The sequence below is a fragment of the Saccoglossus kowalevskii genome, chromosome 13, assembly GCF_978046115.1.
Source record: "Saccoglossus kowalevskii chromosome 13, keSacKowa6.1, whole genome shotgun sequence".
In the NCBI taxonomy this organism is placed as follows: Eukaryota; Metazoa; Hemichordata; class Enteropneusta; family Harrimaniidae; genus Saccoglossus; species Saccoglossus kowalevskii.
This window is the reverse complement of record NC_140653.1, coordinates 27,569,609-27,857,143: the sequence shown is the minus strand read 5'-3', so window position 1 is coordinate 27,857,143 and position 287,535 is coordinate 27,569,609. Positions and strand designations below refer to the sequence as shown.

General features: G+C 35.8%; 10 protein-coding genes across 16 annotated transcripts; 9 read left to right on the top strand and 1 right to left on the bottom strand.

The window, feature by feature from the left end:
* Positions 1–24,217: 24,217 nt before the first annotated feature.
* On the top strand, positions 24,218–64,506 carry LOC102808088 (signal-transducing adaptor protein 1-like). 4 transcript variants are annotated; one of them, XM_085507161.1, is made up of 15 exons: positions 24,218–24,462; positions 27,234–27,317; positions 28,127–28,231; positions 44,370–44,426; positions 45,542–45,787; positions 46,832–47,095; positions 47,538–47,670; positions 48,118–48,219; positions 48,755–48,807; positions 49,633–49,684; positions 50,777–50,917; positions 51,010–51,096; positions 54,091–54,276; positions 59,837–59,884; positions 61,064–64,506. In XM_085507161.1, exons 1-15 carry the CDS (start codon positions 24,382–24,384, stop codon positions 61,114–61,116), a joined length of 1,692 nt encoding a protein of 563 aa, XP_085363287.1. In that variant the 5' UTR covers positions 24,218–24,381; the 3' UTR covers positions 61,117–64,506. The 4 variants fall into 4 exon arrangements, with proteins under 4 accessions (XP_085363287.1, XP_085363288.1, XP_085363289.1 ...); XM_085507162.1 differs by lacking the exon at positions 51,010–51,096; XM_085507163.1 differs by lacking the exon at positions 54,091–54,276.
* A 9,238-nt stretch (positions 64,507–73,744) lies between these two features.
* On the bottom strand, positions 73,745–144,627 carry LOC100370653 (ubiquitin-like modifier-activating enzyme 6). The gene is made up of 27 exons (XM_002733677.4): positions 144,551–144,627; positions 143,103–143,225; positions 140,971–141,065; positions 136,407–136,435; positions 129,130–129,224; positions 128,003–128,195; positions 124,509–124,631; positions 117,788–117,911; positions 116,942–117,051; positions 115,314–115,453; positions 113,437–113,650; positions 109,949–110,016; positions 102,550–102,706; positions 101,649–101,726; positions 100,541–100,589; positions 98,028–98,057; positions 92,730–92,835; positions 89,696–89,891; positions 89,126–89,206; positions 87,818–87,998; positions 81,587–81,650; positions 80,161–80,296; positions 79,647–79,773; positions 79,062–79,255; positions 76,073–76,288; positions 75,249–75,343; positions 73,745–74,805 (listed from the first exon to the last, which is right to left on the bottom strand). The coding sequence occupies exons 2-27, from the start codon at positions 143,141–143,143 to the stop codon at positions 74,682–74,684; spliced, it is 3,066 nt and encodes a 1,021-aa protein (XP_002733723.2). The 5' UTR covers positions 143,144–143,225; positions 144,551–144,627; the 3' UTR covers positions 73,745–74,681.
* Positions 93,364–97,441, top strand: LOC146735200 (uncharacterized). The gene is made up of 2 exons (XM_085507160.1): positions 93,364–95,713; positions 95,737–97,441. The coding sequence occupies exon 1, from the start codon at positions 93,557–93,559 to the stop codon at positions 94,760–94,762; it is 1,206 nt and encodes a 401-aa protein (XP_085363286.1). The 5' UTR covers positions 93,364–93,556; the 3' UTR covers positions 94,763–95,713; positions 95,737–97,441.
* A 511-nt stretch (positions 144,628–145,138) lies between the features above and the next one.
* On the top strand, positions 145,139–172,291 carry LOC100370950 (uncharacterized). The gene is made up of 3 exons (XM_085507159.1): positions 145,139–145,340; positions 159,642–159,734; positions 160,965–172,291. Exons 1-3 carry the CDS (start codon positions 145,193–145,195, stop codon positions 166,919–166,921), a joined length of 6,198 nt encoding a protein of 2,065 aa, XP_085363285.1. The 5' UTR covers positions 145,139–145,192; the 3' UTR covers positions 166,922–172,291.
* Positions 155,690–156,977, top strand: LOC146735199 (zinc finger protein 862-like). The gene has a single exon (XM_085506776.1). The coding sequence runs from the start codon at positions 155,708–155,710 to the stop codon at positions 156,896–156,898; it is 1,191 nt and encodes a 396-aa protein (XP_085362902.1). The 5' UTR covers positions 155,690–155,707; the 3' UTR covers positions 156,899–156,977.
* A 1,122-nt stretch (positions 172,292–173,413) lies between the features above and the next one.
* On the top strand, positions 173,414–188,815 carry LOC102808448 (uncharacterized). Of its 3 annotated transcripts, none has more exons than XM_006815139.3 (6): positions 173,414–173,493; positions 174,853–174,938; positions 175,789–175,831; positions 178,468–179,417; positions 185,647–185,844; positions 186,796–188,815. In XM_006815139.3, exons 4-6 carry the CDS (start codon positions 178,581–178,583, stop codon positions 186,985–186,987), a joined length of 1,227 nt encoding a protein of 408 aa, XP_006815202.1. In that variant the 5' UTR covers positions 173,414–173,493; positions 174,853–174,938; positions 175,789–175,831; positions 178,468–178,580; the 3' UTR covers positions 186,988–188,815. The 3 variants fall into 3 exon arrangements, with proteins under 3 accessions (XP_006815202.1, XP_077864459.1, XP_085363284.1); XM_085507158.1 differs by lacking the exon at positions 173,414–173,493 and adding an exon at positions 173,742–174,003; XM_078008333.2 differs by lacking the exon at positions 174,853–174,938 and having other exon boundaries at positions 173,461–173,493.
* A 2,961-nt stretch (positions 188,816–191,776) lies between these two features.
* Positions 191,777–193,526, top strand: LOC102808558 (kelch-like protein 11). Its single transcript, XM_006815140.2, has one exon. The coding sequence runs from the start codon at positions 191,799–191,801 to the stop codon at positions 193,524–193,526; it is 1,728 nt and encodes a 575-aa protein (XP_006815203.2). The 5' UTR covers positions 191,777–191,798.
* Positions 193,527–219,284: 25,758 nt separating this feature from the next.
* LOC102807647 (Krueppel-like factor 9) lies at positions 219,285–227,342 on the top strand. The gene is made up of 2 exons (XM_006815135.3): positions 219,285–220,090; positions 223,053–227,342. Exons 1-2 carry the CDS (start codon positions 219,559–219,561, stop codon positions 223,304–223,306), a joined length of 786 nt encoding a protein of 261 aa, XP_006815198.1. The 5' UTR covers positions 219,285–219,558; the 3' UTR covers positions 223,307–227,342.
* An 8,788-nt stretch (positions 227,343–236,130) lies between these two features.
* On the top strand, positions 236,131–246,606 carry LOC100371102 (cyclic AMP-responsive element-binding protein 3-like protein 3-B). Its single transcript, XM_002733680.4, has 9 exons — positions 236,131–236,609; positions 237,015–237,306; positions 240,693–240,811; positions 241,187–241,276; positions 241,678–241,725; positions 242,146–242,273; positions 243,195–243,279; positions 244,170–244,269; positions 245,189–246,606. The coding sequence occupies exons 1-9, from the start codon at positions 236,448–236,450 to the stop codon at positions 245,590–245,592; spliced, it is 1,428 nt and encodes a 475-aa protein (XP_002733726.2). The 5' UTR covers positions 236,131–236,447; the 3' UTR covers positions 245,593–246,606.
* A 1,058-nt stretch (positions 246,607–247,664) lies between these two features.
* On the top strand, positions 247,665–254,676 carry LOC100371255 (uncharacterized). 2 transcript variants are annotated; one of them, XR_014931409.1, is made up of 8 exons: positions 247,665–247,882; positions 249,230–249,284; positions 249,975–250,079; positions 250,785–250,913; positions 251,484–251,540; positions 252,125–252,257; positions 252,458–253,537; positions 254,392–254,676. XR_014931409.1 is itself a non-coding variant. In XM_002733681.3 (7 exons), the coding sequence occupies exons 1-7, from the start codon at positions 247,794–247,796 to the stop codon at positions 253,438–253,440; spliced, it is 1,551 nt and encodes a 516-aa protein (XP_002733727.1). In that variant the 5' UTR covers positions 247,665–247,793; the 3' UTR covers positions 253,441–254,676. The 2 variants fall into 2 exon arrangements, 1 of the variants encoding a protein (XP_002733727.1); XM_002733681.3 differs by having other exon boundaries at positions 252,458–254,676.
* The last annotated feature ends 32,859 nt before the right edge of the window (positions 254,677–287,535 follow it).

Here is a 287,535-nt window from a genome sequence, read left to right as displayed (position 1 = left end):
CCTTTCATTTTGGCACTACGCTCTTTACTTTAATAGACGTCTGACAGACACAAGATCAATAGAACAGTTCTTTTTTTTCACAGAAGATTCTCAACTAGTATACCAATAACTGTATCGCATCATTCGATGAACTTATTAAAACGACAGAAACCTGGAGTCGAATAAAAACAAATGGTAATTTATTCAGAAGTTAAAAAGTTTTCACTTTTGACTCCCATTTCAAGAAAACCAAGGCTCGCATTGTACTGTCCGGACACGGTCCGATTCCCAGTCTGCTGATCAGTTTTTAACAATAGACAGAATGTCTGTAACTTCAGTAAGTTTTCCGTGTTTTGAGTGAAAACAACTCAAAAAAGCCTCTTTTCGGAAGAAACACGCATACACTTCACTCGTTTGGGAAAAAAATATAACATTTTCACACAATTCACACACAGGGCTAACTAAAAATGTATAACATGTAGGTAGTCATATGCCATCTTCAATGTGAAATACAGGTTTGAATATAAGCGCCTACGAACCTGGGTCTCATCCTCAAATTTGGAGAATAAATGCCTCAAGGAATATTCGTGACTTATTTAGGTGTAAACAAGTCGCGTTTAAATAATTTTGGGAGTTTAAAAAAAATCATTTATTTCCACTATTACAAGTGTGACTTTCTAAAAAAATTTCGTACCCTCAATTAACAACTCCACAGACAATAATTGTTTTTGAAATACAGGGCACACCATCGTGAAACTTTAATATCTAGCAAAACTTACCATTGACTGGTTCTTCTCTTTCTTTCTTGTCACAATCTGGTAAATGTTGAACAAAATGTGCAACGGTCAGTTTAATTTGTATTTTATTTCATTATTTATTGATTTAGTTTTGTATATTGGCATTTTGAGAGGTTTCTTTGTTTCAACTTATTTGATTTACGTTTTTTACTGTAGTGTGGGCGTAATTCAAACTCACTGCGCTTAAAAGCCAATTATATTTCGATGACACAATAGTGTACCACGCCACGACGTGATTCGAACCTTGCCGTTTGTATTAGGTGGTTTTGTCACGAGGTAATATGCGACCACTTCCATGTTTTATTGTGATTTTGTGAGAGTTGAATAATGGCTCCCTCGATTGTCACGCCTTAACATAGATTTAACCACACGGCCATGTTTGCGTGAACCGACTGACTGTATGATCATCCTGTTTAACAAGCTAGGATTTATTACAATTATTATCATTAAATTGTCAAGTTATTTTTTCAACCTTATTGGTAATATCTTAAGGATCTTTGTATATACCAATTCCTATATAAAGTAGTCCCTTTAAGAGTACTGTTTTTCGAAACATAGCAAAAATAAACAATATTTAGAAGTACGATATTTTTCCCTTGGGGTACATGAATATACTTGCCAGGAAATTGAAATTTGAACAACAGTAATAGTAATTATAGGTAGTCAGTTATTTTTACTAAACCAGATTTGCATATCACCTGCAAAACTAGGCGTTAAGGTGTTCTTTTTTTCACATAAAACGAACTGACAAAACATGCAGAATTGTTATTGAATCGGACATTGATAGCGTTGTGTTTTCTTGAGTTGAACAGACGTGAGGTGTAATTCAAACTTGTTTATTTATACTCAGCATGAACATCAATACGTTGTACAGCGAATACTACTTGATACAAGTAACCTGTAGAATACTGTGTGGGTAATATTTTTTATATTGATTTTTGTTGCATTTGCAGCAAATAGTTACCAAACAATGAGAAATCTATAGGATTGAATATACCCCACAGCTGGCTTCACATGCATTGTTCATAGTTCATATGGTGCTTACACCAGGATTTAATTACAGCACCTAGGCGGTATGTGGTTACAGCTTAATGTTCGAGTAATCGCAAGAAATTGACATGACAATAGAAATTCATTAAAGACTGCCACTCCCATGCAATTAACAGCGAGTGAAATTCCTGGGATTGAAACATATATTTTGAAGTCACTGGTGTAGGCAACGAATAACTGCAAGTTGACATAAAGACGAGGTAGTTTATTTAATCAGTGGTCAACTAGAGGCTGAAATTATAATTAATTTGTTTATTTCAATTTCTCCTGACGTCAAATAGAATACACTGGTGAAACACGGTAGTAACTGTGGGTGAAAGGATGTTTGGGGGTGTAGTTTACATTGTATATAGAGTGGTAGGGTCGGGTGTAATGTGTTCATTTCCAACTATTATGAAGTCACGTAGAATTTCACTTAATTTATTTTTTCTGACATGTTTTCAAGCATTACATGTGAATCCAATTTTCACTGCGCTGTGTCTTAATAGAGTATGAGGGAAATGGCATATTCACTGGAATTTATTTCAGGGGAAAAATGTTTTCAGTGATAATGAAGTACTATGACAGATACCCTCCCCGTGGCTTTCATTGCGTATGGAAGTTATTTTCACGAGTGACACGGTGTATCCTGCTGCCGTACTTTCACGAGCGAAGGGTTCTGTGTGGGTGTGGGGTTCTGTTATTATACACATGTCCCATATTTGATTATTTCATATTAAAAAAAGAACGTGCAACAAACCGGGATAGAAATTTAGATCGGGGAACCCAATTGCCCATTAATATGCTCCAAGACAGTGCTGCGACCTAGCAACGCTTGTCAGTGTAGAACGCGTGTCGCTGTACGTGTGAAAATAAAATAATCAGACGTCTAATTTAAGTCATTGTCCGAATAAATAACTCGTGGATGTTTAAGCGCGGTGGTCGTAGCGCAGCGCGTGTTCGAATTTCATGTAAATAAACAATGTATTTTACACGCGTTGTATACGTCGCTATGAGTCCCATATCGAACAGGACGCGACACGACGACTGTCGCCCTTTAGTTGGGACCACGACATAACCAGAACTTAAACTGGGCGACTACGATACACGGTTGATGTTGAAGTTAAAAGTTCCTCCACAGATCTGTGCATTGGCAAACATGCCGTGCAACTGCAGTACTCCACTGACGGAATGACTTTCGTTGAAATCGGTCGTCGCTGACTCGTGAGCTGCACACTACAACCTCGTTTGTGATGTTGCTTGCTAGTCGTGGATGGACTGAGTCTTGGTTACCGGTTAAATTTTGCTAATTTGGCGTTGGTAATCTTTATTTGGAACTGAGTAACGCCGCAACGTCGCCAACAGAAACCTCATGGTATATCGATGTTGATGGTTGCGGCTCCATATTAATCGGAGATTTTACTGCGGGTCCAGGCAGCGGGTGGATCTTCCGAGAGCCCTTCAAGATTTATAAAACTCAGATTCCAGGTGGTCAACAAACATTAAGTTCTCCCAATCCTAGTATTCTATGTGATGTACATCTAACATGCCAAAAATGCTGGTGAACGATTTGAACCTGACAAAAATACTTGAAATAGATACCAGGAAGGGGAGGGGGGTAAAAGAAAAGTTGTATAACATTTTATTATTCAATAATTTATTAAAATACATAAGTTTGTCCAACTCCCTGTGATACAACACCTCAGACATAGCTCATTGTACTCGGCTTGAGTGTGGGCAAAAAGTTACTATTTGAATTTTTGATATCTGTTTTCATTAATGAGAAAGTTGACCCCGAAGTTAGAGTAACTGTTCAGCAGGAATGGCTTTTTAACTCTTCTGTGATTTTTTTGGCTTGGCTGATTTTGTCACGGTTCATACTTGACAGGCAGGTCGTACCATCACTAATTGGAAAAACAATCCTGACCCACCGCTACCATGGCAACAGCCAAAGTCTTGTAATAGCAGTGCCCAAATGATCATGCCTTTTATTGTGGCTACGTTGCGCACTGGTAAGAGATCACCGGCGCCGACATTGTTACCACTGTCAACGGAATCCCAACGCAGCTTTGAACTTTGAATAAGATGTAAATGCTGCCTCCAATCTAGAAAATACTATCGCAAAACGGTTGGAAATAATACATTTAACGGCTGAATACGTCCTAACAATAAAATAAAGTGACTTCTAATGACTGCCATGTTATTTTGCGAACCTCGTATAAGGTGCCCGGTTTTAGTTATAAACAGACGTTAGCTTCACGTTCATGTCCCTTCCATGATAACAGCCGAAAACATATTGCTTGTTTTTTACCGGTTTTCATTGGCAACCGAAGTATTTTTATTTTGTAAACAAATTTTCGTCTGCTATTTTTATTCAGTTCAAATCGTTCAGCAACATGTTTGGCATATTAGGTGTACATCACATGGAATACTACGATTGAGAGAACTTGATGTATGTTGACTGATTTTTATCATAGTACGAAGTACCAGGAAGTTACTCAGTTCCAAATAAAGATTACCAACGTCAAATGAGCAACATTTGACTGGTAATCAAGATTCATGTAATCCATGGCTAACAAGCAACATCACAAGCGAAGTTGTAGCATGCAGTACCAGTAAGTCATCCCGTCAGTGGAGTACCGCAGTAACACGGCATGTTTGCCATCAGCATTGTATTCAAACGAATCACGTGGTGTGCCGTTCTCGTTCAAACCCGGGATTCGATCAATAGGGGAGTTCCATTAAAAAAACACATTGCAAATCATGCAAGTTCAACATTTTCAAACCAATATACTAAAACAGAAATGCTCAGAGATGCAAATGAAGGATAGATATTACTTTTCACTATACACATCTCTGTTGATACTATCCCTCACATATTCTACTCCCAATTACTCCTGCGTAAAATGGACTAGCCTCTTCATGTTGACATTCAGACTAAAATCATGTGACAGGCTGTTAAAATTGGCTGTTGTATACTCTTTCGCCGGTCTGGAAAATGTGTTTAATTAACTCACATTCAAGCAACAATGCAGATTTCCCAGTGGGAGTGAGACTATTCGACTCTGCCACTAAAAAATAGGGGAGTTTTCAGCAAAAAACGAATAACCCTGGAATACACACAATATACTGAATTTCGGAACAAATCGTGCATTACTTACAGCAGCAGAATACCACAGAAATATCAGACGAAACATGAAAACACTATATATTGTATTTCAGCTTGAACCCTCTATATTGCAATTCAAGGAATTAACCCCATATGTGCATCCATTTCCCACCTTGGTATCACCCACCCCTGAAAACAAACTCTTAATGGATTGTTAAATAATAGTTTCACGAGGAGTTGACATCGTAGAGAGCATAAAAAGGAGGGTGTGCGTAACGAGCATCAGGTTGCGAAGCTACCATAGGAGGAATTACAGTGACGGTCTGAATCGGGCTTCTCACGACAGCGCTTTGCCTGGTTAGTGTAGTTGTTAACATTAGAGCGGCATTTGTCTTGGTGACAACTAATCGGAGAAGTGCCAAACACGTGTTGGTACTCTAGAATATATCATGCGAAAAACGTTCGGAAAATAAAACAATGCTAATGATTGGCGCAGACAAACGAAACGCAAAACTGTCGTTCCATATTAGGAATGACACGCGACTAACACGGGACAGAACTTTAGTGGGAATTTCAGGGGTAAGCAGACAAAGTATCATGAGAACGCAATGGGAAACAATGTAGCGACCATTTGGAGATAGCATCACAGTTGCTACAGAAACCAATATAGTCTCTCAGGGTTTAACTCGTGGTTATCAAAACAATGTCTGAAGTTACAAACTAACTTAGAACACATAAAGAAATTAAAATGTTGCATGTTAGATAACTGCGCGCGACATCACTCATGCAATAATGTTTTCGGTATTTTCACGGTCGATATGCAAATAAACATGGTATATCCATTGGCTACCGAACTATTTTTATTTTGTTATTTTTATCCGCCGGTGGTTTAAATCGTTCAGCAATATTGTTGGCATATTAGGTGTATCACATGGAATACTACGATTGGCAGAACTTAATGTATGTTGACTACCGGGAAACTGAGTTTTATAAACCTTGAAGGGCTCGCGAAAGATCCACCCGCAGTAAAATCAGCGATTAGTATGGAGCCGCAACTATCAGGGGGGAATTCTTTTCCACGGGGTTCTCCACACTTGTCAGGGGGGAAACTCGTCTCGTCTCTCTATCTCGTCCCCTTGAGGTACGGGATCGGGAATGTCACTTTAACTTTACAGTCAAATAAGACACACACAACGAAATACGTTTCAGCTCTCGTCTTAGTTGATCTTTTGGAGCACTCTATAAGACACAGCGCCCTGGGGAAAAGTCCCCAAGACTCTCACAAGGCTGAACCAAGACTCGCCCAAGACTGGACTGCGTCAAGGCTCGCCCCAAGACTGGACTCTCGACTCTCAGACTGCACTATCTCTCTCTCTCCTGGACTCGACTCTCCAGGACTGCTCTCTCTCTCTACTGCGTCTGTCGTGAAGTATTCGCCAAGACCAACTCAAACTCTCTTTATTCATTTTCAAAACTCTAACCAATTACAAAGCAGTAAAAAGACTCTAGGGCGTAACCTTCAATCATAAAGCCAATCACACTAAGTACTGAATACGTCATATCTTTTGATTAATCGTTCACTACATTAATAACTACGGATGTCAGAATAGCGACGGTATCTTGTAATTAGTTGCAAATCACTGAGCCAAGTTCCGTCCAAAACTTCAATTAGGCCTAGACGATGACAGACATAACACAGCAATTCAGCTAATAATCAGTTAATTAAGTCGGTCAACAGATACGCGAAAACAAATTCATGACACAACCATCAACATCGACATACCAGGAGGTTTCTGCTGGCGACGTTGCGGCGTTACTCAGTTCCAAATAAAGATTACCAACGCCAAATAAATAACATTTTAACCGGTAACCAAGGCTCATTCAATCCACGACCAGCAAGCAATGTCCCAAACTAAAGTCAACTCGTCACTGGAGTACTGCAGTTGCACGGCATGTTTGTCAATGCACAATTATGTGGTGGAACTTTTAACTTCAACGTAAACTGTGTATCATAGTCGTCCAGTTCAAGTTCTGGTTCTGTCCTGGCCCCAACTAAGTATAAAACGCCCAAGAGTTATTTATTCGAACGGTGACTCAGATTAGACGTCTGATTATCGGCAGGTACATTACGCAGGTCGGGTCGCATAGGGTCGGGTCGTCGGGTCGGGTCACAATTTAGGTTGCAAATAATCCGATTTTTGCCACGGCAGGTACATAACGCAGGTCCGGTCGCATCGGGTCGGGCCAGGTCATCGGGTCGGGTCACAATTTAGACAGGCCTTTGGGAGTAATAAATTATTCTATGAAAAAAATGTTGTAATTTTATTATTAACCATACAATTCTCATCACATATAATTGTCGTTTTAAATACACGTTCATAAACTGACAATCTGTTCTTCAAATGAATAAAAAGCATGATAACCACGTGATTATTACGTCGATTAGAATTATAATATACTGTATTAAACGACCAGGTGAATACACTCAAGATTCATCCACCAATTCGACCTCGTCTATATACTTGGACACAGAATGGTTGTCATTTTCATTCAACAGAGACATTTTTGAAACATTATATGGAACAATCAAGTCCAAACATAATTTATACAGGCATCACTTTAATTGTTATGCGAGTTCAGAGTTTCCATGTTTTACTTTGTAACAAGCACCTTCATCTTATTCATTTTGTTTCTGTATTGTTTTCTAACGGCATGTAAAATAGTGTTTATAATGCTCACAATCTAAAATCCTCCTCCTTTCCTAAACAAACTGATGAGAGCTCTATAACACCAGAAATGGACTTGTATTCACCTTGTGTAGCTTATGCATCCGGATGAGGTGTGTGCATTGCTGCGTATGTTATTTTACTGATCCATAAAAGTAAATTTGGACTTTTACTATTGCTTAGGTAATCTTCTATTAAAAGATGGTGTCTAATAGAGCAAGTATGGTATGGCTGTTTTTACGAGTCCGTCCGTCCGTCCCTCCGTCCGTCCCTCCGTCCGTCCGTCCGTCCCTCCGTCCGTCCGTCCCTCCGTCCGTCCGTCCGTCCCTCCGTCCGTCCGTCCCTCCGTCCGTCCCTCCGTCCGTCCGTCCGTCCGTCCGTCCCTCCGTCCGTCCGTCCGTCCGTCCGTCCGTCCGTCCGTCCGTCCGTCCGTCCGTCCGTCCGTCCGTCCGTCCGTCCGTCCGTCCGTCCGTCCGTCCGACCGTCCGTCCGTCCGTCCGTCTATTTATTTATTTATTTACTTCTTCTGTAATTCTGGTTAATTGTTACTTTTGACATAAGCTTATTAGGGTCCAAGTCAAACTAGAACCTAGAACACTGTTGCACTTAGACTTCTGAAACGTCTCATGCAAATTGGTGACCATGAGAACTGATGCACCTAGAATTTTGATTGGTCGATTGGTTTGGCCGCCATCTTGGACTGAAAATAAACCTATAATAATGGCTATTTCACCATTTTCTGAGGGTCTAGGTGATTTGATTTTTTATAACATATACTAGTACTACATTTCATGTATCAGCAATAAAATCTTTAGCGGTCACGTGACTTTGGCCACCATCTTGTTTTCAGTGAGAAATAGCAAAAATACTCTTCTATCCTCTCCAGAACGGCTTGAACTAGTAATTGGAAACTCTCTATATAGCATCTTCATTGTAAGAGCTTTCAATTTTGCGAAAGGAAATTTGATATGTCACATGCTTCTCAGAAGTCAAGCCATATCTAAATTATGTCATAGCATCAGTGGGACATTTACTACAAAGTTGATGAATACATTTTTCACTGGTAACATGACCTTGTCTGCCAATTTCGTTTTTTATGAAAACAAGTACAAATACTGAAACATCTTCTAATGAACAGCAATACCCATTGACTTGAACTTTGTATATAACATATCAAGGCAAAGACCTTTCAGCATATTTAAGGATATGCTGCCATCAGCCTTCAAACTTGGACCCGACAAAGCTTTAATCTTCATTTTGATATTATAATTTCAGATGTACTCAAACTTAATTTCTTTCTGTTACTTAAAACATGAAAGCAATTTGGTAGTAATTGATCGACAGTTACAATATTGTTGTTTTAAACTTGTTTTATTGTTGCTGTTGTGCCAATAAAGTTAGATGAATGGAAATAATTATTGGTGAGTGTGTGTATTTAATTACACAGTAATTCACACGAATGCAGATGTATGAATTAGCGTGAATACAAGTACAAATTATTTACGGTGTATGCATCAGAATATGTTAATAAATATTACACAATAGGCTATTTTAGCAATTGAGAGTATACATCAATGATTCTAGGATGTTCTGTGTTATGGATGTCATAAAAAACATTAATGTTCTCATCAGGTGCTTTGAATCTCGAGTTGAGCACTAAAATGGATTTACACATACAATATTGCTTCAATATTTATCTATTTATTCGCTACACATTGACTCTTTTTGTTGACCTCACAACATTGCATTGACTGTTTTTAAAATTCAAATTCTTTGCAGCTTGTCAATGGTCTAGTGAGTGGGTGCGTTTATTAATACATTTAATGCAGTGTGACCCAATTACACCTTTGGGGCTCTGAATTTTAAAATAATAGCTCGTTTGTAAATCTTCAAACAGACTTTCCATCAGATAATCACCAGCATGCAACGTTTTGAAAAAGCAATGAGTTTATTGAGGTTTGGTAACAATCGCATTAAAATAGCGACGTTCAGTTTTGAAATCAGGACAACAAGAGGAAAAAACCGTCTCCTTTCATGCCGAGTACCCCCCCCCCAAAAAAAAATCAGCTGTGGAACTTGAATGGTCCAACCATGGAAGGTACTAACATGGTCCAACTTGCATATGTTTTTTGGGTGTTTTTGTTGGGGTTGGGCGTTTGAAAAACTGGGAAGGCATGAACATTTCGGGAAAACGTGTTTACCAAAACATAACCAGCATGAATAAAATTATATGTAAAAAGCGGGAAATTACAAAAAAAATACACACTTCATGCCCGCTCCCATGTTTTGAAATAGTCGACCCCGTATTTACAACATCGACGTTTTGGCTCTGATGAACTGAGTATGTACCTTCAAACTCGGGCACTAAATTTATTCGATGAGTGACACAGTCCGGGGTGTACACTGTGTACACCGAGCCTCGGCCAGATGTACCGTGGGGCTAGGCCACATTTGTACGTTCTGGAAGGACCTGGTCGGATTTTTAGATTGAAACGAAATATAATTGTATCTTTAAACTAGCAAAACATTTAACTATTTAACAACGATCACATAGCAGCATACAGTGGAAATGAACTGGACTAATAGCCACTTCATTCATAAAATCAAAAACATACGTACAAAATAATCAAATGTAGATAGATAGACAGTTCGGATAAACAATATGTGAAAAATATAATGTTTTATGGCAAAAATTGGATTATTTGCAACCTAAATTGTGACCCGACCCGATGCGACCCGACCTGCGTAATGTACCTGCCGTCTGATTATTTAATTTTCACAAAGACAGTGACACGCGTTCTACACTGACACGCATTGCAAGGGCGTAACACTATCTCGGAACATATTAATGGGCAATGCGGCTCCCCGACCTAATTTAACATCCCTGCTTGTTGCACGATCTTTCTTTAATATGAAATATTCAAATATAGAATATATGTAATAATAACAGAACCCCATACCTTCCTTGTGGCTTTCGTTGCGTATGTAACTTATTTTTCACTCGAGATGCGGTGCATTCTGCTGTACTTTCACGAGCTTCGCTGTGAAAGTATGGCCGCAGGATACACCGCATCACTCGTGAAAATAACTTCAATACCCAACGAAAGATGCGAGATGCAGTGTATTCGCTTCGCTCGTGAGAGCACGGCCGCAGGATACACCGCATCACTCGTGAAAATAATTTCCATACGCAACGAAAGCCACGAGGAGAGTGTTGGGTTCTGTCATATTATTCTACACCAGTGCAACAAAGCATGCTAATGGTCTCGTGGGTTTCGATTACACGCCGCTAGGACGACACACGCCATCAGTTCCTACGCATTATTTGTCATTTCACGATATCAATAACTCAGAAAACATGAATGTCTGTCGAGTATACTATTATAGCAGACATGTAACACTTACCTTTCTCAACGATATTCGTTAATTTTGACTGAAAGTTGTCAAATAAATTCTGTTTGGTGCAGTCAATCGCACAATGGTGGAGATCACGTTGACCTTCACTCGATACCCTCTACGGTGACACCATTTTATTAACAGTGACATCGCCTCTAGATGGCGCTCTTGTTAAATCCTTTAAATGCTCAAAGTTGATTCTGCAGAGGAGTCACGGTTCAGACGGTATTGTTGCATATTGCACTGTAATTATGTTCGCCCAGTCTGCATAGACTTACACCCACCGTTATTGACATTTGGTGTAAAAATGTCTTCATATACAGACCCACTAAAAGGTATTCAGGCACCGCATTACACGCACTTACCAACTACGAAATCATTCAATAAAATAGCTAGTTAGAATATTTAAATTATAAACTACGGCGATATTTAGGTAGCTATTTAAAATATCTCAATTATAAACTACGACTTTATTTAGATAGCTATTTAGAATATCTTCATTATAAACTACGGCGCTATTTATTTAGCTATTTAGAATATCTTAATTATAAACTAGGGCGCCATTTTGGTAGCTATTTAGAATATCTAAATTATAAACTACGGCGCTATTTATTTAGCTGTTTAGAATATCTTAAATATAAACTATTGCGCTATTTACTTAGCTATTTAGAATATCTTAATTATAAACTACGTCGCAATTTAGCTATTTCGAATATCTTAATTATAAACTACGACGCTATTTAGGTAGCCTTTTAAAATATCTTAAATATAAACTAGGGCGTTATTTATTTAGCTGTTTAGAATATCTTAAATATAAACTACGGCGCTACTAGTATTTTTGTAGCTATTTCGAATATCTTAATTATAAACTACGACGCTATTTAGGTAGCCTTTTAAAATATCTTAAATATAAACTACGGCGTTATTTATTTAGCTGTTTAGAATATCTTAAATATAAACTACGGCGCTACTTGTATTTTTGTAGCTATTTAGAATATCTTAATTATAAACTACGACGCTATTTAGGTAGCTATTTAGAATATCTTTATTATAAACTACGGCGCAATTTAGCTATTTCAAATATCTAACTTATGAACTACGGCGCTATTTATTTAGCTATTTAGAATATCTAATTATTAACTACAGCGCTATTTACTTAGCTATTTAAAATATCTTAATTATAAACTACGGCGTTATTTATTTAGCTATTTAGATTATTTCAATTATAAACTACGGCGCTATTCAAGTAGCTATTTAGAGTATCTTAAATATAAAGTACAGCGCTATTTATTTAGCTATTTAGATTATTTCAATTATAAACTACGGCGTTATTTAGGTAGCTATTTAGAATATCTCAATTGTAAACTACGGCGATATTTATGTAGCTATTTAGAATATCTTAATTATAAACTAGGGCGGCATTTTGGTAGCTATTTAGAATATCTAAATTATAAACTACGGCGTTATTTATTTAGCTGTTTAGAATATCTTCAATATAAACTACGGCACTACTTACTTAGCTATTTAGAATATCTTAATTATAAACTACGGCGCTATTTACTTAGCTATTTGGAATATCTTAATTATAAACTACGTCGCAATTTAGCTATTTCGAATATCTTAATTATAAACTACGACGCTATTTAGGTAGCCTTTTAAAATATCTTAAATATAAACTACGGCGTTATTTATTTAGCTGTTTAGAATATCTTAATTATAAACTACGTCGCAATTTAGCTATTTAGAATATCTTAATTGTAAACTACGACGCTATTTAGGTAGCTATTTATAGTTTTAGAATATCTTAATTATAAACTACGGCGCAATTTACTTAGCTATTTAAAATATCTTAATTATAAACTACGGCGTTATTTATTTAGCTATTTAGATTATTTCAATTATAAACTACAGCGTTATTCAAGTAGCTATTTAGAGTATCTTAATTATAAACTACAGCGCTATTTATTTAGCTATTTAGATTATTTCAATTGTAAACTACGGCGTTATTCAAGTAGCTATTTAGAACATCTTAATTATAAACTACGGCGTTATTTAGGCAGCTATTTAGAATATCTCAATTGTAAACTACGGCGATTTTTGTGTAGCTATTTAGAATATCTCAATTATAAACTCCGGCGCTATATTAGGTTAATCTTGTTTGCCATGGAAATATTCTTTGCAACCCATATTTTTTGAAGTCGTGCCAAGGCACCGGTTGCCATTTAATACAATTCTGTTATTGATTTCTGTTTCGCTGGAAAAATCTTCTGGGATTGTTGATCAAAAATATTTGAAGCTGTGTACTTGTTCGAGTTGTTTACCTTTGCTGATATTGTTTGGGTATTCTTATCACTTGTAACCATTGTGACCATTGTTTTACTCTTTTCAGCACTGATTTCCATACCGTAACTTCTTGACGTCTTGTCTAACCTTTCTGTTAGGTCTTCAAGATCTTTGGCATTATCTGTTATTAGGTCGATATCATCTGCAAAGCGCAAGTTGTTGATAACCAATCCTCCATTTTTTGCACCTCCATGGAACCCTTCAAGTGCATCCAACATAATTCTTTCCAAAAAAAAGATTAAAAAATGAGGATGAAAAAATGCAGCCCTGTCGAGCTCCGACGTGTTGCCCATCAATACTGTAGTCTTTGCATGCGTATACAGTTGTCATACTCGGTCGAAAGCTTTTTTGAAGTCGATGAAGTTATGGAATAGATAATATTAGTGGTTGCGATGTTTTTCACACAGTATTCTTAGATTTGTTATTTGCTCGACCGTGCTTCTGCCTTTCCTAAAGCCAGCTTGGGTATCACATTCTGATGCACTGAGAACTTCAATTCTAGGTGTAATTCTGTTTTGAATTACTATGAGAAGAACCTTGCTAGCGTGACTTGTGAGGCTGATGGTGCGGTTGTCAGCACATTTCTTGCTTGTTGAATTTTTCGGGATGGGGATTAAAATTGACTCGGTTCATTGTGTTGGCCATTCTTCTTTCTTTAATATCTCGTTGCATAGGAGCAGCAAAATATCTACCATGGGCTCACCACCATTTTTTATCAGTTCGTCAGTAATGTAATCACTAGAAGAAGACAATTTTAAGTGAAATTTAACCAATATCTAAAAAATATACACAGGAGTCGAACCATGATCAAACTTGGTCGAGAACACAAACTGGTTAATGTAATATTCAATATTATACATTGAAATTAATCAAGGATGATACGGACAAGGTAAAAAAGAAACTTGTTAGATGTACTTTTCATAGTGTATCATTATAACTGAGATAAGAGAATGTCGCAATGCGTCCGTTACAGTAAAACCCAAACTGGCTTGTTATAAAATGTAGCTTTAAAATAAAGTGTCGCGATAATAACATTTTAACCAATTTCATATCAATAATTCTCTATCTTTCGATTAAGTAAATGTGTGTGTAAATGAAGAGTACAAAATCGAGCACTTTTATTTTTGGATACGCAGTCACTCAATAATATAATTTAGTAATGAAAGACTATAGCTTGTACAATTGTCCAATACATTAATTATATATATTACATTACGTAAGACAGGTAATATTTAAGAACACATGTTCTAAACTAAACGATGTTTACACATGCTCGCTTTAGATAATGAGTAGTCAGACATATTCAGAACTCATATGCAGGACACAGGCCGTTCACAACGACCTTTACCTTCGATGTTGTTCAAGAATACCGACTTGAGTGCAGATAATCTTGAAAACAAATACACTAATACAAAGATTGCAAAAAACCGTGCAGCTTTACTGCCCCCTGTGGTGACCAAGATTTGAGTGGTGTTCTCACTAGACGAAATAAAATGTGTGTGTGAACAGAATACACCGTTGTGGCGCCGGCGTTGTTGACACCGTCCTAAAAGGGATGGACCAGATCCTAAAAGCCGTTGTCACACCGGCTCTTACACAATTGAATGTGTGTTTGAGTCTAACTCAATAAACACCGTTCAACTGATTAATTCCTGGCCACGCAAAAAAACTATTGCCAACTTTAATATTATTTTTTTTTAATTCGGGGTAATGTTTAAAAATAAATTTTAAAATAAGGTAACTTATATTTTGAACCCCAGCCTGAAGGAATTGGAGACTCGGAATCATCCAATCATAGTCAAATGCCTAGGACTTACTAGGGAAATGATTATAATAGTTTCATGGTTATGTGTTCGCGCGTTAGGGTCATCACTGACAGCATACATTGTGATGTAAATAAATATTTGTGGTCTTGATCCACTAGGTACAGATTGCCGTTTTGTTCATGAAACCAATGATTTTGCCAACCGGCATCAAACTTTTGATCTCCAATTATTCTGTGTATCATAAATGACGTAGATTTTGTATGGACGGTAAATGGCCACGATCTACGCTCTAGAAAAAAATGCACAGTCAATTCAAGGAAATTGGGCGCAGTACGTGTTTCAGTTAAACAGCGACTCACGGGAATGATAGTGTACATAGGTAAGTTGTTGATTAAACATTTTGTTGTTATCAAATGTTTTCGTGTTCTAATTCTCTGTCACCACATTTAAAGGCAAAGAGGAATATCATTTCTATTTATTTTGAAAATATTTTCGTCTTCGCAGAACTAGATGGCATAGACACGGGTTCCAATGACGTGGGACGACTAGGATGCAAAAACCATATTTTTCTTACACGGGAATTACTTGGCTTGCTTGTGCATGTGTGTACAAATGTTAGTTACACACCCTTCTCGTTAGTTCGTTCCCCAACGCTAGTTGTATTGCTTATTTCAACTGTAATATTCACGGTATTCAAATAGGGGGTGTAGTGAGGTAATTACCGATACATCATTTACAGATGTCTAGTCGATGTTTCTGAATAACAGGGATTATTTCTTTCATTTATTCAATCTGTTAAATTATAATGCCGGCGCGCCTCCCCTTAAATACACACGTGCTTGTGATAAATGACCTGCAAATAAACCTACCAGACATTTACTATAAGGCTCTGAAAGTTTGGACAGATATACCAAGTTTCGATTACAATAATCAAATATCGAATCGCATTAACTTATATTAAAAAGAAAATGAATGAGCTTTCCTTCGCGGTATTCAAAAAAGTAGCATAAATTGAACATTATTTACCGAACATTCAAAAGCTAAGATTATCTGATCTGATCAATAAAAGTTATCAGGACACTAGATATATCACTTAAACGGCATGAATCATGCTATGTTGGTACCCTGGACCCCCCCCCCCCTTCGCGACATATCACATACTGTAGCATCAAATAAATCTTCTAGTATGATTTTTATAAAAAGAGAACTTGCTTTTACTTACTTACTTTATGATCTGTCTAAATGTTACGTTTTATCATTCACGATAGTAATTGATACGAAATCTGCAGCATTTCAATTTAAAGTACTTGACAAAATGCGAAGGTAGAAAACCCAACCTGTTCATTCTGCAACACATCTAGTGAAACTATTGATCACATTTTCTATTGTTAATATGCTTGAGGTTTATTGGCCCATCTTCAATGACGTGTTTAACAACAGATAATAATCGGCAATTGACTCTTAAACCTATTAATTCTAGGCAGACCAGAAATGTTTGGCAACGGCCGTTTATTATTGTAACACTAATACTACAGATACTCCATTATATTATTAGACATATATACACATTGCTCAATCCTTCAATCGCATCAACACCTTACATAATTATATATTGAGCCTCCTAAATAAATATAAACGCAGAGTAGTCTCCTTGGTAAATGCATAGACCCTCAACATGCTATGATATGCAGCTAAGAATCAGTGGCCAAATAGTTTATTAAACAATGAGTTACTTTCAATTACTCCCCCTGAGGTATGAACTGCTTGAGGGCTCACTTCAATTAAATGCTCTGTGTGAGTTTATTAAAAGCCATAACTGTCTTAAGCGGCAGTTTGTATTATTGTGATGATCATTGACATGTTACGATGTCCATTCACCAAATTGTGATACCCATTCACCAAATTGTGATACCCATTCACCATATTGTGATACCCATTCACCAAATTGTGATACCCATTCACAATATTGCGATATCCATTCACCATATTTTTATATCCATTCACCATATTGTTATATCCATTCACCATATTGTGATATCCATTCACCATATTGTTATATCCTTTCACAATATTGTGATATCCATTCCCAATATTGCGATATCCATTCACCATATTGTTATATCCATTCACCATACTGTCATATCCATTCACAATATTGTTATATCCATTCACCATATTGTGATATCCATTCACCATATTCCGATATCCATTCACAATATTGTGATATCCATTCCCAATATTGCGATATCCATTCACCATATTGTTATATCCATTCACCATATTGTTATATCCATTCACCATATTGCGATATCCATTCACCATATTGTTATATCCATTCACCATATTGTAATATCCATTCACCATATTGTGATATTCATTCACCATATTGTGATATCCATTCACCATATTGTGATATCCATTCACCATATTGTTATATCCATTCACCATACTGTCATATCCATTCACAATGTTGTTATATCCATTCACCATATTGTGATATCCATTCACCATATTCCGATATCCATTCCCAATATTGCGATATCCATTCACCATATTGTTATATCCATTCACCATATTGTTATATCCATTCACCATATTGCGATATCCGTTCACCATATTGTTATATCCATTCACCATATTGTGATATCCATTCACCATAATATTATATCCATTCACCGTATTGCGATATCCATTCACAATATTGTTATATCCATTCACCATATTGCGATATCCATTCACCATATTGTTATATCCATTCACCATATTGTGATATCCATTCACCATATTGTTATATCCGTTCACCATATTGTGATATCCATTCACCATATTGTGATATCCATTCACCATATTGTTATATCCATTCACCATATTGTGATACCCATTCACCATATTGTTATATCCATTCACCATATTGCGATATCCATTCACCATATTGTTATATCCATTCACCATATTGTGATATCCATTCACCATATTGTGATATTCATTCAACATATTGTGATATCCATTCACCATATTGTTATATCCATTCACCATATTGTGATATCCATTCACCATATTGTGATGCCCATTCACAATATTGCGATATGCATTCACCATACTATCATATCAATTTACAATGTTGTTATATCCATTCACCATATTGTGATATCCATTCACCATATTACGATATCCTTCACAATATTGCGATATCCATTGACAATACCGTGATATCCATTCACCATATTGTGATATCCATTCACCATATTGTGATATCCATTCACTATATTGCGATATCCATTCACCATATTGTTATATCCATTCACCATATTGCGATATCCATTCACCATATTGTTATATCCATTCACCGTATTGTGATACCCATTCACCATATTGTTATATCCATTCACCATATTGTGATATCCATTCACCATATTGTGATATTCATTCAACATATTGTGTTATCCGTTCACCATATTGTGATATCCATTCACCATATTGTGATATTCATTCAACATATTGTGATATCCATTCACCATACTGTGATATCCATTCACCATATTCTGATATCCATTCACCATATTGGTATATCCATTCACCATACTGTGATATCCATTCACCATATTGTGATGCCCATTCACAATATTGCGATATACATTCACCATATTGTGATGCCCATTCACAATATTGCGATATACATTCACCATACTATCATATCCTTTTACAATATTGTTATATCCATTCACCATATTGTGACATCCATTCACCATATTACTATATCCTTCACAATATTGCGATATCCATTGACAATACCGTGATATCCATTCACCATATTGTGATATCCATTCACCATATTGTGATATCCATTCACTATATTGCGATATCCATTCACCATATTGTGATATCCATTCACCATATTGTAAAAGTACTTAATAAATAAACGCTGCTCGGATCGATAAATATGATATATAATATTTGGTAATCGTAGTCCTAAGTAACTATTAAAAATAGGTAGACGTTTCGAGCAATGGCCTTTTATCAATAGCATAGAAGTAAATATTTAAACGTATAGGTAGAACATAAAAACGTAAGAACACGCACAACAACTATAAAATAGAATATCCACTCGCCATATTGTGATATATCTATTCCCCATACTGTTATATCTATTCACCATATTGTGATATTCATTCACCATGTTGTGATATTCATTCACCATATTGTGATATCCATTCACCATATTGTGATATTCATTCACCATATTGTGATATTCATTCATCATATTATGATATCCATTCACCATATTGTGATATTTTTTTCACCATATTGTGATATCCATTCACCATATTGTGATATCCATTCACCGTACCATAATGTACATTCACCATACCGTGATATCCATTCACCATATTGTGATATCCATTCACCATACCGTGATATCCATTCACCATATTGTGATATCCATCCACCATAACGTGATATCCATTCACCATATTGTGATATCCATTCACCGTATCGTGATGTCCATTCACCGTATCGTGATGTCCATTGACAATACTGTAATGTCAAGTCACCATATTGTGATATCCATTCCACATATAACGATATCCATTCAACATATTGGGCTATCGATGTTGGTTGCTAAAAATTGGTGGGGGGCCGCGGCCCCCTCGGCCCCTTCTGAATCCGCTCATGAGTTTGCCGTGAGATAATTTGATTGCCGTCAGCAAATTGTTGACACACACCCGTCATGATTCGTCTCATATTGTAATGTATGTCAAGTGACAAAGAAGGAATTTTGACAAATCATGAGTGATCTCTTTAGAGAGTCGTGATTAGAATGCTGTCTTGTATAATTGTGTTGACAAACAAGTTATATTTTTTAATTATCTGTTCATGTCTCCCATACAAATTTGTAAGATCTTAACCAGTCTATTTCGCAAGTATTCTTGCTTATTAATAGTTTTGCAGCTACTGAGCTGTCGAACATCGTCAGATATAGTACATGCTCTATGGGTTAAAACATGTATAAGCTGGAGCTGGGAGAATGTTACTGGAAAATTAAAGTTACGAGAAATTGATAATTTCAAAATTGAAATCATACCGCACTTACCATACATCTCAGTGTGTAAACCATGAGGTTGTTTAAAGTGGAAACAAATAAAAGGGAAGGGGAAATGTGTCTGCGGTTGGTGGCGCAATACCTTGTTCACGCACGCGCGGTTTGACTTTCTTGGTTTTCCCAGTCTATAACATATTAAAAAGGAAGAAAAAATGTATCGTTTTTAAAGAGACTTTAAATCAGAAATAGATTTGTTGGGAGCCTTACATATCATAAATCTATCATAAAATGGAACCTTATTTTGCATAGTGTAACCACAGCTCAGCTTGTAACCTCTTGCTTACCAGACATTATTCTCATAAAGAAATAAATATTTCTACAGCATAATATGTGCTGGCTTCTGTCAAGTGGTTATAGATATAATGTTATTAGTTCATTTTTAGAAGAAAATGCAGGCTCCGCGAGACAATATTGACCGTTTAAATCAGAGGTCCATATAGTCCACCATTCTGATATTGTTTCCCATTAGAAACTGCGCTATTCAATGTTAAAGGGCAGTGGTCGTCGCGTCGTGCATGCGCGAGATATGCGTCTCATATAAAAAAAAATGGCGATTTTGACTGTTGTACACACCAACTTGTACGCGTGAGAGGTTACCAAGTTATAATTAGGTATTTTTTTTGTGTGTTTTGAAGGTATCGAAAGAGTCGCCGGCGGTAACTAGTGCATTGGGTTACGGGAAAATCAATCTTTATCAACACAAATGTCGCACATGCGCGGCGCGACGACTATCGCCCTTTAAAAAATATTAGCAATACCAACTTCTCTTACTGTATGCCAACAGTCATAATCGTGGTAGTTTGCGATGACTATGATGTTAAACATTTATGCAAATTTCGTTTGCACAAGTTTTCGCACAATTGTCCAGCCCATTCACCTCAGTTTTCGGTAGGTACAAATGATAGCAACTTGGTGGCGTGTGTGGAAGAGTGTCTGATTGATTGAAAAAACGTTATAATATATTGTTGGCATGATGTAAAATAGTTATTCAATATAATTGTTATCAGGTACCTAAAATGTATGTGACATGGAAAACATATTCATAATAAAAAAAAACACGTGGATCATAGAAAACTCGGTGACCACCTACGTCTCATTTGAGACCATTAATAATAATATTATTCATTTGCCATCGATGTCATAGGAAGCTTAGTTGAGGCAACAAGTTGTTTAAAGGGCGGTGGTCGTCGCGCCGCGTCCTGTTCGATATGGGACTCATAGCGACGTAGACAACGCGTGTAAAATACATTGTTTATTTACATGAAATTCAAACACGCGCTTCGTGACGACCACCGCGCTTTAACAGTCTCGGTGTGCGGAAAACGCTACCAGAGCAACAGTCTCAGCCATTTGGAGTTCCGTCTTGGATAAAAAAGAACCTTCTTACTGCTGCCGATGGTGACATTCGGACCAAGGTATCATTGGGACTGGTCGACGATCCCAGTCCGCTCGACTACTAATCCAGGTAATTGGGGAATAGAAACACAAAATAATATGCAACAGGTATATCTGGTATATGAATGGGGATGTACAATTATCACATTCCATCGTGGCAGTGTCAATAAAGATTATGTAAAGATTACTTGGCAAGGACTTCCACCACGAAATAAATGGGATATACTGTCTTACGTGCGTAACAGGTAATGCTGAGTTTTCACACTATTCGTACAGTCATGTTAATACTATTAAAACGGCGTAAATATTCAGGTAGCTGAGTAAAACATTTCATGCAATCAATACGGAGTAAATAATTATAATTTTGAAAAGGTAATAAACTTTTAAATATCGGCACGATTATTGAGAATTGATATTTCAAGATACAAATAAAATATGCTAAAATGTAAATTAGTATACAAAATAGGTTCATTATTATGCATGGATTTTCAACAAATCAGACCTTCCAGTTAATATATATATTACCCTATATAGACTCCTGGAAACACGAATCTGTAGTCGTTCATTATTGAAGCTTATGTTTTTGAGGGGTATTACTATATTCTAGATAACATAAAAAGGCATAATCAAACACAGTTATCAATTTTAACGACAGGACCTTCACATATATACGTCATTTCGATAACACGCTTTGGCACTAGAGGGCGCATTTATAGAAATGGTTTATTGACCCATAATATTGGATTCCTTATTAACTTAGATTAAGAAAAGTATAAATCAAACAAAATTCGTATAATATCAGATTATTTATTTTAATCTGAAACGTGGGTATGCTCAATAGTAGAAATGCCGAAATAGTGGAGGGGGGCATAGTAAAACGCAAAGACAAGCAGTATGACGTTACATTGTCTGAGTGTACACTTATACCCACGACTTAGTTTAACGTGTTCGTCATTATAAGACACTGGCCCAGACTAGATGGATTTAAATCCAAATGGATTGATTTAAACCCGATTTATTTCTTGGCGGAATCTAGCCAATACTTGATGGATTAAAATTCGTTAGAAAATGCGGATGCGAAACTTGTTAAATGAATTACAAAAATCACATTTAAATGTGTTAGTCTATAAAACAAATCGTGATTAAAATCGCATTTCTTGGACGCAGCAGTTATTGCACCATACTCTCCAGGTAAGTATAATTGGAGAATGGTATTTGTAATCTGTAGCTACACCGGACCGAACTGTGTTCACACACTCTAAAAATGCAGGAGCTTGACAACACAGGTATGCCGTCGATTGATGCTTATATATAAATTATAAAAACGATAAAAATTGTCGCTACTGCGGTTTATGCAGGAACAGTGCACTAAACATTGTATACACGGACTATGCATACAGTTTTAGAAGTTTCTCGGCAATATGTGCTGCGTGACTTTGGTAACCCCAATAACATATACTTCGAATGGGTGATATTTACGTTGGGGCTTGATGGCACACCTCGGTGCTGGCACTCTTCGGGTAAATGGGTACCAACGCTCGTTCCTGATTTTTAGTATATGTCCATTGTCTCCGAGAATGGCTTATATAGCACACCTACTTATACCAACTTGAAATAAGTGAAGAACAGATAAAAAAATACTTCCTCTCGTACTACGACTCAAAGTGTATAAAGTATGTTTGAATGGATGACCCTTCTATATTTGCAAAGTGATAACCTTCAGACAATGCAAATAATTTAACAAAAGCTGACATGGAATTACCAACTACTTAACCTGGAGTTTCGAGAGACAGCGCAAAATGTCAGTATATCACGGGGTACGAACATGACCTACATGTAGAGCCGACCGCAGTATGAGAAAAGAGGGTCGAAAGTTACCACGGTCGTGCGGACAGGAACAAAAGGTCGTGTGGACGTAAAACTGTACAATTGACTTGAAAATTAACCGTGTTGACGAAAAAAAACAACAACACCCCATTTCTCATTTCATGGACTGTGACAAGGTCACAATGAAAATGAACACAGACACCGTGTCATTCAGAGACATGTACACAGAGTTACTATAGCAATAAACGCAAAATAGGGACACGCAATCATCGATAAATTCACGATAAATTTGTTCTCAAACCATCTAACAGTAACTAAAAACAATAAAAAAAATTGTTGCTAAAGCGTATAATCGTGTGCTAACAACCCTGCCGGCGTACTGTAGGGGGGGGGGGGGCTTGTTGTTACTCGGAGGCTATTGTGTTCACCTTGGTATGAGGAAGTGAATTCGAAAAACCCGAAGACGAGGTAAACATATCACGTGGCCACGACGTCTGATAACATCATTATGTTGTCTCTCGACTCAACTATCTAGTCGCGGGGTGTACAATTCGGTGCTCCACACTAGTGGAATTTTAACACGTTCTTGCGTACTTCTTACTACTTCTTTGATGTCTGTAATAAATGTATACACTGCCAGACGACAGGCACCCTAACCACTAATTGTTTAAAACACACGAAAGTCTCCGCGTTCTGATTACAAATAGCCGGCCACCACCTAAATACAAATAGTATCGCCTACATTTATCGCGTTTGGGTAAATATGCTGTCTCGAAAGGTTATTTCCGGGTGCAAGTCCGGTAGTTCGAATTATTGAGGCTGGAAGCGAAAAGGAAGTAAGTATTCGACACACATCGATTTGCAAACTACCAGCGACAACAGTTGGCACTTATTCCAATACCGGAGATTTATAATGGCGGAAAGCATGCAAAAGCAGGTAGAAAGTAAGCGGTGCTTGGACGGATATTTAGAGTGGAAAGGACCAAAAATGAAGGTAAGTTTTAAATAGCCAGATTTTCTTGCCTGACATGGCATGTTTTCTTGAATTACAAATAACTAGTGCGGGCATTGTTGGCGCGTTTCCAATAGTTTGACAGAGACGTGAAGGAACAGTACTTTCCCACGGTGTGTTTTTTGTACATTCTTACTATACGCAATCCTTAAAGTAGGGAAATTGTTTTTTTTGTTAAAGGAGAGTGTTTTGCTACATTACCATCAGGATCACAGTATTTTGCTGAGTGTATACTAGTAGTATACATATACTGATTTGAAAATATTGCTTTAGAGTCGATGACCGTGTATTTTGATAGATTTTTCGAACGAATCCGACAGGTGGTTCTCATTACGTATTCGTGATGACGTCACATCCTTGGATCAATTCTCTCAATAGTTGATCTGCCTCGGTTAGAATGAAGTTTGACTTGAATAAATAAATATCATTTTTAATTTCATTTGATTCTTTCAAAAAATTAAATCCTTTGTCGAAACAAATATTATTATTAATAAAAAAAATCGACCTGTATTATAGTTGTTTTTCATTATCTTTGGCTAGCCTCTGCAGTAATCAGGGCTTGTGTAATACACAGACTCTTTGCATTGCAAAGCCAACTTTGTCATATTTTCTAAAATAAAATTCTTGAAATTTCCAGGCAATAAGAAATTAAGTTCTTTTGAACTAAAGTTGACAGGAGAAACTGAATATAATTGTTAAAACTAAAATGTTGCCATGGAAATGTTTCGGCATTCAGATATAGACTTGTGCAAACCTACCTACCATCAAGGCAGTAAAATGATGACAATGTGATTGATGTAAATACATGTATCAACAAAAATCATGCATAACTTTATTCTAAAAAATGATAATTTTTTGCTACTATTTTAAAAATCTATTTATTTAGGGGTGGTGTCTGAAGGTGATTTCATCACTATGCACAAAAATCGCACTAAATTTATTTGTTAATGTTTTTTTTTTTTTTTTTTTTCACTCACAAACATTTTTATGTAGGGTGGGTGGGAGTGAGTGACTGACTGAGGTGGGGGGTTGAATGTTAAACAAAAAGATTACACTTGCAAAAACCCTTACACTGTCATGTGTATCTAAATAATACTTGCCAAATTCCGTGCTACAACCAAAATTGCTTGCAAAGTTACTACATTTTTGTATAAAGGTGTTGTTGTGAATAAATGGTACATTAGCAGTGTTTTTTATCACACAGTCACAATAATAAAATGCTTCGCAAGAGTTGTAATCTGAGAACAATAAGATGTTATAGTTTCAGGCTTTTCATAAAATTAATCCTCGCCAACCAAGGTACATTAATTCGGCCGTTGCCTCACCATTATGTTCGAAGATTGGTCATGGATGGTCGGCTTTAGCAAAAACAGTGTGAAAAAGAACTGTAAACTGTAAAAAAATCCTGTCAGAAATGTTGAATAATGATAAATTAGAAGGTATTCATACTGAAAATTAAAAGTTTATAAACTCTTTTAAAACTCTCAGTCAAAAGAACTTGGGTAGTAAGAATTAGAGATTTATATATTCTTAATAAGTTTGGGCATTCCTTAGCTCATGTTAACCGTAGTTTCCTCTTGTACATAAACACAATTGGCTCTAGCTGATGTGCATATAAGATTAGCCTTAATCTTTGTCCATACTTGCTGTAGCCTTAACTTGACTAGTATAACCAATGCAGATTAGACATATTGTTACACAAGTGTAAACTGAGAACAGACTTCTCAAGGTAGAGTGAACTAAGTGAGTATTGGTCACCAAATCCAGGAGGAGAATAACTCACTGGAGAGGAACATTTGTAGGCAAGGTGTTTTTTGCTCAACTGCTAGGCCTGGAACTGAGTCTAAATACTCAGGAGATGTTCCATGACAATGTATCAATATCATTATGCAAATAACTAAAATAAACGTCATAGCCTCAAATCATTACAACAAGATTGCAATTAAATGTCTACTGTTAATCTTGAAAAAATGTATAATTTACCTGTAATTTAAACTGTAAACAACACCTTGTCATTTATCACTTCGACAATGACTCAAGATTTGATTGTGTATATTCTTTGTTCTTTTTATTTTTATTTGCCCTCAGATTTAGCTGACAAAAAATAAAGGCTTTTGAAATAAGCTTTCTGGAATGTTGATATAGTGATATGGTTCAAAAATATCAAACAAAATGTGGTAGACAAAAACTCCTTTAAGAAATCCAAATATTTGTAGCTGGCCATGTCTGATTTAGTCTGTGTTTAACCCATACAAGCATTAAAGTACAATTATAATTGGCTTGTAGGCTTTCTCTTATAGTGTGATTAATCTCTGTGCTGAATATGTTAATTCACCGTTATTAATCGTTTATGTGAAAAGTGGCAAAAAATGTTGTGATATTTATGTTCATGATAGTGCAAGGATCTGTCTATGATTGCATGTGTTTGGGGTTATGTTGTTTTTTTTAAAAAAAACACACCAAGTAGCTGGCGAATGTGCATTTTTTTATGCAATTTTACATCACATTCATGGCAGGTGACTCTGGCAATTTTAAGTACATCATCAGAGATTAATTAAAATTCACCATCAAGAAGTCACAAACTTCAGAACAATACTGTAAATTCACATCAGCACATTGTAATGATAATGATCTCAAATGTTGTAAAACATCAAGATAACCTGCACTTAGTGACCCAGTTATTTATCATGCAGACACTGTAATTGTTTCAATTTTTTATTGGTATTTCTTGAAATATAATTTTTCTTTTTCAGGAACTCAGAAAAGTATGGACAGTACTTCAAGGTCGTTCATTATATTTGTATCCACAAAAAGTTGGAACAGTTAAGGAGCCTAAGGTAAATGCAACACTGAGTTGGGAGGGTTCTGATATGTATAATTAAGTTGCATTCACACATGGCAAATTAAATCTGTGTAGAATATGAATTTTAAAAGGCTTCATAAATTATTTTAATAATAAACACTCACTTAGTTAAGAAGATTTGTTCTGGAAATTCAATTACATTTTAGATATGTTTGTTTAAGGGATAAGAAGCTTCAAAATTACATTTGTGGAAAGTTAATGGCAAAAAATTGTTTTTACACATTTTATGTTTTTAGCTGGGAATGTGAATGCATCTTTCATCCTATTGTTAGAAGCAAAACTTATAAAAGTTCCAATATATTTTTAGCTGCAAGGATAATCAAACATCTTTCTGATTATGTTTGAAATCTGAAGAAGCAAACACTTGTTAGATATGTGGAGTAAGCAATTAATTTTATACACTATTTCTCAAGTGATGCGTGCATGCATGCATACATACACTGGGTTTCATGAAGGCATGTATTTGTTTTACGGACAAATCAAAATTGTGCTTTCATTAGCTGTAGAAACCAATTCCATACCACTAAGTACCCATGAGTCTTTGCAGGGCCTCTTTTGTCATGGTTGATTTACTGCCATGAACACAAAAAAAATGGATCCCAACCAAATTGTTTTTAAAAACGCTTTAAATTAGTGATTCGTTTGCTAAAATAAATTTTTGGCTATATGCATTAGAAAAATATCTGCTCTCGCTCCAAAATAACCAAGGAATTACAGAAAATGTGCAAAATATGACTTGCAGCAAAATTGTTTTTATAATAATAATCGTTAAATTTCATCTAGATACTTGGCTCTGCAAAGTTGACAGAAAAGACTCAAATTAGAATGAGTAAAAAAGATTGCTGTAAATTCACAGTTCATACCTCATCGGGGGATCACAAATTTAAGGTAAGTCATATTAGTGAAGTATTATTGTGATATTGTGCAATCATTATGCTAAATATAGATTAATGGGTGTTGGCCACCACATATGTGTGTTAGAATTTCATGTAAACAAAAATTCTACACGCTTCTTGCTATGAGTACCATATCGAACAAGACAAGACAGCAGACAGCTGAGTTAAAGCGAGGGGGTCATCACCTGCGCATGCGTCAGATGGCCATAGCGTGTCATTGTTTACAAACAAGCATCTACCCATGAGCCTTTGCGTTTTTAGCGCGTGTTGTTATCGTTGCTTGGGATTCAATTCCCATGCGTGCGCAGGTGGCGACCCTCCCACTTTAACAGACAAATTAAATTTGTCCGAATTATTTTTATTTAATTAACCATATGTCTAAATTTTGTGCATGTTAATAGTCCATGAAACTTGTGTACACCTTACATTTGTATTAATAAAAAAATTGTCCCAATAAACAGGGTTTTTAGGAATATAGTCTTGTATTAAAGCCAGATACCACCCTGACAACCAGCTAGTGTTTACAAATTAAAGGACATTTTTTTAAAACAAATATATTGCTATAAAGAACAGTAAGCTCAATATAATTCTCAAATAGTGGTCATCTTTATAGCATAGATTGTAACTCTGGCAGTTTACTCTTATTTATTTATTTTGTTAACATTGACATATTTGCAAGATCTAGAATGTGTACAATGCAAAATCAATGGTCATCTGCATGTCCATTTATTTAGAGTGTGTCTGTGTTTTTGTTATGTTATGTATATAGATACAAAACTGAATAAATATAAATATTTAAATCTAAGAAAAAAAGGAAGATTCAGATTAACCCTTATTTGGTCAAGTCAATGTACCTGTAAAAGTATGTGGGGCTGGCAGGATAAAGATTAAATTCACTCTCTATATATAAAGCTTTATCTGTTAACCTTTTCACAACCAATTCCCTCTTTTCATCACAAATTTTAAAAATAGTCCTATTTATAGTCTGCACTTTACTTCAGACGATTGGGACAAAAATAGCCAATTTTTTTTAGTAAAAACTGAAAATTGACTTAAATTTTGTCTGTTGGCTCAAACATCATGGTTCATTTCCTGAACAATTGAAGAATATAAGAAAAAAGTATAGAAAAGTTTGGACGAGAAATTCTGGTGGTGAAAAAGGTCATTAAACTTGTATGAAGTCTTTAACAAACAATGTAGTAAAATGAGCCATGAATTGGATCAGCATTTAGGGCATTCGCGAGTTATGTGTGTTTGACTGATAGATTTGTTTTTATCTGAAATTCTGGAGCACCTCAGGTCATCTTTGCAACTCATTTGCGTCGTTTTGGCTAATTTACATATGTCCGTTTGTGGCCCATGAAGCACTCTGCTATTTACATGGCAAATTCCTGAGTATCTGGTGCATGTACTGATAGAGGTTGTGGCAATTGAACCAAAACCTTGTGGTCCATGAGCTACAACAGAGAGCTAGAAGAAAGAAAATTTCGTAAGGGAATCTATACATACATGTTTGGCTGTTTGCTAACAATTTCTGACCAAGATAGCTTGTGAATACCATAGTAATATATCAGATAATATAGTTTTAAGATCTAGGTGAATTACTTGTGTTTAAATGATACTAATAAGAATGTATATATACAATGTACATGTAGGTAGCATTTTGTTTTTGAAAAGTGAAGGCTTCATGCGTGAAGTAAACAACAAGTGATATTTCGCACTCGTTGACCCATGTAAATTATGATTTTATGGTGTGTTTTGAGAGTTGTGGTGATAAACAGTGATCTTACAACTCCTGGCACACAAGTTGCACTGGTTAGTTTATTGGAACACAAGTTGCACTGGTTAGTTTATTGGCACACAAGTTGCACTGGTTAGTTTATTGGAACACAAGTTGCACTGGTTAATTTATTGGGACATGGGTTGTACTGGTTAGTTTAATTGGACACAGGTTGTACTGGTTAGTTTAATTGGACACAGGTTGTACTGGTTAGTTTAATTGGACACAGGTTGTACTGGTTAGTTTAATTGGACACAGGTTGTACTGGTTAGTTTAATTGGACACAGGTTGTACTGGTTAGTTTAATTGGACACAGGTTGTACTGGTTAGTTTATTGGGACATGGGTTGTACTGGTTAGTTTATTGGGACACAGGTTGTACTGGTTAGTTTAATTGGACACAGGTAGTACTGGTTAGTTTAATTGGACACAGGTTGTACTGGTTAGTTTATTGGGACACGGGTTGTACTGGTTAGTTTATTGGGACACGGGTTGTACTGGTTAGTTTATTGGGACACGGGTTGTACTGGTTAGTTTATTGGGACACAGGTTATACTGGTTAGTTTATTGGGACACGGGTTGTACTGGTTAGTTTATTGGGACACAAGTTGTACTGGTTAGTTTATTGGGACACGGGTTGTACTGGTTATTTTATTGGGACACGGGTTGTACTGGTTAGTTTATTGGGACATGGGTTGTACTGGTTAGTTTATTGGGACACAGGTTGTACTGGTTATTTTATTGGGACATGGGTTATACTGGTTAGTTTATTGGGACACGGGTTGTACTGGTTAGTTTATTGGGACACAGGTTGTACTGGTTATTTTATTGGGACATGGGTTATACTGGTTAGTTTATTGGGACACGGGTTGTACTGGTTAGTTTATTGGGACACAAGTTGTACTGGTTAGTTTATTGGGACACGGGTTGTACTGGTTAGTTTATTGGGACACAGGTTATACTGGTTAGTTTAATTGGACACAGGTTGTACTGGTTAGTTTAATTGGGCACAGGTTGTACTGGTTAGTTTAATTGGACACAGGTTGTACTGGTTAGTTTATTGGGACACGGGTTGTACTGGTTAGTTTATTGGGACACAGGTTGTACTGGTTAGTTTATTGGGACACGGGTTGTACTGGTTAGTTTATTGGGACACAAGTTGTACTGGTTAGTTTATTGGGTCACAAGTTGTACTGGGTAGTTTATTGGAACACAAGTTGTACTGGTTAGTTTATTGGGACACAGGTTGTACTGGTTAATTTATTTGGACACGGGTTGTACTGGTTAGTTTAATTGGACATGGGTTGTACTGGTTAGTTTATTGGGACACGGGTTGTACTGGTTAGTTTATTGGGACACGGGTTGTACTGGTTAGTTTATTGGGACATGGGTTGTACTGGTTAGTTTATTGGGACACGGGTTGTACTGGTTAGTTTATTGGGACACAAGTTGTACTGGTTAGTTTATTGGGACACGGGTTGTACTGGTTAGTTTAATTGGACACAGGTTGTACTGGTTAGTTTATTGGGACATGGGTTGTACTGGTTAGTTTATTGGGACATGGGTTGTACTGGTTAGTTTATTGGGACATGGGTTGTACTGGTTAGTTTATTGGGACATGGGTTGTACTGGTTAGTTTATTGGGACACGGGTTGTACTGGTTAGTTTATTGGGACACGGGTTGTACTGGTTAGTTTATTGGGACATGGGTTGTACTGGTTAGTTTATTGGGACACGGGTTGTACTGGTTAGTTTATTGGGACACAAGTTGTACTGGTTAGTTTATTGGGACACGGGTTGTACTGGTTAGTTTAATTGGACACAGGTTGTACTGGTTAGTTTATTGGGACATGGGTTGTACTGGTTAGTTTATTGGGACATGGGTTGTACTGGTTAGTTTATTGGGACACGGGTTGTACTGGTTAGTTTATTGGGACACGGGTTGTACTGGTTAGTTTATTGGGACACGGGTTGTACTGGTTAGTTTATTGGGACACAGGTTATACTGGTTAGTTTATTGGGACACGGGTTGTACTGGTTAGTTTATTGGGACACAAGTTGTACTGGTTAGTTTATTGGGACACGGGTTGTACTGGTTATTTTATTGGGACACGGGTTGTACTGGTTAGTTTATTGGGACATGGGTTGTACTGGTTAGTTTATTGGGACACAGGTTGTACTGGTTATTTTATTGGGACATGGGTTATACTGGTTAGTTTATTGGGACACGGGTTGTACTGGTTAGTTTATTGGGACATGGGTTGTACTGGTTAGTTTAATTGGACACAGGTTGTACTGGTTAGTTTAATTGGACACAAGTTGCACTGGTTAGTTTATTGGAACACAAGTTGCACTGGTTAGTTTATTGGAACACAAGTTGCACTGGTTAGTTTATTGGCACACAAGTTGCACTGGTTAGTTTATTGGAACACAAGTTGCACTGGTTAGTTTATTGGGACATGGGTTGTACTGGTTAGTTTAATTGGACACAGGTTGTACTGGTTAGTTTAATTGGACACAGGTTGTACTGGTTAGTTTAATTGGACACAGGTTGTACTGGTTAGTTTAATTGGACACAGGTTGTACTGGTTAGTTTAATTGGACACAGGTTGTACTGGTTAGTTTAATTGGACACAGGTTGTACTGGTTAGTTTATTGGGACATGGGTTGTACTGGTTAGTTTATTGGGACACAGGTTGTACTGGTTAGTTTAATTGGACACAGGTTGTACTGGTTAGTTTATTGGGACACGGGTTGTACTGGTTAGTTTATTGGGACACAAGTTGTACTGGTTAGTTTATTGGGTCACAAGTTGTACTGGGTAGTTTATTGGAACACAAGTTGTACTGGTTAGTTTATTGGGACACAGGTTGTACTGGTTAATTTATTTGGACACGGGTGGAACTGGTTAGTTTAATTGGACATGGGTTGTACTGGTTAGTTTATTGGGACACGGGTTGTACTGGTTAGTTTATTGGGACACGGGTTGTACTGGTTAGTTTATTGGGACATGGGTTGTACTGGTTAGTTTATTGGGACACGGGTTGTACTGGTTAGTTTATTGGGACACAAGTTGTACTGGTTAGTTTATTGGGACACGGGTTGTACTGGTTAGTTTAATTGGACACAGGTTGTACTGGTTAGTTTATTGGGACATGGGTTGTACTGGTTAGTTTATTGGGACATGGGTTGTACTGGTTAGTTTATTGGGACATGGGTTGTACTGGTTAGTTTATTGGGACATGGGTTGTACTGGTTAGTTTATTGGGACACGGGTTGTACTGGTTAGTTTATTGGGACACGGGTTGTACTGGTTAGTTTATTGGGACATGGGTTGTACTGGTTAGTTTATTGGGACATGGGTTGTACTGGTTAGTTTATTGGGACACAAGTTGTACTGGTTAGTTTATTGGGACACGGGTTGTACTGGTTAGTTTAATTGGACACAGGTTGTACTGGTTAGTTTATTGGGACATGGGTTGTACTGGTTAGTTTATTGGGACATGGGTTGTACTGGTTAGTTTATTGGGACACGGGTTGTACTGGTTAGTTTATTGGGACACGGGTTGTACTGGTTAGTTTATTGGGACACGGGTTGTACTGGTTAGTTTATTGGGACACGGGTTGTACTGGTTAGTTTATTGGGACACGGGTTGTACTGGTTAGTTTATTGGGACACGGGTTGTACTGGTTAGTTTATTGGGACACAAGTTGTACTGGTTAGTTTATTGGGACACGGGTTGTACTGGTTATTTTATTGGGACACGGGTTGTACTGGTTAGTTTATTGGGACATGGGTTGTACTGGTTAGTTTATTGGGACACAGGTTGTACTGGTTATTTTATTGGGACATGGGTTATACTGGTTAGTTTATTGGGACACGGGTTGTACTGGTTAGTTTATTGGGACACAGGTTGTACTGGTTATTTTATTGGGACATGGGTTATACTGGTTAGTTTATTGGGACACGGGTTGTACTGGTTAGTTTATTGGGACACAAGTTGTACTGGTTAGTTTATTGGGACACGGGTTGTACTGGTTAGTTTATTGGGACACAGGTTATACTGGTTAGTTTAATTGGACACAGGTTGTACTGGTTAGTTTAATTGGGCACAGGTTGTACTGGTTAGTTTAATTGGACACAGGTTGTACTGGTTAGTTTATTGGGACACGGGTTGTACTGGTTAGTTTATTGGGACACAGGTTGTACTGGTTAGTTTATTGGGACACGGGTTGTACTGGTTAGTTTATTGGGACACAAGTTGTACTGGTTAGTTTATTGGGTCACAAGTTGTACTGGGTAGTTTATTGGAACGCAAGTTGTACTGGTTAGTTTATTGGGACACAGGTTGTACTGGTTAATTTATTTGGACACGTGTTGTACTGGTTAGTTTAATTGGACACGGGTTGTACTGGTTAGTTTATTGGGACATGGGTTGTACTGGTTAGTTTATTGGGACACGGGTTGTACTGGTTAGTTTATTGGGACACGGGTTGTACTGGTTAGTTTATTGGGACACGGGTTGTACTGGTTAGTTTATTGGGACACGGGTTGTACTGGTTAGTTTATTGGGACACGGGTTGTACTGGTTAGTTTATTGGGACACAAGTTGTACTGGTTAGTTTATTGGGACACGGGTTGTACTGGTTAGTTTAATTGGACACAGGTTGTACTGGTTAGTTTATTGGGACATGGGTTGTACTGGTTAGTTTATTGGGACATGGGTTGTACTGGTTAGTTTATTGGGACATGGGTTGTACTGGTTAGTTTATTGGGACATGGGTTGTACTGGTTTGTTTATTGGGACATGGGTTGTACTGGTTAGTTTATTGGGACATGGGTTGTACTGGTTAGTTTATTGGGACATGGGTTGTACTGGTTAGTTTATTGGGACATGGGTTGTACTGGTTAGTTTATTGGGACACAGGTTGTACTGGTTAGTTTATTGGGACACAGGTTGTACTGGTTAGTTTATTGGGACATGGGTTGTACTGGTTAGTTTATTGGGACATGGGTTGTACTGGTTAGTTTATTGAGACATGGGTTGTACTGGTTAGTTTATTGGGACACGGGTTGTACTGGTTAGTTTATTGGGACACGGGTTGTACTGGTTAGTTTATTGGGACACAAGTTGTACTGGTTAGTTTATTGGGACACGGGTTGTACTGGTTAGTTTATTGGGACATGGGTTGTACTGGTTAGTTTATTGGGACACAGGTTGTACTGGTTAGTTTATTGGGACACGGGTTGTACTGGTTAGTTTAATTGGACACAGGTTGTACTGGTTAGTTTATTGGGACACAGGTTGTACTGGTTAGTTTATTGGGACACGGGTTGTACTGGTTAGTTTAATTGGACACAGGTTGTACTGGTTAGTTTATTGGGACACAGGTTGTACTGGTTAGTTTATTGGGACACAGGTTGTACTGGTTAGTTTATTGGGACACAGCTTGTACTGGTTAGTTTATTGGGACACGGGTTGTACTGGTTAGTTTATTGGGACACAGGTTGTACTGGTTAGTTTATTGGGACCCGGGTTGTACTGGTTAGTTTAATTGGACACAGGTTGTACTGGTTAGTTTAATTGGACACAGGTTGTACTGGTTAGTTTATTGGGACACAGGTTGTACTGGTTAGTTTATTGGGACACGGGTTGTACTGGTTAGTTTATTGGGACACAGGTTGTACTGGTTAGTTTATTGGGACACGGGTTGTACTGGTTAGTTTATTGGGACACGGGTTGTACTGGTTAGTTTATTGGGACACAGGTTGTACTGGTTAGTTTATTGGGACACGGGTTGTACTGGTTAGTTTATTGGGACACGGGTTGTACTGGTTAGTTTATTGGGACACTGGTTATACTGGTTTGTTTATTGGGACACTGGTTGTACTGGTTAGTTTATTGGGACACAGGTTGTACTGGTTAGTTTAATTGGACACAGGTTGTACTGGTTAGTTTAATTGGACACAGGTTGTACTGGTTAGTTTATTGGGACACGGGTTGTACTGGTTAGTTTATTGGGACACGGGTTGTACTGGTTAGTTTATTGGGACACGGGTTGTACTGGTTAGTTTATTGGGACACAGGTTATACTGGTTAGTTTATTGGGACACGGGTTGTACTGGTTAGTTTATTGGGACACAAGTTGTACTGGTTAGTTTATTGGGACACGGGTTGTACTGGTTATTTTATTGGGACACGGGTTGTACTGGTTAGTTTATTGGGACATGGGTTGTACTGGTTAGTTTATTGGGACACAGGTTGTACTGGTTATTTTATTGGGACATGGGTTATACTGGTTAGTTTATTGGGACACGGGTTGTACTGGTTAGTTTATTGGGACACAGGTTGTACTGGTTATTTTATTGGGACATGGGTTATACTGGTTAGTTTATTGGGACACGGGTTGTACTGGTTAGTTTATTGGGACACAAGTTGTACTGGTTAGTTTATTGGGACACGGGTTGTACTGGTTAGTTTATTGGGACACAGGTTATACTGGTTAGTTTAATTGGACACAGGTTGTACTGGTTAGTTTAATTGGGCACAGGTTGTACTGGTTAGTTTAATTGGACACAGGTTGTACTGGTTAGTTTATTGGGACACGGGTTGTACTGGTTAGTTTATTGGGACACAGGTTGTACTGGTTAGTTTATTGGGACACGGGTTGTACTGGTTAGTTTATTGGGACACAAGTTGTACTGGTTAGTTTATTGGGTCACAAGTTGTACTGGGTAGTTTATTGGAACACAAGTTGTACTGGTTAGTTTATTGGGACACAGGTTGTACTGGTTAATTTATTTGGACACGGGTTGTACTGGTTAGTTTAATTGGACATGGGTTGTACTGGTTAGTTTATTGGGACACGGGTTGTACTGGTTAGTTTATTGGGACACGGGTTGTACTGGTTAGTTTATTGGGACATGGGTTGTACTGGTTAGTTTATTGGGACACGGGTTGTACTGGTTAGTTTATTGGGACACAAGTTGTACTGGTTAGTTTATTGGGACACGGGTTGTACTGGTTAGTTTAATTGGACACAGGTTGTACTGGTTAGTTTATTGGGACATGGGTTGTACTGGTTAGTTTATTGGGACATGGGTTGTACTGGTTAGTTTATTGGGACATGGGTTGTACTGGTTAGTTTATTGGGACATGGGTTGTACTGGTTAGTTTATTGGGACACGGGTTGTACTGGTTAGTTTATTGGGACACGGGTTGTACTGGTTAGTTTATTGGGACATGGGTTGTACTGGTTAGTTTATTGGGACACGGGTTGTACTGGTTAGTTTATTGGGACACAAGTTGTACTGGTTAGTTTATTGGGACACGGGTTGTACTGGTTAGTTTAATTGGACACAGGTTGTACTGGTTAGTTTATTGGGACATGGGTTGTACTGGTTAGTTTATTGGGACATGGGTTGTACTGGTTAGTTTATTGGGACACGGGTTGTACTGGTTAGTTTATTGGGACACGGGTTGTACTGGTTAGTTTATTGGGACACGGGTTGTACTGGTTAGTTTATTGGGACACAAGTTGTACTGGTTAGTTTATTGGGTCACAAGTTGTACTGGTTAGTTTATTGGGTCACAAGTTGTACTGGGTAGTTTATTGGAACACAAGTTGTACTGGTTAGTTTATTGGGACACAGGTTGTACTGGTTAATTTATTTGGACACGGGTTGTACTGGTTAGTTTAATTGGACACGGGTTGTACTGGTTAGTTTATTGGGACACGGGTTGTACTGGTTAGTTTATTGGGACACGGGTTGTACTGGTTAGTTTATTGGGACACGGGTTGTACTGGTTAGTTTATTGGGACACGGGTTGTACTGGTTAGTTTATTGGGACACGGGTTGTACTGGTTAGTTTATTGGGACACAAGTTGTACTGGTTAGTTTATTGGGACACGGGTTGTACTGGTTAGTTTAATTGGACACAGGTTGTACTGGTTAGTTTATTGGGACATGGGTTGTACTGGTTAGTTTATTGGGACATGGGTTGTACTGGTTAGTTTATTGGGACATGGGTTGTACTGGTTTGTTTATTGGGACATGGGTTGTACTGGTTAGTTTATTGGGACATGGGTTGTACTGGTTAGTTTATTGGGACATGGGTTGTACTGGTTAGTTTATTGGGACATGGGTTGTACTGGTTAGTTTATTGGGACACAGGTTGTACTGGTTAGTTTATTGGGACACAGGTTGTACTGGTTAGTTTATTGGGACATGGGTTGTACTGGTTAGTTTATTGGGACATGGGTTGTACTGGTTAGTTTATTGAGACATGGGTTGTACTGGTTAGTTTATTGGGACACGGGTTGTACTGGTTAGTTTATTGGGACACGGGTTGTACTGGTTAGTTTATTGGGACACAAGTTGTACTGGTTAGTTTATTGGGACACGGGTTGTACTGGTTAGTTTATTGGGACATGGGTTGTACTGGTTAGTTTATTGGGACACGGGTTGTACTGGTTAGTTTAATTGGACACAGGTTGTACTGGTTAGTTTATTGGGACACAGGTTGTACTGGTTAGTTTATTGGGACACAGGTTGTACTGGTTAGTTTATTGGGACACAGCTTGTACTGGTTAGTTTATTGGGACACGGGTTGTACTGGTTAGTTTATTGGGACACAGGTTGTACTGGTTAGTTTATTGGGACCCGGGTTGTACTGGTTAGTTTAATTGGACACAGGTTGTACTGGTTAGTTTATTGGGACACAGGTTGTACTGGTTAGTTTATTGGGACACGGGTTGTACTGGTTAGTTTATTGGGACACAGGTTGTACTGGTTAGTTTATTGGGACACGGGTTGTACTGGTTAGTTTATTGGGACACGGGTTGTACTGGTTAGTTTATTGGGACACAGGTTGTACTGGTTAGTTTATTGGGACACAGGTTGTACTGGTTAGTTTATTGGGACACGGGTTGTACTGGTTAGTTTATTGGGACACTGGTTATACTGGTTTGTTTATTGGGACACTGGTTGTACTGGTTAGTTTATTGGGACACAGCTTGTACTGGTTAGTTTATTGAGACACAGGTTGTACTGGTTAGTTTATTGGGACACGGGTTGTACTGGTTAGTTTAATTGGACACAGGTTGTACTGGTTAGTTTATTGGGACACAGGTTGTACTGGTTAGTTTATTGGGACACAGGTTGTACTGGTTAGTTTATTGGGACACGGGTTGTACTGGTTAGTTTATTGGGACACAGGTTGTACTGGTTAGTTTATTGGGACACGGGTTGTACTGGTTAGTTTATTGGGACACGGGTTGTACTGGTTAGTTTATTGGGACACTGGTTATACTGGTTTGTTTATTGGGACACTGGTTGTACTGGTTAGTTTATTGGGACACAGCTTGTACTGGTTAGTTTATTGGGACACGGGTTGTACTGGTTAGTTTATTGGGACACAGGTTGTACTGGTTAGTTTACTGGGACACGGGTTGTACTGGTTAGTTTAATTGGACACAGGTTGTACTGGTTAGTTTATTGGGACACAGGTTGTACTGGTTAGTTTATTGGGACACAGGTTGTACTGGTTAGTTTATTGGGACACAGGTTGTACTGGTTAGTTTATTGGAACACGGGTTGTACTGGTTAGTTTATTGGGACACAGGTTGTACTGGTTAGTTTATTGGGACACGGGTTGTACTGGTTAGTTTAATTGGACACAGGTTGTACTGGTTAGTTTATTGGGACACAGGTTGTACTGGTTAGTTTATTGGGACACAGGTTGTACTGGTTAGTTTATTGGGACACAGGTTGTACTGGTTAGTTTATTGGGACATGGGTTGTACTGGTTAGTTTATTGGGACACAGGTTGTACTGGTTAGTTTATTGGGACACGGGTTGTACTGGTTAGTTTATTGGGACACAGGTTGTACTGGTTAGTTTAATTGGACACAGGTTGTACTGGTTAGTTTATTGGGACACAAGTTGTACTGGTTAGTTTATTGGGACACAGGTTGTACTGGTTAGTTTATTGGGACACGGGTTGTACTGGTTAGTTTATTGGGACACGGGTTGTACTGGTTAGTTTATTGGGACACTGGTTATACTGGTTTGTTTATTGGGACACTGGTTGTACTGGTTAGTTTATTGGGACATGGGTTGTACTGGTTAGTTTATTGGGACATGGGTTGTACTGGTTAGTTTAATTGGACACAGGTTGTACTGGTTAGTTTATTGGGACACGGGTTGTACTGGTTAGTTTATTGGGACACAGGTTGTACTGGTTAGTTTATTGGGACACGGGTTGTACTGGTTAGTTTATTGGGAAACGGGTTGTACTGGTTAGTTTATTGGGACACTGGTTGTACTGGTTAGTTTATTGGGACATGGGTTGTACTGGTTAGTTTATTGGGACATGGGTTGTACTGGTTAGTTTATTGGGACATGGGTTGTACTGGTTAGTTTATTGGGACACAAGTTGTACTGGTTAGTTTATTGGGACACAAGTTGTACTGGTAGTTTATTGGAACACCGGTTGTCCTGGTTAGTTTATTTGGACATAGGTTGTACTGGTTTAGTCTGCTAACTTTGATTTTAGGTGACATGCTGTTGGAGTTGGTCTTGCAGTGTTATTTCTCATTAGATATCAGGAGATGCCACAGATGTAGATGCCACAGATCTTACAAAAACATCCCTTGTGGAAAGCATAGATTTTGTCCATGTCCTTTTTTACCACTCTCAGTCATTCTGAGCCATACTGGAGCACTGACTTCACAATGTTCCCAAGACTCTTTCTAATAGATTGTACTTTTGAGTGATCTTAGAGTGCATCTGTAACAGTTGAGCTCAAGCAAAATGAGTTTTTGCACAGAAATTAATATTGAACTTATGATAGAAAAGAATTATCACATTGAAAAATTTCTACCACTATTTTAAATGTAATTTTTTGGGGGAATTGGTATTTCTTTCCATATCCTATTCTCATAACATGTAGATGTATGTCTTTGTTGGCTGACATGGCACCCAGCCAAACTTTGAGTTACTTTCATCATGAAAAACAATGTTAAAACAAAGATAAATATACAACGTTCTGTTTCTCGAAACATTTTAAAATGTTTTAAAAATCACTATTTAAATTCCAGGTCTTCAAATTTTAAAATACTCATAAAATAGTTTTTCCTGTAGTCGATTGTAAACATGTATTGTTATTTGCTCCATACAGCTCGGTGAATTATGTCTGCTGCGTTTAAACACAGCTCTTTGTGGAGGGACTGACATGGTTTAAACGAGATTGATTACAGGGCAGATTTCTGAATTCGCCCAGGCATATACACTTCCAGACAAAGTAAATCCATATGAATAAAGGCCAGTGAATACATTGACTTTTATTCAATGTTTGTTTTCAGAAAGTGGTATTTGTTGATCTTTTCTCTATTAATGTGATCTGTATCCTGGCAGGTCTAATTTGAAACAAAACCACTTACAACTCTCCTCCTCGCTTCTAGGTTTTTGGATGGGTGTTTTATTTGGAACCAGATAATGAGGGGAGGTGGGCCATACTATAGCACCTCGCAATATGATGGGAGTGTGTATTTCCAGAACTCTGTTCTGTCTGAAATAGAAACAATGAATGGCACATAATTTGGTTTAAAAAATACAATTTAGAGATCATTTTTGTGTGACAAACAACATACTGTACATGTATACAAGGTATTTTATTTGCACTTTGGAGAATGTCAGACATGAAAACATAGACCCCTGTTGTAGAAAAAATAATCCTGTTTACCATTATAGCTATAAGACAGCCCAGGGGGTCTTTGTATTGCTGCTGCTATAATTATAGTACAATAAAATGCCATGTGACTGAGTAATTTGATACTATACAAACTTTTTTTGGATATTTGATATACTGTATTTGCTCTATTAATAGCATATGTGCTTGTATACATAAATGTAGTCAATATAAGTCATATTTTATTGATATAATAGTGGCGATCACGTTATAGATCTCAGCCGCTGCCGAGATTTGGGGCCGAGCTGACACATGCCCAAACTTGTGTGTGAACGGTCGGGCCAAATCGAAGTATGCCGAAAAAAATCTATCTCTGTCCCAATAGTGAGTCAAGACTGAAACTCGGCATGTACTGAGATTTGCTACCTGAACACTTTGGACTAATTATTAACCAAATTCACACCCTTGATGATGAACTTGAGAGAACCCATACTGATTGACATCTAAAGACATTGTTCTCGAGAAAACAATCTACTGGTAATACTTAATTCCTGTTATTCTACAGTCTGCACTTTCTGAATTTGGTTTAGTAATGTTTTATAATGGTTGAACTAACATGTATACCTTCCTGGTTACTGTACTGAATAGTTATAGTTAAAATGACTGATAATTTGTATATTCTTAACAAGTTTAGGAGTTCCTTAGCCCGTGCTAACCGATGTTCCCTCCCATGCATGAACATAATTGGGTCTTGCCGATCTGCAAACATAAGCATAAATCTTAGCCTGTACTACCTGTACTGTGTAATCTAAACACTATTATTGATTTTAGTTATATGTGATATGATATGTCACAACTTTTGATAAAATTAAAAGAAATTTTTCAAGAATGCTAACTGAATTTTTTGTGATATAGATACTTTAACCTTTTCACTGCCAGTTCCTTCTTCTCATCACAAATTCACAAAATAGTCTGAAGTTTCGTTTAAAAGATTGGGGCAAAAATGGCCAAATTTGTTGAGAAATAAAGTGCAGAAATAATTGGGCGAGAAAGTCTGGTGGTGAAATGGTTAAAAGATTTGATTATTTTGTATTTATCTGTCTGTTTTTTATGCCTGGCATTATATGCTATTGTTTTTTTCATTTATATCATAGTGATTTATTGTTTTAAAAAAAAGTTTTTTACATATCAATTAAAAACATTTTGCATTGATACCTATTATAAATAGTTTGTTCAGTTTGCGTTTTTTCTTTGCTTGGCAAAATGTCTTTGCCGTATTTGGTCAAACATGCTAATTGAGTAAACAGTTACTGTAGTTTTTCTGCATTAATGAGTATTTACTTGATACATGTGATGAAGCTTTAGAGGTTTTATTGTCAGCAGTATAAAAGGCTTTTAAACCTCAAATGACTGTATATTCCCCTGAGCACATATATATGTCACAAAAAAAATATCAAGAATCAGTTGTATTTGAAAATAAATAAATAAATGTATGAAATTAAATGAACGTTAAAATCATGTAGGTATAGGCTACAAAAAAAAACATAAATAAATAAAATATGGGGTAAAAAAAAAAGTTTGCCTTTTATCGGTTTCTCAATTTGCCTATAATTTCAATGAAAAACCTTTGTTCCTGACTGAGATTGAAAATACAGCTCGGAAGATATAAACACCCAAAATTTACACCATTTGTTATACAACTTAAAATAAAAAAAAGTGCGTTCCTGATAACATCGAAAATTGTCACTTTCCAGTTAAGCCATATCAAGTTGCAGGGATGGTATGCTAAATCTAGACAAACACACCTTTTACTTTATTTTAGTTGAAATATTGACCATTAGATTTTTTGAATGTTGGTTATATATCTTTACTGTTTGATAAATGGTAATTAGTTAATTGTTTTTAGTTTCTGTTTCAATATAAACTTCCATGCATATGTCAGTACTACACCCTGATGCTTCAGTAGAATTGTTAATAGTTTGTACAAAAATCACACAAGTACGTAGCACTAAAACTGACAGGAAAAAAAATGGTGTTGTAAATTTTGATTGTATATCAATATAATTATATGGTTGTTCCTGGTAGGTGATTTAAAACCAGGAAATGCATACAGCAGTATAATTTCACTCAAAATACTAAAAATTTGAGAAGGGGTGGACTATCCAAAACCCCAGAAGGGGAGGTGATAGAAACAGGGTGTAATTTATATTCTTGGTTTGGTGTAGCCAAAAAACAAGGACTTATAAATTGACCTTAAACTGTGTATATGTGTGGACCAATCAAACTTCAAATTTCACAAACCAATTAAAAATGGCCAAATGGCATATCCTTTTTTAGTGTTAAAATGTTATCAAAATCGAGCATTTCTGTCATTCTAGAACTGGATCTTGGTCTTGTTTTAACAGATTTGATATTTAAATACAAAAGACTGAAAGAAACGCTTTGATTTCTGTGTTTAATATCTAGCATGCGTTTGATTGATTCTCATATACCTCGTTATTTACCATACCCTTAGTTTTCACGAGTTTAAAAAAAAAAAAAAAAAAAAAAAAAATCCGACTGACCGACCCAATTTTTAAATTTTCCAACTTGAGGGCAACATAAGTTTTTTTTTGGCCTGATTATAACAAATTTAGTAATTTTTTTTTTAAATATTAGGCATCTTCACAAGATGAGACTGAAAAATGGAGGGTTTATATTCTCAGCCTTGCCTGGGTAAGTATATTATGAATAAACATGCTACCTCAGCTGGTTTAACTTTGTCTGTTTTCTCTGCTTCGATACCGACACCAGAACATTTGCTATCCAATTCCTGTTTTGCCCACTATAAATCTACTTATCTCAACCTTTAGCCTTTAACAAAAACACCAATCATGTAATAAATGATGTCGGTACCAAAGTTCACCATTTGAATAAATAATACATGCCCATATTTGTCAACTGGCGGATGATTCAAACGGCAAAATCATTCAGGCATTTGCTGTTGTATTTCTGTTGGCTCTTGATGTAATATTTCCAAAGTTGTAGTAAAACTATGTACAATTGTGAGATTGTTGTGTTAGTATATATATATATATAGATACACGTAGATGTTGAGTAAAATATCGTTCATTGGAACATCAGGAATGGAATGTTTTCTAATCCAGAGATGAATGTATTTGGTGTGCGGTACTTTGTCAAAGAAAACTGATAAAATGTTGCATTATAATTATGACACGATTGTAGCAGAAGTGCACACTCCGAAATGACAACTCCTGACAAATGTACTTCTTTGTCAGAACAAAGTCCCAGAAAAGTTATTTTGTCAGTATATTTCCTGATGGCTACTGCCTTGTATGTTTTTGCAACTTGGGTATATCAACCTCTATACCACGTTGCCATTTACACTGTACCATTGCTGACTTCAAGTGTGTAGTTGTAACACTCTTGAAGCAACAGCAGTTATGCAAACTAGTATGTAAATTTTCACTGCCACAGTGGTTTAAATTTCCGGGGCGAACACTAAAGTAAGTCGGAAAAATATTCGGCCTCAGCAGAGGTGCCCTCATGAAAATCACTAGCTAGCGAACTGCTTATTCTATCAAAAACATCCATCAGTCCTTGGCATGTGGACTTCACACATGCTTAATCATGAAGTTCAATATGGTAATATAACCATGCACATGTTATAGGCATGACATGCTTCACAGAAATATAACCATGTTGCATGGTTGTGGGTTACTAAGAAACTCGCAAACTGCACTCACTTCTATAAACATGTGTACGGTATATTTATCTCAGTATATGCCTATAATCAGGAATATATTGTTGTTAATTCTCTGAATGTATAGGGGAGGATACCAGACGACTGCCAGTTATTGCCTGGATTTATGATTGACATCCAAACAGCTTTGAAGGCTGAACAAGAATTAAAAGCACCGACTGGAGTGAAAAAAACACCACTAATATCAGGCAGTTTAAGAACAAGAGGCCCAGACAGTTCTGTGAAATCATCTAATGGACGTGGAAGTACAAGCTCAACTTTGTCAAGAAATTCTTCCCATGATAGTTGGCGTTCTTCTCGGAGCAGTTGTGGTGTAAGTTGTGGATGACATTATTGTTTACTGTCAACTGCTTGAATTTTTCAAATTTTGCGAGTCATTAAAATTTTGTAACTGTATAAAATTATTGCGACTTTCTTCATGAATGCCATAAAATCCTCGCATTTAATTTGAACACATTTTTAACGAATGCGCACAAAGTCATAAACTTGTGTTTACACCAGCAATTCCTACAAGAAGTGTGAATATGGTGGCCAATAGATAATGCATGCAATGTCACTGTCTCATAGATGGGCAGCATTTCAGGTGACCATATATTTCTGTTTTTTGTGTACTATATAATCAAGAAATAATAGTTTATTATAACAATTTTTGGCCATGTAAAATGTCATAATATATACACTTTTTGGTTCAGTGAGCTTATTTTTCTAGCTTAATGTTAGAACCAGTCAGTATATTTGGAGTTTATCATTGTATACCGGTTGATTAACAACCTAAACTGCCCTAAAATCTCACAAAAATCACGAGCCTCCCTAATTTGAAATAATTTAAGGTAAACTTGCATACATTTGTACAGTTGATTGTAGCACTCAAATTCAGTTTTAATGTACTTACAACACTCTTTGCAAATGATCGTCGATATTGCCTCTGTCAGCCATATTTAAGGGCCTTTTACAATGATTCTCATCCATTTTTATGCCAACCTCTCTATTATGTAAATAGATAATAGTTCCGCAGGTTTAAGCTCTGCTAATGTATATTAAAATGGTACAGTACAACAGAAGGGAGATGCGGCTTCTATTAGAGCATCTGCACACATGAGAAACGATGAGTTTTTGGTTCTCAAGTATTAAAAAAAAATGGTTGCGGCTTCTATAAGGGATGTGGTTTCTATTATAGAGGTTTAACGTTATTTTTAAACCCCTTTATGTTGGTGTAACATTCTCACATCTCTTTTTCTCTTATGTCAATTAATATAAATTATGTTGTTCTAAAGAGAGACAAAAAAAAGATATGAGAAAACGGTATGGGAGTCATTTTATTCAGGTTTAATTGTTGTTTTTTATTGGTTACTTACAGTCAATGGAGTATCGGTTTTATGATGATCATTTAAAGAATTGCAAAGAAGCCACTTGGTTATTTCACAACATAACCAGAGAAGATGCAGAAAATATTTTATGGAACAACACAGACAAGGGAGACTTGTTGATCCGAGAAAGCGAGTCATTCAATGGAGATTATGTGATCTCGGCGAGACTACAGAACAATGATCAAATATATTGTATACAACACTATCACATCATGAAAAAGGGAGAATTGTTCAAGCTGGACATTGATGAGGAAGTATGTTTCTAACATTTGTTTGCAAAAATAACATTTTAAAAATATTAAGGCAGTTCAACTGAATTCAAATTGTGCATTACTAAGCTTGCCACTGCACAATGCATTATGGGAGAGAACTTCCTATTGTTTATAATGAAAAAAACTATTATCACAAGGTACAATGACTATTAAAGAGTCAACTTTTTTATATAGGATTCCTATAATATGACTTGTCACTGAGCATATTAATCTTGCTATATAAACCAGTGCAAAATGCCAATTTTTGACCATTATGTTCTATGAAATTTCTGACTCATTTCTCAAAATATTTTTCGTCGCTCAATTTTATTTTAATATTTTAATTACCCCAGTAGTATCCTTAAAAGCATTAAAGATGATGCATATAATCTTTAATTTGCCTCCTTATAAAATAAAATGTTACTAAATTTTGCTTTCATTACAGCATCCACCTGTACTGAACTTGTACGAAATGTTGAATTATTTCATAGACAAAACTGATGGTCAACTGAGGCCACTAATGACCAATGACCTTACCGAGTTAAAATTACCAAGCAATATTTATTCAAGGGAACTAGGTAAGCAGGGTGTTGATGAGTTAAATATGGCATTGTGAAATGTTGCTTGAATTTATGTGTTTTTTTGATAGTTTTGATAATATGTGGAATATGTGTACATTGCTAGAAATATACAAAGATTCAGACCAGAATTTCTTTTGTTCTGCGTTATTTAAGAGGTGGTGGTGGTCGTTGCACCGTGTCATGTTTAGTATAGAAATATATCAATATACATGTATGCCGTACAATATGCGAAAAGTACCGATACATTGTTTGGTTACATGAATATGTACATGTGCTACTTGATGACTAGCGCTCTTTAACATATAACAAGCATATCAACATGAAATTTTTTATTTATTTTTAGCATATCTTACTGCAAGGACAGTGAGATAATTTTACAAAAAGTTTGCTTCACTGTAAGGGGGGTTAAATCTTAACAAAATTTACTGTTCTTATTTCTGGTAGTTAAAATTATAAGAGCTGATCAGGATCCTGATAGTGGGGAATGGGGTCCAAAACCTGTGTCGCAAGAAGTGATTGATCAAGAAGATTATTTAGTACCAGCAGGTACATATAATAATAATAATAATAATAATATGAAGTTATTATAAAGATACAATAAGACACGTAAAAAATCTTGAAGCGCTATAATTGTTTTGCAGCGTCACCACGTTCTGCTCGATATAGTGACGTATACAAGTTTAAAGTACATTGTTACATTGTTTACATGAAATTCACACACATGTTGCATGAGGACTGTAGCACTAATTTAAATACAACAAATAATATCTGGATATTTAAACCACTGTGGAACACGGTATAATTACTTTATTTGCACTGATATAGGTGCATTGCTTTAAATAAAAATGAACATATACCGGTACTAACATTTGCATTTTAGCATATATGCTGCTTTATTACAACCTATTGTACAATTGTTTTTTAATTAATTTTGTTGATTTATATTTATCTACTGTTCTAAAAACAGTACTCTCCGCAAATCACTTGCTCATTCATGTTCCATTAGAAGATAGACACAAAGTGCAAACACTACCACCAGAACATCAGGAGTCAATAAATTCAGTTTGTACTTCTATTTCAGACATCATGCCACTGACTCCTGACATCAACAGAGCACCAGATCCACCTAAAAATGTAAGATTTGAGTCATTACACTTATCATCTTAAATACAGTGTCTATGTTTTTGGCTCCAGTCATTTGAACTTCTTTTTTTATAAAATATCATTGCTAGTCCTGCAATATGTGGACCAGGATATGGGGTCTTTACATAGTTTTCTGTTCTACATACATTTCCGCAAAGCTTTTTTTATCTTGCCAAATGACATAAAATGATGACAGTTTCTTTTTCACCTATAATGCACACATAATTAAGGTAGCAACAGGGGGAATCCCGTCGTTTAGTTAAAATGATCTGAGCAACCCAAATCAAAACATATTTATAGCAAACTATATATTTTATGAAAGCTGAAATATTCAGGAATTTGATAATTCATCTTTTGCTATAATTGTTTGCATAATGGAGATTAACTGGACCCTGTCAAAATAACAAATCAAAAAGTTCTGCCTCGGCGATTTAACCATTTGATTGGGGATTTTCAGAATAATTTCGCCGTGAAAGGTTCTTATAAAGTGTTGAACGTTTGTATGTGATTATTTTTCTAATAATTATCATAAATACTAATTATTTCTTTCATAAAATTAGTCACTAATGAAGCTCAGAGGTCATAAAACAAAAAACAATGGCAGCAAAATTCTCCCTGTCGACACTTTTATTGTTTGATATCCTGACACTTGCAAATTTATATTCTCTCAATCCTTTACTATCTTGAAAAAGGTTGTTTTTTTTTGTCTCGTGCAGAAATGCTGCAGAAAAGAAAAGAAAAAATTTGATGGGGAAAAAAAATACATATGTCGGTACCATGTTTAACCTAACTAGCAGTTAACTTTTTTTTATTTAGATTCCCGAAACGCAAGGAGCAACAACTGATGACGTTTTTTCTCCCCCAAGAGGTAAGAATCATTTTCAGTATGCTAATTTATCTCAAATACAGCATACTAACAATTGCCAAAATAGACTAGAAAGTATATCTATTTTAAGCAGAGTACCCTCAGTGTGTGGAAATTGTCTATTAAGGTGCAGCGTAGTGATATTCCTATTTTTTGTGACTTAGGAGTAAATGTCATCCTAATGCATACTTAAAAGATGATTAAGTAATTTAGTTTACAAAATGTTATTCTTAAAAACAAATTGCAATTCCAACAGCAACAGGTAGTTGTTACCAATTAATGTTAAAATTGTGTAGTACACATTGCATTTTTGATGACAGGTTAGTGCAATGTGTAAACTGCGCCCTTTCAGAGTGATTGGACTTCATTATATTTCAAACTGGTTTAAATGACTAACAATTAATTTGATAAAAGTTTTGAAGTGAAATTTGATCATGCAATTTAATTATTACATAAATCAGTTAAATTAAGAAACAAATAAGTTTCTCTTACCCCATATAAGCACGTGCATTTTTCCATCTTAAATTTTTTTTTTGAGTGGGTATTACGTTATTTTTGGGGGGAAATAAAATTGCAAAATCAATTGCATTCTTGATTTCAACAACACTTTTACGATGGAGAAACAGAAATGGTCACAAAAATATGCACATTTTACTACAGTTAAAATTATAGAAGTCTGTAAAAATAGTCAAAATTCAAATCTTCATGCATTTTAGAATGTGTTCAATCATACACAAACTTGCAATGCTAAGTATTTACCACCATGATGTTATCTTGCACGATTTGACACGCAGTTTGGTAATTATTTTACTTGCATAGTATGAAAAAAATAAATTTAATTAAATATTTTTTTCCACATGGCATTATTTCACTAAAATCCCATGTGATAAATTTTATCTCGCAAAAGACTTAATTATATAATTAGCACACCATTATTACCCCCCCCCCCCCGTGCTAAATATAACTTTTGTCATCAAATTACAGAAAAGTGCAAGAAAACAGGTAAAACGTTGCACCAAAATCTTGGCAGGAAATTTTGAGGCACTCAAACGAGTAAGATATCATGAGGTTTTTTTGAACTTTATTTTATACCAGCTGCTGCACAACAACCAAGACGAAGAAGAGTTTCAGAACCTGCCACTAGAGCACCCAATCTCAGTGAACTTTATAATAATTATCAGAACCAACCGGCCTTACCACCACGTAATGTACCGCTACCACCACCACCACCACGAAGTAAGTATTCATATTTGTAAGGAAAGAACTCGTGTGCAAGTGCACTCATTTGTGTTCAGTTCATACCTAAATATTCATCAATTTAACATCAGGTCGCTGTCGAAGGTGTTCCGAGCCATTAATTACACTCAATCCCGACCATCCACTTCTCAGAACAAATCGTAGTGGCAGCAGTCAAGGTCAGTCAACAGTCTTCTGATGCTGATCATAATCTTGCTACTGCCAATTCTTGACTCTTTAACCTTTTCACCACCAAACTTTCTCGCTCAAATTTTTCTGCACTTTATCTTATATTCTTCAATATTTTTGAAAAGATGAACCCTGACTTTGGAGTCAACTGACAAAATTTACAGTTTTTACTCAAAATATGTTGCCATTTTTGTCCAAATTTTCTGAAGGAAAGTGCAGACTATAAATGGGATTATTTTGTGAATTTGAGAACTGGTGGTTAAAAGGCCTATACCGCATTTGCAAATAATCCTTTTTTGATCACTCTTCCTATTGTTTATGAGTTTTTGCTTTACATTAAATGCTCAATTCATTCACATTAAATAAACTGAACTTTATCTTATAATCTAATTTTCTATCCTTTTTTACTACCATAAATGAATTGAATTTTTACAGCAATTTAGATACTGGGTGTGTTTGGAAAATCCACCATCTTTTCTACATGCAGTCTTTGATTCCCATGTGTGAAGCACACAATGGAAGTCTTTGCAGTTACCCTGTCTGTGTGTATGTATCTGTGTATGTACATCTGTTCCATGGATATCTGATGAAGCGATGGTCAGACTTCAATGAAACTTGGTACATAGGTGCACACCTGATTAGTTTTGGGTTAAAAATTGTGCAATGTTGCATAATAATCAACTTTTCCACTGATATTTCAAGTTAACGCACTAGAAATGACACAAGAGACTGATATGCGAGAAAAAGTAGGGGGATCGAGAGCCTCAGCGTACAAGCGTCTTAGCCGTCTATTCCATGATATTGGTCGCCTTTGACCAACATCATGGCAAGGACGACGTGGTACTACATACCGGTACTAATCTTCACTTTTCAATGAAACTAGATGGTGCATAGATGGTCTGTGACATTGCGCAGACCTGGTTACAGGTAGCTTAACGGTAAAATCTGTGCATATAGTTTGCACAGTCTCCAGCTTTTCCATTGTATTTCAAGAAATCTTGGTGTTTAAATGCTCTAAGACAAGCTAATAAGTTTGGGTTCGAATGCATTCATAATAATTTCCTAATTTGCAGAATAATTTAATTATCAGCTTTTCCACTGATTTTCTTAAGAACTAATCATCACATTAAAATGAAATTTGGTACATAGGTGCCCGGAACAATTCACAAATCTGAAATCTGCATGCATATTAATGACTTAATTTGCAATACACGTAATAATTGAGTAATTTTCCACCTATATCTCAAAAACCAATAAGACTTGGGACAATGTAAAGACCTGATTAATTTTGGATTGAAATTTGGGCACACTAATTAACTTAAAATAATTATCACATTTCAATAAAATTTGATATATAGATTCACTGGGGTAATTCAGACGTGATCAGTTTAATGTTGAAAACCATGCATAGTGATTACTCAGTTTTTATCAGTCAATTTATGATATCTCAAAAAATCAGATTTAAAAATTGAGCTTGTAAAGGTGCTCTAAAGGAAATCCGACTACAAACCAGAAAATTTTTTTTCATGTTGTGCATCTCAAATAGCAGACCAGTATTAGTCACCAAGCTTCTTGTTTGAAGACTAAATTTGGAACACGGGAGTTCTTTTTAAGCTTTCTTTGTCTTTTCTTGAAGCCATTAATTATACAATGTAGTTCTAGTTTGTTGATTGGAAATGCACTATATTCTTTGCAACATATTATTCAGAGCATTGTAAACTGTTTTGCCCACTTGCCCAATCTTGGTAAAATTGACACATAAATGCAAATTGTTGATCAGTTTATCATGGCTTAATTTTCAATAGGAGATACATCATCATCTGCAATAGATTCATCAGTAGCTCAAATTGTTCATTGTAGATCTACTATTTTGGTTAAGGCGAGGGAGTCGTCACCTGTGCATGCGTCAGATGGCCATAGCGTGTCTTTGTTTACAAACATGAGCCTTTGCATTTTTAGGGTGTGTTGTTATTGTTGCTTGGGACTCAAATCCTGCATGTGTGCAGGTGACCACCCTCTTGCTTTTAAGTCTATCTCTGGTAAGGCTAACCTAGCATGTTCAGATGACAATCTAAGCATATACACCTCTGCACATTTTTCTGTATATCATATTTGCTCTTTTAATTAAAATTGCATAAAGTTTAAATAATATGTAATATTGAAGCTATATTCTTCATGAAAAATGTAATTTAAGTTTTAAAAGTGAGTTTGATTTAGCGCATAACATAAAGAATTAACATGTGTATGTAAACTTAGTTTTAGTTCTCTGCATTAACATAGCTCTTGTATTCCTGAATAAATTATTTTGTGTGTTTACTTATCTCCATAGTAATGCATATGCAAATGTCTTTGTTCTTCAATGTATTGTTTGCTAATTTTTCATAATGCATATACATTTCTGTATGCACATTTGTTCTCAGAATGCATTGTATGTTTATTTGTTGTAAATGTCTTTGTTCTTCAATGTATTGTTTGCTAATTTTTCATAATGCATATACATTTCTGTACGCACATTTGTTCTCAGAATGCATTGTATGTTTATTTGTTGTAAATGTCTTTGTTCCTCAATGTATTGTTTGCTAATTTTTCATAATGCATATACATTTCTGTACGCACATTTGTTCTCAGAAAGCATTGTATGTTTATTTGTTGTAAATGTCTTTGTTCCTCAATGTATTGTTTGCTATTTTTTCATGATGCATATACATTTCTGTACACATCTTTGTTCTCAGAATGCATTGTATGTTTATTTGTTGTAAATGTCTTTGTTCCTCAATGTATTGTTTGTTAATTTTTCATAATGCATATACATTTCTGTACACATCTTTGTTCTCAGAATGTATTGTATGTTTATTTGTTGTAAATGTCTTTGTTCTTCAATGTATTGTTTGCTAATTTTTCATAATGCATATACATTTCTATATGCACATTTGTTCTCAGAATGCATTGTATGTTTATTTGTTGTAAATGTCTTTGTTCTATAGAACTCAGTGACTATAATGCTCACCATGAAGAATCAAATGTCACCCCAATCTTGATTCCACCACCATTACCTCCCATGCCTCAATTACCACCATTGCCACCTCCACCACCACCACCACCACCACCACCGTCACCGCCACTGAATACACTACCACTACCAGAAGTGTCAGAGGGATCTACATCAATGCGTAAGTTGCATCCAAATTGCAAACTAACAAGTTATCACCACAGTTATGACCACTTAAAGCAATTAATAGTTTACCGGTGTACAATTAAAGCCATGGCCATTAAAGTATACCTTAATGACACAACATGGGCACCATGGGTCTATATTTTAGTTGAGTTGAATCATATATACAAGGCAGAATTCAATTGATACATTGACAAATAATTAAACTGCTCTCTCATTGGTTCAACTGTTAAATGTTAGAAGTAGGTATAGCCAATCAACTGATGTGTTGTATGGCTTGAATTTTCAGTACAACTGAGTGTTCCCTCCTACCTACAAATGCATACTTTCATGAGGATTGATCTCTTTGATCACTTTTAATCTTAGGTGCGCTCTTGGGATTCCAGTGCCCCCCCCCCCCCCCATTCCCATTCCCATTCCTATTTTAAGGCTGGACATCATTTTACATGGCCACCTTCTTCGTTATTTTTAATCCCCTGTGCTTGTGCTGTGGGGATGATTTTGCTACAGTGCCTTCAAGTCTGGAGATTCATAGACAAAACTATGTGTATCTCACCAGATGCTAATATACAGGCATTTGAGGGGTCACAAATATGCTCATTAAAAATATGGAGCAGATATTAATTTAATCTGAGTGTCTATAATAAGTGAGTGTTGTTCAACATCATTTCTCGGGCATATGTGAACCAATTTTGGTCAAAGTTGGTACTAAGACAAGTCATAATGGAATACATAATTATACATGTTGGTTTATTTTTTGTTGAACTTTGGAAGACTGCTTTCTGATAGCCAGTTTGTCTCAAAAAACATCAACAATTGGACATGTAATCTCCACAGTTTCTTAGGCATACCTTGACTGATTTCATGCAAACTAATTATTGATATCACTTTATGGTCAGTTGCTAATGCCTGACATTTTGTTGACTCCCGTGTGCGAAGCACAAAAAGGAGTCTTTGCAGTTAGTGTGTCTGTATGTGTGTGTGTGTGTGTGTATGTGTGTATGTGTGTGTGTATGTGTGTGTGTATGTGTGTCCCTCTGTTCCACTGATATCCCAAGAACCATACATCAGTTTTTGATGAAACTTGGTGCATAGATGCTCTGGGCCAATGCGCAGATTTGATTAGGTTTTGGTAAAAATCCATGCATATTAATTACCTAATTTGCATGATAATTAGCTGATTTTTAGCTGTTCCATGACTGTTCCACTGATATCTAAAGAACCACTCATTGGATTTTGATGAAACGTGGCACACAGATGCTCCAAACTAATGCGGAGATTTGATTAGTTTTGGGTAAAAATCTGTGCAATATTAATTACCTAATTTGCATAATGATTAATCAATTTTCGGCTTTTCCATTGATATCTCAAGTACTAATCATCACATTTCAATAAAACTTGGTACATAGATGTCATAGGACACTGCACAAACCCGATAGTTTTTAGGGTAATATCAGTATATATTAATTAGCTAATTTGCATAATTAATTAATTTTCAGCTTTTGATATTTCAAGTAGTAATTATCACATTTCAATGACACTTGGTACATAGATGTCATAGGACACTGCACAGACCTGATAGTTTTTAGGGTAATACAAGTACATATTAATTCCCTAATTAGCATAATTAATTAATTTTCAGCTTTTGATATTTCAAGTAGTAATCATCACATTTCAATTAAATTTGGTACATAGATGTCATAGGACACTGCATAGACCTGATAGTTTTTAGGGTAATATCAGTATATATTAATTAGCTAATTTGCATAATTAGTTAATTTTCAGCTTTTGATATTTCAAGTAGTAATCATCACATTTCAATGACACTTGGTACATAGATGTCATAGGACACTGCACAGACCTGATAGTTTTTAGGGTAATATGAGTACAAATTATTTACCTAATTTGCATAATTAATTAGTTTTCAGCTTTTGATATATCAAGTAGTAATCATCATATTTCAATGAGACTTGCTACATAGATCTTCTAGGATTATGCAGACACCTGATTAGTTTTAATTGGATATTATTTACCTAATTTGCATAATGTTCCACTGATATATAAAGAACCAAAAATTTGATTTTAATGAAACTTTAAAGAGAACTATGCAGAAACCCAATTAGTTTTTAGTCCCCGTTCGGACGCAGTCCGAAAACGGGGACTTATGTTTTGCCCTGTGTGCGTCCGTCCGTCCGTGCGTCCGTGCGTCCGTGCTTCCGTGCGTCCGTGATCACCTGTATCTCGAACATGCATGGACCGATTGAGTTCAAACTTCACTCATACATCACACATTATATGGGACATATGCACATGCATTTTTTTCATGATCCGATTAACGATAGCCGAATAGCGGCCATTTTAAGGCCGAAAATGCATCAAAATCGCACATTTTCACCATTCCGGACCCGGATCTCAGTTATGCATGGACGGATTTTGTTCAAATTTGGTACATACATTAAACATAATAGGACCTTGATGCACGTCATTTTTTTTTTTGGATCGGGTTCGAAATGGCCGACTGGCGGCCATTTTGTTTTAAAGAATTCAGTTCTGGATCCGTATCTGAGACATGCTTGGATTGATCGAGTTCAAACTTCACACACACAAGGTACATCATGTCACAAATATGTATGTGCATTTGTTTCATGATCTCATTAACGATAGCCAAATGGCGGCCGCTTTAAGGCCGAAAATGCATTGAAATCGCACATTTTCACCATTCCGGACCCGGATCTCAGTTATGCATGGACGGATTTCATTCAAATTTGGTACATACATTAAACATAATAGGACCTTGATGCACGTCATTTTTTTTTTCGGATCAAGTTCGAAATAGCCGACTGGCGGCCATTTTGTTTTAAAGAATTCAGTTCTGGATCCGTATCAGAGACATGTCTGGATTGATCAAGTTCAAACTTCACACACACAAGGTACATCATGTCACAAATATGTATGTGTATTTGTTTCATGATCTCATTAACGATAGCCAAATGGCGGCCGCTTTAAGGCCGAAACTGCATTGAAATCGCACATTTTCACCATTCCGGACCCGGATCTCAGTTATGCATGGACGGATTTTGTTCAAATTTGGTACATACATTAAACATAATAGGACCTTGATGCACGTCATTTTTTTTTTTGGATCGGGTTCGAAATGGCCGACTGGCGGCCATTTTGTTTTAAAGAATTCAGTTCTGGATCCGTATCTGAGACATGCTTGGATTGATCGAGTTCAAACTTCACACACACAAGGTACATCATGTCACAAATATGTATGTGCATTTGTTTCATGATCTCATTAACGATAGCCAAATGGCGGCCGCTTTAAGGCCGAAAATGCATTGAAATCGCACATTTTCACCATTCCGGACCCGGATCTCAGTTATGCATGGACGGATTTCATTCAAATTTGGTACATACATTAAACATAATAGGACCTTGATGCACGTCATTTTTTTTTTCGGATCAAGTTCGAAATAGCCGACTGGCGGCCATTTTGTTTTAAAGAATTCAGTTCTGGATCCGTATCCGAGACATGTCTGGATTGATCAAGTTCAAACTTCACACACACAAGGTACATCATGTCACAAATATGTATGTGTATTTGTTTCATGATCTCATTAACGATAGCCAAATGGCGGCCGCTTTAAGGCCGAAACTGCATTGAAATCGCACATTTTCACCATTCCGGACCCGGATCTCAGTTATGCATGGACGGATTTCATTCAAACTTGGTACATACATTAAACATAATAGGACCTTGATGCACGTCATTTTTTTTTTCGGATCAAGTTCGAAATAGCCGACTGGCGGCCATTTTGTTTTAAAGAATTCAGTTCTGGATCCGTATCCGAGACATGCTTGGATTGATCGAGTTCAAACTTCACACACACAAGGTACATCATGTCACAAATATGTATGTGCATTTGTATCATGATCTCATTAACGATAGCCAAATGGCGGCCGCTTTAAGGCCGAAAATGCATTGAAATCGCACATTTTCACCATTCCGGACCCGTATCTCAGTTATGCATGGATGGATTTTGTTCAAATTTGGTACATACATTAAACATAATAGGACCTTGATGCACATCTTTTTTTTTTCGGATCAAGTTCGAAATGGCCGACTGGCGGCCATTTTGTTAAAGAATTCAGTTCTGGATCCGTATCCAAGACATGTCTGGATTGATCAAGTTCAAACTTCACACACACATGGTACATCATGTCACAAATAGATATGTGCCTTTGTTTCATGATCTGCTTAACAATAGCGAAATGATGGCCATTTTAAGGCCGAAAATGCATCAAAATCACGTATTTTCACAATTCCAGAACCGGATCTCAGTCATGCATGGATGGATTTTGTTCAGATTTAGCACAATGTGTTGTACATATGCAGGTGCATTTCGGTCATGATCTGCTTTGAATGTATATGTCACTCAAATATGAACGGAACGGGGACGTGTCATTGACAATGACTTGTTGGTAAATATTTATGCTTATTAATCACCTAATTAACATAATTAATTAACACTGATCATCACATTTGAATAAAATTTGGTACATAAATGCTCTAGGACAATAGACAGGCCTGATTAATTTGGATTAATAATAATTCTCTAATTAGCATAATAATTCATAATTTTTTTGTTCTGTTCTGTTCATATTAGTTACTTGATTTACATAATTAGTTTTCAGCTTTTCCATCAATATCTCATGTAAGAGTAATTTTTAATTAATTTTTAATGTGTCTTCAATACTCTCAGCACACGGGAGTTTTTTCTAAGCTTTCTTTGATTTTGCAATTTGATTTGAAATGGCTGACTTGTGGCCATTTTGATTTTGTTTAAATTTTGTACAAACGCAATATTTTTAGATTTCGATAAAATTTAACAAACTGACAGCTATTTTTGTCCCAAAAAAAATAAAATTTTTAGATTTTATTGAAATTTGGTGTACAAATAATAGATAACCAGTGCTCATTAGCTTATTTTTTACTTTAAATACTTGGACATGCTTTCACTGATTCATATAGGTACAGACACAGATTAATTATGACACAATGGTAACTACATATGCACATTTGTTTCAACAAATCATCAACCATTTTTCTGATGTGCCTAATTGGTGCATCCTACCTGTGATTGGGACAGTTTTGTTGTGTATTACTGGTAATTGTACAATGTATATGCAACAGTGAATGTGAACCACTCAATACTGTTACCAATATGTCATTATTCATATCAATGTTTTCCATAATTACCATCAAATTGTTCTAATATAATCATAATATCAAATCAAATCTTAAAACTACATCAACCCATTGCATTCTGTAATGTTGCACTGTCTAGTGTATGAACGTGGGGGGGGGGGGACTGACATTTAAATTTGTTATTTAAGTGTTTTCTTAATCGTCTACAGTATTCACAGTTTAACATATTTGGTTCTTATGTGTTTCTATAGAAGGTACAATTGTAATAGAGTAAATGTACAGTGATATCTTTAAATTCTTATCTATAATTCACTAAAATCAATTATTTTTTTTTTTCTTTCTTCAGCATCACCTCCCAAACCAGCAGTACAACCAAGGCAGCCAAGAAATCCGAGTGAGTGACAAGTCATTACAATATATTTCATTAGTTTAATTGTTAATTACTGGCTTTTTTAAAAACTCCTTTTGGCATATTTATTGTTTTTTGTCTTTTATGAAATCAAATTATCAGTGTGTATAGAATAGAATTCTTAATTAATATTGTAAAGATAATGTGACATTTCTTTTTTGGTTAAAAAAATTTTTACATAGTTTTACATAATCAAATTTTTATTATATGTTTTGAAACCTTTAAATATTAGCATTCAAAAAACAAATTTTTCTAAACCCCAACTAAAAAACGCATGACATGTACAGTCTTCTCCTATAATGTAATTTATTAAAGAGTGATTTTTTTAAAGGATTTGTACCACGGTCAACATAACACAGGGAAATTCACCATATTCTGCTTTTTAAGTCCCTGTTCGAACAAAGTTTGGTCACCATCCATTTTGGCTCATATTCCAGAACCCTAAAAGGGTTCTTGGGCATGAATAAAATAAAATAAAATTTCTCCCAATTGCAATAGGAACTAGGTCATTAGCAATAACTAATTTATCATAACAGTTGCTCATTTAACAATTATTTAATAAATGAGTGATATAAAAAAAGTTGTTTAGTGTTTTTTTAAAAATAATCAAGATCATAGTATCATAGAACAAACATTTTTTTGAACACCCAACTGCTCTATATAATGAGTATTTTAGGTAATTCTCTCAAATATATATGCTTGTAGATTACCTTCTAGTGAGAACCGCATAGAGTTCTCAATTTTTCTTGTTGACGTTGAACTGTATATATGGGCAGTGTAACTATCTTGAAAAGTTTTATAAAACATTTTCTATTAGGAGACAACTAAAAGAATCTGTTGTAGCAAAGGATAATAACACTTACACTGCAACTTTGCTGTCACTCTGGGTTTAGTACTAAATTTCATTCTTGTTTTCCTTAAGTGTAATTAGCATTGTTTATAATCCCTAATATGAATGATCTTAGCATCTTTGTTGATTTCAGACTTGCAAATCCCTCCTATAACAACAATTCTAGACATTAGTGGACCATGGCACTGATGTCGTGTCTTTAACATGTAAATCCAGTTGTTGAGCACTGAGGGGTCAGTTCACTGAAGATAAAACTCACCATGAATGATAAAACAAGATTATTTTAACTTTTTTTTTATTTGAATTTGTTTCAGTGGCCTGTGTACAAGAAGAACTGATAAGCAAACTAAACACAATCTCACAGTGATGATGTATTATAGTAAACCTTTCACAGTGTTGATTTACTATATATTGGTATATAGAAAGTATAAGTGGTTATTATAATTATAAAAAAAGTAATATAGCATCTCAAATCCATCATTTTAAATGCTTCTGTATATATTGTTGTTGCCTGCTTAGAAATGTACGGTACTTATGTTGACTTATTATTATTATTAACTTTATTAATAGTGTATATTTCAAACATTGTTAAGGCAAATTAATTGTTAATTACTAGATTTTGTTTTGACTTTTTTCCATGTCAGTAATTGTAAAACAATAATTTGATTGTTAATTCTCACGAAAAATTAATCTAACAATTTTCAAAACTTTTGAATGAAATGTTTTAAATTTGTACAATCTCTGCAATTATAATATTAGCAAAAACAATGTATTGAAAGACAGTGAAGTTTAGTTTCTTCAAAAATTAGAACAGCTTTTTTTTTCTTTCACCAAATGTATATATACTGATGTCATTTACATATAAAATGAATATGGTTTTATGAACTAAAGTTTGAATATATATTCGGACATTTATATTATACATGTACAATTTGAAGATTATTTTGCTAGATTCAGTAATCGCGAATCAATACACATCAACTACTATCACCCGAAAGCGACAATAGCTATGATTCTGAAATTTTTTTTGTATAATATAATCACATAAAGACGGCCAAATATTACCGAAATATTTTTTTTGCATACACTTGCATGAGCAAAGTGACTCTATACAAGGCTGCAAATGTCACATATGATGTGAAAGCTAAGGGTCGAGTAGCCGCCATTTTGTTAAAATCAGTCACTTGCAAGTGATTTAATGTACAACATTGGTATAGAGCATATATGCAAAGCTTTCATTTCGGCAATTTCTGTTACAAATTGGTATTAATGTCACAGGAAATGTTTTATTAAAAATATAAAATCAGAGAAAAAAGATTGATACCATAGTTACAGCTATTGTCCCTTCTTTATGCCAATTAAATTATTGATTTTCTATTTACTATATTGAAGAAATGAAGAAAAATTAATAATTATTATGCTATCGCTATTTCTACTTATACATCGACATACTGTCCATTTTGCATAGAGGCAAAACAAGCACAATAGTAAGGCAACAGTTACAATTTACAAATACACCTAAAAGTACTGATATCAACTCATTTCAGGGGAACTTATAACTTGTGTTCCGTCCATTCTATTTGTCACATTTCTCGAAGTTCATTTTTTTCACATGATTATTTTCTTCTACCACATATTCAGAATGGTCGATTAGCAGCCATATTTTCAAAAACATCTGAGTTGCACTGACAGATTCTGTTAAAACTTGGAATATTGGTAACACCTGTTGTCTTTTTGAAGCACAACTATTGTTTTTCAAAGATGCTTAGTTTTGGTAATTTTTGCTCATAAAATCAAATCAAAGTTTAATAAAATTTATTCAAACTTGTAAATTTTTGTTGTTGCACAATTAAATCTAATCAAATTACAAATTCACATCAGTAAAGCTCAAATATGGTACACAGACAATTGTGTTCAATCACATCAACAAAAGCTGATCTGTGTCGCAATCCAATTCAAGATGGCTGACTGGCAGTTTACATACATGTTTATGTATGCATATATAGTTGTATAGTACTGGTATAATGAGTTTGAATTTTATATACTAGTACACAAAATACCTGTACTTGGCAAAGCCAAAACATATATTAATCATGGAAAGCTATATTGTAATTTGAAGTTAATATTATGCTTGCAAAAAAAACATTTTAGATAGTATGTACCATGTACATGTCAGTGCCTGTGCGCACCTTAATTTGCATTTTTGTTTGCCATTGTTGACATGTATAAATAGGATTATTATACATTGGAGATCAAAGACAATAGAATTTTCCCATCCCGTACAGAGGTGTTTGAATGTGTTACTGATCATTTGAATGTATTTGGAAGAAATTGGTTGTCATGTTTAAGTCACATTCAAACATTTTACACTTTTTTTTTATTTACTGCAGAGGCGCTATAAGTGCATGATGGAAAAAGATTCTCATCACTGATCGCAAACGTTCGCACAGCGCAAATTGTTCTTTGTTGCCATTATAAGGCCGTTATCTCTCGTTATAATAAGAGAAAAGATGTATAATAATATGCTTATCACAAGAATACCGTAAAGTATGCACAAAGACAGTACGGTAACACAACGAGCTCTAGCTGCTACGTGGTAGTTGATATAATCACCATACTAGTATTCTTGTAATAACCTCATTTAATATTTAAATCATATACACATTATATGGTATTCCAGACATTTTGGTAAACTTTGAGTTTTTTGTATATTTACTACATGTTTGGTCTGGTTATTCAATCCAGATTTTTCTTCTATTAGAGAAATACATTGTAGGAGTGCCTAAGACAATATTTAGCCTTTATTTGAAAAATAGATTCACTTGCATTGAAATTTGCAGTATTTATTATATAACACACATGATACATGACCACTATGGCAAATGGCTTCCAAAATCTAGTGAGCGAGAGACATAAATCACTCATGTTGTAGTGTTCCAATTACCTTGGTTTAATACATAGACCACAGGAACAGTGGACATAACAGAGGAGAATGGTACTTTATTTTGAGGGACAGATAAGTCTTGCATCTCTCTCTCTCTCTCTCTTTGACATATCAATGTTGATTCACTTTTAAGGTCATTAGATCAAGTGCGAAAATAATTTCATTTTGGATCAATAACTACAAAGACTATTGAAAGTAACTACATGATGCCATATTAAGAGGGGAATAGTGAGATTCAACCATTGCACAGTCATGTGCAAGGAATCAAGTGTTGGTCTTGTGCACTTCTATCTTATGTATGCAGTGGTTGGTTTCTTTTTTTTTTTTTGACTGGTGCAATATATTTTTTTATAATTTTTTTAATTTGTAAAATATTGATATTGTTTAATTGTTGATTTTCTTTATACATTTGAAAAAAAATGTTCATGATGTTAATATAATTCTGGCACTAATAATTTTCCAAATTATTCACGTTGCCATTTTGTTTGCATTTATTGTTTTTCAATGGTGAAAGCGATAATTACATGTAATTTAGGATTATACATCTTTATAATATCTTCACTTATAAATTTCATAATTGCAAAAAAAAAAATAACTGATTCTATATTCAGTTCCAAGTCTATACATTGCAATGTTGTTTTGTTTTATTTTTGTGTGTGATTATTATAATGTCACTTTTATAATCTTTCCAATTTAGAGTACATGTAGTTGTATTCTATGTGTCTTAATAATATATTTTTTAAGATGCCATATGTTAATCTTGAATAATCATGTGAAGACTTTCAAAAATGAAAATAAATTTGTGCATGACAATTGTGTGCGTTCATGGTTTTGACTCCTGTATGTGAAGCACACAATGGGAGTCTTTGTTCGTGTGTCTGTCTGTCTGTCTGTGTGTGTGTATATGTATGCAAGTGTGTGTGTGTCCGTCCATCTGTTCCACTGATATCTCAAGAACCATACATCGGTTTTTGATGAAACATAGATGCTCTGGGCCAATGCGCAGATTTGACATTCAACTCATCAAAAATCAGTAAAAATAAATTCCATACAAAAAACTCCCAAAACGTCTTTTCAGCGAAAATAAATTCCAGCTAAAATCAAGTATTTTACAGTATGGTATGTTTGCCACTGATCTGAGTACAGCCATAGTATAAATATTATAATATATTAATATTGAGTATACCTTGTATTCAAGGTATCTGTAGTCATGCTTGACTGGTCAGAACATGATGGTGATGAATTACTCAGGTTCACTAACAAAAATCCTTGTTTATTTTATTGCCCGTGTTCAGAAAAAAAAACGCACAAAACAAATGAATGTTCATTTAATGAAACATTGATAAAACATATAGTTACCCCAATGTAGGTCAATATTCAGTTTATGATTCTCTGAGGGATTATTGACCTCAATTTGGACCTTCCTCAATAACAATATCAATAACTTCTACTTTAATAACTACCAATATTTGTTCTGACACAAATACAACTGGTATAACTACTCTGAGAAACAACTTACAAATATAAACGAATACAGATACTATGTATCGCTGAATAACTGTCCTATCATTTGCAAAAATCACATAAAACATTTGTAATTTTTAAAGGAAAAAAACGAAAGGATAGATGAGTCGTGTAAATATCGTTGAGGGCGTGTATCTTGGATCATTTTCTGGGGGTATAGTCCGCCATTTTGTAGAGTCAAAATGAGACATTGTTGTGTTCCGCTCTGTTACAATAACTCGATGAAAAATCGTGGCCTGCATTTTTATCGGATACCCAAGAAACAGGACTTGCGAAATAAGTACGCTGAAGTCATCAAAGGCGACAAAGTGCGCTTTGATTCCGAACATACGCGTATTTGCAGCGCCCACTTCGTCGGGGGTGAGAAACAATACGGCAGTCAGATACCAACAATCTTCCCGTGGAATGGTCTTCACGAAGATGGCAAGTCGTCAGTCCTGCAAAGTGACCATAATTATAGTTTACCGACATACTCTGAAAACACGCAAGAACCTCAAGAGCCTGAACAGAAATGTAAAGCGTCTACAAGTACAATTCGAGTCGCCGCGGAGCCCGAATTCAACTCAGGTGAATCCTTGAGGCTCGAAATCTGTGCTCTAAAAGCGTCCCTAGCGAAAAGTCAACGAGAAACACAAGAATTACGCGGCGAATATGACGTGTTGGTAGAACGACACAGATTGGAGACGGAGAAATTAGGAAGACAAATCCAGGTACTCACCGAGAAACACGAGCGAGAGCTAGAGATACTGACAAAAGATAATAATGATCAGAAACGCGAGGTGGCGTGGTTGAGAGAAAAAGAATTCGGTATTGATAAATTCAAAAATGACGACCGTGCTATTAATTTCTACACGGGTTTTCCGGATTATGACCGCATGAAGGCATGTTTTAACTATCTGGGCAGCTCCGTCGTCGACATCACTATGTGGAGGCAGAAAATGGCACCCATGAACCAGTTCTTCATGGTTATGTGCCATGTCAAACTAAATCTATTAAAAACGGACTTGGGAGAGCGCTTCAACGTTTCCACGGCAACCATATCCAGAATCTGCGACAGATGGCTCACTCTACTGTACAAGAAGGTTCAGGAAATTGACATGTGGCCTGCAAGGCAGTTCATATTTCCGCAAGTTGTCCGTGACGGTGTCATAAAACATGGCCAGATATTAGAAAAAAACATTCTGATTGCTCAGAAAAGGAATTCACATAAAAAAGATCAGCCCAGTATCGGACCAGTTGGTTATTCGATGAGCGATGCTGGAAAAACCATTGTCACAGTCTACCCTCCCTCCTTGGATGACACTGAGCAACAAAATGCATTTACAAACCAGATAGAAGAAGAAGAATTGAGTTTAGACTTGCCCTACCCGCAGGATGCAGATTCAATGGATCTATATTTTCCACGAGAACCAGACTCGGTACCAGATGGCTGGTCTGATAAGAGGCCAGATAGAAGGCAAACCAGGGTTGTAAGGAATGCTGAAAATACACCGGAGACAGAATCAAATCTGGTTGAGTATGTACCAGATGTAAGACCAGATGAAGCCAAAAGTGTTGTTCCATATGAATTGCAGGATGAATCAAGTTCATTTGATGCATGCATTCAGTAACAGCGTTCCTTTCCTCTAAGCAAATTTGGAATTAGGAGTGATTGAATCCAAGGTGCATGAAATTAAAAGTAATGTTCAGTAATGTAGAAATCAACTGATAGTCCTTTAAAACCAGTACCTACTTTGAATAAAATACTTGCTAATTTTTTTTTTTCCTTTTTAGCAGCTAAAAACAAAAAAAATACAATAAGTATTTTGGGGATTATCTATATTTTCTTTTATTGAAAACAAAAATAAATCCCAGAATGGTTCTGAGATTCTCCATTTTTCAATAAAAAAAACTTAGGTGTCTCACTAAGATAATTAAATTAGGCTTGAAGGGAACACAAAATTGCACTGTATGGTAAAATTATTACCAAATTTTATACAATTAATATTACAAACCTACCTCGAAGCTAATTTCAAGAATTTATGAAAGTTTTGGCATATTAATAATGTTTTATATATACAAAATACACAAACTTTTTTTTTATACATTTGAACTTCAACTTGTGCAATCTCAATGGCTTAGCAACAGTCCCGAAAAAGGAATACAATTTAATGGTTTGTATCAAACTGTTGTGATGATACACACATATTTTCTCAATTAGGAGTGCATCTCCAATTTGAGCACATGTAAACAATCAATTGAACTAAATGTGTACAAGTTCATTCAAATATTACTTCTTTTGACCATAAACACACATTTACGTAATTAAGCATTTGCGCTAATAATACAGTAAATGTGGTACTTTAAAAAACAAATTTCTGTGATCAAGTTATTTGAAGTGCTGTGAATCAATTTTATCTGATCTAATTGTTTGAAGAGAAAAACATTAAAGATAACTGTTTTTTTTTTTTATACCAAATGGCTTCTATAAGCACTTCTTTCTTAGATAAATGTTAATAATAAAACATTCAAGGCTGGCTATGTGAAAATAAATGAAGTACATTACAAATAATTTTCCAATTACATAGTACAACATTTATATATATTTATTGCACAGATTTTAAGGGATCTTCTGCCAAGTACAATCAGTCAAAAAAGTCAACAATTTTATAGTATTTTTTTTTATTTATATAATAGTCATTTATTAATTTTCAGTTTAGTAGATTTTGATCTCATAATTTTTATGTGTTCTCAATATGGCTCAGAAAAAAAAAATGTTTTCTAAAGTCAAAGAGGGTGTACATGTTTTGAGTTTCATATTTGCTTTCATTTCAAAATTCTGTACACAACACAACAAAAACACAATTTTTTATTCTGGGCTGTGCATGAGCTTTGTGGCCATATCAAATGAGGATAATACTTGCATCTCTACAAAGTATGTACAGCATCAAAACGATGACAGGTGTAGAATTCTTGTTGTCTGTGCTTGGTTAATATATTTAGTTTCCCTGCACAGTTGACAATGAATATACGTTGTACATCTGTCACTCAGATATCACTCAGATGAACTTGATTCCTAACGACATCCACTGTGTTGGTTGGTACACTTTCTGTACTGTCTTCGTGCATATTTTACAGTATCCTTGTAAAAACCCCATAGTATTTTGAATGCATCTTTTAAATTTGAAGCTTAATCTTTTCATTCTCGTTTAGATTTAGGCTCAAAAAAGGTGAAGGTTTTGTTGCTGATCGTGTGTGTGTCAGTGTGAAATCTTCACCAGTGTGCCACGTAAGGTAGAATGAAGAAGTTGCATATTCCATGGATGTCCATTGTAACATGTTGAATTTTTGGTAAAAATATAAATGTAAAATAAATATTTGCTGAAAAGAGTTTTTGGTCGTTTGGAGATTATGTTTATGACAGGGTTTTTTGTGAGTTGAATGTAAAATATAGGAAAAAAAGGGAATATTCACTGGATTTTATTGTCACTGAATCTTTCCTTCAGTGAAAATAATTTCCAAGGAGAAATAAAATATTTTACAGCATTTATGTAAATCTTGATGTATCAATTCTTTGAGCACAAAAGTTTAATTGTTTTTGATATTTTTTCTCCAAATTTTTCATCAATGCCAATATAAAATAATGTCACTTACCGGTAGTTCCATATTATTGAAATTTTATAAAATACATAAAATATATTGCACCAAAATCTTTGTGTAAAAATATGTTAATTTTTTACTTTTCCCAGAAAACTGTTTGTTTCTGGTTACTGTGTGTGTCACAGCATTTTTTATCACAACTCAATGTTGGAAAACATTTTTACTTTTCCTAATAGGACCATGAAATCATATTAAAAATTGCATTATAATGATGCTTGGATGATGGCAACTCTGACCATTAATTTACAGACATTTCAGGCAATGTTCATTTTTTGACTCCCGTGTGCGAAGCACAATTAATTACCATGAATATTAATTACCTAATTTGCATGATAATTAGCTGATTTTTAGCTGTTCCACTGATATCTGAAGAACCACTCATTGGATTTTGATGAAACTTGGCACATGGATGCTCTGAACTAATGCGCAGATTTGATTAGTTTTGGGGTAAAAATCTATGAATATTAATTACCTAATTTGCATGATAATTAACTGATTTTAAGCTGTTCTATGACTGTTCCGCTGATATTTGAAGAACCACTAATTGGATTTTGATGGAACTCTGCACATGGATGTTCTGAACTAATGCGCACATTTGATTAATTTTGGGTAAAAATCTGTTTATATTAATTACCTAATTTGCATAATGATCAATCAATTTTCGGCTTTTCCACTGATATCTCAAGTACTTAATCATAACATTTCACTAAAACTTGGTACATAGATGTCATATGACACTGCACAGACTTGATAGTTTTTAGGGTAATATCAGTACATATTAATTACCTAATTTGCGTAATTAATTTTCAGCTTTTGATATTTCGAGTAGTAATTATCACGTTTCAATGAAACTAGGTGCAGAGACTTAATTAGTTTTTGGGTTAATGTTTGTGCATATTAATTACCTTATTAGCATAATTAGTTAATTTTCAGCTTTTCACCTGATATCTCAAGTACGAATCATCACATTCCAATGAGACTTGCGACATAGATCTTCTAGGATTATGCAGAGACCTGATTAATTTCGAGATAAATAATTGTGCATATTAATTACCTAATTTGCATAATTAGTTATTTTTTTGCTGTTCTATGGCTGTTGCACTGATGTCTAAAAAACCACTCATCGGATTTTAATGAGACTTTTAAAAGAGTACCCATCACATTTCAATGAACCTAGGACTATACACCATATTAGTTTTTGGTAAATATTTATGCTTCTTAATCACCTAATTAACATAACCAATTAATACTGATATCTCAAGTATTGATCATCACATTTGAATAAAACTTTGTACATAAATGGTCTAGGACAATAGACAGCCTAATTAATTTTGGGTTAAAATCTGTTCATATTAATTCTCTAATTAGTATAATAATTAATAATTTTTTGGTTCTAATCACATTTCAATGAAACTTGGTACATTGTGCAGACCTTATTAGTTTTACACTTAAATCTGTTCATATTAGTTACCTTATTTGCATAATTAGTATTCTGCATTTCCATCAATATCTCAAGTTCAAGTAATTTTGAATTAATTTTTAATGTGTCTCCAATACTCTCAGCACACGGGAGTTCTTTCTAAGCTTTCCTTGATTTTTACTGTAACACAGCACTACAAAAACACTGCTCTTAATTTTTTTTCAATTATGCAAATTTTGATCTTCAAGCTAAAATAAAGTATTTTACTGTACCAGCCATTTGGAGACATGTTTTGAGCTACAAAGTAATATACCTATAGTTGATCTAACAGTGGTCCAAAATTCTGGTGATTACCGGTATAGTATACAAATGAAAAATAATTGTAGATCTAGAGTTAGAGAAATGTATCCAAGACAATGAATCACATGCCCCAAGAATAACCCAAGATACAGAAGTTGCTCATTTTCACTCAGGTGGTAGACTAACAGTCTCTTGATTGTTTTTTGGTGATTTGTCAATAAATAAAATGTATGCATGCATAAGTGCCAGGTTTTGTGGTAACCCTCTCTCTCAAAAAAAAAAAGACTATGAAATCTGCTCATGTGGTGACAATGACATCTACAATGCCTCACAATATCAATTACATGAAGAGCAAAAGTTCAGTGCAGAGCATTGAAATAACTAGAGATTATACGTACAATATATTATGTATGATACGTCTAGTCACTATATGGTGTGAAAAATTAGTAGGCTGAATTTATACTTTTTATATACTTTGAAAATGCAAAGAGGGCAGAACAACAAAATGCATTTTATAGTTCCTACATCAAAGCTTTTATTCCAATGGCCCCTTACAAAAGTTTCCTATAGGATTTTAAAAATCTTATAGCATTTTAGGACTTTTCATGAAATCCTATAGGACATGTATAGTCCCATAGGATTTTATGTAAATTCCTAAAGGAATCAACAAGTCCTATAGGACTTTACACTGCCAGTTTGCATATGTAGAGTAAGTTACCTGGATTCATATCATCCCCTACAAAAATATTACATACTATCATAAGATGTCAACATTGTTTCAAATTGAACTTTAGTCAATCTCATTACAATCAGTTGTATTTTACGGCATGTTTTTTATTAGCTCCGCTCTCGACTTCGTCGAGCGGAGCTTATCATATGAGTGATTGTCCGTCGTCGTCTGTGTCAATGTTTTACTTTTTCGACTTCTTCTTGAAAACTACAAGCCTGAATGCTTTGATACTTGGTGTATATGTACCTTGGGTAGACCTCTCTCGGATTTGTTCATTTCATGATCTTATCTTCAATTCTCTAATTTTGGTGAATATTTTTGTCATTTTTGGTAAAAAGTGATATTTTCAACTTCTTGTTAAAAACCGCAAGTCCAATTGCTTTGATATTACATATATAGGTACTACATGTGGACCTCTCTCAGACTTGTTCATTTGTATGATGATATCTTCAATTTCCCAATTTTGATGAATATATTTGTCACTTTGGTGAAAAGTGATATTTTTGAATTCTTGTTGAAAACTGTAAGTCCCATTGCATTGGTACTATGCATATTGTTCATTTTCTAATGATATCTTCTGTTCTTTAATTGAAATGTGCATTGCTAACAGCGGAGCTATCTCAGCCGAGAGGCTGCTTGTTTCTTTATATTTTGTCTCAATAAATTTATAAGAAGTTTTGTGTTAATGTTTTAGAAATTGATGAAGATTAAAAAAACTTTTTCAAATTATCTACTTTCAATATATTTTGCACACTGATAAAATCCAGAATAGATTTGAGCATTTTTGTTTATGAACTGCTTGTTTCACCAGGCTGTAATAGGGACTATTTTTAATTTGTGAATAGCATTTCAACAGATTAGATGTTTCAACCCTGCAATTGCTTGTAAAATTAGATATGCCACTAGGATGGGCTAATGAGCATTAGCAAACTTCTTACTGAGTGAATTGTTATGCAAATTAGCAATTATCTCGGCTTCTTTTTAGTGCACATCCCAGAACTTTAAAAAAAATAGCTCCTAGACGCTTTGACCTTTTGTTTTGAAATTTTCACAAATAATTGACAATGTGTTTATCTTCAAAACGCTGTCGGGACATTGTTTTTGGTTGAACAGTGTTACAACAATCGTACAGACAAATAGCCTGGGTGTTAATTTATGCATAAACTTGAAGTAGTGAAATTTAAGCTGCTGCCCTGCAAAATTGACAACTGGTAGACAGTTTTCAAGACGGCACTTTCTTCATAATAAACAGATGTACCCATGAAACAGATGCATGATTTATAAGCTAATTTTTTTTTAAATCACTTTTGACCAAAAAAGCACATTTTTGTGCACATTTCAAACTAGTCTCCATAAAAAAAAAATACTAACAACATTTTAAAATTCATACAATAAGCTTTCCGAAAATATATAGTTTTGTGGACAAGGGAGGTCATCTTGGTTTCCTAATTAACTAATTAAAATACCTGTCAGGTAAACTGCATCTCCACCTTAAGTAACAAATCTAAGACTAGACCGACTAATTGTGCAAATTAGGTAATTATTTTGCATGAATGTGAACCCTCAATCATGTCTATGCATTGTCCTATAACATCTATGTACAAAGTTTCATTTAACAGAAATGTGGTTAGTACTTAAGATATCTGTGGAAAAGACATACACACACAGACAGGCTAACAGGCAAGATTCCTACTGTCTGTCTCGCACACAGGAGTGACAAATGTGATCGCCCAAGTTTTGTTCAATAGGCAAAAATAACTTCCAGCTACAATAATCCACAGTATATGTATTGCTAGGAAAACTATAGGTGTCCATCCATAACAACAATTGACTGCCCCTCTCGAGTTCCCTAAAATGTCCCATTCTGCAGTGCGAGGACGCAAAATATAGAGAAAATTTGTCTTGCTATAATGTCTAAAGCAGAAACGTAGTGTTAAAGGCATTTACATTCCAGTAAGAGTGAAATTTATAAATTTTGCTGCTCTTCAATTTAAGATTTTACAAGGATGACAGTCCCCATGTTCTGATTGCTGGATTCCTGGAACAGCTTTATATAAAAAAAAAAAAATAATTCTTGTTTACAATGTATTGTTCTCTTGTTATTGTTATTATAAAACAACATGTTTTTCTGAAAGAATACAAAAAAAGATTTGACACATAAATGTAATATCCTAAAATGAAACCACTATATTTCTTCATATAACATCTTCATATAATTCTAATAAACTGGAGGTGCAGTTACCCCACTGTAAGTGCCCGATTACAGTGGAAATTGATTCAACTTTCTTTTTTACAAAGAACAAGAAATATCCCAGTGAAGCATGACATCTTATTAGTTGGGGGGGGGGGGGTCATCCCTTTGAATGTTGGGAAAAAATTCCTGAACCACCTTCATGGAATATGGTTGAAGAGTAATACATTCAGAATTCAATACAATGTAGACAAGTACAGAAGTTTTATTCTCGTTAAATGTGGTTACATAGATGGTCATTTAGCTTGTCATGATTGTGAAATGAGGCATTGTGGTTAGATGTTGAGGGCGCTCTACTTTCCTGACTACTGTAAATCTATTTATTTTAATGTTTTGAGCATATTCACCATGTTATAATTTCACAAATTTGTCAAATAGACAATGACTTTCATAGTTATTTTACATGTTCACATAGATTTAATTTAGGGAAATTAAAACCCAGTGAATAATTAATGCATTTACAGTATATATTTAGTTGAAAGGCCAAATTTGGCATTAGTGCAGAATAAGAGAATAATGTATGTAGTAGTTGTGTCATATCCACAATACATGTATGTATACAAGAATATACTCTCCACTCTCCATATATACCGGTAAATATGAAATTACTGTATATGCAGATGTATGTTTTTTTTTTATTGAAGCAATATGCCAATCAGCAGGGGAAATTTTATTATTAATTATCTTCAAAATTAATGTCAATGCAAAGCACATAGATACATTTATTTATTTCTTATTTGCACACAATGTAAATTCCTCTGGACAATCAGGACTATTGCACAAACGATGAAGATGTTGTTACACAAGATGATACGAGAAATATACAATGTAAAAAGGGACTTAAAGTGAGTCATCTCACTGCATTGTTTTCTAAGTGGGTCCCATGCTACTGTTAAAACATTGTTTACATAAAATTAGAACTTGCACCATGTTACACAATTCATTCAAATACAGGTGTTCAGCTGTTGTGTGGATCAGAAAGTCAAATTATTTGCAGTACTAATGTAAACATACATGTATCAAATAATGACAAAGCTGGTCCAGTAACTGGAGTAGATGGCTCACAAAGAAGTTTAGAAATAGTTCATAGTCAGCAGTATCATAACTGAGATGGAATATGTTTTTCATTTTCCTCCAAAGTAGTACCTAACAGGTGGTCCGGGAACGTCTTCACCCTGTGAGCTTTCAAATGCCACTGTCAAATCGACGTACTCTTGTTTCGGTGTTGGTTTCAGTAATTTTATCATCCTATCAAGTAAATCAAAATAATTACGAATGATGTACAAGCAAAATTTCCATAATCATAATCAAACAGAACAAAAACAGAATCTGTGCCAGTTTGTAATTTATACATGTGATCCAGGACACATTTCAGGGGAAACAAGCATTGAAAATCTTCATAGTTGGTGAAAAACTACCAACAATCTTAATGAATGTATTAGTCATAAAATCAAACCCCTTTTCATATCACAATGCATAAAATATAATACCATATTTGCTTTATTAGTAGCACATGTTCATACATAAATGACAGGTGTTTCTATGGTCCAATGTAAATTAATAATTCAGTACATGTATATAACAAATTTGATTTTTGGGTTTATAATTCCTTCTATTAGAGATGTGCTTATAATAGAGCAAATACTGCATCATGGTAAACAAGATTACTTAAAAGTTTATGAAAGACTTACGTTTGTGGGAGTCTCTTATTGTGCATTGGCATTATGGGTACATACACCATCTTGACTCCATGTACAACCATTGTAGCCTCTAGACCATATGTAGTCTACACACATAGAATTGATTTTTCAATTAGGAATACATTCTTAGATCATTAAAGCAAAACATTAATTTAACAGCATACCGGTAATATACAATTCATTGTCAATGACAAGTATTCATTCAGTTTTTAGTGCATGTAACTGTCAAAATAATGCCAAATATTTAATTAAACTCATGTGACAGACAAAATACAATGTGAGCCAGTATATTTGTGTGATTCCTTCCTCTATTCTGCCAGTGACATTCATAATGCATTTCTAGCACTAAAATAATGATCAGCCATCTTGAATCAGATTCAATATGGATCAATTTGGACCCAAAACAGCATTCATTCAAAACAAAATGGCTGCCAATCAGCCATTTTTAATTCAATCTGAATGTGCCTCAAAACTCTATTATGTTCAATGGACAAACCAAGTTTGAATGAAATATGTCAAAGCTTGACTGAGATTCAGTTCCTGAATAGCAGAAATGATTTTTTAGCCCTTAAATGGCCACCATTTGGCCATCTTGAGTTGCATCATGAAAAAAATGCATGTATGTATGTACGTATGAAGTTTGAATGAAATCAGCCCAGGCATGTCTGAGATACAAGTGCTGATGGACACATGGTCACACACATATGTGGTAACCCTGCTTCCTGACTATGTCTAAAAAACCACACTGTGAAAAACAAAATATCTGATATTCTGATTTAATGATAATCTAAGACCTTACTTATTATGCATCTTACCTTGAAATATTTCAGAAATTCTTTCAATGTATAACTTTTATTCCCCTTAACCTGCCATTTGTCCCATAATGTAAATGATAAGTCTGTGTGAATTTGGGTCTTCTCAGCTTGACCCGGTTCAGAGAATATCACTGATGGTAAAGCTAGATTCAAAAAACAATTCTTGTAATGTTCCAGAGGTGATTTCTTCACTATTTTTATAAGTTCCATTGTTACCTGGAGGAATAAAACATTTTACATTTTGTATTATTATATTTACCGTATTACCCCGGGCACGCGCCCCTCCCTGGGCAAGCGCCCACCCCCCTGTTTTCACAAAAGTTACATGTTGGGAACATCCTCGGTTAAACGCCCAGGGTGATTTTTACCCAAGAACGGGGTCAACAATAAAGTTTTATTTGTCAAAATCGAACGCGTTTGATTTATTTAAATAGTGTGTTTGCTACGGTAGTTCGCTTTTTAGAGTGTGTGGTGGCCCTGAAAAGTTTTGTTTGTGTTTTTACGTGAAAACTCATTGGAACTTAACGACGTAAGATGAACCACGCAGCATGTGGCGCACATGTTTTGCTTTCTCTTCATTCACAATGAATCCAATATTGCAATAATCCATACCTTGGTGAGTGGTTTGAAGCACTTAGCTTTGGTTTCAAAACGTAGCACTTCGCTGACTGTGAATCCATAACGGGAGCACAGTCAGCTGGCAACGGTGTCGCTGGGTGTATATGATAAAGGGAAGTTGTGCAATCAAATTTGCCGAGTTCGCAGTTTTTCGCCGATAAAAAAATAACATTCCCGAGGGGGTGAAACGAAAGAGCATCGCCAGGCGATGGACGCGGGGCTTTTTGGCAACGACCGCAAACGTATCCATGTCCAGCCATTGGTTGGCCATGTAAAGGTCAATATACGCATTCTGTTTTTACGCGTTAAGTTTGGCTCTTTCGTTTCACCCCCTCTGGAATGTCCTACTTTCGCAGCCTAATCGCAGGTTTTTCAAAAAAACGTCGAAAAACACAAGAATTAGTATAAATGTTCCTGTTTTGGGCGGATTATTGATAGAGAACAATAACTGTATTACAAAAATGTTGAAAAACCATGAGTTTCTGCCTTAGTTATTATTTTATTGGCGATAAACTGCGAACTCGGCAAATTTGGTTGCACAACTTCCCTTTATCATATACACCCAGTGACACCGGTGCCAGCTGACTGTGAACGGGAGCTAGCGCTTTTGAGACATCACGTCGTAAACTTGCTACTTTCTTTCCATCCTTCATCACAGCTATGGCATTACGGTCATTTAGATTATTTTTCTGTCGTTGAAGAAAAAACATTTTGCCGACCTCAAGTCCATTACGATAACCATAATGAGGCATGCCGACGATGGGAACTTGTTGCATCATAATTTTGTCATGTGTGTGGGTGCGTGAATAAATCATGTTAATGAGGTCGACCAGAGTTTATTTTCAGTCTGTTTTTTATGTATCGCCATTTGGATATGTTTATGTATTCACAAGTTTGTAAACATTTCATCAGTAATAAAAGGTTTATTTGTTTCATAACCCTGTCTGCTATTCTTCAGTAATTACGATGCGATGTATCAATACGTGCGTGAACAAAATTATGCTAATGAAGTCATCGCCATCTTGGATTACAAGCGGTAGTTTTTCCTGGCCGTTTCTTTTTTGGGGTGGTCCTCGGGTAAGCGCCCACCCCCAATTTTTCCAGATTTTGTATGTTCAGGCCCCTGGGCGCGTGCCCGGGGTAATACGGTATAGCACCATATTGACAAAACTGTGCATTCTACTAATGCAAAATATTGTCTTTATGAATGTCATACTAGCAACCTGACAATAGAAATAGCTACGCTGTCCTACAAGAACATTTTGGTATCCAAGTTGAGCAATGCACACCCATAAGACAAAAGATTACACCTTAAAAAACTGCCGAAAAATTACCCTGGGCGATTTCTTGGTCCCATTTTATTTTATTTTAAACCCAAACTACCGTTTAACAGCCCAGGGCGAATTTACGGCAGAGTCCGGTAAATATGCAACTACCGATAAATCTTAAAAAGTAACTACAAAGAACAGCACGAGGGATTGAAGTAATGTTAACTGGTGGTTGTTTACATATATGACAAATAAATCAGGCTTTAGACATCATGTCCTACTGAATTTACTTCAGAGTAAAAATGAACACCAGTAGACAATATCAAAAGCCAATCTCAAAATGATTTTTAGCATGTGGATGAAGAAGCTTTCAATACAATCAACTTTAGATGCAAATAGAGATGTGATCTTGTTTGTAACCAAGTGAGCCATAGCACTTGTTTTGGTTCTTCAAGTAATCAAAGTCTAGAAGCAGAAGTCAGCAGTGTCCATACTGTCTGAGTGTGTACTTTGTCATATACTTGTGATAACCTTGTTAATTAAAGGTCCGGCTTAAGTGTTGAAGAACTTCTTTTGCTCTTAAATAACATTCCATTCAAACCCAGCATCATAATACTAAATACCATGGCTAGATATGTCCAGGGGCATAATGGATACCATGACAGGAAGGAATGGAACACTATATGAAGGCAAAAAGTCTTGCTCTCAGATACAGCGGTCATTTGCTTCTAAGGTTTATTAGAAATGGCTATCGCCGGGGGCAGACATCCAGGCATTTTCATCGCTTGGCAACCCTGGCGGTGAAAACAAAGGCCAAAAACTCTCAGAAAATGGTACTTTGGGATGGTTGTTGAGACTCCTCTGAACAGTGTAACAAGATTAGTCCTGCATGTGTAACATGTATAAATTTGCTTGTTCAGGATTACTTGAAAGTTGAGCTTGTGTTGTTTTCTCGAAATTTCACCGGCTCGACCGGCGTTCCACAGCAGCACGGACAGAACCCATAGAAATGCATGGTACAGTGGTGCGTGTCTTAGCAACGTGGAACGTCTTGTGATGTAGCTCCGCCCCCGAGGATAGTAACAAAAGTAAATTCAACCTACCAGACCAGCTACAGCAGCAGTAGTTGTAGCTATTGCTGGCACAATTCTTCCAGCTATTTTCTTTATTTTTAACCTATCTGCATTATCTATATTATACATTGTTGCACGTATATTGGCTGCCGATGTGATAAAATCAATGTGACCATTGTCATCGTTGTCTTTTTCAAATGTTACAGGATGTAATGACAGAGACTCTGAAAAAAAATGTTAAACAGCGCCCTCTTGAGATCAAATTAAAAACAAGTTCTTCATTGATTAATAATAACTATATATATGCACTAATGAAATCAATACTCAGCATGCATACTTTAATGATCAAGTATACAACAATAATGTCATTTTTGGTACTGTGAAATACTTTATTTTAGCTGGAATTAATTTTCGCTGAAAAAAGGTATTGGGTGTTTTGTATGGAATTTATTTTCACTGATTTCCGATAGTTGCATGTAAAATATGGAAAAAAAAAAGGTATATTCATTGGATTTTATTTTCACTGAATCATTCCTTCAGCGAAAATAGCGAAAATTAATTTTACAGTATATGCATCCTTCTAAGCAAATATAACAAAATTGTGATTGTCCTGACCTTGCTTAGCATTACCATCTTTAATAAGTTTTGATAGCGTCTTACAGCAATACATTATATCATCACTTGTAAAGTTCTCCTCTTCATCTTCTCTTGGCTTCTCAGCTGATTCATCAGTTTCAATTTTCTAACAGTAAGGAATATATATTTATTTACTAACTATTCTTGCAGGCGAACATCAAGGCATTTACACTGCCTGGCAACCATCATCGGTGAAAACAACTGCCTAAACCTTTCAGAAAATAGTACTTTGGAATAGTTGAGACTCCACCAAACAGTGTAACAAGACTACCCCTCCATATGCAACATAGCGGTATATCTATTTGGAAGGATTACCTCAAAGTTTGTGCTGTTTCCCATTTGTAGCTGTTTTCACCAACTCATTGACCCGCTTTCCACAGCAGCTTGCATGTCCAAACAACACATAACGTTCTGTGATGTAGCCCCACCACAGTGAATAATGAGTGTTCAAGATATCAAATACTTTCTTCTTTAATACATTCTAAAGACTCACCTTAGACGAGGGTACAAATGGAGGAACATCTGTCTTTTCTAGTATTTTAACAATGTAATGTGTATCTGTGCAAGTTACAGCAACTCCCCAAACATAAGCAAGTAGCTTGGCTAGACTCAGTATAAAATTTGTATGCCTGTAAATTTAGAACAGAAAAACAGATATTAAAATATACATGCAGTGTTACAGCATGTTACAGTTTTGTGGTATTTGCATACTACCTTATATAGATATGCCAATTCCTAATCAGGAATGATGATATGATATTTCAAAGTCAATGGTACTAAAAAGTGAACAATTTCAATGACTTCTCGATAGCCATCAGTTGGACACGGCAGATGTATATTAACAATATTATCATTAACTTACGTCGAATTATTATACATCTGACAACAAAAACAATAGCATTCTCCCGTTCGTAAAATGCCATACGTATGTGTTCAAAAGTGTTATGAATGCGTTTGAATGTCTTTCTTTGTGCGCATCGTGTTTATATCACATTCAAACACATTCCTTCCATTCACACAGCACTAGACGTTCTTTGTTGCCATTTCAGGCTGCTATCTCTCAGGCAAAAGATGTATACTAACAATGTTATCACAAAAATACCAAAGTATAAACTCAAGCAGTATGGTAACTAAACAAGCTTGGCTACACGTCTGTTGATACGATGATTATACTGCCCTCATGCATACTATCTCATCTCATCTCATAATAACCTCATAGTATACACCCAGACAGTATGGACACTGCTGCATTTCTCTAAGTATTTGTAGATAGAGCTGTGCTCAAGCAGTACAGTAACTAAACAAAGCTTGGCTACACGTCTGTTGATACGATCATTATACTGCCCTCATGCATACTATCTCATCTCATAATAACCTTATAGTATACACCCAGACAGTATGGACACTGCTGCATTTCTCTAAGTATTGGTAGATAGTGCTGTGCTCTTTTCAGTATCAGTGGATGTAACACCCTCACAGTATTTGTAATCATATTCCACCATGACCACACACTCATACACACATAGGTCACTCAACATTAGACAGAAGCATTTCGTAGAAACTCATTTATAATGTATCTTGTGCATATTTCATGGTACAATGGTGAATGATCACTTGATTACACACACAAAAATGTCAGCCAAATCATAGCATATTAAACTTTTGTTTTAAGGATGCCCTCTATGGCAAAAATGAAAAATATGTCTTTAAAAGTAATATTTTGAGGGCGATGATGAAATGAATGAAAATAGAATGAAAGGAGTTGTCAAATTCATTGGAAGTTACAATAAAAATACAGAATTTATCAGACATATATTTTTTAATATATGATACCAATAACTGATCCTAAATCTACAATTCTTACACTTTCAAAATAATATTTTGATGAAGCGATACTGAACTTACAAAAAATAACTCACATTTGATTGGTAATGTCAAAATCTATGGGTACGGGTGGTCTCTTGGGTGACTGCCAAAACATAGCTAAATAAGAAATAAAAAAAGTCATGTAAATGGACTTCAAAATAATCAAAGCTGATATAACAAAAACACAATAATAATGTGATACCTACGCCTACATATGTTAGGCGTATAGGCGTGAGATTCTAGGATTATTAAACACTTTTGTTAACTTTTACAAAATTTCAAAAATGTACTTGGGTAACAGCAAATGAATATATCTATCTATGTTGATCAAAACCAATAGCCAATGGAAATTATATCCATTTGATTTAAAACTAACATAGAATGTGTAAAATGTTGTACCAACTTTTTGGAAGGAAAATTTAAGGTGTTCCAATGGCTGATGAAAACTAACTTTTTGTCTTCTTTTTAGTTTGTGGTTCATCCCAGAGCAACTATCTGCTAATTCTCATTGAAATCTGATGAGTGTTTTTGGCGAATTCATGCAAGGAAGGTATTTAATATGCACATATCACGGGAGGTCAAAGGTTACTGGCATGTAAGCAAGATCTTTGACTGGCCTGCTCCGTGGGCTCCGGTGAAGTTTTACAGGTAATAAGTACAGGACAATTAAGCGAATCACTTTATCTGGGATGTAAAGTTCTGGTCGCCGGATGGAAGTGAGTTTTTGTTGAAATTATGCCGCCGAAGACCGTGAAAAGCAAGGTTTCCAAAACGAAACAACAAAATGTCTTACAGGGTTTTGCGACCCAAACATCACGTGACCAAGTTTCGGGAAAAATCGGAACACGAGAGCAAGGTGAAAGCGATGGTGAATCTCCCAATATGCATGACGAGGTCGATCCGGACTTCCAATCGTATATAAAAAATGCTCTTAGCAGAATTGAGAAGAAGGTGGACGCGCTTAATGAGGAACAACACGCTATAACTGAAAGATTTGAGAATATGGAGAGGAAGCAGGCGGATTTCGAGAGAGCGTTAACTGCGTCATCAGATGAAATGACCACATTGCGCAATAGCCATGAGGCGGTAGAAGGCAGACTCGGTGAATTCGATAGTAAGATCAAGGAGTTGGAAGCCAAGACCAGGGAAAATGAGGAAGAGGCGCTTCGGCTTGCTAGATACTCAAGAGCTTTCAACCTTAGGTTTGGTGGATTCCAGATACAGCAGGGCGAAAACTGCATGGAAATAATTGCGGATTTATTAAAGGAGAAGTTGGGGTTCGAGAGCGCAGCCGCCATGATCGAAAATGCACATCGAGTTGGGATAAATGGTCGCCGGAGCGGTGCGAGGCCTGCACCTCATATAATCGTTAAATTCATGAGGAGACCGGACCGCATCGCTGTTCTACGAAAAGCCAAAAGTTTATTAAAGCAAGGTGAAATATTTGCAACTGAAGATTATACGCAAGCTGATTACAAAAGGAAATGTGAGCTGCGTCCAGTCATGCAGAAAGCGTTTGAACAAGGTAAACGTCCACGTTTTGCCAACGGTAGACTTTTCATTGATGGGAAATTATTTAAGGACTGAAGATATTTCGGCTGACAGGCAGTGTCCCAGATTTGGATGATTTAATGAACGCGGTAGGCTATTCTCGCTTGTCGTGGTGTACGGGGCAGTAGGAAACTTTCGTACGAACTGTTGTTTCTGTACTGTTATTTTGAACTGTTGAAATATGGTTGGTGAATGGTGAGTTTTGAACTTTTGAACAGTAATGTTATTTTTGATAAATGTTAACCTGAACTTGTAAAGTTATGCGGTTTGAGTGTTGTTGTTTTTGTTTTGTTTCTGTTTGTGAAAAGCGTTTGTTTCTTTTAAAGTTGTTTGGGAGCTCGCGGGGCGGGTGTTTTTTCATGATGCAACAATCCATTGGCTTTATTCAGATGTGGATGCATCCGATATGGGGAAATTTGTGAGTTTTTGTGGCCCACCTTTTACAGGCAAGTTTTTGGCCTGGGGGGCAGATTCCTTTGTTTTGTTTTTTGTTGGATTTTTATGAGAAAAGAGTCAAATTTTATTACAAGTGGTGTACCAGGGAGTATGTTACAATTCAACTGCCATGTTTTCTGAACTTAAAATTTTGTCATTAAATGTGAGGGGCTTGGGTCGTTGCAAGAAAAGGAAAAATGTGTTTAGGTGGATTAATAATCAAGGCTCTAGTATTGCTTTTTTGCAAGAAACGCATAGCAGTACAGATGTGGTTAAATTTTGGAGTAAGCAGTGTAGGGGAAAGATGTTTTTTAGCCATGGTGTTTCCAACAGTAAGGGGGTGTTGACTATCTTTCGAAACATCGACTATGAGGTTCTAAATACAATATGTGACCCAGGCGGCAGGTATTTAATTCATGATGTTATGCTATATGGGAAACATTTTCTTTTGGTTAATTCATATGCCCCAAATGAAGAAAAACTGTACATAAATTTTCTGAAGAATTTACTCAGTGAGATCAGGGGGAGCATGTCAGACCCAGATATCCAAATTGTGTGGGGGGGCGATCACAACATTGTATTGGACATGGTTAAAGATAGGAAAGGTGGTAACCCCCAGAAATGGGTTCGTGTTTCGGAAATGTTTCATGGCTTTTTGGAGGCGGTTGATCTGGTAGATGTATGGAGAATTGTACATCCGGAGAAAAGTAGCTTTACATGGAAACGCTTTAATCCTGTATTGATCCAAAGTAGACTAGACTATTTTCTGGTAAGCCAGTCACTTATTAGTGATGTAGTTCAAACAGAAATTGTTCCCTGTGTGCTGTCTGATCATTCGGCGGTCGTCATTAGCTTGAAATATGACGAAACTGTACGTGGTCCCTCATATTGGAAATTGAATACTAGCTTATTGAGAGACACTGATTATATTGAGCTTATTGAAACCCAGTTCCCTAGTTGGCTAAAAGAAGGCGAGGATATTGAGGACCCGCGTATGGTATGGGACTGGCTTAAATATTGTATTAAGAAAACCTCAATAACTTTTAGTAAAGAAAAAAAGAAAAAACAAACAGTAAAAATAGAAAATCTGGAGCGAAAATTAAAAATTCTAGATGATCAAATTTGCCTAAACCCTACTGCTGAAGTATTACATGAATTTAGTCAAATAAAACAATCATTACAACAGGAATACGACGAAATAGCAGAGGGGCAGATTGTTAGAGCGAGGGCCAACTGGCATGAGTTAGGTGAGAAAAATACTAAGTATTTTTTGCAATTAGAAAAAATGAACGCTAGGAGATCTCAAATAAACAAACTTACTAGAGCAAATGGGTTAGAGGTGAGGTCCCAGAAGGAAATAAATAATGAAATTAAAATGTATTATGAAAATTTGTATGCCTCTAAACTTGACCAAGATGAAAGGGCGAGGAAGGAAAAGGCTTACTTTTTTGATAATCCAGACATTCCAAAACTCACTGAAGATCAGGCAAACATTTGTGAAGGACTCATCTCTGTCGAAGAAGCCTGGGAGGTGATTAAAACTTTTGTACCAAATAAAACTCCAGGTAATGACGGTCTGCCAGCAGATTTTTATAAAAAATTTTGGCCATTGGTTAAAAAATTTATGGTGAAGGCTCTAAATACATCCTTTAAGAAAGGCAGGCTATCCACATCTCAACGACAAGCTGTAATAATATTGCTGGAGAAAAAAGGAAGGGATAATAGCAAGATCCAAAATTGGCGGCCTATATCACTCCTCAATTCAGATTATAAGATCGGTACAAAATGTATAGCTAAAAGATTAGAAAAAGTCCTTCCACAGTTAATACATATAACCCAATCGGCTTTTGTCAAAAATAGATTTATAGGAGATGTTGTGAGATTGGTTGACTGTGTAATGGAGTACATGGACGAGGAGGACATCCCTGGTTTGTTACTAACAGTAGACTTTGAAAAAGCTTTTGATACTGTGGAGTGGCCTTTCCTCTTTAGAGCATTGGAGACTTATAATTTTGGCCCAAGTTTTATAAAATGGATAAAAGTATTTTACTCTGACATCTCCAGTTGTGTTATGAACAAAGGCACCAGTACAGGATATTTTTCTCTGGGGCGAGGAGTTAGGCAGGGGGATCCAATTTCTCCCCTTTTGTTCATTTTGGGGTTGGAGATATTTCTGTGCTCACTGCGGTCCAATCAGGATATTGAAGGGGTTGTGGTTCCGGGTTTTGGTTCTTTTAAAAGTGCAGCGTTTGCAGACGATCTGACATGCTTCCTTAGTGACCTCCCCTCATGTAGAAAACTGTTTGAAATATTGGGCAATTTCAAAAAAATATCTGGGTTAGCAATTAACCAGGATAAGTGTGAAGCAATGTGGATTGGAAACAAAAGCAAATGTAAAGAGAAACCCCTTGCGGTAAAATGGCCAAATATGATTCAAATTGTTGGTGTTTACTTTTCAAATGACAGAAAAATGGCAACGGATAGAAATGTCACAATCCCCATAGAGAAACTAAAAGTATCTTTACACTTCTGGAAAATGAGAGACCTAACACTGCTTGGCAGAATCCAAATTATTAAAGCTATGGGTATTTCAAGAGTTCAGTATGTTCTTAGTCTCTCAGATTGCCCTAATAGATACCTGAAAGAAATAAACAAAATGCTATTTGCATTTCTTTGGAAAGGGAAAGATAAGGTGGCCAGGAAAACAATGATAGGGGACATTTGTGTAGGTGGCCTAAAAGTACCAGATATTTTTGCAATAGTGAAGGCTCAACGAATAGATTGGCTACGTCGTCTGTTTGACAATGATATAGTCCACCCTTGGAAATGGATTTTGCAGAAGAAACTGTCTCGAGTTGGGGGAATAGAAACTCTTTTAAAGAGTAATTTTAATATTAATGTTCTTCCCATTACTGTGAGGGGTTTCTTTCGTAGTATGTTAGAGTCGTGGCTAGCAGTCACTGCTCCGCCAGATGGTGAAAAGCATCCCCTAAATCAAAGTATTTGGAACAACAAACATATTTTACAAGGAGGCAGAAGTATATTTTTGGGAGATTTCAGTGAGGCTGGTTTCCACTATGTTGGAAATCTTTTTGATAATAAGGGCCAACTTCTTCAGTGGGGTGAAGTGGAAAAAAGGGGAATACCTCGCAAGAGATTTTTGGATTGGTTTGGAATTGTGGCCGCACTACCACGAGAATGGAAAAGGGAAGTAGATATAAACAAATTTGCTAACCCTGAGGATGATATGTTGGGTATCAGATTTGTGGGCGTTCAAATTCATTTGAAACAATGTAAAACTAAGTTGGTGACCCCTGAAGTGATAAAGCAATATTTCATTTCGCCAAGATCTGAAATTTATCATGTTAAAACATTAAACTCCAATATTACTGAATGGGAAAGTATTTACTTAGCACCATTTAGACTTACAATAGAGTCAAAGCTCAGGGAATTTCAATGGAAAATCAGCCACAATATCCTGGTAACCAACTCTGTTCTTTGTAAGATGACCCCACCAAAGATTGAATCAGGAGCCTGTACGTTCTGTAAGGGGCCTGATGAAAATCTGCTTCATCTTTTCTATGAATGTCCAGTAGTAAAATTATTTTGGGATACATTCTTTGAGATATGGGGGACAAAACTGAGTTTCCCTCGGGTGAACGACCCAGAATGCTTCTTGTTTGGTGATAGTCTTCTCCCCCTCCTGTTAAACTTTTTGCTTTTGGTAGCCAGGAGGTTTATTTATATTTGCAGATGTCGGGGTAACAAACCAAAATTTGAGGAATTTAAAGACTTCGTGCAGAGGGTACAGAAAACTGAGTACTTGATTGCAAACAGAAAAGGTAAATTGGGAAAACATTTAAAAAAATGGGGAAAATTTATGAAAATTGTAGCAACGACCCAGCATATCAGCATGAATTCCTGAAAAAATTGTAATATTTTTGTGAAGACTTTGTACTTGTTGTGCAATGTAATTTTTTTTGGTACACATACATGTACATTTGTAACTACGTAAAGTGCTTATGTAAATTGACTCAATAAAAAATGTTTTAAATATAAATACAAAAAATATGCACATATCACAACTCTAAACTAATCAGGTCTGAGCATTGTCCCAGTACACCCCATGTGCCTAGTTTCATATATACATATACACAGATAGGGTAGCTCAAGATTGTGAAAGAATGTTGATTGACTATTTACAAGCAAAATCTAACGTTTTAGTATTGATGGCAGCAATTTGCAAAATACTACATTAAAATACTAGGATACAAGAAGCAAGAAGTTCAAAAACTTACATCCATCTTTCAATCTGGTATCCAGTGGAAAGGCATAAACTAAATTTTTGGCTTTATGATTAAAATATTTTTCAAATTTGGTTCTTGCTAAGACGATACAGTCTTCCCATTTGTGAGGCTGTTGCTTCAGCATCTTAAGTGCTTGTAGTCCGCCTTCAAGCTGACTTCCTTCTGAAAATTTCTGAAATGAAAAACAAATTTTCTGTACAATAATATGGCTTTACACACACTTGTCTAAGTATTTGATTTAGCTGGATCATGTGACATACGACCATTTGGTGTTCTACAATAAGCAATGCATCCTAGCTTGTTTTCTTGGAAAGGACTGGCAAAAATGCATGGAGAATAATCAGCAATGACTATTTCTGTCAATTTATTGATTACCCAATGACCTAAATATACAGGACTTTTAATATGTATAATATATATTTTAATATTAGTACATGTATGAGCTGTTTATGAGTTGTTTTCTCTCTCAACCTTTTCCTGGAAATAGTGCATTTCAAAGTCAATTATAAGCATTTTTTTTAGTATATTTTTGTGCTTAGGTGATAGTTCTTTGAATTTCACTGTTGCCTCTCCTGACCTTTTTATGTGCAAATTGCAAGTCCAAATACAGACATATGTTACTTTGCATCCAAGGTTCTGAAAACAGCAAAGCGCATTCAAGAAGACCAGCTTATACTTTGATAAGATAATTATTTTTAAATATTTATCTATATTTACACAATGCAGCTCTAAACTCTAAAGTATTAATCAATCATGAGGTCAGGATTTATGGTACCTTGCACAATTAATACAAAAAGCCCTATTATTAAATATTTCTTAGAGAGATAAATGAGTTTTGTGTGTCTTTATGTCTGTCTGCATGTGTAAGCAAAATCTCAAAAACTTCTGAGCGGATTTTGATCAACTTTACTACATGGGTACCTTGGTTGGAGTAATGTGCAGACTTAGTTTTAGGACCAAGTCCGTGCATATTAAGTAGCTAATTTGCATATTATCTCATTTCAGTCTGTGTAAGCAAAATCTTCTCACCTCTAATGCCATTGCCACTCCATTGACTGTTGGGAATTTTCATTTTCTAGTTATTTTCTTATACATGTAAAACAACAATGATTGCATATACATGTACTCTGTATTCACATGGGAGCTTTGCAAAGTCTAGCTTTGATTTAGTATTGTAATATATGAGAAATCTCATCATAAAACATTCCATACACTGATTTTAACAGCTTCACAAATGTATTGTTTACAAATGCATTGAATTTGAAATTTGGCGACCACCATTAAAAAGTTAAAACTTACCTGTAGGGCAGTCTCTGGGGAACCATTAGTTTGCCAGAATTTAGTAAATGCAGCTGGCTTCTGAGAGAACAGACTTTCAAACTAGGATAAAATAAAGACACAACAGTGAATGTCAATTCAGAAATAAAAGACTGCCATTCTACTAGGGATCAAATTGCAAAAAAAAAAAACAGAAAAAAAAGCAAGCCAATAATGGTCATCTCGTAGAAGAAGATGGAAATCTGCAAAATCAGCAAATTTAACACGAAAAATGTCCACCAGTCATGCAGCGATTTTTAACCACAAAGTCCACATCTCTGCAGTACATGTACATTATTCGTCTTTCCTGCATTGAGTAAAATTAAATCGGACTAAAAATGCATATTCTGAATCATGTTTGACAAACAGATCCACAAACATTAACAACATCTGCATGGAGAATGAGACTCAAATATTCATGTTCTCCTCTTCAACATTCTGTTGTTGCTTGCAAAGAAATGAGCCTGCATGAAAGATGTGATGTATATCAAGAGAGTGTTTTAATACATATTATAAGCAAATCATAGACAACCAAAACCAACATTATTATACCTTATCCCTAGCCCATTGTATCGTGTGTTCAATAACAGCTGGGAAGGACTTTAAAGTACAGTATGGAACATCTTTATCAGGTGGGTCCTGCTGACTGGCGTATGACTCGGTCAAATGTGGTATGATGACTTGTACATGACCTTTAGCTCCCATAGTCCCAGATTCCAGTAATGCTCTTTGATTGGTTACACAGCGACTGAAATAGAAATTGTTATGTTGATAGTAGCATATTTGGAATTGGGTGGCTTATATTACTACAAATATACTATTCTCGTCGGCTAAATACCTACACATGGTGGCGAGTTTGCATATTAATAATATCTAATTTTCATATTTATTTGGATATAATAGAAATAATTAGCATAACAGTATACTCCATTGTTTTCTTGAATGTTCAGAGACGAAACTTGAAGCACTACAGTCATCGCACCACATTGTGTTCAGTATGGAACCCATAGAGACGTATACAGCACGTCATTGTATAAAGAATTGCAATTGTTTTAGTTTTGATTTCATTACACAATTTTGGCATTTATTAGCAAAAAGCTGTTTAGTATACTGTAAAATGACTAATTTTCACTGGGTTTAAATTTCACTGATTTACCATTTCAGGCATAATGAGTGGGTTTTAAATTCACGGTTTCGTCATTTAGATAATGTGTTCTATGCTAAATTTTACATATTCACTGTGTTTTAATTCAGCGCATTTTTCCAGTCAGCGAAATAAGCTAAATTAAAACCCAGTGAATAATTACCCCCTTTACAGTATTATTTAAAAGAAAAGGAAACATGCAATTAAATCAGACTAGACACTTCAGAATCAGACATGGATCAGCAGAACTGGTGTAAACGGCAGCACATATGATTTATATACAGTCTTTTATTAATTGCTCTAAAATGGTATAATTTTCTGCAATCACTTAAAGTAATAGAATTTTTCTGATCACTGAGATCCAGCGTTATGTGTGAAATTGAATGTAAAAACAGGTCAAACAAAGTCATAGTATTGTTACAGTAGTGGTGTCAAAACATTTGGGATTCGACAAATGCAAAAATATTTTTTGGGTATTCAATGCTTAATTATAATTTTCTATACATATTTCATGATTGTCAATTTTGCTGGAGTAAGGGTATCTTAATGTCATACTTTGCTCTGAACACTCAGCATTTCAAAAATGAACTATAAAGAAAGAAATTCAAGTTCAAAATCAAATCATTTGATTTTTGCAGCAGATGTATCGTCTTTCATGCATTTCGCAAGATCTTTCAGTGAACAGAAAATCCCCTATTGTTTTTAACCTTTTTACCATTAGTTCCCTCTTTTCATCAAAAAGTAGTCCTGTTTATAGTCTGCACTTTCCTTCTGAAGATTGGGACGAAAATAGCCTAATTATTTGAGTGAAAACTGAAAAGCGACTAGCTCTAGAGTTGGAGTTCATTTCCAGTAATATTGAAGAATACAAGAAGAAAGTGCAGAAAAATTTGGGCAAGAAAGTCTGGTGATTAAAAGGTTAAATTAGAAGGCAATGAAAATACAATATGATACAACAAAGTTCATTCTTTGCAGGGAGCTACATGTTATTTTTACTACTTAATATGTCAGATTTCAATCTAATCACTTAAAATTGTTCATTCTGTTATGAACCATCTAGTTCTACTACACACAAAAATGATAACATAAACCCAGATTCTGCCAGGTATATACCTAATGTAACATATTTGTTAACAGTTGTCAAAATAAACAAGCATGAAACTATTTGGGACCATATAAATACAGTTTCCTGACGTTTCAAGTAGTGAGAGTATAATGTACAAGATACATAAAGAAATATACAAACTAAATTTGTCCTTGAACAAACTTTTAGGCAATGGTGCCCTTAGAATCCATCAGGCGGCAACATTTACCATTATATATTTTTTTCTACTTAAAAATCTAATTTTACATTATTATTGTTTTTGTCATCAATGACCTATTACTCAAAATCCTAATGACAATCTTATTTGGCAAATTGGGCCAAAACCATGCTTTAGTGTACAGTAATAATTACAATTACATATTTTTATTAAATTAAAAGATATTCATATATTAGAATACTTACATGTATTGATACTATTCACTAATATTTATTTTCATTATTAGTTTAGAAATTGGCTACTGAAAGGGAATGATATTAGTAAACACATACACATACTGTATAGGAAACTTGATGAAGAAAAAAAGAAATCAATACATCTGCTATGTATTATTAAATAAATATTCATACACATCACAGAAACAGAATAGTGCCCAATAACCCATTAGTAGAAATCAATGCTCACAATATTTATACAGTAGTCATTTTCCCATCTATCCTATTAGTTAGAAATCACAATTTCAATAATGTTGGGAATTAAATTTAAAACATGCAATTAGACAGGGCTCTAAACTTTCCTGGCTGGGATACCAAAAATGTGTGCTCTCCTGGAGAACTGATTTTTGTAGTTATCTACAAAATTCAAGAATCAAGTTGCATCAGTTGTTGTGGCAGTTTAAAAAATCAAATTGTATACAATAGGCACAAACCAAAATATTGTTGCGCTAATTTATTTTGTTTACAAAATGTGAATTTCTTTTTACCAAAGTACAAATTCCCTAACTGTATAGTAAGACATTTTTTTACAATTACTAATTTAAAACCAATTTATTTTTCTCTTACATCATTGGTGTACCAGGAAATTAGCATAATTAGTTCCGTCATAAAAATCAATGTGCGTCAGAAACACGTCATATGGGCTTTAATAATATAGGGCACACAGGGCTCTAGTTCTGGAAAGGTCGATTTAATTTAACTATTCATTATTGCAAACTAAATAGAGAAAATTCTTCATATATAAAAAAAAAAAAAATTATAGCCCCACCCTACCAACATATTATCTCAGTATTTAAAAATATTTAGGTGATTTAAGATAACAATGTCAAATGGATCATAAATAAATAATTAAAATATCCTTTAATATTTTATTATAATAGTGCTGTCATTTGTTACACACTTACCTATCCACATATCGTCTAGCCTCTACATTGTCTAATGCATTAACTATTAGATCTTGTCTTGCAAAGAACTCATCATTGTATACTTCATGCTCCGTCTGGGGACATACTACAAGAGACAATACAGAGAATGACAATTATTAGTCTGAAGTAATCTTATGAAAACTATCCTATCTAGAGTAACTTACACCACAACACTTAACTATTTCACCACCAGACTGAGCAAGTTTATTGATTCACTAACTGACATAACCATAAAACGTCAGAGCGTGTGAACTGCGGAAATCAAGTTATTAGTTCACATGTGAGTTGATGATTTTTTGACCCAACACTAGAGTACTACTCTGAACAACTTATAATATTCTGAATCACAACAGAACATGTTTTTAAATATTTAGAAGTGTTTGGCCAAGAAAAAGGTTTCTGTTTGTTCTCCAAAATCAACTATCCCCGGTAAGTGGGTGGTTTTTCATGAAGTCTGAATTTTTCTTTCAAAAATTCTGACAAACAAATTTACAAGAAAGTGCATAGTTACTAGAAATATAAAACAATTTATTAATCACTGATGTTACATCATGTAGTAAGAGTGGCCTACACATCAAAACATGCACTAAAAATTGAGAATTGTCGTATTTTGTACGCAGTTCAAAATTGTTAATTATTCATTTGCATACTTGTCATTTGCATAACTTCGTTTGTTTGTTTAATTTCTCCACTGCGCATGTTTCTTGTAGCCATTCGCTTCGTTCTGTGTACATGCACTGTTTACATCGCACGCTGTTCGTGCCCAGTCATTTCTGTTTGGGTTATTTTCAATTTACTTTCTCGCTATGCCAAGAAGTAAGCGGCGCTCAACATGCTCTGGCTGCAAGCTCGATGTGGAAGCTCACACCTGGGGCAAGCACGGAAAATTCTGCACCGGTCCACCGCCGGAGGAAGAGAATTGCCGTTCACCGAACAGCTCAACTGCCGTCTCTAAGTCGTCTCCTTCCACCTCAAAGCACCGACGTCACTCGCCCACAGTCTCACACGCGGAACCACATGGATATTTTGACGAGTTTTCAGACGGGGATGAAGACGACCAAGCCGAGTTAGCTATTTTGCAGCGCCGGAAACAATCCTTGTTGGCGAGAATCGCGAAGCAAAAATTACAGGCGGAAATCTCCCAGCTTGAAATGGAATTCAAAAGTTGTTCCTTGAACGCACATCCACCAACCACAGGCCTATCATCCACGCGCCAACAGGGCACATCGTCTTCTGATCACCAAATCTCTGACATTTCACTTGCGGATCTTCGCAAAATGACTAATCTCCGATCGCAGGTTGATCACGATTCGTCACCATACTTCGACGCCATTGGAGCGAACAAAGGACACGAGGCTGAGAACAAAGGACCAGCCGGTGAGTACATTATTCGCGACAGTCTCGTTAACTCCCCCGGGCGCCACGCAGGGAAAAAGTTGCCTGGTTTGAAATCTCCAGAACAGTTTGTTCCATCATTCTTTTCTTCACATGAACTGAAATACGACGACTTATCACTTGAACAATTTCTACAGGGCTACACGCTCTTACTGCAGGACCCATCCATGCCCAAAGCAGAACAAAAGGGCCGGTTACGTCTCCTGCACGATTTGTTTGTTAAACTACCATTGTACAAATGGCCCATTGTCCGGAGCTATCACGCGGCAGTGGCTCGTTTAATCGATGATAACAGACGTACATGGGACAGCGATTACTCAGACGTGAAAGATCTGTTTTTCGATTTCTCAGCCGACAAGTTGAAATCAGTCACCCAGAAACGGACGACAAACAACGGCAACAGAAATACCTCCAACCCGGATGATTCTCCCGTATTAGTGTGCACAGCTTTCAACGAGAAAGGTTCTTGCTCATTTGATCCATGCAAATTTAAACACATTTGCAATCATTGCTATGTCACCCGCAATCGTTTTAATAATCACAGCGAAAAGGACTGCAAACAGAAGTCAGGCACGTCCATGTCACCTCTGCACCGCGACAAACCAAGCTCCTCGTGACTCCATGCGCAGCCCTCAGACATCACGTCAACGACCTGTGACCTCCCCGTTAGATCAACGTCTTTACACGTATCTCCGGACGATAGTGTTATCTCGCTCGATTCGGTTAGCAACAACATCACTGGATCTGACCCAACACTTTCAGTCATCACAAGTGTGTCAGGGGGCTCCACATCTACACCACCAGCAGCTACATCACCGTTGTCACTTACGCACACGGCATTACCCAAGCTCAGCACCACAGTCTTCATCGATAATAACAAGTTCGAATCCCTCGCTCTCACCGGTCAGTCAACAACCACACTGACATCAAGCATGATCAAAGCGCCAACATCAACTTCGACCCCACACCTCATCACAACACAAGCAGGTCGAGGGCTACACACTCGTCATTGACATCATCATCAACTACAACAACATCAACGACAACTTCTCCATCATCAGCTGATCATTCGCCACCGTCGCCCAGAAACTCTGCGCCGCCAGATCACATTATTTCTAACATTGATGGCAGTATCGCACAACATTACATTGATTTACATCGCAGAATCCCCGCTTCAGGTCTTTATAACATTCAAGGTTGTCGCATCCCGGTCTCTTCCAGTCTGAACATTCAGTCTTGGCGCCATCTTCTACGCAATTACGTCGATGACATCTGCGACTTCTTAGAATTCGGTTGGCCCATCAACTACTCGCGCGACTTTCTTCCTACTTCGCACGCAACGAATCACACCTCTGCTATGCATTTTGCTGAGCACGCGGACAGTTTTCTGGAATCAGGGCTATCTCTCGGCGCATCTGTTGGACCGTTCGACACTCCGCCATTGTCACGCCCGCTCATTACCTCACCATTATCGATCGTGGCTAAGAAGGGCTCATCTTCCCGTTGCGTGGTCGTGGACTTAAGTTTTCCAGAAGGCTACTCGGTCAACGACGGCATCCCAGGGGACAGTTACATCAGGGATGATTACAAGCTCAGATATCCTACAGTTGACTCCATGTTAGATCGCATCCGTACACTTGGTTCCGGTTGCCTCCTTTACAAACGAGACCTCAGCAGGGCATACCGTCAACTTCGCGTGGATCTGAGAGACTACCACCTTCTCGGCTATTCTTGGAAAGGGAAATACTACTTTGACGTTTCACCACCTTTCGGGTTACGCACAACGGCCTTAATGTGTGAACGGTCAACCAATGCAGGGCATCACATCCTACGCAACCAAGGGCACGAGGTGATCAATTATATCGACGATTTCGGCGGAGCCCGCTCACTCCACTCAGATTTTACTTCTGGTTCATCGCGCAACGTTACAACTCGATGGCGTACATTTTTCCTCTTCTGCCGTTTCTTTTGCATCCAGCCAGTTCCGGCCACAACACGAATGATTATTCGCTACACACAGTTCCTCGCCCGCTCGTTTACAAGCACGGCATCTATCCGCAACTATCTCAACGGTGTTCGGCTGCTGCATCTTTTCGTCACCGAGACCCCAGCTTCACTCGACTCATTCAAACTGCGCCTTGTCCTCCGGGGAATACAGCATATAACAGCGCACCAGCCTCGCCGCAAGTTGTCTATCACACCAGATATCCTTCTTCGAATTCATCGTCTCTTGGACTTTACACGCCCGCTGCACGTTACGCTGTGGTCCGCTTTCCTCATCGCATTTTTTTCGTTCCTGCGCAAGTCCAACCTGGTGTCCCCTTCAGATACAGCTTATGATGCCCGCATTCATCTCTCGCGGGGCAGCGTCGAATACAACACCACAGGTTTGATCATTCGTATCACGTGGTCCAAAACCATACAGTTCGGCGAACGGGTTCTGCACATTCCCATCCTGGCTATCACTAGCTCCGCCCTTTGCCCAGTATCAGCCTACAAGCAGATGGTGGACATGTTGCCAGCACCTTCAGAAGCTCCCCTGTTTCTCGCGCTGTCGCGACAGTGCCTCCTTCGCATTTCAGTCGGGTCCCGACCCCAAAGCAATTAAAGCGATTAAAGCGCAAGACGACTGGCGCTCTCAAGCTTACCTGCTCTACATGGAATCTTCATTCGGTCGTCGCCTCAGGACGGCATCATGCATTCGCGCTGCTATCAAGTCTGGCCAAGTCGATCGGACACTTTGAACATTTGCTTTTGGCGGCTTTCATTTTTGGCCTTTTAATGCTGTATTTCACTGTATGCCAGAAATGTAATTTTAGATTCAACAGAATTAAACTAACTTTTTATTTTCTTTTGCCGCCAATTCGCTTGAGTCGGGTTCGTTCTTTGCCAGTGAATAATTGTCGTATTTTGTACGCAGTTCAAAATTGTTAATTATTCATTTGCATACTTGTCATTTGCATAACTTCGTTTGTTTGTTTAATTTCTCCACTGCGCATGTTTCTTGTAGCCATTCGCTTCGTTCTGTGTACATGCACTGTTTACATCGCACGCTGTTCGTGCCCAGTCATTTCTGTTTGGGTTATTTTCAACCCACCCACCCACCCATTTTTTTTTTCCTATCATTTTGTATTTAGTATCACGCTTTGTTTTGTTTCGTTCTTGTTTTTGAGTGCTTTTTATCGTTTTGTCACAGTTCTGTTTTTGCCTTTTAATGCTGTATTTCACTGTATGCCAGAAATGTAATTTTAGATTCAACAGAATTAAACTAACTTTTTATTTTCTTTTGCCGCCAATTCGCTTGAGTCGGGTTCGTTCTTTGCCAGTGAATAATTTGCCAAAAATTAAATTTATTTTTTGGGAGCTTGAGTGGGCTTATAATTGCAAAAACTGTTAGCCAGACAATATACTGTGTAGTTCAAAGTTGTTTTAATTGGTACGAAGATAATTGTGAATATACTTGGCGGGGAAAAAAAAAAAAACACTTTGTGAAAGACAACACATACTTTGTTATTTTGATATATAGTGGAGAAGCATTAAAATTTTAGTTAGGCTACTGATTTTAGAAAATCTGGCACAAGAATTTGTAGTCTCTGTGCCTTGGACTACTGATAATTTTGAGCCCTGGATATGCATGCTCATTGGCCATAAAATCTTTGTAAGTTGCATGGTGGTGGAGTGTGGGTTTGAACATAGAGTATCTAAAGTTGGAACATTCAGATGGCAATTATATGACTATTTATTCTAAGAGAATCTTTTCATAATATACCAGTACTGCTAGTCTGTGTGAAAACAATTAACAAACTTGGAAGAAATAACTTGGTAAAATAAACCAAAAATACGTTCACAACAATTAATCGGCAAAGTAAAACAGATTCTTACCTCTATATTGCTGTGGTTCAATATGCAGCGCTGAAAGATGAGCAAACAGATATCAAATAATTATAAAGACTTCTTGCCACAACTTGATATGAAGTCTTCACAAGAAAACACGCTGGTATCACTAAGGTACATAGTCCTAACGTTAACAGTATACACATGACCATACTTCAGACACGGGCATGATCACACTGTGTCAAAACTATATATACAGTGGAATATATCGGAGAATGTTTCAAACCTGAGCATTTAGGGCTCGGGCAATATTTTTGCATCGGAATACCAGTGACATTAATGATTTTGCTGGAGACAATTTAGGTCATTAACAATAGACACAATGTATAATGAATAATCCTTTTCTAAAGTTTGCAATGTAAAACTGACTTTCCATAAACTACTAAAACTTGCAACTTTCTCTTTTCAGATTTAGTGTTCTGTCCCTGATTCAATGAGACTAGCAGGAGCCAGCCTTTGGGTTAAATTAAAACAACTGTCAACATAAAAAGGATAGATTGTCTAGGCTCTGAAATTAGGATATCTATTTCAAGCAGTTTATATATACAGAAGGAAATATATCCGGTCAGTTACATGAAAAGAATGTTAGAAACTGGGCTTGAATGAATGTCAACAAATGATGTGGTAACTCGATCTTTGAAGGTTTCTATCAGCCATCACATTTATTTACATTTTGTGAGCATGTCTGCAGAAACAAGTTGTCAAGAACCGGTCATTTGGTCATTCGCAACTGAATATAAATAACAATGTTACTGGTATTCACTGTAATATTTATCACATGTATGTGTTCCCATTAATAGAACAATTTACAGGCAATGTCGTCACAGTGGAATGCAAGCTAGTGCCGATCAGTGAGGAACATTTGTTAACATACATTCACATGCTGGTCTGCAAAAACGTAAACACATGACATCACAGTGTGAAGGCCTATATTGAGCACTCGATGATAAATGGTTTTCTTCAGTGTATATAGCAAGAAACACGAGTTAGATGTAATGAGTTAGTGATGAGTGTATGGATACTATTTTTGTGTTTTCTGTGAAAACTTTTCATGACACATACACTCAGGGTTAATATAAACATGCAAGGATGCATGGAATTAGGCTATCTTGTAATGATCTCAATGGCAAAGATTTTAGGTCAAAGACCTCAGTATAATTTCACTGCTTTGATATTTGATAATCTGTGTATTAAATTCACAGGGTTTTCAGGTCTATTGTAATTTCACAAGTTCACATGTATTTAATTTAGAGACACAATTTCCCTTGTACAATACAAGAGAAAATATCAAACTTAGAAGCTAGTAGCCTATTCTCTTATCTCCCTTACAGTGCTTTAAGACTCAGTGGTTGATTATGCCATAGAAGGCACATTTTTATTGAATTTCAGATGCACAATATAAAAATAGTTGATGCACATTTTTTTTTTTGAAACAATGCTTTTTGGCCTATAACACCACTCATCAATCAACCAGATGTAAATAAAGTGTGAATTTCACATAGAAAGTCTAAGAATAATTTTATAAGATCATTTCTCGTTCTCTGCGAGATCACGCGCTATGCATGAAATCAAACGTAAAAACTGGACGAACAAAGGTCATAACATTGTAGTGCCGTGCATGGAATTCAACAAACATTTAAAAGTATTTTGGGGTATTTCTACATGTAATAGTGTGCTAATAATGAGTGATGACCATTAATTATGATGAGGTAAGGTTATCTCAACACCATATTCCCCTCTGACCAAAATGTTTACATTGTTCAAAATGATATTAATCAATTTTTGTGGCTGACATTCAGTCTGTGCCTTTCACGCATTATGCAAGAAATCACCTATTGGTTAACCTCAAATAAACATTGACCTTTCACTTTGAATTATTCTACCATTACAATATTTGAAAACTGTAAGCAATAGATTAAAGATATATCCTCACAGTATTGAGCCCAACTTTGCTGAAAATAAAATTTGTCAAAATATACATATATACAACTGAGGTTTATGCTTTAAAGCGACAATAGCTGTAATTATCAAACTTCATTTCTCTGATTTTTACTTTGAATAAAACATTTCATGTGCCAAGTATATTTGTATTGCCGACACTGAAATCATAGCATATACACTATATATATAGTACATTAAATCACTTGCAAGTGGAAAAAGATGGATGTCAAGCGAATCTCAAAATGAATTTATCTGTGGCCCTGGGCGAAATACTTCACCATCTTCAGGTGCTAAGCCTCTCTCTGACAACCTGTTACTGCAGATTTTACGTGTTATTTCCCATAATTGTGTATAAAACAATATTTCAGTAAAATTAGGTCATCTTTATGTGGTTATATATAAACAAAAAATATGCTTGAAGTCACAGCTATTGCCACTTTGAAAATTAAAGTATCCCAGACTTTCAAATAAACCAGTCATAGGGGAAATTCTTGCGTCAAAAGTAGATTAGCCATCAAATTGTGGTCCTATTCAATACATAATTAATTATTCCTACTTACTTGGGTTAATATCTAGAACAGACTGTGCTGCTGTTGTTGACTTGGGTTGCTGAAATACACAATTAGTGAGATTTTAATTATGTCTCATAATTTACAACTAAGTTTTGAATCACAAGTGCATAGTATAAAATCAGTGATTTTTCCCATTTCATAAAATGAAATGTTTTTCTAAATATAGCAAATATAAATTTGCTCCAATAGGCCTGAAAACATACACGTTTCTGGTCAGCCTGGCACCACCAAAAAAAGGTGTCGGTTAATCTTTTTTAAAAACTTATTTCACCACTGCACAGCACCCTCTGTTTCACCTGCAAAATTTGTGTTATGTCAAATATTTTAGCTTTTATTGTACACTAGATTATTAACTTATTTAGACATGAGCACATGCACTTGAATAGAATAGAATAGAATAGAATAGAATAGAATAGAATAGAATAGAATAGAATAGAATAGAAATAAATAATTACAAAAAACAAACAAAATCAAACACTGTCACAGACCGAAATAATAAATAAAACAAGGAAACATTCAACAATTAGCATAAATTTCTTAGACATGATATACAAGGCTCTTAGCTACATGTAAATAGGTACACACTAGAATGGAAGGATTAGGGTAATAGTGTTCAGCCTAGATAGATTTGGGATTTAACAGGGTATAATTCATATAAGGAGAGTGATCAATCAACTAGCCAGTCACTCTTGCAAATCCAACACTCATAAAGGCTGGTAATCATCACTATCCCGACCATTAGACAATCAATCACAGACATTACTGTGTTCAAGAAAGCCATTTTTAACTTGATCATCGGTCATTTTTAGGACAAGGTCTGTTTGTTTTATATAGCCAGGTTATGTTTATACATACACCATATTTGCTCCATTAACACATACTGCGGACTAAAAGGCTCCCTGGATGAATAGGAAAAGTAATACAGCAGAGGATGCATGTGTTAGAAGTGCATCTCTAATACAAGCTTTGGACATATCTTCTATTTGACACACCTCTGTCTTTGACCTAAGCCTATACATCAAACTAATACGATAAAATAATTTCATGCAGTGAATCGTAAATCTTGCCTTGCAAGAATACATGAGAGAAGTCTTACCTGTATATGGTGTGATCGGAATAAAAACTGTCTATTTAAATTTGATTTCTCTATAAGATCATTATCAGTAATTGTAATCTACAAAGGAATAAAAAAAAATGTATAACTTAAATAAAGTACGAGTAAATTTTAAAACCATTTTCACTATGAATGGTTTTCAGCCACTGACATTAATAATAATAATATATATTATTACACTTACACAAATTTATTACACAAAAGTTGACAAAGCATGTGCAAGATATATTTTCAAAAAACAAAATGGCTGCCAGTCAGCCATCTTGGATCAAATCACCAATCAGAACACTGCATATGCATATATCCCACATAAAGTACTAGACACATGCAAAGAATGGATTGGCTCAGCAGGTTCTGAAATATGATTCCTGACAAACAGAAACTGAATAATAAGCCTACATTTTGAACTTTGTTTGAATAAGAACTATAAAATAAGCCTGTTTGTAAATGCACACCACAACAAAAGTAGAGTAAAAAACACATATTTCATTGCAAACAGAAAACTGAATAAAACTTGCACTAACTACAAAATACAAAACTATAAAAAATACAAGACTGTAAAAAAGGCTGGGCAGGGGCCCTTCGATCGGTGGGTACCAAAGTCACGCAGGACCAGGGTCGCACAAGGTCAAGGATTTCCTACAAGAACCGAAATGTGGGGGGTGGCCATGAAAATGGCCGCCGTGCCCTTTAATGGGGGCAGGATAGAATCCTTAGCCCAAGCGAAGGGCATAGAGAATGAAAGTGACCGAAGAGACCCCCATTAAGTAAGTATTAGTAGATAGGAAGGAACACTCGGCCCAGAGGGATGTTAAATTTGGCATTCAAAAGGTTTATACAAATTTAAAGAGAAACTGTCACAGAATGTGAAATATGTACTTACCAAACCATGTTGTGATGAACCGATCCCAAGTAAGGCATAATTCTTCATCATTTCACATCCAATGGCTCCACAACCAACCATAAATAACTTCAGACTATTTAATTGTTGGCAGACCCTGTCACCGACACATATCCTCAGTGCGTCATAACGGTCTTGTCTAAAACAGATAGAACCAGGCAAAAACTGTGTAAATTGTTATTTTTCCTACAAGAAAGAAAATCTATGTGAATGTCATGGTTACTGAATTTACTTTAGCATAAACCTGAACCAAATTCATATATGGAAATTTTGGAAAATGCCTAATAAATTTGTTAACTCGTAGAGCATGTGAAGAAAAATTCCATAATTGCACAGACAAGTTAATCAAACTCTGTACTGAAGTAATAAAAACAACACCACTTTTCTGTCTACCCAAAATTCACTCCGTATGACTTTATTCATAATAACCACATTATTAATTCATAGTATGTTTGAAAAGTATCCATTATTGAAGCTAATATTACAGCCAAGCCTAATAATAAACACACCATTCTTGTGTCTATATTGACCATTTAATGAATTAGATTTTGTAAAGATATAGAAATATTAACGCATATCAAGCATTGAACGTATTTATGGCGTACTCTTAAGCTAATAACAAAATTAGATGCAGTCATTATTTGAATAGGAAGGCAAAAACTGCATGATGTAGTAAAAGGTCAAATGAGGTCAACAAACAAGCATCACATCAATGGAATTGATAACACAGTATGGAAACATCACATGCGTTCCATAAATCTGTAATTAGTTGATGAAATACAAACTGTACCACACAAACACATTTAATACTTTGAATATATTTTAATCTAATTTTTGGAAGTTGATTGAGTACTACAAAACTAGTATTCCAATGTGTTAATACAGTATGAAAACATAACATGGATGTTTCAATTAATATGTCATTAGTTCATGAAATACCACACAAACATTTTAACACTTTGAATATATTTTAATCTAATTTTTGGAAGTTGATTGAGTACTACAAAACTAGTATTCCAATGTGTTAATACAGTATGAAAACATAACATGGATGTTTCAATTAATATGTCATTAGTTCATGAAATACCACACAAACATTTTAACACTTTGAATATATTTTAGTAGATATTTTGAAAATTGATTTAGCACTACGAAACCAGTATTCTAATGTACATGCATGGAACACACAGTATGGAAACTCACATGGATGTTTCCATAAATATGTCAATAGTTGATGAAATACCACACACTATATTTTAGTTTATATTTTTAAAATTGATTTAGCACCACAAAACCAGTATTCCAATGTACATGCATGGAACACACAGTATGGAAACTCACATGGATGTTTTCATAAATATGTCAATAGTTGATGAAATACCACACACTATATTTTAGTTTATATTTTTAAAATTGATTTAGCGCTACAAAACCAGTATTCCAATGTACATGCATGGAACACACAGTATGAAAACATCACATGGATGTTTCCATAAATATGTCATTAGTTGATGAAATACCACACACTATATTTTTGTTTATATTTTTAAAATTGATTTAGCACTACAAAACCAGTGTTCCAATGTACATGCATGGAACACACAGTATGGAAACTCACATGGATGTTTCCATAAATATGTCAATAGTTGATGAAATACCACACACTATATTTTAGTTTATATTTTTAAAATTGATTTAGCACTACAAAACCAGTATTCCAATGTACATGCATGGAACACACAGTATGGAAACTCACATGGATGTTTCCATAAATATGTCAATAGTTGATGAAATACCACACACTATATTTTAGTTTATATTTTTAAAATTGATTTAGCACTACAAAACCAGTATTCTAATGTACATGCATGGAACACACAGTATGGAAACTCACATGGATGTTTCCATAAATATGTCAATAGTTGATGAAATACCACACACTATATTTTAGTTTATATTTTTAAAATTGATTTAGCACCACAAAACCAGTATTCCAATGTACATGCATGGAACACACAGTATGGAAACTCACATGGATGTTTCCATAAATATGTCAATAGTTGATGAAATACCACACACTATATTTTAGTTTATATTTTTAAAATTGATTTAGCACTACAAAACCAGTATTCCAATGTACATGCATGGAACACACAGTATGGAAACTCACATGGATGTTTCCATAAATATGTCAATAGTTGATGAAATACCACACACTATATTTTAGTTTATATTTTTAAAATTGATTTAGCACTACAAAACCAGTATTCCAATGTACATGCATGGAACACACAGTATGGAAACTCACATGGATGTTTCCATAAATATGTCAATAGTTGATGAAATACCACACACTATATTTTAGTTTATATTTTTAAAATTGATTTAGCACTACAAAACCAGTATTCCAATGTACATGCATGGAACACACAGTATGGAAACTCACATGGATGTTTCCATAAATATGTCAATAGTTGATGAAATACCACACACTATATTTTAGTTTATATTTTTAAAATTGATTTAGCACTACAAAACCAGTATTCCAATGTACATGCATGGAACACACAGTATGGAAACTCACATAGATGTTTTCATAAATATGTCAATAGTTGATGAAATACCACACACTATATTTTAGTTTATATTTTTTTTTAAATTGATTTAGCACTACAAAACCAGTATTCTAATGTACATGCATGGAACACACAGTATGGAAACTCACATGGATGTTTCCATAAATACGTCAATAGTTGATGAAATACCACACACTATATTTTAGTTTATATTTTTAAAATTAATTTAGCACTACAAAACCAGTATTCTAATGTACATGCATGGAACACACAGTATGAAAACATCACATGGATGTTTCCATAAATGTGTCATTAGTTGATGAAATACCACACACTATATTTTAGTTTATATTTTTAAAATTGATTTAGCGCTACAAAACCAGTATTCCAATGTGTTAATATATGTAGGCATAAAGTGCATCTAAAAGTAGTTTAATATAATTATACACACAATCGTGACAAACATGTCTGAGAAACCTCTCAAGAGACGTGATCAATTTATTAGTCAACGAGGCATGGCTGGTTCAAAATTTGTTCATGTTTATAGATAAGTCGTGAGTGAAAAGAATTCTCATCTACTTTACAGTAGAATGCTTCAAGTACCTATATCTAAATTGGGAAATTAATTTGGCTTGAAGTGGCCGCAGGACAGCTTTCATGCAAGGACACTATAAACTGATTTAATTTTATATATATAATAGCCAGAGGCAAATTTTAACAAATTTTGCATGCAGTGATAATCTCACTGTGGGCATTTGTGAAATTCATAAAATTTCTGGTCAGCAAAATTTAAACGGTTTTCAGTAGGTTCAGTTTGCTACTTAATATGCATGGGCGTTGCCTCAAAACTAATCATATCTGCACATTACCCCAATATTCTTAAGTACCAATTTTAATCAACATATGCACAAGTTTTTGAGATTTGGTTTACACAGGCTGAAATAAGATAATTCAAATATACAAATTAGCTATTTAATATGCATAGACATGGCCCAAAATGTACTAAATTTGATCAAAATATGCTCAGAATTTTTTGAGATTTTCTTTACATAGACACAGAAACGGAAACACCAAATTCATTACCTCCCTCCCACAGAAGCTAAATATAAGTAGTTACCCTCGATACTATTTTGTTACAAAAAATCTGTTGTTTCATCAATGTTCATATTTGAATCATTTTTCTTCTTCATAAAGTGCTGTAAAGCATCACAGTCACCACATCACTCCATGAAAATGGATTGCAGGCAATATATAAGCTGATGTAAAATATCCATTTACACAAAATTGCAATGAGTACTAGCTGTGTGACAACTGGGCCTTTATTGCATTATAGTAAATGTACAATACTGTATTTTACATGCTTTTGACAGTTTTTGTGCTCACTGTGTTGCCATGCAGCTACAAATGTATATTGTGTTAATTTATTCTTACTGTATCATTGGTATTACATGCGCAGTTCAGGTGAGAGTCACCCTTTTTGACAATAAATTTAGTATTTAATAAATTATACAATGCATAATTCTGTCATAAATACTGAACTATATTAACACATGCTTTTCAGAGGTCATTGACCAGGGTGAAATACTCAGATGAAGGCTGCCCTCTGGCAGGCTTGAATATAAAATTCTATTAAAATCATTTTGGTTCGGACATCTGTCCTCAAATTGACCTATTTATTTCAAGTGAAAGAATGGCAAGTCATAAATTTACTTAAATTTGGTGCCTGAGGTCTTTCAAAGTCATCTATTCAATGATGTGAATATTATTACTGGCCCTAATATAATCTGCTGTACTGTCAATTTGTATTTATTCCCACAACATGTATACAGTAAATTGCTGTAATTTGGGGATTAATATTGCAAGCTAATATTTTGCAGTATACACAGTCATAGTGACTTTCGCAAAGTTAATCCTTGCAAAATAATCACATTGTGAATATTTATAGGTCATGAAAAAGTAAAGAAAAAATAAATACTACACATTGCTTATCCTACATGTACCATGACCCTCTCCACATCATCAAAACAAAAACTGGTTGAAATTTAGTTTTTGTTTTCATATATGAGGCTACCATTCACACTGCAAGTGACAAATAACAAAATTAGTTTTCTTAAGAAGGTTCAACCCGAATTTAAAATTATATGTCATGTTCACTGCACTTTTATTTTTACAGGTTCATGGCACCAAGTTAACAAAAATGAAAAAAGAATAGGGTCATCGAACAATCTTTTATGAAACAAGAGTTCAAAATGTCCTAAAAAATGATCAAAACTGGCATTTTTTACATGTCTAGTTTCTGTGGTGATATTATTTCTTTGTATCTCAAAATTCTGCTTTTATTATTGATATGAATTCTAATATTGTGAAAACATTTCACAAAATTGCCAAATAATTTAGCGAGTTTCCATGGTGATAAGAGTTTCCCAATATATGTAGGTACAATGGAGGTTAGCTCCCATAATGCATTGTGTATATGTGTAGTAACATGCTCAGTAGTGCAAAATTTTAATTCGGCTTGGACTACCTTAAGCAAAATGTTAAATATTATCCAATCCAATTCTTTTGTCAATATATAACAATAACAACGTGGGAATCTCAGGTATATATTAAATATCATTCTACAATTAGACAAAAGCACACACAAGTGTAAACTCAATTTGGAAAAACCTTTTGCATATACCGTATTACCCCGGGTAGGCGCCCAGTGGCCTGAACATACAAAATCGGGAAAAATTGGGGGTGGGCGCTTACCCGAGGACCACCCCAAAAAAGATTTTAAAAAGTTGTTTTTGTGATTGTATGTGATTTTGCTTTTGTACACTTTGTACACATACTTATTTCTTGATTTATGCGAGGTTTTAATAAATGTGAGCACTCGGTCAAGAACTGTGGGAACACTAAGACACAGGGTCGAATTTCAAGAATAAAACTTGTTTTATGTCAGTGAATGAAGTGGTATTACTCACTGAAATTGGCTACAAAGTGTGGTAAATATTGTAATCAATGCACGGTTACTTTTTTCGTAACCGTGATCAGTGCAAGTCGAAACGGCTGCGAAAAACTACCGCTTGTAATCCAAGATGGTGATGACCTCATTAGCATAATTTTGTACGTATTGATACATCGCATCGTAATTACTGAAGAATAGCAGACAGAGTTATAAAACAAATAAACCTTTTACTGATGAGATAACATAAACATATCCAAATGGCGATACATAAAAAACAGACTGTAAATAAACTCAGGTCGACCTCATTAACATGATTTATTCACGCACCCACACACATGACGAAATTACAAAAATAACGATGATGCAACAAGTTCCCATTGTCGGCATGCCTCATTATGGTTATCGTAATGGACTTGAGGTCGGCAAAATGTTTTTTCTTCAACGACAGAAAAATAATCAACATGACCGTAATGCCATAGCTGTGATGAAGGATGGAAAGAAAGTAGCAAGTTTACGACGTGATGTCTCAAAATTGCTAGCTCCTGTTATGGATTCACAGTCAGCGAAATGCTACGTTTTGAAACCAAAGCTAAGTGCTTCAAACCACTCACCAAGGTATGGATTATTGCAATATTGGATTCATCGTGAATGAAGAGAAAGCAGAACGTGTGCCACATGCTGCGTGGTTCATCTTACGTCGTTAAGTTCCAATGAGTTTTTACATAAAAACACAAACAAAACGGCCCTTTTCAGGGCCACCACACACTCCAAAAAGAGAACTACTGTAACAAACGCACTATTTAAATAAATCAAACGCATTTGTTTTTGACAAATAAAACTTTATTGTTGACCCCGTTCTTGGCTAAGAATCACCCTGGGCATTTAACCGAGGATGTCCCCAACATGCAACTTTTTTGAAAACAGGGGGGTGGGCGCTTGCCCAGGGAGGGGCACGTGCCCGGGGTAATACAATAATATAACCTTTTAACATATAATCAATTTGGTTATCCATGTATGCTTTTAAAATGCAATGTGTAATAACGATACCAGATTTATGAGTCTCAGAGGCATTTTAGAAACAATTAACCAATCAATTTTGATATCACAGACTGACATATGTATACAGATAGAGGGAGTACTTAGTTGGGTCAACTTTTCCAATCTCTGTAAAATAGCGCTGCTCTTAAAATTATTTACATGGTCATCTATAGGGAGGTTTTGATTGTAGGATGAAAACTTATAGTGGCTAATTTAACTCAAACTCATGTTTGCCATTTGCAAACAGATGTACATTTGATACAGTTACAACCAAAGTTATACATGTATGCACATGTACGGGTAATCTTGTTACACTGTTCAGGAGAATCTTTATCCCAAAGTATAGCTTTCCGAGAGTTTTTGCTCCGAGAATAGCGAGTATGAATGAAGAACAGAAGAAATATAACAGTGGAATGTGTAGATCTGACAACAGTATGTACAGTAAATGCTTAAAGGTTACTCAAGGTTTTACAAACGTGGTAGGTTTGAAATGGACATGAGAAAATGTTATATAGTCCATGTTAGCATAGGGAAAAATATTGAAACTGTTGTATCTTTACAAAAATTTTTTATTTTTTTATTACCTTAAGTCTAATTGAATGGTTGTTGTTTTACTTTTTCCCCATGATCTATTCGCAAAATATAAAAAATTCCAAAGATTTTCATTAATTGTATTGAGTAAACCATTTCAAAAATATGCACCCTTGAGTCACCTTTCACTAAAAGAATCTGCATATTTTTTAAAAAAATTCCATCAAGGTGAGAAAAATTATGACGTGTAAAAAGACAACTGTTATGAGAATATCAGCCATCTTACCTGGGTTGGAAGCACTCATCGTTTTCTTTATGACATTCACTAAGCAATTCCTGTGCATCTAAATAAAACTGATGAGGAAAACAAATAGATGTGTTAATTACTGTTTAAATTGTTGGACATACGTGGAGTCGACAAATCTGAAGCTCCATTGAAATCCAAGGAAATATTTCAGAGTAGTATAATCTCTATCAAATCCCCATCCAAGTTCAATGGAGGTTCACATAGGAGTACATAATACATACACCCATGTCAAGAAACAGCATTTATTAAAAAACAATGGCCACCAGTCAGCCATATTGAATAATATGTATGTAAGTTTGAACAAAATTTGTCTATGCATGACCGTAATCCATATCACGAATGACAATAATGCTTGATTTTGATGAGTTTTTAGCTTTTGGTCATTTTGAATTGAATTCTAAAATAATTAATGTATGAAGTTTGAATCAGATCAGTCAAGGCATGTCAGAGATATACGGCTCTGGAACAGTATTTATTCAAACTAAATGACCAACACACAGTCAGCCATTTTGAATCAGCTCTGTAAAACAAAGTAATGTGCATCAGGGTCCTATAATGTATGTACCAAGATTAAACAAAATCCATTCTTACATGACCACCACTGACGACAATTTTGAATCAGATCACAGAATGAATGAACATGCATGTGTCTCACAATGTATTATGTATGAAGTTTGAACATGATTGGTCAATGCACGTCTGAGATATGCCTTTGGAAATGCACTCTTTACAACAAAGTGGCCACCAGTCTGCCATTTTAAAACTGTCTGTGCATGAACGAGATCTGATTCAGGAATGATAGAAATCCTCGACTTTGATCAATCAGATCAGAAAACGAATATAAATACAGATGTATCCCAAAAGAGATCATGCATGTTGAGATATAGATGCAGACAGACTACAGATAGACGATAATCTTTAAATCCCTCGTTTTGGAAAGACAGAGAAAGCATCTCCATCTCTATAAATTGCGCCCTCTAGTGATGGAATATGTCAGTGATGTCAAAATGGTGCATATACATGTAGGTAAAGACAAAAGCATGATCTACAGACCAAACGACATCGATGATTTGAACAACCTTCATGCACCCATTTTCAGAATAGAGGCACATGTGTGACAAAAATTAGACAGGATTTAGACAGGATTAAGTACGCCAAACTCGCATTAATCCATTTATGCCAACTTTTTGTTATCAAGTATTTATATAAACACAAATAAAACAAATATATCACCACAATAAGGCACCATATAATTGTCATTATGTAGATTATTACATTAATTATGCATATAATTTATCAATTTAAAAATTGAAATATTAATAATGTATCCAATTTGAAATAGCTCAATAATTGTCAACAATATGCTGAAATACATTGTGTACATTTATTATGCTCCAACCATTAAGCTGTCATTGTATAGTAAAAGGCAGGTCATTGCATGCGTCTGTATGTGTTTAACGCGAGTACCATGCCATGCATAGTAATATATATTCATGCAAGTCAAATGCATTGCCTATTTACAGATTAGATTGCATGTATCTATGACAACTGCCCTGTAATGAATGTTTATTGAATAATGGCTGGTGAAATATGCAGGATTTTGACATCTACATAAAAATCCCTTAAACTGAGATTGGAATGTTGTATGCAGATTTTAATCACGAGCAAATACAAAATAGGAAAGTCAGAGACATCATAGTGTATTCGCGTTTACTTGTGAAAATATCTGTGCTGTTGTACAAGTACACATCCAATGGTATACCACCTTTTCTTCATGATACTCCTCATAATGCAATCATTCAGTGACTATTTTATGTGTTATCAAATGAAAACTATTCAGATGGAACATTTTGATTGATATATCACAAGTAATTGCAGCTATTTATAATCTACATCATTTTATAATTAATTATCACACATCCTGCACCTGCAGTCTAGAGGAAAACCAAAATTAATTTTCATGATTGTCTGTTTTTTTACCTAACCTTACCACAAATTATTGTTTTGGAGAAAGTCATTATTATGTAGGAGCCTGTTTAAATACCATATGTGTTCTATTAAAAGAACATCTCCAGTAGAATCTCAACTAAACCCAAAATTGCATTCACTGAACCATTAATAAAGACTTATTTTGACATCAGTTGCATCTTAGTAATGTAAACTGCTTTAATCCGCGAAAGATTGTCACGAATTTTGAAAGCCAGTGGAATTCATGAAATTTTGTAGAAGTGAAAACTTTGCCAGGGTAATACAACATACAGTGTTGGTGACTTTCGCAAAATTGCAACTTTAAAAGTGCCAAGAAATTGCAGAAATTTTACAGAAGAATGAAAGCAATCATAGTCAGCTATTGATCATAAACAGTATCAATCACTTACTGTATAGAGGTTTCGGAGACGACAGCCACCATATGTCTATAACAACGAGTCATTGTTAATGACACAGTCCCCGTCCAAAATTTTGTGATCTGACATATCAATTTGATGCTGATGAAGTCATTGAGATTAGAGTGAAACCATTAATAGGAGATGGATTTGTAAAAAATTATGATTTAGTGCTTTTACACGAGAATTGAACATTGAGCAGTCATATTGAATCAAATTACAAAAATAATGTTCATGTTGATGTATCTATTGGTATACTGTCTTTGTACAAAATGTTCATTACATTCATGGTAAAGTAGGTATGGGTATCATGAAAAACAAAATGGCCACCAGTCAGCCATATAAGTTTGAATCACAGAAAGAATATGACATGCAACTATAACCTGATATGTATGATCAACATATCAACTTTGATTTAAATTGGCCTTGTCATCACTGAGAAACAGCTCCGGACATGTAAAAAATGACGATTTAACGCTTTTACAGGAAATTTGGGCGTCGGTCAGCCATATTGAATCGAATCACAAAAATAAAGTTGGTACAAATGTATCCCTTGGTATACTGTCTTTGTACAAAATTTAAAGAGAAACGTGCATTGTATTCAAGAGAAAGTAGCATGGGTACCATGAAAAACAAGATGGCCGCCAGTCAGCCATTATAGTTTGAATCACGAAAAAAAAATGATGTGCACCTACAACCTAATATGTATGATCATCATACCAACTTTGATCCAAATCGGCCCAATCATCTCCGAGAAACTGCTGCGGACATGTTTAGGTATCAGAAAGAGCAAATTTTACAACCAAAATGGCCCCCAGTCAGCCATTTTTGCTCCGATCATGAAGTAAGTTGACGCGCATATGTAAAACATTATGTATTGTCTTCATGTAAAGTTTGAATCAATTCCGTCAATTGGTGTCCAAGATATATTTCCGTACGCACGGATGGACGAACGGACGAAACAAACCCAAATTAATAGTCCTTGTTTTCGGACTTCGTCCGAGCGGGGACTAAAAATATCACAACCCATGTTCGAAGCTCAGACTCATAAACATGAACAAATATGAATGAATGATTACTTACCCATTGATTGAGTGGTGTAAATTTACCAGTCAAAGATTTCAATGCTTCCTGTGCTACAATACCCCCAACAGCTGCAGTCAGTGGAGCAAAACAGCCTTGAGCGGTAAAGGCCAGGTGTGTCAACAGCTCGTTATCTATACTGACTACTTTGTTAATTAATGTACTGTTTAATGATTTGGCTAGCTTTAACAGTTCTTCTGCATCACCTTTATGCCTGAAAAAATAATTTGAAAAGAGTACATAATGATAATGTTTTGGGAAGTTGCGTAACTGCACCATTTGTGATTCTCGCCTAACTAATGGTATTGATTTTAAATTCCTGGGCAGATCTTATCTTTTCAATTTATAGTCGCGTGAACTTTGAACCTGCATGACACTTGTTGTATATGTGAAATCACAAGCATATTCCATCCTTGTGAAAAGTTGTTTTTAAAATAGTGTAGATGACATTGATACATTTCTATTAAAGTGATCCTGCTTGCCTAATCTTGCCCAACTTTAAGCAGTTCTCAGAGAATCTTGCCTAACTCGTAGGAGTACTAACAGAGAATAGTTATGCTACTGCTTACATAGAATCTTTGCTGTCTACCACGTAGTTGTAGTTCTCACAGAAAATATTGCCTAACTTTTAGTTCTCACAGAAAATATTGCCAAACTTTTAGTTCTCACAGAAAATATTGCCAAACTTTTAGTTCTCACAGAAAATATTGCCAAACTTTTAGTTCTCACAGAAAATATTGCCAAACTTTTAGTTCTCACAGAAAATATTGCCAAACTTTTAGTTCTCACAGAAAATCTTGCCAAACTTTTAGTTCTCACAGAAAATATTGGCAAACTTTTAGTTCTCACAGAAAATATTGCCAAACTTTTAGTTCTCACAGAAAATATTGCCTAACTTTTAGTTCTCACAGAAAATATTGGCAAACTTTTAGTTCTCACAGAAAATATTGCCTAACTTTTAGTTCTCACAGAAAATATTGCTTAACTTTTAGTTCTCACAGAAAATATTGCCTAACTTTTAGTTCTCACAGAAAATATTGCCTAACTTTTAGTTCTCACAGAAAATATTGCCTAACTTTTAGTTCTCACAGAAAATCTTGCCTAACTTTTAGTTCTCACAGAAAATATTGCCTAACTTTTAGTTCTCACAGAAAATATTGCCAAACTTTTAGTTCTCACAGAAAATATTGCCAAACTTTTAGTTCTCACAGAAAATATTGCCAAACTTTTAGTTCTCACAGAAAATATTGCCTAACTTTTAGTTCTCACAGAAAATATTGCCTAACTTTTAGTTCTCACAGAAAATATTGCCTAACTTTTAGTTCTCACAGAAAATGTTGCCTAACTTTTAGTTCTCACAGAAAATATTGCCTAACTTTTAGTTCTCACAGAAAATATTGCCTAACTTTTAGTTCTCACAGAAAATATTGCCAAACTTTTAGTTCTCACAGAAAATATTGCCAAACTTTTAGTTCTCACAGAAAATATTGCCAAACTTTTAGTTCTCACAGAAAATATTGGCAAACTTTTAGTTCTCACAGAAAATATTGCCAAACTTTTAGTTCTCACAGAAAATATTGCCAAACTTTTAGTTCTCACAGAAAATATTGCCAAACTTAGTTCGCACAGAAAATATTGGCAAACTTTTAGTTCTCACAGAAAATATTGTCAAACTTTTAGTTCTTACAGAAAATCTTGCCTAACTTTTAGTTCTCACTACTCCTATCATCTTGCCTAATTTCTAACAGTACTTCATGTGTGAAGGGCTATGCTACTCAAAGTGTTTTCTTGAGAACTAAACATGATTCCAATAACACTTTGAGAACCCATTACAAATTAGTTGCTGATGCAGGATATTTGCTCTCCGAAAACCTTACCTAACTCTTGGTAATGTTTTATGTTTTTCCATATACTTGTGTAACGCATACAATCCAAGGTGGATGCTTGCTGGAGATTCCATTTTACTCAAATCAGATATCAGGATTGAAGGATTTGTTAACTGTGCCTCAAGTGATTCCTAAAAGATAAACAGTAGATACAAAGTTAGACATGCAACCCAAATTCTATCAAATCAGCGTCTTTCAAAGGTCTAAACGTAAAGTAAATATTTCCTGTTTGTTTTTGTCATAAATCATAATTTAATGATTAAAAAGTGTTTATAAATAACAAAAGACTAAAAGCTAAGCAATGGCAAAAATGTAGAAAGAATTTGTCATTTGCTTTAAGGAAAAAATAATTATATTTGATTTGCAACAAAACTGGGCTGAGTTTGGTTATCCAATGGAATGAGTGCATGATGAGGAACATCAGAATTCATGCATCAGAAGATGCATAAACTACCACAAACTAAGGGATAACGTCAAAAGATCGATGTCGGATAAAAAACTGAGGTGGAGGGGGGGGGGGGTTGACCTCAAAATGTTTCCATCCTACAAAAACGATTTTATTTTTTAATGAAGTCGAAAAAATCTTGGAGTATTTGTAGTTCATTTTTTTTCTACCCAATCATGGACAGAAATAACAGAAAATGAAAAAACACACATCCAAGACAAGAAAATGATTTGGTCTGAGTGTAAATATGTGTGTCAAATGAGGTGCATTTGTAAAGTCTTTTTACACCCACCCGACAAACAACTGCTATGCCATACTACTGTCCGATTATCAATTTGTATTTAATGGTGAATGTAGTCTGATGCCATGACCAATATTTATCAATTAAGTTTCAGTGGGGGTGGGGTGGGGGGTTTGGAAAAAAACTAAAGGAATCACGTTTTTCATCTGACATCTTTTTTATCTGACATTTTTATCTGATGGCACACCATCATTGGAGAGCAAGTCTCCATGGCAACTGCCAATAGCAGCCACTTGTCAGTCAAAGGAAATGTTTTAAGCCTGTTGCACCCCACACTCCAAGACACAACAAGACTGTCGCAAATTTTGGCAAAATCATTCAATTACCACATCTCACACAGCTGTATGATGTAGCACATAATCTATTCATCATCTGCCAGTTTCAAATCCCACTCTTTGATTGGTGCACTCTCACAACAAGCAGTGCACACCACCCAAAGCAACTCAATGCAACACGATAAAAGCTAACATGCTCAGAATCTACGATGCGGTGGGAAAACCCATTACCGGTAAATTCGTTGTGGCGCATCGCATACCAGACACAGAGCATCTTTTACAATGCAACAGTTGTGTTACGTTGTAGATGGTGGTGTGCTGCGTGCAGGCTTTACTTTATTTAGATAGAAGAAAAAAAATGTTTCAATTTAACATGTGTATCAGTCCAAAAGGACAGTTTACAACTTTACTTTCTTTCCTGTTTTTTGCCATAATATTGTAATATTAAAAGAAAAGAACTACTCAGATCCAGAAACAAGTCTTTTTTTGTTTGTTTAGCCCAACACTGTTGGTTTTTACAGCAGTTACATGTACAATAGAAAACAAAAAACATTTTCAGTTTTTGTACACAAACAAAGTACTTGTATAATTTACTTACAAATGTGACTGTAGCAGACTGTTTAACTTCTATACACCGACCACCTGTTATATAGGGTTTGTATTGACTACTAGTAGTATCACATATACTGAATGCATACGGTGAAAGCACTAAAATAAGAAAGAAATATTGATGCTCAATAAAATACATTGTACATTCAGTAAAATTTAACCAACATAAATTGTTTTCAGCACACAGATGCACAACATACAAGTGTTTGCAGGATATTTGAAAATTCTAAGAAATGCTCAGAATTGACCATGTGAATTTTAAACAGATGGCAGTTATGGGCCCATCACAAGTTTTTTGTTTTTGATGTATTGCAAAGCATCTACATCTACAATGTTAGCTTGGACTCTCTACAACACCCAAGCAATGATGTTCAGTTTATTTCACAAAATTTATTTCAAGCGTCACATATTTTTAAAACAAAGTTGAACTATTAAAGTGAAATCCAACACATCTTCATTGGGCAGTTTATCTGTTGCATGCTGGGAATTCTTCCAAATCATGTGATCTCCAGATGCTTGATGCTAGTTACCATGACAGCATTCCAACCAACCAATCAGATTTACAGTCAATTGCTGATTGTGATTGCATAATTGACCATCACGACTAGAATTGTGCAACATTATCACCGTAGATCATGAAGCTACATGTACATGTAGAGCTAATCAGAGCAATATTTTTTATCAGACATGCTCAGTCTTGATTGCAGGTTAGCAAAAAACGAAAACAAAGAGGTCAAAGTGTGTACATGTCTCACAGATATAGAAGGTGCATAGATTCTTGTGTAGTGCAAGGATGGTGAACAAATTAGGTCCAATTATCCCATTAATATCATACCTTTCACTTGATGTGTTGTGTTATTTAGAGATGTCATTCCTTCAACCTCTTTGAATGTGACATAGGCTCCAGACTCCAAACCATGCATTTGGTTTTCAAGACATGTTACAATGCCAGGATTAGCCTGTGGCAAAAAAGACAAAAAAAAATTTAATTTAAAAACAGTCGCTGACAAAGGTATCCAGAAAAAAAGGGGGGTGAATATCTTCAACCACATTATAGCGTTATTGTCATGCTCAACTCAAAAATGGGTCCTTGCAATTGCAAAGAAAAATATAAAAAAATAATTGCAACATAATGTTCTCAAAGTCTAATACTTTTAACAATGGTTAAATCACACTTTAAAATTTTAAATATTAGCAGTATGGGTTAACCTGTATTCAACTTGCTTTCGAATGGCTGGCTGTCAAGCAACCATTGTAAATCTTAAACTCTCTATACAAAGTTTGGTTCAAATTTGCTGAGATACATGTCAAAGAAATGTTTGATAATACTTCAAAGAATAGATTTTGCAAATGTCTACCAGTTTATTCATGCACTTACGGGGGAAAAAAGTCAGAACAAAAAAGGTGCATCTCATATAGTAGAATCCCTGTGTCAACTTGAAGCTTGAAAAAAACATATTACTATTTCCCAAGCAATTAGACACAATATATTCAAAATAATTAGCTAGTTTACTGTAATAGCATTATTTACTGTAAGTTGAAAGAAAATTTTCGTACAATTGTAGAACAGTTTTGCACGTTCCTCAAATTTTGTAGTTTCTAACAGAAAAATCAGTAAAACCAGACAATCTACTAGTATTGAGTACAGTGCAAAAAGTTATACAGTGGTAGATATATATGAGATGAGCAACTGCTTGTGCTTTTAGAGGATGAATATTCATTGTTGAGTTTACCAATGTTTATAGTAAACCTGGTTTGCCTCTGAAAAACACCTGCCATAATCAAAGATTTTATTACTATGCCTATCTTCCCCATAAAATTGTTTTACCTCCACTGTTTAAAACACCACAGTAGTCCCAACCAAGTGTTGTTTAATATATATCCAAAGTTAGAATTTTGATTTCAAATCAAATATTAAGCCGCATTGATAAATGAATACTTTGGATATGTAAGTTATTTAACCCCTGGGTTCATGTGACATGCCTAATGTGTATGCTAATACATTTTACAGACAATATTGAAGTGAAGTACATTGCATAGTTATCTATAAAAACAGAAGTATATTACCTTGGAAAAAAAGTTGGTGGTCAGTGTGCACCATCAACCATTTAATTTAGTGGTCCAAAGCATAAAACCAGTGGTCATTTGATGCATGACCAATGCTAATTTAGAACCCCGAGTCCCATGCAACATATACAATGTATGTCAAATATCTTATTTGTTTACACAAAATTCAGACACGCAAGAGTGGTAAACAATACCGGTAGATGGATAGGTTCAGTCATCAAGAATTCTGTCCAACAATATTACATTTCTAATCATTTGCCATATTTTGGGTGTAAACAAGTAAATGTGACTGAAAACAAATGATTGACCAATATTGGGACATTTTAAAAAAATACTAGGAAATTGCCGATGTTGGGTGAGCATCTGTATTTTATATGTGTTAATATAACATTTTTTTGCAATAGTTTTGAAATATTAACCTGGTTCGAAAAGCTAAAATCTTCTACATAATATTAACAGTTTACCTATTGACTGACAGGGCAGGAACTTGTATCAGTATTTAACTTGTCAGTTAATCGACGAGACTAGTACTCAAACTACTGTAGAATACCTAATTTTCGCTTGGAATTTATTTTTGCTATTTTTGCTGAAGGGATGATTCCGTGAAATTAAAATCCAGCGAATATACTTTTTTTCCTATAGTTCACATTAAACTCATCAAAAAACAGTGAAAATAAATTGTATACAAAACGCCTAAAAAGCCTTTTCAGCAAAAATTAATTCCAGCAAAAATAAAGTATTCCACAGTAATCAGCAGACTCAAGCTTTATATACATGTAGCAAGCTTCACTATGTGGGACAGTAAAGCATATAACTCGAGCAAGCATAGAATTACAGTAATGGATGTCTCCTTGAGAAAACATGTGATAGTGGCATTTCACATCAAAGCTGACTATTGCTTTTTTATAAAGACAGTCTGAGCCAAATTAAAATTTTGTTCTACTGAGCATTTTTGCTTTCAGCTTTATTCCTTTCTACATGTGTAGAAACCAAAAAAGAATTGTCAAATTTTCTTCAACGTTGTAATAAACAATATTATATTCTATATGCAAAGCATTATGGAAGAGAACCTCCCATTGTATATAATGTAAAAGTGATATCACCATGGAAACTAAATTATAAGTCAATTATTTGAAATGTTTTTCATATTAGGATTCATATCAATAATAATTTTTATTTTTTTATATTCATGTCACAGAGTAAAATTTTGAATTATGAAGAAATTATAATCCTACCATAGAAACCAGTGCAAAAATGACATATAAATTTAAAATTAGCTCAAACCTCGTTAATCCCTTATAATTTTCCCAAATATGAGAACTATAACTACATAATTTACATATCAGTGTTGACTGTCCAGTTGTAGAGCATCGTGCAGTGGTAGAGTAGAGCATCGTAAAGAGCTTCGATACAGAAACATAATGTCAGAGTTGAAAACAATAACATTGTATGTGGGTGGATATATCGGAAATGTATTCCGTTTTTCATGCACAACAAATCACCTTTTAAGGTTTATTCCAGTTGTCTCAAAACTTAAAGATATTATTAGCTGTTAGTATACTCGTATAGAAAATCAATCGAGTTTTGAAGTCCTTCTGGTGTTGTTGATAGAAGTGCAATGTCATCTGCATATAGTAGACATTTTACTAATTTATCATATAGTTCTTGTGTTGTTTTATCACTTTTAATTCCTGTGATAAGATGATTTATAATTGGTCATCGAAATTTTACTTAAGTCTATTTACTAATGGTTTATTTTGATTTTTTCAGTAAGCATGTCATTTAATTTCATGTTAAATTTCATATTTTTATACATAATCTTTATTATACTGTATACTATTCTGTAAATGTTATTATTCATTAGTTTATAATGTGAAGATGTAGAATAAAATAAGACATTGCATGGATAAAGAAGATTTTGACAAATTACATTTCTTTAAGAGAATTAATGATTAAGAACAGATATCCCTTAAGCATGTTTCAAGAAAATTCATATTAAAAATGTTCACTTTATTTTATTTTTTTCCTTAACTTTCAAAATGGAATAGTTTATTTGTTATTTTTTGACCAAATAGACAAAATTTATCATAGTCATTTTTGAAGCAATATAAAAAACATTATGCAGATTTATTTTGCACAAGATGATAAAAATTTACATTGGCATTCAAAAGGAGATTTATCTAATTACACAGGTCTCCCTCAATTATCATAAAATATTATATTTAAAATTACCACAATTTTTTCTTTTTATGCTAAATGTCTTGGTATAATGAGTTCTACGAAGACCATTAAAAGCACATGTGTCTGTTCTATGGAGGCAGTCTTGTTAATTATATATTCAGCATAGAAATAACTAATACAAATACCCCATTTAGGAAGCAATAGCATAACCATATGGGAAAATGTGAAACCCCTCTGGTTATTGTTCGAATTTAGAATTACTTTCATGAGAGACCATATGCTTTCAATTTGGTAGTTACAAGTGACATTTTCGCAACCATATCAAAACCCTAAATCTGAAAAAAAACATACATTTATTTAAATACTTGGGGAATGTGTGTATGAACTGTTAATTGATATTATCACTCATGTATGAGATAGTCGATGTTATTGGTCAAAAGTGGTCACATGATCATTGGATAAATATTGATATTGGCCTCTCAGCACGTATTCCTTGTTCTAACATTATTTTATGCGTGTTACTTGTCACTCATGTTGTAACATCCGGGAGATTGTTGCAGAGAATAAAAGGATGGATGACACTTTCAGTGTGTTTTTCCACTGGGGGTTAATTTTAATTTGAAAGCTTGTGACTGACTCAGTTTAATCTCGCTTACTGCCTCTTTTGGGATAATAAAACAAATATTGTCATTGGCTTTGGTAAATATTAAGAATTATCATTTCCCAAGAGGATGTTATTGTTCTCAGCCTTCAGCCAATAACTGTATATTATAAATCAAATATTTTCAAGGGCTAGGATAAATTATTAATTTACTATATGCCTGATACTGTTAATAGTTCCCGTCTAAAGGAAACATAAATGTTCCCTGGTATGGCCCCAATATCCAATCTCATGAAGCCCTAAAACAAGGAAATTGTTAGTATGAAAGTAATATCTGGTAGATTATACTAGCAATGCAAGTACATTGAACAGAATTTGTGAATGAGCTTACAAATCATTTGATATTTTTAAAGATGATTCTTTTTTTTCCTGACTATCAATTTTGAAAAATAAGTATACACTTTTTTTTCAAGCATGTGATGTTGAGGAGAAGTATAGACACCCCCCTCCACACACACACACACACAAACACATACACCATAGAAGTAAGGCCAACAGCTCAAACATTGAAGTGACAGTCATTTGAAGCCACTAGTGTGAGGAAGAGTCAGGTAGCTCCCAACATGATACACATAACTTCACCTACCACACTATAGCACAACCAGTAACAAATACTGGCATACTTCAAATATGAACTGAAAGGTTAGGTCGGGTAATCATAATTATTCAACCGTGCAAAATTACATTCTTTTATAATATTAGGAAAAGTACTGGTAGTCATGAAATATTGCTAGAGATATGAAGAAGAACAAGCTAGTAGTTTACCAAATACAAATAAGGAATTAGGTGTATTCCCATCAGGGATTGATGGCTAGGGGTGCGTCTCATCAAGGTTGATGACTAGGGGTGTGTCCCTTCAGGAATTGATGGCTAGGGATGTGTTCATAAGGAATTGATGGCTAGAGGTGTGTCCCATCAGGGATTGATGTCTAGAGATGTGTCACATCAGGGTTGATGGCTAGTGGTGTGTCCCATCAGGAATCAATGGCTAGGAATGTGTCACATCAGGGATTGATGGCTAGAGGTGTGTCCCATCAGGGATTGATGGCAAGGGATGTGTCACATCAGAGGTTGATGGCTAGAGGAGTGTTCCATCATGGTTGATGGCTAGGGATGTGTCACATCAGGGATTGATGGCTAGAGGAGTGTTCCATCAGGGTTGATGACTAGAGGAGTGCTCCATCAAAAGTTGATGGATAGGGGTGAGTCTCATCAGGGATTGATGGCTAGGGATGTGTCACATCAGGGATTGATGGCTAGGGATGTGTCACATCAGGGATTGATGGCTAGGGATGTGTCACATCAGAGATTGATGACACAGGATGTGTTCCATCAGAGGTTGATGGCTAGAGAAGTGTTCCATCAGGGTTGATGGATAGGGGTGCGTCTCATCAGGGATTGATGGCAAGGGATGTGTTCCATCAGGGTTGATGGATAGGGGTGCGTCTCATCAGGGATTGATGGCAAGGGAAGTGTCCCATCAGAGGTTGATGGCTAGAGGAGTGTTCCATCAGGGATGTATGGATAGGGGTGTGTCACATCAAGGATTGATGGCAAGGGATGTGTTACATCAGGGATTGATGGCAAGGGGTGTGTCACATCAGAGGTTGATGGCTAGAAGAGTGTGCCATCAGGGATTGATGGCTAGAGGAGTGTTCAATCATGGTTGATGGCTAGGGGGGTGTGTTCCATCAGGGTTAATGGATAGGGGTGTGTCCCATCAGGGATTGATGGCTACGAATGTGTCACATCAAGGATTGATGGCTAGGGATGTGTCACATCTGGAACTGATGGCAAGGGATGTGTCCCATCAGAGGTTGATGGCAAGGGATGTGTCCCATCAGAGGTTGTAGGCGAGAGGAGTGTCCTATCAGAGATTGATGGCTTGGGATGTGTCCCATCAGAGGTTGATGGCTAGGGGTGTGTCCCATCAGAGGTTGATGGCTAGGGGTGTGTCCCATCAGGGATTGATGGCTAGGGATGTGTCCCATCGGGGATTGATGGTTAGGGTTGTGTCCCATCAGAGGTTCATGGCTAGAGGAGTGTCCCATCAGGATTTGATGGCTAGTGATGTGTCACATCAGGGATTCATGGCTAGGAATGTGTTTCATCAGGGATTGATGGCAAGGAATGTGTCCCATCACAGGTTGATGTATAAGGGTGCGTCTCATCAGGGATTGATGACTAGGGATGTGTCACATCAGGGATTGAAGGCTTGGATGTGTCCCAAAAGCAGTTGGAGGTTCAGGGAGTTGATGGATAGGGGTTGTCCTATCTGGGGATAATGGTTGGGTTATGACCTATCAGGGTTTGCTGGTTAGGATGATGGAAGGGGCCTGTCCCATCCAGGGGTTAATGGTAAGGGCAAATTAGGGGGTCGATGGCTAGTGGTGTGTCCCATCAGGAATTGTTGGTAAAGCAGTGTTCTTGCCACACAAAATACAAATTGTTCAGTGGGTATTAGGACAGAACTTACATGTATTTTCAGTCAGCGAATTTGCTTTTGTAAAATGATAATGAATAATTATGTTTGAATTTAATATTTCTACTAACAGGAGAGATTTCTTTGTTTAGAAATGCTAAGCTAAAGTGGAATGGGGGTTGAGCGTGTTCAGTTGGTATAGTGGTAGTGTAACTATTCATTTACCTTTGTTATATTCGCCACAAAAACCTCTACGGGTTCTTCTCCATTTTGATCCACCACTTCAAAGTGATCGCCGAAGTCACAGAACACAGAACAAAATACACCATACACATCAGCTGATATAAACTGAAAAGAGAACAAAAACAAAAACATAGTGAAACTAATGTAACCTTACCAAGATAAGGTATTTTTAAGTGGGAAAAAAATACTGTAAAGTACTGTATTTTCATTTGAAATTTATATTCGCAAGCAGGATAATCAGTGAAACATTTACATTTAAAATCTAGTGAAAAAAAATATCATACGCAACAGCCAAAATGAATGTAGCTGCCAGTATTTGAGGAGCTACTTAATACCTGATATAAATTACAAGCAAGCTAATAAAAAAAACACAAATGACAGAAACAAATTAGGTGTTGAATTTGAAAATCATTCAAGTACTAGTTACAAATGTGAGCTTTGTTTAGCATATTGTATCCTAATTTTGGTCAAGAAGTATCCATTTATTTGTTTATCTGTCTGCTTGGTTTATTAATTGACAGTTCATTTGTTCTTCATTTACAGGTCTAAAAAAATGCCAAATTATTTATTATGTTTATTCATTTCTGCCAGTTAACCAAAACTTTAATAAGACAATATGGATATTTTTCAGATATTTTAAATAATTTTGTTTGATATTACACTTTGTTAAATAATATATGATTTATAGTAAAAAACAAATTTTGTTTTGGCAACAAATAGACGCATACCAGGGATTTCTCTAGAAAAAAACTGCAATTCAGCAGCGCCACCAAGAATTCTCCCTACCAGGGTGTGGAGTTTTTGTTAATTCTAAGTTAAAATTAAGCATTCTTTGGCTTCCTTAGGGCCAAAATTACTATCAGATAGGTCACAGTTGAAGACTGTGGCCACATGTGATCCCTGGTCAATCAGAATTTTATGGTTGCCAGAGGATCTGCTCCCCATGATAAGAGGCGCATGGCCATGGCATGAGAACGTTGCACCCCTGTTCCGTTGTTTAAAAAAAATTCCTGCATACACACAATTGGGTTCACTGATTTGAATACTGCTATGTTAGTTGCCAATATAAATGGTATTTATATTTACTCGTAATTTCTCTATATACATCTTGTGTTAAATGATCTACAGCCAGTGTTCGAAATTAGCGTCAGTCCGTCGGCCTCACGCCGACAGTGGGTGTAAAGGGCCTAGAGCTGTGAAAAACCATCAGTCCTTGCGACCGACCATAAATTTATATTTTAAAAAAATGTTCCATTATTTAGTATGATTGTAAGACCAAATATATAATAAATATCTATAGTAACTCCAGAATTGTTTCAAAATTGCGTTTTCTTGCACGTTTGATCAACAAATGGCATCACTCATCGACCTGGGCATACGAGTCATAATTCAAGCTCGCCGAATGATCGCGAAATGCACCGAACGTGGGAACTGTAACAAACGATCTGATTGGATGTAGGCCGATCAAGCCTCCGATTCAAACCAATAGAATTCGCGCATACATTTTATGTTCCGCCATCTTTGATTTGCATCGAACACGCTGCAGAGTTACGTCTACATCGAAGTATGTGGCAATATTTAAACTGCCAGGAGCCTGCTGCTAAACGTGTGAAAACCACACAAGAAAGACTTGACAAACAGCAAGAATACGAACAGCTGTGTTATTTCCAATTTAACCTACATTTTTTTCAATATCAAAAAGAACAAGTCATTGTCAATGACACGTCCCCGTTCCGTTCATATTTGAGTGACATATACATTCAAAGCAGATCATGACCGAAATGCACCTGCATATGTACAACACATTGTACTAAATCTGAACAAAATACATCCATGCATGACTGAGATCTGGTTCCGGAATTGTGAAAATACGTGATTTTAATGCATTTTTGGTCTTAAAATGGCCATCATTCAGCTATTGTTAAGCGGATCATGAAACAAATGCACATATCTATTTGTGACATGATGCACCATGTGTGTGTGAAGTTTGAACTTGATCAATCCAGACATGTCTTGGATACGGATCCAGAACTGAATTCTTTAAGAAAATGGCCGCCAGTCGGCCATTTCGAACTTGATCCCGAAAAAAAATGACGTGCATTAAGGTCCTATTATGTTTAATGTAAGTACCAAATTTGAACGAAATCTGTCCATGCATAACTGAGATCCGGGTTCGGAATGGTGAAAATGTGCGATTTCAATGCGTTTTCGGCCTTAAAGCGGCCGCCATTTGGCTATCGTTAATGGGATCATGAAACAAATGCACATACATATTTGTGACATGATGTACCTTGTGTGTGTGTGAAGTTTGAACTTGATCAATCCAGACATGTCTCGGATACGGATCCAGAACTGAATTCTTTAAAACAAAATGGCCGCCAGTCGGCCATTTCGAACTTGATCCGAAAAAAAAAATGACGTGCATCAAGGTACTATTATGTTTAATGTATGTACCAAATTTGAACGAAATCCGTCCATGCATAACTGAGATCCGGGTCCGGAAAGGTGAAAATGTGCGATTTTGATGCATTTTCGGCCTTAAAATGGCCGCTATTCGGCTATCGTTAATGGGATCATGAAACAAATGCACATACATATTTGTGACATGATGTACCTTGTGTGTGTAAAGTTTGAACTTGATCAATCCAGACATGTCTCGGATACGGATCCAGAACTGAATTCTTTAAAACAAAATGGCCGCCAGTCGGCCATTTCGAACTTGATCCGAAAAAAAAAATGATGTGCATCAAGGTCCTATTATGTTTAATGTATGTACCAAATTTGAACGAAATCCGTCCATGCATAACTGAGATCCGGGTCCGGAAAGGTGAAAATGTGCGATTTTGATGCATTTTCGGCCTTAAAATGGCCGCTATTCGGCTATCGTTAATCGGATCATGAAAAAAATGCATGTGCATATGTCCCATATAATGTGTGATGTATGAGTGAAGTTTGAACATAATCTGTCCATGCATGTTCGAGATACAGGTGATCACGGACGCACGGACGGACGCACACAGGGCAAAACATAAGTCCCCGTTTTCGGACTCCGTCCGAACGGGGACTAAAAAGAGTCAGCTGTCTCAAAATTAGCTTAGGAAATTTTGTCCAAAATAGCAACTATTGCATGGGAAATTTTGAATTATTTGGCATATTTTGGGTGTCAAACAATAACTTTAACTGAAAACACTTTTGTCTGAAATGACTGAACAAAATTAGAACATTTTTCAAAATTACCAACGAATTGCTAATGTATGGTGAATCACCGATTAGGAAGAGTTTTAAAATTTGCTACAACTGGTGGCATTAGTATATAGATGCGTAGTAAGGGTGTGGTGAACACTAACAATGGACTTAACAGTGACTCATGAAACCATATGGTCCAATACATAATGGCAACATGTGGTCAATGATCCACTAAATCACACAGCTGTGGATCTCAAAATGGAATATTAAGCTATAGAATGAAATTATACCTTAATGGGTGGATTTTGAGTTCGACAAAAATGGTCAATCCTCAGCTGCAGAGCCAGGGATGCTCCTGTTAAAATAATGCACTGATATTCTTTCAAACATTTCAAATCACAATCCTCTGTCAGTGGCTGTGTTGTTGATTTCACAGATACATATGGATTCAATTGAGATAAAAGTGGTTGGCTAACTTCAGCTCTATAAACAAAATATTTGCATTATCAGTATCATTTTATAATTCTTAAAACATATTTGGTATAAAATATACAAAAACAGTATTTACAGCAATCAGTAATGCATTCAAATACTTTCGAACACTTCAAATTAGAAAATTATTTTTTGACATTTGTACAATTGATTGCATTCAGTAACAGGATTATATTTCCGTCACATCTAGATTAATTGGATGTAATAAAGAAAAACGTCTGAATGTGACGTGAAATGTGACGCACTTTTTCCAATTTAGGAAGATGCCTGTACAACTTTTAAATGCAGCTTAACACTTCAAACATGTCTATATAACTTTATAGAACACTGAATTCTAATATTTTCAAATTGAATTGGTCAATTAAATTAAATGATTCCCAATTTACCACATTTGATTTGAACGCGAACGAACGCACAGACACATGAACGCATGGATGCACAAAGGTCAATCTATAAGTCACTGTTTTCGGACTGCGTCAGAACTGGGACTAATTAGGCAGATCAATGCCTTGGCTATGTACGCATATCCATGCCTTGTCTATGGAATGCACATTTCTGACCAAAAATGGCCGACAGTCAGCCATCTTCAAAGCAAGAAGACATGACGTACACAAGATGAATCCATCTATCAAGATCTATGTGTAGTGTCCAAACAGCAATTTGATTGAGATACTGACGAATACATCCTTCCAGCCATCACTGATAATATTATAATGCACAAACTGCCACAGTGATAATTTATTTTGTTAACATAAACATTTGTAATCATTAATCACTGCAAAGCCTACTTCTGGTTACCGAAAGACAAAGTCGTCTGAAGAATTGAAACACATTATAAAGCCAATCTATAATTATGTTTAAATATCAATCAGTTACTGCATGTCTAAGAAAAGAAAAATAATGAACCAAAATTATTTATATTTACCGATTTCTGCCAGATTTGACATCATCTTCCCTGATAAAAAACTGAGTAGCTAAGTCCATGTAACTTGCTGACTGGGGGTCTTGTAAAGTTAAAGACTGTCAAAAAACATAGTGAAAGAATTGTAAATTGAAAGACTATCAAAAAACATCAATGAAAAGGTATTATCATCCTAAAGTCAGTAGTTAATACTAGATAACCCCATGATCACTTGTTTGTTTGTAGGTATATCCATGAACCATAGGCTACCAGTCGATTTTGATATTTGGAAGAATTTAACCCGCTTTTTATACTGCATTTGCTTCTTTTAGTTGTACATGTACTTTTAAGTTAAAAGCCTAACTTATTTGTATTGGTTTATTATTCACAATCATGGAGCTATTGTTCCTAGGCACAGTAAAATAACATTCTTTTGTGTGTTACAGTGATGTTTTTTGAGAAACTTATAATATTTTGAAATAATTCAGTACAACAACAAGTACCCTATCAATACAAGATTTTTACCAGCCTACATTTAGAAACCCGGTAAAAGCGTTAGAATATTGCCAAAACAGCAAATATCCACTAAAATACAACCATCATTTTCTCGAAAATTAGGCTGGTGACCTAACCTTTTAAAGTCAAGTACAATTTAATGCAAAATAAATAAATTCTGGGTATTTCATTTATAAGTAGGCTTCTACATACATGTAAATGTCAGAGGTGAGTCTATGGTTAAAATAAGTTAATATTAATGATCCACCATACAGTATGTGCACATCTGTTGAAGATGTACTTAACAGAGCAATTACAGTTGTACTGTTTCAAAACAAATATACTACAAGTTCTTGTCATTGCACCTAGTCAGTAATTATGAAATTCTCATATCACATATATGCAGAATGTAAATCACTAGTTGTATCCATAGGCAGTGTGTAAATCACTACAGTTGTATTTATAAGCAGAATGTAAATCACCTGTTGTATTTATCGAGTGTGAATCACTAGTTGTATCCATATGAAGAGTGTAATCACTAATTGTATCCATATGCAGAGTGTAATCACTAGTTGTAATCATAGGCAGTGTGTAAACAACTACAGTTGTATTCATATGCAGAGTGTAAATCACAACAATTGTATTCATATGCAGAGTGTAATCACTACAGTTGTATTTATAAGCAGAGTGTAAATCACTACAGTTGTATTCATATGCAGTGTGTAAACAACTACAGTTGTATTCGTATGCAGAGTGTAATCACTACAGTTGTATTCATATGCAGAGTGTAAACAACTACAGTTGTATTCATATGCAGAGTGTAATCACTACAGTTGTATTCATATGCAGAGTGTAATCACTACAGTTGTATTCATAGGCAGTGTGTAAATCACTAGTTATATTCATATGTAGAATGTAAATTACTACAGTTGTATTCATATGCAGAGTGTAATCACTACAGTTGTATTCATATGCAGAGTGTAATCACTACAGTTGTATTCATATGCAGAGTGTAAACAACTACAGTTGTATTCATATGCAGAGTGTAAACAACTACAGTTGTATTCATATGCAGAGTGTAATCACTACAGTTGTATTCATATGCAGAGTGTAATCACTACAGTTGTATTCATATGCAGAGTGTAATCACTACAGTTGTATTCATATGCAGAGTGTAAACAACTACAGTTGTATTCATATGCAGAGTGTAAACAACTACAGTTGTATTCATATGCAGTGTAATCACTACAGTTGTATTCATAGGCAGAGTGTAAATCACTACAGTTGTATTCATAGGCAGAGTGTAAATCACTACAGTTATATTCATATGCAGAGTGTAAATCACTACAGTTGTATTCATATGCAGTGTAAATCACTACAGTTGTATTCATATGCAGAGTTTAAATCACTACAGTTGTATTCATATGCAGAGTGTAATCACTACAGTTGTATTCATATGCATAGTGTAAATCACTACAGTTGTATTCATATGCAGAGTGTAATCACTAGTTGTATTTATAAGCAGAGTGTAATCACTAGTTATATTCATATGCAGTGTAAACCACTACAGTTGTATTCATATGCAGTGTAAACCACTACAGTTGTATTCATATGCAGTGTAAACCACTACAGTTGTATTCATATGCAGTGTAAACCAATACAGTTGTATTCATATGCAGTGTAAACCACTACAGTTGTATTCATATGCAGTGTAAACCACTACAGTTGTATTCATATGCAGTGTAAACCACTACAGTTGTATTCATATGCAGTGTAAATCACTACAGTTGTATTCATATGCAGAGTGTAATCACTAGTTGTATTTATAAGCAGAGTGTAATCACTAGTTATATTCATATGCAGTGTAAACCACTACAGTTGTATTCATATGCAGTGTAAACCACTACAGTTGTATTCATATGCAGTGTAAACCAATACAGTTGTATTCATATGCTTAGTGTAATAACTACAGTTGTATTCATATGCAGAGTGTAATCACTAGTTATATTCATATGCAGTGTAAACCAATACAGTTGTATTCATATGCAGTGTAAACCACTACAGTTGTATTCATATGCAGAGTGTAAATCACTACAGTTATATTCATATGCAGAGTGTAAATCACTACAGTTGTATTCATATGCAGTGTAAATCACTACAGTTGTATTCATATGCAGAGTTTAAATCACTACAGTTGTATTCATATGCAGAGTGTAATCACTACAGTTGTATTCATATGCAGAGTGTAATCACTACAGTTGTATTCATATGCAGAGTGTAATCACTAGTTGTATTTATAAGCAGAGTGTAATCACTAGTTATATTCATATGCAGTGTAAACCACTACAGTTGTATTCATATGCAGTGTAAACCAATACAGTTGTATTCATATGCAGTGTAAACCACTACAGTTGTATTCATATGCAGTGTAATAACTACAGTTGTGTTCATATGCAGTGTAAACCACTACAGTTGTATTCATATGCAGTGTAAACCAATACAGTTGTATTCATATGCTTAGTGTAATAACTACAGTTGTATTCATATGCAGAGTGTAATTCACTAGTTGTATTTATATGCAGAGTGGGTCCCATTGTCTCACGGACAATGCCATTCTAAGAAACTCGCACAAATTGGTTCATATTTGTTTTTTTCGATGTTATCCTTCTGACAAACAAATGAACACTGGTGAAAAAATAACCTCCTTAGCAAATATAATAAAATGAATTATGCAAAAAAAAGTGTGTTTTTGCAACACATAACAGATTACTCGTGGGAATAATATTACATAATGTACCCATAATAAATTAGATTATGATGGATGCTTGGTTTATAGACCTCAAAAAGTATTAATAATCTACACTGTACATATATATTGATGAGGTTATCTGTAGTTTTTGTGTATCTACAGCTTCATGTATGCTGGATCTATAGCTCCATCGGACACGCATTATTGGATAACCAAAACGGGAAATAATTGCATTTTTTAACCTTTGAACCCAACTGTCAACTTTTATTATAAACATCGGAAAATGATATAATCAATGGAATTCTTTGTTCTTATAAATTAATACATGTAAATGATCATTTATTTGAGTCTATTTTGTGCAAAATTTAATAATGAGGCACATTAAATTTGACAATCTGCATTTAATAATAATTCAAAACAAAATTCAAATTCAAAGCCAAAACAAAATTTGTGTCACCTTTCACTAAAATAAACCAAGATTTTCCCCACAAATTTCCCCACAGGAGCACTCGCTAATTTGGAAGTTACATCCATTTGGACAAAAATTAACTAAAAATATATTCACCTAATTTTGGCTTGAAAAAAGTTGCACAAGTGCTGTGTTTCACCTTGTTTTTGGCTACACATTTAAATGGATTAACAGGTGGTAATATTGACCTATCAGAAGTTAAAAACCTATTCTGAACAGAATTGGCCAATTTATGATGCAGGGAAACCAATGTGGACATAAAAGAGATTATTGCGGTTATTATTATTACAATTTATTGTTTTTTTTTTATTTACTAAATCACTTGGGGTTTCTTTGAACCTTTTAAACGTCATAAATTTGTTCACACCTTTGAGTATGTACATAATATTCCATTACCGACATTACCCGGTAGTTTTATTTTTTATGAATGTTGACAAAAGTTAAAGCAGGGGGAGTCGTCATTGTTTACAAACAAGCAGCTACCCATGAGCCTTTGCATTTTTAGCATGTGTTGTTATCACCGCTTGGGACTCAATTCCTGCTAGTGTACAGGTAACAACCCCCTCGCTTTACACTTTGACACTCAAGTTGTTTACATAAAAATGTAAAATAAATATACATTTTTGATGGAAACAATTTAATAGTTGACAGTAAAAATTAGCGTGTAATCATACTACAGTGTTCTCCCAGGGAATGGCAGTTTTCCCTTTAAATGAAAAAAGCTATCAATCATATATTCATTCACTGTGTTTTTCATCTTTTAATTTGAACTGCGGTTCATTCTGAACAAGCTCTGTTGCTTGGCAACAACATGCTCATCAAACACAATTAACTGTCTCGGTATACCCTGAGAACAAAAATGTTTTTAATTATTTATTTCTAGCTTTTACAGATTAATATACAAAAGTTAAGTTCTGTATCATTACAGTTAATGTATAACTGGTTATATATCAGGCCAATTAGCCAATAGCTTCCATGTAAATATGAATTTCTAATTCTCGGTCTAAATGGGCAATATACCAACTCGCACTATGAGGTCTATAAATGTCATAACATCTGATACTGTGGAATGAAAAATGGCTGCTGGACAAACCTAAATCAGATGGTGCAACAAATTTTCTTGATTTGAATAGACAGGGAATACATATCACATCACACATACCATGTGGCTTTTACAATATTTTTCATGTGAAAAATTTTTTAATCAGTATAAAATTGTCTGAGATTTGTAATTCCTAACAGAACAAATGAAATTCTATTTAAGTGCTTTATAACTTACTGGAAACCACTTTCATTTCGCACGAGACTAATTTTTGTGAATTTCAGACCAGTGAAAATGTTATTGGGGTCATTAAGACAAAAATATTGTCATTTCGTATTTGATCACAACACAAACCAAGATCTAACATGTACAATAAGACATTGGAAGAAAATTAATTAATGTTTTAGTCTTAGCAAGAAATATGTTTTTGTTTATTAGACATCGAAAATGGCTGTCAAGTTGCCATCAACCAAAATAGATGCCGATTTGAATCCTTAATTAATAACAAGTCAAATAACATGCATCTGGGTGCAATAACAAATGATCTCTGTAGCAAAATCTAAAGTGATTGTATATTATATGGCTGCCATTTTTAGTCATTCATTCATGATCTAAACAATATCATTTCATTTGTATTTAAAAACAAAACAAAATCAAAGAAAGCTTAGAAAGAACTCCCGTGTGCTGAGAGTATTGAAGACACATTAAAAATTAATTCAAAATTACTTGTACTTGAGATATTGATGGAATAGCTGAAAACTAATTATGTAAATCAGGTAACTGATATGAACAGATTTATGTGTAAAACTAATAAGGTCTGCACAATGTACCAAGTTTCATTGAAATGTGATTAGAACCCCAAAAATATTAATTATTATGCGAATTAGAGAGTTAATATGAACAGGAACAGATTTTAACCCAAAATTAATCAGGCTGTCTATTGTCCTAGAACATTTATGCACCAAGTTTTATTCAAATGTGATGATCAATACTTGAGATATCAGTATTAATTAATTATGTTAATTAAGTGATTAAGAAGCATACATATTTACCAAAAACTAATATGGTGTATAGTCCTAGGTTCATTGAAATGTGATGGGTACTCTTTAAAGGTTTCATTGAAATCCAATGAGTGATTTGTAGACATCAGTGCAACAGCCATAGAACAGCAAAAAAATAACTAATTATGCAAATTAGGTAATTAATAGACACAATTATTTATCCCAAAATTAATCAGGTCTCTGCATAGTCCTAGAAAATGTCGCAAGTCTCATTGAAATGTGATGATTAGTACTTGAGATATCAGGTGAAAAGCTAAAAATTAACTAATTATGCTAATAAGGTGATTAATATGCACAAATATTTACCCAAAAACTAATTAGGTCTCTGCACAGTCCTCAAGTAACTATGTACCAAGTTTCATTGAAATGTGATCATTACTACTCGAAATATCAAAGCTGAAAATTAATTAATTATGCAAATTAGGTAATTAATATGTACTGATATTACCCTAAACACTACCAGGTCTGTGCAGTGTCATATGACATCTATGTACCAAGTTTTATTGAAATGTTATGATTAGTACTTGAGATATCAGTGGAAAAGCCGAAAATTGATTAATCATTATGTAAATTAGGTAATTAATAATATTAACAGATTTTTACCCAAAACTAATCAAATCTGCGCATTAGTTCACAGAGCATCCATGTGCCAAGTTTGAAATCCAATGAGTGGTTCTTCAAAAATCAGTGGAACAGTCATAGAACAACTTAAAATCAGTTAATTATCATGCAAATTAGGTAATTAATATTTATAGATTTTTACCCAAAACTAATCAAATTTGCGTATTAGTTCAGAGCATCCCTGTGCCAAGTTTCATCAAAAACCAGTGAGTGGTTCTTCAAATATCAGTGGAACAGTCATGGAACAGCTTGAAATCAGTTAATTATCATTCAAATTAGATAATTAATATTCATAGATTTTTACCCAAAACTAATCAAATCTGCGCACTAGTTCAGAGCATCCATGTGCCAAGTTTCATCAATATCCAATGAGTGGTTCTTCAGATATCAGTGGAACAGTCTTGGAACAGCTAAAAATCAGCTAATTATCATGCAAATTAGGTAATTAATATTCATAGATTTTTACCAAAACCTAATCAACTCTGCGCATTATCCCAGAGCATCTATGTACCAAGTTTCACCAAAATTTGATTAGTGGTTCTTGAGATAACGGTGGAACCATAAAAGTGACATACATACATACATACATACATACAGACATACAGACATACAGACAGGGTAACTGCAAAGACTCCCTTTTGTGCTTCGCACACGGGAGTCAAAAAACTAAATATTTTCATGGTTGAGTAACCCAGATTAGTTGATACTAACTGGCCTGGAAATAATCCATCACTCCAGACTTGATCTGTCAGTGGTTAATTAAGACAGCTTGGCCAGTCATAGTTACTACTCTAGTTAATAGTAACCATGGGCAGGCATACAGAATAATCTGTAAGTGATTTCTATAAAATTAAACAAACATACCTTTATTCCTGCCAATACAATATTCTTGGCTGAAATTAATATAAGAAATCAAGTTAGTATTTTATGAAAATTAAATAATTATTCTCAATTTATTATTCTGCAGAGCTGCTTGGCCCATACTGTCATATGAGGGTATTGTTTGTTCTTAAATAAATTTCGGCATCTGAAATCTAAAAACTAAGTCATTTTGTTGATGTGTTTTTTTTTTCCAAACATTTTGGCTGTCCTTGGAGGTCTTCAGCAGTTGGCGTGGTAATTAAATTTTTGTATTCTAATTCATTGAAAGAAAGTGATCAAAGTGCGGATGTGAAACGTCACTAACAGTTGCAAACAAAAATAGTGTTTTTTATTACAATCCTTCTTTCAAAGTAGATACACAGGTGTCAAATATATCACCATTATTCACAACATAGAGTCCATGTACTTCTTTTGAAGTTATTTTGACGACAACAAACTGACACTGAATATTTTATGAGTGCAAGATTTATTGTAGGTCATACCAAGAGACACCAACATTTATTGCCTAATGAAGTACATTGACAAAAAATCAAAATCAAGGACACATGAATTATGATTACTATATTGGAAAATGTGTTTGTCTCAGCCTTTGTGCCACATATTGTAAACATCCTCATAGAAAATTATTGTCTGGATAAAGAATCTAACTTTTACATGTATACGCCAGCAATAAAAGCACAAAGAATATACCTTCAATGGTATGTTACAAGTATTTTGAGAGTTTTTCAACAAATGAATTCCCACCACAGTGCACAGGTTCAGGATTTAGCAATTGACAAATTCATACAATAGCATGTGACACACTGTAAGGCCAAAAAAAAATTGTTTCATTGCCCTCAGCGGCCGACCGAAAAATATGAAATATCGGGTCACGTTTTTTTTTCCCCATATACCTTGGCTATTTACAATACCCTTAGTTTTCACGAGTTTAAAAAAAACAAAAAATAACGGGCAGACCGACCCAATTTTTCAATTTTCCGACTTGAGGGCAACATAAGTTATTGTTATTTTTAGCCTAAAACATGTCTTTTTAGCTTACATGTTATTTTAGCTAATTTAGCTAATCAATACTTTCGCGAATTCAAGATGTCGCTAATATAAAATAAAGTTTATTCTCACCATGAGATTGTTGGCACTTTAGCTAAATTAAGATTCTGTTAATTCATGCATGGAGTCAAATTCACTAAAATAGCATGTAGCTATTTCAATGTGTTTTACAGTATATTGTCCTCTTAATTTGAAAAGATTTCCTTTTTATTACTACAAGAAATCCTGGCATTATCTGTTGGAAAGGTGTGTCTTTCAGGTGAAACAAGTTGTGAGGATGATTAGCAAACACAAATTATAATTTTGTTGGCCACTGTTATGGCAATGGTCAGGACTTTTTTCAGATTTTGCTACTTAACTAGAGTGCAGATGTGACCTGCCTGTCAAGTTTGAACAAAATCAGTCTAGGCAAAAAAAATATCACAGAAGAGTTGATACATACAAATGGACAGGTGGACAGACAGATGGATGGACAGACAGGTGGATGGACAGACAGGTGGATGGACTAACAGGTGGATGGACTAACAGGTGGATGGACAGACAGGTGGACGAAGGAACGGACAGGTGGACGGACGGACAGGTGGACGGACGGACAGGTGGACGGACGGACAGGTGGACAGACGGACAGGTGGACAGACGGACAGGTGGACAGACGAATAGGTGGACGGACGGACAGGTGTACGGACGGACGGACAGGTATACGAACGGACAGACAGATTTTTGGTTGTAGTAACCATGCATATGATAATAATGCATATAACATTTCTTAGTTGTGATCAAAACATATTTGTGTGGGATAAGGGAGAGATGAAGAGCACACTATTTCTGATTTTGTAGGTAATAATAATAATATCTGTATTACCTTACAGTCCATTGAGCAAAAAAAAACTCTGTGTTGAGAATTGTAAATAAAATCTTTTTTTTGTATTTTTGTCACAATTTTTATTAAATAATTGTGTTACAAATAGATGGCATTCATTCAAACCAAATTACAATTTAGACCAAATTCGTTATCAATGTGAATGACATATGATAGTTCCACATCTGTTTTTGGCCGAAGTAACTTTTGAGGATATAATTATGTCTTGTCTTTGCAGAAACTTTGAACAAATCTGTCATCTGTGAAGGCATATGGTTGCATATAAAACTAACTTAGAATAAAATTGGCCCAGACATGACTGAGAAATGGTTGATGACATGTTCCAATTTCACGATTTAAGTTTTTTTTTGACAAAAATGGCTACCAGACGATAAGAATTCATTGAAACAGCCAGTGAAGAGAACATTCAAACTATTATGTCTTGCATTTGTAGAAAACAAAAATTAGTGAATCTGAGAAAAGGTAGGATGCATGAGAACAAATAATGACTACCAGTTGGCCATTTTAAATCAAATCACGACAATAAATGATGTGCATCCACGAGTAAAAAAACCACCGAGTTTGAATAAAAATGGTTTATGACATGAAATAACGTCCCGTCAGTTAACATACTACAGTACATACTAAAATACATCATTAGTTTACAAGAAATTCTAATTTGTGCTGCACAAAGCATATGTGCATTACCATATATGTGTTGTCTTGTGTTTTATATGAATTCAATCTAAAAAACAAAATGATATGCATTATGTTTAATGAACAGACCAAGTTTGATGAATTACGTCCATGCACAACTAAGATTAGGTTCTGAAATGTTAGAAATGCTTGATTTTGATGAAATTTTAGCAATAAAATGGCTGCCATTCGGCCTTCTTGAATTGGATTTTGAAACAAATGCTTGTGTATACGTGCATGTTTAATGTGATAAAATTTAACAATGTTTATGACACAAATATCTCACACTTTCTCGCATTGATCTGAGATCTTAGTAGTTAACGAGCCATCTTGATTCAGTCTTGATTAACGTGGCAGTAACTCCTTTGTTAAATTTTTTGATTCTCATAATTATCTTCACGATATCGTTATGGAGAACACAGTTTCCATAGTACTCATACCACTAAACACTGAGTTCCGAATTCATGCAGGGGAACAACACTCCATCCTAATAACCCAAACAACTGGTCTGCGAAGGAGCTTCATAAAATATTGGAGAAGATTGGTATTATTCTGCCAACAAATTTAAGCAGAAAGTCATTGATAACAACTTTGAGCTAAACAAAGGACGCGCTACAACTTCAAGTGGTTTGCCATTACAGGAATTGAATGAAACTAGGAATGGTTACGATTCCGAAACCGACGAACACCAGGAACCCTCGACATCAGGAATCAATAATTCTACTGGGCACAAATTATAAGACTTCATTTTCAGAACAGGGACTAATAAGCTGACAAGTTACAGTAATTAATTGAAAATTTGCTAATAAATATGCATAGTCTGCTTCCAAACAATTATCAATCATGCATTATGCAAGTTCCAATCCATTTGAGTGTTTGATAGCCTTTCAACTATATACACAGTATGAACATACTAACTTTCAACCTAGTTGAGTAAACTACATTTATCAGACCCAATATAAACAAGCTGAAAACAGTCAATTAGCATGCCAATTAGCTACACTAGAGCGCAAAATATAGATAACAGGGCATCACATAGTCTGTTATTAAATATTAAATGGTGTGGACATAATAGTGTTTGTAAAACTCACATTTCAGTGTACAGCTATGTTTGATGTATATATGTTTTATGCATACTTCATGATCCACATTTTTACTATGTAGTCAAAGACAAAATATACTTTGACTCATATATAAAGAAAACAGAAGAAAAAGTACCACATATAAGACATATTCTTTTATGCAATACACACTGACTGTGTACAAAAAATATCAAACTTATAGGCTAAATAAAAAAAAAAATTGTGATTCATATAACATGCTTTTCAAAAATAACCTGCCACAATTTTGTGATGTTTTCTCAAATACTTTATTTTTGCTGGAACTAATTTTCAAGGAAAAGACCATTTGGTTGTTTCATATTGGATTTATTTTCAGAGATTTTTGATTGATGAGTTGAATGTAAAATATAGAAAAAAAGGTAAATTCACTAAATTTAATTTTTACTTAATCATCCTTTCAGAGAAAATAACAAAAATCAATTCAAAGCAAAAATAAAATATTTTACAATATGGCTACAAAACAGTTCAGGGTCAGGCAGTAATAGGTTATAGGAACCAAACATTTTTTTTCTTGGCCTCAGCACTGATAACTCATTGATAACTGTGCACAGTAAATATTTCATCAAACTAAAGAGAAAGACTGTGATAAATCATAGTAGTTAATTATGATAGTGACATGAACATTGAAGTGGTGTGCCCTAAGAACTTTCTTCACACAATTATGCAAGAATTTATTTTGCATCAGAAAGGTACCACACCTGTAATCTGTTTACATACATGTATACAATAGATCAACATGATTGGAACATTTTTGGTGAATAATAGTCACATTTATTTTAAGAGTGATGACTCATATTAAATAACAATATCGTATAATACATACCAATTTCTACACCCAGTCCACCAAGTCCATAGAGTAACACATTGGATCTAGCCATACGCTGCATTGCACTGTCGCCCAACACATATCTCTGACGACTGGTTGCAAAAAAAAAAAAAAAATATGATATTGCAAAATAATAATTGAATATCTGTTCAACGTCAACACAAATATGGTTTTTTAAATATTATTTAGAGCATACAAGTTCCAATGGTAATGTAGTCATGGAGACAGCCAATCAGACAGCCGTCAAGTATTTACTAGACCATTCTTGAGTGCACTAGGTAGGGTACTCTAAATGGCTGAATTCCGAGCTTAAGAGTATGCAAATGTTGTCTTACATATCAACGAGTCACATGATAACACATGTTTTACAGCAGATTAGTGAAATTGTGTTACTTTTTAACTAAATAGCATACTGGTATAGAGGAAAGAATACTGTGAACTGCTTTATTTTGTAGAAAGGCAAATTTTGATGAATTTCGTGAAATGGGGAAACAAATTATCATTATCATCAACGAAACTATGGTAAAGCGTGTTCTCTAATTGTCAAAGTTCATCAAAAAAGGAAAGGTTATTCCATGTAAGATCAGACACCACCCCTTCCCCTCAAGCACAAAAGTGCTCAAAAACAGACTGAATGAAAATGCAATTTTTTTTCAGCTACAAAAATTAATTAAAAGTTGATATTTGTCACCAAGACGAAATAGCTCTTACACCCCCCCCCCAATAAAACAATGGCCTTTTATTATTTATGCAAAGTTCAAGTATTAAGTTTGTAAAGCGAAATTGAAATATTTGCTATCATGAGTAATGAAAAAATAACTCTCAGATCTTGATTCTGGAAAAAGCTCATTGGAGAGAAAAGCTAATTACCAAGTTCAGAATTAATTACAATTAATTACAATGAATATCACCGATTTCACATCCACTTAAGAGAACTAGGATGTGAAATTGACTGAAACTAATTAAAGAATATTTATACAGCCCTTTTGGCTGACATGAAAAAAAACCATACAACCTTACTGGCAGGAATTAACAGAGCATGCATTGTAACAGAGTTGCTCATCAAATTGTGTTTTAATACTTGATTACGAAGCTATAGACCATTTACTGTGAGATCCTGCATTATGTGTGGAATTGAACATAAAAACAGGACAACTTGGGTCATAGCGTTGTAGTGATGTCAAAACATTGCATGGGATTTGACAAACACAAAAGTAATTTAGTACACATTTGATGATAGTCAATATTCATGAAGTGAAGGTGTCTAAATGCAATATTCCCCTTTCAAAGATCAGCATTTTGACAATGAGCTATAAAAAATAGGAATTCAAGTTCAAAATCGAATTTCCAATTTTTGTGGCAGACATTCGGTCCTGGGCCTTTCACGTAATATGCAAGATCTCGCAGTGAACGGAAAATCACCTACGGGGGTGGGGGTGGTGGGGAGCATTATATTCAAGGTGAGAAACATAATTCTGAGTAGAATGAATGGAAGCCTAAAATGCTACGATAGTAAGGAGTAAAATCACAAGACAAACTGTAAACTACTTAAATTTTCATGAACTTTAATAACAAGTTAGTGAAAACTGAGAAATTTTGTATCAGATGCAGTCATTGCAACTTTCATGATGTTGTATGTGCTTTGGCTGTAGAGTTTGTAAATCGAAGCTGTAACACTTATACAGGAAATACAGTCATTTGTATCCTGACTGTGATCAGCTGATTGTTTCATCACTCACAGAAAGGATATGACGAATGGCAGGAAGGCCTAAAGTTTCATTGCAATTGGTGCTATAATGAGATTACAGCCAAACATGGTCCCCTATATTTCCGTGTTTTTTCCACTATCTTTGTGGTGTGAATGACAACTAATCACATTTACCAATATAAAGTCTTCTACCACATTTTAGAATGAATTATAGTGCACCAAAACTGTCACAAGTATGATTTTTTTTCAGATGTTCATAAAAGTTATTGACTGACAACTGACAGATTGATGAAACTCAATCAATTATATAAAAGTCAGAATAGTATAGTCACCAAGGATATGGCCTTTAAGACAATATAGCACCAACGTAAGTGTATGTATAACAGACAGAAAAGTCGTCAGAAATGCATGTGCATCTCACCTGTATAAAGAGTCATCAATGTCTACGTTTTCCGTAGCCATGGCAATGGAAGATGTTGATGTTGGAGCACAGCCAATATGGCAGACTTTCTGCTTTTTTGATGAAGTCTGCGTTTTGAATGATCTGAAACAAAATGTTGTGACATTAAGAATTATTTTATAATTCTTCGCCTTTACATGTGTAGGTCATTATACAATTTCAAATAACATACATATAAATACATATACTGTAAAATACTTTATTTCCACTTGGAGTTTATTTTCGCTATTTTCACTGAAGGAATGATTCAGTGAAAATAAAATCTAGCAAATATACCTTTTTTTCCTATATTTCACATTTAACTCATCAAAAATCAGTGAAAATACATACAAAACACCCAAAAAGTCTTTTCAACGAAAATTTATTCCAGAGAAAATAAAGTATTTTACAGTAGTACGATTTCAAAAACAGTAAATCACAGATAATGACTATGTGACAACGAACTGTGTGTAATTTGCATACTATATAAGGAGTTGACTGACCAACAAAAAATATCAGCTTCAAAAAACCAAGGTTTAGTTTACTGTTCTGCAGTTGTTACACTGCGTCATTATCAGCATGGGTCCCATGCATCGTGTACAACTATTTACTGCCCGAATTTGAATGTGAGCAGCACATCGACCACAACACTTTAACCATTTTGTGGTCAAGTCAATGTAAAAAAGCACATGAGGCTGACTAGATTAGATTTAAAGTCAAAGGTATCATACTTTGGTTACCCATGCTGATACAGGCTATGATCTATGGTGCTAGGAAAGTTCTTTTTGCAATCCCATCCCTAACCCTAACTCTAATCCCACCCCTAGCCTCCAGTGCTACCCAATTCAATTGTATATGCCACTCCTTAGAACACCTATAGTTATCAAGAGGGGACATGTACAATTGACCAATTAGATCGAGGGCTGGGGTACGTGCTAGTTAGGGGTGGGTGGGGTGCTACAGATGCAATTTCTCCCAATACATCCACCCATCCAAATGGCAATGTGTGTTTACCCCAATTATATCAATAAATATTGTCAACAAATCCTTAATTATTAATATGCAAACATTTGCAACATACTGGTTACGCAACTAGGTTGACTTGGTTACGTATGTATTTATGTGAGGGGATGAATGTTCGCATGTGTGGAGTGGTATTTTAAATTGTTGTTTTTTTCTTAGTAGCAGTGCCACACTTGGAGAGGGGGTCAAAAACACACAATCCATCGGACCTAGTTACAATTGCCAACGACGAATATATGATGAATCACGACATAGTTTAAAATTTTAGTCGTCTGCCGAGCGCGGACATTGAGGAGTGCAGATTTATTTCAAAACGTGCGCACACTGGCGGTTGCACGCTGAAAACATGGGATTTAGTAAATGAAATATATAGTTGTTGGATTACTGGTACGTTTTTCTTAACTCACCTATCGGAACTCAACTGCAAAATGGCAGTAAAATAGTACAGAAACGAAACTGCAGACACTTCGCAGCACACCGGTACCTCCAAAGGTATACTCTATGTGCGATTCGTTACAGCGATGTTGATTGGTTACATCGCGAAGCGGGCACGCCCACCTTATATTTACGTTTAGTGTAGCGAAACAAATGTCAAGATCAGTTTCAATAAATTTCAAGTTCTAGTTATATTGCCCATTAATGAATTAAATACCGCTATCGTGAGTGGTTTTGGAAACAATGGCATTGTGGTCTAGTGTAAAACAAGAAAACACCTCCGTCAACACTTGCTCCAATCAAATAAATTGTTTCAAATCAATTCACGGAGGCCACTGTCCTTTAGTCATGAAGACTGAGTTTATAGAACATTTCTAATTGCAGATTAGGTTTATAAAAATTTAAAATACATTTTTTATTTTCCACTTGTTAATCAACTTAAATATTAAATATAATTATTATAAATTACAAATAGTCAATAATAACATTTATGTCCAAATAAAGACAAATATTTGTTTTAAATATATATATATATTCTGTGCTACTAATAACATAATAGTTTCCTATTATTTTCATCCTCCTGTTCTTCATCTCTCGTTTCTCGGTTGTTCGTCATGGCGAATGCCGTTGTTGATGGTGCTCCTGAATTTTCAACTATTTCGGGCGGTTTTTCCGACTCTATCACCCATTATCTGTTGATATTAATCGGGGAGCCAGTGGCGCAGAATTATGTCCAGCCGATACTTGATGCGGTATCGAACGGTAAGTTGGCGATGTTTTGCTTTGTTACAGTTTCTAAACTCACTATTACAGATTAAAGCAGGATTTGCCGATCTCGGTGCATGTGGCATGCCGCCTCATCACTCAGAAAACTACGATTGATCGCTGGAATCGCGATTATTACAACGCTTCTTTTACATATGGCGATTATTTGCCTTTAGTTTATTTCTACGATCAGTGGTGTGCGATTTTTTTTTCGGAATTGTCGCAAGACAATTATGACAGTCGACTGCGACGGGAAATGGTGTGAACAGACGATCTCATCTTAGTGGATGCGATGTGGGCGTGAGTTTTCTAGTCTGATCTCGATGGGGCCAAACAGGGGACACTGTCCTACGGAATAAGAAGTTGAACGTGTAATTCTCGCACTTAAACCGTCGTTTTACTTTTTTTTTTTTAAAAAGATAGCACTTCATTAATTAATTGATCACAAATGCACAGAAGAGTTCAGAGAACTAAACGTTAAACGTCATGATGTATTTTTTTTCTTTCTTTCTTGAACCGTTTTGTGTGTACTGATTTACTATAATTTGAGAAAATCTATCTGATGTAACAAATATGCGTACGCCTAATAGCATTCTCCATTACTGTTTACTTTCTTGCCATTTTGGAATTTTAAGCCACCGCATATATATCGGACCCAGTCAAGGACTTGTAGTACATTTTGTTTTTTCAACAAGACATTCTAAATTCCAGTCTGTCCCCAAAATATTTAACAATGTTATCCATAAGTGACTGTATTTTTTTTAAAAATAGGGCGAAATGTGTGAGATTTATTTTCTCCATTCATACTCAAGATCACACAAAGCTATTGATCTTGATCTCAGTTAAAGCTTAAGTAATTAGCAAGTGAACAAAAAAAATAACTTATTTAGTATTATTATTCATGATGTTAACGGTTATTTGAAAACTAAATTAGCATTTTCATTATTTTTGTCAATTGCATGTTTAATATCATTATTAAACTATTAATTTATTTATTTTAATTAAAAAGAAAGTGCCCTATCTGTAGACCCGAACGAGAGGCCATCTTAAGGGTTGCCACAGTCCATGTGCTTTCTCAAGCATTTACTAAGTGTCATTCCACCTAATATCAACCCTCAGGGGTAAAGAACAATTCTGCCATGGTCCTTTTTTTGCGGTATGATTGCATGTTATAATAGATAGTTTCTGTAGTGACTGAGTTTACAATAACATTCGTGGTTGTATTATTTTCTTTTCGAAAGAGGGATGAAAATATTTTCCATTAATCCAGTATGGCAAATTAATAATATATAATATAATATATAATTTGTTTTGCAATGTATAACAATTTCTTGCATGAAGCACTGTATATACATATATTCTCATGTTATGTTAAGCTTTGTGGTGATTGGGTGGGGGGCACACCCATTAACGGACTCATGCTGATTATGTTTTTGGTATTGGCACTGATGTTGATGAAGAAATCTGGATATTTATAAATTCCTGTTCTAACTGGTTATGTTGATTACATGCAAATTATTTCAGATAGACATAAAGTCAATAGTCTAGACCAAAGCTTGATGAGGAAGCTGGACATTTCTGAAAAAAATATAGTAACTTATTCAAATAATAATTCACTGAAAAACAAACAAAATATTTATTCGACAAGAAATCAGTTTCTTCCACCGACAACAAGGCACCATTACTCAGAACCAATTCAGGTATTATGAAGTAGGTGATGGTATTGTACGTGTTCTGTTTGTATAATTGCATCCCAAATGACAGTAAATGAAGTCTGTCACGACTAAATCTGCTAAATGTGTTTTTCCAAAAAAACTGTAACCTCCAGTATATTCATGTGTCTAATTAGAAATTAAAAACTACCACAGAGTGAAGTATGTGGACACACCTGGTATGGTGAATCATTGAACTGACAACAACTAACAGGAGATTGTTTGGCTGTATCTTTTGTATGGCCACCTAATTAATTATCTCTATCCTACCTCATAGCCACTGGAATATAAACTGCCAGTTTTGAGTAATTGAAGAACTAACCAACTTCGATGGGTATGCATTATAGATAATTGTTTTCTTATACATGTGTATCCTGTATGTGATAGTTGAAAGTTATACGACTTTAAATAAATCTTATAAACTTTTCTGCCAAAAAAAAAAAATGGTATGGTAACACTAGTTCCTGCGGATACATGTGAACTTATTTCCTGGGCTTGGCATCAACAGAGAATAAAAAACAGTATTTCCTGTTTTGATGACATCATTTTCACTACTGGAATGGCACCTTTTAACTTCATACATGTATATGGGTGTAACTATATACTATTAATCCAGTGACTTTTGTGTGACCTCATAACTGGCATAATAAGGGGTTTTACATGAGTCATACCAGCTGTTATGGATCGGGCCTTCAAAAAATGTGTAGATTAATATTTGATTGCAATTCAAGATTATATTAGTTTACATTGAGATTACTTGGTCCAACATGTTTCCCTTGTTCATGTGGTGAAATTCAAACTGTGTTTTTGCCCCAGTCAAATTCAAGTGTCGAGTCACCATATCTGATTGTGCATGTATGAATGTATTTTAGTATTTTTACCTGCAGTTACTGTTAGTTTGAACTAAAATACACTGTGCTGGTAGTCTGGCATACCTATTAGCCTACGTCAATATACATTTTCAAATGAAATGACATCATCGCTTAGATGCTATTGGCTCTCATATCAATGAGTTTGTTTTAAAATGCCTTTATAAGACTGGCTATTGAGCTTACTTATCAATGCGTTGATTGTTGCATTTCGCTTGACAAAACTTCTTCCTATGTGTGTCCATTCCAGACGGATTGTTCAATAATCCCGGCTGCCCTCGGGTCATCAACCGATCTGCCTTGCTACAATATATCGATTTTATTGAGTCATGTAAATGACTTTCACTTTGAAGGTGTTTTGTTTCTTTATTGGCTTTGTATTATAATAACAGGAAAGAGGAAAGTCACCAATTATTTTTGTTGAATTTCAAGAATGGAGTTATAAAATAATAAATTCAAACTTATACCACAGTGAACAAGATCCTCTCATATACTGTATTTATCCTATTAGATGCACATCTACAAGAAAAAAATGTTTGCATTTTTCATTCACCGTTATTGCACTATTATTTAATTCTAATTTTCTGACAAATTTTCTATGCACTTCAAATATAGTACTATTTTACAGCTCATGATCTCAAAAGTACATGTAACATTTGTTATAGCTACTATTTAGGCTCATGATTCAAGTACTGTAAAATGACTAATTTTCACTGGGTTTAAATTTCGCTGATTTACCATTTCGGACATATTCAGTGGGTTTTAAATTCACGGTTTTATCATTTAAATAATGTGTTTTATGCTAAATTTTACATATTCACTGGGTTTTAATTTAGCGCATTTTCCAGTCGGCGAAATAAGCCAAATTAAAACCCAGTGATTAATTAACCATTTTACAGTACCTACATTTTTGTGGTTGAGTAGCGGTAAAATGATCCATTTTCAGCATGGGGGAAGGGGTCTTAACTCCAAAGCTTCATGTTTGTTCATTATCTTGATTGTGCAGTAAATTAATGTCCTAGGTACCTAATTATCATTTTGAACCATTCTCTGTAATAAATTATTAGCGAGCCGTCTGCGATAATTGTAGATAAAAACATGTGGTTCATTTCAAATGAAACTCTCATTGGAAATAAATATAAACTGCTTAATAGCAAATCTGTATAATTTGTACATCTTTTGGATTATTTAAATTACATTTAGCTTAAATTTTAGATTCTAATGAGAAAAAATACCCTTCAAAAGCTTTATAAATGTCAATTCACATATTAATTCACTATTTCCAAATTGTCTCTTCAGAAAGAATTCAATTAAAAAGAATTTAATTGAAAAAATTTTATAATTCCATGTAGATCCCTATTTTAACAGTGAAGCCCTACAAAATCGTGGTGCTCCCATGATGCATTTCAAACTATTGTTATTTTGTTAAGGTAGCCCTACAATGTATCGACTATAAATCACATTCGTGGTCATTGTTAATGGACAAAAAAAAATGATGAAATTTTCAAAAGCACCATTATGAAACATTCATTTGACTTGGGAAGATAATCTCTCTATTGTTCACATAAACCGTAATTATTTATAATCAGTGTAATTTTAATTATTCAGCGTCTATATTTGATAATATATTACCCATTTCCGTTTGAGTAAAACATGTTTCTTTGCAATCTGAAAATGAAGACTATTAATGAAGCTCCATAGATAACATGTACTTGTGTTTAGTTAGCCTATCAATGGAAGGCTTCTAAATGGCACTTGAAGTTGCACACTGTGATAGTACGTTTATAGCGTTATTGGTGTTCTGAGATTAATAAATGTATGCAACTGATTTGTATCCATTTATTTAATTCGTAGGGGATTTGTCATAAAAAGTTCAAATGTCATGTGTGTGTTTGTTTTGTCTTCCTATTTTTTTGTTCACATTAAATTTGTTAACTCTTTGATCCTGAGTCAAAATGGAATTTCCCCGAATCACATTGTCAGTGTTGACTATTCAGGAGGTTGGTCTTGATGTATAGATGACTTGAGGCACGAACAAAAATATATTGTGGCCCTTCATTTATACACTAAATTTTTACCAAATTACAAATTCCATAACTATAGTAAGATGTTTGTCAAGATCACTATATTAATGTACAATTTTCTGTTGCGTCAGTCAATGAAGCGCCAGTGAATTAGCACAAGTAATTGCGTCATAGCAAGTTTTTGTGCGTCAATGGTACCGTGAATCAATAGCTCAGGGGGCGTACTGTATCTCATAAAGATATTTTTAGATTGAAGCAGCCTTTATATTGATGCAAAAAAAAAAGTTGACAATGCTTTTTAAGTATGTAGAAGTTAACAAAGGACTATTAATTATGATGATATTCATTTAAACAATGATCTGATAAATGAAAAAATGTAAATTCTTTACAAATTTGTAACGTCTAGAAACAAAGAAACGCATAGACAGACTGTTTAACCTCTGCTACTTAGATGCACCTTGCTTGAATGAGTGATGGCTGATTGTAAAGCAAGACAAGAATAAATGTGACCTAAAGGTACACTAGATTTCAAGGTTTGGGGAACTGCAATGTTTGTTGGTGTTGTTGAACCAATAAATTGCCAATAAATTTTGAAAAAAAAATAGATTTCCATTTTTCAAATAGGACTGTTCTGTAAAGGGTAACAATGATAGTGGTCTAAATTGATGCCTTCTTTCTCACAATAATTTGCTTGCTTGCTTCGTGTGATCTTGACTTGAATAATGTAAACTTTGAAATGTTTTATTTATTAAATTTAAATTCCAAGAATCATTTGGTGATCCCTGAATTTAAATATTTTGCAGTTTCAAAAAAGTTAATTAAAAACATGAAGTGATTATTAGAATTGCCATTTTAACTACAATTGTGTCATTTGTCCCAGCTTTGAGTAATCATCTCCACAAATTGTTTCTGTTTTTAGATGCAGTTAAAAAAAATATTTATATAATTTATTAATTTAAAAAATACATCTGACATGCATCTCATTCGCCATAACATGTCATGGAGACTGGTTAACGATATCATTGACCTACATGTGGTTACACTAAGGAAAGCTACAACTTAACACAAAGTGAATCAAGGAGAATATCGTACTTGTGTGTGAGCAAAAAAATTTACTCCAAAACCATTTTTCTGACTTTTCCAACTAAATTAAATGACAATGTTTAATACGTGTGTATCTTTGTCTTTGCTGTATAATAAGCAGGTTAAAAAAAATGGATATTGGCTTTTATAACTAGGACATGTACTTTCGTAAACTTGTTGTCAAATTACTTTTAAATAACAATCTACCATGGATTATAGCTTAGAACTGTCTGATTTGAGAACTGTTGATATAAGCTTTAGGACTCACATGTCTGGGCTTATGCTAACATTTAATTTACTGTTTACCAGTGGGGAATTGCATTTATTTGATTTCAACAATTTGTGTCACATTTGCTACCAATGGCTGAAGCTAATTTCAAACCATGAATTATTCTGAGGAAGTGATCATATCTTTTAAAAATACTGAAAGGTTTAAGGTGAAACTAAATCATTGGAAAACATACTGTAATGTGTATATTACAGTAGTATGGTCTGAAAAAGTCAGAAAAAAACAAAACAATTTTAGTTTTAGCCACTACGGTAAATGGTGAGCAAAGTTTGATGAGCAGAGCAAAATTGTACTCAAAACAGATAAGATCCTACACTTTGAACTAAATGAAGGCGTACTTGCTATTTAATATTTATATTTTAAAAATGTGATTTTTTTAAATGTTTTATTGAAAAAACAATACATATACATGTACTATATTAAGAAAAATGAAGTGAAAACAAAAAGTTCTGGATACTTGTGTACATAAAAAGAATCCCCCTCCATTTCAAATGGTCTGTTTCATAAGAAAATTTTGTTGACTTAATGGGGAACGCTCAATCCCATGGATTGTACCACGTGCTCATGGGTAATTAACTCCGTCTCTCTCAAACTGTGATTGACAGGCATTTTTCATACATTAGCTGCCATTTTAAACTCATGATTTTTATTTCTCGCGGCACATTTATACATCAAAAGCCCAACCTGATGAGTGTAATCGCTAGCATACATATTCATGCCCCCGTAAAAATGTATTTGGAATCACAGCTTGATCTCTAAATATTGTAAATGGCACATTTCCCCGAGCTCCCGCCATGATGTGAGCTGCTTGGTTTGGATTAGCATACTAATTGCAGTGGCCATCTTACCTCTTTATAGTATCTGTTCCCTTTTAAGACAAAGTTTTTTCATCTGATTCAATCTTGTTGAACCACTTACCCAATCTCTTGGAGATGTGCTGCAAATAGAACTGATACGTGTGTTGTGATGTTTGCGTTAACAGTCACAACATCTTTTTCTTCCTTTCTATTTTCTTATTAGTTATCAGTTTGACGCCTAATGCGGAGTCAGTTATAAAATATGGGAATGCTTCTTCCTGTCAAGAGAAATTTCAGCATTATCCCCACTTTCCTACAAGAGTTAAGTGAGAAATAGAACAGGATGGTGTCGCTATAATTTCAAAAAGATGAGCACCCAATTAACTAAAAAATTGTAATATTTCTTTTTAAAATATTAACTAAAGGAAATTATAACGGAAACACATAAAGATATGAAAAATGTGAATAAATTTGTCCCAACTGAAATCAGAACATAAAAAACATCTGTTAATAAGATTGGCCTTTATGTCTAGTGATGTAGAATGGAATTTCCACCCATCCTAAATAGTTTGTTGCGTCTTAGTTGATAGTTCTGATAATGATAATGTGGTCTGTGTATGTGTGTTATTTATGTGATGGAACTGATAATGATGATTGTTGTATAAGGTTGTGAGACATTTTGATATTGATTGATGCATTACTACAAACGGCACATATTCATGGAGGATATTAGAATTCCTACTCAGTAGTGACAAGGTTTTATGAGATATTGATGTGCAAGCTATGTGAGATGCAAGGAAGATCTCATGCATGAATCGAAGAAGTCATGCGAATCTGAGACGGTGACGAAATCGCATGACAAACATGCATTTCAAAAAATACTTATGCAAACGAGTTTCTTTAGTGTCCTTGCTTATTCGCTAACCGCGAAACATGTGTTTTAAATTACCACAATAAGCTCATGCTGAGTGTTAAAGTGATGAATTCGTTGAAGTGATCCTTTTATATTGTAATATTGAAGTTAACTTGTAAATTTTTTCTTCTTAATTATGCATTTTTTTACTTAACAAAATAATTAACATAATTCTTGTCGAGATGATTTTATCACAATTTTGGAAAATAATTTGTAAAAATATTATGTGGGTTTTATTTTGTGAAAGCTGACAAAACGTTTAGTTTTGTACTCAGTGTTTTAAAATTATTTTATTTTCTTCACTGTCAACTTTTGTGAGAGACGAATTGTCACTATGATAATACTGATTGTTCGATTCAGACTAATGAATGAGTAAACAAAAACTAAAATAGTCAGCAGAAGCAACTATTGTATTGTTGAAATAAACGCTTCTTTGTTCAGGAAATAAACTTCGTCAGGATTCTTGACAAATCACCGAAAAGACACAGCAAAGCAAACTCACATTAAATGTCTTTATTGCCTGCGCACATTTGATCTATTTTACAAACTGTACCACGTTCTGTGATTACATCGGTTCTATCTTTTTCAAGATCTCTTAATCCAGACAAACGATATTTACATTATTTCTGCATGCCGAAATTACACTGGGGATCCATTACAAGACAAAGTGACTTTTGAGAAATCTTGCATGCTGCTTAATATCAAATCATATTTAATTTTTAGCAATTACGAGCTTGCAATATTGTAACATAGACTCACATGATGATGTATTCGTGTCTGGGCTGGTCCATTTCATTCCGTGTCGTGCATGTTTCTATGGGTATAGGTATGTCATTTATGTTATTTTGAGGTGCTGAAAACCAAGAATATACAATATTTAATAACTTAAAATGTACGGGCACTCATAAATATTGTTTTATTGGCTCATCAAAATGTCAAAGGTCAAACTGGATGAACCTATAAAACCTATAAAAGTTGTCAATAATAAAAATAAAACTGTACCAAAAATACACAAGTCATTAAGGTAGAACAGTACACAAATGTAATCATGTTGTCATTTTCTTTATTTTTACATATTTGGTATATCATGTCAGGGCTTGAAAATTACGGTAGCCCGATCGCTCGGGCTAATGAATTTGCTTGCCGGACCATTCAGTTATGAACGTTACTAGTCCGACGGACTGCCTGAAAAAAATCACTTTTTTTAATTAATTTGTCATCTGGTTCGTGTAACAGCAGTTTTCCGGTTAAACCCATCAGTTTGGTTGCCCTAATTAGCAATTTTTGCCCAGATAACGCGAGAAAATATTACAACGAATACTTCCGTATTCCATAAACTCACTGCGCATGTATAGTATCAGATGACCTATTCAATGACATCACGGCATGGAGTACCTTGAAACCGTCCCAATGTTGCACATGTAAGCCATTTTGAAACAGTCAAATGTTTTACCACGTGTTGCCTGATGAACTGTGACCTTGTATGTGTCATTTTGTAAGCACTGCGATGCAACGAACATTGACAAGTCTATGGGCTAAAGTCCCAAAAAATGACGAACCAGGCCTTGGTATGCAGACTGAAGTGTCTTCAGCAGTTGTAGGACAACATTTAGAGTTTGACAAAAACTCCAATGAGCCTCAACCGTCGACGGCCGCACTGCCAACTCCTACATCAACGTCATCAGGTGAAATTTGTGGAGATACGGTAACGCTAACGCGTGACCAAAAATATGACAGGCACAAAAGGAAACGTCATTTCATTCCGGCATGGTCTGATGAACGCCCATGGATAAGTCATAAAGATGATGTCATGTTTTGCATTTATTGTAAGCAATACCCTGATTTGGCCGATAAAAGCAGTCCGCTATTTAAAGGGACAACAAACTTCCGGTTGGATCCATTGAAATCACATGAAAAAACAAAAGAACACATGGCATGTACTCGTCGCTATTTTCGTGATGTTGGGGCAAAAAAAGTTGCAGAAAAAAACTACCAGGCTAACATGTGCCCAAATCTGTTGACAGAAACCCCTATAGGCAAGGCAGTAACAAAATTAAATGTCGATCAGAGGGAGAAACTGAGAAAGTTATTTAGAACTGCTTATGCAATTGCGAAAAGAGGAAAACCATTTTCTGACTTTGAAATGATGTGTGAAGTTCAGGAGCTAAATGGCCTACAAATAGGAGAAAATTATAGAAATATAGCCAGCTTTAAAATGTTTCTAAATTCTATTGTTGAATGTCTGAAGAAAATTATACAAGATGAGATAATGGAGGTTAACTTTCTTAGCATTCTTGGTGATGGGTCAACTGATGCAGCTGTGATAGAGCAGGAGATTGTTTTTCTGAGATATGTGAATCCCACTGATAGCATGCCAGTATGTAGACAAGTTGATATTGTACCACTAGAAGCAGCAAATTCTGATGGTATTTTGCAAGCATTGGATACTGGGTTATCACAGGTTGGACTTAGTTTTGAAAAACTCAAGCCTGATAATGAGGAAATTAAGCAAAGCTTGGTAATGGCTAATTTTGATGGTGCGTCAGTGAATTTTGGTAATAAAAATGGTGTTACAAAAAAATTAACTGACATAAATCCTGCCCTGATATCCTTACAGTGCATTGCTCATAAATTAGAGCTAGCAGTTCTAGATGCTAACAAAGATAATCTGGCTGTCATGGGTAATTTTGAGGAAACCCTGAAAGGACTTTTCATGTTTTACCACTACTCACCTAAAAGAAGAAGAGAGCTGAAAGACATTTCTGATGTTTTGGAACATGACCTGTCTCACATAAGCGGAGTGAAGCAAGTACGCTGGCTATCCAGTAAGGAGCGAGCAGTAAAAGCTATCAAGAACAATTATGAGGCTGTTGTGACTCACCTGGAACATGCTAGTACAGATCAAAATTCCAGTACTGATAATTCAAGCCGTGCAAAGGGCTACCACAGAACTATCACTGCAATCAAGTTTGTAAGACTGCTCCATTTCCTGCTTGATTACTTACCTATATTAGCAAATCTATCCAAGGTATTCCAAGAGGAGAAACTTTTAATAATGGAAATACCAGACAGACTAGAAGAGACTTACCTGGCATTGAATGCATTAAAAGCATATCCTGGCAAGAATATGAATGAGTTCAATGACAATTTCAATGATGAAACACTGATGTTTGGTAACATTAAACTTCACAAGTCACAGGGAAGACAACCGAGTAGTGCATTTGATGCAACATACATAGACAAAGTTGTTGACAGCACAATAAAGTACATTAAAAAACGGTTTGAAATATTGGAGGAAAAGCCAATTTCACTTCTCATGATATTTAACTTTCAGAAGTGGCCAATAGATAACCAACTTCTAGCTGCATATGGTAACGATGAGCTTTCACAACTACTTATGGATTACCTACACACATATTTTTCAGAAGGTGAGAGAGATAGAATTATTCATCAGTGGCCTGCATTGAAGGTACATTGCAGACAATGGCGTACAGCAAAACTTGTAAATATATATAGCTTGATGTTGCAAATAAAGCCGCCTCATCTGACTGATATGCTGAAACTTGTAGAATTTGTAATGGCTGTGTCACCCAGTACAGCCAGCTGTGAGAGAGCTTTCTCAAAGCAGAACATCATTAAAACTCAGCTAAGAACTTCACTGACACAGGAGTCTCTACGCAATCAGTTAATGATCATGCTTGAAGGGCCTGCACTGAAGGACTTTAATCCAGATAGTAGCATAACCCAATGGCTAGAGAGCAGTATTCGCAAGAGACACATTTGTGGACATAAATTAAAAAATAAAGTAAATACGGATGATCAAATTGATAACATATTATTGGACAGTTCTTCAAAGTTAGATTCATAAGTAAATACCAAATGCACATTAAAAAATACAATACTGTATGTACACTGTGTCATAATAATAAAAATTGATGACAATAATATTGAGGGCTAGTGATTTCTTGGGCAGGGCTAGTTGATTATCTTAGTGACCCGTCCTGGGCTAGTGGGTTTTCATAAAAAATTTCAAGCCCTGCATGTAATATGAACAAAGAAAATGAATTGAAACTCGACAGATTGACAGTAAACTAATAAAATTCATATACTATTGACTTACACAAGTTTTGACACAAAATATTGTCAATGCTAAAATATGCGCATATGTAAAAATTCACACGTAGCATTGTACTTTAAATACACACCAAAATGTTTTAATAATCCTAAATTAAAAACTGATGAAATTTAAGGTTTGCTATATTATGTAAAATTACGTGTCTATGTGTGTTTATAACAAATGTTATTGTTGTGTACCTAATATTGTGTAAATATGTATGTTGGATGGAATTCACATTAAGTATGCAATACTACCGCTGCAAGCCTTTTAATGTATGCGTCTTTTTCATCAAAACTATCGAAAATCTCCAAAATATTGATTAAAATTAAGTAGTTAAATGTTTTTAAAAATAAAATTAAAAAAAATGTTTTTCAAACTAAAATAAATGAAATTTTCTTTTATCATGAAAGTCAAAAATGTTGTCTCTAGCGAAATAGATTTGCACTTCAAAGAAAAAACATATAGAGCATACTCATCATAATTCGTGTTGTATTTTGCCTGATTTGAACAGGATACATACATTTATGAATGGAAGGATTCAGGCAGCGTTTATTACTGGTTATATTATGCTGTTAACCTCTGTTGGCAGATACTTTATCCGTGAATCTTGAATCATGCTTGTGCTACTGAGCTGAGAGTTAGTGGCATACAGCCTAGACAAATGTGCTTGTATATGAAATATATACATGTACCAGTGAAAATAGCACTGACATGCTGCACAAGCTTGTAACCTGAGATAGGAACAGTTACATTGTATAATATGACCTAACCTTTGTAACTTTATCCTGTATTTAAGGCAGTTTGATGAAAATTAAATATTTGACCATTGCTTATCACTATGGCAACCAACAGTTGATGGAAATTAAATAAATATGTTTTCGTCTGATTGTCTTTGAGCAAAGGTTCATTTTAAGGTCATGTGTCTGCATGCATAATAGGTGCTACTTGCGTGGTTGATGTTTTTATAGTTTAATAGCCAGGCACTGAAGAGTAAAAATCTTTCTATTGGTTCATTTGCTAATGTTTTTATGAAAAACCTTTATTTTGACAAATGAGTTTTGTATGGGATCTCAAATATTTTTCTTTTCATCAGGAGACAAGTTATTCTCTTTTTTTTCCCATATTTAAAATATTTTCTTATATAATGTACCCAAATTGACAGTATTAGCTACTATACTAGACTAAAAGCAAATACATGCAACTTTGTTCTTTCATCTTTCTTTTATTGTCAAAAACAACAGCCTTTTATAATCTACCTGGCGTTTACCCCAGGAAGATTAACAAACACTTTTTAGTATTAGATGTGTTCACATCAATAAGTATAAGCAAGTAATCCGTGTCCTCAATCTAAAAGAAATTTGTTGTGCATGTTTTTTGTCATAAAATAGTTTTCCAATAATATTTATCATATACTCTGTTATGCCCGGCCTTGTAAAGCTATGGGAATTGCGCCCTCGCATCGGGGCAATAATTTCCTGTATCACGCCTGGCTTTCGTCAATCAAAACAAAACACGTCATTTTAAATTACATTGTGTGTTTCAGGTCACTCCGTGGTAAAATAATTAAGCCTTATAACGCATATGATAAAACCTTTATGGACTGAATACAGCTTTTGCAGCCCGAAGTAGTGCGGCAGAAGTACCTGAGCTTAACATAGTTTTGTCAAGCAAAAATGATTTATCCCAAATCGGGCAATAAGTCACTGATATATATAATCTTCTTTGCATCTCCCAGACAAGATAACTTTTTAAACATTACATCTGCACCAGGGATTGAGTTAGTATTTTGTGTAGCAAGTCCCGATGAGAAAATGAGCTGGAACTTGCAATATGCTCTGTGTACACATGGAACCCTTTTTTGTGCTTAAGCATTGATGGGGGTGGGGGTAGGGGGTCCTTCTCAAATATTGGTGGTCCGAAAGCAGAAGATGGGGGTTAACATAATACCTAATCTGCACACTGTAGTGTTTTATCTATATTGTTGCACAATTACACTATGCAATACTTGTTGGCTTGGCAGCACTATGAATTAAGTTTCTACCCTTATCTGAATAGGCATTTCCAAAACATCACATCAACTGTTATTTCTCTAAAGTTATTTTGTTAGCTATACTTAGGCATTTATTTTTATCTCCCCCCCCCCTAGTGCTTTGTAAATGATGTGCGGATTACTGTTATTACATTCTCAATAATGTATGTATTAATTTTCAGTGTAAATAAAAACACTGTATTTGCTCTGTTAGAAGCACTAATTGACTTAAATTGACTTAAATGTTGGATCATACAAATTTGGACAATATCTCATCTCTAGCTATGTAAGCACAATGCAACAAATGCTGTATGTTATGCTTATAATTATGAACATTGCTAATTATCTAGCCCATACTGAAGTTGTGAATATTATTATGAATTATTAGTTTACACAGTTGTAATAAAGCTAAGAGATTTCTACTGCATGTGTATATTCTAAATATTTGTCTGTCTTATTCTACAGGATTGAAAGCCTGGGATGTTGATGCAGAGGAATGCAAACTAGATGAAGAGCTGAAGACACTTGGTCAAGCTGATGTGACTGCTGGGAGTTCTGGTGAGTAATTCAATTTGCAAATTTGTGTTATACCGCCCTCTGTAGTCTGGTGAGTGTGCTAGTCTATATATGTCAACCCTGCAGCTCACCTATAGGTTCTTTGAACACCACTCTACAAAAATGCGATTTTTTGAACAGCACCAAAATCTACCACAATTTATGGGGAGTTAGGCCCAGCTACATTCAGCCTGGGTACCAGACTATAATTACTCTGGTCATCCACTGTCCACAGTCAGGATTTTTGCTATATCTCTTATCTGGCCAAGTCAATGGGGCTGGCAGGATAACATATATACCTTGATACTGATAGCACACTGCTGATTCAAATACCGTATTTGCTCTATTAAAAATGCATATGCTTATACAGATTACAGAGGGAAAGTAAGTCAAATTTAAATTTTTAGTTTATATGCGTTCCTATTGCATTTATAATAGAGCAAATACAGTTTGCCACAGAACCCGAAATTGTAATAAATTTACATGGTTAATAGTTAAAGTTTTGGCAGATTTGTTCATACTATTGTGGGAAGTGGGTAACGATTGTCCAGCTAAGCTACATCATGCAATTGTCATAGTAGAATATATTTATTTGCAATTTTCACAAATCATGAAATTAATAACACATAAATAGTCATAGTTTGATGATTGGGTACTCATTAATTACTATTGTTAGGAGCTGCACTTACCCAATCAGTGCAATAAAGCTGGAATTCATTCTTGAGAAGCTTCATTCTTAGTTTTGATGTTAATTGGTGATATTCTGTTCACTGCAAGATCTTGATAAATAATTTGTGAAAAGCATGGGCCGAACAAATCTGCAAAAATCTAATGATTTGATTTTGAACTTTAATTTCTTTCTTGTAGTTCAATGTCAAAATGCTGAGCTTCCGGGAAAATACATTCACATTAGTTGAATCCCATGCAATGTTTTGTAGTTACTACAACGCTATCACCTTTGTTTGTCATGTTTATATTTTATTGCATGCATAAAACAGGATCTCGCAGTTAACGAAAAATAGTCTATTTGTCAGAATATCTTGAAAATTGTGCAAGATCACTAATAAAATAAAATATTCACAAAATTTGATGATTCAGTAATAGGATAAATTTGAATATCCAAAAATATGCTGAAAAAGATCTGCTCTGGTCCTTCAACACCAAATGTGTGCAAACATTGTATCATATTATTTCCTGCATCTTACATATAGCATCTTAATTTCATCTTTACAGGTCAGAAAAGCTTTTTCCATTGTGGAGATAAATTTGGTGCTGTAGTTCTGATCAATCCCACTGTATCTGCTGTGAAAACTGAAATCGGCAGCCTACTTAGTCACTCAGCACAATACAAACATTTACTATTTGGTGGGCATAGTCTGGAAGGTGGCGGCGATTGGGTCTACCAAGATGACAGCTTTTCCTTACATGATTGTGGGGATATATTCAAATCTCTACCAACTGGTGCGAAGACGAAACTATCTTTGAGTGGATGTCATTGGAGCATTGTTAGCATGGATAAATTAGGTTTTCTTAAGAAGTATGATCTGTCTGTAAATCCACAGGATGTTAAGAATAACTTAGAAGGAGTTGATGATCTTGTTAATGTCCTTGCTGACCTTGTAGTGGTAGAGTCTCCCTTTGATCTTCTGGAACCGCCAACTATTGGTGTGGGTGTGAAATGTAAAATTACCAAGCCCACCGTGTTGTTGTTTCCAGCAGGTAAAGGTGATTGTGCTTTTTTTGCTGTAAATGATTTCAGCATGTTTGTAGGAGGGGGATACACTCACAAGTCATGTTTCTGGAAATTTGCTAAGCATCTGCACAGAGTTGATGCTATATTACTCTCGAGCTTGCACCCTGAATCACTACTTGGAATAAATAGTTTGCTCCGGCGTAAATTAGCGGAAAGGGCACTAGAGGAACCAGAAAAGGGTTCAGAAGAGTATGAGGATTGGCAACAGAAGGTCAACTCTCCCGAAGTTGGAGTAGTGTATTTGAATGCTCCTGAAAGTACAAAATGTAGTGACAGTCTAATTATGAAGCTGTCTTCTTTAGGCTCTCAGACGATGAAGCTATTTAAAGAATTGGATATCACTCCAAATCAGTGTTACCAGGCCAATCCTCGTGCAATGGACCCCATAACATTATACCAAAAAGTTGGTATTGGTAAACTTGATATGTATGTACTCAGTCCTTTCAAAGACAGTAAAGAATTGAAAGATTATATGTCTCAATTTCAGAGTGGGAAGAAATTTTCCACTGGGAAAACAGGAGTTAAATCAAATGGCAAAGAATTTGAGCTAGCTTTACCTAATATTGCGTCTGTCTGTGCCCTAATTGTATGGCAACCGTATAATCCAACTGAACCAACTGTTCGAGTATTGTTTCCTGGAAATGCCCCACAGTCTAAGCTCTTTGATGGGCTTGATAAATGTAAAAACTTAGCATTTCTTCAAAAATTCGAAACTGCACAAAAGCCCAAAGTTAAAAAAATGCCTAAAGCCAACACTAATGGACCAACTGATCCCAAGTTGCATAAATTGAAAAAAGAAACTGATTCATCTCAGATAAATTCGGCAGCTTCAAGTGAGCAGGCAGCCTGCACTGATGGTGTTCACTGTAACACCCCACCACCAGAGCTGGCTGATGGGCCATGTACAGATGGAATTCACTGCAACACCCCTCCACCTGAGCTGGCTGATGGACCATGTACAGATGGAATTCACTGCAACACCCCTCCACCTGAGCTAGCTGATGGACCATGTACAGATGGAATTCACTGCAACACTCCTCCACCTGAGCTGGCTGATGGACCATGTACAGATGGAATTCACTGCAACACTCCTCCACCTGAGCTGGCTGATGGACCATGTACAGATGGAATTCACTGCAACACTCCTCCACCTGAGCTGGCTGATGGACCATGTACAGATGGAATTCACTGCAACACTCCTCCACCTGAGCTGGCAGATGGACCATGTACAGATGGAATTCACTGCAACACTCCTCCACCTGAGCTATTTGACAGCTCCTGTACAGATGGAATTCATTGCAACACCCCTCCACCTGAGCTGGCAGATGGACCATGTACAGATGGAATTCACTGTAACACCCCTCCACCTGAGCTATTTGATGGCCCCTGTACAGATGGAATTCATTGCAACACCCCTCCACCTGAGCTGTGTGACAGACCCTGTACAGATGGAATTCACTGTAACACCCCTCCACCTGAGCTATTTGACGGCCCCTGTACAGATGGAATTCACTGCAACACCCCTCCACCTGAGCTATTTGACGGCCCCTGTACAGATGGAATTCACTGTAACACCCCTCCACCTGAGCTGTTTGACGGTCCCTGTACAGATGGAATTCACTGCAACACCCCACCACAAGAAGAATCTGATGATGAATGTGGCGATGGCATTCATTGTGACACCCCTCCCCCAGAAGGCGAGTTTGGAGAGGGTGAAGCTGTAGGAAATGAAGATGATCCTCCACCAGCAGACATTTCACATGAGTATCAGTTCAAAGATTCTTTCCCCTCTGGTGATATATCCTTGGTTGATAAAGGAGGTGCTTCCCCGGTAGCTGAATTTGATCCTTTTGGCCCCCCAAGTGATGAACAATGTAGCACTAAAGAAGAGATGCTTCAGCCTGATCATGTGGAACAACAACATGCTGTTCTGCCAGAAACTGACACTCATCCAGACGGTTACCATGGTGTTGTTACACCCTCCGATGATGTAGATTTTCTTGACAAAGAACTTTCTAGTCCTTCAGCAGGAACTTTCCCATCTGAAAATCTGTGTATGTATGATGAACAAGCAGAGGAAGCTCCTGAAGCAACTGAAAATGATTACGCCTCAGATGAAGCTCAGATGGAACAAGAAGTTACTGAAGAAATGGCAGAGGTTGGTGTGGATTGTTTAAAACATGAATCTAGTTTTGAAGAGACGCAAGTGCCAGGGGATGTTGATTTAACTGAGATTTTAGGTGAACCAACCTTTGATGATCTTGAAGAGATACCACATGGCACCACAAGTAATGGCCAACATACACTAGATATGTCAGAAGAAATCTCTAGTAAAATTGTCACTGTAACTGAAACATCAGTATCTGAAGTTGTAACCACTGAATCAGTTGCTGCAAAAGTGGTATTCGAGGAATCAACATCAGAAGAAATTCATGTAGAAGAATCATTTGATGACCCCCCACTATCAAAAGAGAGTCCAACTGCAGTTACATTTGATGATGAACCCTTTCTGGCAGAAGAAACTCAATCTAAAATTGTTATTGGTGATGAACCCATTGCTCCAGAAGTAGTTTCTGTAGAATCATCTTCTCATGATGCCCCTTCAACAGAAGATATCCCCCTACAAGAAACCTCTGATGAATCCAATCCATTTGCAGATGTCTCGGCTGGAGCTACTTTTGATGAACCCCAACCATCAGAGGAAGTACCTGTTGAAGCTTCTTTTGATAAACCATCTCAAGCAGAATATGTTTCTGAAGAAACTACTTTCAGCGAACCCCTTCCATCAGCAGAAGAAACTGCTTTTGACGAACCATCTCCAATAGAAGAAGTTCCTACAGAAGCTACTTTTGAAGAATCACCAACATCAGAAGATATACCAGCTGAAGCAACATTTGAAGAGTCACTACCATCAGAAGAAATCTCTGCAGAAGCTACTTTTGATGAACCACCACCATCAGAGGTTCCTGCAGAAGCTACTTTTGATGAACCACTACCATCATCAGCAGATTTCCCATCTGAAACTACTTTCGAAGAGCCTTCTCCATCTGAAGCAATCCCAAAAGAAGCTACATTTGATGAACAACCACCATCAGAAGATATACTTGCAGAAGCTACTTTTGATGAACCACCGCCACCATCAGAAGTAAGCCCTGTCATTTTTGAAGAGCCCCTACCATCAGAAGATATACCAGCTGAAGCCACCTTTGATGAACGACCACCATCAGAAGAAATTCCTGCAGAAGCTACTTTTGATGAACAACCACCATCAGAAGAAATTCCTGTAGAAGCTACTTTTGATGAACAACCACCATCAGAAGAAATTCCTGCAGAAGCTACTTTTGATGAACAACCACCATCAGAAGAAATTCCTGTAGAAGCTACTTTTGATGAACAACCACCATCAGAAGAAATTCCTGTAGAAGCTACTTTTGATGAACAACCACCATCAGAAGAAATTCCTGCAGAAGCTACTTTTGATGAACAACCACCATCAGAAGAAATTCCTGCAGAAGCTACTTTTGATGAACAACAACAACCACCATCAGAAGAAATTCCTGCAGAAGCTACTTTCGATGAACAACCACCATCAGAAGAAATCTCTGCAGAAGCTACTTTTGATCAATCACCATCATCAGAAGAAATTCCTGCAGAAGCTACTTTCGATGAACAACCACCATCAGAAATCTCTGCAGAAGCTACTTTTGATGAACCACCACCATCAGAAGAAATTCCCGCGGAAGCTACTTTTGATGAACCACCATCAGAAGAAATTCCTGCAGAGGCCTATCCATCAGAAGATACTCCAGCTGAAGCTACATTCGATGAACCAATGCCACCATCAGAGGAAATCGCTGCAGAAGCTACTTTCAATGAACCTCCAACAGAAAAAATCCCTGCAGAAGCTACTTTTGCAGAAGCACCTCCATCAAATGAAATCCCTGCAGAACCTACTTTTGAAGAACCTTCTCCATCAGAAGAAATTCCACCAAAAGTAACATGCGACGCTGAGCCAACACCAGAAGCATCAATTGAAGAACCCTCATCACAATATGAAATTCCACCAGTAAAATTTGATGAAGCACCCGCTCCATCTGTAGGACTCACTCCAGAAGTAACAGAAGAGTCCTTTCCACCAGAGTCATCAGATGAACTATCAAATGATACATCAGAAGCATCACAAGCAAGTGTTAAAGCAGGGGAGACACCAATGTCTAATTCAGAAATGGACGAAACAGCTTTTCATCCTTTGCCTGAGCAGCTTAAAGCAATGGCAGAGGAAATGAACTTAAACATCAAGGAGTCATCTACTGTAGAAGAACAGGAATCGTCTGTAGGTGTACCTTCCCAAAAAGAATTGCCTACTCCACCATCTGAAGATAGGTTGGTTTCTGATGAATCTGTCACTGTTCCAGCAGAAACTGCTCCTATAGTTGCTAGTCCATCAGAACCTGTTGTTGCTGCTCCTCCAGTAGCCACTGAAAAGAAAAAAACAGCTGCCAAGAATGCCAAAACCTCAAAGGGTGTGTCAAAGAAAACAACAACAACTACAGTGAAGAAGACATCAGAGAGGCGGTCTCCTTCCCCAAGAAAGACGGCGACAAAGTCTGATGAAAGAGTAAACAGTGATCTTTCAAAGAAAAAAGGGCCTGCAAAATCCAATGTTCTGAAAGATAAGAAAAGTGACCAAGGGAAGACTCCAAAGAAGGAGGTTGCAACAGCTAAAGAAAAAAGAACCACATCAGTTACAACTACTGTTAAGTCAGAGAGGAAACCTAGAAATGGATCACCAAAGCAACCATTGAATGGGTCATCTAAAAAGTCCTCAACAGAAAAAAAATTAGATACAACAAAGAGTAGAAAAGCTCCAGAGAAAAGGCCAATTTCAAGTCCACGAGAGCCACCAAAGAAGACCAGTGATTCTTCCAAAAGACCAGCTTCAGCTCCAGGTGCCAGGAAAGCAGATCCAACCAAAAAGAAACCATTAGAAAATAAACGACCAACATCTGGTACCAGAGGTGCCAAATCTGATGGCAAGACATCATCTGCAGGGTCTTCCAAATCTGTCCCTGCAACAGGACCACCGGTCTATGTCGATCTTGTATATGTCCCTAATCATGCTAGCAAGGAAAACACAAATGTTGAATTCTTCAGACGCATTCGTGCAAAGTATTACGTTGTCAGTGCAAATGATAAAGGACGTCACCAACCAAACATGGGTGTTCTTGATGCTTTGCTTGAAGGTAAACTGCGATGGGAAGAGCCTGAGCAAGACGTCATCATCATTCCAACTTATCCTACGACCACTCTGCGAGAATGGCAAATTAAGAACCGTAATGAGCTTCTTGACAACCACATCATGGTTTCTCAGCCAGCTAGTGATAGTGTGGTGCAAATGAAAGATGAAAGCTTTAATATGTATAAAGTGGAGTTTTAACTTGGTTGCATGTTATGCTTCTTTCGAACCGGGGGGGCTCCTGTCTTAAAACCTTGGCCTGATATGCTCAGTTAGTTTTCATGCTATTGCTGATGTGAATTATTATTTGTTACTTTACTGAAAACTGCCAGGAATGAGTTTGATGGTTAGTCACAGCCTATATGCGAGTAAGTGATTTGATTTTATAGTGAATATATGAAGGCAGATATTTTTTTTTAGTGCTTTCTGATGTATCATATCTGTATGAAGTCTGTTTGGTGCTAAGACGGTTGTTACTAAGATTGGTGCTTGTTGTGAAAGGCTATTTGGGAATCTTTGCAATTGTTGCTATGTTTTACCACAGATGGCAAGTGCTTTTATCTTACATTAAAAGCATTTACTTAAACAGCTTCAATCTTAGCTTGTTTTTTTTGTTAAGTTTTTTTTTTTGCTTTTGAATAACAGTATATAGTGAACCAAGGTGTATTTTTTTTTTGGTGGAGATGTTAATTTCCATTCTTCGAAGAAAAAAAAATCATTATTCATTTTATTAAGAATAATTCATAGATGATTAAGATGTTTCTTCTAATTGATTTACAATTAATCTAGTTGATTGATTAGGATTACTCCTAATCTGCTGATATTGATCAGAACAGTGTCAGCTGTCATACGGTTTTGATTTATTATTATCACTCTTAACGAATATGTACTTTAGACAGAAAGTAATGTTTTTTTCTTTTTCCTGAATTCAAGTATTTTAAACACTCTTGTCCTCTTTAGGTTGGAAGTGATTGATATGTGGACCTCAAATAGAACCAATAATGTTATGAAATCTATCTTATTACGTATGTGATATCTAAACATTTTGGTTCTAGAAAAGCAAAAAAGTGAAATTTTGCAATTTCCCTGCAGATGAAAGATCATCTTATTTTTAAGCCAGTAAGTTAACCTCTTTGACAACTAATCTAATTTTGACCACACTGACATCACTTCTGCTGAAGTAGTTTCCAACTGCTTGACATTTGGCCTTTGTTGTAGTTTATATATTTTTAATATTTTTGTATCATATTTTGTTGCCAAAGAAACTTTGTTTTGTTTTCTATTCTTCTTTACTTGTTCAGATATTATTATTCAGTTTTAATTTTTATTTTTGTAAGTGCGCAGACAAAATATGTTGCATTTTTGGTGAGAAATTAGATTCCCGATAAGAGACATTATCGGTATGTTCTTTATACAATCTATTCCAGGTCAAAAACATTTACTTTGGTCATTCGATGTAATCACAATAAGACGAAGTGCAAGTTGTGATAAAACAAAATAAACAAAATGTAAATGTTGACAAATTTAATTATTTTAGACAGTTTTTCAAACTTATTTATAAGGGTAACTTTGTGTCAACAATTTCGTAAAAATGCTGTGGCAGTTGAAGGTCAAACTGGGATTTGGAATGAAATTACTTATAATGTCTCTTTGATAGAAAATAAGCCTTGAATGAATGGTTATGCAAAAACGACAGTGCAATAGTATGAACTCGTAGAGAAAGGCATATTTGGCATTTACCTACAGTAGCTTGCATGTGGCCTGATGCACATTCCGCTTGTGTGTCAAACAGACATCAACGCCTTTGATGTATGCTGCCAAGAGATTCATAAGAACAGCATTGTTCTGTCATTTTATATTATATTATATTATAAAATGTAAAGATTTTTGGAGTATGAATTAATTTTTTGTTTTAAAAGCAGCATTTTTGTTTTGTTTGTGCTTTAATTGTCTGGCCTGATTCGTCAGTTTCAACAGCAAGGTACGGTTATCGTGATCTCGACAGACGCAACATTTTCCAAATATTATAAATTATTTTAAAAGATACTTTCATTATTGTCAAATTTGTTGCATTGAGAAAAGTGTTTGATATTTTAAGCTACAACTCTTTACTACAAGCAGAACAGATTATTGACTGTCGGATATTTTATACACAAAATGTAACGCCAGTTCAGCTATAGATGCCTTGTAGTGTAGGAGCTTTAAGGAGCTCACAACAGACACTGGGAAAAACCGATTCTGTTATACATTCGCCGAACAGTCTGGTTACGTAAAGATAAAACTGGTGGCGATTTTTAATTTGAATTGACCTGACTAACATAGGATCATTTCAAAACTGATCCAGTTTTACTTTGGAAGCAAATTTAAAGGATTTACATTTTGAATAAGGAAATTTCTCTTCGGTAAATTGTCCATGCGGTTGTAACCAATAGGGGGGTTATTGTATAGGATCGGATCGGTATTTTGCCAATGCTAAATAACCATTTCATTTACACTTTGTATCACTATTAGAAATGTTACTACGTATTCGATTTCTACGTTACTGTACTAAGTCGTTATATGCAGTCAGTCAATTGCGTACATAGACATGGAGGGCACTATAAGACAGGGGTTGCTGGTCTTTAGCTGAGTTGTAATCAGCATAGAAAAACAAGAAAAGTGGTAATTTTGTTGATGTGTATTTCTGAAATGCAACAAAACTACTTTATTTCCAAAAGAATGCCCTCTATTGTTCTTTCAAGGTGGGCATATCCGTTAAATAGTTACATTTCTTGTGTGTAGTTTTTACATTTAGACATATCTTCAAATCATGATTTTTGCTGCTGCACAAACGCAATGCTAGCATAACCAAATTTACAGCTCTTTGTACTTCCCATACAGAATGTGCTGCTGTTTTTTGCATGTGAAACACACACACACACACGCACACACACAGACAGACAGACAGACAGACGTGCATACACACGGCAATTGACTGCAATTTTTAACTTTTCTGGAATACCTTTAATTATCTAATGACAAACATTTTAGAACGACGGAAAACATCCTAGAGCAATAACTGTCAATTTGAATGAAGGTGCAATGTGGAATATTCATGTAAATATAAAATCCATTGCAGTTTAATGTGTTCATTTCAATTTAATGTGTTCATTTCAATTAACCTTTTTCAAAGGAAAGGTCAACTTTATAGCCTATTTCACGACAAAGCTGCCATCTTTAATTCTATTTAAAAAAAAATGTGATACCTGAATTTTAAACAATAATTATTTAAAATTGGTGTGTAGTATTATGTCAATATGGACCAAAATTAACATTGATGTGAGATGTGGGTTTTTAATGATATTGCAGCAGCTCAAAAATATATCTTCATATCAGTTGTCCTAGCAACATTGGTTGATTCCTTCACTAGTTAAAAACTCGCATTAGTGGACAGAACCATTTTGTCGAAAGGTTGGTTGGCAAAAATGTTGCCAGGGAAACCACATGGAAGATTGCAGTTTTTAGCACCTGCAGTACTCTGTATGACAATTATTCTTATTACATTACACATACTTATTGTGGTTCGCTTTCAACCAAGATATTGTCTCAGCTACATCTATCAAAAATTATTTATGTTCTGAAATCTCAGTATATTGGAGACACAGAGGACAGCCTATCACAGAAACAAGTAAAATTTGATTGTGATTGACATTACTATAGGGTTCCAACTATTCAACAATACAATTCATTGAGCCAAACTATCAAACTATTTTCTCTATCCACGTTTTTCAGAATCATAACACGTACCTGTTTATTCCCTGTTGCAACCTTAATTCAAAATTGACATGTGTTGAATTCTTATTCCCAATTCTTATCAATATACCATTTATACACTACTACTGAAGCTGGAATACAGGCTTGTAAACGTATAGGTTCATAACCTTGCAGTACAGGTCTGAATTACCAGATGAATAATTAAAATCATTTTCGGTATTGAAAATGAAATTTTGTCGCAGTAGTAGTTTTACTGATGTTTTTTAGACACTGACTTTCATAAAACATAGTCGTCACAGATTCCATTAAAATATTCACAACTTGAACTGTTATGTGTAATTTACATTCTATTAATTTGACATGTGTAGTACTGGATTAGAGTTGCTTATATAACAATCACGCGAGTCAAAAATTGCAGTTATTGTACCAGTATACTCGATCTCTAAAATATGGCTTAATTTGACCATAGGCGCATCATTTACGTAAAATGCATGTGCTATACGATATTCTCTTTAATTGCTATGTGAAACCAAACAAGTAATGTTTAGTAAAACTGCTATGCATCAGCTCCTATCATGGGGCATAGTAAGAAGATGCTTTTGTAATTTATTCCATCAGTTCAATTCTGTAATGTTGATTAAAAAAACTGTGTGCTCGAAAGCATGTTTTGTTTTACTAAACAGCAGACACATTTTGAATACTTAGAACAGGCTTTATTTTTTCCCAGTTTCTCATTGCAAACCTGCCACAACATAAACAAAGAAACATGAGTATTGAAAAAAAAAACTGAACTATATATAAAGGTTTTTAATGTGTTTGAATTTACAAAAAAAAAATTGTGGTCACTTGCATTGTGAGAAGCCAAGAAAAAAAAAAAAGTTGCTCTGTACTTTACCAAACATGTATCATTGTCATGTTCATGAATGAAAGTGTATGTCATTTTGTTTACCAGTGTAATTTTTTTTTTTTTGATATGTGAATTTTTTCAGCCAGCTGTATTTCTCGATGTATGAATATTATCTTAAAAGAGAAAATATCTGTATGGGACTCTGATGTGTCTGCGTGTTTATTTAACATTTGTAGTACTTCTGTTAATGTAGATTGGATCGACCTGTTAGTATGGCTTAGGCAGCTGCAATAATGACACAAAAGTGTTGCAATGCATATTTAAATTTTGTGAAGAAAATGTATGTATGTTGCGTGATGTCAATTGTCAGTGTAGATATTGTTCTTCACCCAAAAATTCATTTGAAGTTAGCTTACATAGACTAATCATATATATGAACATAGCATAGTTACCTAACATAGACTAATCATATATATGAACTGACATAGCATCGTTTATTGCATTAAAGGGCGGCAGTCGTTACGCTGTGCATGCGCGAGATATAAGGGTCTCGTATAAATAATGATGGCAACTTTGACTTGCTCAGATTAACGAGTACAAACTGAGACGTTACCAAGCTTTATGTATTTTTGTATGTGATTGGAAGGTATCGAAGGAGTCACTGGTGGTAATTGGTGCAAGTCACGCCCTGTGATTTCCATTAGAAGAGCGCATTGGACTAGGAAAATCAATGTTTATGAACATAAATGTCGGCAACGAGCACGCCATTTAATGTTAGTTTTGTTTGAGCTTCACTTTGAAAAAAAAAAAAAAAGATGATAAATATGCCATAAATTAAATTAATTACATTCGTACATGGTTGATGTCATCCATTAGTGCTATGATTTGTGGTAATATTCAGATATCATTGTTAGTGCCTGATATATCCAGTTATTCTAAGTCTGTGTACAATAAACCTTGAAAGATCAAAAGGTATCCAGTATATTTGTATTACAATCTTGTAATGAGGTAGAAATGATACAGATGAGTATGCAGGGGGAATATGGCTTCTTAGTAAATAAGTCTGGTGATCTTGACCTAATATGGGGGGTAAGACAACCTCAGTTGATCTTGCATCTTTGTAAAAAGTCAAGCGATGACCCAATGAAAAGACGTTCTGACACTGGTTTTATCCCTGATTTTATTTGCATATTATAATATTCATATTTACTGATGAGTGAAGAGATTGGAGATAAAAGTACTTTTAGTGGGAAATTTTTTTTGAAAATCGAACCTTAATGGTAGAATGAACTCACGTTTATTATATTGCAGTTATATCTGGACAATATTGTTCGGTTTGCTTATATTTTGTAACGAAACGTAGATGTGACTGCTGCCCTCTATGTATGGTAGCGTTGACTTTCAGTCGGACGACAGCGCCACCAGTGTTTGAAACTTGGGGTAGATTGCGATGTGTCACAATGTTCCTTTTTTGCTAGGTACTTGTGTTCAATATTGAATACGCATGATTCTAAAAACGGTAATGTCTGTCCCCTTATGTTCTCAACCCCAACCTAATGGTTTATAGTCCCATGTTAAACCGATCGAACTTGAGTGTTCAATTTTGAAGCGGATTTCCAAATTCATTCATTCGTGGACTACAGTATTCTCTTATTTTAAAATAGACCCCGGGGAAATAGACACTAATTTTTCATGTGCATATGTGTAATCACAGTCCCTCTGGTGTAATGATTAAATGAAAATATGAATATATGAACTAGATGCAATTAAAAATAGCCGTAACTATGAAATAGGGGGTAACATACTGTGGAAAATAGTACTTTAATAGCTATCGGGGATGTATTGTATTTGTTGAAATTCTGCTATTATACTTATCGTTGTGCATTTTAGAATGACGTTTCAGTATGCTTACTCGTAATTTTAAGCCTATTTAATTCTGATTGTACAACAGTTTGTACAGTTCTGAGCTAAGTCTGTCACTCAACAATAAAGACTCGCTCCGTGTGAGGTCGGTGGTCATGACGACGAGTTACAGACCAGATTGGCTCATTTGCATAACAAACGGAATTAATAATGAGAAATCACGCAAACTCAGTTCTATGCTCGACCACTGAAGTATGTTTCGTTGGTCACGCTGTAGTTTAGGATTTCTCGTTCTGTTGCCGGTAATAAGGTAAGAAATAATCAAACTGATAACGACTGGGTGAATTGGAAATATTGTGGCTGTCGCGTCAAGTTGTCGTTAACTGAAACCAGTACCCATATCCCATCACTATTCAATCCCGGATACCGAGTTCACTTTCTTGGACTTGTGCCACACAGTCGGGAACTGTGTGTTTCGCTACTATCCCAGCTTGTTGGACTCGGTTGTGTCCTCGACCCGATGGTGTCATACTTCCATCGTCGGCGTGGGTCAATGATTGTGAGGTACACGAAGTCCGTGCTGCTATGTGTGGCACACTTCCGAGTAACCTTGCATGTTGGTGGCCTCAAACAACGTTCAACGTTCAAGTAGCCTGTATAAATATTGTATCATCTGGTTGGCGACCAGTCACACGTCGCTTCACCGTCCTCGGGCCTCTCTAACCCCGGGTTCCATGCCTCGACGCATATCAATACCGTGGCGTTGGAAACCAGATTTATTTTTAATTTTCCAATTTACGAGTCGTGAATCGGATCACAGGTTTGTATGCCGTACTTGGGTTGTGTAAGTGTGTAATTTGCAGCCACTGTTTTGTGTGATCGAATCTTAAGAAAGGGTACCATTAAAACAACAATAGTGTTGTTATTGCCGTCTCTTTGAATAACGGTAAATCATGACTTCGTTTTATTCGGGTTCGTTTTGTAAAGATTTCACCAATCTTTTGTAGTTGTTTTGTATCGTAGATAACTACAATTAATTTGACTCCGTGAAAATTACTACATTACTATCGCACTGCGTGAAAATATGTATTGGCAGCTTGTTGTCACGATACGATAACATGCATTGCTACTTGGGTGATAACGTCCGGTTGGAAGGGCTCACAACACAAACCGCACCAGTATGTAATTTGAACCGCCACAATTCCTTTATCAAACGTTTTTTTTTAAATATAATCACATGCTAATAATATTTAAAATTATTTTCTAATTCTTTTATTTATAAAAAAAAAAAATCCAACAACTTCTGGCAATCTTGTCATTTCCTTGCTACATGAACTTTAATTACATTGGTAATATTATTTCTATTTTTGTCATAAGCCGATTGTTTTTGTAAGTATTAGAGAATTTTTTTTCCTGTCAAAATTGTGGATACAAATATTTTTATGTTTTCTGTAATGTTCGCTAATTTAGATGTTAATTTTGGGCTGAAAACATAAGAATCTGTTTTTTTAAAGTCTTGATCAAAATTTGTGAAAATTGTTATTGGAAGTGAGTAAGCAATCCAACTAAAATTTTTAAGGGTTGAGTAAAAAAAAAGTATATTTTTCAGTAATAAATGTGTTAGTTTTTTACTACAATGCATTAAAAATATATTGTGTATTTTTTCTAGGTAATAAATTTCAGACTGCCTTAATCAGTACATTGGTAATTTGAATTGGTGGTTACCATGGTGATATTAAGTGGTTAAGGTCAGAGGTGGGCAATTGATTTCTCAAAATATATTGCTTTTAAATCACTTAAGAGTTGTCAGAATAACATTAGTGAAATACATACTGTGTACTTGCTGTGTGTGTTTTTTTTCCTGGAAAAAAATTGTCGTTTCTTAAGAAAAAAAAAGTGTGACTTCTATCAAATATATTTCGTATTGAAACACAATATTTGTGTTGTTAATAATGAGCATACACATAGATATCATAATATCCTTTTATTACTTGTTGTTTTATAAATGGTCTTGTGATGGATGAACCAAAACTGCCAATTTTCAATTACCGGTAGCATATTGGTTGTAGCTTTAGACCCATGATAGGTAGACCTGAGTTCAAATCTTACCTGAAGTTGAATAATTAAAAAGTCTCTCCACTTCTACCCTTGTTGAGTTTGCCACAAAATCCACAGACCCAATACGAAAGACTTAAATTCACTGATCGAGTTTCATTCACTAACGAATGCGACTTTGGGGGAGCCATGATTGAGGTCCTCAGGTTGACGCCATGATAGTGCATTAAATTGCCATAATGCCATTCTGATAGGAAGATGATCACACAGCTCTGTCACAAACTGTAATATGGTCTATGTGACAAAAATGCACTCTATGTCATCGCTTGCACTTGCAAAATGCACATAAAAAAATCTGGAGAGAAACAATGACATTCAATGTTCAGAACTGTCGCCCTTCACACAAATTAAATAAAAAAAAAATATTTTCAGTCTTGTCACTATTATTATTGGGTTCAATTAACATATTCATAACACATTTTTATGTATTTTGTCTATAATTTTGTTGTTAATTTTGGACCAAATGATCATATTTTTTCATTCGTTAAAGGTCTTGATTCGATTGGAATTCGAGGACACCCAAGAATGCACTGGTAAGTTCCTTTGTAATTACATAGTCTGCATAGAATTCTGCATGGCTTCAGTGCATTACCATGGGAACATGCATGCACAGACTGACCTGTGAGTAAGGCCCACCCACAATACTTCAGACTGATTCACTAGTCTATTATTCAATTGTCTCACAATTATATATGGCTAGGTCTTCATTAAAAATACAGCAAAATTATGCAAGTTTTAATATTTTGTCAAAGGTGACAAAATTTGTTATTTTGTATTATATCTTTATTTTTCTAAAGTTAGAACACTGATCAAAAATAAGAAATATTGTCATTTTCCATATTTTTACATATTTGATATATCAAATATTAAGAAAATGAAAATATGGGGTCTCCGTTCTCAGTTCAGTGAAAATCGATGAATAAAATACAATGAACAAAGCATGTTTTAGGGCATTTTAAGGTTGTTTCCGATGGCAAGGATATATCTCAAAATTATGCTCAGTTACATATGGTGGAATAAGATGTATAGTGTCTTACAAAGCACTTTTTGATGTCTTAAGGTATTAAAAAATTGACAATATTTATAGTGGCTTTTTAATGGAAACTGCTGCTAAAATGGCATTTTATTCCTATTATTGTACCATTCTTCTCAAAAATCAAATTCAAACCAAAAAAACAAATAATTGTAGACAGATTTTAACAAAAAATATTGCTAGTGCTTTATACATGTATGCGCTAAAAATGTGCACATGTAGAAAATACACAAGTAGCATTCTATGCGGTGGTTATTTTGTGGCGCTTTGTGTATCCGCAAGACAGCGGCCCAATAAATTATTGCACAGACCAGTTAAAATAAATGCTACTAAGCTTTACCTAGGCTGTCAAAGAACAAAATTGGTATTTTATAATGAATATCCCAGCCAAGTAAAAACTTGCAACCATGCTTGCCCCTGGGGGTGCATTGGGTTGTAAATTAAATCCCGCAAATGCATGGGACTACGACTTCTGATCTTTAAGCCCATAGACATTAATTTCATATCATTCACCGAATGCAACACTTGAAGTAATAGTTTGCAAGTTATTCTGATGAAAAATTTCTCACTTCTGAACTGACAACTCCATATATTCATTTGTAATTGAGTTTTCAATGCCATTAAGGGGCTATCAATTTACTGATTGGTACCAAGGATGTGTGTTTGTCAGTTGGTTATTTCTCTTTGGCAAGCGTCCAATTAAAAACAGTCAAGCCTTGATGAGATTTATGTTGCCCATACCAGAAATAACATACTAAGCAACAGAATCAAGTACACATTTAACTTAGATAAATCTTGAATCTGGTTCATTGCTCAAAATTCATATAAAGTCTTTCAACAATATAAATTCAAGGCTATAAATTACTCCCCCTAGAGGTAGGTATTGTCTAACTACCAAACAAGTCAGTCACACAGAGATAAATATAAAGATTTAACACTTTCAATAACACATACGTATTATACTATATTTCTTACTAAAAAAACAAATCATTTTTGATGAAATAATGGCTGCATGTCTGCTCATGTTGTCTTCGTTGTGTGATTTTGTTTGTTGTTGTCAGGTCGTGAACATCATGATACTCGCACATCATGGTGATTAGATTGCTCCTGCTTGATGCTGTGAACTGTAATCAAAACTTGTTCTTTTCTTCTTAAAGGTGTATTTCTTTAAAGTAATAGTCATTTTAGTTATGAAGATTATTTGGTCGGTTGCCCGGCAATAAATCTGACAAAAATCATTACATTACAAGACACATTTAGCAGGCATAAGAATTAAGGCCTGGGTAGAGGTTCCGGGGCTGGACCTAATTTTAATTTTAGTTAGGCCGTCGTCGTAACTACAGTATGGACAAGTGCCAGATTACATAATCATGACTATCAATGACTAAATATGCAAATCAGGTTCATGAGCTTAGTTGAACAGTCTCGCAACCTTGTGTCGCAACAACAATGGCTGTATGTACGATAGGATTCAATTTTACTGTCGAGAATCATTGATCATTATATGGACAGATGTCCAATTGCAACACAAAAAGATCACAGCCATGTTAGAGTATACTGAAATAGAAAGTACGGCAGCACAAATGAAATGGAAGTTGAGACTTCTGTGGTTGGATTTTAAAGCGATAGTTGACAACAACAATCGAAGTGGCCGAAAGAGAAGGTCTTGTGATTTTTACCAATTATTGTCTCATTCTAGCGTCAAGTCTTGACTCTGTCGCTGAGTTTCAATTCAACATTTCGAAACAAACCATATCGTTTGTGGCCATTCTCCCCAACTCAAAATAATTGGGAGAACTCTCAATTTAGGTCCACCATTCCGATGATGCAAAATATGTCTTCGTCGAAATTTGCTACGTAAATACAGAAAAACTCTGAGGAGAAACAACATGTTGAGGTCCGCCATGTTGGACACTTCTGACATAAAAAAATCAGCATTCCAAAGAAAAGATGCTATTAATATGGACTTGTTGACTTTTGTAGGTTAATATTTTAATATATGATTGGTGGGATTAGCTAATGGGCTTGAGATGGGTATTTTGTTACAGATCTTAATGTAGAAGCAACACAATCAAGCTATTGTTCCTCAGTAAAATATTAACTTTAAGTATAGTTTATTTATTTTTTATTTAATAGGTATGGATGGTGACATGTAGTTGCGAAGACACCGACGTCTGGAATATGAATTTACGCTAGTTTCTAGTGGACAATGTAGCTGTATTCAAGAACACGATAGTTAAAAATTTACGATGGCAAAACAGGGGAAAATCAGCAAAGATAATTCCGTCATGGATTTAGCGGTGGAAAAATTACGACTTAATATCGGTACCGTGAGAGAAGGAAGCGGTATTAAGAATAAACGATCATTTGAATTCAAAATGTGCAAGAAAGTTGCAGAATTGACACAGGTGGTTCATATGTTATTCACCAGGAACCATGAAAAGGAAGTTGAAATAGAGGCAATAAAGGATGCATATGAATACGAGATATCTCTCGTTATCAAAGACGCCAAAGAACGGATTAATAAACTTGATAGAGAGTTAGCTGAAATCAAACAGCAAATGAGACAAGAAACTTCTCGTTTACGAGATGAAATCCGGGAACGTGTTAAGAGTTTAGAAAGTAAATATGAAAGTAAGCTGCATGAAAAAGATGCTACAATCTCTGAGTTAGAAAATGAAAACGAAGATTTAAAACAAAAACTATTGAAAGCAAAGGAATCTATAAGTAGACTAGAGAATGGTATGTCTGATGAAAGCCAGAATTTACTTAAACAAATCAAGGAAAAGGACAAGGAAATTAATCGGTTGGAAGCGATTATTTCTAATAGAGAAAAGAAACACTGTGATAAGGAAGACACAATACATGGTCTAAAGAAAAAACTTAGCAACTTGGAGGCAAAGTTTATGAATGAAATTAGTGAATTGAACCGATCATTAGTTGAAAGTAATGAAATTAGAGAAAATCTTAGTCAGAAAAATAAACAATTAGAAGATGATGTGAAAATGTTGAAGAAGGAGCTGCGTAAAAGAATCAAAAGTAGTGGTAATGACAGAAGCTCAGTCGTCAGAACTCAAAGTGCTTGGGTGAGTATCTACCTGTAGTGTTTAATTAATTAGTGATCACATATTTCATTTGCATTTGTTGTCTTTATTTCCTCATAATTTCCATCAAGGTATTTGCGAGTAAAAAATATGCTGCTCACCCCCACCCCCACCCCCCACCACCCCCCCTGAATATAAACAATGAAAATAAGGTGAAATCAAATTTGGTATTTTTTTATTGTGGAAAATTAAATTATCATCTAAGAAAATAATTACCGTATTTGTTCTAAACAAAAAAAATTGCATTTATTTTATGCTGGATCATTGAAATGTAATATACTTTGACCAGAGAGATCTTCCTGTCATTTACCTATAAAGTGCATACGCTACTAATAAAGTAAATACGGTGGGCAGATAAATTATTGATTTTCATGATCACGTTAAATCAGTTTATTTTTTGTGTGTTTGTGTCACAAATATTTTCTCATTTCCTTCCCTTTTAATTTCCTGATTCAGAATTTTAACTAGTTTTGTTGCCAAAATTATTAGGATGATAGCTTTTTAGGAATTATGGGTAATTGCACTTTTAATACATTTTGGCAAACACAAAGGAACAAACAACAAATACCATGCCTGACCAAATATCTACAAATTGGAAACCAATTTGCATTCCAAGAGAAAGTAATTCTGATGGATTCTGATAATTTTTTTTTTTTTTGGAAAATAAATTGATTTTAAAATGGAATGATTTAAAAAAAGCGAGATTTGAATACATGTACTGTATGTGTTCTATTAGAAGTGCATTTCAATAGAAGTGTTTGTAAGTAAACAAACATTTGCATTTATTGAATTATGGATCATTCAATAATATAACTTATGATAGTCACACCCGTGTCTTTTACATATGCATATCTAATAGAGCAAACGAAGTAATTATTATGCATCTGGCAAAGAAAAACAATGAAATTCGTCTTTCCGTAAAAGGCTTTAGGGATGTATTTGGTGCCCTCCTCCTCATATTTATGTCACATTTAAAAGCTTTCTATGATTACATAGGACATAGCAACAATGTAGCAATTGGCTGAGATCATGGAAGGTATTAACGTTAGTACCTTCCATGCTGAGATAGATGTCACAGAACACAAAAGATCGCACAGACACAAATATTTTTCATGAATTTTAGGTATTACTAAATTATAAATACAAGCAGGAAACGATGTATACTAATAAGGTTATTAAAAGAATACTACATGCACTCGCAGTATGCATTTGCATGGATCCCTGCTATACGACGGTAGATACTATTACCGTACTGCTTTCATGCGTACAGTGTGGAATTCTCGTAATACATGTTTCTCATATGATTTGGGCCGTAAGCTGCATGTCCTATTTTCAAAACATTTGAAGCTATACATTTTTGTTGTTGTCAAATATCACAAACAAACCCTTTTGTGATATTACCATATAATAAACCTCTTTGTAATTGAGATAAGTACACAATGAGTGCTGACCCCGATTTGTTTTCATTGGATGGTCCTAATTCAGTGTACTGCATTGTCATGTTTGTTGTGTTTTGGTCTATGGCTTATAACACACTAAGAGTGTTCAAACTCAGAAATCAGTGTGCTATGTCTACACAGTAATTCGGTGTTTAAATAACAGAATAATACAATGTACTTCACAAAGCTGTTACTCTTAATTAATTGTGAGTGTACCAGTAATATCACTAAGCAAAGTTTTACGATTTTTGTTTCATCGTCAAAATCGTCATTTTTATGTTACATAAAACCATTAGCTTAAATTGATTTAACGTATATTTGTTTACAACTGTTAATTTTTTGCAGCAAGACATGTTCACCAATTGAAAATTTAAAGTTGTAAGTGAGCATGAAGTTTTGGCAAAGTTTCTGTTGCTCCCTGTCTTTACTTTTTGAATTCCAAAGTCTGCTAGTGTTACCAGTCATAAAATAAAACAGCAAATTTGTTTTCAGATTATTTCAAAGATTATGATCAAGACCTGTATTCTGTTAGAAATGATTTCTATGTTGTATTGACATTTTGGTTACATGTAGTTGTGTGGACACCAAAGTCTGGAATAATGGATTTATGCTACATGTAGTAGCTATTTCATATTGTAGATGTATACGAGAAAACTAAAGTTAGAAATTACCATTCCAGAAATACCCGTATTCCATTAGAAATCATGTTCATGTTGTAGGGATTTTTTGGTAGGGAAAACTGTCCTTATATATTTCATGATTTTCCCGGTCTTGCAAAATTACCAAACATTTATTGAGGGGAGGCAAGGGGGGTAGCTGGTACGGCCTTACGGGAAATAAAAGGGGCTTTTTACAATTTACAAGGGAAAAAAAGACGTTTTTACAGTTTACAATGTTAAAAAATGGAACATTGAATGGTCCAAAGAGCTCTCCGACTCAAATGCTCTGCCATTACTGCGCCGTGTGAAGAGACGCATGCGCATATTACCCTCGTAATGCTCTTCATTCGGTTAGAGAGCCTTTTACGTCTTGGACATTCAATTTTGTAGTGAATTGTGTCATCTAGTCGTTTTACAGTTTCTGAAATGTAATTTCCCTGGATTATTCTTTACGATTTTTTTATTTGGATGTAAATTCTTGTACGTACCGAGAAAACACATTTTTACAGTGTACGAAAAAAATATTTGATTGATTACGATGTACGTCTAGCGTGTGATTACAGAATTACGGAATTTATTTTTTCTATTTACGTTGTACGAACAAAAAAATATTGCAATTACGTTGAACGAAAATAACCCTTGCCCCCCCCCCCTCCCCTCTTTATTCTCTTGAAGAATTGTTTACAGTTCTCTATAATTTGTTGTTTTTTTTTGGAATTTGCATAAAATGTAAATGTAGTTGTAACTAGTTTGCAAATTTGACAGTCCCTAATATTCACAGCTGGAGTGTAGTCAAAATATCAAAATTTTTTGAAAAATTATAGATCTTAAGTATTTAATACACCATTTTTTTTTTCCACCCCACCCATTTTATATGTATTGGAATTATTTTCACTTATAATTGCTTAAACAATGCTAAACCATTTCTCATTGCAGGAACCAGTTTATTAATATCGTTATGCATTAATTGGATAATAACACATGAAGTAGCTAAATTTTTTTCTCTGAATATTGTTCATGATGCATCCAAATGCATTTGTTCGTTAACCATTCATTTTTAGTGTAAATCTGACATTCAAGTCTGTATGGCTGACAGCAAAATAAACGGCAGAGTTTGTGTTTGTGTTTTTAGTCGCACATACTGTTCATGTTTTCAATGATTTCAATGTAGGACAGTATGGCTCTACTTGACCCGGACATTATTCATTGTTTACATCACACAAACTATCACCATGGTTACAGTGAATTACCTCTATGGCTGTTAATAACATGATCTGTCTTGTGGCTGTTCCCAAACTATAGCTTCTCCCCTTTGTAGGAGACTGGGGTAAGAGACTTGAATGGAAGGGATCATCGTACCACAAGGGTAATATACAGATTAGAGACGTTCAGTTTAAAATTTTATAATTTTACAACCTGTTTGATGGCTTCAAAATTAAGCAGCGATGATTTGTCCAAATTTATATCATAGTCTGTATTGTGTATAATACTCGTACCACAAATCGATCGGAGGTTACACGGAATGAAATTTGTGAGTACAAAAGAGTGTAGTGTAAATTGTTTTTAACCCCTGCCCTGCAGATTTATTTTTAACAGTTCTCTTTTGAAAAAAAGTACAATGACAGATAAAGTGTAAACTTTTCAATAAAACTAGTACTGGTACCCCATCTTGTTTGTAACATGAGACCATAAAATCTTGCGATAATTTTCTTGTTTGTTTTCCATTTTACAAAAATTATGATAATAAATTATACCAATGATTCCGGGAAAGAAAGTTTTTACAATTTTTCTTTTATCTTATATAACATATATTTTAGCCGTCTGTGTTTGTTACCAGGCTCATAAATTTAAAAACCGTATCATGGCTATTTACTTTCTGGCATCCTGTCAGATTAATTTGGTAGGTGATTTAATCACTTGTAACTTTGTGATCAATATATTTGCGAACATTATAACATTTCAACAAGCAGTTATCCTGTTTCAATTGTTCCATGTGACCATATTGTGACAGTATGATGGCATGTCAACATTACCCTAGAGTTTAATCTGTACAAGTGGAGTGGATGAACTTTATACAGCCAATGGTTTCAGTCTATATACACAATATTGCAGGATTTGATCATAGATAGGGTTTAAATATGTCCACACTAAAATTAGTTCTGTTTATATGAGGAGTTTTTTCAAAGTTTATCCCTGCTTAAAACTGGGCATGATTAGGGCTGAGGAATGTCCTCCCCTTCACTCTTTCTGCTAATCTCTCTAGGGGCTTTGTTAACAAGTCTACTTGGACTCAACCCATAAATCCTAATCTCTCTAGGGGCTTTGTTAACAAGTCTACTTGGACTCAACCCATAAATCCTAATGTTAATCTTGAGACACTATTCATATTAAACTTTGCTTGGTTGTTCTGGTCTATATGGTTGAAATCACACTTTATATATTCCATTCACACAGCTTGAATAATACACGTAGTTGTCATCTTTAAATTTGGTGTAGAGATTATTTAGCTGAATTAGGTGTGCATGCAGTTTCTATCACACAACAGTATTGTATACTGACATTGTGGGCGCAAACAAAGTATGTACGCGTAGCTTACAAACCTCGGAAAGTCCCTATCAATGTTCCAATAACGCCATCGACTTTCCCAGACAGTTGAAGTGATCGCAAATAAGATTTGTATGAATAATTTATCACTTCCTTGCTCTATACACAATATTCAAATATCCCTGATACAATTTGTAATTTAATCAAAATTGACGCCTGACTGACGGTGAATCTAATTCATTGCACCAGGGAGAAATCAGATTGTTACATAATGTAGCAAATTGTTTTCCTAACATTAGATTATTTGATAACACAAATGGGAAATTCCCCTGCTATATTAAAATTTTCATAGGGACTTTCAGAGGGAGTTTGTTAATTTCCCGTACAAATCTTGTTTGCGTTCGCTGCGAATGTGATGGAATTAGTATGAATAAAAGCTGCATACATGTGTATATTGATTTGTTGTGAAAAATTAACTCCTCATTAAATTCAAATTAAAAAAGATACAAATATACCCTGGTATATAGTAATTAGAGATAATAAGTGTAAACGTGGTTATCTACCCTAAATATGCTAATTTTACCAAGAGACGTCTTATATCATTGAGCGAACCATTAATAACCTTATTACAACCTGCTCGCACAGGAAATACGCTACAAAATAGCTGTTTATATCATGTTGCTATGTGTAAATTTCTCATTCTCCCAACGTCTTTTCTTGAATTATTGTAACTATTATAAGTGTGACGAAGAGCCATGGTTTTTCAAAAAAAAAACCTAATAATGTTATAATTCTGAAAACATAATATCCTCATTTTTATGGTATTGCGTTATTTCCATGTGTATTGTGGGTTTTATTTGTGTAAACTGACATTCTAATACATTTTAAGGGGTCAGAATTTACCAGCCCTATAGTGCACATTCTAAGTTTTGTATTCAACTTTTAGGGCTAAAACGCCCTTCGTTAGAACATAAGAATAAATGGGTGAGGCGCATAACAAAATCAGCAACAATTTTAGTATATTTCAACAAACTAGGGGCAATACCATCCATACACTATATCCACACATAAACAAAGCAAAAATTACAATTTTTTTAGTTGTCATATTTTGCATTTACGCAGATTTTTGAAACAGATGAAAAGGCCGGGTGAGTGGCACTGATGTACCCATCATGTCATCATGACATCCATTTGAATGTTATACTGCAGTGAACATGCATAATTTATTACCATTTTGGCAATAATAATTTCCTATTAGTACTTGTACCAGTTTTCTCTATTTGGTTGATCATACACCCACAATCACTATGAACAGTGTTCACAGTCATGTAATCTCAATACAGTTAGATATTTAAGTGATTTTATTCAGTTTCACAGGTCTTCTGCTGCCAGATGTAAGACATTGCTTCAGCCAATCAAATAGCTAGATGCAGACTAACCATATTAAAATAAACAATACACCCTGACATGACTTTATTTGTAATGTGACGAGTTTTAAGTTTGTTTGTTTCTTGGGCTCATTTGCATATTTAATTAATTCTACATTTTCAATATTAATTTCATTTAAAGGATCCTTCTGATGAAATTGAACGCCTAAGAAGAGAAATAAAATGGTATCGCATGGAGTTAACTAACAGGGAAGGCAACTTTAACAGGGTATTTGCTGAGAATGCCCCAGTACGAATTGACCCAAGAACTGTAGGTAGCTTCGGGCATTTTACTCGTGAAAAGACAGTGATGAGTGGTGACCCAGTAAGCAGTGATTCGGTAAGTTAAATATTCAATTTAAAAACTCCATGTTTGTTTTATGACTTCAAAAGGAATGGAAGAGAAAAAGAAAAATGTCCTGCAAATGTTAGTTTTTTATTGTTATGTTGCTTTTTTAAACAATTTCCCCATAATACAGTATAGATCCTTTGTGGTATCATAATGGTCAGCTCATTACCTGTGAGAATACAGATTTGATTTCATGGTCGGCTGGCCACTATGCAGTGAAAAACAAAGTTCTTTCTGCTTATATGCCAGGTTCACAGATTGTCTAATTCAAAATAGACACAATGTTGTTATCCCCATGTGTTGTTCCTATATTCAGTGCATGTTACAAATGGCAGTATATCCTTATTTCAAGGAGACACAGATTACTATCGGGTTGCTTTAACTTTCTAATCTACAGGGAACTGACATGTACAGGTGTTTGCAATAACAAAAGTTTGAGAAAAATAAAAAACGATAAAAATTATACTGATAATGGTGGTCGATTCAGCAATAGTTTCCATGACAATAATTTAAACAAATTATTATCAGTGGCATATTGGTGTACGTTTTATGTAGTTTATTTATAGAGACACCATTTTGAATTGCGACGTGATTGCGTCAATAAACAAATATGTAGTTCTGAGAGTGTAGTTAAAATGCCGTGGTTGTCATGTGGTTTAGTGTTCGATTTTAAGTCAGATGTAGCGTATACAGTTAATATAAAAGCAATTTTGCTGTGCAACGACTTTGACAGTTGTTGTTCAGGTTTTCATGCAAACAGCAAGGAATTAATTTCAGGCAAAGTTTTGAGATTACAGGAAGTGTTAATAAAAATGAAAATCTAATTGACCAGTGAAATTTTTCAAAATGGCTTCAAAATTTAAACAATGCACCACTTTTTTACAGCAATGTTTGTTTTTTGGCAGTTCATCAATTTAACAGTTCACTTTGTTGTTTCTTTAGATCAGTATGTCAATTGGAGTGACAGGTCGGGAACATATAACAACATCGTCACCAGGCAGATTGCCGGTACTCGGCGTGGACCATCGAAGACCAACCAACGTCAACGTCCTCTCATACAGCAGTACTAGTGGTAGTAATCCCAGAATGTTGTCAAGGGAAAATAAAAGTCGCAAAGTTGTACCAAATCCGTGAAGAGATGATATGTGATACAGTTTTTTACTCATTGTAATATGAGCGAAATGTTCTCGCGTGCGAAAAACACCCAGACAATTTAAACTGTTGTTTATGTATGCTGAAAAACTAGGTAAACTGGAACATGGTGACACAGAGAAAATTGTACATAAACGTTTGGATTTATATGATACTTAAGGACATAATTATTTTGAGAATAACCTGATTATAATAAATATTTTGAGGAAAAGAAAGAAACAAGTTTGTCTTGTATGCCTGAAACAATTTTAGGCAGTACAATTTAGATTGATAGAAAGCCACATTGTTTACCTGTCATTTGGGACAACTGATTTTATTTATGAGTTCCTCTTGCAATAATCACTTAGATTTTGTGGCTGTTCGTAACAATCTCACTCAGATATGACAGGCACAACTGGTTAAGTTCAATTAAGGTCAAATAATATAAGGATAAAGGTACAAACAAAGTGCATTAGAACAATGTCCTTGTACAGCAAAGCATCATGGGATATTGTAAACCATTTAATTTTCATTGGGGCGATTTCAGGTTTGCGCAGCAGTCGGGAAGATAAAATATTAGAAAGTCACAAAGACTCTATCTTGTGGGACTCAAGAGTAATTTACACTGCTACAAATATTTGCAGTTTGACCTGACTTGCGAAAATGTGTCTCTCGGGGCAATTAAACTGGCTTACAAACAAGTGTATGGGATTAATAGATTGAAAAAGATAAAAATAGTCACAAAAACATGGGAATTGTATTTTATGTGAAGAAAGTAAAATAAATAATCTTGCGTAACTTCTTTTTAACTGTGATTAACAGAACAAATAAATGTAAAGTTAGTTTTCAAAGTTTCTGTATTCATCCTAAATAGCAATAATCGGGAAAAATGTTTTGGAAAAGAAAATTGTCACATTCATGTGATTAAATTTATAAATGATTGCAATCTTGCATTTTAAGGGAAGAAGCAATATTTTTTGTTAAGTTTTGTTATAGGACAAATAACCAATTTTATGTATGAGAAATTTGTGAAAAAAATATTTGTATGGCCGATAAGTTCACTAATAGATATAGATATGAATATATATTTTGAATGACAACTGAAGTATTTTAGTGAGTAAACTAGTGAGTAAATTTAAGATACCCATTTGTAAATTTCAGTAAAATTGTATGGTTTTAGTCAAATGAAAGTGAATTTTGTAATAAATAAACCAGAAGTGATAGACAAGTTTTTTGGGTTCCCTGGTTGCTAAGTTATTGAGCTCATAACCATGATAAAAAGAAAGCGAGTGGGTGCAGATTTTATAAATAGTCATTTGTCTGAATTAAAATTATTATTTTATCACACTATGTTTAACAAATTGTATTTTCTCTTGCTTTATATCTGTTTATGAATGAAAAAAAAAATGTTTTTCATATCTCATTAACTTTAAAAGAAACTTGGATGAATAAAAAGTAAAACAAACATTTTTAGTACCAAAAAAATCTGGTATAGTGAAAAACTGCATATCTACATCAATTTGGTTAAAAAATTGACATTGTCTCACATTGAAGGACCTGGAGACCCTGGAATGTGACTATTAAGGCAGTGCAAACCGATTTAAAAAATTGCACTACAAAGCATGTTACTACACATATATGCAGTGCATTATGGGAGATAACCTTCCATTGTATATAATGAAAAGCTGTTATCTCCATGGAAACTCATTAAATTATGTAATTTTTTTTAAAATGTTGTAACAATAATAATATATCACACTTTCATTCCATGTCATCGAGCAAAATATTACGACATGAATAAATAATCTCGTCAGAGAAACCTGTATAAAAATGGCATTTTGACTATTTTTCCCATGATTTTTCAGACCCTGTGTCTCAAAAAATCATCCAGTGAAAACACCACCACCACCATTATTTTTTTTTCATTTTCAGGAGCCTCATAGTATGACATATAATCATCAATTCATCTTGAATCTCATTAAATAAAAATGTCAGAATTTCATATCTTTGTTATTGGATATGCTGTAGACATAGTGTTCATTGCAGTTGGCATCTGTATTTAATGAGAGATGTTGTCTAATCTGTCTGTGTCGTTTATCAGATTTCTATGCAGTCAAAAATCATATTTATTTAAATAGCAGCCACGTATCATGGCAACTGCATAACTTTGTTTTGACATCCTGGTAACCATGGTGTAACATTGAGCCGAATTGGTCTAACTGCTACCAAGTACTGCACAGTGTACAGGCTACTGTATATGGCTTAATTATTCGCTGGGTTTTATTTTTCCTTATATTGATGATGGCTAAATGTGCTAAATAAAAACCCAGTGACTATTCATATGTAACAATAGAATTTATTGTTTCCTTCACAGACCACAGTGAATTTAGAACCCTGTAAGTATTCTGGCAAATTTGCTACAATTAAATATTTCACTCTAAACATACTCTGGTAATGATATGGCCTGTATTTGTAGGCTATGATTTGCATATTCATGAGTAAACTTCAAAAAAGCAAATGGCTCATGAATCAGCGCTTGTTTTTGAATGAGGGTTCTTGTTATAGATTGTTTGTTCAATAGTAATGAGAGAGATACGCCAATTGGTGCTTTGGAAATTACTAAATGCTACAATTTAGGCATATTTTACGCTAATGTTTATACACACCTTATGTACTGCTGTATACTAGTAGTACATTTCAAACTATTTGCATAAATACAAGTCATGTGACCTGACATATACTCCTTGTTCTTTTGGTTCACAATTATATAAAATATTTTGAATACAAATTAAGCCTATGTACATGTATGTATGTTGATTATTTTGATTACTGTAATTAATAAATATGTTATTTTGATATACTGCGTCTCCCGTGGTAACCAACTCATAAGACAATTATCTGTGTATTATTGCAGACAGATACGAAAATGTTGCAATAGGCCTTGCTTGACCCACAAAAGTCACACATCCTGGTGATTTTTTGAGGAGGAGGGGGGGGGGATTCACTAGCTACCCAGTAAGTGAATTACGAGTTAAATTTCACAAAAAGTGTGAAAATAGTCTAATATTGATAATTATTGCAGTTATTGTACAACAAAACTGCCAGAAATTACCAGGATGTAAGTTATGAAATGCTTTTATTAAATATCCCTGTAAATGTTTGATTATTTTTTGAATGTAACTGTTAATATACTTAATAAATAAAATATTATTTGCATAGTAGTTTTGTTACTGAATTGTTTCTATATATCATCCGGAAGACTAATATTTTAAGAACAAATGCTCTAAAACTGAAATATTGATATACATCTTTTTTTTATATATATATTTTAAATCAATACAGTAGTAAAGTCATTAATTTATTAACTAGTCATTGCCAATCAAGTTTTCGGAATCCAATAAATACTTTTTCAAATTTAATATTCAGTTCTGAATTTCGCCGTTTCCTTGCTGAATGTTAAAACGTAACCGTTGGTTCGTGTAATTGAAACCCATGCATTGACGTATGTACTTCAATGCTTATCGGTTCACTACCTGGGCTACTTGACCACCAAGTTGTTTATTTGTTTGTATGAAGCATGTCAGTAATTGATTGCTATTAGAGTTTTCATTATACTGATCATTTTATCTAAAACCACTGATGTTGATTTCCATTTAAAGGTTCGGTGCATATATTGATTCACTTTTTTTTCGACCATTGACGTCTAGTGGACCATTAATTAAATTTGCTGGGCATTTTACAGTGAAACTGCCTCTCTGTGACGACGTGAAAAAAATCTTGTTTGTATATCATACATGTCATGTGAAACAAACAAGGCGTATAAAACGCCATCTCTCACAAGCACGTGCTTAACAATGACCAAACTGGTTCTTAATTGTTTTAGATTCTTGTCACATGAGGGCACTGTTTAATTTGTAAACTATCAAATTATCGAGGTAGATTTGGGGGGTAGCTGGTACATGTTTCTGGAAATAAAAACGACATTTTACGTTTTTACAGGAAATAAAATGAAAGTATAGTAAAAATAGGTTTTTACACTTTACAGATATAAAGCAAATTCCTAATTACATTTTACCTTTTTATAATATTTTTGATAATTTGAATTTAAGAATCAAAATTAGAAATTACGACATTTAATTTGGAAAATGCTTTATACGCTTACAAAAATTAATATCTTTGTACAAATTACGGACGAATAAAATAGCTGATTACATTTTACACCTTGTCCATGTCTACGAATTTACGTTTTTTTATTTATTTAAATTACATTATTACGAAAATAAAAACAATTGATTACAGCTTACGAAAATACCCCTTGCCAACCCTCAAGATTATGTAACCTTGAAAGAGGGTGCAACTAAAAGGCAGTCACGGAGAAAGCTGGCAAGAATGATGTGCGATGATACCACGCTCTAGCAAGTTTTGTCTAATTTGGTTTCCCTGGGCGTAAATATTTCTGAAAAAATGACATAATCCATCGTTCGATAAGACTTAGACCTAAAAATGACGTGTGTGGTTGAGTCATAGACCATCTGACAAAGGAATTAACAGTTGGTCCGATTTTTAAAGTGGCCTGCACTGCTGTAATGTGTAACCCCACAGATAGAACGATGCTTTGTGTGTTGTGAATACAAATTCTTGTGTTGGATTGCTTGACGCACCGTTGGTAACAGCTATTTTTATGGACTTTTTATGCGCCCTCATACAAAAAAACAACAACAATTCCTTTCTGTGCCACCGAAGGCGCTGTTGTCAGCTGCTGATGAAAGTCAAAGATTTTAAAGATGGCGAGCAAGATTCGGATTTTTTCAAAAATGTCCCACCCATCGTCTGTGTTGACGCAGTTTAGGCGTTATCAGTGCAATGGTGCATTCTGTGACATGAAACTCGTTGTTGGAGATCATAGATTCAACGCTCATCGCATCGTTCTGGCCGCTTGCAGCCCGTACTTCGAGGCGCTATTTCGTAGCAGCCTACAGGAATCTCAAGCAGGCAGCGTTGAGTTGATCTGTACGACTGGGGTTGGAATGGAGGCGATTTTGAAATACGTATATACCGGCGAAGTTGAACTGACGGTGGACAACACACACGATATTTTGAGGGGCGCTGATCACCTTATGATCGATGACTTGAAGGAATTCTGTGAGATTTTCTTGCAGACAATGTTGTCACCTTCGAACTGCACGAGTTACTTGGAGACGGCGGAGTTGTACAATCTGTCCCGGCTACAGGACGATGCCCAGCGTTTGATAGAAAGTCGTTTCAGCGAATTTCTTAAACAGAATGAACAGGAACTCTTAGAGTTATCGTTTGAAAAAATATTGTCATTCTTGTCAAACGAGAGAATTGTGGTGAGTAGGGAAGAGGGCGTTTTTGAGTTTGTTGTCAAGTGGGTCACACATGATGAAAAGCGAATTGAACAGTTTCCCAAATTGCTGATGTGTGTGCGGCTGATTCATATTGAGAAAGACTACTTGTTCAACTGTGTGCTGAATGAGAAATTAGTCACACAAAACGACACGTGTAGAGAGTATGTCAGCGAGGCTGTGCGCTTTTATATGTCTGACAATCATACTATTGAAAATCACCGACCAGGAAGACTGGTTGACGTGGTCGTACTTGCAGGGGGCAACATCAGCAGAAGTGCACAGTCAAGACGTACAATATCAATCGACCATACAGCAACTGATACTGTATTCGGTTATGTGGTCTGCGAAGATAGATGGGTACAGCTACCCAGCCTCCCGGGTAAAATATCTTGGAGACCCGTGGTTTGCAGAGACAACAAAATCATCATCATTGGTAGTTCGCAGGAACGGTGTCTGAAAAATGTATATATGTATGACCCATTGCTCAATAAATGGACAGTAATGCCTGAAACAAACCATGACCATAAATTAGGCTACGCTGTCATTTGTAATGGTAAACTATACGCTATTGGCGGCTACCCGAGCCCCAGGTCCCTAGAAATGTTCAATGACGATGAAAACCGCTGGGTGGAAAAATCCCCAATGCTCAGCGACCATTACATCTTTAAAGCCACGGTTATCAACAACAGATATATCTATGCTTTTGGGATCGAAACCGCCGGACAGATTGAGTACTATGATACACTGACCGATCATTGGACTATTGAGCCCCATGGGGATTGGAATCAACTGAATGCTGACCCCACATGGCAGCTCTATCCACCGATAGTGAGAGAGACGCCAGACACGATTGAAATTACCCGTCTGGGTAGCAGGTGTATTGCTATCAACAAATGTGAGAGGGAGATAACCAGCATTGATTGTCCAAGATTTCCAATTCCCGATATGTCCAGACGTCATCACGCTAATATTTGTGACATTCAAGGCGATATTTTTATTTGTTGTGGTAGAAAATATGCAGCCAATACAGATGTGCCTCGTCCGGACGATTCTGGTTACATTTTTAATACGTCTAGTGGAGAATGGAAAAGCATTGCCCCAACTGTGCAGCGAATAAGTCATGCTTCCTGCGTTGCTGTCAAGATCCCTTATTATTTTGTTAAGGAAATGTAGATTACAGTAAATTTCAGAATACACATTTTCATGACTCGGTGATATTTTGTAGCAGGAAAACTTCACATTGGCTTTCATGAAATTTTGTCTCTTGAACACCATTAAACCATCATGTAATGAAAATTATTATCTGCAAAAATTAAACAATTAATTATTTATTTGGGTAACCTTATAGAGGCAACTGAAAATGTCCATAATTTGTTTATTTAGTTTAAACGTCATGTATCTACCACTATTACATGGGTATATCGTGATACAGGGAGAGGGGGGATACTGTTGGATGATTGGATCCTATCTGTTTTCTTGATTACTAGTAGCCTGGTTACCAAAGTAATGCTCTGTTGATTAACCTGGTTACCCGTGTACCGTTCTGTTGATAGTCTGGTTACTCAGGTATGGTTCTGTTGATCGCCTTGTTACCTGAGTACCGTTCTTTTTATAGTCTGGTTACTCATGTACCGTTCTCTTGATAGTCAGGTTACCAGAGTACCGTTCTGTTGATAGACTGATTACCCGAGTACCATTCTGTTGATTAGCCTGGCTACCTGAGTGTCATTTTTTTGATTAGCCTGGTTACCATAGTACCGTTCCACTAATTACCCATGCTCCAGTATCGTCTGTACTTCCTGCTAAAATTTTGCTCTCTAATCAATAATAAATAAATAAATTAATTGTAATGTCATGAAAAATGGCATTCCATATTTATCAGTTAATCATTGTCACAATCATCCACTGACTGTGGAAGTGAAATCTTGTCAATAAGCCTAGATGTAAGGCGGGAGTTGGTAACCAGCAGAACAGTTGTCAAGTTCATAATTCGATGGTAAGCCGAATTAAAATTGTTCACAATGGGAACGAATCATAGCTTTGCATTATAACATAATAGTGTAAACCTCTATTCAAAAGTGAATTCATTTCAACAAAAATTTAACTAAATTTTAACACAATCATCTATATGTATACAAGTGTGTAGTTTACAATCTATATGAATACTAGTGTGTAGTTGGCAATCTATATGAATACATGTGTGTGGTTTACAATTTATGAATACAAGTGTGTAGTTTACAATCTATATGAATACATGTGTGTGGTTTACAATCTATATGAATACATGTGTGTGGTTTGAAATCTATATGAATACATGTGTGGTTTACAATCTGTGAATACAAGTGTGTAGTTTACATTCTATATGAATACAAGTGTGTAGTTTACAATCTATATGAATACAAGTGTGTAGTTTACAATCTATATGAATACAAGTGTGTAGTTTACAATCTATATGAATACAAGTGTAGTTTGCAATCTATATGAATACATGTGTGTGGTTTACAATCTATATGAATACAAGTGTGTGGTTTACAATTTATGAATACAAGTGTGTAGTTTACAATCTATATGAATACATGTGTGTGGTTTGAAATCTATATGAATACATGTGTGGTTTACAATCTGTGAATACAAGTGTGTAGTTTACATTCTATATGAATACAAGTGTGTAGTTTGCAATCTATATGAATACAAGTGTGTAGTTTACAATCTATATGAATACAAGTGTAGTTTGCAATCTATATGAATACAAGTGTGTAGTTTACATTCTATATGAATACAAGTGTGTAGTTTACAATCTATATGAATACAAGTGTAGTTTGCAATCTATATGAATACAAGTGTGTAGTTTGCAATCTATATGAATACAAGTGTGTAGTTTGCAATCTATATGAATACAAGTGTGTAGTTGGCAATCTATATGAATACAAGTGTGTAGTTACATTCTATATGAATACAAGTGTGTAGTTACATTCTATATGAATACAAGTGTGTAGTTACATTCTATATGAATACAAGTGTGTAGTTTGCAATCTATATGAATACAAGTGTGTAGTTGGCAATCTATATGAATACAAGTGTGTGGTTTACAATCTATATGAATACAAGTGTGTAGTTTGCAATCTATATGAATACAAGTGTGTAGTTTACATTCTATATGAATACAAGTGTAGTTTGCAATCTATATGAATACAAGTGTGTAGTTGGCAATCTATATGAATACAAGTGTGTAGTTTGCAATCTATATGAATACAAGTGTGTAGTTACATTCTATATGAATACAAGTGTGTAGTTTACAATCTATATGAATACAAGTGTGTAGTTACAATCTATATGAATACAAGTGTGTAGTTTACAATCTATATGAATACAAGTGTAGTTTGCAATCTATATGAATACATGTGTGTGGTTTACAATCTATATGAATACAAGTGTGTAGTTGGCAATCTATATGAATACAAGTGTGTAGTTTGCAATCTATATGAATACAAGTGTGTAGTTACATTCTATATGAATACAAGTGTAGTTTGCAATCTATATGAATACAAGTGTGTAGTTGGCAATCTATATGAATACAAGTGTGTAGTTTGCAATCTATATGAATACAAGTGTGTAGTTACATTCTATATGAATACAAGTGTAGTTTGCAATCTATATGAATACAAGTGTGTAGTTTGCAATCTATATGAATACATGTGTGTAGTTTGCAATCTATATGAATACAAGTGTGTAGTTGGCAATCTATATGAATACAAGTGTGTAGTTTGCAATCTATATGAATACATGTGTGTAGTTTGCAATCTATATGAATACATGTGTAGTTTGCAATCTATATGAATACAAGTGTGTAGTTACATTCTATATGAATACAAGTGTAGTTTGCAATCTATATGAATACAAGTGTGTAGTTGGCAATCTATATGAATACAAGTGTGTAGTTTGCAATCTATATGAATACAAGTGTGTAGTTACATTCTATATGAATACAAGTGTAGTTTGCAATCTATATGAATACAAGTGTGTAGTTTGCAATCTATATGAATACATGTGTGTAGTTTGCAATCTATATGAATACAAGTGTGTAGTTACATTCTATATGAATACAAGTGTAGTTTGCAATCTATATGAATACAAGTGTGTAGTTTGCAATCTATATGAATACATGTGTGTAGTTTGCAATCTATATGAATACAAGTGTGTAGTTTACATTCTATATGAATACAAGTGTGTAGTTTACAATCTATATGAATACAAGTGTAGTTTGCAATCTATATGAATACAAGTGTGTAGTTTGCAATCTATATGAATACAAGTGTGTAGTTTGCAATCTATATGAATACAAGTGTGTAGTTGGCAATCTATATGAATACAAGTGTGTAGTTACATTCTATATGAATACAAGTGTAGTTTGCAATCTATATGAATACAAGTGTGTAGTTTACAATCTATATGAATACAAGTGTAGTTTGCAATCTATATGAATACAAGTGTGTAGTTTACATTCTATATGAATACAAGTGTGTAGTTTACAATCTATATGAATACAAGTGTAGTTTGCAATCTATATGAATACAAGTGTGTAGTTTGCAATCTATATGAATACAAGTGTGTAGTTTGCAATCTATATGAATACAAGTGTGTAGTTGGCAATCTATATGAATACAAGTGTGTAGTTACATTCTATATGAATACAAGTGTGTAGTTACATTCTATATGAATACAAGTGTGTAGTTACATTCTATATGAATACAAGTGTGTAGTTTGCAATCTATATGAATACAAGTGTGTAGTTGGCAATCTATATGAATACAAGTGTGTGGTTTACAATCTATATGAATACAAGTGTGTAGTTTGCAATCTATATGAATACAAGTGTGTAGTTTACATTCTATATGAATACAAGTGTAGTTTGCAATCTATATGAATACAAGTGTGTAGTTGGCAATCTATATGAATACAAGTGTGTAGTTTGCAATCTATATGAATACAAGTGTGTAGTTACATTCTATATGAATACAAGTGTGTAGTTTACAATCTATATGAATACAAGTGTGTAGTTACAATCTATATGAATACAAGTGTGTAGTTTACAATCTATATGAATACAAGTGTAGTTTGCAATCTATATGAATACATGTGTGTGGTTTACAATCTATATGAATACAAGTGTGTAGTTGGCAATCTATATGAATACAAGTGTGTAGTTTGCAATCTATATGAATACAAGTGTGTAGTTACATTCTATATGAATACAAGTGTAGTTTGCAATCTATATGAATACAAGTGTGTAGTTGGCAATCTATATGAATACAAGTGTGTAGTTTGCAATCTATATGAATACAAGTGTGTAGTTACATTCTATATGAATACAAGTGTAGTTTGCAATCTATATGAATACAAGTGTGTAGTTTGCAATCTATATGAATACATGTGTGTAGTTTGCAATCTATATGAATACAAGTGTGTAGTTGGCAATCTATATGAATACAAGTGTGTAGTTTGCAATCTATATGAATACATGTGTGTAGTTTGCAATCTATATGAATACATGTGTAGTTTGCAATCTATATGAATACAAGTGTGTAGTTACATTCTATATGAATACAAGTGTAGTTTGCAATCTATATGAATACAAGTGTGTAGTTGGCAATCTATATGAATACAAGTGTGTAGTTTGCAATCTATATGAATACAAGTGTGTAGTTACATTCTATATGAATACAAGTGTAGTTTGCAATCTATATGAATACAAGTGTGTAGTTTGCAATCTATATGAATACATGTGTGTAGTTTGCAATCTATATGAATACAAGTGTGTAGTTACATTCTATATGAATACAAGTGTAGTTTGCAATCTATATGAATACAAGTGTGTAGTTTGCAATCTATATGAATACATGTGTGTAGTTTGCAATCTATATGAATACATGTGTAGTTTGCAATCTATATGAATACAAGTGTGTAGTTACATTCTATATGAATACAAGTGTAGTTTGCAATCTATATGAATACAAGTGTGTAGTTGGCAATCTATATGAATACAAGTGTGTAGTTTGCAATCTATATGAATACAAGTGTGTAGTTACATTCTATATGAATACAAGTGTAGTTTGCAATCTATATGAATACAAGTGTGTAGTTTGCAATCTATATGAATACATGTGTGTAGTTTGCAATCTATATGAATACAAGTGTGTAGTTGGCAATCTATATGAATACAAGTGTGTAGTTTGCAATCTATATGAATACATGTGTGTAGTTTGCAATCTATATGAATACAAGTGTGTAGTTGGCAATCTATATGAATACAAGTGTGTAGTTGGCAATCTATATGAATACAAGTGTGTAGTTTGCAATCTATATGAATACATGTGTGTAGTTTGCAATCTATATGAATACAAGTGTGTAGTTGGCAATCTATATGAATACATGTGTGTAGTTTGCAATCTATATGAATACATGTGTGTAGTTGGCAATCTATATGAATACAAGTGTGTAGTTGGCAATCTATATGAATACAAGTGTGTAGTTTGCAATCTATATGAATACATGTGTGTAGTTTGCAATCTATATGAATACAAGTGTGTAGTTGGCAATCTATATGAATACAAGTGTGTAGTTTGCAATCTATATGAATACAAGTGTGTAGTTACATTCTATATGAATACAAGTGTAGTTTGCAATCTATATGAATACAAGTGTGTAGTTACATTCTATATGAATACAAGTGTGTAGTTTACAATCTATATGAATACAAGTGTGTAGTTTACAATCTATATGAATACAAGTGTGTAGTTACATTCTATATGAATACAAGTGTAGTTTGCAATCTATATGAATACAAGTGTGTAGTTACATTCTATATGAATACAAGTGTGTAGTTTGCAATCTATATGAATACAAGTGTGTAGTTTACATTCTATATGAATACAAGTGTGTAGTTTACAATCTATATGAATACAAGTGTAGTTTGCAATCTATATGAATACAAGTGTGTAGTTACATTCTATATGAATACAAGTGTGTAGTTACATTCTATATGAATACAAGTGTGTAGTTACATTCTATATGAATACAAGTGTGTAGTTGGCAATCTATATGAATACAAGTGTGTAGTTACATTCTATATGAATACAAGTGTGTAGTTACATTCTATATGAATACAAGTGTGTAGTTACATTCTATATGAATACAAGTGTGTAGTTTGCAATCTATATGAATACAAGTGTGTAGTTACATTCTATATGAATACAAGTGTGTAGTTACATTCTATATGAATACAAGTGTGTAGTTTACATTCTATATGAATACAAGTGTGTAGTTTACATTCTATATGAATACAAGTGTGTAGTTTACATTCTATATGAATACAAGTGTGTAGTTTACATTCTATATGAATACAAGTGTGTAGTTTGCAATCTATATGAATACAAGTGTGTAGTTGGCAATCTATATGAATACAAGTGTGTAGTTACATTCTATATGAATACAAGTGTGTAGTTACATTCTATATGAATACAAGTGTGTAGTTACATTCTATATGAATACAAGTGTGTAGTTTACATTCTATATGAATACAAGTGTGTAGTTTACATTCTATATGAATACAAGTGTGTAGTTTGCAATCTATATGAATACAAGTGTGTAGTTGGCAATCTATATGAATACAAGTGTGTAGTTACATTCTATATGAATACAAGTGTGTAGTTACATTCTATATGAATACAAGTGTGTAGTTACATTCTATATGAATACAAGTGTGTAGTTACAATCTATATGAATACAAGTGTGTAGTTACATTCTATATGAATACAAGTGTGTAGTTACATATCTATATGAATACAAGTGTGTAGTTTACATTCTATATGAATACAAGTGTGTAGTTTGCAATCTATATGAATACAAGTGTGTAGTTTACAATCTATATGAATACAAGTGTGTAGTTACATTCTATATGAATACAAGTGTGTAGTTTACAATCTATATGAATACAAGTGTGTAGTTACATTCTATATGAATACAAGTGTGTAGTTACATTCTATATGAATACAAGTGTGTAGTTACATTCTATATGAATACAAGTGTGTAGTTACAATCTATATGAATACAAGTGTGTAGTTTACAATCTATGAATACAAGTGTGTAGTTACATTCTATATGAATACAAGTGTGTAGTTACAATCTATATGAATACAAGTGTGTGGTTTACATTCTATATGAATACAAGTGTGTAGTTACATTCTATATGAATACAAGTGTGTGGTTTACATTCTATATGAATACAAGTGTGTAGTTTGCAATCTATATGAATACAAGTGTGTAGTTACAATCTATAAGAATACAAGTGTGTAGTTTACATTCTATAAGAATACAAGTGTGTAGTTACATTCTATAAGAATACATGTGTGTAGTTACAATCTATATGAATACAAGTGTGTAGTTACAATCTATATGAATACAAGTGTGTAGTTTGCAATTTATATGAATACAAGTGTGTAGTTACAATCTATATGAATACAAGTGTGTAGTTTGCAATCTATATGAATACAAGTGTGTAGTTACAATCTATATGAATACAAGTGTGTAGTTTACATTTTATAAAAATACAAGTGTGTAGTTACATTCTATAAAAATACAAGTGTGTAGTTACATTCTATATGAATACAAGTGTGTGGTTTACATTCTATATGAATACATGTGTGTAGTTTACAATCTATATGAATACAAGTGTGTAGTTACATTCTATATGAATACAAGTGTGTAGTTACATTCTATATGAATACAAGTGTGTAGTTTACAATCTATATGAATACAAGTGTGTAATTTACAATCTATATGAATACAAGTGTGTAGTTTACAATCTATATGAATACAAGTGTGTAGTTACATTCTATATGAATACAAGTGTGTAGTTACATTCTATATGAATACAAGTGTGTAGTTACATTCTATATGAATACAAGTGTGTAGTTACATTCTATATGAATACAAGTGTGTAGTTACATTCTATATGAATACAAGTGTGCAGTTTACAATCTATATAAATACAAGTGTGTAGTTACATTCTATATGAATACAAGTGTGTAGTTTACAATCTATATGAATACAAGTGTGTAGTTTACAATCTATATGAATACAAGTGTGTAGTTTACATTCTATATGAATACAAGTGTGTAGTTTACATTCTATATGAATACAAGTGTGTAGTTACATTCTATATGAATACAAGTGTGTAGTTACATTCTATATGAATACAAGTGTATAGTTTACAATCTATATGAATACAAGTGTGTAGTTGGCAATCTATATGAATACAAGTGTGTAGTTACATTCTATATGAATACAAGTGTGTAGTTACATTCTATATGAATACAAGTGTGTAGTTACATTCTATATGAATACAAGTGTGTAGTTACATTATATATGAATACAAGTGTGTAGTTACATTCTATATGAATACAAGTGTGTAGTTACATTCTATATGAATACAAGTGTGTAGTTTACATTCTATATGAATACAAGTGTGTAGTTTGCAATCTATATGAATACAAGTGTGTAGTTACATTCTATATGAATACAAGTGTGTAGTTACATTCTATATGAATACAAGTGTGTAGTGACATTCTATATGAATACAAGTGTGTAGTTACATTCTATATGAATACAAGTGTGTAGTTTGCAATCTATATGAATACAAGTGTGTAGTTTGCAATCTATATGAATACAAGTGTGTAGTTGGCAATCTATATGAATACAAGTGTGTAGTTACATTCTATATGAATACAAGTGTGTAGTTACATTCTATATGAATACAAGTGTGTAGTTTACATTCTATATGAATACAAGTGTGTAGTTTACATTCTATATGAATACAAGTGTGTAGTTTGCAATCTATATGAATACAAGTGTGTAGTTGGCAATCTATATGAATACAAGTGTGTAGTTACATTCTATATGAATACAAGTGTGTAGTTACATTCTATATGAATACAAGTGTGTAGTTACAATCTATATGAATACAAGTGTGTAGTTACATTCTATATGAATACAAGTGTGTAGTTACATATCTATATGAATACAAGTGTGTAGTTACATTCTATATGAATACAAGTGTGTAGTTACAATCTATATGAATACAAGTGTGTAGTTACATTCTATATGAATACAAGTGTGTAGTTACATATCTATATGAATACAAGTGTGTAGTTTACATTCTATATGAGTACAAGTGTGTAGTTTGCAATCTATATGAATACAAGTGTGTAGTTACATTCTATATGAATACAAGTGTGTAGTTTGCAATCTATATGAATACAAGTGTGTAGTTTACAATCTATATGAATACAAGTGTGTAGTTGGCAATCTATATGAATACAAGTGTGTAGTTACATTCTATATGAATACAAGTGTGTAGTTACATTATATATGAATACAAGTGTGTAGTTACATTCTATATGAATACAAGTATGTAGTTACATTCTATATGAATACAAGTGTGTAGTTACATTCTATATGAATACAAGTGTGTAGTTACAATCTATATGAATACAAGTGTGTAGTTACATTCTATATGAATACAAGTGTGTAGTTACATTCTATATGAATACAAGTGTGTAGTTTACATTCTATATGAATACAAGTGTGTAGTTTACAATCTATATGAATACAAGTGTGTAGTTTACATTCTATATGAATACAAGTGTGTAGTTACATTCTATATGAATACAAGTGTGTAGTTTACATTCTATATGAATACAAGTGTGTGGTTTACAATCTGCGTGTGTTTTTGTTGTTGTTCGTGTTGTTGTCTTTAATAATTGTTCATGTGTGTGCGTTGACCAGATTATTTTTTTTATTTCAAACTGCATTAAACTTTTACTATCGATCTGTATAAAATCTTGCCCGAGTTCAAAAAGTTCCCGTGTAAAAAGTACATATTGAGACACACGTGAACTGGTCTCATGTTCAAAGTGTCATGTTTGTGCGTGTCATTTGTGTTCTTAGTATTGTATTTAAATTACATGTAACCCAAGCCTTTGAGTAAAGATAGTCACAGTGTAATCATGAAATGTAGAATCAAAAGCGCCTTGTAGCATGTTTTGATAACTATCTCGAGTTTCTCTCCAGCTTTGTGTGCAAATAACTAAACCTTGAAGTGTGTTTCTAAAAATAGGTGCAGCAGTCATTTCCCTAGACTGTTTGCAATCTTTGTCGTGTGTGTTCAGAATTGACTCCCGAGTGTCCACTGGTTGTTCAAAAGTCTAATCGGTTGTCTAATATTAAGTGGCATACATTTTGTACATAGAAGCATTGTCCATCTTTCAGTAAATTCATTCATCCAAAATTTGGACAAGTATTCGCGTAATCAGAGATTTATCAATGAAGTTTGGCTTCAAAATTACATCTGATTCGAAAGACAGTTCAATCCAAAAGATGCTCATGCATTATCGAGTGTCTTTTTCAACATACCAAATATATGTGAATTAAACTGCAGCAGTATGCCATTCCATACTGCTCAAAATATATGTATGGGTGTGTTTTTGTCATTCTTATTTCTTGCAAGTCATGTCATGAAACTGGTTTTGCCTTGCATGCAGTGATTTTAGTGAATGTTTTAGTGAGGGAAATAGTACATGATTATTCAGGTGAGGATTGCAATGAAAGAAACAATTGAAATATTCCACAATATCATTTTGCTATGTATTTGAAAAAGTTCTCGAATTGTTAAGCCAAAAGTGAAACATCTAATATTTTTCCATGTTATTTAAATTAGTCTTTAAACTGCACGCTGTCAGTAGTAGCTCCTTAACACGGGCTAAGACGTCACAAACTTTAGCCCGTCCTAAGAAAACGTGCGCGAACGCCTAGCATGAGCTAAGAAACGACTAGCATGAGCTAAGAAATGTCAGGTCCGGGTTAAATCTTATGACCCGGTCCAGATCATAAGTATGGACTTATGAACGAAGTATGCACGAACGCCCTGCTAAGGTTAAGCGCCCAAAACGTCATTGTATTCAATGTTCATTTGGAAGCTTTACTATTATATTCATAAATCCATTTACGGCATGACAATACTACCGTGGTGACAATGAACGCGAGCTCATATCTAGAGACATTGTTCTCAAGAAAAGTGACGATGAGACTGTACTACTTCCTGTTATTCTGCAATCTACACGTTCCGAATTTGCTTTGATATTGTTTTATAGCCGTAGAACTAACATGTACACCTTCCTGTTTACTGTACTGAATAATCATAGTTAAAAATTTGAGTGTTCCATAGTCCTTGCTAACCGCTGTTCACTCCCGTGCGTGAAATCAAGTCTTAGATTATCCAAAATGCAATCTTATTAGAGGATTAACCCGTATTTGGTGTGGCCTTAACATTACTAATAGTTCGCCAGTCAGCTCCATCTCATTACCATGTTTGTATTAAGGCTCCAGACGGTAAACGGCCTAAATTCTGTGATGATAGTATTATACAGCAGTGTTGAAATAGATCTAAAGAAGCGAGCTTTTTTATCAGTTGTCAACATCTGAATTAATGAATGGAACTGTTCCAGGTGAGATGCGGAGTAATCACCATTAAAACTTTTCAGTATAAATTAAGCCCACTGCAAGGACATTGCTGAATACAAGATGTTATTCAAAGAATTTATTTATTTATTTATTTATTTATTTATTTATTTATTTATTTTATTTATTTATTTATTTATTTATTTTATTTATTTACTTATTGACTCTTACACAATCCCCGGAGGGAAAGAAAATGGTCACAAAGTACAAGGAGAAAAATATATATAAAAAACAAAACAAAAACACAATATACTAAATAACAAATACAATCACTAAATTACTAAATAATACAAAATCTCTAAAATACTAACTAATACAAGTAACCTGTAGAATACTGTGTGGGTAATATTTTTTATATTGATTTTTGTTGCATTTGCAGCAAATAGTTACCAAACAATGAGAAATCTATAGGATTGAATATACCCCACAGCTGGCTTCACATGCATTGTTCATAGTTCATATGGTGCTTACACCAGGAATTAATTACAGCACCTAGGCGGTATGTGGTTACAGCTTAATAATCCGAGTAATCGCAAGAAATTGACATGACAATAGAAATTCATTAAAGACTGGCACTCCCATGCAATTAACAGCGAGTGAAATTCCTGGGATTGAAACTTATATTTTGAAGTCACTGATGTAGGCAACCAATAACTGCAAGTTGACATAAAGACGAGGTAGTTTATTTAATCAGTGGTCAACTAGAGGCTGAAATTATAATTAATTTGTTTATTTCAATTTCTCCTGACGTCAAATAGAATACACTGGTGAAACACGGTAGTAACTGTGGGTGAAAGGATGTTTTGGGGTGTAGTTTACATTGTATATGGAGTGGTAGGGTCGGGTGTAAAGTGTTCATTTCCAACTATTATGAAGTCACGTAGAATTTCACTTAATTTATTTTTGCTGACATGTTTTCAGGCATTACATGTGAATCCAATTTTCACTGCACTGTGTCTCAATAGAGTATGAGGGAAATGGCATATTCACTGGAATTTATTTCAGGGGAAAAATGTTTTCAGTGATAATGAAGTATTATGACAGATACCCTCCCCGTGGCTTTCATTGCGTATGGAAGTTATTTTCACGAGTGATGCGGTGTATCCTGCTGCCGTACTTTCACGAGCGAAGCCACGGGGAGGGTGTGGGGTTCTGTTATTATACATATGTCCCATATTTGATTATTTCATATTAAAAAAAGAACGTGCAACAAACCGGGATAGAAATTTAGATCGGGGAACCCAATTGCCCATTAATATGCTCCAAGACAGTGCTGCGACCTAGCAACGCTTGTCAGTGTAGAACGCGTGTCGTTGTACGTGTGAAAATAAAATAATCATACGTCTATACAAGATCACAAGATGAACGGAAATATTAGGAAACTCTTTTCAGTTAAATTAGTCTTTAATATTTCTTTCCCAACTATATACGATAACAGAACGTTTTTTCTTCCAAGTTTTAGTGTATCACGTGCGCCATTTCACTACAGTAACATTACCTTGCAAAACATAGTCCATTGTCCGAATAAATAACTCGTGGATGTTTAAGCGCTGTGGTCGTAGCGCAGCGCGTGTTCGAATTTCATGTAAATAAACAATGTATTTTACACGCGTTGTATACGTCGCTATCAATCTCCTTCCCAGAGAGAGGTCTTTCCGCTTTACGCAATAGTGCCTCTGCCACAGGCAGCCTTCAATTTTGTGGTCAATCACCTCACTACGCACGGCCATTTTCTTGTACCTGTTACATCTGAAAACGTACTACAAAAAGTGGGGAAAAAACGTATGTGACATCCGAACTATTTATTAATGTCGGACCTCAGTAAAAACGTAAATACGAACCATTTTATCGCGGACTATGTTTTGCAAGCTAATGTTACTGTAGTGAAATGGCGCACGTGATACACTAAAACTTGGAAGAAAAAACGTTCTGTTATCGTATATAGTTGGGAAAGAAATATTAAAGACTAATTCAACTGAAAAGAGTTTCCTAATATTTCCGTTCATCTTGTATTCTGGTGAATATTTCAATACTATTTCTGGCTTGAACGGGTTCGATTTTACGCGTCTAACAGCAATATAACACACAGGTTCTAGTAAGTTTATAAAGTTAGTCATTTATAGTAGAAACTAGTGCTTTGGCATGTAGGAAAGGATTGTAATTTTCTAACGCAAGTCATGTATATTTTGTCTAATTAACTGAACATTTTATTTAGAGTCAGGGCGTGAATGATTAAAGTAACCGAGTGACTTACGCATAACTTTGTTAACCGACAGGGTCTTGTAGTTCGAACATACTCTAATATGCAAATGAGTTATATGCAAAGCTACTTTGTGCAGTGATGATAAGTAACGCGCATCGAACTGTGTGGAGTTCGCGTCGCTATGAGTCCCATATCGAACAGGACGCTACACGACGACTGTCGCCCTTTAGTTGGGACCACGACAGAACCAGAACTTAAACTGGGCGACTACGATACACGGTTGATGTTGAAGTTAAAAGTTCCTCCACAGATCTGTGCATTGGCAAACATGCCGTGCAACTGCGGTACTCCACTGACGGAATGACTTTTGTTGAATTCGGTCGTCGCTGACTCGTGAGCTGCACACTACAACCACAGGGAGCCCAGGAACTATAATCAACTGTAGTACGCAGTCTCTATGAGCGCGCGCGGGGGGGGGGGGGGGGTATCGGCTGGTATCGAGTGTAAGAAATAGACAAGGGATGAAGGCTCCAGCCAGCTCACATTTTTTAAACTCGAAAAAACAGACGAAAAAAATAAAAAATAAAATCTAAAAAAAATACCAGGTTGAAGAATATTAGTTGCTCCTTCGAATTTCGCCAAAGCCTTACCTACATTTTACCGATGTCTGCAGAATAAATCTAGAAAACTACACAAATTGACTCCATTTAGGAATTCCTAACGGTTAGTCCGAACGCACGACACCGTTGGAGGCGTAGCCTGTTCAGCATTTGTCAACAACCAACTTAAACTGGGCGACTACGATACACGGTTGATGTTGAAGTTAAAAGTTCCTCCACAGATCTGTGCATTGGCAAACATGCCGTGTAACTGCGGTACTCCACTGACGGAATGACTTTCGTTGAAATCGGTCGTCGCTGACTCGTGAGCTGCACACTACAACCTCGTTTGTGATGTTGCTTGCTTGTCGTGGATAGACTGAGTCTTGGTTACCGGTTAAATTTTGCTAATTTGGCGTTGGTAATCTTTATTTGGAACTGAGTAACGCCGCAACGTCGCCAGCAGAAACCTCATGGTATATCGATGTTGATGGTTGCGGCTCCATATTAATCGGAGATTTTACTGCGGGTCCAGGCAGCGGGTGGATCTTCCGAGAGCCCTTCAAGATTTATAAAACTCAGATTCCAGGTGGTCAACAAACATTAAGTTCTCCCAATCCTAGTATTCTATGTGATGTACATCTAACATGCCAAAAATGCTGGTGAACGATTTGAACCTGACAAAAATACTTGAAATAGATACCAGGAAGGGGAGGGGGTAAAAGAAAAGTTATATAACATTTTATTATTCAATAATTTATTAAAATACATAAGTTTGTCCAACTCCCTGTGATACAACACCTCAGACATAGCTCATTGTACTCGGATTGAGTGTGGGCAAAAAGTTACTATTTGAATTTTTGATATCTTTTTTCATTAATGAGAAAGTTGACCCCGAAGTTAGAGTAACTGTTCAGCAGGAATGGCTTTTTAACTCTTCTGTGATTTGTTTTGGCTTGGCTGATTTTGTCACGGTTCATACTTGACAGGCAGGTCGTACCATCACTAATTGGAAAAACAATCCTGACCCACCGCTACCATGGCAACAGCCAAATTCTTGTAATAGCAGTGCCCAAATGATCATGCCTTTTATTTTGGCTACGTTGCACACTGGTAAGAGATCACCGGCGCCGACATTGTTACCACTGTCAACGGAATCCCAACGCAGCTTTGAACTTTGAATAAAATGTAAATGCTGCCTCCAATCTAGAAAATACTATCGCAAAACGGTTGGAAATAATACATTTAACGGCTGAATACGTCCTAACAATAAAATAAAGTGACTTCTAATGACTGCCATGTTATTTTGCGAACCTCGTATAAGGTGCCCGGTTTTAGTTATAAACAGACGTTAGCTTCACGTTCATGTCCCTTCCATGATAACAGCCGAAAACATATTGCTTGTTTTTTACCGGTTTTCATTGGCAACCGAAGTATTTTTATTTTGTAAACAAATTTTCGTCTGCTATTTTTATTCAGTTTAAATCGTTCAGCAACATTTTTGGCATATTAGGTGTACATCACATGGAATACTACGATTGAGAGAACTTGATGTATGTTGACGGATTTTTATCATAGTACGAAGTACCAGAAAGTTACTCAGTTTCAAATAAAGATTGCCAACGTCAAATGAGCAACATTTGACTGGTAATCAAGATTCATGTAATCCATGGCTAACAAGCAACATCACAAGCGAAGTTGTAGCATGCAGTACTAGTAAGTCATCCCGTCAGTGGAGTACCGCAGTAACACGGCATGTTTGCCATCAGCATTGTATTCAAACGAATCACGTGGTGTGCCGTTCTCGTTCAAACCCGGGATTCGATCAATAGGGGAGTCCCATTAAAAAAACACATTGCAAATCATGTAAGTTCAACATTTTCAAACCAATATACTAAAACAGAAATGCTCAGAGATGCAAATGAAGGATAGATATTACTTTTCACCATACACATCTCTGTTGATACTATCCCTCACATATTCTACTCCCAATTACTCCTGCGTAAAATGGACTAGCCTCTTTTCACGTTGACATTCAGACTAAAATCACGTGACAGGCTGTTAAAATTGGCTGTTGCATACTCTTTCGCCGGTCTGGAAAATGTGTTTAATTAACTCACATTCAAGCAACAATGCAGATTTCCCAGTGGGAGTGAGACTATTCGACTCTGCCACTAAAAAATAGGGGTGTTTTCAGCAAAAAACGAATAACCCTGGAATACACACAATATACTGAATTTTGGAACAAATCGTGCATTACTTACAGCAGCAGAATACCACAGAAATATCAGACGAAACATGAAAACACTATATATTGTATTTCAGCCTGAACCCTCTATATTGCAATTCAAGGAATTAACCCCATATGTGCATCCATTTCCCACCTTGGTATCACCCACCCCTGAAAACAAACTCTTAATACCACGCTGAAGCGTTTGGTAATAATAATATAACACGATACACAATATCAGTAAAAATAGTAAACAATAATTCTATCCATATCTATTTCCGACATTTCGTCTGCTATTTTTATTCAGTTCAAATTGTTCAGCAACATTTTTGGCATATTAGGTGTCCCCCCCCCACTCCCTATATTTAGGGGGGGCCTATGCTTGTTCTCTCATTTTTTTTGACCCCCCCCCCTATCTAGGGAAAAGAAGAAAATTTAACCCCCCCTTTCACGGGCTTTTCCGATGAATTTCACCCCCTATCTAGGGAACTTTTCAGTCTAGAACTCCTTTTAAACCCCCCTTTTTTGTATATCTCGGGAAGTGTTTTGAAATACACCCCCTATTTTGAGAATCTCGGGAAAACAAGCAAAAAATACCCCCTTTTCTACGATTTTCTCGGGAAAATGTTCCCGAGACAGATCGTCAAAAAGTACCCTCTTTCTCGAGAAAATGGGAACGCGCATGCGGCCCCCTATGGATCCTGAGTGGGGGGCCGGGTTAGGTGTACATCACATGGAATACTACGATTGAGAGAACTTGATGTATGTTGACTGATTTATATCATAGTACGAAGTACCAGAAAGTTACTCAGTTCCAAATAAAGATTACCAACGTCAAATGAGCAACATTTGACTGGTAATCAAGATTCATGTAATCCATGGCTAACAAGCAACATCACAAGCGAAGTTGTAGCATGCAGTACTAGTAAGTCATCCCGTCAGTGGAGTACCGCAGTAACACAGCATGTTTGCCATCAGCATTGTATTCAAACGAATCACGTGGTGTGCCGTTCTCGTTCAAACCCGGGATTCGATCAATAGGGGAGTCCAAGTAAACAAAACACATTGCAAATCATGCAAGTTCAACATTTTCAAACCAATATACTAAAACAGAAATGCTCAGAGATGCAAATGAAGGATAGATATTACTTTTCACTATACACATCTCTGTTGATACTATCCCTCACATATTCTACTCCCAATTACTCCTGCGTAAAATGGACTAGCCTCTTTTCATGTTGACATTCAGAGTAAAATCATGTGACAGGCTGTTAAAATTGGCTGTTGCGTACTCTTTCGCCGGTCTGGAAAATGTGTTTAATTAACTCACATTCAAGCAACAATGCAGATTTCCCAGTGGGAGTGAGACTATTCGACTCTGCCACTAAAAAATAGGGGTGTTTTCAGCAAAAAACGAATAACCCTGGAATACACACAATATACTGAATTTCGGAACAAATCGTGCATTACTTACAGCAGCAGAATACCACAGAAATATCAGACGAAACATGAAAACACTATATATTGTATTTCAGCCTGAACCCTCTATATTGCAATTCAAGGAATTAACCCCATATGTGCATCCATTTCCCACCTTGGTATCACCCACCCCTGAAAACAAACTCTTAATACCACGCTGAAGCGTTTGGTAATTGGTAATAAAATGACTAAATTGACAGCAGGCATTAAGATGTCAAGTAAGACCCTGCTTCCTGACTTCGAAGCTTTTACTTATGAACGATTAGCAACGATTAATTTGACATAGAGCATGGAGAAACTAAAAAAAAAAACAAATCCAAATATGTTTAAAACAAAATATATACATTTAAAAGTATACTAGGCATGTATTGGACCCTAAATCGGTTGGATAGCGAAGAGGTTGACACGACGGAATGCAGATCAGTTGAGCTGCGGGACGATATCTATGAGACTGCAAAAAAACTGACAGGGGTGTGTAGCTGGTTCTTTGAAACCCCTAACCCTTATCAGACAGAAATAAACTCAAATTGCCTACCTCTTTTCAGGCAAACTGTGGATATATGACACCCCTTTACAGACAGTTAGCATAAATGGGAGGGAACCGAGGGGAAAGCAGGTGGGCTTAAAAGAAAAAATGCAAAATGCTTTGACAATCGAGATGAAATTACAGAAAGAAAAATCCAGCTTCATTCTCCTGGTTGTTGAATCACTCAAGCTCTAGAGACAGTCTTCGGAAAATATGGACAGAACTAATGAAAAAAGGATACCCCTTTTTCAGACAGGCAGAGGGTAAAATAACAATAACATACCCGTTTTTAGACAGAAGTGGTGAATTTGGGACCCCCTTTGGCGGCATATATATATATATATATATATATATATATATATATATATATATATATATAGCACTTCAATGTGACCCCCCCCCCGGGGACTGAAACGACCGAACGCATACCAGTATTGTATTCAAACGAATCACGTGGTGTGCCGTTCTCGTTCAAACCCGGGATTCGATCAATAGGGGAGTCCAAGTAAACAAAACACATTGCAAATCATGCATGTTCAACATTTTCAAACCAATATACTAAAACAGAAATGCTCAGAGATGCAAATGAAGGATAGATATTACTTTTCACTATACACATCTCTGTTGATACTATCCCTCACATATTCTACTCCCAATTACTCCTGCGTAAAATGGACTAGCCTCTTTTCATGTTGACATTCAGAGTAAAATCATGTGACAGGCTGTTAAAATTGGCTGTTGCGTACTCTTTCGCCGGTCTGGAAAATGTGTTTAATTAACTCACATTCAAGCAACAATGCAGATTTCCCAGTGGGAGTGAGACTATTCGACTCTGCCACTAAAAAATAGGGGTGTTTTCAGCAAAAAACGAATAACCCTGGAATACACACAATATACTGAATTTCGGAACAAATCGTGCATTACTTACAGCAGCAGAATACCACAGAAATATCAGACGAAACATGAAAACACTATATATTGTATTTCAGCCTGAACCCTCTATATTGCAATTCAAGGAATTAACCCCATATGTGCATCCATTTCCCACCTTGGTATCACCCACCCCTGAAAACAAACTCTTAATACCACGCTGAAGCGTTTGGTAATTGGTAATAAAATGACTAAATTGACAGCAGGCATTAAGATGTCAAGTAAGACCCTGCTTCCTGACTTCGAAGCTTTTACTTATGAACGATTAGCAACGATTAATTTGACATAGAGCATGGAGAAACTAAAAAAAAAACAAATCCAAATATGTTTAAAACAAAATATATACATTTAAAAGTATACTAGGCATGTATTGGACCCTAAATCGGTTGGATAGCGAAGAGGTTGACACGACGGAATGTAGATCAGTTGAGCTGCGGGACGATATCTATGAGACTGCAAAAAAACTGACAGGGGTGTGTAGCTGGTTCTTTGAAACCCCTAACCCTTATCAGACAGAAATAAACTCAAATTGCCTACCTCTTTTCAGGCAAACTGTGGATATATGACACCCCTTTACAGACAGTTAGCATAAATGGGAGGGAACCGAGGGGAAAGCAGGTGGGCTTAAAAGAAAAAATGCAAAATGCTTTGACAATCGAGATGAAATTACAGAAAGAAAAATCCAGCTTCATTCTCCTGGTTGTTGAATCACTCAAGCTCTAGAGACAGTCTTCGGAAAATATGGACAGAACTAATGAAAAAAGGATACCCCTTTTTCAGACAGGCAGAGGGTAAAATAACAATAACATACCCGTTTTTAGACAGAAGTGGTGAATTTGGGACCCCCTTTGGCGGCATATATATATATATATATATATATATATATATATATATATATATATATATAGCACTTCAATGTGACCCCCCCCCCGGGGACTGAAACGACCGAACGCATACCAGTATTGTATTCAAACGAATCACGTGGTGTGCCGTTCTCGTTCAAACCCGGGATTCGATCAATAGGGGAGTCCAAGTAAACAAAACACATTGCAAATCATGCATGTTCAACATTTTCAAACCAATATACTAAAACAGAAATGCTCAGAGATGCAAATGAAGGATAGATATTACTTTTCACTATACACATCTCTGTTGATACTATCCCTCACATATTCTACTCCCAATTACTCCTGCGTAAAATGGACTAGCCTCTTTTCATGTTGACATTCAGAGTAAAATCATGTGACAGGCTGTTAAAATTGGCTGTTGCGTACTCTTTCGCCGGTCTGGAAAATGTGTTTAATTAACTCACATTCAAGCAACAATGCAGATTTCCCAGTGGGAGTGAGACTATTCGACTCTGCCACTAAAAAATAGGGGTGTTTTCAGCAAAAAACGAATAACCCTGGAATACACACAATATACTGAATTTCGGAACAAATCGTGCATTACTTACAGCAGCAGAATACCACAGAAATATCAGACGAAACATGAAAACACTATATATTGTATTTCAGCCTGAACCCTCTATATTGCAATTCAAGGAATTAACCCCATATGTGCATCCATTTCCCACCTTGGTATCACCCACCCCTGAAAACAAACTCTTAATACCACGCTGAAGCGTTTGGTAATTGGTAATAAAATGACTAAATTGACAGCAGGCATTAAGATGTCAAGTAAGACCCTGCTTCCTGACTTCGAAGCTTTTACTTATGAACGATTAGCAACGATTAATTTGACATAGAGCATGGAGAAACTAAAAAAAAAACAAATCCAAATATGTTTAAAACAAAATATATACATTTAAAAGTATACTAGGCATGTATTGGACCCTAAATCGGTTGGATAGCGAAGAGGTTGACACGACGGAATGTAGATCAGTTGAGCTGCGGGACGATATCTATGAGACTGCAAAAAAACTGACAGGGGTGTGTAGCTGGTTCTTTGAAACCCCTAACCCTTATCAGACAGAAATAAACTCAAATTGCCTACCTCTTTTCAGGCAAACTGTGGATATATGACACCCCTTTACAGACAGTTAGCATAAATGGGAGGGAACCGAGGGGAAAGCAGGTGGGCTTAAAAGAAAAAATGCAAAATGCTTTGACAATCGAGATGAAATTACAGAAAGAAAAATCCAGCTTCATTCTCCTGGTTGTTGAATCACTCAAGCTCTAGAGACAGTCTTCGGAAAATATGGACAGAACTAATGAAAAAAGGATACCCCTTTTTCAGACAGGCAGAGGGTAAAATAACAATAACATACCCGTTTTTAGACAGAAGTGGTGAATTTGGGACCCCCTTTGGCGGCATATATATATATATATATATATATATATATATATATATATATATATATATATATATATATATATATATATATATATATATATATATAGCACTTCAATGTGACCCTCCCCCCGGGGACTGAAACGACCGAACGCATACCAGTATACCCCATCAGTAGTATTGTGTGCAATACACAGTAGCTACATGTAGAATATGGTGCAGAAAGTGTTAATCCACTAATATTAATATCTGATTTAAATCGTGGATCTATTATATCGTTTTGTATTGTATTGTCGATTTAAATCCACGTCGGGCTGTCCATAAACATTTTTTTAAAATACGTGGGGATATTCGTTTTAAATCCATTTTAAATCGTGGATATATATATATATAGAAATACGTGGGACATGTTGGTCAATATTGATGATTGGTTTCATGTGGAACTTGACAGTTTTTTGGTTTTTTTTTAAATACGTGTATATATTCGATTTTAATCGTCAATTATTATCATGGAGCTAACACATTTAAAACAATATCTTCATTAATATGAGTTTAAAACGTGTCACATCTTATTACGACAAAGCCGGATTTGAATAATAATGTGATTGCACATATACATCGGTTGTATACGTGATTATTTAAATTGTACTTCAATTAATTTGTGTTTATGTAAGTAGACTCGTAGACTTATTATATCCATGATGACTGAACTATTGAAACGATGAATGGATATATCCGATTTAAATCGTTAATATTTAAGTCCATGTTGTACTTTCCGTGATTGTTTTTTAAAAATACGTGGATAAATCCGATTTAAATTCATTTAGACTTCGAATAAAACCCTTGCATACGATAATTTCTTACCTATTTCATGATAAAAATCAAACAACAAGATGCATACGCCTATAACACTTTTTCTACACAACTAGTATTACGTAATTTATTTACCACATGCCCTATACAGACATTCAACCCGGACCAGCTGCTTCACAGCACAAAATATCTCTCTCAGTGCCATTACCTGAACTCCAGATGGTTTTGTAAAGTCCGTAAGCAGTTGTAATTGTTTGAAGGTTATACCATGACTTATCAGATAACAACAAAGGCGACATTTGGCTAACACTCGTCAGCCACTATCTGAGAAAAAATAACACTGCGCATGCGTTTAAGAATTTGAAATAAACACACAGAAAAAAGCAGTGAAGAAAATAATAAGAGTAAACAATTAAAACTATTCGAGTCATTGCCGAGAGCATTTAAAATAATCCGCCTCTATGTTTATTTTCTAAAAATGAGTTTGCTTTATTTTTATCAGAGACTTCAAATTTCGTCTTTTGAGTCTACTCGATAAAGAGAACGTAATATATTAGTAAATATTAACTGAGAAAAGGGTAAGAAGAAAAAAATAAAAAGAAACAATTGTATTCTTTAGTAGTTCATAAAGAACACACGTTAATCGTCATAATTTGCTAATAATTCAAGGCAACCACGTTATAGGACCATACAAAATATAATATTACGATGAGAAATCATCGGTGAAATGTTGCCATCGTTGATGTTTGACCCGTTTGTGTGCAAAAGTAGTTCGGTGACCGTACTTTGTTCTTAGAAAAAAAACCATACACATCGTAAATTTCATATTTGTTCCAACACTATGGTACACTGTACTGTACAGTGAAAGTACAGTCAAACTGCATGCTCCGCAGATCGTGAGATCTCGCGGCGAGTGGAACAACCACTATCTCGTTTGTTCATGGTCACCGTGACCTGTGTTCTTCAAATGTATAACTTGCCCCGATAATCACTAGTCAATATGTTTCGACATGTTCTCGTGCTACTTCCTCAGTTTTGAGTCGATCGCATTAAAAACAGGTCCGCAGCTACGATCAGCTAAATTAACATCGCAAATGAAAGTGACACACAAACGTCATACAAATGATGTATTTTAAACCTTTTGCGTAATGCATAGTGATATATATGTACGGATTATTTATTGAATTATCACCGAATTATCATTATCATTACCCGGGGGTGCAACGATAGATCTGTAACGTGCAAAACGTGCTTATACACGTCACTTCACACAGAGTTCCACGTGTTCTGAACAGGCAGATTATAATCATCTCTTAATTAGTGCTCAGTGTATCTAGTAACAGTATTCCGATTATTAAAACAAAACAAAAACGTGTGTTCCTTTCAGTTATAGTGACGTACGAGATGTGACTTTCTAACACGTAAACAATCAGGTTAAATATCAATGATATTCAAAGGTTATTCAAACAAAATAATAGACGGAAACTAGGACACCGCGTCTACCGTTACATTAAAGTATGTGCGACCTTGGGCATCCGTCTCTTAGACAGCGACGAACCATAAATGACATAGCACCTACCGGCAATCACTAACGCCCGCAGATGTCAACGCAGCTTTTGTGAAAAGCCATGCTTGGCTGCATGTATACATGGCCTGTGGTCCGCGCCCCTTCCCCGAGGACACGCCTGGGACAAGCATCGAGTTGCAAGCCACGAAATATCGACTACTAGTATTTTATGATCTGAGCCACGATTACTAAAACCGTGCCTGAGCGCAGTGATGACGTTAGATAGTTGCCATGGTTACACGCGGAGGAAACGAAAGACGGTCAAGGCTTTAATTACATATATTGTCGTTATTATTGTGTCGGCATGTTCAGGTGAAATACGGTCAAGGTACAATGTACATGTATGAAGAAACCTGGCACGTGACTTGTCACACGGATAACTCCGATTCCAAATAAGGGATAGACCATTATGTCTTTGAAGGAGTGGGAACTGATGTTGTGTGTGTTTTATACTGCATTTTCAAAGCATTTTGCCATATACTAGCGGCTAGTGATTTATTGGTTTTTCCAATTAGAGTGTTTATCATGTTTTTTGGGGGGGGGGTCATACAATTATTAAAAGTCTGATTTTTTGAAAAATTATATTGTTCCCAGTGAATATGTTTGTACTTGTTTCTCCAAATATAGTATATTCTTTAATTTTGTTCACCCTCCCAAATATATAATGGCCCGTCCCTACAGGTTGACTGACCCTCCGTCTTTCGACTTCTCATAAAATTACCCAATGCTGGCTTTTAAATTGCGAAATCCTGGTGCGTATGTGTGACAAACACATATTTGGATTAAATCATAATGAATTTCAGTTTAATTTAATTTCTTCACACTGGTTGTAGTAAAATATTATGGCTATGTGAACAATTTAAAAAGCACACTAGCTCGATAAGTTTGAAAGTGAATGGTTTACTATAACAATTAATTAAATTAGTTATTATAATTGAGCTAAAAAACAATACTTTTTATTATAATGAGTATAAAAAGTGTTTGTCACAACTTATTACGACAAGCCCGGATTTGAATAATAATTTGATTGTATATATACACCAGGTGTATATATGATTATATACCTCAGTTATTGCACCCCCCCCATAATTTGTGTTTATGAAAGTAGGTTTTAAAGCTCACAGACTTATATATCCACGATGGCCTGACTGAAATATTAAAACGATGGCCATTTAGGGAATCCGAAAATATTGATGAGGGTCAGTGTCACGGCTGCAGCAGAAGGACAAGTCAGACGAAAAAAAAATGTTTATTGTGTTGTTTAAATTGTTAGCATATAGTGATATACCCATGTTTGTAGCCACGCAAGGTTTGTAGTCATGAGTTTGAATCGCTGGAGATATTTGTAGTTATTAGATGAACATGATTCCAGAAAAAAATTGAAGTTGAACTTTTTATTGCCAAGTTCATGACTTTGAATTGTTTTAATGTAGCTATATGTTGGTGCATTGTACCAGTTTGTGCACATCTCGGTTGAAGCAATGTCATTGGGTCGGAAGGTGGGCGACAAGCTTTTCAACTCCTCAAGGTCATCGTGTTCACCCTCACTACACACGTGAATTACCAACGGTAGGTTTTGTTGTTGTTTCGAGGTCTTTTGACGTAGTGATATGTCTGGTTTCCCCCATGTGATAGCATTCAACCAATCAGTGCTCAGAGGCAAAGGTTAACTCGTGCTGCTTGCCAACCACGCCTACTATATGTAAATGACGCAGTAAGCGAGCTTTGTCGACCAACTAGAGTTTCGCAACAAAGACATCGTGCTCCTAAATTTAGCGATTTTCTCATTCAACGACGGAAAATCTCGTGTAACATAACATATTTATCAATCGATGGGTGCGATTCTCTGATGAACACGTTAATTTAACGGTAATATCAAATATCTCACCAAAACGGTCGACAAACGTTTACCGGCAAGATTTTGAATTCATTGATCGACGACACAACTACCAAACAACAAAACACGCGTGGACTAAAGTTTAGTACTGAAACCATGGCTACCTCAACAGAAGCACAGGCGGATTTTGTGAGACAGAGAGAACCAGAAGCCAAATTTGCTGCTGAGTGTTTACTGTCGATGGCGATGTCGCTACAAAATCCAAAACCTCAGCCAGCAATACTCAGCGATCAGACGATTGACTGTCCAGCTGGTAGCGAGGCGGACAATAACTTCCAACTACCAAATCCTTTGTTCATGGTGGCGCGAATTCTGACGGATTTAAACAAGCACAGGCCACGATCACAGGCAAACTCCCCGGTAAACGAATTTCCGTCTTACCAAGAGTCAGGAATCATTCCAAGCGAAGACAGCGATATCGAAACAGACTTGAATTCAAACCGAAAACGATCGACGAAAGCTGCCCCACCTACCTCACCGGCCATGGTGGGCGGGAGACAAAGAGGAAAACGTGCCAGGAAAAGTAGTCTTGGACCGGCTCCTAAGAAACATCGATGCCATTACAAAGATTGCGACAAGATTTATGGGAAATCATCGCACTTGAAGGCCCACCTTAGAACCCATACAGGTACATTTTCTTATTTTCAATCGGAAATGTTGGTATTTTTGTAACTGCGCAACTGTCAGATCTGCTGCGCTGAACAGCTGATTGTGCCGGTGTGCGTTGCCCATGTGGTCCTTCGTATCATTTGTATCGCTTCCTGTTATGATTTGTTTATCACATTATTGTAGAAGCTATACGTTGTATATGTTGCAGTTTAATTAAAAGCAACGAATCTGTAGTTGTGCAAGCTTGCATTTATGTATGTACCCGTGCGCGCACTTCGATGGTTTCATTGCTATTTCTGTATGTAGGCGTGTCCCCGTTTGGCGACAGCACCGTAGTCAGCGGATATCTTTGTTCATGACTGATAATATTAAGCCAACTTTACGAAAATAGCGAGAATAGTTAAAATCACTTTCTAAAAATCGCTACTTGATTTATTTTATTTGAAAATTGTATAGTTACTCCGATTATTTTCTATTTTCTTTTCGTTGGCATAGCGCTCGTGCAAACTGGTTAACGCCCATTCCGTCGCCTACACCTGTGTCGCAATACGCAATTCCCGAATGACTGGTATGTTGACGCAACGGTTGGAAATAACTGCTGTGATGAGCATTGTCAAAAAAAAAAAAAAAAACGTATTAAACGCCGCAACTTACGTTAATCATAGTTTTAGTGAAATAATATTACAACAACAACAACAACAAATTATTTTATTTTCGAACATCGTTGAGATAGCTTGAAGTGGTAGACCTTGATCATCACAATACCTACACAATACTAGTATGTGTTATATTGACTTCCTGTGCTTTGGACATCTAGAAGTTTGTCTGTCAATCGTAGTCATTAAAATACGCAGTCAGACACAGGAAACTGCAAGTGGGTATTCATGCTGTTAGTCCAAAGGTCATGAACTTTCGATAATGCGATGTAAGGTCAGCAATAAATTTGACACATCTTAAAATTTATTTCTTAAAATTCTTTAAAAAAATCAGGATAAAATTGTACAATATTATACATTTATTTATTAACATTTTAAATGACATTTTTATAATAATTTTATTATTTTAATCAGCACATATTTTTTTAAAGTTGCAGTTTGTTTGCTAGAATTTTAAATTGTGCCAATATTTGCATGTATTTTTTTTTCAAACTATTTAAAGCAATTGATATATATTATCTTGAAATAAAAACATTATACGCCCAAAAGGTAGGTTACCATACCTGCCATAATGAATCATCGCAACAAAAGACAATTCAACTTTGGCCAGCTTTGTTTATAGGAGACGCCCACTTCCTTTGTGGACACCAGATCCTCCACTCTTGAATGACAATGCTTTTTTAATTGTTCAACTCCCTATGGGAAAATATTAAAAGGTGAGGAAATGAAATGAAGGCCAGTCGTTGATCAATAAAATAACTTTATATAGGTATCAAGGTAAAGGCCTTGAAAACAGATTATGCCCTACTTCTTTTGTGGCTGGTACTTTTTTTTTTCTCTGATCGGTCAGTTAGTTATTTTGATTTATTTAATTCATGTTGCTATAGTTACCACTGATAATTTACAATTGTTGTATAATAGCCTTCAATAAACCAATAGAAAAAAATGGGCATTTCTGTAATTATTCATAAATTGTGTTATTAATTCCGCTTTCCCAATTCTTCAAGTATTAGAGAGGGTATCGCAAATTGGGAGAAGAACGTGATGAGGATACTGATTAGATTTTTCTGTGAGGCTTGCTTCACAAAAAATTCAATCTGGTTTGTCGGGACACTACTACACTTTAATTTTATGACTTCAAATACATTTAATTCGGAGAAGCAGGGACTGTTTTTCAAGAATCTGTCATAAATAAACTCACTTCCATGAAATAATTTGCATATCTTCTAGTATTGTACTTACAGTTAAACCTGTAGGGCTTTCTTTTCGGCTTTATCAACAAAGGAAAATCTGAAACACAGCAACTTCATTGATATGCAAATTTGTGACCTCGTGAATTTCAGTGTCAAGGGGCAAAGCTGATATTGGATTTGTTGTCAACAGAGCGACCTTGGCCTAAGGAGACCTTATTTCTGTCAGCTTGTGTGTAAATATTGTCCACCATAGAAAGAACTACTCCAGTTACCGCGCCTATTGATACCATTTCTACTTATTTAAAAAAAAAAAAAATAGAGACGAAGGAAAAATTATAATTTTTTTTTATATTCTAATAATGAGAGTTGTTTTTGAAAGTGTCGCTGTTCGGTTTAGAAAATTTTGATTGATCTTGCATCTGTGAATCCCCATGGCAACGATCACTTTTGTTGCATAATCATCAGCCAGCAGTAAATGGGCTCCAGTTTGATTGATTAAGAAGATATGCCCTTTTTAATGTGTCTAAAGTTAAAAAATGAGTATCGTTGGGTCAAGGTCTTTTTGTACTATTTATAGAGATAATCAGTTGTATAGCCTCACATACATACAAAACCCTAATGTTGTTCTATGCTTAACTGGGTCAGCTTTACAAATAAATAAACAAACAAAATACTTGGTTGTATGCATGAAAATATAGTTTTATTCAAAATCTTTAAATGTCAAAGCAAGCTTTTGATGTTCTTTTTCACCAAGTAAACTGAAATAACTGTTGGCGGCTACAACGCCAATTAAAGTCATGTTATGTTATGCTCTGTCTTTTTGAACTGCTCTATAAAAATTATTTTCTCCCAGCAAAAATGTAGATGACTATGGTGATAACTGAATTGTTGTTGTTACTGTGATATTTGTGTTTATTTTCATGATTGTCTCATTAGGCTTCCTATGATAAAAGTGGGTATTCTGCTGGACAACTGCCAATTTTTTTTTTTCAATTTGAGTTCGCTTTAATGCCAGGATCAAATTTAACAAGCAATATCTGTGTAAAAACATTTGTTTTAAACTGCACATCAGATTTAATGTCACATGGCTTTGTTATAATGTTTTTGTTTTTTTATGTTTGTTTTATTGAAGGTGAACGACCTTTTCCTTGTACTTGGCCAGAATGCAACAAGAAGTTTGCTCGCTCTGACGAATTGGCGAGACACTACCGTACACATACTGGCGAGAAGCGATTCGCCTGCCCAATCTGCGACAAGCGATTCATGCGAAGTGACCATCTTATGAAACATGCTCGTCGCCATGCTAATTTCCATCCTAGTATGATAAAGAAGCACAATGGTAACCATAGTAACTGTTTGGTGTCATCTCCAGGGAGTCCAGAATAAAAAAAAGAGCAGAGAAAATGTTGAAAAGATGCATAATGCCAGGACAGTCATTAAAAGTCTAGCGCTTGGATACAAGTTGAGAGAAGTAGTTTTGACGCAAGAGGGAAATTATGTTTTCATCTAAAATGTGTTCTATTCTTATAACTGTGACCATGCAAGGCGGTGAGGGTTTTCCGTTTTAGGAAACTTCTTGCAGTGTTGTCAGTGAATATTGACTGCTGAATTCTATGGTCTTGTGGAATTTTAACTTGCTCTGAACAGACTCTTGCTGTGCAAACTTGTCTCTTTTTCAGTATTACATAGTCTTTTACATAATTTACAGTAAAACCACTTTAATACTCTGTGATATAATATAACTTTATTGAGAGAGAGAAAAAAAACATGCTGCACTGATTGTGTTATTTATTTGGCAACCAAGCAAAGGAGACTGGCAAACATTCCAACTTCAAATTTTTTATTACAAATATCGAAATGAAAATTAATTTAATAGAAATATGCAGGTTACAGATTGTGTGGTCTTAGAGTTAGAAGACCAATTTATGGCTGCTGAGTCACCCTTGCGTTAATTTCATTAGTTTAGGTGGGGTGAGTGTAAAACCTGCATAAGTTTATAGGTGTTCTTATGAACCATTCTTAAATGTTACAGCCATATTTGAGAAATTAATTATTCTTCAATATTTTATCATCGTTTGAGTGATTGGGGAAGAAGGTTCTCCTAGTTACTGCTTCTCATTGACCCTGCCACATTAGTTCATTTAGTATACATTATCTGTTCTCCTTATTTCAAATTACTTCCTTAATAAATGATAAAGCAAAACCTTGACACCCCCATTATAGTTGTAAATTGGTATCATCTAGGGGCTTGCCGGAATAGCTGGTCTATTCCATTTGCCTGAGTGGGGAACAAAGCTTAACTTCTCCAATAAGAGCAATAACAAGGCACTTGTAAGATTGTTTCTTTCTGTTTATGCGTATATTTATGTGTCTTTCTGTATTTACACAAGTTTTTGGAGAGTCATTTATTTACAGTTCTAACTATGATCACTGCTTTTTGAAACCAATTCATGTTGTATTTTTCGAGGAACCGCTGTAAGTTATGCTGTATGACCAATGGAAATGGATTTTTTTAAGACTTGCATTGATTTCCTCAGATTTCATTTTTTTTTAGTGTTTGTAATTTCTAATAATGGTATGTATTTGAACTCTGCCCACTATCTTGTATTATTTTGGGGTTAATTTTATTCTCAATAACTATAGATTTATAATATATATTTAATATTTTCTAATAATTGTCTCGTTTAAAATTAATTAATTAACACATAAACTATATGGTCCGCGTTGAATTTGGTCATATTATATTTGTAATATTAGTAGCTATACTGTATTTGCGATATTAGTATCGCATACCCAATGAAAGCAGTTTTAAAGCGAGAGGGTCATCAGCTGGGCACGCACGGGAATTGAGTCCCAAGCAATAACAACACGCGCTAAGAACGCAGAGGCTCATGGGTAGACGATTGTTTGTAAATAATGACATGCTATGGCCACCTGACGCAGGTGACGACTCCCTCGCTTTAAGTGCACTTGCAAGGGAGCAAACGTGGTAATTGTTTTGCATACTGTTGATACTATGTAAAGGGACTTAATGTCATGTGTGACGATGATGTACATCATTTTGTCACATTGTACTGTTTTGTATTCTAATTATCTACTTCACAATACCTGCATAATTGTTGTCCTATGCCACGATTTTTTTAATAGTGCAAGGATGAGACCTATGCTGAGTACATGTTAGGTTAAGAGGGTGTGGCAGGGATGGACAATTGTTTTTTTTTTTGTTTTTTTTAGAATTTATTTATAGAAAGTTGTATATTTTATATGGGAGCGAGAGGAGCCAATTATCTAGTCCGTCCCAGTCATCCACCTAGCAAAAAATAGTACCATGTACTATCAATATTTTGTTTTTTATTTTGGATGTTTATCATGCGCAACGATGAATTCTCAAATAAAATGTATTTGGCTGCACCCTTGAATACAATAATAGTTTGGTGGTAGTGAAATATCTGTGAGCCTTAAAGTGGTTGTCTTTTGTGTATTCAAAACAATGTCTTGTGGGACTCGTATCGAACGCATTACAGGGCACTGGTGTAAACAATTTATTTTCCACATGTTGTATATGTTGCTATGGGACCCATATCAAACACAGCGCAGCATGGTGACCACCTCCCTTTGAGTAATTGATGAAGAAAACAACTATTATTGCTATGGGCAACTTCATTTTGAAACACATTAGGAAAACAGATGTAACTTCGCAGGATAATTTTTTTGTGAATTTTGTGAGAAAATCGCAACATGTGAACATGGGTTTATTTATAATTCTAATATAGTCTCTGTATTAGAATGGAAGCCAAATATTCTCCCAAAAAGTTCTAATTAGAACGGCAAAAGTGATGTACGGTAACATGCATGCATTGCAACTTGCTGCTGAATATGTAACATAACAGTACTAGTATTTTTGTTTTCTGTCGCGACTTTGACGTTTTGCTTCTCTCTTAACACTGTCATAATTGTTGTAATCGCATTGAGTTTTGTGTTGGTTTTTAATAGGAAGAATAAAACTTTACGGGTGAATTCAATTTAGCGATTTTTGAAGAAATGTGTTCATTCTTGCTTACTACTTATACAAAGTGCTGTGTTTGATTTCGTTCCAGCCATTTCAATTTACAAGGAGGATGAGTGTTCTCGCAAATTTGAGAACAATAATCAATTTCTAGTAAACAATAATTATCTGTTTGTTGTACATATTATTAATATGTTTAGTAGTTTTATATTTATGCTATCAATTTATGGTAAATATATATAATCACTTTATTCCAGGAATTTTCCAGCAATAATAATAATAATTCTGTGTTTTAATTAAATCGTCTTGTCTTTGATACTAATATTGAAATATACACTGCCTTTTTTGCGTACTTGTGTTTCTGACTTCATTGGTGTGGTTGACTTCTTGAATACTAGTACCTTCCATGATTCAACTCTTGTGTGATTTTGAATCGGCAAATTTTGATATATTTTCACAAACTTAGCGATCATCTTTTGTACTGGTCTTATTTATTTTGTGTTTGATCCCAACTTCTAAAAAATGGACTGTCTTATTATGTGTGTTTTTCAAGGGGAGGGTTTTTGTTAGTGAAAAAAGTAGGGTTGAAGAATACCCCCACCTCACCCTGCCAATGAAGTCGCAGTCAAAATTGTATCGTGTTGGACGCTCTTCAAGACAAGTCACAAACACATGTCAATTTTTTTTTTTTAATCCTGTATCATTTCTGCAACCATTGATCTTATTGGTCAAAATAATAAAAATTAATAATCATATATTATCTTTTTCATAATACAATGTATTTCAGCTATTTTTTGTGTGAGTATTTAATTTTTAGCATATTGTATTTATATATATATTATGTATACAGTTATAATGAGTCTGAGAAAGAAAAGCTTTGCCAGGGCTGAAAGGTGGAGTTGAGTTGGTGCTAAGGTCATTGCCATGGTTGTTTATTTAGATTTACCAAACTGTATTTTTTAAGCTGAAAATAAAAAAAAAGAAAAATGTTCACAAATAAGAAATATCAACCATTTGTTATGTAATTATATTTTTTAGAAAGAAGAAAAAAATCTTTGAAAAAAAAAATGAATCGGTTGATGCATAGAGGCTGGTTGTTATGGCGACTGGTGTTTTCCATCTTCTGGGATTGTTTGTTCAACACACTTTGTTTTGTGTTGTACATGATCAAATACCAAGTACTAGAGTTTATTTGTGTTTTTTTTTCTTTTTTTGAGTGGACATTTTATACTGAACACTTTCGTTCAACATTAAGTTATTTTCCACTATGTAAGTTTTCAAAAATATGATCACTTAGGAAAGAAGAAAAAAAATATAGTTACATATTTTCTCATGTTACTTAAATTAATTGAATTATTATTATTAATATTATTATTGCGGATGCCAAACTTACGAATAAAAGAATTCAATATGGCATTTTATTGTTTTTGTGTCTTTTTTGGACAGATTGTTGTTAGCTACTGGTGTGACTCCTTGAATGCCACGGTTTTCCCCATCAAAATTGTTGTAATGTAATATATTTTGCACGCTTTTATTTTTGGACCAAATGACATTTGAGTTAAAGCATATATACCAGTACAAGGCAGAATGTGATACGTCAAAAAAAAAAACTGTCAATAAGGCACAAGTACCGTTGAAATGAACATAATTTCCTGTTGCACACATTTCTTGATCATTGTTTTGTTGTTGTTTTTTTAAATTAGCATATATTGTTAAGGGTGAACAAGTTAAGTTTGTTAACCTGTATATGTGTTCCAACTTAAGTCATTGATTTTTTAGTCCCCGTTCGGACGTAGTCCGAAAACGCGGACTTATGTTTTGCCCTGTGTGCGTCCGTCCGTGCGTCCGTGATCACCTGTATCTCGAACATGCATGGACCGATTAAGTTCAAACTTCACTCATACATCACACATTATATGGGACATATGCACACGCATTTTCTTCATGATCCGATTAACGATAGCTGAATAGCGACCATTTTAAGGTCGAAAATGCATCAAAATCGCACTTTTTCACCATTCCGGATCCGGATCTCAGTTATGCATGGACGGATTTTGTTCAAATTTGGTACATACATTAAACATAATAGGACCTTGATGCACGTTATTCTTTTTTTTCGGATCAAGTTCGAAATGGCCGACTGGCGGCCATTTTGTTTTAAAGAATTCAGTTCTGGATCCGTATCCGAGACATGTCTGGATTGATCAAGTTCAAACTTCACACACACAAGGTACATCATGTCATAAATATGTATGTGCATTTGTTTCATGATCTCATTATCGATAGCCAAATTGCGGCCGCTTTAAGGCCGAAAATGCATTGAAATCGCACATTTTCACCATTCCGGACCCGGATCTCAGTTATGCATGGACGGATTTTGTTCAAATTTGGTACATACATTAAACATAATAGGACCTTGATGCACGTTATTCTTTTTTTTCGGATCAAGTTCGAAATGGCCGACTGGCGGCCATTTTGTTTTAAAGAATTCAGTTCTGGATCCGTATCCGAGACATGTCTGGATTGATCAAGTTCAAACTTCACACACACAAGGTACATCATGTCATAAATATGTATGTGCATTTGTTTCATGATCTCATTATCGATAGCCAAATTGCGGCCGCTTTAATGCCGAAAATGCATTGAAATCGCACATTTTAACCATTCCGGGCCTGGATCTCAGTTATGCATGGACGGATTTTGTTCAAATTTGGTACATACATTAAACATAATAGGACCTTGAGGCACGTCATTTTTTTGGGGGGATCGGGTTTGAAATGGCCGACTGTCGGCCATTTTATTTTAAAGAATTCAGTTCTGGATCCGTATCTGAGACATGCCTGGATTGATCGAGTTCAAACTTCACACACACAAGGTACATCATGTCACAAATATGTATGTGCATTTGTTTCATGATCTCATTAACGATAGCCAAATGGCGGCAGCTTTAATGCCGAAAATGCATTGAAATCGCACATTTTAACCATTCCGGGCCTGGATCTCAGTTATGCATGGACGGATTTTGTTCAAATTTGGTACATACATTAAACATAATAGGACCTTGAGGCACGTCATTTTTTTGGGGGGATCAAGTTCGAAATGGCCGACTGGCAGCCCATTTTGTTTTAAAGAATTCAGTTCTGGATCCGTATCCGAGACATGTCTGGATTGATCAAGTTCAAACTTCACACACACATGGTACATTGTACATCATGTCACAAATAGATATGTACATTTGTTTCATGATCCGCTTAACAATAGCTGAATGATGGCAATTTTAAGGCCGAAAATGCATCAAAATCACGTATTTTCACAATTCCGGAACCGGATCTCAGTCATGCATGGATGGATTTTGTTCAGATTTAGTACAATGTGTTGTACATATACAGGTCATGATCTGCTTTGAATGTATATGTCACTCAAATATGAACGGAACAGGGACGTGTCATTGACAATGACTTGTGATAAATACTATCTTAGATCAAATCGTCACCACAAAACTGATCATTGCATAACTAGCTGTGGAATTTTGGGTTGCTGAGAATGACAATGCAGTATGTAAAATAGCCTCAATGACATTTTAGTTAGGGGGCACTGGGCTATCTCTATCTCTGTCCATAGACCCCCCCCCCCCCGGATAATACAGTTTCTTTTCGACTGTCAGATTTGTTGGTGTTTCACTAAAACTTGTTTACTTCACAATAATTGTCAGCAGGATCTTCGGATAGTTGATTACTTATTACTCCAAGAAGGTGCCCGTTTTTTAAAGGGCGACAGTCGTCGCGCTGCGCATGTGCGATATTTGTGTTGATAAACATTTATTTTTCCCACAATTCAATGCGCTCTTCTAATTCACAAGTATGAGGTTTGGCCAGGGCGCGACTTGCACTAATTTACCGCCAATGACTCCTTCGATACCTTCCAATCCCCTAAAAAAACCTAATTAAAGCTTGGTAACGTCTCAGTTTGTACTCTTTGATCTCTTTTTACCTCCATGATCTGCGCAACAGTCAAAGCCGCTATCTTTGTTTATATGAGACCCATATATCTCGCGCATGCGTGGCGCGACAACTACCGCTGCAAACACTTGACATCGAAAAATGGCCCTCACGCTACCCACAGTCCCTCTAGGGACTGTGCGCTACCTAAAAAAAAAAGTTGCAAATGTAAGTCATTGTCATATTGTTTGAGGTGTGCAGCACCGGAAATTTAAACAATAGATTGAATGAGAAAGTGAGAAACAAAAGGTTCCAATGTTCAAGAGGAAGAATAGAGAACCGGAATCAATGTTGACTATGACAGCTAAGCGAATAAACAAAAACAAATCTTTTAGATTGAGTATCGCATAAACAGCGCCCCATGTCCAGTGTCCTTGCACGCTGGCCACAGTCTGCAGAGATCGCTGTCAAACTGAATAAAGGTTGAGGCCGAATGTAATTTTTCGGTCACGGCCACACGAGAGTCAAGGTTTTAAAAGTCGGTCAACGTTTCGCACATAAAGGTAGCTGTAAATTCCACACGTCTCGATACAATTAGAGGCATCGAAAGATATTTTAGGCGTCTGAGAACTAAAACTGACTTCAGATTTTTGAAACAACAAAAATAAATCGACAGACTATAAATAAACCCATGGGTGTGTATGAGCTTTTTATATGTTTTTAATGCACGACCCCCGCCCCCTTCACGAGGCCCCTCGATAAGTCGCGGTTTTTGCTTGGATCCCGTAACCCGCGACTTAGCAAGGGGCCACTGTATGAGTCCACTCCGCAGAGGGCTATATGGGTTGGTAATATACTTATACTGTCACAATATTTGAACTAAAGTTTGATTTATGGGTGGATAGCAAGCTGTTGGTGGGGGAATAATTGTCTTTTAAAACAGCTGCTCTGAGCTCAATCATGGGGCCATAATGAAAAACACGTCCTCTCTCCTTCTCAATATAGCTCCATGGTTCAATGTTTGCTCATGCATATTAGAGGTAGCTATATGTTGTACAGTATTTACGTAAAAGGTTCAGACACTGATGTTTCTCATCAACTGTGTAATATGGGTAACAGAAGATGGTATAAATGTATGTAGAGGTTTCATTTTTATTCTGGCTTTGTGCCAAAGTTATGTTATTGTTGCAACTTTTTGTGAAGTTCTATTTTTTTGTTTAAACTGCCATTTAAATTTTTTTCAATTCCATTTACTATTCACAAATGTTCAATTATAATTTCATTTTATCTTTCCACATTTCTATTTTTATGTTTCATTTTAGGGCTTCGTGGTAAATAAAGTTTGACTTCTATCGTTTGAATTGCTTGAATCTTCTTACATAAATGTTGCCTATGTTCTCTACACACTTGAATCAAGTCAAGTCATGCCCGTAATCACAGTCCCTCTCTATAGAGTGACCGTAACAGTAACCTTCAAAGTTTACTACCATTGGCCAAATCATATCATTTAATCTTTATTGTATGTTAGTCCAGATCTCAATGGTGATAGGTTGACAATAAAGTTATTATTATTATTATTATTATTATTATTATTATTATTATTATTATTATTATTATTATTATTATTATTAAAAAGAGGTATTAGTAATCTTTGGTGTTGGGGGGGGGGACACGTCCTCATTCCTCAGGCTCAAAGTTCTGAAGTAACATACTAGTACAGCCCAACAACTTTCCCAAACAGGAAGTAGAACAGATATTTTCATGAACATGGTATCGTTTTGGAAGTTAACAACTTCCAATACTAAACATTGCTAAAACAGTCGACTTTTTGTGTGGGTGAAAATACTAGTAGCGTAATTATTACAACATATTAGCTCTGTCAACATCAGTGGTGATATCACGCTTTCTGGGACAGGTGGTGCTGGATATGACCGTAAAATTGAAAAACATACTTATACAAGTATACCAGTAATTTCGATCACCATACATTTGCTCATAGAGGTAAAAATAAATACGTTTCAACACACAGACGTCGGTACGTACCCAGTTGAATCCGGGCTTTCTAAAACTAGGCACGTGCAGACTCGCCTCCGGCCGTTCTTGCATATATTTCGGCACGTGGCGAAATTTAAATCAATCTCGATCCAGATCGAGTTCGCTAGTGAGAACGAACGAGGCTTATGTCCCCAAACTTACAAGACTTCGCAAAACAGGTGTGTTCACTTGTGACTCTAAATACAGTAGCAAAGAAACCCGGATAGGAAATAAACATATCGGCTGCGCCTCTGTTTATTTTTTGAATGTTTCTATTCTATTTATTCCAGATTATGTAAATTCACCCTTCAGCAAAATTCTGTTAAATGATCAGCAAAACATTTTATTTTCGTATTTATCGAATTAAACAAGAAATCCAAATGACAAACACAATTTCGCTAATTTTGATAGGGATCGACAAACTTTTTTGAAACACATAAGGAATAGCTAGACGCATCGTCCGAATCGCACGGTCCCGTGTCTTCGACCTATAGGCCTCTACACGATAGAGGCTTGGCTGAATAAACTTAGACCTTGGCTAGCGAAGATGAGCTAGGCGGTGCGGCTTTTCTTCAATATGTGTTCTTGAAAACTTGGTGCATGTATATGTAAATACATGTGCCGGTATAGTGAAACAAAAAAGTGTGAACAACAAGTTCTGACTGTGTATATGGAAATATCGCCAGTTTACGACAATGATTGAATTCCTTCTTTCTCCAACCAGTTACCATCCATGAAATAGAATCTGATCTAAAATTATTAGACCCGCGTAAATCTTGTGGCCATGACTATAATTATTCCCGTCTTCTAAGAGATGCTGCCCCTTTCATTAAAATACCTCTTTGTCACATTATAAATCAATCCTTTATGTCTGGTGTGTTCCCCGACCAACTAAAAATAGCCAAAATTACTCCTATTTTTAAAAAAGGTTCACCCTATTTGCCTGGTAATTACAGACCCATCTCAATCTTACCCGTTATCAGTAAAATTATTGAAAAAACTCTGCACAAACAATTATCTTCCTTTCTTAACAAATTTAATATTATCAATAAGCACCAATATGGATTTCGCAGAAAATACAGTACCAAGCTTGCGTTAATAGATCTTTTCTATGAATTAATTAATAAAATTGATGATGGTAATATCGTGATGGGGGTATTCCTGGATTTTACTAAGGCCTTCGACACGATAAATCACAACATTCTTCTTTCCAAATTAAGTTCCCATGGTATTCGTGGAAAACCTTTAAAGTGGCTTGAAAACTATCTATTGAATCGAAAACAGTTTGTTCAAGCTGATGGCCATACCTCCTCCACTCTCCCAATTAATTATGGTGTGCCACAAGGTTCCATCCTTGGACCGTCACTTTTTCTAATTTATATAAACGATATTCCTGCATCATCAACTTACTTCCAAATTAAATTATTTGTTGATGACTCAAATCTTTTTCATTCATTTTCCAGTAACAATATACCCAGCGCTGAAGTTGATTTACATTTAGATATGGTGAACACATGGTGCAACACTAATAAACTTACAATTAATACCAACAAAACTAATTACACGCTGTTTTCCACCTCTAGGAAACAGCTGGTAAACAAACAAAACATACATTTAAACAATGCAGTTCTCCAGGAAGTCGATACTACTACTTATCTTGGTGTGGTGATAGATAAACATCTCACATGGAAACCGCATATTAATAAAGTTTTAGCAAAGATAACTCCTTTAATTGGCTTAATTGCTAAGCTCAGACATACACTTCCCAAATACGTTCTTATCCTTCTGTATAATTCTCTAATTCTTCCTCATATCTCCTATGGTTTAGAAGTATGGAGTAGTACGTATCGCACATTTCTAGACCCTATATATAAACAACAAAAAAAGCTTGTTCGTATCATGCTATTTAAAGACTACTGTGCACATAGTAAACCTCTTTTTCAGTCACTACGTATTCTCAATATATATGACCAATATAAGTATCAGCTATGTACATTTATACATGACCTACAATTTCACAGATTGCCACGTGACCTTAATTACTATTTCAATTTCCATACTCACCATTATCACACTAGGTCAAGGGATAATTCAAACTTTCTTCTACCAATGAAAAAGACAAATTTGGGTCAGTTTTCAGTCGATTACCAGGGAACTAAAATTTGGAACAGCTTACCCCTGGATATCCAATTGATTCGTATTCGAGCAAATTTTAAAAAAGAAGTGAAAGACTATTTAATCCAATGTAATCATCCATAGTTATATTCCAATATGTATATATAGAGGCATACAAACATGTATCGGTGTGTAAGCAAACCATTGTAAATAAGTTTGTTCTGTCTACTTGATTGCCCTTTTTAATAAATAGCTATTTACAAATATATTTTGATGGGAAATAGACTAGACTAGCTCTGCATGAGCTAATTTCTGTTTCCCAGCCATAGATTAATATTATTATTATTTATCAATATTTATTAGTTATTATTTATTGCTGTATTGTTATTTTTTTTATGTAATCTATGGCAAATAAACATTATTATTATTATTATTATTATTATTATTATTATTATTATTATTATTATTATTATTATTCATTATATAATTTGCTACACAAGATTTATTTTACGCGTGCATTGCGATATGCTACTGGGTATAGCTTGGGAGTTCACATAATCCCAGCTGTACCTGGCTTATCATTTGGATGCTTATTTCAGATAAAACATACTTTCTCTTTTGCTTGCTAACGTGGTTATAGTAACTTTATACGTCAACTGATGACCCTTGTGCGGGTTATAAATTGGCCTTGGATAACAGTATAAAAGAAACGGCGAACAACTTGAACAGCATACGATGTAATAAAAAAACAAAAGCACACACTAGCATGGGCGTTGGTGGTGTCAAAACACAATTTGGGTTAGTGACATCGGATATCGCGTCCCTGGTCGCTGTTTGCGCAACTATGATTTCACTTGTTCTACATGTATAAAGTAAATCACAACTTTGATTGTATTATATGAATGATAAAATATATGTTGAACAAATGTTGTCCAGATATTAGTGCTAATTCGAATTTTTATTGGTTTTGATGTGAATGAACCGCGCTTGGTAAAACCCGCAATCTGACAACCTGGATGTTTAAATACTAATTGTGTTTGATAAATTTTGATAAAACAGTAGGATACAATATATCGTTAAATAAAAACGATGTTTTGGTAATGAATATTGATTGGTATTCAATTCATTTAGCGAATTTATAAAAACAACAGTTCACTTCCTTCTAACGTTACATTAATACTGCTACCTTTGTTGCCAAGACCGTGAATCCTTTTAATTTTTCAAAATTCAGACTTGCTCTTTGGAATACTCAAACGAAATGTATTGATTGTTTTACGTGGTTAGACAATGTGCATACGCATCCAAATTGTTAAAAGTTGTTACAAATGAATGTTGAATAATAATAATGTTCCAAGGCGCTAAAGTCACACCACACTGTACGCTTTACAAAACATATAAGTTTTTAACTCAATGAATGTTTAAGTTCAATGGAAAGTGAATTTCAGAGTTGAGCAGCATTGGAAAAATCATGACCGCCGTACGTAATTTGCCTGTATTTTGTTTGTTAATAGGATTTTCAGACTTGTAGGCTGAATAAATATAAATATTTATTTTAAGAAGATTTACTGATGTAGTTAGGGACAGGATGGGAACAAGTACATGTATGTAGGTTAACAGCAGCATTTTGTAGTGCAACAAATTCTGCCTCGCGCTGGTAGACTGGCGAACGCTTTGAAGAACTGGTGATATGTGATTAGGTTTTCAGGAATCATTGAGGATTCTTGCGGCAGTATTTTGAGTGCGCTGATGATTTACGATGTTGCCAGGGAACCCGCATAATAGTGAAAGTTTAGCTGACAAATCGTCATGAATTAAAATTTGGCAGACGATATTTTCTCATATGTCCGGCGAAGGTGGAAGTATATACTAGAATATTTGGTTGTGTCCTTGTTATGGCTTGTAAACATGGGAGTATTGTCGGAGACCACTCTTAGATTTCGATGATGATTTGCGCAATTAGATCGGTTGAGTGGTCAAACTTGGAACAAATCAGGAGCCCTCCTCTTTTTCCGTTTATAGATGCATGGTGTTGATGCGTTTGCAGGATTATGGCATAGAGGGCGATATAACACACCTATATTCGGTTAAACTCGGCAATCTCCGTACATAGGCCACGTCATTCTAGCAACGTTGGCTGGGTATGACTTCACCTTCCTAAAATAGCTTCTTGACTCAGTTACGCTGGTAATCTTCGAAGTGCATGCTCCGAGTTGTCGCTTGGATTATCGTAGGGGTATTATAGTCAGCGGTCTGGGTGTCTACGCCAAAAAGAACTGCCGAAATTAGCAACATTCGCTGTAAGGTGAAAGGGTGTAGTTTTTCCACCCATACTGTCCATAAACAGTACTGTAGTGGTCGGGGTCATTGACAGGTGATCCGTTCTTGGATCCCACTATCGTTTCGCCATCTTTCCGAAACTGTTGTTGACAAAATAATGGCGGTTGACATAGAAAACGCAGACGTTTTAGATATGCTGTTCGATGGAGATGGCATTCTTCTCGACGATGCCTTTATAGGGCGGTCAGTAAACACTACTAACCAAGCTGTCACCAACTTTAACAGCGATAATATGCAGGAAGTCACAGAGATTGGAAAAGTAAGTAAACACTTCCAGTTTTGTCACGGATTGACGTGTCACTATTATTTTGTTCTTGGACGAAGTTCTTGATCTAGTTATGTTTCCCTAAAAAAATAAACCCCACCCTATCACCCCACCCCTAGGGCCCTTTTCTGGAAAAAAATACTTTGTAGTATTCCACTCGTTTTAGCGATGACTACCCAAAAGACCAAATGTAAATATTGCACTTTCTTTCAAAGTTTCCCATCCAGGGCTTGTCACGTGAAACCCGGATCAAGAAGATGGAGGTGTCCTGTGTCCACACGTTTTTGAATCAAAATCATGATGTTCTGATAGTGGTTTTTAAATTCGAATTTAAACTGTTCACTTTCTGAGAACTAAACAAAGACAGTTAATCTGTTCATTACATTTTTTTTGTCGCAGGCCAAAGATACTCATGACTTATTTTCATCACTTCTTCAAATGGAGGACCAAGACGTTATGTTATCTGGACCTCCTACCCCTAGTCCCCAGTACTGTGTTGCATCACCGTTGAATAGTGACAGTGGAATATCCGATGACAATCCAGGTACCTCGGAATGTAGTCCATTATCCATGGAGAATATTGAAATGATTTCCCACTACGACACGGATCAAACATCAGCAATACTTATAACCAGAGAAGAAGATATGGTAACCACAACAGCTTTGCCAGAAGATAATTTCAGTTTTGCAGGTAAATTCGGTAGTATCTGTACCTTACTGTTTTAAAACAGAAAGTAGGTAGATTCCAATCCGCCATTGCATGACAGTATTCACCGGATGCATGAGCTACTGATTTCAGTCCATGGCTCAATTTACTTCATATTTGAAAAACTTCTAATAATTTTTGCAGATGATTATAATCATATAATTTTTACCTTGCCCGTACCATCAAAGATGGAAGGGAAAGGTATATTAAGGGCAAAATTTTGTCTGGCGTTGGCGTTGTTGTCGTTGTCGTCGTCGTTAATAATTCCAAACTTCATCAAACTTGGTCACCTTATTCATTAGTATAAAGTCTTCCCTGAGTTTGAACAACAGATGTCCTGTATGAAAATATCATGCAAAAATTGAGAAAATCTGATAAAATATTTTGACTGTTTCTACTTGACTGATCACTGGTGATACACATCAAAGGTCACTGATCTCAGTGGAAATATGCATTGTTGTATGTGTTCAATGAAGCAAATGATTTATCTTGTAATAATATCCTTGGTAATGTATCTCAGAATCCTATACTGGGTTTCAAAACCAACTCATGGAGAGATTGCACAGTCTGATACACATTTGCAAACCTACCAATAAAATCTTTACAGAAAACAATATGTCAGAAAATCAATATAAGCACTGCTATGAACTGGGTGCCAAACTTTGATCAAGATCTGAAGCTAATAGAAAATCTGTTTAGTCAAAAGTTATCAAATCAAAAACAATACATACAAAATACATTAAAAGCAAAACATTTCATCCACATTTTAAAAAGAAAATTGTTCTAAAATATATGTATTCTGTATTTGACAAACAGTTCATTCGACAAATGAAAACTCACAGGAATATGTTTCAGCTATTAGAACAGAATGATAGAGTTTTTATAATACTGGTTTTAAAAACGCACTTCAAAGATTGCAGTGTTTGAAGATGTAGATTCTCAGGAGACAACAGTACTGTTGACTTCTCCCTCCACTGGACACCAACTAACTATTTAAGTTGATTTGCATACAAAGCAGATTTTGCAACATGATAGCTATTTATAAAGGGTGTTTGTTTTTTACTTTTCATATAATACAGTATTCACACAATGAGGCAGTTCATATTTGTCTCAGTGAATCATTAATTTTTGACAGACACCTGTACAAAATACTTGGACAAAAGCCACAGTGTTCTCCACAATCCAAATTAGCTGGTGGGCGGCCTAATTAGCATAAATTTGCATATTAATTTGCATATCATTTACATACAGCATTCTCGCATTTATGACATGAACTGCAATACACACTAAGTTATTTACTATTCTCTTTTTAATTTAATTTAATTGGAACATGTTACAATTTTTTGAAATACAAACAGATTGGTCACTATCAATATTTACGAAATGCAAAAAGTTTGAAATCGATGATTTATGCGTTCGCAAATTATTCTGCGTTCATGAAATGCAATTCGAGTAACCAGAAGCAAGTACAAAACATAATTGAGTTATAATGTAGAAAATATACGAGATGATTTGCCCACGAAGCCAAATTAACAATTTGTCAAAACAAAATCCATAACATTTTTATTTGTGGCATCAGTACTCACCCGTGCCAACGGACGGTAAGATGCATTTACACATGTACGGCCACGATACGTTGCGTTTTCACACATTGCTTTGGAATTCAAGAAAAAAATGCTAGCAATCGGCAAAATAAAAGAATCTGATATGTTCTCGAAAGATTAGACATAAAAAATAGATAAATTGAAAAAAGTACGTGGAAAAGATAACTAAAATATTATTCAATTACAAATACTCGCGGTAAACTAATACAGCAGCCATGTTTGATGTTTATTACCGCTTTCCGAATTCAGTACACGAACACCCAGAATGCGCTGTTCCCCTGTGCAACTTAGATACTAAATCGTTACAGCGCCAACAGCGGTGGGTAGCAGACGGTCGTTGAATGGGGTAGGCCAAAATGTCATCAGTTTGCCTTCTCCATGCTGTTTTCACAATGAAAATCGAGCGAACGTTGTAAATACGGCTAGAATTTAAATTTTTGTTTGAGTTTACATGCAATCTGCTAATATATTTGTTTATTTTCTGTGCATATACATTTCGTTCGTATTTACTTCTTTCTTTCGTGATCGGAAGACGATTATTAAAAATACAGCTGTAAATTGAAACCACTGTAGTTGCGTATCGTGAGCAATAAGTGGCAACAATGTCGGGCGACAATGAATTCAGGCGATTGACACATTGCCATGAATACACTTGATAACTGCTTGCAGACTTCCAGTGGTCATTGTTTATGTTTGGACTCTTGAAACAATAGCAAAATAAAGGGTTGGGCAACTACTCTTTTGTTTAGGCTTGGGAAGAACAATGCAAGCTTTTTACAAATAATTTCAGCTGGATGTACGTTGGTGGGCGGGTGTTGAGAGTTACTGGGCGGCCGTAAAACTTGATGGGCGGGCCGCCCGCCAAAAACCCATTGTGGAGAACACTGAAGCCAGCTAAGATTTTCTGTTATCTTGCATGTTCTATGAATCTATTCACGTCTAAATGCAGCACTTTTTTTTGTGATGAGGCATTTGTTTTTATACTAAAATATCTGAATTACTTTGAATAAAGCTGGAAATTATGTCCCTTAAAATAATTAAACAAATAAGGCACCAATGTTTTTGTAAGATATTTACATCTTTTAAGGACATTTGGTAGACTGATTCCCCACTGTTGGTTCAACCCCAAAACTTGTTTGTATTCAAAATTAATTATGACAATGCATATTTATATTGAAACAAACTATGATAAAGGGAATTATATTATATAACAAAGGGCAAGGTCACCAGAGTTCAACTATGTTTAATATTTTGATTGGAACAATGATCATGCGACTCTTATTAAACTTGCGTAGTTGATGCCCCTTTGAATACAAAAAACAAATATTTCACAAAATAAAACATCCATAATTTTTTTTTCAAAAATTGTGTTCAAAACTTGTATCCAATGAGAAGTTGCCTATTTTAGTCCATCCAAAATCATCAAAAAAAATTACATAAAAACAGACACAAAAAAAATAGTGCCCAAAGGCATAGTCAGGTGCTACAATGTACACTTAGCCTTCATGTTAACTTAATGCCTCAAACTATTGGTATACATAAATCTAGGGAGTTACAGCTCTCGGGGGGGGGGGGGGGGATTGGACCAAATATTTTACTTTTATTCTTTGATGTAAATACATGTGTGCATCTCATTTTGTGATAATACTTTCATGGTCTCAGACTCTTCAATTCACATAGGTTGCCAGTGGTAATCCCATGCCTTCTTGTCCATGCTAAATTACAGGAGATCACGTTTATAACAATATAATTTTGAATTGTTTTCAGACTTTGCTGACGATTTCAGACTGTCAGATTCACCAACCAACAAAGAGACATTACCATTTACATTACAAGATCTTAACAGACAGAATTTAGAACTTATAAATGACAGTGTATCATGCAAGGTGAGTTACAATGTGACATAAGTGTAACAAACAAGTAATGAATATTAAAAGAAGACAGTTTTGTTCTCTTCAGTCAAATCTCTAAAGCGTTATGGTCTTGTGTTGCTTGGACTCGGCTTTCGATGCTTGCCTTCTTTCTGTCTGCGACATTTGAAATTTGATCAGTGTTGCTTAATATTGCTTTGTTTACAAATACCATTTTCGTCTGGCACGAATGAATTCACATTGAAACAAAAAATTACTGTAGATTGAGGCAGGCATGAATTTAACTACAGATTAACAGGCTGACAAAAAATGAAACAAACCCTGACCTTTGGAAATCATTAATTTTGTGAATTTCATTTTTGCATCATTTTCTTCTTCTTCCTTCTCCAGAGATATCCTGAACTTATTTTGACAGAGGAAGAAAAGAGATTACTTTCTGATATGAACACTGTTCTACCAGTTGACATGCCTTTAACAAAGGTGAGCACTTGTCAATAAACTATTTCAGATAGAATGGAGTAGTTGTAAAGAATTCATCACATGGTTTCAGTGAGTGCAGGAATTATGCTACATTTTATTAACACTATACATCAGAGACTAAATTTTAGGTGCCCTCGTTCTTGGAGAAATATTGTCTTCCCGATATCCATCAACAATAATCCTCCACGATTAAAAAATGTATAAAAGTTTTAATCTATATGTTAATATTACAATCAAAATCAATATAATTTTATATTAGAAATATGTATAAACTGCATTCATTGCATGCTTGATTATTGTCAATGACTTATTTTGATCAGACACGCCTGTTATTCAAGAAAGCTACGGTAGATTTGATTTTATGTTCTGTTTTGTGTCACAAGAGTCTTTCTTTTTCATAGGAGGAAGAAAGAACATTAAAAGCAGTCAGGAGGAAAATTAGGAACAAGGTAATATTATTTATACTAGTATTCTTGTGTATTTGTGTATTCAGTTTGGTTGTTGACCTGTGGAACACCAAAGCTTTTCATTAAATCAACAATATCAGTATATTGTTACTTATGCTGTGCTTTGGTTTCCTGAATTATTTAAAACAATCTGGGTTTTGAAAAGTTATAAAACATACTAAAACATCGAGCTCTATGGAATTGTTCTAAACAAAGCAATTTTTGAAAAATGTTTGGCCAATTTCTGTAAAAAATATTGTGTGTAACACGCAACAGAATTCTGTTTTGCGTTACCATAGAACTATATCTGCATAACTACATAATTATCCAATGCACATTGTTATGATATATGACCAACTTTTCAAAAAATATTAGGTTTCTACATCAACCAAAAAATGATAGAAAGAGTTCATTATTTTTCAGCAATCTGCCCAAGATAGTAGGAAACGCAAGAAAGAATACGTTGATGGTCTAGAGCACAGAGTTTCAGCATGTACAAAACAAAATATAGAGTTACAGAGGAAAGTTGAAAGGCTTGAGAAGCAGAATGTGTAAGTATGGTAATTTATTCAGAAAACATTTATGTATTTATGAACATATTCTGAACGGGAATTAAATACGTGGGTGGAATTTTTCCATCAGTTTAGAAAATATGAGAAAATTACCCATCCATGTGAAACTAGACAGTATTTTCTCTTATAGTGGAGACAGTGTACTCAAATGTTGATTATGTTCAAATTTTATTCTGCACTTAGAAATTGTATTTTTCTACATTTTGATGAAACAATTTGTCTTGTGAGAGTAAAAAACCTGGGATAACAAATTTAACCATGCGGCAAATGTTTCATGTCCTGTATCTGCTGAGAACACTGAATGATGTACCATATTTCACTTACCCCGGTACCTGTCTAATGCACTGTTTGAACAGTCACCCAATTTTATTGACATCTCACAATACTAGTATTAACGTTTTGAATAAAATCTGTAGGTAACAGGATATTAGATCTATTTGGTCCAAAATTAACTTAAAAATTTTAGAAAAATACCAAAAATAGTATAAAATGATGCAGGAAAAATATAAAGGGTTAATGGTAACAACTGTATGTCGAGAACAATCATTGGTACCCCCTAACTTTATGTTAAAATAACAATTATTGCTTGTTTCTACTATTCAGTGTGTTGAACTTTTTAAATATACTCCTAGATGGGACACCTTGGCCTACTTGGTGGTAGTCCTCTGTCACCCAATGTTCATAAGCTTTACTAGCATGCGACATTGCACTTGTATGAGCATCTTTGTCACGGAATAGTCTTAAAATCATCTGCGAAGCAGTACTTATTCTGTATGTTGGGTTTACTTGATGACTTGATTTAATGTCAGTGCTGGAAACACATTATGGTATCAGTGATTAGCACGAGATCTGCTAGGATGTACATTGTATTTGATGCAGTGTTTTTATTATGATTCACAGGACACTTGTTGAGCAACTAAAAAGACTTCAGGCTTTGATCACAAAAACCAGCAATAAAACTACACAAACAAGCACATGTGTTATGGTATGTATATATTATTCATATTTACTGTAACTTTAGTTGATAAAATATTTAATGATGCCTACATTAAAGGCTAGATGCAAATTCCTGATCAAATTTACCCCTTCCTCCCAAGCCAGCATGGGAGTGAGGTTTACTGTAATGTATGTCATTTATCCTGAACGATCAAATTTGTTTGAGTTGACAAATATCGAAGCAAAAAATACGGAAAACATCTGTGGTTTTTCAATAAATTCAGATTATGATTTATTGTAAAAATAAAAATGCTGTGATTACAGCTCATAAAATAATATTGAATTCATGAAAGATACCAGTAATTTAGCTTGCATATAACGTTTCAGCAAACCAATATGATAACTCGCATGACATGAACATTTTAAAATTTACAATAAATAAATATATTCAATATTGGTGCTCTGTTAGTTTCCATCCTATTTCAAATTACCATATTTAATGTGTAATATTAGATTGAGGTTTGAGCTATGAAGACCAACTCTGTAACCTTGTACTGTACCCTGTTACATGTATAGTTAAAAATAGAAACATGAAAAAAAACCCTGATGTTTGTGTTTGACCCACTGATATCAGGGTTACCATGGATACTAAACTGTCACAATCTGCTGTTATGATATGCATGCTATATTTTAATACTAAAATAGAACACCATCTGCTGCACTCCATGATTTTTTTTTTTTGCCAAACTGAAGCTATAAATTCATGGTAACTATAAATTAAATTACAATAATAAATTTGTGACCACTTATGTTAATATTAATCAAGACAAAAAATGTAGTTGGCATTGCTGATGAAAAATCAGTTACTGTATTTGCTCCATTTTTAGCACATTTGCATTTTGTTGTATGAAGTCTTTGACAAATTTACTTTTCTTGTAGGTGTTATTGCTTTCCTTTGCATTGTTAGTGGTACCAAGCTATAATCCTTTTAAAAGTTCATCAACTGGTCCAACACCACCAACTTACTCGCCATCAGGAGGTATGTATTCAATATGTTGTTAGGGTTGTCACATAAAATGAATACTTTATTTTCGCTGGAATTGATTTTCGCTGAAAAGGCTATTTGGGTGTTTTGTATGGAATTTATTGCTGGGAAAGGATTGAATTCCAAGCGGATATAAAGTATATTCGCGTGTTCTATGTTTGATAGGAATCCCATCCGACAAATGCATTCATTGCTTTCACAATTTGTAGCAACATTCGCAATTTAATACAATTTAAAATCATTTTGCGATTTGGTATTGCTGGGCATAAATGAGAAAACAAATTTCACGAAATTCACAAATTTTCACTGCTATATAAATTTCGGAATATCTCTTTTGCAATGATATTACCGCTAATGCTTTTTCTGTGAGTGTACATTATTGGATACGTGCACTTGTATTCATATTACGATAATTGTACAATGAAAATATATTGGGACTGTGCCATGTCAAATAATATACTGAGTAACAGCTGTGGTGGGAAATCCTGATGATAGAAAATAATTGAATGAGCAACTTATTAGAGGAGGAGCACAACGTGTACACACTCGTACTACTGACAGGATTTTCTGTTTTCAGTTAACATGTACCACATTTTCTCTATTACAAACGTTTCTCTAATTAAAGTGTACATCATTCAAAAATTGTGTTTAATGCTGGATCCATGCTATCGAGTAATGGCGTTAGCGGCCCCACATTTGTCTCGATATGTGACTGACTGGTTGATAAAGCTAGCATGTATGAATTAAAAAAAAAGATGTGAAAAAAAATATTAGACAAATTTGTTGTGTGAAGTCTGGAAGTAGTATGTAACCCTGCTATGTTCAAGTTTTTTCTCCCTTCTTCAAGTGACAGATACTGCCTATTATGTTGATTGTATATTATTTACCCGCATGTTTTATTTATTTCCAATAGTTGTAATGCGGACATTGAAAGAGGATGGAAGTCAGCCAGTGACTGAAACTATGATGGTGGGTGGTGACCCTTATAGCTATACTAAAAGCCCTGAAGGGGAGTGGAAAGCCGAACAACCTAAAAGTGTTGTCGAAATGATTCAAGACATTTCTGTTGATGAGACTATACAGGACATCCATAGAAAAAACAGTAGTGCCAGAAATGTACCTGTCGAAAATGGTGGTGGTGTGGTGATGAATGAAGCTGTACCGATAGCCGATGAAAATCTAAGAGTAGAAGGCATGATTAACACACCAGATGGAGTGGTCAAAATAAATGGGGGTGATGTTAGTGTGACAAGTAAGAAAAAGAACAACGTGCATCCTCCGATAAAACAGCATCCAGCCATCAATGATGAAATGTGATATGGTGTTCATGATTAAATGAATAAACTTGACAACGAGGGTCTCATTGTGTTCTCTGCTTGGGGTACAGTTTATTTGCCATACATTCTACATTATTTGTGGTAGTCATGGTGAATTGTTATCAGACACTATATTGAACTGACAGTGGAATAAAATATATATTTATACTTACAGATTTCATGTGTTCATGTAAACTTGCCTTTTTGATTTTTCGATCTGTTAAAAGATGAAATACTTTTCATTTTTGCTGATTTCCAGTTTCAGCTGGTTATGGTTTGTTGTCAGAATGTATCGGTACCTTTTTAGTTTCTTTCATTTGTAAAATTTCATTTTAATTCCACATGTATTTTTATGAAATTATCAACAACTGAAGTTGTCACACAACACCATAGAGTTCAACATCAGTAATTCTCTACATATTTTTTTATGTACAAATTATCTCAAAGCCTGATGTTTGTGTTTAAAAAAAAAAAAAAAAATTCTGAACCGTATTCGTCTAGCCCAATAATGATCGCATGAACTATGTTTGGAATGTGGGAAGGTTATCTGTGGTAGGTTTTTATCTCCCAAAATGGGGGAAAGTCACCCTCTAAGAAATTGATTGCCAGTAAAAATCAATTGCAACATGCAATGCTGTTGGGCCAGTTCAGAAGTGTACATTATTAAAACTGTACGCAGATTGTTTTAAAACAAGTCTTTTTTTTGAAAGACTATAATCTTCTCTGCATTTTGATTCACTTTTCATTCACTCTACTATTTTAGTTTTTCTTGATGATTTGTGTAAATGCATTTTCAAATCTTTATCTCAATTTGCTTGAAAAACGAGCACAAGTTAAGGAAGCTTAGTTATGAAATAACTACCCAGATTTTTCTGGGTTGGGGAAATCTGCACATTTGAATAATTATATATATATTATTTTATCTTGTGTATGTCAGTTTGTGGAAGTCATACTTGTAAATATGTTGAATGTAATATTTTTAAAAATAAAAAAAAACATTTATTGAAATGCTCAATACATTGTATCATGTTTGCTCTGTAGCTGATATTTAATCCTTTATTTATCAGAATTCATTAATGGTGGTATAAGTGCATGGTTCTGAAATGATCTGTTTATTCCACAGCACTCGAGTGAATATTGTACAAACACTCCAAGTTTTGTTGATGTCATCTTCAAGAATTTAGTACTAGTAAATTGGCCATTTTTTTGTTGAAAATCAGTTAACAATAATTGCTGATCTTGAGTTCAGGTTTTTTTTAAGACTGACAGCACATCTCTCTTGTATCAGAGATTGAATAATGCATGTACCATGTATACAACTAGTTATGTAGACTGGGTGTATGAACAGTTTGCCAAAAAGCTGAAACTCAATTGTCTCGAGGTCTTAAAGTTGCATCTTGCCTTTGGAAATCTGTGAAGTAAGCAATGTATACACCATCAAATGTAGAGATTGTGGATGTGTAATAAAAAATGAATTAGTGTTCCTTCAAAATTAAGCTAAATTTTTGAATAGTACAGGGTCTGTGGTTGCATTGTAGGTAATTTTTTGTTTAGATGCCACACCAGCTCTAATGCTACCCTCATGAATGAATGAATAAGATAAGATAACAGCTTTATTACAACCGTGTAGAAAATTTTACATTTCTAATTTGGTGTTTAAAATGTAATAAAGTTAATAATGAATAACTAAAAATAAGTTAGTAAGGATATTTTATTTTGTAGCTTACTACGCATAAGACATTTAATGTGTAAGTTTGTTCTGGGAGTTATGTTTTTAAATCTTTTGGCATGCCCAGTTTTTGGCTGTGTAATGCTTGTTCTCTTCAGGCTATATACCCCACTTTATACGTGTGTATGCTTTTTTCAAATAAACTGAAACCGTCTTATTCACAGCAAATAGTCCTTGAAAAGAAAAAAAGAAATTATCACAGCCAACATCGCTTTTTATTACAACTGTCGTTTTCATCGGCGATATTTTATTATCCAAATAATTTTTTTCCGGAGTGAACATGTGACACCACGTACATATCAATAAAAATATATTTCCCATGATGCTTTGTTCAGTTGCTATGACGTCACTTGAAGCCATCTTGGATGCCTGTGTTTTGATTTTGTGATATATCGAGGTTGCCGGTTGTCACTCAAAATACGGAGATGTACTGATCGTATTGTAATCTTTATATCTGTGAGTGATATTTGAGAATGGGAAACGGAGCTAGTAGCAATGTGAAATCAATCAAACTCAAACAGAATCGACGGAGCCTTCAAGATCTCCACGAAGTTCGAGAAAGGTGAGTAGACTCGAAGTTCGAACCAAAACATATTAACGATTTGCATCGCCTAGCGATTTTGATCGCCAAATAATCAATCAAAACCTGATGTCTACCTTCTCAAACAATCTAAATTGTGTTTAAGTTTAACTGTAAACAGCAGACTGCCATTATTTTGCTGCGATAAAAACAGCGCCCTCGCGCGGACGAGTCTGTTGTCCATAGATTTATGTTTTGCAGCAAACCCCCAATCTTTTTTTATCTTCTTTGCCTTGGGGTGGGGGACATTAAGACCCGATTTATATGTGGCGTTAACAAACTCATCCTTCGTTGGAAAATTTGTATTTATCTGTCATTCAAAGTCACTGTCACTGACCATAGAAGCAAAATATCACCAGTAGCTTTTTTTTGCATCGTACTCATGATCATAGTAAATAGTGTTTGGTCTCACAGGTAAATCCCCAGTACCATGTAGAGTGGGATAAGTTGTCACTACTACAGCTGGTTGTCTCTTTCAAAATATCGATAACATTTAATTCAACGTTTCGCCCTAAAACTAAGGTTTCATTCGGTCAGGATAAATGCTAAATAACTGTATACCCGGTACATACTCATAATCGGTAGACTAGAGTTTCAATTTTACCTTGGTTGTACACCAAAAAAGGTCAACTCCAACTCTGAGTGAGTGTGCCACAAACCAATTGGAAAGGCCAAATCCACTGGCAAGATTCATTCTCTAAAGAATGTAATTTTGATGGAACATTGGTTCATGGAGGTAAAAAGAGATCTCTTTTTACCTCCATGATTGGTTAAAGTCCTCTAGTGCTTGTGTTTGACTGGGCTTGGTTGACACCAGGATAGCACTTTAAATTGCCAATTTAATATGCTAGGAAGATAGTCACACACAGCCCTGTTGTATAGTCTGAATCCTGCTGTTTCTGTGGCAAAATGCACTCTATGTCACCACTTGCAAAATAGACACAAAAATATTCAAACAAAAAACACTGTCAAACTTAAGGGAAGAGTTAGTGACCAGTAAAACTTTTGGCGGGTACCTAGGCTGTTATTTTTGATACTGCATTTAGTACTGTAAAATCTATTTTAGAAGCCACGGCTTCTATTAAAATGGTACAATGCAATGGAAGGGATGTGGCTTCTATTAGAGCATCTACACATATGAGAAATGGTGAATTTTTGGTTCTCAATTGTTCAAAAAGAATGGGTGCGGCTTCTATTAGCGATGGGGCTTCTAGTACAGATTTTACGGTACTAGCTATTATTGAAATACTGAATTAACTGATTTCTAGCCCTTTTTAAAATTTCTATTAATATTCACTATATCTTGTGTTGACTATTCTATTTTTATAGGAGATCCAATTCCGATGGATATATTGTGGATAATCTTAATTCCAGTAAATCGAAGGTGAGATGTAATCAATATTCTGTCAATAAACAGAATAATAATAGTTAGCCACCCTGTGACTCATGTATGGAAAAACACATTCTAACTTCACTCATATTTCATTACACTGTAAACTGTATTATGCTCATCTACTATAAAACTTCTTCCCTACATTGCTGAAAAGTGAAAATTACAGTTAATACTTTCACAGAAATAAACAATATATATGTTTATGCCTGGTTACTACTGTATATTGTTAGAATTTTGCTGCCAGTAATCCTTGGGTAATAGCGAGGGAGTCGTCACCTGCGAATGCGTCAGATGGCCATAGCGTGTCATTGTTTACAAACAAGCGTCTCTCTATGAACCTTTGCATTTTTAGCTTGTGTTGTTATCGTCGCTTGGGACTCAATTCCCGCATGTGCGCAGGTGACAACCCTCCCGCTTTAATTGTGATGGCATTATTTCCTAGAATCTTACTGTTGTAAATATAATTATATAATTGTAGTTTAGTTTCTACATACATGTACAGCACTGATATTTGGCTATACAGTTTTTCAACCCAAGAGATGCTCAGTACTGGTACCTCTATTGGATGTCATTATTCCTCCTTGAAAATCCCCTCACTTGTAAATTGTTTGTTTTTTCACTCATTTTGCTTTGCTTTCATCTATGCAGCACAATAAAAGATTTTGTTATTAATTTTAATAGGTGGATATGTTGCAACTGCAATTGAAAGAATGTCAACAGTTGTTGTCAGAAACTGAAGAGAGAGCTGAGAAGGCGGAGGAGAAAGCTAAGACTGTTGAAGAACAGGTACGACACCAGCTGACAATGTGTCTGGACATCAAATACACTAAAATTACCCCAAAAATATTTCAATGGCGATAGATACACCATTAATATGGCACAGAAACCTTCCAATATGCCGTTTCCAGGTCGATCCGCCCTTCCACACCTATCCCCCCGCTTGGCCACTCCACTCCCTCGCCGGTGTGTGCTCCCTCTTGTTAATTTTTTCCAGAAAAACCCCTGACGATATCAGAAGACAAATGGTTTTTAATAAAAGGTTGAGATAAAAAAAAAAGTGGCTTGTTCTTTCCACCATTCTGTCTGATTGATAGTATATTCAGGGTTATTGTTGGTCTGGAACTGTGATATATTTCATCACACAATTACCATCTTTTGTTTACAGTGTGTCTGTGCTGTCTATGATTCAGTATACAATAAAAGCAATTTTAGTTGCCTATCGGTGTATTTGATATGCACTTCTAATATATGGTTTATGCAATATGATTGTGCAACATACCCCCGTAGTAAGTATGAGCAAACTGAGTGATGTACATTACACTGATTCACTGTCTACTCATAACCCTTAGGGTCTATGGTCTAATTAATATTCATGAATAAATTAGTGACCCTATATCTAAAGGCCACCTGGCTATAAAGGCAAAAATCTCAAAGTCCCTTGGGTTTGTTTGTTTGCTAGTCGTTTCAAGTGTTGCTTTCCTATTATTGTAGATGGCTGAAGTGGAAGGTGAAAACTTTGAGTTAATTGATAAAGTTGCAGCCCTGGGAGACGAAATTGAAGTTTTACGAAGAGATGCAAATCAAGATGATTTTACAGGAACTGTAATGGCTAAGGATCAGGTATGTATTGTACACACATCTATTGAATAATAGTTGATATTATTACTGTTGTTGGTGAAGTAAACCTAAATTAGCCTAGTTTTACTCCAAAAATTTCAGTTCATTCTCTGAATTGCACACTTTTGAATTCTTGATGCCCGATGCTGCCAAGACCATGTATTAGATCTCTTATATATGTAGATCTCATGTGACTGGAAGTATATGTAAAACGTGCGTCCAATCAGAGTTGGTGTAGTATATATAGCAATGAACATTAAACAAATGGCGAGAATAAGATGTATGAATTCACTGAAAAGAGCACACTTTACTACACTGTCATTGTACAGGTACCGCCTAGGTGTTGTGGTGATAGCCAAATAAATCTCCATTGGCTGATGAAGATGATTTCGGTGATGTGAAGCATGGAATGCAAGATACGCCTGCAACTTGCCCAGTATTTTGACAATCCATATTATTCAAACCTTTTGTAATTTTAATTTGGATGCATTCTTGGCATGTAATACTTTTATAATAAGAGTTCTTGCATATTAATACACATATAATAAATTTAATTTTTCATGTTTTTTTTAGAGCATTGAAAAGCTGGAGAAAGAAAACAAAGATTTACAAGTTGATCTCAAGAAGTTGGTAAGTGTAGGATTGGATATGGTAAAGAAAAAGAAAAATTAATTCTATAAACTTGAAAAACTGGTTTTGTCGTCCTTCGCAAAATGAAGTTTCCCATAGTTTTCAGACAATTTTATCAAGAACACCACCTATTGGAAATTGTAAAAAATATTGAAAATGTTTTTTAAAAATGCATCAAAATGTTTGTGGGATGAAATACGACTGGTGGGTTAACAACCAATAAGTTTGTCTGTCTTATTGCTGTGTGTTTGATATTTCTAATCATTTTGTTGAGTCAAAGACACTGGTTGGGTCATGTTTTTATTTGTCATTATGAATACTTTTCCCATAATCACTGTACCACAATCGTCTTAAATTTTAGTGTTCAGCAATACCTATGTTAATATACTGTACACTATTCATGACATGCTATGTGAAATGACAGTCCAAACTTCCCACAACAAATTAGGCAAACCACTTGATGATAACACAGCACAACCACTTTTTTATTTGTGCATCCTGAGCTGCTATTACTGACAGGCTGTGATACTGCATATGGTGTAATTATGTCAAAGTTGATTAAAACATGACGTGTTCTTTTACAGAGACTGAAGGCCAAGAAAAGAATAAAAAGTATTCAGACAGAATTAGCGGAGACTAAACAGGAATCTTCTTTGAAGATCTACAGCTTGAAGCAGGATATATCCCGAATTGAGGAAGAGAATGCGAAACTGACACGTAAGTGAAATATTGCTAATGCAGCAAAACATGTATTTATTGATTGGACATTTTTAGACAGGATTTGTCTTTATAATAGTGTTCTACCAAATGGGGTGTAGATTCAATGACACTTTCAGTGAAAGAGACTTGAAAAAATTGTAAATTTATGTAAAAAGTACTGATTATTATTATTTTTTTTTCATCAACTAACTTTTTAGAACGACTTGATAGAGCCTGTTCAGCTTCAAAATCAAGACAGTTCAGTTCAGAGAAGAAAGATGATGAACCAGAATGGGAAGACAGCAGAACTAAATTAATTTTAGAGCTATCCAACCAAGTATCCACACTGGATGATAAAATTAACCAACTTGAAGATGAACTTGAAGCAAAGGAGAAAATCATACAAGAATTGCAAAAGTTGCATTTACGGCCGCCGAGTGGAACTAGGAAAGGTTCCTCATCAAAAGGTTTGAAAGACGCTCATCAGACTGACTCTAACAGGCCAGGAAGTGGACATGCTGATGCTCTGAAACAGAGAGTGTCGTCTGCTGGCAGTATAGATAGTGTTGAATCAAGGGAAAACATTAGACCTGATCTTGATTCAGGTATAGGGTTAGATGAGAGCACTGCCGCTAGCAGGTTGTCCTCTGCCCCACCTAGAATGACTGCCGAATCTGAGACGCAGAGTCGATCAGCTGTGAATGAAGCTGTCAGTTCTAGTCGCCGACGACGGAGTAATAAAATACAGAAACATTCATCTGTAGATGTATCAGACATTGAAAGAACAAGAAAGCAATCAGAAATAAACTCAAGATTTTTTGATTCGGTCAACGATGCTCAAAAAGATTTGCCATCGGCAGATGTCCACTCTGAAAGTAGAGTGAATAGTGGAGGAGCTAGGAGGAAAAACCTGAAAGCAAAACAGGCTTTTACATCTGAGCAAATCTCAGGGGATTCTATGAGGACTCAACAACAATACACTGAAAAATCAAAGCCTAAAATTGCAGCAAACTTCTCGCAACCAGACGAGTTGGATGATTTACTTCATGACATTGATAGTGTGGGTTACAGTGACGAACATCTGAAAAAGAGAAAAAAAAGATCAAAATATAAATCTCCATCCTCCTCTGGGGATCAGAAAGTATGCATAGATGTTACCGTGGATTTGGAGCCTTCGATACAAGGAATATCAGTGCCATGATTTTGAGATGGCTGGTGCCATGATTTCAAAAGTATCATTTCCATGATTTCACAATATCAGTGCCGCAATTTCAAGATATTGGTGCCATGGTTTCAAGGTATTATTACCATGATTTCACAATACCAGTGCTATGATCTCAAGATATCGGTGCCATGATTCGGAGCATTTAAGCTCCATCCATATTTTTTTTGGTAGCATATTTTGTATTTTTATGTTTTACATAGCTACAAACACAATCATATTCTATGCACTTGTATTTGAGTTTAGTGGCAATCAAAAGAAGTTTAAAATGTGTATTGTCTGCTAAATTTTCTTGAAAACCTATGAAGTATTTTGGGCTGTGAACCACATTCAGCAGTTTCACTAGTTATACTTGTATGGTCATATGCATCAATCGAACATAGTTCTAAGCAAAAGTGTCCTAAAACCCAAAGAATGCTTGCATGAACAGAAATAAACGAGATTATCACCACATTCAAAAAAGCAAAAAAAACGTGTCTGAGATGAACACAAACCAGTGCTTTCATAGATTCACAAATTTGCATTCGGAATTCAAGAAATGTAGGTTCCCCTTGCAATTTTTTGGATTATATTGCAATTTGTGTTTCTTCTTGGTATTTCATACGTCAAGAAGAATTTCCAATAAAATACAGCTTTAAAAAAAAATGTTGAGAGATAAAATAGTGTTCCATTTTCAGGTTGTAGTAGATTTAAGTGCAATTGATGCTAACCTTTTGTGAAGAGGTAAAATACCGATGGTGTGAATAAATATAATAATATATTTACCTTTGATACTGTAATCTGTATGTGGTTAATGTCATGCAGATCTACAGCTAGCATGTATGTTTTTTTTTTCATTATTGAGTTTTTAATAAAAAGTTCACTATGAAAAACAATAGGTAGGGTATATATATATATCGGTAAATTATTTAAATGTGTATTCTATTGCAGTATGTACAGAAAAAAATCCATCCTTGTTTAAACACGGTGAATTACCACTCTACCAGAAGAGACTTTTTGCTGTGTATGAATGGTAGAAAGATGCTTGGTTGTCTTGGCAACATGCTATGCTGGCAGAAAAGCATTTGTTTTAAAATGAAGTATTTATAAATTATGCTCCTCACATGTGATTCATTTCTAAGAATTAAAAAATCTGATAATCTTTTTTTCTCACTCTGTTAACTTTTCAAATTTCTGTAATATAAAGTGATAACTCAATCTCCTGTTTAATTATAATTAATGAGAATTAATTCACTACATTCAATTACCCACCATAGACTCCGGTCAGTCAAAATGACTATTTTGAACTGTAGGCATTAATCAGCGATTCTGCCGATAGAATCCAGGTCAGGGGAAGCCCCATGACCTCAAGATTCTTTTACCCCTTACGTCACGAACCCACGTGACCGAGGCCACCTGGCAGCGCCACAGGTAGCCGTCCTTCACTCTTAATTTCTCTCTGCCTCGAGTGGAGATGAAATCTAGTGAGCTCTGCTGGATCGCCTGCTTTTTTTCCTGTCCGGATTTATAGCTTGGGTTGTTGCCGCTGCTCGGCATCCGACATGGTAGCTGGTAGGATAAGTTTTCCTTGTCTTTTTTTACCCTCGTGTTGTTTTCCCCTTTGTGTGTAGTATTTTTCACAGCAAAGAAATCAAAATCCGGCGCCACTACGTAGTCACATGTTGATTTCATGGCGGCACCTTTTACAACTGTAATTCGTCTCCCTCATGCATGTCGTCTTTTATTTTTAATGTATTTAGCAATATATCGATGTAATGACAGCTCCAAGGCTCGCTGCCTTTTTCTTCCGGTCTCCTCGTCTTTCGAGCCGACCGTACAGTGGTTTATTCAGAATCTACCAGCATAGAACCCGCATCCGAGATGCTTTGTCGTGGCTACGTGTGGGTTTCGGGTTTTTTTGCATGAAAGCGTGTTTTTTTCACTGGAGTTCTGAGGCCTGAGATTTTCTTTCAGAGTCATCAAAATCGCTGACACTGACCGCGTCACAGCAAGGTCGCGCGTCCAGTAAACAAATCGGTTAAAGTGAGTTGCGTGTTTTGCATGAGTGGAAAGTCCTCACGCTCGGCTACCGGTACTTCATGTATCGGGACGTCGAGTAAGAGGCCCGACGGCGGAGGTACCGATATTTTCTCGGTCTCCCCCGCTGATCGGAGGGCATCCTCACAGTCTGTTTTTTCAGGTGGTGTTTTTTACCCGATTTTACCGGCTGCAGCGAGGCTGTGCCCCTGGAGGCTTTCCTCCTATGGGCCCGTTATGGGTCTCTTCGTGGACCCTTCCTCGCACGGCGCCGAGTTTGCCTCCGAGTTGAGGGCTTTGGTCGAAGGACTGTCGGGGCAATTGCGTCCCTGGCAGGCCGGGTAGATCAGACGCAGTCAGAGCGAGCTGTCTCCACTGTGTCCCCTCGGTGGGCAAGCAGGAAAAGACACGAAAGCATGTTTGCATTCAAACACGTCTCTTCTGGGGAACCCTGTTCCCAGTCACGACTCTCCCACTATTTTGGGGGGGTGGCCGAGGCTCAGGCTAATTGCACCGGTCCTTCTCTGGATCCCGCGGGCACTGAATGCCAACGGGTTGCTGGCAGCCAAGTCTCCGATCTCGGGGCAGGGCTTTCAGGGCAGGGCACGTGTTGACCCCCCCAACTTTCAGCCAGCTAGGGTTCGTCACGCGGTAACGGTACAACGGTAACGAATTTATCCTTGTGTCCGGTCCCCGCTGTGGGTTTTGACTCCTTTCTTACCGTCCCACGGGCGTCCCCAGAGGGAATCGACCGTCATGAGACGCACAGTCGAACACGCTCCCTCTCACATATTTTAAGTTAAAGGAGACGCATTCGCTTGCGTTGGATACAGCCGGTACTCTGGGCGGTCTCTCAGAGTCTTCCATCTGTATGACTCAGTGAGCCACGCTTTTGGGGTGAGGCGGAGTATCATCGATCCCAGTGATACAATGTATATACCCCCACCCTTGATCCTAAAGCGACCACCTAAGGTTGCTTCAACGCTTATGGGATAACGGGCATCGGGATCCAAAGCAACCCCGTCGGCACATCTCTCCCCTGTCCGTCTGAGTGCGGAGTGGGGCGCAGAGCACGCAAACGGTGTTGATGGGCAGCGTTGGTCAGCCGCGGAGGATGTAATGCTTAAGGCCCCCGGGTGGGGATAACGTTAGGCAACACTTCCCACTGGACCAAACGCTACCCGGTCGGTGTGTTTCTGGATCAGACCCCATAGCGTGGGATGAGACCAAAACGCCCCCAACCGGATTCCAAGGCACCTTCCCCAGACCCCGGTACCACGAATTTGGCAAACCGGGCAAAGGGGGATAGCCGCGTTCCATGGGTGTCTTTGCCAATTGAGGACGACCCATCTAGCCCTGAGGGCAGAGTTGCTTGAGCGCATTATTATGCGTGCCCATCACTCTGGTGACCTTGGAGGCAGAACGCACCAGCCTCCTAGACCAGGCAACATTTTTACTGGTGGGCCACCGCACATCTACGTGCGACACCCCCTAGTGTTGCCTGGCTCGCTTGGCCAGGGCCACTACTGTGCTACGAGATGCGGCCTTAGACGCATGTGTTTTTGCCGACAAGCTGAGCTGGGGTACGTCCCCCACCTCAGTGACGCAGACTGGACACCCTCCACCCTCTTTGTTCAGGGAATGGTGGGTACAGTCTCGGAGCTTCGGAGTGCAATGAATCAGAGGGTTCAGATCAAATTCGCTAGCCAATTGGTCCTGCCATGGGCAAGCGGAGGGCACCCCAAGCACAGAAAACACAACGCCCTAGGGCGTTGTCCGCTAGCCAGAGTCAGCCAGGAGGCAAGCGCTTATACCCTTCCATGGGAGGGAAGGGTAGTGGCGCGCCCCCAGGGAGGTAAGAGCCAGGTGGTGGCTCCTCACCCTCTCTGGGCGGACGTCTACCCGGCAGCAGGGAAAGCATGTTTGACGCTCACCTCTGCAACCGGGGTGGACAGGCACGTGTTCGGTGAGTGGCCAGGTCACAACTTAGTGACTACTTCAGGCCTTGGGGAACTCGCCTCATGGGGGAAGGGAGCACCCCCCTGCAACTGCCGAACACATGGCCACACATCCCTGTCGTACAGATTGCGCTGGTGTAGTCCGGTTTGGAGACGGCGGATGACCGATACCTGGACCTTTCCAGGTGGTGACATCCGTTTACGGCATACCGCTGAAATCTCCACTTCCCCCCGTCAGTGTCTCCCCTGTTGGGCACTGCCAGGGGACTCCTGCAAGGCGGAAGCAATCAGACAGGAAGTAGCAGTTTGCTGGGGAAAGACGCCATACACAGGGTACATCAGCCGGAACTAAGTCCAGGCTTCTACCCAAATGTGTTCGTAGTGCCAAATCTACAAGTGGCAGGCGTCCAGTTTTGGACCTAGACAGACTGAATCAGTATGTGCCCCTCGATCCGTTCCACATGGAGACACCATTCAGGGTTCTTCTCTCCATCCACCGTTTTGACTGGCTAGCCCCGCTAGACTTAAGCGGGGCCTACCTGCACGTACCGATGCACCTAGCGAGTTGCCATCTCCTTCGAATCGCCCAGCTGGGCCAAGTATTCGAACTTCGGTGCCCCCCCCCCCTGTTCGGGTTAGGCACAGCGACCTATGTGTTCACCAGAGGGATGAAACAGGTAGTGCTGCTGCTTCACCAGATGTCGGTACACCTCAATCCGTACCCAGACTACTGGTTACCAACAACCCGGGCAAGGGGTAATAGCCAAACGCATCAGGCTAACACAGGATTTACTTCACCAGTTGGGCTCGTTATTAAATTGCCAAGTCCCACCTCGACCCAACGCGCAGTTGGTGTCCCTGGGCATGGAGTTTTGACACAGAGGTAAGCTTGGCTTAGCTATTTCAAGCATATTGCTTAGCGCTAAGCAGCCTAGCCGAATGCCTAGTCAGCGTTCCCTCGGTGTCCCTCCGTGAACTAATGCAGATCATCGGAATGATGACCTCGGTTCGAAGGGTCGTTCCCCAGGCCGCACTACGCAGCCGCCCGGTATAACGCTTGTTATAACGCCGAGCTCTCCTATGGGAACTAGATAAGCGGGTTCCGATCTCGGATCAAGTGAAGGAAGCCCTGCCCTGGTGGTCGTCACTGACCAACCTCGGGCAGAGGGGCCCCCTTGGACCCGCTCACCGCAGGTATGACTCTGATAACAGATGCCTCCCCCCAGGGTTGGGGAGCGCATCTATTGGACGAACAAGCCCAAGGATATGGCTCTCGCATAGTTTTGGGACCACCATATCAACCGGCTCGAACTGTGAGCAGTGTACTTAGCACTACCACGCTTTTTACCCGTAGTTCGAGACCACAGAGTCCTGCTCTGCACAGACAATGCAGCGGTGGTCTCCTTCAAGAAGGAGGGGGGGACGCATTCCCCATCGTTGTCAGTCCTAGCGGAGCAAAATCCTCCTTTGGTGCCTGGAATACAATGTGGAGCTAACCGCACACCACCTTCCAGGGGTGAGGAACAGTCTGGCGACACCCTTTCAGGGCGACTCCGTCTCCAGAACACGGAGTGGCTGATACCCCAGTGGGTAGCCTCCAGGCTGTTTCGACTGTGGACGGTCCAAGATTAGACCGTTTGCCGCACCCCGGAACACCAAGCTCCCGACGTACGCAAAACTCCTGCTGACTCCAGGAGCCTGGGCCAGGGTCGCTTTGCTACCCCGCGGATCCACTTAGTTGTGTACGCTTTTCCTCCCTCCCCGCTAGTCCACCGGGCACCGGAGAAGACTTCAACAGGTGCACAACTGCATATTATCATTGGTCGCACCCAATTGGCCAAACAGGGCCTAGTTTCCACTTCTGTCGGAAACGATAGTCGAAACACCAGTAGTGCCACCGGACTTACCGGACATGCCGTCCCAACCAGACGGCGCACTACCACGAGCCCAGCGGGTATCACTTACCCGCATAGAGGCTCTCATTAGACCCGCACATACGAAAGCTTTATCTGAGCGGGCTGCCAACGTCCTGGCCAGGGCGAACTGGGATTCCACCAATGCAGCCTACATTTCTAGGCTGCGAGCATACACTGGTTAGTGTAGCGGGAGGGAGATTGATTGATACCATCCCTCTATTGGCCAGGTAGCAGGCTCCTTCGTCCACCGGTTTGACGAAGTGGGTTTGTCCTACGCAACGATCGTTGGCTACAGGTCGACCTTGTGCCCCACCATTCAAACGTACGAGAACAAGACTAACCGATTGTCCTACTATTAGGAGACTATTTACTGCTTTCCAGACGCTGAGACCCCATGCAAGGGAACTGCCCAACTGGGACTTGTCGGCTGTGTTGTCCGCTCTAAGCAGACCGCCTTTTGAGCCTCTCCAATCAGCACCACTCAATTTTTTGATGTGGAAAATAGTCTTCCTACTGGCCCTCGCCTCAGGTAGGCGCCGGTCAAAGCTAGGCGCGCACTATCCTTTGCGGACGGTTGTGCCGCTTTTATGGGCGATCAAGTTGTACTAAGACACGAATCGGGTTCTCGCCATGAACCAAATCCCAGGACACGATCCTCAACCAATCGTCATCCTCCGGCTGGCAAATATTGTCAGTCCGGAAGATCAGGAGGAATTGCTTCTCTGCCCGGTCCGAGCGCTGAGTTGCTACGAGAACCGTACCAGGTTTTCTAGACGGGGAACCAGACACATGTTTTTGTGTTACGGCCCTGACATGCGGGATAAGCCGGTTTTCCCGACTTCCATCCCCAGGTGGATTACTGCGACTGTACTGGAGGTCTATAATACACTATCCTCCTCAACACAGACCTTGCAGAGACACCAAGTACAAGAACATGAGGTCCGTGCGATTGCTAACTCACTAGCGCTAGCGTCAGGTGCCCCCCTCAAACACATTCTGAGGGCAGGCTTCTGGAGAACGCAGAACGTCTTCATCAACTACTACCTAGGAGACACCCAATCTATTGAGCAGGGTCTCTTCAGGTTAGGCCCCGTCGTAGCGGGTCAGGCCTTGTTTGCTGACCCAGCCCGAACGACTGCAGGGGCCTCTGCGCATAGGCGATAAGTCAGTCTCTGCATTTTTGCGGGCAGATTGTCTGTTCCACTAGCACTTCCTGGAAGCTCCCAGGTTTCGCTTCTGTCGACCTACGCCCTCATGCGAACTGTTTCGGCCCTACTTCAAGCTTATCATCCCCGAGTTCGGCTTGGGTCTAGCTTTCTCGGGCACACCGAACCCTGTCACCACAGCAGCATTGGCTTCTTGCTTCTGGGACAGCACAGGCAAGGTAAGACACCACCCTTCTTGGGTCTTAACTTAGGTTTTGGGGTTTGTTTTTCATCCCGGACTGGGGGAAAGTCTTTCATCATTTTCCTTTTTTTCCTGTTTGCTCGGAAAAACCCGCCACCTATCGGTGTCTGACTCTGCCTACAGTTCAAAATAGTCATTTTGACTGACCGGGGTCTATGGTGGGTAATTGAACGTAGTGAATTTAGGCGAGGGTTCTCCGAACCCGCCTATTCACATAGTTCATACCCACCATAGACTCCGGGTCCCCCCCAACCTCCCCACTCTTTCCGTCGCGTTGGTCTAAGTCCTCGAGGCGGAGAGAAAGGAACCAGAGTGAAGGACGGCTACCTGTGGCGCTGCCAGGTGGCCTCGGTCACGTGGGTTCGTGACGTAAGGGGTAAAAGAATCTTGAGGTCATGGGGCTTCCCCTGACCTGGATTCTATCTCTCCATCACCGGCAGAATCGCTGATTAATGCCTACAGTTCAAAATGGTCATTTTGACTGACCGGATTCTATGGTGGGTATGAACTATGTGAATAGCCGGGTTCGGAGAACCCTCGCCTAATTTCCTATCTCCAAGAAACAATCACACAAACACATCTGTTTTCTATATACCGGTATTTTCAAGTTTTGGAGTGATACAAGTACATGTACATGATTCCCGCTGTTGTATGCTAAGAGAGACAGAATTCACAGTATTCATAGGAGTTACAAGTTCTTTGTAAATTAGCATAGAATGGCTTAAACAATATTGGTGCTTATTGCTAAGAAGTTTAATGTGTTAAACTAAATTACAACGAACATCATACGTTCTTTCAACCGCAATTTAAAAAAACAAAAACATTTATTTTCTTCTGTCAATTACTCTCTATTTATCATAACTTGACAGTAGGCAAATACTTTCAGTTGACGTAGTCAAAAAAAATATAGGTATAAAATCATAGTACATTAACACAAAATTCAAACTTGTGTTACATGATGACTGGCCCTCAAGTACAAAGAATGTATGTATATCTCAACATGCCAAGGTGCATATATTCGAGGCAGGGAGCTGTAATTATGTAAGCATGTTTTTTGGGAAATTCTTTGTTTTGTGATCTGATTAAAACGGTCAGGGGTTTAATTCAGGCATTGTATGAGGATCATGTGAATTTTACCGAATGTGTGATCTAAGCCGGCTAGCATTTTTATTTTAATATCCATTTCTCTGGAGCAAATATGGCAAATTCTATGCACTATTACATGGTATATATGTGCGATTTTGCTTTGTGATTCGGTTGAATATAGTTGATTAGCAATTATTTTTGCCATTAAATCCTAATGCACACTTGGCCAATAGTTTTTGAGTGCTGAGTGAAAAAAAAACTATATGCAAGGAAACTTTCACCCAACAAATTTTAGCAGATTGTACCAACTTATCGGTCATTGTCGGATGTATAACATAGCGCCACCTATAATGGCTAGTGTAAAACAGTTATAGAGGGCGCTGCACAATTCATCATGAACAATGTCTACTATGAAGCACGCGTAACCAATCCTAAGACTATGGCGCTACGGACTCACGACTTCGCGCTTTGATTTGGATTAAACACAATTGTAAATGCGAAATCAATCGATTAAGTGAAAATCAGTATAAAGGCTAACTAATAAATATTTGAATAAAACGCCCGTGATACAGGATTTGGTCGCCAAGGAATCGTGTTCACAGAACTAGCCCTGTGTACAGTGCTGTGTGTACGGGGACGCGTTCGGTTGATAGATGTCCCCACCACAGCCCTGCAAACTTCCATAGACAAAGTCCGGGACATTGAAAAATGTAACTTTTTTAATGAAATAACATGCCCAGCTACTAAAAATGATGATCGATTACCAGATATATCCAGAACTCCCAGTTCGGAGTCCAATTGTGATTGAAATCGGCTACTTTGCCCTAAAAACTAACGCATTCTGTCGCGTGAATGAAATTAAAAATGACGGCGTTTGGTGGATAATTCCTCCGGTACCTACGCGTTTACAATTTGTCCGTCTTTACTAGTTTTTTTTAAAGACATTTCAGTTTCAGATAACTTTATAATGGTTGTTATGGATAACCATAGTCATTTCAACCGATTTCGGCTGGGAAACTACTTATTTTTAACTTGCGCACCAATTACGGTGCGCTCCCGGACTTTGTCTATGGAGGTACGCAGGGCTGTGGTGGGGACATCTATCAACCGAACGCGTTCCCGTACACACAGCACTGTACGCAGGGCTATCACAGAACGTGCTGTCTCAATCCACAGTCACAAGGACCATGGACCTACCAACACGTCCATGCAAGAACTATCCCCATTCTGGAAACGAAATGTATTATATTGTACCAACGCTCGCATCGTCCGAGTCAAACGGTTTTTCAAACGGTGAGACTTTTTATTTTGAAAACTGCGTGATCTGTTCTGCTTGGGTCGCCATTTAAAAAAACCCCGCTCTACTGTATTTTGATACAAGCTGATTTTTGTCGCATCTCCCCTCCTTGACGTTAAGGGCGCCTAATAAATACACACTGTAGTGGTTCAATCTGCCAAGGGTTAGTTTGGAGGGGTGACCCGAAACAAACGCTCCTTGGCTGGCGAAGACGCAACGCTCGTAGCGGGTAAATGAACTGTTGATTCCTTCCGATATTAGTACTCCGAAAGTTACTGTATACCATCTGTGATACCACCCAAGATAGGCGTGCATAAAATCAACTTACAGTAATGTGAACATACGGACGCTTCGTCAGCCATATAAAATCAAAAAACACAGAACTTATTCGGTGATTTTGTCAATTTAGTAATCTATTTAATGTTAAAATACAATTAAACTACCTTACCAATTTCGAAACAGGTTGTTCGAACCACAAAGCACATTTTGTATTGACGAGTTACGCCATGCACTCATAATGGACATTGTGCGAGACAAACTTATTCTGCCAAACAAATCTTCCCTTGGCCATTTTGATTTCATGGATACTTTCAGTATCTTAAAATAGTGACGTTTTTTTTTGGGAACAGACTATCGTTGAAATTATATATTCAACCAATCTTAACACACTTTGAACCTTCCAAAATGAAACATTTGCCGTTCTTTTGATAGATTCACAAAAAATAACAGGGACAGAAACTCTGAGTACGGTCACATGTCGGCGACACGAACGTCACAACATTATTGAAACGAAATAGCTTATTGTTCCAAAGTGAACATTACGCAGATTAACGATATGTAGTGTCAAAATGTGAAATAATGTAAACTGGGTCATGCAGTCATGCCAAAAACATTCATGTCACAAAATCACCATGCTTTGCGAATTTCCATTACGAGCGTTGTCCAACAAAGCTGATTGACACATTAAAGTGCCTGTGAAATACATTACCCGTTTTGGATTTGTGTTCCACTGAAAAAGACAGTTATTGATTTTTGTTGTTGAAAATGATTACTCCTATCCGAGTAAATTTGAGATATTTTTCGTGTTGTAGCCACTCTCACCTGTGCTGAAACAGTTTCCGGCTTTCCGACTCTAGCCGGAGCGAAAGTGCGCCACCAAATGCCAAATATGAGAGGAAGCCATATCCCGGTACTTTACTTTTATACTACTGTGCCATTTAACGACACTGTTAACGATACCAGTACATATTTTTTGTTCGGCGTTTTTTTTAAACGTATTTTTGGCGGACCCGGCAATGCGCAAAGTAATAGTGTGAGAATTTACGCGTTTCCTAACGATCCGAAGGTGTGACCGTGTGACATCAGTGGACGAAAGCCGAAAAATCTATGGGGAAAAGTTGGGATGGACATTCTCCCTATACCATCTCATCACAGAGTCTTACTTGTCCTCATTTATAAAAGAACAACTTGGCTTTAAAGACAGGTGCCGAAAAATTAAACCTGGCACAGTATTAACACTAACGCTGTCAAAAAGTTTCTGAATTGTTTGGTGATTGGTGTTGAATGACGACTTCATATTCTGTGACCTTTTCTTGCAATTTGATCTGCGTAAAATGTGGGCTGTCAATATTTTGCGACCAAGTAATTTTTAATGTGCTGTCGTAATTATGACAATCACGCTAACTCAAATAATTTTTACTGTTTTTCGCTCTCAATTATTGTTGTTATCCAATAAATACATGAGTGGCAATTTAGTCTAAGAAGAGAAAATTGAATACAAAAATGTGTCTCCAGGGGTATTTGAGTATGCAAATGAGAAACTAACAAGAAGCCTCGTTTTAAAATACATGTACATAAAAATAAAATTGGCGTAGATTGAATTTGAAATCAATTTTTTCAATTTAAAAAAAATATTTTGTTCTTAACAACATGAAAAATAATAATATTAATGTACCAATAAATGATTTTGGGCAAGAAAATAACAGGCATTTCACAGGTACTTTAAACAATAAGCGTTTCCTGGCCGGAGATAGAGGTACTGTGTCTCAGTAGAAAGGACGCCGACCTGCGCGTCAAGGCCATGGGAAGATGAATATTAATAAGGTAACTTATATAATATGGATGAAGCTCACAATAATTTATATATTTACTCCTGGCACAATAAATTAATTTCCTGTTTTGCTGAAAATCTATGAAGTAGATATGCTTATATCCTGCAAACATATGGTTTCCCCATTTCATTCAGAAGAACTGCAGATCAGTACACCTCGGGTAGCACGTACGGAAAATGTTAGATGTGTCGTAGGTGAAACAGAGGTGCTATCGTGTGTTAGTGTCAATTCAAGACTTGTTCCAGTAAAAGTATCAGTTAGTTAGTAACTATTAAACGCGATATTTGTGGAATGGCATTATTTGCATAAAGACAAAAGGCTCTGTTACGCGCTTTTCTGTATTCTCCAAACGTCTTCGTTTATTAGTATTTCAGCCAAATCCCTCATCGAGTAGGGGTTACAGTAGACCCGATTTCCAGTCTCTGTACCGAGACGCGTGTATACAGATGCCGTCGCTATTGGTTATATTGTTCTCAACCGAATTTGTTATTACTCACAAGGACATGGTGCCCAAGGTTAAAGGGCGGTGGTCGTTGCGCTGCGTATGTGCGACATTTGTGTTGATAAACATTGATTTTCCCTCAGTCCAATGCGCTCTTCTAATGGAAATCACAAGTATGAAGGTTGACCAGGGCACGACTTGCACTAGTTACCACCGGTGACTCCTTCGATACCTTCCAATCATCTACAAAAATACCTAAATAAAGCTTCGTAATGTCTCAATTTGTACTCGTTCATGTGCGCAACAGTCATAGTCGCCATCTTTGTGTATAAGAGACCCATGTATCTCACGCATGCGTGGCGCGACGACTACCGTCCTTTGTGTCACATTATTACAGCGGCAAGTCGGTTCTAGGTACTGACTCTCATTAGCAAAAATATTGGCAAATATTTTCAATAGTTAATGAACACTCATTTATTCTGAAACTCAAAGCCTTGTCATCTTGAAAATAATAAACAAGCAATATGTCGGCTTATATAGCTCCGCTGTATAGGATGCATAAACATACAACAATCTGACTCATAATACTAGTATATAAATGTTGGATTGAAATATCGTCACAGAATGAACAACTATGATGGTAATCCCCCAAGGTACCTGGATAAAATATTGAAACAATTGGGCAGTCGAAAATATTTTTTAAAACCCAATATTATTTATCAAAATTTAAGCAATCGGGGTAGCTGTTTTCTAAATAGCATTTTTTAAAACTAAAACTAAAAAATATTCACTAAAATATTCACTTCTCGCCACGAAATGAATAAATCTTGGGTTTTAAAGAAGAAAATAAAAATTTGACGACAACGACAAACAATCAGTAATTTGTATAGCTCTGATCGACTGATGCAACATTTTGCCCATTTTTAAGTATTTTTTTCACAATATTCTGGATCATTTTGGAACAAATGGATATAATCTTATATTGGCTACAGATTTAGATCAAAATTAAAAAACAAACAAACAATCTGTGAACATTTTTTTTATTTTGTGAATGATGATGATGAAGTTCATTCTAAGACAACATTCATTTATCAAGCCATACCAGAATACCATGTTATTATATTAGACGGCGAGATTTAAACATTGTACATTCAAACAAACAAAGTGAAATAGAAAACAGGACATTACCCTCAGTACATTTCATTTGTCATTTGCACACGGCACGATACGGATATAAACATGTATGTTGTGGATGTGTAGGTCGCGTTCTGGTAATCGTACTGCTGTGCAAGTGACACTGATATCACCTTGATTGTTGCAAATATTAAAAAAAGTAAGAAGCAAATCACGTTAATATACACACTTCTTTTGTCCACAGCTGTCTAATTTGATTGGAACACCAGGTGTTCTGAACGTCTTTAGCTCCTGTTGTGCAGAGTACAAGCGCTGGGAGTGTGTCTTGTGTAGGAACTCAGCAGTCGCCGTTTTTCATAAGATTCAAACCTCAGTGCAAGAAAACACCTGCAAATTCCGATTACTTGTTAGTGAATATTTACTATATTGAGAGCTGTTAAAAAGAAAAGAACTAGGTTTTCTTATTTTAAAATCCATATACAGTCAATACTGAGACAAAATTAGCTTTAGGGTTCCAAACGAGTAAACACGTGTCGATACATGATACCTATGTATGATACTAAAATGGTCGGATTCAAGAGGGGCGACGACCAGCGATTTTCAGATTGGTAAAAAAAAATTGTATTTTACAATGCACATGTTATATATTTGTTTCGTTAGCTCTGTTTTTAGAAAATCCGTTGTTTTTTTTCTCTATACCTGAAAACTTATTGTTGTTTTTGCTTCAACATGTATATTTTTTACAATAGCTTTAATTAATAACTATTGATATCAACAAAACGAGAAAGAGAGTGTCCAACATTAAACACGGTGTGGGATGCCATTGCTTTACTAGTATTGCAACCAGAGATGATGTAGCAATGATTCATGGTTAAATTAGTACATGTCTTTGTTTTTATCGAGATTACTTCCGTTTGAGCAAATTGACACATAACCCTGAGGTGTATGTGTGAAGCATTTGCGAATAAAATGAGTATTCGGTTCATATTGCAACTGAAAAGTCCCTTGCACAAAAAGCCGTAATGGAAATGTAGAAAAAAAACAATTTGCATTAACATAATTTTTTTGTTCGTGGTCTCTTTGCTTACTAGAGGCAGGGGTCCAAGCAAATGATTCGTTCCTTTTATTCCTAGCGAAACCAAAGTAAATGAAAGGTACTTAACCTAATTCTCCTGATAACTATAAACCATTAAATGTACAGACAGACTTATTGACAACAAAAATGTCTCAGATTTTATACAATTGAGCTAATGCTTTTGAAATCGCTCAAAGGAAAATCCCATCTATAAAACACACGTATTAGTTAGGTGACGCGTCACGAAAGGAAATTCAACAGAAAGATGTAAATTCAATGATGTAGCTGGTATGACAGCGGGCAATGGCACTATGAATATTATTTTTATTCCTGGCCTTCTCTTATATATAGTCACCCCTAAGCTTTGAGTTATTTGCATATGTGTAGTGTGAACATCGGTAACCACTTGCCTCACGTGTGTTGGTACCACAAAGTAGGATTATCAAATATTAAAAAAAAAAAAAAAAAAAAACGCAGCGGATTTTCTTTTAACTTTAGCTAACATACGTGTTTGAAAATAATGGGTGCCATGGGAACATCATTGAACCGAGATGTCATCATCGCAAATCGTACGCCATAACGAAGCCCACTAACGTATGTGAGTAGGTGTAAATGGCGTAAATTTGAAAAGTACGGCAACAATTAGTTTCTTTATTAAATGAAGCCCTGTGCATGTACCGAGGTTGACATTGACGATTCTTTGCCGCACCAAACTTCGTAAATTAACAGTTTCCTACGTAGATAGAACGTAGACAACGTCATATTCACCCACTGAACTAGTAACGTGACGAGACTATGTTCTGTACTGTACGAATCACGGTGCATCACGGGAAAACCAATAGCGCTGGATTTCATTCACTTAAAAAAACGGTAAGCTTGCAATTAAGTAAATCAATCCATTACATTGGCGTTTACAGAGCCCGGTCACGTACGCAAATACAGCCTATTATTAAATTCACCGCGGTACAGGATTTCAACCGACCGATCGAATTATATTATATCGTTTACATTTGGCCCGGTTAAAAAGCGTTGGCTTAATAAATAGAAAGGGAGCGTTAAACTATTACGAAATAGTTTTTATATGTCACTAGTGTTCACAAAATGATATATAGCCGGAAGTGCGTCACTAGAATCATTTATAACCACGTGACATATGATACACTTTTTGCACAAAATGTGAAGTGTATTTATATTTGCGGTGTATTATCGGCACTGCATATCACTTTCATATTGGAAGTAATGTAAAATATTTTATTTTGATTTGGAATTAATTTTCCCTATTTTCGCTGAAGGAATAATTCAGTGAAAATAAAATCCAGCGAATATACCTTTTTTTCATATATTTTACGTTCAACTTTTCAAAAATCAGTGAAATTAAATTCAATACAAAACGCCCAAAAAGTGTTTTCAGTGAAAATTAATTCCAGCTAAAATAAAGTATTTTACAGTAGGTGTTGACCACTAAAGGGAATCGATAAACTACAAATGTACTCGTATATGCGAATTTTGCGGAGAATTTTATGGCGAAAGCTCGGCCTAATTGTGCACTATTCCATCCGAGTCTGTGGTTGCAAATAAAACGCAGAGAGGAGTATAATTCATCCATGCAAAAAAAAACAAAAAAACAACAAAAACAACAATAACAGTTTCTACGATAAATGTTTTCTGATCAATATCAATATGATAGGAACGATGCGATGACGATTATGTTGCTACTGCTGCTGCTGTTACCGATGCTATTGTTGTTGTTGTTGCCCAGTATTGTTACTACTAATAATCATATTGGTGATGGTAATGGCAATGACGTGAATGAAAATTATGTCAAGATTACCAAATAAGGTATGAATAGTAACCATGACAATAGCGTCAGAATCTTCGTACAAATAGAATAGAGCTTAATATAGAGTCAGACAAATGAGACGTCAGCTTGTATATTATATATATTTTTTTGATTCGATATATCTGTATATGAACGAATAGTAGAAACCACACGACTCATCCCTCTTGTAAAGCCCGCCCTCTAGTGGTATTGTTTCGGTGGTGTTAAAATGAAGGCAATGTTGTTCATACTGTGACAACTGTGTTTGGATGTGTTGTCGTTTACCATTTATATATAGTAAAATCTTTCAAAATATAATTTTACTTAATGGACGACTACAGTTCAAAACGACGCTTTGAACGGCCTTTGTGGCTTCCAATTGCGTCGTGGAAGCGCTTTGTGGTTTTCTCGCGAGAAAACGAGATCTCATCGAGATCTTATGTCTATCGATTTCGACCAAACGCCTACTGTGTTAAAGCTCAGACTAGTAATACATGATGGCCATAGCGTGTCATTGTCTACAAACAAGCTTCTACCCATGAGTCTTTGCGTTTTTAGCGTGTGTTGTTATCGTCGCTTGGGACTCAATTCCCGCGCGTGCGCAGGTGACGACCCTCCCGCTTTAAATAAATTGAAGCAGCGAGCTGCGCCCTCACAGTACCCGCTGTTCAGCGGTGTAACATATCCTTTACCTCTTTACATAAAGTCGATACATATTTATCTCTTTACAAAATCGTTATCTTCAGTCCCCGGTGATTAACAAGTTCAGTGTTTGAATATAAAAAGATCGTTCTCGTTTTACAACAGAAACTATGTGATGCATGGTTCATCGAGACTTACTAGTATATGCAATATCGAATCACACCGACCCCCCAAGACGGCGCGGAAAATATATAGAAATCTTTATTAAGGCGAGGTTGACGTATAGTAATCCTATGGCCGCATAATTCATACCAACAAAATGTTATAGAGTGGCAAAACATAATTTGTCATACTGTCCGGGTAATAGGTATCATGTTTGTAATTTGCTCACCCAAAGGAAAAATGCAATATTTGAAATGACAAGATGTCCGGGTATTGTACGAGCTCTCTGTTGGCAGTGATTATGTTGTCTGATAAGAAAACTGGATATAATTATTAGTCATGCAGTGTTAACAGTATGGGAACAGTGCTGGGACACAACCCCACATCACGTTTCGCACAAAGACTAGAATACACATTCCGGTTTTGTTTCCGAAAATTCGTTGGTGGTCGGAAACATACATTTTCCGTTATATTCATAATGTATGTAAAAAAAAAAATGAATCGAACAACAAAAACAATAACAAACTGGCCACTGATTGCATATTTTTGAAACAATATTTGTTTAATATTTGCTTTAGTTTAATTTTTCTATGCGACGACCACCGCCACTCAACTCAGTCACGACCATTTCCATCTTTCCGAGCCCTACGGAAAGCAACAAGCGTCTATGATATAATAAGCAGCTACGATACATGTCTGTTAAGTGTTATGTCAAAGACCAAACGCTGTTCACAGTCTGACACTAGAAGCATTATGACATGATATATTGCTTAGATAATTAGTATCGCTAGCTTTTAGACCTAACAGAGATATTCTAAATATATACTTTTATGAGGGTTTGCTGCGTTCAATTACATCAATGTTTTGATAACTATCACGCTTTATATCAGGCTAAGTGCGTTCAATTTAAAAGTTTGGTTGGGGACACGTATTGCAGATTGATAGACGGAATGCTGGTAAACATGTAACAAAGTCAATCAAGCAATTGAGTTTGGCAGCCAATCCAAGTCTGTCTCGTACTATATAAGTACTTTATAGATATATCGCAGCTTACATCAAACATCTACTTATTCCCGACGACACGCAGTTATAAATGCATTAGTCGTACTGTGGTATTTTATGTGACGTATACCGTTACGTTTACAATATCATATGACTGAAGGTGACATTCACGCATTGGTACCTCATCGTTTTATGCTATCCAGGGACAGATACTACTAGGGTACCACCTATGCATGGGGCGCCGTCGATGCTTTTTTGTAGCTTGATTCGAACACCACACCACACAGGGACCACGCACGACACCACACACCACACCACAACACAATACACCGTACTTCAATACACAACATAGCATTTTGACAAGAGCCTCGCTAATCTAGTTAACTATTTTTTTACGAGGGCTAATCATCTCATATTCGTCGGAAATTCTAACCAGATCCATTTATTTTTATTAAAGCTTGAACGAACATATTTCATTTCAATATAGAATGTACAAGCTTGAATGCACACATACAATTGAAATATTATAGAAGTTCAAGTTATCATAATCATATCTTTCAAGTGTGAAGGTTGTGGAGGTGACTGAAAGTCAAAATGGCGAATTCACACCACAATTATCAATAAACACCCAACCGACACCAAATATTAGGGTATTATCACAGAGAAGCAATGTCCTTTGCTCAACTTCAGACGCGGAGACGCCCTTGTCAAAAACAACGATCTCGACTTCATAAACGAACAGATGATGGGAATTCATTAACTAATTGATCGAGTGAGCTCGCCCTCGTTTTTTACTTCAACATGAACAACAGTATATAAATATATATTTTAACAGAAACATCAATCCGAATATTCAACAGACAGCAAGAACCCAATGTGTCTAGCGCCATGCAGTCGCTTCATGATTTCTAATTGACAATAGTGACATGAACTCATCAAGAAATGAAATGTACAAGGATGCACCTGAATGATCACATAACGAACGGCTTGATGAATTGGCGCGTACTTCAATTGTTAATTAACATACCTGCTGTATCAAATCTGTCACGATAATGAACTTTTGACTCAATTTGAAACAATCACACGCGCTGATTGCAGGACGAGCTCCACTGACCGAGAATGAAACGTACTGTTGTAAGGACTCTCAGATTGTAATTGAATGAGACACAACAAATAACGAGATGAACCCGTGTTATTCACTGTCAGTGTAATTTAACGGATATGAATTTTATTTTGCAAACAATGTTGATTATAATTTATAATAGACGTGGGTTAAACATATTCAATATTGGTGATGAGGGGGCAAAGTAGTAATAAATATTGATCCGCCATGAGTCGAAGTCACAAGTAGAAAAAAATGATACATTATTATCAAAGCCATGTAATATATAGCATAGCATGTACTGAGGTTGATGTAGGTCAAAATCATGTTCAGCAACCGTTAAAGTGGGAGAGCCGTCACCTGCGCACGCGCGGGAATTGAGTCCCAGTCGATCCATTTCCTCAGACTGACGCGTATGCGCAGTTTCAACACCGCTGTGGTGTATGCACTATGAATACTTTACCGTCACAATCACATGCAATCGTTAACATTGGAAGTAGGGGACAATTTCAATCGGGGAATACATGATCTATGAATTTCATGGCATCATATTCGTTCGTGATCGCCAATAATAGTCTAAGAGCTGGATAAATGTCCACTCATCCTATTGACACCAAACTAGTCTGTCGCCCGCATATGACAGAACAATTTCATTCAATTGACTATACGAGTAAGTGTTTCCCATGATGCAATATTACTTTTGTCTTTACATTCATAACACGTAGAGTTACCATTCCAATGCATTGTTCATGCCTAGACCATATGAACACTTTCATGAATGCTATGTCTATTGTCATCCCGACTGTCTTGCACTTCTTGTTTGACAAGTCGTAAAGTTCCAACCAATGATATCAACTTATTCGAGAGCCATTTTCCGTAATTTACATAATCCCCAACACCACTAATTTGAGTGGAGTTGTTAGTAATTAAAGTGAAAGCTCCGAGATGTTGTCACTTTGATTGCTCTGGATTTTTTAAAGATTGGAACAAGCGATTATTTTGTTTCAAAATATGTTGGATTACCTGCAGACTACATACTTGTCTTCATTCCCGACATCTTAAGACATAGACTGGCCTGATGGGATTAAGGTGAATGAATTGTTTAAAGGTCGATGAACATATACCATGCTCCTGTCAAAGCATAGAACAAATAAAGTATTTAACAATGGATTGTTTCTGTACAATCCATCAATCTTACACCGGAACATCGAACAGACAATAATAGATACATACAAGATACCAGGAGGGAGAGGAAGGTTGCTAGAAATACCCAAGAGCATTATTGGCCAGATTTCTGTCATTTCATCAGCATATCGGTATGAAGCGAACTAATTCACATGTCTTAGGCTCCTAAAAACGCACGTGAAGGAAAATATATAACGATATTGGGAGTTATTGGCAACACATACCAGTAATCGAATTGAAGAAAATATTATTGCATGCCTAGCATCTTGAACGTAAATCTCATTTGCTTTACAAACGTTTAGGTCAGAAACACTGACAAAAATAAATACAGTCATGGAATTATTTAGTTACTGGGACATTCGTATAGTTTCGTGTATATTCGAGAAACGTCACTGGTCCTGGAAACTTACTTTTCGCGGGAACATTGCAATCCATATATGGAAATAGTACGCATATAATTTCTCTTAGCCTATTACGTGCTGACTTTGAAGTCATGTGATCGAATTATGAGGTCATCTTTATTGTTCGTTTAGTTTTTCTTTAGTAAGCGTGTGTTGTAGTTTTGAAGCGGTACTATGAAGAATACAGTTCTTTGCTGTTTTATTCCTGAATGGTGTGTGTGTCTTCACTGATTTCGTCCCGTTACCATTCTTTTGTCATGAATTTGTTTTCGCGTATCTGTTGACCGACTTAATTAGCTGATTATTAGCTGAATTGCTGTGTTATGTCTGTCATCGTTTAGGTCTATTTGAAGTTTTGGACGGAACTTGGCTCAGTGATTTGGAACTAATTACCAGATAACCACCGCTTTTTAGACTACTCATTTTGACAGTTGGTATCCATAGTTATTAATGTAGTGAACGATTAATCAAAAGATATGACGTATTCAGTACTTAGTGTGATTGGCTTTATGATTGAAGGTTACGCCCTAGAGTCTTTTACTCTTTTGTAATTGGTTAGAGTTTTGAAAATGAATAAAGAGAGTTTGAGTTGGTCTTGGCGAATACTCCAGAACAGACGCAGTCGAGAGTCCAGTCCAGGGGCGAGCCTTGAGGCAGTCCAGTCTTGGGCGAGTCTTGGTTCAGCCTTGTGAGAGTCTTGGGGACTTTTCCCCAGGGCGCTGTGTCTTATAGAGTGCTCCAAAAGATCGACTAAGACGAGAGCTGAAACGTATTTAGTTGTGTGTGTCTTATTTGACTGTAAAGTTAAAGTGACTTTCCCGATCCCGTACCTCAAGGGGACGAGATAGAGAGATGAGACGAGATTCCCCCCTGACACGTGTGGAGAACCCCCGAGGAAAAGATTTTACCCCTGGTGGAGAACCCGGGCAGGTGTTTAACACACATTGACATCCTGTGAAGGAAAGTGAATGGCGAAGGTGTGTCTTTCTTGCTTGTGAACCGAATTAACAGCTCCATGGCAGAGACGACTCAGAAACCGCGCTTGACGACTAACGGCTTTACCAGTATGGCACCGATGAACGACGCTGAAGAGATGAAGACCTCTGAACCCCTTATGAAGGACGAGTATCGTATAGGACTGTATAATTAAGAATTGAGCGACATTAAAGACAAGAAGATGAAAGAACGACCCGGACTAACACGACGAAAGAAGAAGACGCTTTATAGACTTTGATTAGAACTTTAGCTATTTGCTTAGAGAACCGCTCATTGGACACTGTAATGGACGCTGTAACTCAAGGACGTTGAACTCTTTTCACAATCCCAACACTATTGCTCAGTAGTGTAATGTATTGCTTGCTTTTCCTATCGTTTTTACCGTTTTTTTTTTTGTGATGTCGAATTGTATGTATGTAAGCGCCCAGATCTTTGTTTCGAAATGATATCTAGTGACGTGCGAGGTCCTTTATAACGATTTAAGCGCGTTTCAGTGGACAAGTATTTGCAACACAGTGTTTTGAGTTTTGGGAAGTTTTATGGTGTTTTTATGAGTTTATGAGTACGGATATGATGGGGAAAGTAATGCCCCAATGAGTTTTTCAGAGTTTTGAGATTTGTCGAGTACAGAGATACCGACGTTTTAAGAGTTGTTTTTGTTTATGTGTTTTTTCCGGAATACTTCTGACGCTTTTTTGAGTTGATAGCACCTTTGTAACATTTTTTAATGTCTTTTTGGAATGAGAGGTGGTGCGCTCATATACGTATTGTTTGATATCGCAAGCTTTTGTTCATGATTGACAGGTTTATATGTAACTCAGTAGTGTATATCGTTTTAGTCTTTTCCCCGTCTTTTTGCCAGAGGAGTAATGTGTTATGAAAGCGACATTGTCTTTGCATTCTGTTTCCACGCCGTATGACTTTTGTTTAGATTAACGACTTGTGAGTTCAGTTGAAGTTTATAAGCGTATGTGACAGGAGTTTGATTAATAGCTTTTTCATTCATTCTTTATTAGTTACCGCTTTGCAATGCTTTAACCGAGAGACGCATCCCTGGTAATCATGTGATCACGCTGTCGACTGCAGCGATTGGCTGATCGCATGGTTACACCGCCACGCCTTAGTTTTTTGACCTTTTGATATAGAGTTTGTAACCTTAGTAACGGAGACAGTGCAGCGAAGGGTTACCCTCAGCGGACCGTTTTGAGAAAAGTGAGTCGTTTGGTAGCCTTTCCCTTGTTTTTGATTTATAACCGTTGATATTTGAAACTTTATAACCATTGTATTTAGACTTTATAATCATTGTACTTAATTAGTGTGTTTTACTCTTTTTGATTTATATCTTTTATTAGTATTGTATTTAACCTGTATGACGATGAGTGGCTGACGATATCTTTGATTTATGAACGTGTTATGCCAAGAGGCACAATCTCAGTTTGGGTGAAGGGATGTGTCATGAATTTGTTTTCGCGTATCTGTTGACCGACTTAATTAGCTGATTATTAGCTGAATTGCTGTGTTATGTCTGTCATCGTTTAGGTCTATTTGAAGTTTTAGACGGAACTTGGCTCAGTGATTTGGAACTAATTACCAGATAACCGCCGCTTTTTAGACTACTCATTTTGACAGTTGGTATCCATAGTTATTAATGTAGTGAACGATTAATCAAAAGATATGACGTATTCAGTACTTAGTGTGATTGGCTTTATGATTGAAGGTTACGCCCTAGAGTCTTTTACTGTTTTGTAATTGGTTAGAGTTTTGAAAATGAATAAAGAGAGTTTGAGTTGGTCTTGGCGAATACTCCAGAACAGACGCAGTCGAGAGTCCAGTCCAGGGGCGAGCCTTGAGGCAGTCCAGTCTTGGGCGAGTCTTGGTTCAGCCTTGTGAGAGTCTTGGGGACTTTTCCCCAGGGCGCTGTGTCTTACAGAGTGCTCCAAAAGATCGACTAAGACGAGAGCTGAAACGTATTTCGTTGTGTGTGTCTTATTTGACTGTAAAGTTAAAGTGACTTTCCCGATCCCGTACCTCAAGGGGGCGAGATAGAGAGACGAGACGAGATTCCCCCCTGACACGTGTGGAGAACCCCCGAGGAAAAGATTTTACCCCTGATACTTTGACGGATGCGAGTGCACTGGTTGCTTGTGGTATTTAAAGCGAGGTTTTTGTTAGTGTTTAACCGGTGTCGTCCGTGAGAGTCGATATCGATCATTGATTTGGCGCAACCACCGTCAGTTTGTTACAGGGTGATATAACTTGTGAGAGACAGTCCCTGAACTACTCAAATATTCTTACTACTCTTACAATACAAAAGCGAAGCTTTTTTAGCGCCGACCACTAGCTACTTCTTACACACCTGGCGGTTTTGAGGTATGATGTATTACGTTCTAGGGCATATGTATCATATGCATTGGCAAACAGTGACAAAGTTTGAATGTGACGACCTAATTTATCAAATGATCACAACAGCCACATTTGCTCATCAACCATCAGTTAATAATGATCGATTTGAAAAATTAAAACTATTCAAATCATTGTTAACGAAATTAAAAACAAAACAATATTGAAAAAAGGAATGGAAATAAATTACATAGACATGAAAAATATAATAAAAACCCCTAAAATAGAATAACCAATGGTAATATATAATATGAAGGGAATATAGAAATAGGAGAAAAAAATAGAAAATAGAAATTTACTATCCAAGTTGAACAAATACAGTAAAGAAAACCAGACATTAACAACTCTAAACTATTTAATTTTATACCAACAAAATAAACAATAGAGAAATCTAGATGAAAATAATAAAAATGACAATATATTAGAACTGTGAAATAAAATATAACAGAAGTATTAACAACGATAGTATATCAAAATAATATAATAATCATATCACTAGTGTTTGGAAACAGTTACTACAACATTTAATCTATCAAATTATTTGCCACCTACCACGCCAATCTCAGCAACATATAATCAACACTTATTTCAATGTGAATTTATATCGTGCCCTTTATAAACATTTCACTCACAACAAACACTTTGTAGGACAAATTTAACAAGACCAAATACCGACATTCACATATACGGGTTAAAATAAACCCCATTTACAATCATTTTACCCCGTTTCAATAATAGAATGAACAAGAAGATACTTAAAAAGCGTGCACAAATAAAACTCATGTGACACAACTACAACACTTCTTTATAACCAATTTTCATCACAACTCACAGCATCCGATTCACATGAAAAGTAATCCCACCCACATGGCTTTATCTGAACAATTTCTCTCTGATTTTTATGGGTGAAAATAAAGACTCTAGTTGCAAACATTCTGACACAAAATGGATCTTATACCCCTCTTATACATTGTACTCGAGACAGTTTCATCCATCCGTTCAACGACCTATTTTAACAAATAAACCCGGGGTCGTTTTTAGGCAAAATATTAAGAATCGATGAAAAAAAACAACTCATCACATGTAAATATATTCTACGACTGACTCGAATCCTTAACAATATAATATATTATATATTGTTGATGACCCGAATCAGTCGTCATGAATCGGTATTATAAAAGTAGATATCGTACTGTTCCAATATACCATATAGTCTACGAACAAACACGTAGGCCAACACGTAGTTTCAATACCACAGGAACAATTACATTTAATAATTATATCAATTCATTGTTTGTTTGTCACAATGTGGTGTCACGTCTGCCTACATTCACCGTGACTGTGAACATACGCTGGACACAGGCGTTCACAGCCAAGTAAAAAAAAAACATCATCCCGAGACAAGTATGCGGTAAAGCAACGGCCTTTATCTGACCACGTTATGACGTCATTGTTTTCAAGGACATTTATTGCTAATCACCGTGCACTATTCGAAATTTCCAAAAAGTTAAATTAACAAGAAATATATGAAACGAGCTATACATGGTTCCGTGTGTGTAGATATCTTTAGATGACATGAACAACTCCAAAATGAGTATGATGTCAATGACCGTTTCAATATGATATACGTAAGTACAACCCCAACAATAACAACTTTTGAGATTTATAGGAAGCAAATAGTTGTTAGCATGAATTATCGTGGAAAGTTGTATTCACTGTAAACAGATCGGTTCAAACGACCACAGCTCGCATAAATATTTAGATTATGTCTATAAACTCCTATAAGGTGATATATGGTCTCTGTCTTTCATGATTAGTTGTGTGGTATATATAATTTGGTTTAACCTTGGATCGAGTGTACGTGTCTCATGGTGTTAGACGACACTACATTTCACCACATGCCAGAATACACGCGTTTGTTTTAAAAACGAAAAAATAATAAATTACTTTGTCATTGAACACAGGTGTTGCCTCATTCACACGCTGTTAAACTTGATAAATCTGCACCATACTACTATAGACGTTGAAAGACTATGGCTATGTCATCACCGTTAATAGTTCTTCAACATATATTGGATGTCACGTATTATCGTATTTTTATCGACATAATATGTAAGAAGCAAAATCTGAATGTTAACTCGTCGCAGGAGATCAAATGTAGCATTCAAGAACATGATGATCATGATGTTGGAAAATTGTCTGGCAATGATGGCATTTCTGTCGAGCATATTAAGCATGCGCACGACCGTGTTCACATTTTCTTCTCATTCTTATTTGCTGCGGCGCAGGTTATTCACGGTTATTCATCACCTCATATGTTAGAAACTACGTTGGTACCGATTGTGAAAATTAAAAACGGTGATATTACTAGCTCTGGAAATCATCGTCCCATTGCCACTGCTACTACTATCTCGAAGCTGTATGAGAATCTGATTTCGGAGCGCTGTGCTAAGTATCTTCGTACGAGTGACCGTCAATTTGCTTTCAAAAAAAGTCATTCCACCGAAATGTGTGTTTTTTTTCACTCAAGGAAACAATAGATTTTTATAAAAGTAATAATAGCCTTATATTTTTATGTTTTTTAGATGTTTCAAAAACTTTCTACCGTCTTAACCACTGGCGTTTGTTCCACAAGTTATTACATAGAAGTGTCCCAATTTTTATTTCGAGAATTGTTTTGTATTGGCATTGAAATCAAAAGTTTAATGTTCACCGGGGATCCACATTCTCCAAAAGTTTTCACAAATGACGTTAGGCAAGGTTACCACATCTGGTTACTGTTTATATAGATGGACTCAGCAACGAACTCAGTGATATGGGTATTGGTTGCCATTTATCTGGAAAATGTCTTAACCATTTAATGTATTCAGACGACATAGTTTTAATGTGCCCATCTGTGAAGTGTTTAAATGGGATGCTGACTCCGTGTAATTATTTTGCCAACACTCATAATATCAAATTTAATACTGATAAAACGAAGTGTATGTATGAAATGTCTCATGTAGTAGTATTACACGTGTTCCCCACGTGTATCTGAATAGTTCTAATTTGGATTTCGTTAGTGATTATTTATACCTTGGAGTTATTGTGAACACATTAACCAATGATAGTCAAATGAAGTCTTTTTATGCAAGAACCAACTATTTGGTACGTAATTTCAATAAGTGTTCTGTTCCGGTTAAGACGACTCTATTTAAAACTTTCTGTACAACGATGTATTGTTCGCATTCATGGGCTGTATTTTCCAAAGCTAACTTGAATGCTGTGCGGGTTGCTTATAACAACGCTTTTCGAGTTTCATTTTATGTTAGTCGCAACTTGAGTATTTCTGAAACTCAGATTGTAAATGGTGTTCTGCGTAAGTCTAGAGCTGCTTTTTACACAAGATTGACTGCTAGTGAGAATTGTTGAGAGAGAACAAATACTGGTATTTCCTGATATTTTTCAGCACCCTGTTTTTAACTTCTGTTTTGCAAGATCTCCAGAGGAGTTCACATAATTTTCATCAAGTCGGCAGGGTAAAACCTAATGGTAATTACTGGAAAAGAGAATAATAACAGTATAAACCCTACCAGATGATTCATGGATGGATGTCTAAGGATGTCTAAGGTAGGTCAGATATGTCCAGGGTATTACCTACAATACTAGAGTAGCTCATAGTGGTTATGTGTGCACTTCTATGTCCAGAGCTAAACTGTTCAGGAATGTTTTAATTGAAGGTATGGGAACATTATTTAGTTGGTGACATATGTCACAGACAGGGAGAAATTCCCAAAATGTTCCCAATATATTGCCAGAGCTATTTTCCTGTCACCGTTTGACATAGGAGGTTGTTTGAGCAACCAAAATTTGAGCAATTACCAACTTTGGCTTTACACCTTTCATTACTTCTATTGTAACTTGCCCCAGCGATCTTTGCACCCAGCATTTGTATGTTAGGATCATGCACCTCATCCTTGGTATGAAAAGTGTATTTATATTATAGTTAGTAGAACTCGAGGAGAACTCAGTGTTGCGTTAGAATGGAATAGAATTTCAATTTTCATTGAAAGTGTGACGTTTTGATGAGTCATCCATAGTGTCATCAATACTATGAAAACGTAGTAAGTCTTTGAATAATCATACCTAGAACAGATTTCTAATATTTGTATATCCTGCACATTTAATGAGATTTATCAATCAAAAACATCCTTTTAAAAGAAACCTTGCTCTTTTCGAGACCGGTATATGGTGCTTATGATGGGACCACATGTGTAATATGTAACACTGCACCAGGAAAATATCCGTTTTAGTTAGATAACGGATTTTAGCCATGGCAATTTGATTGACTAGTATAAAGTGATATAGTTTGTTAGACTGGTTGTATGAAAGGGTGTTATCTCAGCATGTCAACTTTATCAATATTAATAATCAATTTAACATGGTGTTGACTTGACATATCATGGTGATATCAAACACTGTGTTAGTATTAACACTTATTTTTAGGAACTGACGACGGCTTTGTTAAAATCCAGATGGCAGCAGAACAACTGAATAATGAGAATATTATCTCAAAGATGAACATGTGTACCAACTCATTTAAGTATCATCAAAACGTGAAAGCCTGTTACTTCCCCTACATTCTGAAGTCGAAGAGGCAAAAGCTAATAGTGAGCCATAACCAACTGTGGATATTGAAGAGGAAGAAACCGATGTAAGTTATAAGCCTTCAAAAACGCGGAAGATGATTACGTCTGGTGACGTGTTTGCTGCAGATGTCTTGTATCATGCAAACTGCTTGTGACAATACTTGTTAACATATAAAAGACAAGTCAATGTATAAAATATCGAGTGATCAAACCAGGCAACCACAATTGACTTAAATTGCAAAAACGTGTTTGATAGTCTCAATTTTATCACTATCTGCTACAGTGTTACGTACATTGAACTAGTCAATGATAACTTGGATAACCTCATCGATAACAGACGTACAAAAGTGCTCCTGCTCAAGTACTTCAGGGTCACGATCTGCTTCACTTATCCTGATGATAGACAAATATCACAGATGGTTTATTCGAGCTCCCTCCTACAGGACTACGTTTAAGAGACTCTGAGATCATTATTGGTCTGCAAAACTGTGCACTAGAGTTACTGACAGAATGCGAGAATTACGAGTTTGATCTAGATTCAACATACTGTAAGTGTAGATGTTAAACCGTCCAAAACAGTGTCTGCAATTCATGATGTTCCCAAACACAGACAACAACAACGCAGATGAATGAATCATGAGGTTTGACACACTGTTTCAGTTTATCCATTACTGGTTGAATTGTGGGAGAAGGAACATTCTGTTTTATTGTAGCTTGCCACAAACCATCTTCAACCTTCCAAGATCATCATGAATAGACTTAATTTGTTGATCACTATGATTTAATGAAGAGAATCGACCTTACTGTTTCAGGTCTGGCTGCATGCTGTATGCTGTTAATCCTGCATTCCTTAAAACGTACCATCCATCATCATACATGTATGACTCTCCCCAGTTTTTGACTATCCTCTACCAACTGTCTACATACTACAACTGAACTACACCCACTACGACAAAGAATCTCTACCTCAGTACTGCCAATGAAGCCTTGAACAACAGGCATACCACTAACTATACCATTAGCTGGTGCAACACTGACAACACTAATAATTGGCAGCTCATGGCCACATTTCAATCACATGCAAACATAGCAGCTGACTTAACCTGAGGCTTGGAACTTTTAAAATGCTTAGGACAATTGACATCAGAGTAATTATAACAGCCTGACTTTGCCTTAGTCTAGCCAAACGACCTCTTCCTTCACATTTCTGACCTGTGTTTCAGAACTGACCTTTCTGACTATTAACTACCACCCTGAAACTGGCTAGATTTCAGACTGGTATCTCCTGTCTATCTACATGCATCTTTAAACTTAAATCAGTTAAGTCTGATATTTCTATAACTGACTTGTGTGACAACTCGTTACCAACTCCTCAACAAATCACTCAAACCTAGAAATCAATGTGTCAATATCGTCCCTAGGCTTATCAAATAATGGTAGCTTGGACCACTGGAACTAACAATGGGCTAAGCCAACAGTCACTTTAGTTAAGAGACTATTAGCAATAACGAATCCAAATAGATATCAACATCGACAGTGAATCAAAAGCAGAATCAATATTGAATCAGAATCAGAATCCCAAACAGAATCACAATCCGAGTCAGAATCACAATCCCTTCTGACACCAAAATGACACAGTGTAAGGCCTGCTTATCGCTATTGGGAGGGACACTCACAGAACTCACACTGGACAGCGGGTTCTTTCACTGCTAGAATGGGAAAAACAAAGAAAGCAGTAGTGGTCCACATGTTAGTTGATCAAATAGACAAGAGTTGCTCTCAGTACCATCCATGCCCACAGTGGTTGCGACAGTACCAGCAAAGTGGATCTGAAGTTGACTGACCTGAAACATCTGCGGATATATCGTTACTGGAAGGCTTTGGTGAAGATAACCTGACACAGCAAATGATAAGTAATACTGAAAAGTTTCTTGTGTCTGGATTAAAGAGTACAGTACTTCACTTTTGATGAATATCGTTGGGAACAGTGCCATAACACAAAGAAAGAACTGGACTTCAATCAGCTCGTATGTTGTTCCTCGGCGATATAACAACACATCAAACGAGCTTATGTGGTTGCAGGCCCAAAATCCAGCAGCCATTAAACCAGATCCAGTCCAGTATGGGTAAATGCCGAACATCATACAGGAGTACAAAAACATGCACTTGTATAGAGAGGAAGATAAAATGTGTGACATTATATGGCTGCAGTATTTGTGTAGTATAGAAATCCTAATGATTATTAGTTGACATTTTGACAATGTAAGGTTGAAATTGCGGTATTGTGTCATTGTGTGTATTGTGTGTAAGCTCTGTCTATGCTAAATAAAGTTTTTTTTGTAAATTAACTATATAAACTATTGATATTTGGTGAATAAAATGTGTTACTGACCCTCATAACTTGGTCATTGCACTCATTTTGCGTGCTCAAACAATCTCCTAGGTCAAGCGGTTATGGAGATACAAAAATAGGCATGGCCATTTTGGCAATTCCTCCCTGATTTTGGATCGTACTTGTTTCCCACAGAGTGGAACAGGCAAATATTCGTGTGGTTGCCTAGGCAGCCATACATATTATATTAAATTGATCTTATATGCGAATATATTGAACATTGTGACGTTTTTTGTACTACTTTATTGCATGCGACAGAATACATACTTTTGTAATGGTGTTACATGTATATGTCACCTGATCACCTGCGTGTATTGATATGTAAAAAAATAGCGCCGTTGATGTAACTGAAAATGGCGGAATAAACAAGAAGTTAAACTTGAAAGGTCTCTGATTTCGTTGATGTATCGTGTGTTCTTGAGTCAACACATCACAAACATAAACCTCAAATTATAGAAATACTAAAGAACAGAATTACCTAGCGGAGATAGAGAACTCTTTACAAAGAAGAGTGTCCTAATTCTAGCTCAATATAAGGTCCATGTAAGGAAACCAGGGTTAGAAAAAATAGTGACTTCAAAAAAGTGCAAGACTAAACTAGATAATAGTAGATACTACAAATGAAGCTGAGCTACCACCAGGTAGTCTGAAAGTGGTGGCTTCAATGAGGGCGGAAGACACTGTCTTTCTCTGGTGAAGATTGAAATTGAGCATAGTGGAATGGTACAGTGCATGGAAGCCCAAGGGATCAGTCTGCCAGGGAAATGCCTGTTAGCACTTGTGTTAATATTATCAAACGGCTTTTGCATCATCTACTAAGTGCATCAAACTTGGGGATAAAGAAAGAGACACATCTAGCAAGTAAATGGAATGTTCGTCACTGCATTTCTTAGCAATACTTTGGCATTGTGCTGACGCATCTGATTGACTGCAGAAGGATGTTTTTCTCAGCAGACATTTGGTTTTTGCAAGTGTGTCTATTTTGTTGTCACCAATAGTTCTTTACTGCTGCATTGGTGGAAGTGTCAGTAATTTTAAACTAGCAAGGGATATGATTGAGGTGAAATGATAGTAGTCTGGCCATTCGACATTGTCCAACGATTCGTAGTTCGTCTTTCAACAGAATCTGAGACTTATGGACTTTGCAATGGGACGGCACCACTGTGTTTAATTGTGTGTGTTTTGAAAGTATATCTACATATTATGTATAGTATATTTGTTGAAATCGAACGGTGGTGATATAAGCCTATATTCAAGCATTGTGAAGCTCGTATGAGACTCGTTTCAGTGCTCTAATGCGAACTGAAACGTAGTGTGGCGTATAGGCAGCTGCTCACATGTTGGCGCCGAAGGCCGGGCCTGAGGACTGTTTGTACGCTCTCACGTGGTTTTCACCCCGTACTGAAAAAAGAATGATTGGCAGCTCATGCAACGTCACATAGTAACCAGCCAATAACAGATTCGATGGACACATCCCGATTGCAGTTTATTCACTTCGACGATGACCGGCAAAATATGCGATATAGTAGTGATAATAAATACGCTTTTCGTTTACTAATGTTGGTCTCCGATTTAAAATTCTGAAAATTCTGCTGATCACGAGCACAAAAAACAGCGAAAAAAGCGCATGGATCCGTGACCTTTATTTTGTTGACCTCTAAACAGGAAGTGAACTGAGCCATGCTCCGCCTATTATTAAAATGACGTCATTCGATTGCATGAATAATTAATAACAAGGGAAACCATGTTGAAGTAAACAATCCTCAGACCTCCGGCCTTCGTTGAAATGCCTACGGCATTTCTTGCAAACGCCTGCGGCGTTTACTGGTTTAGTATACTATCAAATAAGGTCAGAGGACTGTCGGCACTCTAGCATTCATTCTGCCAATCGAGCATGACCTGAAAGATTGTCATGAATGAGTGCCACAATTTCTATTTTAAGATTTATTCGGTATAATAATACAAATGTTCATTCCAACAATGGGTTCGGATACACTCTAAAAGTGTATGTCCACCACGTCAACAACAAACTGTACAAGGAAGATGCTATCATTGAAGATTAATTGGATCAATTAGAAACGCAGTGGGCATATTGACTAAATAAATAAACGTATCCAATCTAGGTCCTGCCAGACTAGTGTTTTATTGGCCGCATTGCTTGGGAAGAATGTTAATACAAATACTGCAAATATACAAATAATTAACAATGATAGTATGATTTCACAGAACACAATTCATCGAGGCAAAATCACATGCCTAGCCTTTTAAGGATGACCAGAACGAGTTTTTCATTTTCTGCCTTGCCCCATAGATATTGAACATTTACTCCGTTACTCGCTTGGCATCTTTAATGAAAGTCGCAGTTATCATTAAGATTATGACATTATCGACCATTCTGAAAAATTGAAAGCAAGTCACGTAATACCGATGTACGTGTACGGTTCCTATTTATGAATGGAAAGGCCACTGATGGAACTAAACCTGGCTAATAAAATTTAGAACGATTGATTTCATTTTTGTTATCCATATTTTTTTATCACGTGAAAAGAGCGAAATAACATGAATGTTGTTTATAATATTCATATCATTAAACATCAATATTCGGATTACTGACCAAGATGGTATCGACATATTGATATAGTCAACCAACCAATCAATACAGTGACACGTTGGTGGTACAATAATTCATTTGTCACAGTTATATCTCCTAATATCCAATGTAAGTCAACCTAAGTCATATATTCTGTCGATTATTGTAATGATAAACATGTACACAGATGCGTAATTACGTCACTTATATGGTTTTTTGAACGAAGTGAATAACAAACTAAATCCAATAAAATCACACATACTCAAATTATTCGTGTTTATGTGTAGACAACCAGATAATATAGAACCTTGAG

Excerpts from the sequence above, each read along its gene's own strand:
- LOC146735199 (XM_085506776.1), top strand. The coding sequence starts at position 155,708 with ATGGGTAATTTTGAGGAAACCCTGAAAGGACTTTTCATGTTTTACCAC.
- LOC102808558 (XM_006815140.2), top strand. The coding sequence starts at position 191,799 with ATGTCCCACCCATCGTCTGTGTTGACGCAGTTTAGGCGTTATCAGTGC.
- LOC100371102 (XM_002733680.4), top strand. The coding sequence starts at position 236,448 with ATGGCGGTTGACATAGAAAACGCAGACGTTTTAGATATGCTGTTCGAT. Across the intron at positions 241,277-241,677 it reads TTGACATGCCTTTAACAAAG|GAGGAAGAAAGAACATTAAA; the intron begins GTGAGCACTTGT and ends TCTTTTTCATAG. Across the intron at positions 244,270-245,188 it reads AACTTACTCGCCATCAGGAG|TTGTAATGCGGACATTGAAA; the intron begins GTATGTATTCAA and ends TATTTCCAATAG.
- LOC100371255 (XM_002733681.3), top strand. The coding sequence starts at position 247,794 with ATGGGAAACGGAGCTAGTAGCAATGTGAAATCAATCAAACTCAAACAG. Across the intron at positions 247,883-249,229 it reads CTCCACGAAGTTCGAGAAAG|GAGATCCAATTCCGATGGAT; the intron begins GTGAGTAGACTC and ends CTATTTTTATAG. Across the intron at positions 250,080-250,784 it reads CTAAGACTGTTGAAGAACAG|ATGGCTGAAGTGGAAGGTGA; the intron begins GTACGACACCAG and ends CTATTATTGTAG.
- LOC100370950 (XM_085507159.1), top strand. The coding sequence starts at position 145,193 with ATGGCGAATGCCGTTGTTGATGGTGCTCCTGAATTTTCAACTATTTCG. Across the intron at positions 145,341-159,641 it reads ACTTGATGCGGTATCGAACG|GATTGAAAGCCTGGGATGTT; the intron begins GTAAGTTGGCGA and ends CTTATTCTACAG. Across the intron at positions 159,735-160,964 it reads TGTGACTGCTGGGAGTTCTG|GTCAGAAAAGCTTTTTCCAT; the intron begins GTGAGTAATTCA and ends TCATCTTTACAG.
- LOC146735200 (XM_085507160.1), top strand. The coding sequence starts at position 93,557 with ATGCCAAGAAGTAAGCGGCGCTCAACATGCTCTGGCTGCAAGCTCGAT.
- LOC100370653 (XM_002733677.4), bottom strand. The coding sequence starts at position 143,143 with ATGGCTACGGAAAACGTAGACATTGATGACTCTTTATACAG. Across the intron at positions 117,912-124,508 it reads TTGTGGCGAATATAACAAAG|GCTAATCCTGGCATTGTAAC; the intron begins GTAAATGAATAG and ends TTTTTGCCACAG. Across the intron at positions 115,454-116,941 it reads AGTCTGCTACAGTCACATTT|GAATCACTTGAGGCACAGTT; the intron begins GTAAGTAAATTA and ends TTTATCTTTTAG.
- LOC102807647 (XM_006815135.3), top strand. The coding sequence starts at position 219,559 with ATGGCTACCTCAACAGAAGCACAGGCGGATTTTGTGAGACAGAGAGAA. Across the intron at positions 220,091-223,052 it reads CCACCTTAGAACCCATACAG|GTGAACGACCTTTTCCTTGT; the intron begins GTACATTTTCTT and ends GTTTTATTGAAG.
- LOC102808088 (XM_085507161.1), top strand. The coding sequence starts at position 24,382 with ATGGCGGAAAGCATGCAAAAGCAGGTAGAAAGTAAGCGGTGCTTGGAC. Across the intron at positions 28,232-44,369 it reads CGGGGGATCACAAATTTAAG|GCATCTTCACAAGATGAGAC; the intron begins GTAAGTCATATT and ends TTTAAATATTAG. Across the intron at positions 54,277-59,836 it reads AGAGGGATCTACATCAATGC|CATCACCTCCCAAACCAGCA; the intron begins GTAAGTTGCATC and ends TTCTTTCTTCAG.
- LOC102808448 (XM_006815139.3), top strand. The coding sequence starts at position 178,581 with ATGGCAAAACAGGGGAAAATCAGCAAAGATAATTCCGTCATGGATTTA. Across the intron at positions 179,418-185,646 it reads TCAGAACTCAAAGTGCTTGG|GATCCTTCTGATGAAATTGA; the intron begins GTGAGTATCTAC and ends TTTCATTTAAAG. Across the intron at positions 185,845-186,795 it reads ACCCAGTAAGCAGTGATTCG|ATCAGTATGTCAATTGGAGT; the intron begins GTAAGTTAAATA and ends TTGTTTCTTTAG.